Raw genomic sequence first — 207,867 nt, 5'->3', positions numbered from 1 at the left:
ATCAGAGTGAAATACTCAAAGGTCTTGAAACCTAATCATTCACAAAATAGTGAAACAAATCGATCTAAGTGATAAAGCTTCAACTTTCAACCTTATCTAAAGATAAGAAACCAAGCGAAAACCTTTCAATTGGCGACCCAGGCAGGATCGTGTTCAGTGTGTTCATTGTGTCAGTGTGTCAGTGTTAAGTTACTCAATTAGTAATCGTGACAATGCCACCAAAGAAAAATAAGAGACTAGTACAAGATCCAGTTGCGGATTTAAGTACAGAGCAAATAAAAGTACTATTCGAACTTTGGTCAGTTAACCCACCATTAACATCACTCTATAAGAGACGACTCTTAGAAGTCATAAAAAACAATCTGCTTCTCCAAGGAGATGAATTGGACGATAATACCATTGAGGAATTATCAGTTCTAGATTTGGAATCACAGGAAATTCCAGTATGGCTAAAGAAGTGTCGAGATTCTGGATTAAGTGAAAAAGAGATAAATCTCATCCTCACTAAACTCGGTAGAGAAACCGAAACTATCCTCAATGTGACCATGGCTGAGATTAATTCATTGCAATTAGCAATTGGTACCAAGAAAAAATTCATAAAGGTACTTGAACATTTAAATGTTATTCCTCAACCAGAACCAGTAGCTTTAACTACAAACATTGAGATGACCAACCAGATATCGTCCAACTCATCAAACGAGTTAATAGCCAATAGCTTACTACAGTTCGCTAATTCATTAAAAAGAGATCCAGTTGTACCCGAATTCAGAAAAGGTGACGACATGATTTCATGGGTAAATAAAACAAAAGCCCGATTATCCCACGAAAATGTGGATGAAGCAACTAAGTTGCGATGCTTTAAGAAAGCAATGGCGTATGAATTGTTACATACAGCTAATACTGTTGATCAAACAATCAATAATTATGAAGATTTTGTTGATGAACTTCTTAAGAAGCTAAACTGCCCTTCGATGAAATATTCAGCCGATTATGCTCTTATGAACTATCGATATAAATTGGAACAACATCCATCCGATTTCATTGAAGAATTAACTAGTTTGGTTAGTAAATCACTTGGCTCAGGACAAACTAATGGTCCAGTTTTTCTTCAACAAATTCTGACTCATCTTCCAAAATACATTCGACAAGAAATTTATACTTTGGGAATGAATGATGATCAAGATAAAATCTTCAATGTTTTGGTGAGAAAACATCATGATTATTTGGAACAACAACAATCTACCAGAGCTAGAGCTCCAAAAGGTAATCAAAAAGGCTATGACCCTAAAGTTGATAAAACAGAACAAAGATCATTGAATGTTAATCAAATAATCAACCCAACCAGACAAAAGTCTGATAATCAATACAAACCAAAAGGTAAAAAATGGTGTTCTATATGTAAAATGAATAACCATACCAATTCTGAATGTCGACGACGAGACAATGGAAATCAAGGTTCAAAACCAAAAGAACCAACTAACAATCAACCAGTTAATCAACCAACTTCCAATGCATCATTCAACTTAATTACCTCATCAGATAATGAACCATCCAGTCTTGGGATAAGAGACAATACATTTTCATTCAACTATGTTGATGATACATTATTGTTGACTCAACTTGGAACAACTTTTCTTCAGTATATGCCTCAAGCTACATTCAAGCTTTATAACTCTAACCGAGAATTCGTTCGAGAAGGTAAAGTGTTATTAGACACAGGATCCACAATTTCGAGTTTGGATCAAAGTGTTGCCCAAGAATTAGGTGCTCATATCATTGAATTACCTCGATCTCTAAAAGGAATCGTGTCAGGATGTTATCTTAATTCAGTTGGATACGCTTATGCATTGGTAAAACATCCAAAGATGAATCAACCTCGAATCTTTAAAATTCAAATTTGTCCAAAATTCGAACCAGTTTGTTTAATTGGAAATACTTTTCTCCATTTGTATTACATGGAATTGAAAAGTGATGGTCTAAATTACTCCATCAAAGTAAAGGAAAGTCCAGAAAGTGAATCATTCGATCCAACTTTCCATTTCAGATTTTGTACTGCCGATGAAACTTCCGCTATACAAAAAACAACGAGTCAAATGAAAACTCGTGACTTCATTATTGATCAAAAGATCGAAAGAAAAGAAAATCCAATGGCTGCAATTCAAGTTGATGAATTGATCGAACCTCAGAGTTCATTTAAATTACAAATGGGTAATCAAAATTACTACATGGCCGCTTGTGATTTTACAACTCAAGAAGAGTTAAAGGAAATCGAACTCCGAAAAACAAGAGAATTCTTCACTAAAGCAATAGGAAGAATGGATAAAGAGTTGACCGAAGATCAACAACAACAAATTCTCAATTTACTTGAACAATTTCAAGATTGTTTCTCGAAACACAAAAACGACTTAGGATTCGTATCATCAAAAATTTGCCCTGTCAAAATTGACATTGAAAACAATTTGATTCCATATCAAAAACCATACACTCAATCACCAGAGAAACGAGAAGCAACTCGAAAAATAATAGCTGAAATGCTAGAAGCCGATATAATTGAACCCAGTGATGCCCCTGGAGGATCACCAATAATTCTAGTTCCAAGATCAGATAAATCATACCGAATGGTAATTGATTATCGATTGGTTAACCGAATCACCAATGTCACAAGACATCCAATGCCCAGAATTGATGACTGTTTAGAGTTAATTCGAGGAGGAAAATTTTTTAATTTATTCGATTTGGCTCAAGGTTACCACCAAATTGAATTGGCAGAGGAAGAACGAGCTAAGACAGTTTTCGTTACAACGGAAGGTAAATTCCAATGGAAAAGATTACCAATGGGTCTCAGTGGAGCTCCATTCGTCTTCCAAAGGCTAATCAACAAAGTTCTGGAAGGAATCCAATATCGAGAATGCATCGGATACTTCGATGATGTTCCTGTTATGGGTAAAACTTTCGACGAACTAATCAAAAATACTTCCCTAGTATTGGAAAGATTCAGAAAATATAACCTTAAGGTTAAACTAGAAAAATGCAAATTTGGCTTTAAAGAGATCAAACTCTTAGGACATATTGTCAACGGAGATGGAATCAAACCAGACCCAAAGAAGGTCAAAGCTCTGAAAAATCTGAGTTATCCTCGAAACGTTCGAGAATTACAATCCCAATTAGGATGTTTTAATTATTTTTCCCGATACATCCCAAATTTCTCACAAATTGCTGCTCCTCTCTACAGATTAATATCTCGAGAAAGACGATTCAAACTGTTACCAGCCGATGAAAAAGCAATCGATTCTTTGAAATCATCGCTAATCGAAACAACAATGCTCGTGCATTATGATCCAGATCTGAAAAAGAAAATCTCTGCTGATGCCTCTGACCTTGCAGTAGGAGGAATATTACAACAAGAAGATCCAAAATCGGAAAATTATGACCCTGATTGTCCCATTGAGCAAATCAAAGATTGGTCACCAATGAGTTTCTTTTCACAAAAGTTACTTAAGCATCAAAAATCATATGCAGTTACCGAGAAAGAATTACTTGGTATATTCGTTGGTATAACAAAATACTCTCATTACCTGGAAGGAAAACAATTCCTGATCGAAACCGATCACCACGCGTTATGTCAACTTACGAAAGTTCAATTCAAAAATTCACGATTAAATCGATGGTCGATTATGATGTCAATGTATGACTTCAAAGTAATCTACAAGAAAGGAAACATTCACCCTGCTGATTGTTTCTCCAGATCTAAAGACTGGGAACACCGAAAAATCATAGACCCGGAAGAGGAATATCTTGACAAACTTTATCTACAAGATTATTCAATTCTACTTGAAGAAGATATTCTCTATGATATTGGTCTAAACGTAATCATTTACGGTTTAGAAGAACCATTTTTCGACTTGAAAGAGCCACCAAATTGTGCTTATACCATTGATACAGAAATCAACTTAGCTTATCCAATGCTAACAATCATTAATTCAGACTCATCAACCAAAATTGAACAACTAAATATCTGGCAAAAGAAAATTCTGTTGCATCAAAATTCAAATGTAGAAATTGCTTCTATCAAAGAAAAACTAATTGCGAACGATCCAAAAGTTTCGAAAAACTTTATAATGAAAGATAATCTTCTATACAAAAAATCTCATCGATCACCATTCACAACTAAACTTGTAATTGACCCAATCATCCTCAAGGATATTTTCAAGGAAGAACATGAAAGTTCAATTGGAGGACATTTTGCTGTCGAGAAAACATATCTTCAGATATCAAGAAGATTCTGGTGTAAGAATTTACTGAAAGAGATTACAAAACTTTGTAATAATTGCCAAATCTGTGCGATTGCTAAGCCAGCTAACATCATCTACGTGAATCCAGAGCTCAAGCCAATACCTGATAACGTCTTTAAACGTTTCGAACTCGATGTCCAAGGACCGATCAACATAAAACATTCAAAAAAGTATATTTTGGTTTTAGTTGATACTTTATCACGATTTGTTTTTGCTAAGCTTACACTTAATCAAACTGCTCAAACAGTAATAACTTTTCTCAGACAAACATTCAGTATCATAGGAAATCCTGAAGTGATTCAAACAGATTTAGGAACTAACTTTACTTCAGAATTAGTTGCTAAATACTTCAGAGAAAATGGTATCAAACATGAAACCTCAACAGCTTACCACCCACAATCGCAAGGTGTTGTCGAAAGACACAACAAGACAATAGCCGAACGATTGAGAACCTTTTGCATTCAAAATGATAATAAGAATCTCCAATTAGGACTCGAATCCTCGATCTATGCAATCAATACTTCCATTCATAAAATTACAAGATTTACACCTTTCTTTCTAGTATTCGGAAAAAACCATCGAAACCCACTTGATAATTATCTTAACTTAGATGATTCAGCTCCCTTAACTGTTAATCAAGCAAGAAATTTAGCTTTTGCGAGACTTCAATCTCAACAATTGTACCAACAGAATAGACTCAAATCTATTCATAAATCAGCTCCATATAAGGAAGGAGATTTTGTTCTCATCAAAGATCATTCAGTCGATCCTGAATTAGGAAAGAAAGTTAGACCAACTCATAAAGGCCCATACTTAGTTTGCGCTATTAGAAAAGGTTGTTTACTTTTATTAGATTGTAGAGATCTTGAGATCATAACGGTAAATGTTTCCGATACAAAACTTGATCGAAGTGAACCAACAGAAAGAATGAAGAAAATTAGAGATCAATATTTTGATCCAGATCATTATTTTGAGCAAGAAAATTTCAATCTACCAGATGAGTTAGAAACTCAACAAGAAAATCAGTTAGAATCTGATGATGACTTAAGTCATGAAAATCAAGAAAATGATTCAGATGATCAACAGAATACTCGCTCCTTTGATGAAAATATCACCTCAATTGAAAACAATCAAACAAATGATAATCAAAATCATGATGATGAAAACTCAGAAACTCAAATTTCTAATGGTCAACAAAAACAAAATGTTAAGATCAATAGGAAACGCTTAAGCGCTGATAAAGTGATTAGCTTGCAACCTCAGATTACTGATAATAGAAACAGTCAACAGATTTTGACTCGTTATCAAAAACAACAACAAAACCAAACATCTTCAAATGTTTTCATATTGTATCTTTGTGTTGATGAAAATGAACCAATTAGTCAAGAGCTAATTAGCTTAAGATTTTTATCTTCTCACGTTACTTTCTACCCGATTAACCCGAAAACTGAGTCATCATCAACAAACATACAAGTTACCGACACCGGAGAAGAAGACAAAAGTTTGTCCGTTGAAATTTTCTCACTTGTTGTTCAAACAGCAAAACAAAACATTCAAATTTTCAGTTTAAATCTTAAAATTTTCATCAAAATCTCAAACCGAAATTTCCAGTTGATTAAACTTAAAGCCCAATTGATTTCTATTGGAAGTGATAACTTTAGTTACTTTAAGCCAAATAGCTTTAACTATCTAATTAAATTAGTCATTATCATTGAGTCAAAAAGCTTAAACTTTTTCAAGTGTAACCAATTATCCAAAAGAGATATAAATACAATGACTGAAAAACTTACAACTTTAATTGAAAGTTTACCTTCACTTGAATCGGATGACCAACAACCATCAACTTCCGACTCACGACAACATCATAGTGTTAAAAGTGTATCACCTTCACCTTCACTTTCACCATCAACATCAACCGAATCAATCATTTACCTCAAAACTACACCTTGGCCACAATTTGCCAACAGGAAAAATCAACTTAAGAGACAATTGTCAAGTGAATCTTTAAATTCATTATCGTTCCAACCAAAAGCTCATCGTCCAGTCATGGAAAATAACCCATCAACAGCGGAATCTGAGCAAATTCCGGAGTTAACCACAGAGGGTAAGAACAATGAAGTTACTTCTTCAGATAAAACGGTAATCCCAGAAGCAGAAAAAGCTTATTTAGGTCCTGATGACTATCCCTGGGAGAAACATGAATATCCAGAAATTTTACCCACTGCTCCTTATTGTCCTTATCTTACAAAAGATCGTTTCAATGAAATTAAATCAGAAATAGACGAGAAAGCGAAAAGCTTTGAGCTCATCAAACAAAAGTTTGAAAAGATGATCAGAGAGAAAATCTATCTAAATTTGTTCAAACATAAATCGATCTTCGACATTACCCTTGGTCCGATACCTCGAGGTATAACTAAATCTCATGTTGTTAGTTCAGAACTAGAAAAGATCGAAGAATCAATTCGTTGTCATCTTTGTGAGCAAATTGCAATTGATCCATTCAATTGTTCCAATTGTTTCAAATGGTACTGTAAATGTTGTATCAAATTTTTACGAGATTTGATTACCATTCTGAAACTAATCCCAATTAACAGTATAGACAAATTCATCTGTTTGATTCCCTCATGTATCTATAAATACTCTATCAATGACGATTATCCCAAATTCTCAAGAATTGAACCCTCAGAAATCTATTGTTCATATCGAGAAAGCAAATTCATCTGCCGAAGAACCTTATGTAATCAACAGATTAGTTCAGGTTTATTCGTGGCTCACGAAAGCCAATGTCGAAAAGGACTTTTCCGTCAAGAAATTGACACTGAATTCAAAGCTCCATTTATACCAGGAAAGGTTCGAGAAGAACTAGAAAACGTTCCAAGACGATTGATGAATTTTGTTCCCTCTCATGTCAAAAGTTCAGTTCCAAATGCTCCCATTACCTACACAACTCATGCTGAAAGAGCAGATAATAACCTCAACCTGTATGCTTGTCTCATGAGAAATAAGGAAGAAAATCCTAATGATCCCTGGTTAGGTCCAACTGGAATTCGTAGTCACGCTAATTTGAGACTCGGATTCTGGACAAATTTCAAGAGATCAAAAGATCCAAGTTATCCACTGGATGATGCAGAATCATTTGTTCAAAGTTTAGGTTTCGAACCCACTGTAGGATCTAAACCTCATCCTTCGGTAAAACCTCGACCTCGATCTATTAAATGGTCGAAAGTTCCCCTTTACCTTCAGCAAGCTAGTGAAGAATGGCTTTCTTATGCCAATGGGTTACCACCTTATCGAAGAGAAAAATTTCATGTTCAAATTTGCCCTGAAAGTAGAGATCAAGCTACTCCTTACATTCGCTTCAACCCGTTAACCCGACTATCTCAAGAACAGAGAGAAGAAGTTTTAAAACTTATCAAAAATTGGTTTCCCTCTCTTCGTGGTTATCGAGATTTCAATGAACCAGCGAAAATCACCAACCATGAGCGAACAACTTATCGTTTCAACAGAAACAACGCTGCTCATAACAAATTCAAACAATCAACTCGAATTGATATCGACTCTCTAGAGCCAAGAATTGAAAAAGCAATTCAATCAAACATCAAACAACATCCTCATCCAAAGACCTGTTATGCTGTTCATGCTGCTTATTGTCGCAGGAAAATAGCTCGTGATGAACGATTGGCCTTAGTCCCTCAACCCGTATGGATAATTATCGTAGATGGACACTTAAATGTCGTTTATGAATCTTTCGTCCAATATTCAACAATTGATCAAATGGATACTAAGTATCATGGACTTCGAGAGAAAGATTTAAAATATGCTAAAAATCTACCATCAGTTAAAGATCAAGTTTTAACCTATTTTGCCTCAGCAACTGAAATAGTTGGTGCAGGATTAATCAATTTATTTAAATCTTTAGATTTGGAACAATCGGAAATTGAAATTCTCAAGCCCAAGCTTAGAGAAATTACTCAATATTTTTCACCTCATCCAATTTCTGCCGCATCACTTGCCCTCATCTCATTTCTATTATTCTCAGGATTCACTATTACCAGATATTCACATTCACCTGGTGTAGAGGCTTTAACCTCAATGAAACTTTACATGTCATCATGGAAAGCGATTGAACAGAAATGTGAAGAAATTTCTGATGGAATTCATTTCGCTAATTGTGCAAGTACCTGTGCTAATTCTGGTGTATCGAGATTACTCAAGAAATTTGCAGACAAAGTCAAAGAAGGAAAAGCTTCATGGCCTCTAGATTGGAGTTACTATTGTTTCGGAGAAAGAGGAAAACCCGTTTACAATAGCTATAACTATGTACCACCTTCATCCCGAACTCCAACCATATCTCAAGCCTCATCCATCCATGAAAATGACGAAAAAGAAGATGAAGAACCTCAAGATTTAGAAGTTAATGAACAACCATCATCAATGGAAAGACAAGTTCAAGAAGAAAATCAATCTGATCTACAAGAAAATGAAAACTTCTCATCTCAAAATTCAAGTAACACAACCAATACCACCGAGGATGCTGAAAATTCATCTGAAGCTCAAACTTCATCATCAAATACAAGCTCAGCTGAAACATCCTCATCATCAGAATCATCATCTACATCATCATCATCTAATCCATCTGAATATATAATTCAGGAAATACTCATTAATAATCCCATATCAACGTCAACTCCACCACCAACTTTCACTGAAAGTTCATCATCACAAAATTCAATCTTTCAATTGAATGAAATACCCTCAAGTCAAGTAAGACGAGATCTCGCTTATCCAACCCGAAGATACTCAAATATCGAAGAGGAATTGGCTCAAGAAAGAGAAAGAGATCAACAAGAGGAAAACCCGGAGGAAAATCAAGAGGAACCATCGAACCGTCGAATTTCAAATTCAGTTTTGATGAGAGTTCTAGGTCATAATTCCGGAGTATTGTGAGGTAGTGAGTTTAGACCCACCAAAACTAATTCTTATTCGACTCAGAATCAAGAATTTTCTTAACATTTAAAACCTTTAGGTTTATCATTTATCATTTATCGCTTATCTTTTACTTTCTACTTTATTCATTTTAATCTCAACCATATAATCAAAACTCAGTAATCATGAAACTTAGATTTCAATTACTCTTAATTACTTTTCTTTGTAACTCAAATTACTCAAATTTTCATTATGTTAATCCCCAATTTAATTTTGTTAAATTTTGATCACTTTAGAAAGAGACCAAAATTTGTCTTTCTTTCTTATCATTGTTTAAACCCAATTTATCATTTGATTAACCCAATTATCTCACCTTATCTTTAATCGCATTATTAAGCTAAAAGCGCTTTGTTAAGCCTTGAGACTTATCATCATCATTATTTGACCAATGCGATCATTTTAATCTCTTTTTCCCCCAATTGTTCTAGAAAATCAAAACTTAAGTTTTATTTTAATTACTTGTAACGAGTAACAGTAAGTTAACTGTCTACTCTCAACAGAATAACATCAAGTTATCATGAGTAAATTTTAATAAAGTTCAGTTAGTTGAATTTCTACTCTTTTCTTTGTTAACTCAAGTTACTTTGATCACAGTGTACATGGTCCTATGCGAACCTTAATTACCTGATTATTGAAGGCAGGTAGCAATCAATTAAGATTCGAAACAATTAGAATTGTAAAGTTTACAATCAGAGTGAAATACTCAAAGGTCTTGAAACCTAATCATTCACAAAATAGTGAAACAAATCGATCTAAGTGATAAAGCTTCAACTTTCAACCTTATCTAAAGATAAGAAACCAAGCGAAAACCTTTCAACATATCCTTCTTATGTATAGCATTCAATTAACATTACCATTGGAATATTTCATCTATTTTATCCCCAGGGTGAAATGAGAATAAACAAGTTTTATTATTAATACATGAATGATGGTGAAAATTGTGGAACTTGCTAATTTCAATGATTAATGGATTATCTGAACAAATTTGTACGATCCCTGTGTGTTGATAATTGGAAATGTTAATCACTTAGAATCACAGTTAAAGTCAAAGGTAAACCAAATGTTCAACTATACCAGCAATTAATAACTTACTCAAACTCGTTAAGTTGTTAATCAAACCCTTTACTGTTATATATAACTGAACAAACAACAGAACAACTGAAAAGATAATATATTAAATCAACTTGATTTCCAGTTAATTCCCTTGTGACAATTTGTAACATTTAATCTTAGGTAAAAATTGGATGAATCAACTTTTCTAATTCCTATTACAAGTCTCTCACAATTCAGCATTTCGAGTCTTATATTTTCCTGCCTTTTTATATATTTCTTACCTTTTCTCATTATTTTTTTCCATCATTCTAACAATGTTATTTACCTCATATCGTCTCTCTCTCTCTCTCTCTTTTCTTTACCCTCATGGTTATTACTTTAATCTTGATTCTGTTCCATGAGTTTCCATGATGATGCCGATGATTCTGTTTACTCTTTATTATTTGTTGCTGTTGGTTTGCAATCAAATTATCACCCAACATGATTGCAAACTCATTTGACAGTTTTGTTTACTTTTCATATTTATTTAATACTTTCCACTCATCTTTATCATCCCCAACCTCATGAGCCACACCACACACACATATATATATAACCTTCATCGTCTATTCAACTCGATATCAAAATAACAATCAACACAAATACACACACACACAGAGACAAATTTAATTTCAATTGAATGAAAGGTAAACATATATTCAGAGAAAAGAGAGAGTAAACTTGAAGCTAGAAAATTTTTATCATATGTTTCCTTTTTTTCCTTCACCATGAAATGAAATATTAATATTATTTCATTGAATAGAAAAATAATTGTGATAGAAAATACTTTAAATCTATTGAGTTGGAATACTTTTTTTTTACATCAAAGAATAGTGAAGAAGAAGAAAAAAATTCAATACATATTTAACCTGGAAAAGTTTAAGGATAATCAATATTCAAGACAAGATTTATTCTCAGTTCTGCTGAATTAGATGGAGACATTTTATGTATCATGAATTTTGAATACAAACAAAAAAAAGTATTTCTCCAGTTAAGTTGTGACAATTTATTTCGATACAATTTGAAATGTAATATTTAATATAAGTTTTTTTTTCCTTTTTCTCTTCGTTGCTCCTCACAAAATTCACTTGTCAATCCATGTTAATTGTCAACTGTCTCCATTAATGAGATTAACTTTTCATTAGACTCAGACTCTTGATAGAATCCAAGACAGGTAAGACTACGACACTAAAGAAATACACAATTAATCATCTACCTTTACTTCAAACAACCGATTATTATTATAATAATATAATCAGTTACAACTGTCTTCATATTCAGTGTATGGACCACACCTTTACCTGGTCTATTTGATTATCATTCACGATTCTGGTTAATGTTATTGGTCAGTTTGTATTGATTTGTTAATAATGAAACAAGTGAGTTATGAATTCAACTATTCTTTTCAAATTCATTATCCCTGAAAATCTGAGCCCACCAAGGAAGAGAGAGAGAGAGAGATCATGAAACAATCAGAATTTTATCTATTCCATAAATTGGTCATTCACAGGTAAAGTTATTATTGAAACATTGATAATAATAATAACCATTGATTGAACATTAACGATTAATCAGGTTGGAATTAGATTTATTGATTTTGTTTCATTTCCTGGTGAAAAGAAAAACACAGAATTCAATGAACTCAAATAATGGAAGATAATTAACAAATGAATGACTTTAATGCTCGCTGATTGTTAACTAAAGATGGCGCTCATTTCGAGAATGTTCAAAAGAGTCGGTGTCGAATTTGTAAAAAAAAAGTTTCTCTCTCTCTCTTTCGATCATTTTTACTTACTTTTATTTGGTGATCAGCGAAAGTTAAATTGTTCAGATCATCTTCATCTCCAACGAAACTCTCATCATCACCATCATCATCTCAATCGCCAGTAGAAACTGTTTTTTTTATATTCCAATTACTCTCACGATCATGTTAACAGTTTGTTGATCATCAATTATTTTTTTCTTCTTCCTCATCATCTCCCAATTAACTAATGGATTTAAATCATTTGAACAGGTAAATTTTACTTAATCAAAGTCTATCGACAATGGGATAAAAAATAATGACTTCTAATTGTGACAATTTAATCATCTATCTGCTTGTTATTCGGGATTGTAAATGAAAATTGATTAAATTGCTCAGGATAACGAGAAACTAATTGCTTGTTGTAATCAGAATCAAATTAGTAAATCACCAATTCCAATCATCTAGTGAATCTTTTCCATCGTGATTTTAATTGTTATCATTACGCTTTCTGGATTAATTAAACAACAAATTTGGATTACATGTTATCACCATTTGTGCCAATTAATCAGAATAGAAAAATTAAAATTAAATCAACTAATCAATAAGATCTGTTAATGTGCTCCCAATCATCATCATCATCATCATCATAATTTATTAACCGTTAACTTGTGTGATAGCCTGAGATGAAATTTCAACAATTTATCAACACTTTTTGGTTAATTAACTGTTATCTTACAATACAATTAACTATTGTCAAAGCTTCCAATAAAGTGTCAACAAATTTACAAGGTAATAATTAATATCTACTTACCGATAATCCTTATTATTATTATCATTATAAGAATATCTTAATTGTATCGGATTAGATTGTTAAAGATAATTTATGATTAGATTGATTGTTTACTTCAATGTAAAGGTTAAAACCTATTCTTAGCAATTGAACAGTTGAACAATTAAGAGTCAATTTGAGAAGTTAATTAAGTTCACTTGATCGTAATTAAATTAGATTTATTACATTTAAGTAAAGTCGCATTGTAATAACTTCTTGACTGTCAACTAATTGTTAATTAACAATCTTCATTCATCTTCTTATGATTAAGTTAACAATCGTAAACACAAATGATAACAATATACTTGTGGTAATTAATTTTTTCACATTGACTTTTATCATGATTATAATTGATGATTATGATAATCAATTGTTAGCCAAATTGACAATATAAATTAATAACAAAGAAAGAAAAAATCTTCAATCAAATAGAGACGATTAATTTTCAATGAGTCAAATTAACTATTAAAGACCAAATAAAGTAATCGAAATTAGTTAAGGTCAATTGATTAATTTTAGTTGGTAATACAATTTGGAAACCAAATAATAGTAACAGTCAAGTTACAATTATCTTCATTGATGATAATAATGTTCACCACAAAATTAGATTGCAAAATGAGTTGAACAATTAGCTCAGACCAATTCGGGAAAAGTTAATAATTTGGTGTTTTTGTTTTCTCTCGTTTCTCCTCGATTAGGTTCAAATTGTCCCAATATAACCCGGAATTCAAGGTTCAAATGTGCCCAAAGTTTGGAGGAACAAGCGTGTGGGTGTTATGTTAAAGCGTATAAACGTTGGCTTAATTCAAGTGTCTCAGTTTCCCATGAAAAGGGTTCATGTTGTTCAAAGCTCGAAGTGAAAAATTGTGTTGAAAGGTTATTACGGGTTGAGAAACGAGAATGTAAAAATCGTTGGGAAAAGGAAGCTAAAAGGTATGCTGACCTTGTTTTACCTGTTAAAGAATATTCTTGTCGAGATTATCGTAAGCAAGAATATTGTAAATTAGATTCGATAAATTTAACGCTAATTATTTTACTAATCACAGTTGCCCTGCTCGCTATTGTTGCATGTCTAGGATTCACTGGGTATGCTTGTTATAGAAGATACAATGAATAATAATAATAATAATATAATATAAATAATACCCAATGTCAAGAACACCTTAGAATTGTAATTATTATTATCATTATTATCGTTATTATTATTGTTACAATTACCTTGGACTACTTAATTATTACAATATTCATGACAGAAAATTTTCACATCTCAATTAGAAATTTTCTTTTTACTTTTCTCTATTTCTTTTCGTTTTCTCGAATAGCTAATTCAATACTATTATTATCTACAGTTTATTGATATCAACTGTTGAAAATTTCCCTGAGAATCGGGAGAAAAGAGGAAAACGATTTTATATTATATTCATTAGGTCAGTTCTATGAATTAAGCTTATTTCTTTTCTGTTTCTTCTTAATCTTTGGCATGAAAAATTCAGTAGAAAACATTTAATTTAACACAGGGAATGATTTTCCACCCAAAACTCATGCTCAAACATCCGAACGATTTTTATATATATAAACAACAATAATAACGATCCAATAATGATACTGATCTTATCATTTTCTCATTTAGTTTCTATCACAGTTTCAACCGAAAAACTGAATAATTCTTAACTTTTTCCAGAATTTCGTTTACCTTTAACCCTCTTCAGCATTTCGACTGTTATTATCGCTAATACTATTATTATCACCTTTTAAAACTTTCCTTATTCTGTTGTCTTTTTTTTCCCTTTTTTCGTTCTTTCCTTAATTTCCTCTCGTTTCGAAAAACTTTTTTTGTACTAATTGTAATTGTATCATAGCAAATGTTATATATAAAATATATTATCAAAGAAAAAAAAATGTTATCAAATGATGAAGACAAAAAAACAAAAGATTCTCGAGAGAAAAGTATGAAAATAACTTTCTCTTCCTTTTTGTATTGTAATATAATAATAAACACGGTGAAAATAATCCATTGATTATTCAGGAAAATTGTTCATAAAAAAAAGATAAACAAAAAAAAAATGAAATAAAATTCATCATTGATGAAACTTATCAGTTGATTTACTTGTTGTTGCTTCTTTCGGAACTGAAATGCTGAGATTTTTGTTTGTTTATCCATCATCAAGATGCTGTTGATATTATTTTATTAGTTTTTTTTTCTTCTTCTTCTTCCTCATGATGATGTTGATCAATGTTCTGAGTTACATATGGAAACATTGTACAGATTACAAATGGATGTTAATCTCGTGAGAAAGGTTGAATTTGAGAGCAAAGGAACCAGAATGAAAGAGAGAAATATTCATTCCCATGATAATTTCACCTAAAGATTAATACATCATTTCATGATGCTATTTAATCTTGTAATATAATATAAAGTAATATACTGATGATGGTTGATGATAGCACTCAGGGTTCTAGTATTCATTACGTTTGGGTTAAAATCGGACTCAATAAGATGATAATAATAATGATAATAATATTTTGTTTGAGTATTGGTTTTGTAAGTGTGTTTATTTGTCTTGATTGACTGATTGAAATTCAAGTAACAATCTGTTTGATCTGGTGAGATTCAATTTAATCCTTAATTCAGAGTAAAAGTTGAGAAATTGTTCATCAACATGATAATCATTCATTATCATTATCGGAATCATTATTGTTATCGTTATTAATCAATTATTCACTTTTGGATAACATTTCAGATCATTTCAATAATAAATACTCCCAATGAAGATCACATCTAATGATAAATGATTCAACACGGTTCTCAGAATTCACATGTAATAGTTAGGGTGAGAGAGAAAGGGAGAGTGAAGAAAATATTCTGTATTCATTTATATTATATCTATAATGTAATAAAGCAAATACATTAATCAGAATTAATCATGTGGAGAAAGAAAGAAATTCATTGGGAAAAAAAAGAAAGAGGAAAAAAAATATAAGAATCGGAAGAAATAACTTTTCTTAGAACTGAATTTATGATATTTTTTGTTCTGATAATATACTTTGACTGTTGACTGATAATTCTGATCATTTGACTCTTCATCTATGGTGAGATTCAGAGGAGAGAAAAAAAATTCCAAGCTTAATGATTGTTTTACATTGAATTCCAGAATTCTCAGTATATTTATACTTGGATATATATACTTACGGCTATTTATTTGTCAGAATTGGATTGATGTGATATCATTAGAGGCAACATTTTGCTTGGACTTTTGTTCATCACCATGAAACATATCAACTATCTACCATTTTGATAACATTTGTCAGGGTGAAAAATCAAAACATTAGATGGATGTTAATAGAAAACATGATAAATTATCTCAATTGGACAGGGTAGAAATTTATTCTAATTTCATTACCATGAAGGAAACAAAGTTGAATTAACTGAGAAGAGAATAACTTTTCATTGTATTAAGATGTAATAATGATAAGTGGTCATTTGTTCAGTTCTCAAGACTCGAGGCTATTTTCCTTTATCTCTCTCCTGCCCATTTTTCTGGAGTGTTTGTCCACCATCATCATGATAACAACGATAAATGAAATTTATGTTTAATAATCAACCAAGAATAACTTTCTAATGATATTTACTTTGGTTTTTATATCAAATTATCTGATAAATTGCTTTCGACTGGTCAATGTAATCTTAATGTTTGCCCCTCCCTTTTTCACCAAAATAAGTTCCATTTTTCCTCCTTTTAATAATAATCTTTATATTATCTGAATCATCGTCATTCCAATGTTATTTATCAGAACTGAAACTGAACAAAGTGTGATGATTGATGGAAACTCGTCTTCGCATTTCGTTTCCTTCTTAACAACAGAAAAGTATAACTTTTTTCTTCTTCTTCTTCCTTTTCTCCTTCATCATCTCTTAATATCATCATAAACATCAGCATCTTCATCTTCATCTTTACTCTGTCTCTCACTCTCTCATCTTATCATCCTCTGCATCATCATAAGATCACAGCATCACAAGGGCACGTAACAATCGGTTATAATATTGTGTAAAAACATATATATTATATTATCGTTTTTTCCGTTTAATCTTCACGTTTTTTTTTCTTCTCTCTTTTTTTTCATCCTCATCTTGATCTTCATCTTGATCCTTTCTTTTTCTCTCTCATCTTTACCTCATTTTCCTCCCATTATGCTTTGCTGATTTCTTTCCGATCTTCATCATCTCAAGTCATCTTTTTATTTATTGTTTTCTCATCTTTATCATATCTCTTTTCTTATTTTTCTTTATTCTCTTTCTCTCTTCATTTCATCTTATTTTTTTTTCTCTTCTCTTCTCTTCATGCAACATCTTCCTCTTCATCTTCACCAGTTTTTCTTATCCATCTTCATCTTTATTCTTATCAATGGCAGATGAAGAAGAATATGATGATTTTGATGATGGGGAGGAAAGAGATCAACAGCATCATCATTTTCTTTTCTCGAATAACCCTTCAGGCTTATTGGTTAACCTAAAATGTCGATTAACTTTCGAACTATTGACCAATCAACATTCTGATATTCTCATTTTATTCTTTCTCTTCCTCATTTGATTTCTTTTGTTATTCATTTTTCTATCTCGTTTTTTTTCTCCCTCTATCTCTTAATTCTGTAATTTCCTTCTCATCTTGTATAATATTTGCCAATTTATCCTCCTACTTCTCCTAATTCTGATATTTATCATGTTATCTCATTCCATGATATCATCTCACTTAAACATTCTATTCTATTCCTTTCTGTTCTATTCTATTCTTACTCTCTTTTTGTCCGAAAATCCAAAAGAAATTTGTGTCATTTTCTCTATCTCTACAATTGTCACATTTGTCTTAATAAATGACCTTAACATTGGAAGGCTCACACTGGTGGGAGGGTTTGACAAAATCAATAGTAGAATTTGGAATAAACGAAGATGAAGATAAGAGATAAAATAACAGAGACAAAGCTTTAAGATAAAGAGGCTAAAAGAAAGTAGAAAAAGAGAGAGTGACCAGTGACCAGTGACCATCACAATGGTGAATTCATTATTAAGGTTGCTAAGGAAGATGCTGAGAGAATGAAATAAAAGTTACTTACAAAGCGATGCAGCAAATAATTAGGGACAAGAGTGAGAGAGAGAGAGAGAGAGAGAGAGAGAAAGTGAGTGAGAGTGATAACAGAAAAAAACCTTTGTATTTAGCCTTTGATACGAAGACTTAATGTTAATGATAACATCAGATGATATCGTTATCTTTTTCATTCTTTCTCACAATTATGTTCTATTCTCTTTCTTTTTCTCTATCTTCTTCGCCTTCCTAACCATTCTCATCACTTCATCTTCATCATCATTATCTCCATCTTCTTTCTCTCTCTCTCTCTCTCTCTCCGTCATCTTCTCCTTTTCCTTATTCTTGCAATGGACAAATAATTGACTTAAGGTCATGAAAAAGGTTGAATGAAGAAAATGAATTATACAGAATAATACACAAAGATAATGAGATTAATGACAGAATTGATAATAACAGTGCAGACCAATGGTCACTGAATGAAATAACCGGAAGTTATATTTATATAACACATTATCATCCTTAATTAGCTTTCAATGGTAATCATGAAATAATAACAATAAAATAGTAACATCTTATATTGAATATACGCCTTGGATGTATTAATAAAGTGAATGACAAAATGTTCAACCAATTGAACTTAATCAATAGGAAATTTCAATTGATGCACAAAATTTTCCTCAAATTTATAGCTAATTTATATTTACACTTCTAAACCATAAGAGTATTGGTAAATTATCACCATGAATAATCAGCGGGTGTATGAGTGATAAATTCTGAAAAATTTGAAAGCAAAGGGAAAAAAAGTTCAAATCAAAATTAGGTGCTCAGTATTGACTCTTAATGTTTTCTTTTGGATGGTGAAAAAGGTTAATTTCAATGATTGAAAGTTTTGAAGAAAATTATCTAACCAGAAATTCATTCATCATGAATTACATGTGTACCCTTACCAATGCTCTGAGTTATCATCAGATAAACATACAGGTAATAAAAATTATGCAAGAAAATGAATTAGATCTGAATTCATTTCTCATTTTCACCTACAACCAAACCCCATGTACTCTGTGATCATGTGAATACCTTCAACTGATAATGATAAATATGAACCTAAAAAGCAAGGAGAGAGAAAGAAAGAAAGAAGAGAGAGAGAGAGAGAGAGAGAGAGAGAGAGAGAGAGAGAAGTAAAAAAATCTAATTATATTTTCACTCCATGAATACTTAGAATACAAGAATTCATCGTAACAAGGGCGTGTTCATGATCATTTTCAGTATAAACTTTTCTTTTCTCTTCATCATCATCATCATGATCTTTCATGTTTATACTCATCCTTTGAAACTTGAAGCTCAAGTATATTACAATAATATCAAGGCAAGGATAGATTATGATAATGATAATGATAGAAGAAGATGAAGAAAAAAAAAGGTTTCACCTGAAGAGAAATTTTTTTCTTCCTCTTTACCTTAACCAGAATGTTAATATTATTCATGTTGTATAATTTCAAGAAGAAGATAATTTTTCACCTGAAAATCATGAAATGGAAACAAAAATCAATCTCTTATCCATATGAAAAAGCTTTTCCTTTCTCCATGACAATAATTATACTGATTCATTATTACATTTCATTCGTGATCATCTTAATTTCATTGTTACACTTTTTTTCTCCATCATCATGATGTAATAATTGTAATTCTACAATTTTCAGATATTAATTACAGATAGTCTAACATAATCAAGTTTGAATAGCGATAATTAAACATGATTACAACACGATAGTGTATATTTATATCATTAATTATCAGTTTAATTCCATTGGTACCACAATTAAAATTGTTCAGTTTATTTTGTTTATCTCTTTTTCTCAGGAAAGAACCCAAGGTAAAAAAGGTTCAATTCTGTTGGTAATTCTCTCGATGATAGTTAGATAATTAAACTAGATTAATTTAGAATTAATTTAGACTTTGTTGATTAAAACAAGTCACAATTACTATTACATAGAAAATTCTATTGTCTTTTTGTTTCCTTACTAATAGCTGATTGTACTTTTTTTATTCTCTTCCTTTGATTTGCTCTTTGTCTCTCTCTCTCTCTCTCTCTCTCTCTCTCTCTCTCTTCATCTATTCTGAAGTCATCTCAATCTAATTCAGTGAATATTTCATTCCTTTCTCATGATAAACTTTGCTATGTGTATATTGACTAAACTACTACATTATCGTTATTATTGTTGTATTAGCATTCTATTGTCGTTGCTTATGGTTCATGATGTTTTCCATGATGATTATTATTTGTTTACCTTTGATTCATTGTTTATTTTTCTGTTGGTTCGTTTAATGATTGGTCAGCATTGGATAATAATAATTATCCAGGTGATGCTGGTCAAGGGTTTCAAGTGATGCCAAAAATTGGTCAATTTGCTGTGATAGGAAAACTTGGTGACCAGGGATAAGGAATATACAGGGGAAGGGGTTTAGATGAGATGAAGAGAGACAGCAAGTGAGAGAGATGGAAAAGAGGATTTTATGTTTAATCTAATATCATGAAATTCTGGGTTCAATAGGGAGTGTAAAAGAAAAGAGAAAGGAAACTTGGGTGAGAAAATAAACCAAACGAATAACCTTTTTTTTTCTCCAATTCCGTCATGTGGAACAAAGGATTCCCAACATGATAATCATCATAAACCTTAATTCAACTTCAATTAACTTTGGTTCATTGATTTACATTGAATTTCACCTTTCTCATTATTTAGATAACTGATCATCGTAATTACAATTTAATTTCTGTATTATGATCACCATTTTTCCCGCCTTTCAATCATATTCAAAGGGACATTAAACATTATCACTGGACATTCACTCATAAAAGTAAAACCTGTTTGTTAATGATTTTGTGATGGTCATTATAATGATCCACCAAAATAAACAGTAACTGGACCTTTTAAATTGATACAATTTCAATTTCTTTTTTGTTATCGACTATTATCATCATTTTATTGATGTTATTTCACTGGGAATGACCATTAAAAGTGTATAATGTTTACTAGAATTTAAATTTTTTTCTTCTTCTTTTCTGCTTTATAATAGTAAAATTTTTATTCATTTTTCCTTTCTCAATCCTGCTTCTTGTTCAGAAACATCATTTTTATCATGATGATTACATGAAATATTTCCTGATTCATATTTATCATTATAAACATTATTTCATATCAATGGAAATTGAGGTTTGCCAACTTTTCATCACTTTCCTTTTTTTTATTCATTCCCATTGATGGAGATCAATTGTTAAAAAATCCGAATTGAAAGCCAATCATTTCCCATCAATCAAATAGTATTTTCATTTTCTATCCAAGAAAAAAAAACTTTTCTTTCTTAATCTTTCAATCAGAATGAATTCTTGAAACCAGAATCCATCTGTTACCCTGGAATACACATGCATACATATATATATGTATATATGGCATAAGATTTTCTATCAAATTCTTATCATGTTCATCATTTACTTATTTCTAATTCCAGGCAACTTTCTATTATGGTACTTAAGTTGTTTCTTTCGTCCATATCATTATCATTATCTTTTAGTTAGAACATTATCATTGCTCTTATCCAAAGGAAATTGAAGAAGAAAAAAAAATGGGAGCTAAACTATTCACAGAGCTTTTTTTCCATGATATGAAATTCTGTGAACTCCAGCCCTGTTACCAGCATTAAGAGTGAAAATAAATTCAATGTTGAGAAGCATTTGCCATAAATGTATTTACTTTGGTCATCATATTTATCCTTTGGTAATCATAGTTGATCTTATGGGGTTTTAGCCATGGGTTTTATAGTTGAAAGACTGGGATAAACAAAAGTGTGTAATATTAAGTGATGAGAGGAGGCCAGTGAAGGTAAAAGAGGTAAAAATAAATTCACTCAATTTATGAGATTAATCAAGAATCAGTGTGGGATTTTCATTTCATTTCGAGAGAGAGAGAGATTCATATTAGCGGTTGGATAAATTGTCACTACAAATATTATTATATGATATTTATTACCGATCATGATTGATGCATAATGATTTAACAATCAAAATAAATCAGCAAAAAAAGTTGAGGTTAATCATTGAGATTATCGACAGAATATAAATCATAATAGCCCTGAGGGTTAACCAAATTGTATGATAATTCACTTCAGGAATCCATGGGAGTTTACATCCTACTGGAAATTGCAAAAAGTATATAACTCATATTCTGAATATCTAAATGATAATAATAATAACTGAATCGATAAAAGCCCAAAAGCAATAGTAAAGTGAATAAGTAATAATATCACTTTTGACTTTGATCAGCTATTAATAATAATATCATAGACAATTTTATCTCTCACTCTCTATTTCTGATCAAATGATGGATACTCAAAATAATGAGTGTTTAATAGCTGTTGGGACATTGACAATAGTTTTGGTAATTAATATATTGATTGAAACTTTTATTTCAAGTTGACAAAGCATTAAAGGTAAGCTGAAAGGTTTGATAACAAAACTAATTTCCAAATGTCAATTCCAATGAACACAAATCATGATGAAAACTTGAACGTAACCTGGAACCAGAAAAGTCTCATGGTAGAGAAAAGTATTTATATAGATATTATTATTATATTATATTGATAAAATTCGAGACCAGAAATAAAGCTTGTTAGATTCATATATAAATGTGAGTTTAAAAAGAGAGAGAGAGAGAAAAAAATAATAAAATATTATTGAACTTTTTTCTTTCGCCTGTTTTTCATGATAATATCTGCAGTAAGAATATCATGAAAATCTGGTGAGCCTTGAATCTTTCACTGAATACTAATATAACTTTGTTTTCCTCGAAACCATAAAATGTTTGTTGTTACATTGGGAGAAAAAAACTCCAAGGTGAGGAAAAAGCTAATGTATGAGAGAAGCTAAAGTGAGAAAAGGCTAACAATCATTTCTACCTTTGAATCTATGTTGAGAATGTGAAACGAGAATAGTAACCAAAATTTTTATTCTTTTCTTTCCCTGCTTAGGAAAAGTATCATGAAATTCTGATGAAAAGGATGAAGAACACTTCTGGCAAACAATGAAGAGCAAAAAAGAGATCAGGAAGACAAAGAAGATAATAGATGTAAAATTGAGAGAGAGAGAGAGAAAGAGATAAAGAGATGTAAAAGTAAAGTTTAGAAAAATGATTCTTTACTTTTCCGCATTCTCTTACTGGGAATGAATCGTTTCATCATATTGTTCACAGAGCTTCAGTATTATTATTATTGATTTATTTCCATTGGTAAAAGGTAAGTACATCATGATATATGTATTCTGAAAGGTAGTGAGTTCACCACCGAGTTGAAACTGTTTCTTTTTAGAATAGAAAGTCAAAGGGAATAGAAAAAAGAAAAAACTACACCGAGTATTTTTCTCAACTCATTGGACTTTTTATCAAAACTTTTTCGCTCTGAAATATATTTGGTGAAATTCAACCTCTTAACCAACTCTCTCTCTCTCTCTCTCTCTCTCTCTCTCTCTCTCTCTCTCTCTGGTATCTTCCCTATCATCATTTTCATCTCCATCTTCCAACGATGATTATGATATATATTTTTTTATCTTTAAAATACAAAAGAATATGAAGAGAAAGAAAAAATCATGGATGAGGAAGAAGCAAAGAAAAAAAGAAACAATTTCATCTTCTCAGTCTGATTCTCATGAGATTTTCTTTTTCTATCCCCTGTTAGATTCAATATTATTTTCCTTTTCACTTGTTCCTGGTCAAATGAAATATTCTGTATGAATTTCAGGATAAAAAATCAGCAAGAGGGTAAAAAACAAAATAGAAGAAGAAAAGAAAATGGAAAGGTAACTTTGATCGACAATGAAGAGTGAAAAATGTTTTATCGAATAATTTCAGGTTTATACATATTATCTATATGTGTATATATATTATCTTATTCATTTCGAAACATAACATTACATGTTATCATATATTTTATTCTATTCTTTTTTCAGATTTCCTGTTTGTTTTTTGATTCTTCTTCTTCTTCTGTGTAGATATCATATTGGTTCTCATTTTTGACATTCTCTTTGTCTTTTATCTTTACAATGATTCGACACAATTGAACGAGAAAATAACATGGAAAACATAACAATAAATGTATCACAATGTTAAGAATTTGAATAACAACAGCAGCAACTTGGATAAGAAGATAATAAGAGAAAAACTTTGTATTCTTTTTATTTATTTATGACATTGGAAGTTTTTGACTTCTACAAATTTACAAATATCAACTCAATTCATACTTTCTTTCCATTTGGTTTATCAGAAGAATAAAATAAAAAGATATAACTACATCATCACTTTTCCGAATAATCTTTCTTGTTCCATTGCCAAGAATTCATATGGTAAGTTATATCAAATTCTGGACCAGAATTGGGTCAGAAAATGAGTGATATCTTTTGATATCCAAGTTTTAGAATAAAAAAACTTCTTTCCACAGTTTCATCAACAATATCAATACCTCTTTTGATTGCCACCAAGTTAACAATAACAAAGTGATGTCAATGAAAATGCGATGAAAAGTGTAAACTCCCGTTCACTTTATCTCTTTTTTGAATTCTTGTTTCCCTCTTCTCTAAATGTTATTATTATTATTACATATTTCTCGTCAAATCAAACTGATTATCACAATTTTCCAGTTGAAACTATCCAGTGTTCATACACTTTTATGATAGAAACTTTTGATGTTTGATGAATTTTCGAACAAAAAAAGACATTTTTTGAGGTGGAGTTTCTTTTTTTTCATCATAAAAAGTGAGAGAAAGAGAGAACTAGAGACTGAAAAGTTTTCTTCCTTTTAAGATTCTGTTTCCTGATATAATTTCACTTGACATAATAAGAAGAAGATGATTTCAAGAGGAAGAAAAAAAGAGGTATAGATGACAATCTTTAGAATCGTTTGTTGCTCATATTCAAAAATTGGAATAAGTTCAGTTTATCTGAAATTCTGTTGATGATTTGTTCAAATTTTATCTTTCTCTACCTTTTCTTCCTCTTCGATTTCTGATAAAATACAAAGTAAACATTATTATTCCAGTTATCATATGTTTTCCATCACCATGAGAGATATTTTACCTCCCTGTTCTCCGAAAAGAAAATAATATTTTCATCTATCTCTTATAAATGTGTATATATCCGAATATAATATTTAAGCATTAAATACATAGAATGTGAAATCTATTAAAAATTATAATAATAATGTTTATTTATTTCCATGTCATTTGAACTGAAAATTTATCAAATACGAAATGTGAAACTCAACATATTCCCCTGAATTTTGATTATCAATATTTATCAATGGTAAGTTTTATCCGGAGAAAAAAATTCTCAAAAAAAAGGTAATTGGGAGAAAAGAAAAATATATATCATGACAATATTACAGAATATACAAGTTTAATATTTTCCATCATGAATTTTTCACGGCCTTACCTTAGGTTGTCCATTTGAGTTCCATCTTCTTAATAGCCTAAGGTTAAATTACCACAGTTTTTATGGATAACGATAGTAAACGAAAAACGACAGAGAAATAAAGAGATGAGAATACATCATGATACAGAAACGGAAATAAGATCAAATTGAATTTCCTGAGATGCAACTTTTTTTCTGTCAAAGTTCATCTAAGATTATGTATCAAGGAATATATAATATCACTATTCCTTTGGACTTTGAGAATCAAAACAATCTGATCATGATTTTGTAGAGTTTAAAGCTAACGGAACATTTTCCTAGAATAACAAAGTTTTTCGATAGTCCAATTTGATAAGATGAAAAATTGGCCTGAATTGTAAATGAATAATTGAATCATTTTGTTTATCTAATATTAAATTATATTAACGTTATTTTATATTAGATAAATTGTTCAACAGTTACTTACAAAACGAGGAAAATAAATATTAAGCTTATTCTGCGTTCACATGTTATGTTATTTTTTGTATTTTCTTTATGCTAATTCTGACAAACTCATTCTCATCTCTCAATGAGAGATATTCACAAGTTTGACTTAGAATATCTCATGTACAAACATGTTCAAAGGAATATCTCTCACCATCTCACAGGGAGTTGAGTTCCTTGGTGTGGCTGTTATGGAAGATGTGAGGTGTATGTGTTTCTTTTTTGTTTCTTCATTTTCGTACTTACCTATTATCTCCTCTTGTTATTAGCTGTTATTTTTTTTTCATAGAAACAGAGAAGCTTATATTTATATAAATCTGCCAGGTGAATGTATTATCACTATCAAATATGCTAAGTTTTGTTTGAACACTTTTCTGGTATCAGGCAAGAAGATGATGATGAGGATGAGGATGAGCAACAACAATAACGTAAAAATAGGATGAAGAAGCAAAAGTTGATTCGATTATCAAGGGAATCGCTTTACTATTGTTTGTGTGTAAATGTGCAGATAAAAATTTACACTAAACTACAATATTACTTGCAGACTTTGATGTAGATGAAGAGGTGGGCTGGGAGTGAGTGAGTGTTCCAGGGGTGAAGGGGGTGAGTTCCATGGTAATGGAAGGATAGAAAGGTGTAGATGAGTAGCTTAGGGTGGAGTAACTCTGAACAATATGGTTATTTACCTTGAATTAATATTGTAAAGATAATGTACGAAAAAAAGCAAATTAATTAACATTGATGCTCATTCCAGAAAAATTCAACATTTCTCACTTACAGTTTTATTAAGCATCAGATTATTATTTTCATCATGATATAAATTTTTTTCTTCTTCTGTTGACAATGATAATATTATTATTAAGTTGATCGTTATTACCTTGATTAAGATTAAGTTAACCTGATTATGATTATCTTTATCATTTCTATGGTAAAGTTGAAAAGGAAAAAGATTATTCTGATTAGTTTATTGTTGTAGTAAATACTGTATATATCGATAATGATGATAGTAATGATATTAATAACTGTAATTATGATTTTATTATTTTGCTTCATTAGTTGCTGGTTAAATTAAGTTATACTTGAAGGATTAATACATGCATGAGAAGCATAATCATCATCAAGATCATGATGATTATTATGAAATAATAGTTGCTGAATCAAATTCATTTTTTCTTCAGTTCAAGAGTAATAATAATAATTCTGATTAATATGATCCCCTTCATGTTAATACAGGGCTATTTTTCCAATAGTGCATTCAATTTTTTCTACAACTATAAGTCCTACAGATCTATGATAGTAGTAAAAAAGGGGGCTAATAGCATCGGAAACTGCCGCACCAACCACTACCTTAGCCGTATCAACCACTTCCGGTAGAAAAAGAGTAGACAAAGTGGGTGGTAGCTACCGGAAACACCATCCAACTTCCGGAAGTAAAAGTCTTAACCAATTAGGGTGATTTTTTCTCTTTTTCACCAACTTATGACTAATTTTTTATCTCAATCATTTGTTGAAAATAAATGAAAAAAAATCACTGTCAAGAGTTTGAAAATTGTTTCATAGCAGTTTAATTAATTGAAAATGATGCAAATGTCACTAACACATATAATTTGAAATTGAATGAAATTTTATCCTGCAAATTGCAGATTCACAAATAGGTGTTATGCAAATGAAAAATGACTTAAATGTTGGGAAAACCAGCTAACCTGTTAATTTGTCCGATGAAATAATCATTTGCACGATCAAATGCCTTAATTGCATCTTTAATGCCGAGCAGCATAATCCTTTGTGAATTCGATGCAAAGTCAATTCCGTTGGTAATTTCTTTCCTGATGGCATTGAGGAACTCGAGAACTCGCCGATGGGCTCTTTGCCTTCTAGATATATCCTCAGCCTCGTCGAGAGTTCCCTAAATCGTTTCACCATTATCTCGCACGATTGAATTGATTGCATTAAGTTTTCGATTAACAATCTTATTTTCTTCCACCGAAAGAGAAAGAACTTCAGCAAATACAATTCAATACTTTCTATCAGAACTTCCGTTTATTATAGTTGAAAAATTTTCCTCCTAACCCTTACCCTAATTGGTTAAAACTTTTACTTCCGGAAGTTGGACGGTGTTTCCGTTAGCTACCACCCACTTTGTTTACTCTTTTTCTACCAGAAGTGGTCGGTGCGGCTATTTCCGATGCTATCAGCCACCTTTTTTACTACTTATGATAACAACATTCGCCCTGAAATTCTGAGCATAATTGCGGGAGATTCTCAATTTTACGAACTATCTTTGCATGACTGATTTGCGATTTCTATTCCTCGGCCTTTTATTATGAAAGTTAATGATATTCAAGGAGATTAGAGTCTTTTGTGTTACTGAAGGAAAGACCATTGAAGATCGTGGGCAGTAGTTATAATAAAGCGCGCTCCAGGTCAATGTGTCCGATCCAGGTTAAACTTTTATCAATTTTTATAATTTTTTCCGCGCGAAATTTTAATGTTGTAAAAACAGTAACGTATGTACATATTTATGAATATTGTTTTAATGAACTTTTATGATGTCTTGTAATCGAAAGATAATGGTAAAGATAATGATGCTCAAATGAGCGATTAGAGGCTGGGAAATCTTCTCTCTTTATACCATATTCTTTGTTTAATTTTTGCAAAGCCCAATCAATAAATTTGATATCTTTATTTCCTTCTGGACCTTACTGAATTTGTAAGAATTTTCTCAATTTGAGACTTTCCTCCTGAGCTGTTTTGTAATTTTCATTAAGTTCATCAAATTGGTCCTTCATGACATCTATTTCAACGAATAGTTCATGAATTTTGGTTCGTAAGCCTACCAATTTGCTGGATACACCAGACTGCACCAATTTGATAAGTTATTATATTATAAGTTATTACTTATTGGGTTAGTGTCGGTACTACTTCCATCACAGAAGCAATAATATTAGGGGCTTCAATAAGTAATGTAAAAAAGTATGTTCGAAATGAGCTTTAATCAAATTCTTCTAGGTAATCACCCTTCAGGTCAATACACCTCTGCCACCGTTCAGGTAACCGAGATAACCCCTCTTGAAACCAAGTTACAGGGCGGTCTTCGAAAAATGCTTCAATAGCCGACATTATGTTATCTTTTAGATCATGGACTTTCCCGCGCAATTTTTTTGAGTTTTCTGGATACCCAATAGTCCGAGGGGGCCAGGTCAGGAGAATAGGGTGGGTGGTCAAGTGCTATGCATCCCAAATCTTTGATTTTTTCCATCGTTTTCCTCGCTTTGTGTGGTCGTGCATTGTCTAGTAAGAAAACCGGTTTTCGAATTGGCCTATCTGGCCTATCCGACTTTAGTTTTTCATCAACTGCAACAAGCTGTTCACAATAGTCATCGGCGTTTACTGTGGCACCACTTTTAAGAAATTTTGGGTAGACAACTCCTTCCCAATCCCACCAGAGGCACAAAAGCACCTTTCGACGACGAAAATCGACCTTCGCTCTTCTCGTGACCTCTTCCGGGCTCTGTACCCACTCATCGCCTCGGTTCTTGTAAGCGGGTCAAAAGCATAGATCTTGCTTTCATCCATAGTGACCAAAGCTTTCAAAAAGTTGTTAGGTTGCTTTTTATAGCCTTCCAAAAGATTTCTGCAGGCAGATACTCGTTGGCTTTAATGGTCGTCAGTCAAAACATGAGGAACCCACTTTGTTGTCAATTTTTTCATACCAAGGAGATGAGTAACGATGTAATACATGGAGCCAATAGACACACTATGAGTTGCTGCCAATGAGTTAATAGAAATCCTCCGATCAGATTCAATGATTCCAGTTATAGTGCCTCTAAAACCTTCATAATCGTGGTCTTCCTTGTTTTGGCATATCGGCTGCACTTTCACGGCCATTTTTGTATTCTCGAACCCACCTAGCGATAAAAAGGTACCTAGGACTTCTGTCACCATAAGTTGTTTCCATTTCATTCACTATATCAGCTAGAGAATATTCTTTTCTTAAAAGGTAACGGATCACATATCGAAACTCCATTGTCCTGTCCATGATTAAATCACAATAGAAAATTAGTTAACTTTTAGAACTTTACCAAACTTGACTTTCCTAGGTTCTCTGGTATGCTCTTTCACCCTATGGTGTCGCCCCTAGTGGTGACCTAACCTTCATAATTTTTTACACTACTTATTGAAGCCCCTAATATTTATTTTAATCGACGCTGGCACTGGTGAAAGCAATTAACTAAAAGACAAAAAAAGCAAAAGTTATAAATTTACACAGGTCTGGATCGGACAATTGGCCCGGAGTCGGTCTTATTATAACTACTATTGGCTAAATAAGAGCGCTTAGAGGTCATTTTAGCGCATTCTCGATGGAAATAGCATTTGACAATCCCACTTGATATTCAGAAGGATTTATATCAATTGAAAATCGAAAGATTGAAATTTACTTTTCAACTCCAAGTAGTTTAACTAAATACGTTAATTTTTAGATAAATTTCTGAGGATTTCAATTGATTGAATGAGTTAAAAGAAAAGTTTATCTAAGCTTTTTATCTGATATTGACCATTGGTGATTTCTTGATTCCATCAAGAGAAGTAATAATCATAATGGATTAAATAAATCGTTGATGGTTGATTATTGGACTGAATCATTCCATCCGATTAATGAAAAGAATCAACATTGAGTTCTAAATTGTGTCTACAGAAAATTATCAATCTTATTTCAACATTGTACTAATGGTGATTAAAACTTATTCACTACAGGGTGTGTAGAAAGTAATGCACAATGGTAGAGTTTACCCTGCGTAAATAATTAGCGGTTGATTTGATTTACTAAATCAAAAAATAAGCAAACCAATTTTATTCAATTGCGCAAGGGGAAAAACTCACCCCCTGTGCGTTATTTTCTACACACCCTGTATACATCAGATTGTTCAGCCATCTAATCAATATCATTATCTAGATTAATTGTGACCTTGATTGTCTTGAATGAAATTCAAAACTCAATCAAGATTAGTGACTATTGATAAGAGTAGGAATTAGAAAAATCAATATGAGAGTTGGATTCAACAATTTAAACAGAAAGAAAATTAATAAAATCACTCAGATGAATGGATAATTATATTCACGATCGATTACAGTTAATAAGAAACTGTTGTAAAATTGATCAAGGAAAATGTTGAGATTACTTTTGATATGTAAGAAAAGTGATGAGCCGAAGTATTCAACAGAATAGAATGAAAAAAGTAAACAAATACTCTGATGAAATGTGATATTGGAAGTTCATTTTTTTCAATCTTCATCCAGAGAAACTGAACAATTTGAAAAATAAAGTGGAAATGAAAGTGATGCTTGAGAAACTATTATTATTATTAGTGGTATTATTGCTTAAGGAGTAATAATAATAATAATAATAATAATAGCAGGATAAGAATTGAAAGTTGCCTCTGTGTGTGCCCATGGATGTTTATAAACTACTATTGATACACAGAATTGGGTTACCAGAACAAGGATTAAATGATAAGGTTTTTGAAGTTCATTTTATTTTATCTTCAACAAGAAGAACGGAAGATCACCCTGTGGTGAGATGGAAACTGCAGAATCTGAGTGAGAAGATGAAGATTATTATTATATTGATGATGATGAAACAAATGGTAGTACTTGCAGTTAAGCCTTTGTACCATTTTTTGGACAATTTAATCTCATACAATTTGGTAAAAGAAGAAGATAAAAAAGAGATAGAAAATATAAAAGATAACAATTGAAATATACAATAATACAATAGAAATGATTCCTAGAAATATTATCAGAATTGAACAAGTTACCACAAATTAGATAAAAAAAAGATGGAATCTGAGTAGATTATCATCTGAACATGATATAAAAAAATGAAGAAAAAAATATTTCCATGATGAGATTTAAAAATCAATAAATTGGCTTATAAGATGAAAACTATGAACGATTCATTATTAAAGTGATATAATAACAATTATTTGGAAGTAGACAATAGAAAATGTTGCATTTTAAAGTTTTCTTATATTGTGAGTTTCTTTCTTCTTGAGACTCTTAGTGTACATGTGATTGTTTCAAGACAGAAATGTAACAATCTTAAAGTTCTCGAGGATTCTGTATAGCTAAAGATTTCTTGTTTTCATTTCCTGATCCAGTTTATGTAGCAGGTGATGGGATTTAATCTGATACCCTGAATAAGCTGAGAAAGTGACGAAGAGTCAAAATAATTTGAAAGGTTAAATGCTTTCAACTGGATTAGATTGAAGTTCTAGCAAAGAAAAGAAAAATAAAAATAAAAGATTAATTCTGTTTTACTTAAATCACGTAAATTTAGACGGATCAGTAAAGGTACATTTGAAATGTCCAAAAAATTGCGAATAGAATCAGAGTCATCAAATTAGCTGAAGAGAGAAAGACGATAAAGTGGAAAATGTTACTAAAAATTTTGGGTATTAGATGAAAATACTAATGGAAGAAGAGTCGAGCTAATGAGAGCCATCAAACGAGTGTAACAAAAAATTGATGATAAAATCTCATTTCATTTTCTTCCATGTCTTACAAAGCCACAACATGACTGTTAAGATTATCATGATCAAAGTTCTGACAAGAAATTCAACGATAGTTATAATATATACTCAAAACTATTATTAAATTCTCAGTAGTTCACATTTAGTTTTAGAGCTAATATTTATCCGAAATAGTTATCAAAGTAATCGCTAAGATCCTTTAATGATTGTGACAGGGAGAGAAGGAGAAAAAATGAAAACTGAAAAAATTTGAAGCTGATTTCATGATATCAATTGAAACCATGTAACGATAATCGTGCTAATATAACAGCAATAAAGATGACAATTAGGATGATAATGGTAACAATAATGTCATTTAAAAAAAAAGTAAAGTTATCCCACTTTCTTAACCTCATGAAAATAACTCATAAAAACATGAAAAATCATGCAGAAATAATGTTGTATATTAAATGAACAACTATTAAAATAACTATTGTTTTATCAAATGAAAACAAGATTATCAATTCAGTAACAGAACTTTACTAAATTTAAGAAAAGTTCAGCTTCCTTGAGTTTCTTTGTGTTTCTGAAACAAAAATCTTAGATTTTTTTTATCGTTCAATCTACTGAATAAACTAGATCAGATTCTCATGGGTGTTAAATGTTAGGATATTCTGATCATCTTTTGTAGGAAAATAAAACAGGGTGAAAAAAAAGATAATCACAAATAGATGATGAAAGATTATCTCGATCGATGGTTGATCAACTTTTCATCTAAATTGGCTTCCTTTTTTCTCAACTTTTTTTACTCATTCTTTTGTTGATATTGCTGATAATGAAGGTGGAATAACAAGTACTTGGAGTTAAACTGTTCCGTAATTTTTATCATGAATTCTACGAGGGATTGGGACTTGGATTTTGTCTCTCATGATTTCAGATTGTTTTTCACACTTGGAGTTTAAATCACCATGAAATTTAGTCAAATACTTGATGATAATTTGATAATATTTTTACTGGGCATTAACTTTTTATTATTCAAACAATATTTTCACCAAGATTTATGTTGGATCAATATCAGTGTTAATCTTTCGTTGATCCATTTTAATCTCGAAAACAATTTCCATTGAATTAAATCATCAAAAAGGTGAAATTCTAATGGCAAATTAATCATCAGGAAGATTACTCCATAACCAACAGCAGATAATTAGTTATATATATACTTATCTATTCAATTAGTTTCAATCATAATCATGATGATATTATAATAGATTCTCCCATAAATTTCAATTTGTGGAAAGCTTCATGATAATAAGAATTACGATAAAGGAAAGAAAAAATAATTAATTATGATAAAAATCAAAAATTCTCAACAATTTAGTTCAATTACAAGTTGATAGAGAAATTTATTATAACATGATTTTCTGAATGAAATTTTATCATAACCATTGAATGAACATTACTGAGATTTATTATTCTTTAATCATTGATAAGTAATGAATTCTCTATGATAAATTGACTAACTCAATTTGATCAATTGAAACCTCTGAATACCCTCAAGCAGTTTGAGCCATTGCAATATCATTAACATTCATCGCATTCATTTCAATAATCTGAATTTCAAGTGAATGAGTTATAATAGTAATGGTGAAAATTAAACTATTATCTCAGTGGAAAGTTTTTTTTTCATCTAATGAACTGATAATGATGATGATTACATTGAAATTTTGAACGACAACAATAGTAAATGGGAAAACCATGAAGATATCAAATCTAAATTGTAATATTATTCATCATTATTATTATGTTATCAGGAACTTTAATGAATTCTACCCCTCAGTATTTTCCAATCTACATTTGGGTATTATGGTAATTTTTTCATTGAGAACTACAAGTGAAATTTAAATTTTTCATCATGAGTAGTAGGGAACCGTACGCCTCTAATGCAGCCTAATTTTTTAAATGCACCGTACGCCTCTAATGCAGCCTAATTTTTTAAACGCACTCTACGCCTCTAATGCAGCCTAATTTTTTAAATGCACCGTACGCTTTAAATGCACCGTACGCTTTAAATGAAGCTCTTCTGTTTAAAGCATTTCATCTTGAGATTTTTATCTAAGGATTGCGGAATAGAAAGGTTGAAAGCCAACGCTCTAAGGTTAAAAAGATTTTATTTTCAACTTCAGGTCAATATAAAATTCAACTTAACTAACAGAAATGAAGATGGAGAGAAAATTATAGATTTTTTTGTTGCATTTTTTTTATTCATCATAAGCGTTTACAAAAAAATGTTAATTGTGGTTAGATTGGAAGCTTTTGAGCTTACGTCTTTTGTCAAATACAATGAGACCACAGTTACAGGTTTTTGGGGTAACTTCCTTGAGAAAACCATTCATCTTATGAATTTCGTCTTTAAGAGTTAATGCCATTTTCATTCCATAGTTACAAAAATTAACATTTCTCACCTCCATATTACTGAGAGTTTGACTAGCGTTATCACCTGCACAACCCACAATTCCACCAACGTTGAACATGTGAATGAAAAGACGCAGTTCATCCTCAGATTTATAGTTGATAAAGTTGAAATTGTAATAATCGAAGAAACAAGCTTGTTTAGTTTCCCTATCAACACTGAATAAACCACCGACTTTATCAAACATTATAACTAGAGATATTGGTTATGAAATAAAGTTTTTTTCACTTAAATGAGGTAAGACTGTTCAACACTCACCAGTTGACAAACAACAAGTGAAGATGAAAGTTTATACTCTCCCAAAAATAACAAATATTGTAACATGTTGGGACTTGTGTAGAAAGATCAACATTAAAGGTACTTCAGGAAAAACAAGAAAACGTTTCAATGCAGATGTTATCAAAGAGAATGGTAAATGTTTACTTGTTTTTGAATCCGGAAAGATAAATGCTACTGGGTTTCGAACAATTTTGTCTGCTGGTGCATTCGTACAAAAGCACTTTCCGATTGACAAAATCAAGTTTATAAAAGTTTGCAATTATGTTGCTTCAGGAAAAATTAAACCTCGGATTGACATCTGCTTTTTTGTGTCGTCAAATAATAATGTTACATACGAGCCAGAACTTTTCAATGGAATTTATTGGAAAGACGGAAAAGTTTGCGTCATCTATTTTCCAAAAGGCTCGTATGTTATTACGGGGGGGAAAACTCGAAAACACTTGCGTGAGATATTTCAAAAATTCTTTACAGCTATTTCTTCTGCTATAAAAGCTCAATAATTGTTGAAGATAAGTCAGTTTAAATTGTCATCATTAAGTGAAAACAAGTTATATTTCTGAAAATTGTTAATATGCCGGTCTTAACTTGGAGCTCATTGAAACCAATTGTTATTAACCCTGAATTAAAAATTAGTATTTCTTATGGAGTTGATGAGTTCGGAGAAGTGATTTGCTTACGATCGGACATTCGTATTTACTACAATGGTCATCCAACTCGTAATGGTTTGAATCTAAAACGATGGGAGCTAATTCATCTTGGTCGATATATTTCTATGATGATTAAAGGTACCGCCGAGGAAATCGAAAATATTGATGAACTGACTATCACACGAACGGATTCAGGTGATCTTCTCTGTCAAAAAAGATTCGCAAAGCTGAAAATTGAATCAAAATACTTCAATATACTTGATGGATTGATTCCTGGTATTGCTCTAATCCACGAGTTCATCAAAGATCCTCTTGGAAAGTATCCTGCTTCCTTGTTGCAACAGGCGTGTTTATTTTCTAAATTTGTCAAAGGAAATGATCTAAACCCTTTGAGTGATTGGAAGGAAGAAGAGTTACTTGAACCCGGTAAACTAACGGATGAGGAGAAAAACATCATGAAAGGGAAAAAGGATGAACTTTACCAGTTCTACTTAGCTTCCTTCGGCATGATAGATGGTTTATCAACCGATATAAATTCTTTTGAGGAGTCAATTTCCGCAGGTTTTGATGGGAATCTAGCTGATTTTGCGAAAGAAAACAAGATAACGTTTCGATCCCTAATTATTGTAATCAAAATGATTTGTGGTTAATCATTCAGTTGTCTTTGTGAATCAGTTGAATTAACTTGATTTTTATTTTGAACTTGACTTATTAATTTTTGCTTGTAATTTCTACAACTTTCTTTCTTTTGTTCTAATTAAATTTTGTTCAAATCATAATTATGTCTAACATTTGTGCTTTTTTCGATGTCCAAGGATTTCATCTAAATGGAGAATTTCTACCCCGTGAGATTGCTTGTTTGAGTGCATCGTCAACCATCCATTTTGCTGTTAATCATGGAAAACGTGCTTCTGATATCAACCTACAAGATGACTGGTCAATAAGTATGGAGGTGAATGAAATCCATGGGTTACCTTTTGAATGTAGTGGCCAGGGTCTTCTACCTAACCAGGCGTTCAGCTTACTGGCAACGTTTTATGGTAGCACCACAACCCAGGATAAGTTTCTCGTGGGCTATGTCTCATCGGATGCTGAAGGGATTCTCAGAAAATTGGCGATACCCAGGGTAAGAATCATTCCATCATGTGATGATACTAGTGCCCCATGTCAACTTCACCCTAATCAGGCTAAATATCAATGTGCCTTGAAAAATGTTGTAAAAATGTGGAGAGAGTATCCACCAAGTGATGAGTGAGAGAGAGAGAAAGAAGAAAAATAAATAAATGAAAAACATTTGAAGCATGAAAACTTTACTGTATCCTTAATTATTGAACTTTTGATTAAACTTTTTATTCAATTGATAACAAATAAATCTTAAAACGCCTTAACTTGAACTCAACTTTCTCGCGATTTAAATGATAACTCGTATCTCGCGAAAAAATTGAACTCATGAAACTCGCGAAAGCTCAGAGAAAAAAGATATCAGTAACCACGCGAGTAGCTTGAAGTCAATTTTCTCGCGGTGACTCGGTAATTAAAGAAATCTCACATCTCGCGAGTAACCCCCACCCGTCGTGATTCTGACTTTTACAAGATGATATTTATTTCTACCGACGAAAAAAAAAATTTCCCGCTATTGACACTTGGCCAAATGATTAATTAATTAAATTCAAGTTGGTTGATAAAAGTCCAATTTTGCTTTTTATTGCTTAAAGAGAGGGAAAATTTTTTTTCTATTAATCGAAAATTGGGTAAATTTGACAATTAAAATTTGGTAAATTTTCTCCCCGGTGTTTCCCGGTATTGACACTTGACCAAATGATTAATTAATTAAATTCAAGTTGGTTGATAAAAGTCCAATTTTGCTTTTTATTCCTTAAAGAGAGGGAAAAATTTTTTTCTATTAATCGAAAATTGAGTAAATTTGACAATTAAAATTTGGTAAATTTTCTCCCCGGTGTTTCCCGGTATTAACACTTGGTTAAATGATTAATTAATTAAATTCAAGTTGGTTGATAAAAGTCCAATTTTGCTTTTTATTGCTTAAAGAGAGGGAAAAATTTTTTTCTATTAATTGAAAATTGAGTAAATTTGACAATTAAAATTTGGTAAATTTTCTCCCCGGTGTTTCCCGGTATTGACACTTGACCAAATGATTAATTAATTCAATTCAAGTTGGTTGATAAAAGTCCAATTTTGCTTTTCATTGCTTCAAGAGAGGGAAAATTTTTTTTTCTATTAATTGAAAATTGCTTTCATTGCTTTTAAATCAATTGAAATTTGACGATCTAAATCATGTGAATTGTGGTTAACTAAAGTTTCAAAAGCAAGTTCAATAAGGCAAAATTTTTGCTCTTTGGTTGTGTCGTGATGAACAAATTGTATATCCCTTCACACCTATGAGCAATTTTTGGTTGAGAGGAAAATTAGTCATTCATTTGATTCAAATATTGAAAGAGAACACGAGAAAGAGGTAAAGTTTCCTATTTGTGAATTCCTGATAAAATTTGTTTGGTCGAAATGGACGTAAGTAGATTAATGATAAATTCTAACATAAACTAACTTTTCAATTTCGATCGTAGATAATCGAACTCGCTATTTTCTCAAGGCTTGATGATCAATGCAAAAGCTTGGAAGAAGAATCTGAAGATTTGATCAAGAAAATTTGTTATTATGGATTTTTGGATGTCAACAAGTTTAAAATTGATGGGTTCACCAACGAAACTCAGATCAAAAGTATTCTTAGAAGACCCATTCCATCTCCGTTCCATCCTGCATATCGTTACGTATGTGATTTGAATGAAATCGATATTTTATTGGTACAAATTCGTAATGTTATGTATTGCATGTCTCATGGAATACCAGGTAATCGCGCAATAATATTAAATTAAAACTTTCTTGATCATTTTGAAATCTTTAATTCGGAGAAGAAGAAGAAGTTACACAATTATTTGACGTTACAAGGGTTACAAGGATAAGTTCAACTTCTCTCATATACTCTACCAGATGATTATACAGAGTAACAGTTGTGTCAGATTCGATCAATGTTTGAAGTTTTGATAAATGTTCACTTATTAAAGAACCATCATAGCAACAGTCATTTCCACCAAACTCACCATCGCTCGATGAAACCACATGAACAGCAGACCTGAAAACGTTCAACGCGTGTTGATAATCATTTATAATCCATTGAATTCTTCTTTTTAACATGGGTAATTCGACATTTCTTTGTATTCTCCATAGAACAAATGTAAGATTTCTCCCCAATTTCAAATAAAATTTTTTGATATTCATAACTTGTTTCCACTTTAAAATAATTGATGATTGAACTTGATTAAACTATGAATTAATTGATGAAATAAATCAATTTAGTTTTCTTTTCTTTTTCAATTTGATTTGTTTTCACTAAAAGATCGGAAATCTCAATTGCGCGTGAGTGAGTAAATGAATATCAATTGTAATAAATATTGTTGCTTTGATTAAGTTTTAATCAGTAACTCAAGAGTTATAGTTTAATCAAAAAGTTTTAATAATTATGGATGAACAAGGTTTTATGTGTAGATTTTGTCAAATTAAATTTAATGATGTGGGTGAATTTATAAAACATTCATGTTGTGAAAATAATGAATACGATGACTTAGAGATTTATTTGGCCTTCTCACAGTTTTTGGATCCTCCATCAGCAACGTTATCGAATCCATTACAAAGTGAACAACAGCAACAACAACAACAACAACAACAACAACAAATTTTTAATGAATTAGAGACAATCAGTGAAGTTATCGGTAAATGTCCAAGTTGTGACCAATTTTGTGGAGATTTTTCAGCTCTTGCTGAACATAGGTGCGGTGAGGTTGAACAACAACAACAACAACAACAACTCTGCACGCTAACGTTGATGAATTTTCCCAAAATTTAATGGAAGTTGACAAACATGCTTGTGATAAATGTAACGAACTATTCTCATCATCTCAACAACTTTCTAACCACCTTAAGGTATGTGGTCTAACTTTAGCATGTCCAAAACCAACAGATGTACTTGAATTGTGTAACTTTAAACTGCTCAAACAAGCATTTCAAACAAAGTATCGTTTATACTCACGAAAGTTTGATAAATGTTACACGTTAGAAGACCTCCATGGGAGACTAAAGAAGATTTAAAGTCACTCATTTCATCATTATCAAGAGACTTGGGTCCTTTGAAAATTTCCTTTTCAATTAATATTGTATTTGAAAAACTTGGAGCAAGTGATTTTATCACTTCATACATACACTCAATTTTTAAAGTTTACCTTAGTTCGTCTGATGACTTAGATCAACTCATCTTGGATGGGTTTTCCGAGATTCAAAGTATCATAGACCATTACACGGAGAGAGGAGTGGATTCATCATTGTTTGCATTTCATCTTTAGATGTCTATGTTGCTTGGTATCAACCTCATCACGGTGGTTGTAGGTTACAAAAGTTACCTAAGCAATTATCGGCAAAGAGGTGTTTCATTACTCTAAACTGTAAGACAAGCTGCTTTATGTATTCTATTCTTTGCAGTATATATGGAAAAGTTGACAAACATCGTGTTAACAAGTACGATAAATATATTAAAGCTCACAACTTTTCGAAATGGACTGGTGATGTTACATTGGATCAAATCAATGGTTTTGAGAAAGTTAATGAAATTTCTGTCAGCGTTTTTTCATATAACCTGGAAGGTAAATACATTATTCCCCTTCGCATTGCTAAAGAGAAAAAAGAAAATCATGTTCAACTGTTGTTATATGCTGATCACTATTATCCAATCTCAAGCTTGAAGAGAGCCCTGAATAGTAGATCAAATAGAAGACGTTATCATTGTGAACGATGCTTACATGGCTATGACTCAGCTGTGAAACTTGATTTACATTTGAAAGATTGTGGAATTCGACCGGCACAGCGAGTTAAAATTCCTGTCTTGACAAGAGAAAATCCGTTGGCGGATCTTGTTAAACGTAATCTTAAAAAAGAGAGTAAACACCGTTTGTTATTTATGCTGATTTTGAAAGCATTTGCATTCCCACAGGTGATCAGAGAAAAGTTTCTAAACATGAACCCAGCAGTTACGGTTATATTGTGGTTGACTGGAATAAAAAAGTGATTAGACGTGACTTTAAGCATGGAAACAACATAATCAATGACTTTCTACATAGCATCAAACAGACTGAAAAATGGCTGAAAATTTATCTGAAGGAAAACGCTTGTAAGCCTCTTGAGATCACCGCTGATATTGAAGAAAGTTTTCTGCTCTCATGGGATTGTTGGATTTGTGGTGAACCAATGTACGGCGATAGAGTTCGAGATCACGATCATTTTACTGGTGAATATCGTGGTGCTGCTCACAGTTCATGCAACGTAAACTACTCTATTCCCAAGCGAATACCTATTTTCTTTCATAATCTGAAAAATTATGACAGCCATTTGATTATCGCTGGAATGGACAGTAGATCTTTTTCAACCGACTTTACAATTATTCCTCAATCGATGGAAAAGTATATCGGATGGTTTGTTGGTGATTTAGCCTTTCTCGACTCTTATGCTTTTCTACCTGCTAGTCTGGAAACATTAGCGAGAGATCTGAGCGTAGAAGAGAAGCAACACTTTCTACGCCAAGAGTTTGCAAATTGTGATCTTACTAATCTTCTTGACAAAGCTGCTTTACCCTATGAATATTTAGATTCGTTTGAAAAGTATAATGAGAAAAGATTACCAGGTATTGAATCATTTTATTCATCGTTAACAGACAAAGGTATTACAATTGAAATGCATGAGAGGTTAAATCGTGTTTGGAGTCAGTTCAACTGTAAAACATTGGGTGATCTGATCGATATTTATCTAAGGCTGGATGTGTACTTGTTAGCTGCAGTTTTTGAAAACTTTCGAGAAACAAGTTTGAACGACTTTGGTATTGATCCCCCGCATTATATGTCAGTCCCTGGTTTATCGTTTGCTTCAGCGATCAAGATGTTGAAAGTTTCCCTCAGAGTCTTTACTGATCTCGAAATGTACATGATGATTGAAAATGGAATAAGAGGTGGCTTTACTACAGTCGCAAAAAGGTATGCCAAAGCAAACAATCGTTTTCTACAATCATATGATGGTGGTGATGAATCTTGGCTTCTTTATTTAGACGTGAATAACTTGTATGGTAAAGCAATGTGTGACGTTTTACCATGCAGCGCCTATTTTTGGGTTAGAAATCGTGACTTGAATTTCTACCTTTCCGTTGAAGATAATGCTGAAATTGGTTATATTCTGGAAGTTGATCTTGACTATCCTGAAATATTACATGATAAACATAACGATTTTCCTCTCGCTCCTCATAAGATGACGATCGATGATTCAATGTTAAGTCCTACTGCTAAACAAATACTTGAACAACTAGGACAAAAGTCAACAAAAACGGAAAAACTAGTGGCCACTTTTTTACCCAGAGAACGGTACGTTATTCATTATCGTACATTAAAATATTATGTTGAAAATGGGTTGAAAGTGAAACAAATTCATCGAGTAATATCGTTCTATCAAAAGCGATGGTTATCACCATACATAGATTTTTGCACTAAAAGCGGAAAGAAGCTTCCTCCCCTTTTATCTCATCACTATACAAGTTATTTGTCAACAGCAATTATGGGAAGCTGATGGAAGATAAAAGGAAAAGAGTTAAAGTTGATCTGGTAACATCTGAAGTAATGGCTGCAAGAAGAACCAGGAAACAACTATGTAAAAACATGAGAATCCTGTCGGAAGATAAAGTGTTGTTTCAAATGCTGCCGGATAGTGTTTTACTTGACAAACCGATCATCGTCAGGTTCACTGTACTAGAGTTAGCAAAACTACATGTTTACACCCTTTACTATGACAGATTCAAATCATTTTATAATGATAATATCAAGCTGGTCTATTCTGATACGGATTCACTTTTGATTGAGATAAAAACAAATGACTTACCAAGTGATATGAAATATTTCTCAGATATAATGGACTTTAGTGACCTACCGGTTGATCACTACTTATATAGTGATGTTAATAAGAAAAAAATTGGTTGTCTCAAAGACGAGATGAGTGGTGAGGTGATTGATGAAGTTGTTGCACTTCGACCAAAACTTTATGCAATTAAAACTGAGAATAATGTCAAGAAGAGAGCGAAAGGTGTTCAAGGTGTGGTTGTCAAGAACCAGTTAACTTTTGATGATTATAAACAATCTCTTTTCAACGTTGAACTGGTGCGAAAAATGAATCGTCGCCTTGGTTCGGAAAATCACATCATCCATTTATATGAAAATGAAAAAATTGCTCTCTCACCTTTTGAAGATAAAAGGTATCTTATTGACTCTGTAAATTCTCTTGCTTATGGACACTATTCAATTAAACAATAAATTCAATGTTACCGCGAAATAAACGATTTCATTTATTTCGCGAGAGAAACGATTTCATTTAACTCGCGAGGCCGTTGGTTTCCTTCATCTCGCGAAACCTTACCGATCATAGATTTGCTTATTATCGCGAGATCGCCCCCCGGTCGGGCCTAAAATGAGTTTTTTTTTGCAATTTCTAACAGTCAGTTTTTATTTAATTAGCGTTAGGAGTTTTTTGTAAATCAAATATTCATTGTTTGAATGATTACAATGTTTGAGTAAATCGAAAAAAGATTTTTTGTTTGACATGAGGACAAATAGTAAACAATAATAACCACAGGCTGAGGAATCATCACCCTGGTATTTTGATTTAGATATTTCATAGAAAGAGGTGTTTTTCAGTATGAATGATAAAATTTCTGGTGGTGGTTGACGTCCAAAAGAGTCAAAGTAAATACCTTTACGGTTTTTACTTATATACACCGATACCCAATGTGACCCTGGTTGGTATGAAGGGTCTAAATTTATAATGTAATTTATTGGAAGTGATGATGAACTGACAATTGGCAGATTATCAATCGAGTAAACTCCTCCAAAAAACTTGTGGTCAGATAAAATCATTTCCAGGTCACTTGATGACAACATGATGTTTCTCTCAATAATCAATTACAACGTTTCTCTCTCTATCAACTGTTATTAGATTATCAAATTGTCCAAGAACAATAAGTTTAATTTGTTTTTTCAATGTTTTGGAAAATCTGATTTCACACCTTATAGACCCTCGTCGGAGTAAATTAAGAGTCCCCGTCTCACCACCTAATGTACCATCACTACTCAAGTCAAAAGCAAATAAACAGTACATTGACTTATACTTGTCATAATCAATATCACATTGTGGAATTCCATCGTCTTGACCAGTGTACCTGTATAAATTTACAAATTCTCTCATATAAAGGTTTCCTTCAAAATCGGGTTGATAAGGAACTGTTGGTACATGATTACCATCAACATTTAATGCTAAATGGGAAACTGAAAAGTTGTCGAAATTAAATGGATTTGCTTGTCTATCACCAGAAAATGCATCTTCATTGACAAAACCCAAAATTATACGTTTTGGTAAAAATCCATTGAATAAATTTTCTACCGTTATCATGTTTATATCTTTTGTTATAGTAAAGTTTTTCATTTCATTTCTTATGATAAAATACTTAGCTGGAACTTTGTTTAATGTGGTGATTAATCCGGCTTGTGCATCAGGGAAAAGTTTAACTCGTCTAATGAATAGTGATAGACTTGTTATTTTAGTTTTATACGTTTCTGTGTCAGCTTCAGTTGTTGCCCAAACTGGAAATGTTAATGGGCTCCTGGTTAATTTGAAAACCATCGGAATGCCGTTAACCATTAGTCGATCTTGTTGACAAATAGGTAAATGTAAACGGAAAAATAGGTCATAGGTTCGAGATGCAACTACAAATTGAGGTTCTTTCTTTGATAGGTTACCAGTGTCAACAGGGTTCGGGAATTTATACAAAAGATCTTCAAGAAAGGCTTGATAGTGATACATGTTTGATGCTTGACAAAGGTTTACACCATTGAGAAATAAATCTACTTGTTCAAATAGTGCATTTCCAAAATTTCGAGCCATCATTGCTTTAACTGCGTTTTTGGTTGGCTCATTTGTTGAATCGATCACTTGAACCTTAATGTGCAACATTGTCGCGGCCATATCCGTCATGTCTTCAGATGGAGGTACAGCGATCTCATAGACAAGGCTACTCTCTAAACTTGCTGATGGTCTGTACTCAGTTTCATAGCTTGATTCTATTGTTACCTGTGTTGACGGAACTGTGAATAAGGTTAATTCACTTTTCCCCGCTGGATTTGAATCAACGTGTAGATACTCCATTATCCAAATATATCCTTTTTCCTTCTGTTTTTAATTTTTCGACGTTTTTTAACTCGTTTTTTACCTTTTTTCCTGTGAACACTTGACACTGTTGAGCTTCTTTTTCTCCTCTTTCTACCTGAAACAGCTCTCATCATTTTCTTATATGCTTGAATTCCTACGTTACCCGAACCTTTTTGCTCTAATATTTTATTAACTTTAGCAATAGATTCAGATGTTGCATTTATCATACCTTCTTTTGCCCTTGCTTTTAAAGCATCTTTAAATCTTTTTTTCGCTAACATGTCAGCTCCAACATTAACACCTGTGCGGAGAAATTGTTTACCTAAAAATTTTAATATTGGTATTCCAAATCTACCAATTAAAGTTCCTATTCCATATCCTCTTTGGTATGGTGACCCTTTAAATACGCTAATATCACTAAACCCACTTCCTACCTGAGAAGAGAAAAATCTCTGTAAGTCTGACTCACAAGAACAATGAACTTTTCTTGACATTTTCAATAACTTTATTCTCATTTATTATCTGTTACATTGTTTTCTTATACAACTTTTTTCAAATGTAAGCCAATACAAACACGACCTGAGTTGAATTTAACCTGTTCTCCAGTCTCATCACTCAGGATGAAATTGACATCTTCCATTCTATTTGATCGCAATGGGTAGTAATGTGGCTTCATGAATCTCTCGTGGATTATCTGTTTCTTTTCATCTCCTCTCAGTGGCAAAACACGAAGTACCCTTGCTGATTTATCTCCAACGAAATGTTCAGAGACAATGTCAGAGTTTACAAACATCAAGTGAGGCTGAAAGTCTAAAGCAGCAGGTTTTTCAGCAGTCATGCTAACCTCATTTGTGGTTAGTAGTCGACCAATCTTATCAAGGTAACCATAAGCATCGAACCCAAGTGCAGAAATAAAAGCTGAATCGTTGAAGTGTGGGACAATCACTTTATTATGTAAATAGCCTCTATGAATAGTTATTTTCCCGCCAACTAGTTCAATAAAAGGTACTTTATCGTCCTCGCTGATAGTCAGTTCATTTTCCACCAAAGGTTTAAATTTATATAATTGTCGTCTAACTCTTTCAACCTCTTCAAGAAGTTGATTTTTTTCTTCTTTTTGTTTAGCCAAGTCACCATTCAACCTGATTACTTCATTAGCCAAAGAATCGTGCTTATCTTTCAACTCTTTTAGTGTCATCTCAACAGCACTTTTCTCTGAAGCAATCGATTCAACTTTCTGATTCAGATTGTTAAGCTCTTCTTTTGGAACTAGTTGAGCTATCTTATTCCGCAATTCAGCTTCATTTTCTTGCAGCTTAACTACCTTTTCACGTGATTCTTTCAAATATTGCTGATAATTTTTCTCCCTTTCTTCCATTAATTTAACTTTATCTTCATATGTTTTTGACTCTCTTTCCATTTGGTCTTTCAATTCGTGTAGCTCTTCTTCTTGTTGCTGTTTACAAATTTTCAGTTTTGATTCAAATTCCAAAGCCTTCTCAGATTTTGTTGACTTTGCATGCTCAAAGTCTTTCTCAATATTCTTAATCTTAATATCAGTTTCTTCTTTCATTGTGTTATATTTTCCTTGTAATTCGACCAAATTTTTATCACGTTCACCTTTCAGAATCTCTAGTTCTGCTCTCAGTTTGGAAGCTTCGGCTCTTTTAGCAATAGCGTCCTCTTCCCATCGTTTTAACCTTAGCAAGGCATCTCTCAAATCTTTCTTTAGATGATAAATCTCAGAATCTTTGTTAGGTTGTTGCTCAAGTTTGTTTATCTTTTCGGTTTGATCAGCCAACATTTTCTGAGCAACTTGTTTATATTTTTCAAAATCTTCTTGGACTACACTTTTTGCAGCTAAGTTTATATTCACAACTTCCACTTCTTTAGTTTTTTGTGCTACCTCGGTTGAAAGAGAGGCAATTTCTTTTTCTTTCTCTTTCACTTGACCGTTCATCTCATCAATTTTTTTCAATAGCTCTTCAAACGCTGCTAAACCTTTAGTTTTAATCTCTCGCAAATGAGCTAGTTTCTCCTCATTTGTAAAATTTGCGCTTTCGACTTTTAACAGTTTGTTAATTGTCTCCATGATATCTCTTTTAGGTCGTTTAGCCTTTGTAGTATTATAATGTTTTCTCATTGCTGTATTAATTTTATCAATAATAGTCCTCTTGTCATCATTTGCTTCCAACATTACATCTAGTTTGACCTTTTGTCCAAAGCCATCTACAAGCAAATGCACCGATAAACTTCGTGCTGTTGCACTTATGTCCGATGGATAGAAAATTTCTTGAAGACCTACCAACCACTCACCACTCAAATCAATGGGTCGAGCCAATCGATTAGAAAATTTTGTTAGAGTGTTGTGAGGGAAAATGTCCATCGAAGCATTTGAGACTGCTTCAATGAAATACTCCTGAGGTTGATTCCACATCTTGAACCCACTGATTAAATTTACTTGGATAGTCTTTCCACTTTACGAAGTACTCTTTCTTTTTTGTTTTTTGATTTATTCTCGTTTTTAATATCTTTTCGATCTGATATAAACTTGGCTCTATGGCTGGTACTAGTTCATTGTGGTAAAAAACTGAAGTTATTCTTTCACCAGCATAATCTTCCAACCAATAGACCCAACCTTGTGGTGTCCTCTTGTGTTTGCTAATAGTAAATATTTCCAGTTTAAAATTTCTTTTCGATCCTTTCTCGAAAATCCCTTTCTCTCTTCTTATCCGAACCTTTGAACCAACGGTAAATGGTTTATAATTTATTTTACTTTTGGGATGAGTTTTTCTTATATTTTTCAGTACCAATGAAGAGTTTTCATTGTTCACTTCTACTGGTGACATACCAATTGTCCGATGAAAAGATTCATTATATGACTGGATTATTTCGTCAAGTACATCGATGAATTTTCCAGTATTTGCATGGTGCAAGTAGCGATAAATCCGTGCTCTTATGGTTCCGTTGAATCTTTCAACAATAGCACATTTAATTGTTCCATCGGTAGCAAAAAAATGGTTGATTTTTTTCTGTCTCATTAATGTTTTGAAGTCTGAGTTTGCAAACTCTTTACCTTGATCACTTTGTAACTTTTCTGGTACTCTATTACTATCGGAAAAAATATCATCAAGAGCCTGAACGACTTCAATACCAGTCTTCTTTCTGATTGCGTGACCAGGCAAACCTACTGAAACAGTCAATTACATTAAGTAAATAACGGTAACCATCATTATATTGACTAACCCAAGACATGTCCATCAAATCAATCTGCCACTGCTCATCAATCTTATTAACCAAAATTGGTAGTCTAGGAATTTATTTTGTTTTGTTTGAAAAGCGTATATGTATCCTGCTTTCTCAACCATTTTTGGACATCAGCGAGTTTTACTGTAGGGTCTCTTCTTTTCAATGCTTTGTATAATCGGTCAACTCCACCAAATGATCCTATCGCTTTCGGTGAGTAATATTCTCTTTCGTAATGTTGGATGCTTTCAGCCATGATATGTTGACTTGTTTCAACTTTTCTTTTGCTTTAGGGTTGATTATAAGGTTCAAACACTCTCTGCAGTTTTCTTTTATGTACTTTAGTACTTCTGTTGTTCCATTTGGTGCTCTTCCGATATAGTTTTTTGTCTTTAGATATTCAACTACTCTCTCAATATCACTACCCTTTATTTTTCCCTCGTCATTAAATATCTTATTATCATCGTCAACTAAATCAGACTCTTTTTTCAATATTGACAATAAATCATTATCAACCACCCGTGTGGTCTGTGGTGTTGACGATTCTCGTCTATGAAATGCTCGCTGAGAAATCGTTGGTGTTTCATTGACTTCCTTATTGTACGTGTTATCCAAAACTGTATGAAAAGAATCTTCAGAGTCTTCGTCAGATTTGACAAAATCATCTCCATTGTTCTCCCCTTCAACTCCCTTTTTCAGATCTTGGTACATTCGATATCGCGCTGTTAATTCATTCCTAAGACGGTTCTCATCCCTTTCTTTCACCTTTTCTTTTTTGATATCATCTTTCATCATCATTTGGTTAATCAGTTTCATTTTTATACTTGTAGGTAAATCCGAGCTCATAATCGGATCGAAGTCTATTTGTCTCTTTTTAACATTGTTTTTATATTGATCTTCAGGTATCAACACCATTCGACTTGTTGAATTCATTCTGCAATTTGTTTTGTAAGTAAATTGGCGAGAATAGTTATAGCTGGAACAAGTAAACCTTTTAGTAAACCACCTTTTTGAATTAAAATTTTTTTAGCTTTTTGACGTGTTATCTTCCCACCAAGACTTCGAATCTCTTTTTAAATTTTTTACACGAGCTTTTTGTTTAGTTGTTAAATGTATATGACCTTTCAATATTTTACGAGCTATTTCTTTTATAACTTGCATCACATTACATGGACATGTTATCATCAATTTTCTCCGTTCATTCAACTTTCTAGCCTGACTCAACTTTTTTAAAGCTGGTAAAACGGTAATTGCTTTTGAAACAGACATTTTTTAGAATCAACTTTATTTAATTTTTCTTATACAATTTAGATTTGATAGGCATAAATTACTTCTTTTTCTCCCAATACATCTGTTAGTAATCTAACTTCATCTGGTGTATCTGGTTTACAGTCAATAAACAGGTATGAGAAAGGACTTCGTGTTGCATGTTCAAATATTTGTCTAAATTGTGATGAACGTCCTGGAAACATTTGCTTGGCTAACATTGTTGATATTGACTTATCTCTTGGGTTTTTGAAAAGAACAATATAATGAGAGTTTAGAGAAATATTTCTTGCCTCACCACCTTTTATAAAAAAGTTTTGTACCAGTAAAATAACAGAAAGATTCCTATGATGACTTCCTTTTGTAAACAGTTGTGATACGATTTTTGAATTAGACGATTCATGCATCAAATCATCAATTATTATTAAATGAGCTTTCTTACCGTCAATTTTATCAAGAAAATTTTCAGGTAAGCCCTTTATAAACTTAACACTTTCCATTTCGTTGAAAATTGGTTGATATTCTGCATAAAAATAGGTTATCAGTGTTGGTACTGGACTGATTACTTTCTCTCTGTTTTCAATTAGTTTTTTTACCCAAAATGATTTCCCACACCCACTTGGTCCAGAAACCATCATAGTAAATGGATGTCTCAAGTAAATTGAATACATTTTTCACTCATTTTTTTCTCTCCGCAATTTACTTGTCTTATATAATTCAAATTTTCTTGAAACAATTTTCACACAAATTTATTATCTACCAAAATCTTAATTTCAAGGTAAATGCTTTAAACAGAAGAGCTTCATTATAAAGTATGTGCATTAGAAGCGTACGGTGCATTTAAAAACATACGGTGCATTAGAGGCGTACGGTGCATTTAAAAAATTAGGCTGCATTAGAGGCGTACGGTTCCCTACTACTATCATGAAAAATGAAACAAAATATGCAGATGAAAATGAGCATCAACATGATTAGGGAAAGTTCAGACTAATATACTTGATGGTTTCATCCTTAATAATGTATAAGAGGTAATTATTAATTCAATTGTCTGATAATTTGTTGCAGGGAGAAACAAAAGAATTAAATTAACAATAAAAAAGAGCTTGAAAATGATTCTTTTCATGGAGAAGATAAAAAAAAGATCCTGATGTAAATGTGTATAAGAAGAAGATGGAAAGATATTAATTCTGTTTGAGAATTAGTAATAATGTGTAACAATCATTTACATTAAACACATTTAATATTAATACTTTCATATGATGATGATGATGAGTGAGAAGATGAAGATGTTAACTTAAGTGATGAAGATTCTGATGGAAAGTGTAAGAAAAATGGATTAATTTAGTTATGTAACTGTTATTATATCTCATGAGTCTGCAAGTGAAAATGTGATTTATTAAGTTTGGCTAATGAGGAAATAATTTTCAACACATGATGTTTTTTCATGATGATAGAATCATGAGAACCTTTAATAACCATATAATCAGTTTTGATATTGAATTTAGGAGGAGGAAAAACAAAAAAAGATTTCAAAAGTTTCAAATAACCTCAGAGTGAAACGATAAACTTAAAACTCTCATCAATAAAGTCATATTTATTTTCTTGAACAAATTATCAGAATTATTAATACTTCCAATTTTGGTTTCTCTTTCTCTCCATCTCTCATTCCAAATGAATTGTTTCTCAAGGTTCTTTTCATTCACAAGGCAAAGTAACATATTAAACTCATTGAACGTTTTATTGTACATTAGTACATTTTCGTTGTTTTTCTTCAAATACTTTACTAACTTTCACTTTCTCCTCTTGATTTTCATTCTTGTCTTTCTTCATCCTCCATCCAATTTCTCATCATCTTAAATAATTTTCCCTTCATCACTTTTATTCTCAATTGTTGAAATTATTTATCACAAATTTTGCTTCCTCGTTCAACCAAAAATTGTTCAACTTGAAATGAGGGAATATGAGAAAAAGTTCTATATTTATATTATCATTATATTTTTCTTCTTGAAATTGAGATAAATAAGTGATAGTAGTGGGAATCATTAATTATATTGTAGAAAAAGTGAGAAAATAATACTCTTTCTCATTTTATCTTACACCCATCAGATTCTGTCTGATGATTCTGATTAGATCGGTTTGATTCCGTGTGAACAATATTTCGTAACAATGTTTCCGGAATGATGGGCTTGAATATCGGGAAAATGGGCAAGTAAATGAATTTGGTTGGATTAATGAAAGAAAAATGTCAAGTTTTACTCAAAAATACATGAAAAAAGTTACCATAAAAAATGCTTCGGATGATGTTAAGCTATGAACGGAAACAGGAAATGAAATGTATTCCAGATTAAAATCTTAATCAACAAATTAAAACTCAGTTAATTGGCATCGGAGTGTAGTAGATTTGTAACTTAATGTCTAATTGTGATCACCAAGCTTATTTCAAGTAATTTTTTCATAATTATTTTCATCATCATGTCATTTTTGTTTTCTTCTTTTCTGCTACAACTTCCTTTCTTAATATCATCTTCATCATCTCCCATTTTAATACATCTTCATTCTCATCGTTTGTGCATAAATATTAATATAAAGAAAACTATCTCTCCATTTTGAAAGTTGTGATGATAAATCAGACAATCTTTCACTTTATACATATATGGTGGAATCAACATCATTCTGTTCATCTACATGCAAGAATATTTTGTATTTCAGTATCATGGGAGAAGAAGATTGAAATAAGATGAAGATGAGAAAATCTATTTGAAATGTATTTGATTTGCTTAAATGACTATATTCAAATTGATTCGGTTCAGGTAATTGAGAGAAAATTTCAACCATGAGAATATTTGAATAATTTTTAATAAGAATAAATCGACAGAAAATATTTGAATAGAAACGATATAAAGTTCCAGTTATAAATATTTTCTGAAATTTGAGATGTAAATTGTTGTTGAGAGAGAAATGCAAAGATGATCAACATTATAATATGAACTTTCTTATACTATAGCATACATTTGAAGGTGGTGTCAATTTGAGATCACATGAGAATTGATAATAAACTTGGTTGATTGGAAAAAGTTTCACTTAAAGTCGAAAATGATTATCGTATAATCTGATAGTATAATTACTATCATTAGGATAGTTATCGAAATAATTAGTTTATATCTAAATAGTAGATAATTAGTTTCGTGAGTTGAACATCCTCATCAGAAGTTGTCGTGATTTCATGGGTTTGAATAAAAAGAAGAAAAAAATTATGAGTAAAAGACGAATGAGAGATCAGATTTGAATTTGTAATCAGTGGCTCTCATTAAGTTAATCAATGAACTTTTAGCTAATTGGAAACCAGAACATGAAGATAATAAAGGAGAAAGATTTTAGATCAATTCGATGACCAGAACTTTCATGGGCTTTATTATAATAGCAATAAAGTTAACGAGGATATTAATGGTTACAAGATTTTACTTTTAAGGAATTAATTGTTATTCCATTTGGGAACATTGATACAATTTATTTCTCATTAAATGCTGGACAAGATGTTTAATTAATTGTCCAGATTTGTAACCACGAATAACTAGTATTATCTACATAGGACAATATTATAATAATGTGGATTTATTGATGGAAATAAGATTGAATCGAATAGTTCTCTCTTTCTTTCAGTAGTAGTAAAAGGCAACAATCTAGACCACCTTTCTCTTTCTTTTTCTCTTTCTTTTTGGGTACAAGCTAAACCGCTTTTTCGAGCGGGCCTCTCATTTCTTTTGCTTAAGGTTATAAGGCTGTTAATCGCTCGATTTAATGAAGTCCACAAGCTAGCTCGTTAGTAACGTGTACGATATTTGTAAGGTTGGCCACCGGTTCAATCTTCATCTTCATCTTCATCCCGTCTTCGTCTTCGGTTGGTTCCCATCTGAACGGTGATACCGATCAAATATCTTACCCGTTACTAATTGAGCTAGTGAGTGGACTTTTGCTGAATTTTTCAATGAATTATTTAATGAATATTTCAATACAATATTCAATAAGCAATTGAACGATTTGATTCGATTACGATTGCAACAAATTATTGAATGAATTATTCGGTGAATGAATGAACGATTAGTTACATTAATTATTCTATACATGATTGAATGAATGATTCAGTACATTATTTGTGACAGGTTCGATTTATAAGATGAACAATTTTGTGAACAATTTATTTTTGAACTTATTTTAGAACTTAGAACAAAACTTTAACTTTTATTTGAAAAACTTCATTATTTAACTTGATTTGTTAAGTATAATTCGTTGATTTTAAGGAGAGAAAGAAAGAGAAAGAGAAAGAGAGACAGACAGACAGAGAAAGAGACAGAGAGAGAGAGTGTTTCCACAAATGATATAATGAAATTAACACCAATCAATAATTGTAAATTTATTCAAAATACGAAATTAAACATTAAATATAATAAGACTGGAGATGAGTTAAACACCACAAAGGTGCCAACTCAACTGCCCAAAATGGCGTATCAAAAGGAAAAAGGAAGAGAGAGAGAGAGGGGAAAATTAAAGAGGGAAGACAAGGTGATCTGGCCAGGTACCAAACCAGTTTTAGTACCTGGCCAAAGTTGTTATTACAAGAGAGAGAGAGAGAAGTTACCTCATCCGCTATTGAATTTTAACAGCTTCCTGATAAAAACCCCAAAGTCAAAAAGGTAATAATTTATTATTATCGGAAATTCTTTCTTCTCCTGTTTCAAGGTTACATATTTACGGTATAATTTAAGGGTATAATGGGAATCGGATTCGGGATCATAACCACTGATTGGTCTTTTTAAACCAATCGTCCCAGGAAAGAAAAAATAAACTAGTAATTGTAAACTTACATTACCAAATACTCCTGAACATTAACTAACTCAATTGAATTTTGGATAAGATCATATTCAGTAATTGTCAATTGTCTAAGGTCTTCATTCTGTTGATCGAATGCAAGCAACCTCTTGTGGCTGCAAAGCGAGAGAAGATTAGATTTGACGGACTCTATTGGCTGGGATTTATAAAGCACTTCAGTAGAATTTACTCCAGAAATCGGTGTTGATAAATTTTCTGTTTTTATATATTCGAAGTAAACAGCTTGTACTCCAAGTGATCTGGATTCAAACCAGCCGGATAGACAGACAGATAAGGCTAAGTTTTCAGCTGATATACCCTCTGTATCTAAAGCATAGGTTGGTTTGGGTGGTAACCCAATAGGTTGCATTTTCTCCAGGATATCATCAGATTGGATTAAACCTAGTGACTGCCAGAAAGTCCAGTTAAATTGGTCTCGCATAGGCTTAGTTTTCTGATGCCTTTTATGCTTCTTATAGTTGAATGAGCTGACAGTATTTACTGTTGAAGTTTGAGTTTCATTTAGTTTTAACATGGGAAAATTTGCTATCGTGACCTAACTTAAATCAGGCGGAACATTAATTACAGTTTATCATATTATGATCTGGACGGAAGCAAATGAAGCAATGGTTTTTTGTCGATCATTCTCAGAGTAGTTTCTGGAGGTAAGCAATTTCTCAAGAGATTTATCGCTATCTTTAAATTATTCTCACTTGTGGTGGAGATTGTAACTTTAGCGAAAGCTCTATGTTTAATTTGGGTGGATTGGAATGTTGTTTGTGCAATTTTTCGTCTATCTAAAATAGGAGTACCATAATGCTTGTAGCGATCATAAAATAAGCTAAATGATTGAAAGTATCTTTTCTGCATCGACTGGTTTCAGGTTCGAGAAATTGATGAGGAACAATGGTTTCATTAATTGGGGGTTTTACGAAAACTTATGAATAATATTGGGAACGTCATTCCAATCATTAAATCCTGGTATCGGTCTTGGAATTGTATTTGCCACCAATTCAGGGATCTAGCCATTTTTTTCGCATTGCTTTTCGTTTATTTCTTTGAGCACGTTTTTCGGCTTAAAACATTTCTGAAGCTCTTTTAATGCAGGCCAATCTTGAGCCAAAGCTTCATTATCAGCTTTTTCTTGTTCCGCCAAAAAAATCTGATTAAAATAAAATAATAATAAAAAAAGATTAATATAGAATAATATAATCAATAAAGGGAACTCAGTGGTAAGGCTTCTGGTGAGCTCATTTCATTATCATCGAATGAATTTTTTGACATTGATGGTAAATAAGTAATACAGCGTTCACAACGATCGTTGTGTTACTAGTATCAAGAATCGATATTTTAGTTGGTCCGAGTCTAATTACAGCAATCACATTAGGTACAAGTTTCATACTTATTTAACTTGACCATGAAGTCACTTTTGCTGTTTTCAATTCGGCCATATTTGAAACTTGATATGTCTCATTATTTAATTGGGAGGGTAAATCACTTGGTAATTTGTGAACTCGATTTGGGCAAGATTTTGTGAGATTGAAGAGAGTAAGGTTGTGACCTGGACAGTAGATGTATGTTTCATTATTTACCACCTTAACTTGTGGTCTTTTCAGTTGGTAACCAGGTTGTGTTGTTTCAATAAAACTTATCTCTATCCCTTTTTCTAATCTTAAAACTGATCGAACGAATTTTCCAGTTATGAACATCAATTTATTTTGTTTTATCTCCTCTTCAGTTATCTCACACATTTCACTATCAGTTCTATTAACAATCACATATTTTGGTCCATCATATTTGAGAATACAAAGTTCAGTTGAATTTTCCTTATTTTTTATAAGGGTGAAAGGATCAACTTTTTGGACAACGAGATCGGTGTCATAAAGATCGACAGTAAAATATAATTTTATGCGTAAATTGTCTTCGTATTTCTCAAGTATCATGATTGGTTTTGAAAGTGAATCTAAAGGACATGATTGTCCACAAGGTGAGTAAAGGTCAATTAAGTTTATAAATTCAATAGGTATTCTCTTTGAATTAATTATCATTTTGTTTGTTAATTCAATTAATTCCTTTAAACGTCGGATATTGTCAACAATATCAGCTGACTTGAAAGCTATCATAGGATTGGTTTTCTTTAGTTGTTGAACTTCGATATTTAGATTATTCATTTCTTTAGCAAAATAAGCTAAATCTTTTTGGTGAGTTTTCGCTACTTCAAGATTTGCAGCCGCAAATTTTTGAATAGCTTCTGGTTCATTTTGTATCCTGTCTCCGGAATAATATTCTGCTATACTTCCAATTCCATCGGAAAGAGCTGATATAATTGCAATAGATGCCAGAGTTAGTTCTCGTTTAGATCGTGTTGCATCGTTTCGGAATTTAGAGAAGATTCATTTGGTTGTTTATACAGGGTAATTCAGCTATTTTTACCGATGTTTTATGCGATTCTCTTAGCAACTTAGAGCCGTAGAGACACGAAGCTTGATTGGTATGAGTTTGAGCGATACTTGTTTGTCATATCAAAAGATCAAGGTCATTCAGGTCATCGGTAAAATAACACGTTTCCAGGTTATCTGAAGGTAATGCAATAAAGAAGAATATTCAGAGACACTACTGACAAGTTTTGAGGTTTCTATGAGCTTTGCAATGGACGTTAGGATAAATTTATTGCCTAAAAGATTTACAACAGTTATTCAATTAAACAGTAATATCTCAAGATCTGTGACACAAGGATCTCTAAACTCATTTTTTAGAGTTAAAAAATGTGAAGGATAACTGTAGTACCTTCAGATGACCTTGAAACGTGTTATTTTACCGATGACCTTGATCTTTTGATATGACAAACAAGTGTCGCTCAAACTCATACCAATCAAGCTTCGTGTCTCTCAATTCAGTCATTTTCTCATCTATCTTCTGACACAAATCGATGATTTCGTAGATGCAATTTTCTGATGACTGACCTGGTTTCTGTTTCAATTGAGAGAGCCTTTGTTAGAGATGAGTCCGATAATCAACCGAACATTAGCCCTGAATTAATTTAGCTTTTAACTGTAAATAAGTTGATGGTTTATCACTAGGACCAAAACGACCGAATGTAAAATCATACCATCTCCTAGCACTATCCGGAAGATAAGTGGGAAGAGCCCTAAACATATCAACGTGTGCCAATCCTGATGATTCAGGTGAAGATTCAAATCTAAGTACCCATTCAATAATGTCTTCTCCATCGTCTCCATTGAAAGATAGTATGTTTATTGGTACAGTGGAAATATTGCCGGAGTTGACATTGAGTTGACTATTTTCTGGTGGAACTGAAGGTTCTGAATTCATGATTGTTTTTGAAATTTAAACTGACTAAGAGTGTTGTAAAGTAAATTAAAATGTAAACCAGAGATTGTACACTAAATCATATGGTTGATATAAGAAAGGGAATTTAACTAGAGTCTCTTCACTGAGACATATGGTCGTGCAACTAATGGAAATTCAACCAGAGCCTCTTCACTGAGTCATGTAGTTTAACCCTTCCTCATCGTGGGCTCCAATGTAACAGGTTCGATTTATAAGATGAACAATTTAGTGAACAATTTAGTGAACAATTAAACTTATTTTAGAACTTAGAACTTTAACTTTTATTTGAATAACTTTATTATTTAACTTGATTTGTTAAGTATAATTCGTTGATTATAAGTAGAGAAAGAAAGAGAAAGAGAAAGAGAAAGAGAGACAGACAGACAAAGAAAGAGAGAGAGAGAGAAGTTAACTTTTACACTGAAGTTATTCTTCTGAAGGTTTGTGACTTAATGATTTCTTGATTATTTTGGATTTTCTTTTATATGTTTTTGAGAAAGAAGAGAAAGAGAAGATAAAAAGAGAAAGAGAAAGAGAGATGATGAATTTATTAACTCATTCGCTATTAAATTTTAATAGCTTCCTAATAAAAAAACCCAAAGTCAAAAAGGTAATAATTTATTATTACGTTTTGCTACAGGAAATCGTAAATTTTATTACATTATCTAATGTAGATTAATAGATAACGAGGTGTATATAAGTGCATTCAAATCAAGAATAATTTAATCATGGCTTATACTTTTGATGAGGGTATTTTAAAACTCAAAAGAATTCCATCTCCAAACATGTATTAATATCACCATTACAGCATTAGTACTATTGGTAAAGCTTTACCAACTTATTTAATGTATATCAAGTCTTCTGAACGTCTCAAAACTTTTGTTGATTGGCCAAGACCAGAAATTGGTGTTGGTAAATTAGCAGACGGTGGATTTTTTTATTCAGGCAAAAGAGATAAAGTGATATGTTTCCAATGTAACGTTAACTTACACAAATGGGAATAAAATGACGATCCATTGGTCGAACATGGGAAACATAACAAAAGCTGTCATTATTTGTATGTCAAATGTGGAATGGAGTTTATATTCAATTCCATAATAACAGATGAAGTACCACAAATTCCAAAGGCAGGAGTACCCAAAACTGATCGATACAAATGTAAAGTTTGTAACGAAAAGGAAATTGAATGTATTTTAAATCCTTGTGAACATGCTGAATGTACTAATTGTATTATTGAACGTATTGACGTAAATGTCCTGTTTGTAAAATCCAAATTAGACAAGTGATGAGATTGTCATTTTTTGAATGATTCGTTAAAGGTAATGAACTTTTCCACAAACAACTGACTCTTAATGATATTAATAACTTCGTGGCTGATAATCTTCTTGAAGATTTCATTTGCTTTTACATGGAAATCTTTCTGAAGATTTACCATCAAATCTTATAATTCTTCTAAAGTAGTATTAGCATGAAAAGTTGGACCATCAATACAATCCCCTGTAGGTCCAGTTATCATCCGAGAGGTTATACTAATTCTTAGAGCACAATCTTTAATTGTTTGCAGTGTGATTACATGATTGTCACGTTTACCAGCTTCAGTATATTTGAAGTGAATAATACAACTGGAGCAAATAAACAAAATGTTGAGCACAATTTTATTTAATAATACTGGGTAACTAGACCCCGATCTTCCATAAAGAAAAATGGCCGAAAAACGGCCATTATATTGGCGATGAAGGAGATTTTCTTCTCCCTCATCTTCTTCATCTTCAACAAAAATTATCCAATCAAATCAACCAGGTACCACGTGAGAGGTGGTACCTGGTTAAACAAAGAGAACTGGTTGTAAGACCAGTTTGGTTACAGTTCTGCGGGGGTACATAGAAAGGATCAACGTCCTCGTTGATTTACAATTATTGTTAGTTGATTAATATAAAATTGCCCAGCACCGGACATTATTTACAAAGTATAAAAATTTATATAAAATATAATAAGAAAGATAGATTTTAGTCTAACAGAATTATTTCATCTTGTTAGTGTTCTATGCAATCTTGTAATGTTTGACCGTTTTTTACCATTTCACGCACTACTTCAGCTGTTGGAATATTAATATTTTTCTCCTTGAGTTTTAACAGTTGCATGTAAGCTTTCAACGTCACTCGTGCACCTCTTTCAGGAGAGTGGCCGATTGTTACATGAGAAGTGTCTTCTCTTCTTAATTTTTGATGATCATGAAATAGAAATTAGTCTAAAGAAACTAATCCAATTGGTTGTTTACCAGGCCATAGATCTTGTAGGTCTACATGTTGAATATTATATACCTTGAGTCGTTCAAGATTTAATTGTAATTTCAAGAGATCATCTTTTCCCTGGGTAATTAATCTTCTTCCTCTTGATATTTCGGCCACTTGCATTGAGACTTTGTCCAAACTTAAACCATTTGTTAAATCATTAATTTGTAACCCAGTGACTCTAGTTAATGGATTTATTACTTTATCATTTTTTACTTGTGCGAAATAAAATGTTTGAATCCGTATTACATTGCCAAACCATCCAGATAAGTGAACACTACCGACGCCACCATGTCCACCACCTTCAATGTCTAAAGCTAATGTCTCTTTCTTGTTTTTTCTTGGTCCAATTGGAACATACTTTTCCAAATCTTCAGTGATCGGATTATTTATGTTTTTCCACCATGGTTTATTTCCATATGCAGCTCTTAACTCTCGTCGTTGTAGTCTTCGTCTTTCTTTAACGTACGCATTTTTTACCTTTTTTGTTGTGACCACATTAACATTGATTTTAGGACTTGGTATCGTTCTAAAGGGAAGTTCATTACAATCTTTTCTGAAGTGACCAAGTTCACTACAATAAGAACAATGATTGCAATGTATTTTTGAATGGTTTAGTCGGAAGCATAATGAACAATGTTTTTCGGGTAACTCGAAAAGTTGGATTTTTGTAGAATTTCTACTGTTTTGTTCATTTAATTTTTTGTATATTAGAGAAGATTATGGTGAGCAATTTTTAATTTATCGGGATGATCTGTAGTAACTGTTAATTTTGTATATTTGTTCATTTCTTTTGGAGTACCACAAATTTCATATTCAGGAGAAACTAACTATAACTATATAACTATATATATATAACTATATAACTATAACTTAAGATTATAGTTATATTCAATCGATCACAAGGTTAATTTTTTTTCCGCAATTTAGTTGTGTACTTTCAATTGTTATCAAGTAGAATTAGATTCAAAAGTTCAATAATTTTACCTTTAATGATGGTTGAGTGCTTTCAATTGTAAAGTGCAATTTTGTTTCATGAAGGTTCGATAATTAACTTTAATTATAGTTGGTTGGTTTCAATTGTTAAGTGCATATGTATTTGTAATGTAATTCAATTGGGTTTGAATTATGTTTATTCATTACACAAGGATCATAACTTATTATACTAATTTTCATTTGAAGACAACCTCTGTTTGATACCATATCAATCAAAGCAATTTTTTATTAACATTCGTATTTGAGCATTTGATTGACCAATTATGGAGAGTTTATTATTTTATTGTAAAAATTATCTTTTGATTTAGAAATATTATTTAAATAATACTTATCTTGTTCCTTTTTTCAGAGTTAGTGAATGTTTAGGTAATGAAGGGTTTTTATCATCAATTTAAGGTGTCCGAGTATCTGAAATTCTATTGACCAGAATTTGAGCGAATGCCAGGAAAATGTAATACGTAATGGCACTAATAGTAGGCTAATGATTGTGTAATAATGTTTTAGATTACTTTTGTAATGAGGTCTCACGTAAATCAGCACAGTCAATAGGTCAAAGTGACCTGAATAAGCTATAAACAGTTTACGTATAATCTACGTACACAAAAGTTCACAATTGGATGGTCAAAGTTACCTGAATAAGCTATTAATACTTTACTTATTTTTAAGTATATACAGGGCATTTCACCAAGTTTCCAACGAGTTTTTCGCGAATAACTTTTTTGTCTTTGGGTGTTTAGGCTCCAGACTCGAGTTATGGGAGTTTGAGCGATACTCAATTGTCATATTTCAAGGTCAAGGTCATAAAAGTTATTCATGAAAGAAGGCACTTGAAGGTCATTTGAAGAACTTTTTGAAAACTAGAAATTTTTTAAAGCCTAGTCATGAAGTAAAAAATAGTAATAACACTAAACATCCATGGTATCGCGCAAAACAAAATCAGTTACTTAAGATAACTTTTTACTGAAAGCAAATTGAATCAGACCCTGTAAGTAAAGGAATAATAAAACATCACAGGTAGGCTTTAAAAAATTTCTAGTTTTCAAAAAGTTCTTCAAATGACCTTCAAGTGCCTTCTTTCATGAATAACCTTTATGACCTTGACCTTGAAATATGACAATTGAGAATCGCTCAAACTCCCATAACTCGAGTTTGGAGCCTAAATACCCAAAGACAAAAAAGTTATTCGCGAAAAACTTGTTGAAAACCTGGTGAAATGCCCTGTAGTTGTAGGATAATTGAGAATAGAGAATGAATATTTAATTATCTTTAATTAGACTTATTCAGGTTAAACAAGTACAATTATTTTGTATTATTGAATGTTATAAGTTTCGGATAATTTAATCCTGATTATCATTATTTTCATACTGGTTATCAATAGCATCTTCATTGTTTTCAAAATATCCATCATCATTTCCCTCATCATTTCCATCATCATGGTCGTATGGATTTCTAGACCAGAACTCATCTGGAAGCAAGTGGATATTTTCGAAGAAATGAAGATTTCTCTTGAAGCTTCGTCGGGTTAATGGTAGACCACTGATCATAGGATATCGAGTAGTTACCCTGAAAAGCCGAAAGTAGATAAACAGAGGAAAACCTGATTCCAAATAGTTCATAATCATTTTGGAGCCATTCACACGACGACCTTAAAATGACCTTTAAATGCTACTTGCGTTAAATGTCCTCAATGGCCTTGAAAATCGTAGGGTCGAGCGCTTCAATTATGTTTAGTTCTCTGGTCAAGTCTGACACTCATATGACTTTTAGTTCTGGAGATAATAAAGGTCATTTTAAGGTCGTCGTGTGAATGGCTCCAAAATGCTTATGAACTATTTGGAATCAGGTTTTCCTCTGTTTTTTTCTACTTCCGGCTTTTCAGGGTAAGGAGGATGGTTGCCGAATTTTTTTCCCGAGTTAAGAGTTGAGACTTTCAGGGTTTGTAGAGCCTATTTAACTAAATAGTTCGGACTTATTTGCAGGTTGATCTGATCAGCACTTTTCGAGATAATCGAGGCCAAAGTTCAAACTTTGAGGCCTTTTTCCTCAGAAGCTATCGCATATTTTTTCATGAAAAAATATTGAAATATTTTTATATGTAACTTTTAATGGTCTATTTGAATTTGTTATTGCTTTTTGTATGTGATCTTATTTTATGGCCATTTTAATGTTCCGTTGCGATCGGAAAACTGAACTGCTTTTGGACAGTAGTGATTGTCATAGTAGTGATTGTGATTGTGAATTTGGATAACTTTCCCTTTTAAATTGAGGAAGTAAATTTAAAAGGTGATGGCCTGTAAGGGTAAACGACTTCCCGGGCAAATGTGAATTTTATTGAAAATTAGATTATTAGATAAGTATTAAGGTTACAATTGCTTGCAATATACCGATCGATTTGAAATTTTAACACGCACAAAATGTGTGTATGCAATTCTACAATTTATTATTCTTATGGCCAGAACCTTTCTTCCTCTTCACCGAGTAAATGTATTTTTTCGAACATATATAAGTTATTTTCTAACACTCGTTCCTTAATTCTTTTTTTCTTTCTTTTTCTTTCTTTCTCTCCTTTTCCAGTATACACGCGCTCAGACGTTACTGTCCCTGCAGTATGCCTAGTAATAATACTATCATGGTCGTATTTACATTAACTTCAGCTCATTAAGAAGATTGCATCTTGATTTCACGATGCTCTATCGATTTTCTATCATCACTTTTATCTATTATTATTATCGTTATTGGAATTTCAATTAATCTGAATCTTGAAAACACGGATTATACGTTAACAATTACGATTAGCTTTCTTCCAATTTTGTCAAGAATTGCAAGAGTAAAATTAGAGCCCTGATCATGATGAGAATAAGAGTAAAACTGGAAAGCGTAAAAGTTAATAGTTGAAGTGAGAGGGAGATAAACAACATGGAATCAATTGAAAGTCAATGTAATTACAGACCACAGAGGAAAAGTATTTAGAATACTTGTAATTATTCTGTACGATCTTTTTTCCAAATATTTTCATTTAATTGAATGCCATTCAATATTCAAATTAACTAACAAATTGTTTCACAAAACTTACTTCTCCCATTGTCAAAAGAAAGAGTATCTCCTTTAATTGAATAAGTATCCAATTTCCAGGTTAATCTGATTGGAATTGAAAACTTTTTCACATATTAACCTTTGAGAATGTAAATAAAGAGATCGACAGTTAAAGAAAAATCGTATTTTCCATTGCGATAAAAGCATGTTTTGTATTCACTGAGTTGCGTACAAACAATTCAACTTAATAGGGGTTAACATTGTTCAGGACATTGATCAGAATAATATCTTTTAACTAAAAGATACAACTATATTTTATACTTTCTTTTTCATCTTATTACTCAATCATCATCATCATCATTATCCTACTTGTTTCACTTTTTTTTCTTCATCTTCTTCATCTTCTTCATCTTTTTCAGCATCTTTATCTACTCCTCTGGGAAGGTCATTTAGTCTCTACTTTGTCATTATTGAGATTGAAGTAACATGCTTTGGGAGTTTACAGTTTCTAGATAAGTTATCATCCCCAGATGCATCTTATTATCAACTTGAATTCATATTCAAACTTCTGAAATTCAACTGAAGTAATCCGTTAGCACTGATTATCAACATGATGATTATATTATTTACAATATAATAAAAGAATCATGTCAAACATGAGTAAATAAACGTGCTTAGCCAACGGCTTTTTTCATGTGAGAATTGATTCTCAACCAAAAAGATCGTCATTTTGTGTATTGGAAGGAAATCAGAATACATCCAATTGAACAAATTTTTAATTCTGTTTTGCATGAACGTAGAATGTACAAAATGATGATGATTATTCTACTAGAATGATAATAAAAAGAAGAGATTAAGGTTGACATATAAAGAAATATTAATAGTTTAGTATTCCAATCTCAATATCGAACTTCCTGAAAGCTATTTTCTATCTACCATGTATCTCTAGTATCTTGATAATCATGACAATGCTTTCATCCTCTTTCTAACTTTTATCATTTTTCGATCTTATTTTGCATAACTTTGTAACCTTTTCAATGCTTGTATTCGCATATTATAATTGGAAAGAAAAAGGTGATTAAAATGCTTCTAATGAGTTAGAAAATCGATTATCGGAATTCAGTAAAATTTTTAACATTCAGATAACTAGAACACTTTTTATCTGTTTTCCTCGGAATCTTTATTTCATTTTGCTTCTTAGCTAGAACAATTGTCTCATTCCATCTAATAAATTTCTTAAACTCTTCTCATTCTCATTACTCTTTTCAATAATTCCCTTTTTCTTTATTCAACTTGTCACTTTTACAACATTCGTAGGGTATTGAATCTTTGAGCCTCTTTCCACATTTTTCTTTACTTCAGTAAATTAGGAACCATTCATATTAAACTGTAATTGTAATTCAATTATCGTTTCAATTTTTCTCTTTTTCTCTTATTTAGACTAACTTATTAATATCAATCAACAATGAGCTGTTGGGAGTTGAAGAGAAAAATAGAAAACGATTTATCGATTGAAACTTTATAACATCGAAGGTTTATTCTCATTTTGTCTTATCATTATCAGTAAAGTTAACTGGATTGGGTAACCTTTAATTTTACTTTAATCTCTGCTCATACCATTAATCTTAAAATGCATTGGAAATGAATTGTAAGGAGAGCAAATAATGATGATGGTGAAAAAATAGAGAGCACAAGGTCATGTAGTAGATGAAGGAGGAAGATACTAAGGAGAAATAAGAATGAAAGAAAAAAGAAGAGATTAGGAAATCATATAATCTGATTTTCTTCCTCTCAATAACATAATAATAATGTAAGGTAAAGTGACTTTGGTCAGCAAAAATGTGAATGAAGGGCTAAGAGACGTTAAGACACTGAATAGTAACGATAAAGGTACCCTTGCCTACTATTGTTACGCGCTGTAGTTGAACTAGAATGCAAAGTGATGGAGAAGAAAATGTTCCTCGTTGTTTTTTAAACGTACACAAAAATATCTTTTAGATTCGATATTTAAATACACTACAATGTACTTTAAGGGTCTCATAAACACATGTGGGGATAAATAAGTCGATTTGATCGAAACACAGATTGAAACTTACTCTTTAGAGTAAATCAAATTATCACAACAAGCGTTACCTTTGGTCACAACGTTTATATCTTAAGATAGTTAGATTCAAACAAACACAAGAGACTGAATTACACGACCTTTCACTTTGATAGTCGACACTAATCTCAAACAAATGAATCTAATTCTCGAGAAGAAAAGGTTTGATAACTTAAGTTATAAAACGATGAGATTCACAATGAATATACTTAATATTAATAAGTAATTTAGACCTTTAGGTTAACACTTGGAGATTCCAAACCTACCACACAGTTTAGGTTAATTTAGATTCGAATGCTGATTCCAATTGAATCTTAATTAAAATTGTCCACTAAGTTTTATCGTGTTGATTAACTTCAATAAACACAAATAAACACAAATGATATAAATTGAATAAACTGAAATTAAAATGAATTTTCGAAACATGAGTTATACAATTTAATCAATAAAATTGTCTAAAGACAAAAACGAATTGAAAACCAGAAAATTACAATAATTGTAAGTTGGTTAAACTAAATCTAATTTTCAACTGATTTTGGTTAATCTTAATCTTCTCATTTTAAAGAGAGATAGAAAGAGAATTAGACAGAGAACATAATTAGTTATAAATAATGAGAAGACGAAAAAAGAAAGAAAGAGAAAGAGAAATTAACATAATCAAGCTTAAGCTTCAGTTGCTAATACAAAGAAAGTAATGTTGAAGATAAGAACAAGTTTTCATCTTGGTTAGACTTGAGTCACATGTTCATCTTCTGGTAATTAGACAACTGAATGTAAAGCATACAGTGACCAAATATGGTAAATAGAAAGAGTTGTCTTAAGGCAGACTTTAGTCTCTATTTATCACTTGTCTGTTAATGGTTGACTATTGTTAATTTTAAACTGTGATTAACTGATTAATTAAGGTTAATGTAAATGTATAAATAATATAAAGTTAATCTTATTACTTGTTCAATTGTCTAAACAAAAGTAATCAACTAATTGTGATTAAGTTAATTGTGATTAACCAAAAAATGAAAGAAAAGTGAAAATATAAAATGAAAGAAAAGAACAATTAATTTGAAGGAAAATGTTTAAGGGATCCAACCAACATGGTAGCTTGAGCTAACCCTTCAGTTCTCCAATTTTAAGATCATGAACAATCCGTTGAACATTTGATGACTCAAGTTAATTGTCGTCCTCTAAATGGCACCACAGCAAGAGTATTAATTTCATCTTCATCAACTTCTTCAATTTCAAAATCAATTGGAGGTAAAGGTAATGGATTTAAATCCGTTGGTTCCACACAAGAATCTTTCTTGAATTCCGGTTGATTCCGTGTTCTTGGGTTCCCATAATATGACCAATTTTTCGGCCACTCGGCTCGTTTCTCAGCGACTCTTTGTGAGTAAATATCCAATACTCTAGCCACTCTTCTGTTTCCACAGGTAAATCGAACATTTTTATTATGAATTCCATCTCCAATTTCATTCACTTTCTTTTCAATCTCATCTCTGAAAATCATGTAAAGCTGCATTGCTACATAAGCTTCGACAGCGGGCGAGTGAGTTTGACCTTCAATAGTAAAACCCTTGAAGATGAGAAAAGAGCATAAGCTTAATGAACAAGCGCTTGAGCGATATGGAGAGAAATATTGAGTTAATTCTCTCATCTTTGGTCTAAGTTGATCGATTTCAGCTTTGCTCAATCCAAGTGAAGATAATTGTAGGAATAAATTGGCACCAATTAGTTGGTTAGCAACAGCGAGAAAAGGTACAACTTGATCTCTGACCGATTGAAGGGTCTTTGCATGTTTGATGTCACTTCTAATTAGGCCATGGAATTGACTTTCCATTGACTCAACTTGAGGATAGTTAACTAATGTTTCATAAACTATCTCTTGGTCTCCATTTACGATTACAATCCAAACTGGCTTTTGCTTTATCTTTTCAATTATACCTTGAGGTACTTCATATTGTTCAAAAACACCAACATAAGCCATGTTCATACTAAACACTAGTTTCGCATTTGGATGAGAGTCAATTGAATTTTTCAGTTGTTGTTGATAATCGTCAGGTAACTTAGGTAAATTTATCCTGGAATGAGTATTAAAAATATCAACCGATTCCTTGTGTTTGATCTCAGACAACTTTTTATACCAAGCTCGTTTACTTGAACATGATGATGAGCGAGATGATGATGATGAAGTTGATGAGATTGAGTCTCTTCTCTCCCTGTAATTTGAATTAGGAGGAGGAGGTCGACTAACACCTCGAACAGAAGGAAATTTCTGAGTCAATATTTTTTCTAATTCTTTAGCTTCAGCAATAGGAATGAAAGAAAAACAATCAGCACGAACGAATGGAACATTACTTGAGTGATAAGTTCGAGGAAGATTTTGATTTTCTCTTCTCTGTCTTGGTCTCCCTTCAGCATAAGCTGCCCAAGAAGCTGAAGCTCTCATGAGATAATCGGGAATCGAGTTCCATTTGGTTACTCTTGGTCTTACAAATTCACCAGGTTGAAGACGTTTACCAATCACAGGATCGAAACCGAGACTTTGAATGTATTCTTCTTGTTCATCCAAAGGGTGATGAGGGTCTCTAAGTCGAAGCCATGAATTAGTATAACCAGAACCAAGATTTGGAATATGATTTCTTATCATATGAGGTAACAAAAGTGGATCCTCGGGGTTATTCTGTTTCTCAACAGCAACACAAGCGTAGTTATAAAACTTTCGTCCAACTCTTTCAGCATGAGACTTATGATGATCAATTGTTGGTGAATTGAATTGCGGAACAGCCATTGGTTTGAGATGAATAGGAAGATATGAAACAAGAGATTTTGGTTTTTCGGTGAAAATCTTAAGAGTATCACCATGTTTAAACTGTTCAATCAAATTGAAATCATAATCATCTTTGACTAATCCTCTTCTACAAAATTTCTCATGATGATAGAATTCAGTTGCTTTAACTTGTTGATTACAACAGTTTCTACGACAAATTAATAAAGCTGATTTGTACTTGTCAACGACTGGTGATGGTAACACTTTGGTGAATTCTGAATAGTCATTGAGTGGAGCAAATTTGATTATACATTCGACAACCAAACAAATCGCTTTAGTCTTGGAATTGGGTTGAGAAAATCCTAAGGAAACGACTGTGGATCTAAGCCAAGTCACACAATCAAGACAATACCATTTCTTACATGATAAACATTCAAGAGGTTCAACCACAATATGTTCACATAATGAACAACTAATTGTTGCAATGATTTCATGTAGACCATCTAAGATAACTTTTGATGCAGGTAATCCTTTAGGAATATTGTCACAGTTAAGTTTGTAAACCTCAGGTGAAGAGATTAGATTGTGATAAATTTTCTCAAGAATCAATTTACAATATCGACTTTTCCTCTCTTTTAATTCCTGAGCAAGTTTTTCGACTTGAGACTTTATTTCAAAGTATCTCTCAGGTGAACAATAATCAGGTAAAGATGAAGTTGGAAGAGGAGCAGGAAAAGTATTTGGTGGCCAATCAAATTCATTTGGACTTGGATAGTTACCACTTTTTTCATTTGGTTTAAAACTAAAGTTTTGTGAGAAAAATTTTTCTTGATGACCACGAGGTTGATTTTCTCTTTCTCTTTGTCTCTCACTCGAATTGGACTTTTGATCATCATTTAACCTTGAGGTGTATCTTTCTAATTGTTTCTCTTGATTTCGATTTGAAATTTGGACAACTTGATTCACTTTTTCACGGGAAAATGATTTTGGAACTTGAGTTGTTTTCACTTCATTTGGTTTATATCGAGGATTAAATATTCCGCTCGATGTTGAAGGTTGAGAAAATGGATCGAAATTCAATGGCACAGGATACACAGGGTGTTGAGTTTGTCGATCAACAGTAAAAACAGTTTGTGTTGATGAATTGGATGATGATGATGATGATCTTTTCTTTGGAGAAAATTCTGAGATTGGTGAATGTGGTCTTTTTCTCACATATTCTTCATCTAATCTAAAAGATTCAATTGATTGAGGCTTTGGACGAGGTAGAACTTCAGTTGATTTTCCTTTACCTTGAGGTGTTTTTATTATCTCTTCATCAAACAGAACACTCACTTCATCTGAAGAATCAGATTCAACTTCGAATTCAAATTGAAATTTCACTTGATCACTTGATGTTTTCTCATCAACTTGAGTTGGAGATTGAACTTTAGTTTGTGAAAAATCAAAGCCTAAAGGTGCAAATGAAGACCACGATGATTGAGATTGAACTACTTTTGGTTGTTCAGGTAAAAGATCAGTAATGTTAATTTCATTTCCACTCTCGTCAATTTTGGTGATGATTGTTGAAAGTTTTTCTCTCTCCATGATGAACAAAATTAAACTCAAATTCAATTTAAGATAAACACAAGAATTGAACAAAACGATTGAGTAAATGAGATGAGTAAATTTGAAAGAAAACAAAATGTAAATCTTAAGATGATTGAAAGAATCACAATTGATTAAGTTTAAACTGAGATCAATTTCAATAATTGATTCGTAAATTTCACAATTTAAATTGATAAATTCAAATGATTGATTGTTAATCTTAAGATGAGAATGAATGTTAATTGTAACAATGAAACTCGGAAACTGATTAAGAGGAAATAGAAGGTCAAGAAGATGAGAAGACAAAGAAAGTAAAGTGTTAATCGGTCGCACTCTAGTGTCAAGCCGATAATTAACCAAGTCAAGCTGATTTTCAGCTCCATTAGAGAAAGTGTTAATTGAGCCAAGACAATAATTAACAATAACTGAGTTGGTTTTCTGTTTACTTTGAGATCGAGTTAATCTCTTTTCTGATTGAATATCAATTGTTTTCTGTTGACTTATCTCTTTGTCAGCTGATTGATATTGTTTTCTTTTCTTATGAGATGATTGAATTTCATTTTGTACAGTTAATTCATTTTGATTTTCATAAGAATCATTATCTTCTTGTTGATTAATCAATTCATTTGATTCTTTTTCTCTCAATGAAATTTGATCATCAGTTGATTGTTGCGTTAATTCATCTTGATTAACGAGATTATCATTTGTAGAAATGGGATTTACATCTTCTTCTTCATTAGAATTCAAATGATCAAAATTCTCATATTGTAACCATGAAGGTGAATCACTATCGAAGTAAAACTTTTGTAAGTTTTCATGACTTCGTTTAATTGTCCTCGGTAAAGTTTAGAATTCATCACATTAGCGGTAAAAAGATTGAATTGTTTAGAGCTCGGATCTAACAATAAAAGACAACCTTTTTTCATTCCATAGATCATGTAGGGTCCATGATACTTTGGCAACAATTTCTTTGATATATCTTTGGAAATTGATTCATTTCTCAACCAAACGAAATCTCCAATTTTATATGGAGGCAATTTATATAACTTTTTCATTCGTTGAATTTGATATTGTTGTTGAGCCTTTAATCTTGCAATCGCAATGTTTTTAGCTTGAGCTTGAGATATTGGAGATTTTCTACTCAGCTCAAGATGATTGTCACAAGAATCTCTTGGATTCTGACCGAAGACTAAGAAAAACGGAGAAAATCTAGTGATCTTATGAATCGATGTGTTGATCGCATACAACGACTTTTCCAAACTTTTCTCTAAATTCGAAGTTCCATGTTCAAGAACTAAAGTTCTAAGTCTCTCCGCGATGGTTCGATTCGCTCTCTCGACGATACCTTGTGATTGTGGATGATATGGTGTTGAGATTTCATGTTTTATGTTTAGACCTTTTAAATATTGATTACACTCTTCTGACATGAAGTTTGATCCACGATCGGTTTGAATTACCTTAGGTAAACTGAAAATACTGAAGAATTGATCGAGGAACTTAATTATCGTTTCCGCTTTTTGGTTCTTGTAAATTTTTGCATAAACGAATCTTGAGAGAGTGTCAACTAGAACGACAATCACTCGACTTATCCCATTTATCTTAATAGGGCCTTGTACATCTAATTCTAACCTTTCGAAATTATCCTCAGGGATTGGCTTCGAACTTGGTTCAGCATAGATGATTGACGTTGGTTTTGACACTGAACAAGTCTCACAATTGTTGCAAAGTTCAACAATACGTTCGTACAGATTTTTCATGTAATAACGAGCAGAAATTGATAAGAGTGTTTTCTCAGGTCCAAAATGTCCACCTTGAGGTGACGAATGATATTGTTTAAACAATTGAACTAAATTTTCCATTCCAATCACTGGCTTGTAAAGTCCATCGATATCCTTAGATCGACGTTGAAGAATTTGATTTTTAATAGTAAATTTTTTCAGTGTTTGCTCATCTCTTTCAAAGAGAAGTTTTCTTAATCGCATGCACTCAGGGTCACTTTCTTGAAACATGATAATATCATTGAGTAAAGATGGTAAACTTGATGAATAGTAAATCATCACTGGTTCTTCGAAACTTGCTGATGGATTCTGAAGTACAAAATTCACTAAATTCAGACCTAAGTCATGAACTTTATCTTCATATTCAATTGTTGTTACCAATGAATATATTTTGTCTAAATAATCATCTTCAGGATCGATTATTTTTCGATGATCCCATGTATTTTGATACCGGGATAAACAATCCGGAGCATGAAGTGAACCTTTTTTATATACCACTTTAAAGTTGTATTGCGATAACATAATTGACCAACGTTGTAATCGAGCGTTTTTAAAATTTATCTTTGTAATTGTACAAAGAGCATGATGGTCGGTTTCCACGATAAACTGTTCACCGTCTAAAAAGTGTTTGTATTTTTCGATTCCCACCATTACGGCTAAAAGTTCTTTTTCTGATACAGAATAATTAAGCTGATGCTTTTGCAGTTTCTGTGAAAAGAATGAGATTGGTAACCAATCTTTGATGTTTTCAATTGGAATTTCCTTAGAATATGTTGGAGAATCAGGATCCTCTTGTAACAATATTCCACCGACGGCAATGTCCGAAGCATCAACTGAAATTTTTCTTCTCAATTCAGGGTTAAAATGAACTAACATTGTCGTAGTTATTAACGAGTCTTTCAGCTTGTCAAGTGAAATTTTATCCTCAGGCAGAAGTTTAAACTTTCTCTGTTTTGAGGTAATACGGTAAAGCGGAGCAGCTAAAGATGAAAAGTTTTTAATATACCTTGAAAAGTAATTATAACAACCAAGTAGCGATTGTAATTGCTTAGTTGTCTTAGGGTACGGTAATCTCTTGAGAGCTTCCACTTTTCGAGGATCGGGTTTCATGCCACTTCCATTCACTATATGGCCAAGTAGAGGGATCTCTGAATATCCAAATTTACACTTCTCCAATTTTACCTTAAGGTTAAACTTTCGGAATCGATTTAAAACTTCAGTAGTAATTTGAATTAATTCATTCCAATTTTTTGCCAAAACGGGTACGTCATCAAAGTAACCCAAACAATTGGTATATTGTAGACCTTCCAAAAGTTTATTAATTAAACTTTGGAACACATAAGGAGCACCGGTGAGACCCATTGGTAACCTTTTGTAATGATATTTTTTATCAGGAGTTACAAATGCGGTTTTTTCTCTCTCACTTTCAGGTAATTCGATCTGATGATAACCTTGAGCTAAGTCAAAAAGGTTAAAATATTTAGTTCCACGAACACTTTCCATTAAATCGTCAATCCTTGGCATTGGTTGAGCAACAACATTAGTTAATCGATTAAGATTACGATAATCAATTACCATGCGAAATGTACCGTTAGGTCTCGGGACCAAAATTGCTGGAGCTCCTCCTCTAGCCTTCGACTCTTCAATGATGTCAGCAGCTAGAAGATCATCAATGATTTTCTTAAATTCGAACCTTCGTTCGTTAGTACAAGGATATGGTTTTTGAAATGGAATAATCGAATCACCAGTATTGATTTCGATTGGACAAATTTCTTTAGGAACGAATCCTAAATCACGATTATTCTTACTGAATACGTCTTCGTAGTTCATAAATAATTTAATCAACTCATCTTTTTGTGACTTAGTCAAATCGGGATTAATTTGGGACTTAAGTCTATCTGAGAAACTCAAGTTTTGATCAACGATATTGACAAATTCGTGGTTATCGAGTTGATTGCTTGTTTTTATTCTTAAAAGAAAAGCATTTTCTTTTTCTCTGATGACTTTAAATTTACTTTTAGTTTCATTAAGAAGAGGTAATTTTTTCTCAGTTATTATTGATGATGGAGATTGAACTTCACGGTGAGTGATAGTTCTGGTTTCATCAGCAGAAAGAAATCGAAACTTGAAAGTTGCTGGTAAAAGTTGACTTTCTGGAAACTCTCTTGCAAATACTTGATGATCATTACCATCAGAATTGATTTGCATGTTGTAAAGATGAATGAAAGTATTACCCAATAAGAATACTGGTTGAAAATTTTCAACGACAGTAAGTTTAATGATTCTCGTTCCCTTAATCATTGGGTGAGCAACGGCTGCATAAGCAACACCATGAGAATGAGCTTGTCCAGAGACACCGAAAACTGGAGTATGAATCGGAATTAAACTCATACCACACTTAAGTGCTACATCATAATCAATTACTGAGGCTGATGCACCGGTATCAATCAGAACTCGACAAGTTTTGATTGGTTCCTTAGAGGGACTTTCAATATTAAGTGTACACAAACTCATATACTCAAGTAAAGGGTCACCTTTATTGGTTAAAATCGGAGGGTTAAGATTCATAGAGTAAGACAATTGATGACTATCAGTCAGAGTATCGGGTAAAAGAATAGCTGATGAATCGTTTGACTCATTTTGTTGTAACAAATTGTTAACGGTTTTAGCTGGTGCAGAAGATGATGGTTGGGATGAAGCGGGTTGATCTTTAACTTGTTTCTCGTTACCGCGTTTACGCTTTGGACAAAACGGAGCGATATGTCCTTTCTCAGAGCAAATGTTACAAGTTAAATTTCTATGGGCTGAATTCGGTCGGAATCGATGATTCGGCTTACCCAAAGGTTGCGTCTTATTGATTCCTTTACCTTGGTTACTCGGAAATGGAGCTTGTTGAGTTTTAGCTCGTTCAGCTTTAGCTTTTTGTTTTTTCTTCTCGAATTCTTGATAATGCATCAAAAGAGTATTCAAGATTTTTAACTCGTCATCATTGTGACCAGCGCGATTAATTTCATCTCTTATATTCTCGGGAATATGAAGATTCAATAAGTCGAAGAGAAAACCTTTTTCAGTCATTTTTCCTTTCACTTTTTCCATCATTTCTCGCGCATTACTCATGAAGATTTGCGGAGGAATTGAGAAATCATATACCAAGTTTCTCAACTTGTAAGCATCATGTGCATTGAGTGAAGGAAGATTGAGTTTTTCTCGAAGAGCTTTCACATATTCGTGATAATCAGTTATCTCACCTTCGATTCTTTTAGCAACATGTAACAATTCATGGCTCAAGCCTTTCTTGAAGCATCGAAGTCTTGTCTCATCATCACAACGTTCCAATGAGAGTCGATGAACCGTATTGTTGATCCATTCCCTCATGTCTTCGTTTTTAACAAATTCGATAACCTTAGGATCCTTTGCAAGAGCAGCACTAAAATTAGTGACCAAAGTTCTGATGTTATCCATTTGTTGAGATTCTACGTTTCCTGGTTGTGGCGAATGGAAAATGATTGGAGATTGCGGCCGTGAAGGTTGACTTTCTTGAGGTTGAGTTTGAACTCGTAAAAGTTGTTCTCTTGCTTGAACTATTTTCATTACAGTACCATAAGGTAAAGAAATTGAACGAAATTCTGTTTCAGGAGCAGACATTATCGTTTCTTGGTCTCGACCAATTCGAGTGATAACCAATTGAAGTTCAGATTCCAATAGTCCGAAACTTCTGAATGAACTTAGCCAATTAGGAGAAACAATTTCCTTAACTTCATCAACCGAAAGATTACCAATAGTTTCTTCATCTAATGATATTCCAATCACCATAAAGTTTGTCTTTATGACATCTAACAAACGTGGTTTGAGAAAACTTGATGGTGGTAATTCACACTGAAAGTGGATGAGAAGGTCTTTTAAACCTTGAATTTCTAACTGATCAATAGTAGACATTATGATGTGATCAACTGCAATTGAAACTGATTGTTGATTTGAGTCTTGATCAGAAGAAGTTGTAACAACAGGTACAACTGATTTAGAACGGGGTTTGTATTGTCTCTTACGATAAGTTGTTTCACAAGATGAAGATCTAATTGTTGATCTTGTATTGACCATTTGGGTCCACTAAGAGCAATTTGATTCAATTAGAATCCTGGTATCCTCGCCAAGTGTGGGGATAAATAAGTCGATTTGATCGAAACACAGATTGAAACTTACTCTTTAGAGTAAATCAAATTATCACAACAAGCGTTACCTTTGGTCACAACGTTTATATCTTAAGATAGTTAGATTCAAACAAACACAAGAGACTGAATTACACGACCTTTCACTTTGATAGTCGACACTAATCTCAAACAAATGAATCTAATTCTCGAGAAGAAAAGGTTTGATAACTTAAGTTATAAAACGATGAGATTCACAATGAATATACTTAATATTAATAAGTAATTTAGACCTTTAGGTTAACACTTGGGAGATTCCAAACCTACCCACACAGTTTAGGTTAATTTAGATTCGAATGCTGATTCCAATTGAATCTTAATTAAAATTGTCCACTAAGTTTTATCGTGTTGATTAACTTCAATAAACACAAATAAACACAAATGATATAAATTGAATAAACTGAAATTAAAATGAATTTTCGAAACATGAGTTATACAATTTAATCAATAAAATTGTCTAAAGACAAAAACGAATTGAAAACCAGAAAATTACAATAATTGTAAGTTGGTTAAACTAAATCTAATTTTCAACTGATTTTGGTTAATCTTAATCTTCTCATTTTAAGAGAGATAGAAGAATTAGACAGAGAACATAATTAGTTATAAATAATGAGAAGAAGAAAAGAAAGAAAAGAAAGAGATTAACATAATCAAGCTTAAGCTTCAGTTGCTAATACAAAAGTAATGTTGAAGATAAGAACAAGTTTTCATCTTGGTTAGACTTGAGTCACATGTTTATCTTCTGGTAATTAGACAACTAAATGTAAAGCATAAGCTACAATGACCAAATATGGTAAATAGAAAGAGTTGTCTTAAGGCAGACTTTAGTCTCTATTTATCACTTGTCTGTTAATGGTTGACTATTGTTAATTTTAAACTGTGATTAACTGATTAATTAAGGTTAATGTAAATGTATAAATAATATAAAGTTAATCTTATTACTTGTTCAATTGTCTAAACAAAAGTAATCAACTAATTGTGATTAAGTTAATTGTGATTAACCAAAAAATGAAAGAAAAGTGAAAATATAAAATGAAAGAAAAGAACAATTAATTTGAAGGAAAATGTTTAAGGGATCCAACCAACATGGTAGCTTGAGCTAACCCTTCACACAAGGTTGGTTCAGTGTAACACTGAAAATTTTGGTGTTTTTTTCTGACTTTAGTTTTTGGCTTTTATTCATAAAATTTTAATTCATCAAAATGTTTCTTAGATTCTGATATGATTTGAATGTTTGAATCAAGTAAATACTGTTTTCAATAAAAGAAGTTCCTTCATGTTTCTTTGATTCTTATTAAATAACAATAAGATTTTGACTAAGGAAATGGTATGATTTTCATGTTGATAAAAGAATAGATGAAAGCATTTGACAAACGAAAAAAAATTATTTCAATATTATATTTAAATTCAATCTCAAGATTCTGAACCTTTTCAAAAATCTCACAATAGTTATCTCATTCATTTCAATCTCTGACAATACAAATTGAATAATAATTTTATGTTTGAATTTCTTTTTGCTTTTCTTTTTATTTATCTTACTCTTCTAGATAACCTTTCATCCCTAAGCTTCTACTATCATGCATTACTGAATAAATTGGAATCAATTAGATGAATCTTGTTAGATAATTTTAAACATTTTACAGTGAATGATTCATTGTAGTATTTTATGTATATTGATATCGTCTCATCATGAATGATTTGATGGTTCCATCTATTGAGCTCATGAACAAACGTGTCAAATTTAATTAGCATTAGTTAAGAATGAATGAAAAAGGGGGAAAAGATGAGAATGGTAAATCAAATCATGGAAAACTTGATAAAAGTCATGAGGTAAAAAAGAATTCAAATCTATCACAACTCTAAGTTATCTGGGAGTGAAAAATAATTGTGGATCCTTTGAGGAAAGAAAAGAGCTGAAATGGTTTCAGTGGTGAGGAAAACTAGAGAAAGAGAAATGAATTGAATTGAATGAGAAAAAGTTCCATTGATTCTGGAAGCAAAAAAAAGATTGTGGTTGAACTTTTTTTTCATATATATTACATGAAATCTTTCGAATGAAGCAATGATTCAATTTAGAGAAGCTTCTCAATTGAGTATGAAAAAGCAGGGGAGGAAATTGAAAGAGGCTTGCAATGAAGATAGAAGATGATAATGTGGATGCTTTCGAACCAATAAAACTAGAAGAATAGAGATAAACGATGGAAATGATTTGATTGCCATGAGAAGAAACAAAAAATTTATATTAAAGGGTTGAAAATGAACTGTAACGATTCAAGTAAAATGATAAAAGAAAATCAAAATTCTACTGAAAAGAATGCGAATTTGCTAGTACTTTGATGAATTTACACATTTTTCTTTCCATAGTTTCAACATGGTATTTTATCATCTGATGCATAAACTTTTGTGCTATTCAAGTATGATCATAATAATACTTATAAAACTTTCTCATGTTCAATATTTCAATTTCTCTATGGTAAGACAACTGAATAGAATGCACATCCAGCCAGATACAAAGTCATCACCAATTAGCATCAAGTTTAATCACTAATTAATTTTTATTATTATGTGATTCATTTAATATTATCATATTTACACAATGAGTAAATAATAGGAATCTTTTTTTTGCTTCTTTTATTCAAAAAATTGTTGACATATCCCTGGTGTTTGGAGTGATGATAAAGGTTGGTAATGATCTGGATCATCGTTTTGAGCATCTAAATCATCAAAACCATCATACTCATCATGAAAAAGAAAATGGATGAGGATAAGAATACAAAGTAATCAGTCATCTGATTGGAAACTTTTGCCTACATTTTTATGCTCTCAACGTTGTTTCCTGTCAATAATGTTTACTCGATGCTTTCGTTGTTTATTTATCTGTTGTTACTTGATAACAGAAAACAATCAGCCAACCTCATACCGATTTCTATACATAGTCATGTTATTGGACGGAAAATTGTTGTTTCCAGTAGCAAAGATAAAAAAGAGAAAGAAAAATTCTGACATTGATTGACATTACCTCTGAACATGATGAAAAATAGAAAGAAAGAGAGAAAGAGAGAGAAAGTGGAGGAAGAAGGAAAGGAAAAAATTTACACAGGCACAATGTTGGAGTTAAATTTAAAAAGGTATTCAAGTTTGGAAAATGAAGAAGCAAAAAAAAAATCCAAATTTCGATACTAATGATGCTTTCTACTGATTTCCAGGTAAACATACAATAAAAAAGTTTCATGCTCATTATTTAAACCTTAAGGCTAATACATCAATCATTTACCTTCTTCATGATGATATCATTAATTTTCTGTAAATGTTATACAAATAATTCAATCACTCAGCTCAATCTAATCATGATAATAACTTCCAAGAAAATGTGAAAATGATATAAAGTTTATAAAAATTTCAAAACTAATTGGTTCTTATGGTGACAAATTGAAATTTACACAATCGATAACATTGATTTTTATATCATTCTTGATATTTCTTGATATTATTAGTAATGTTATTATTTACATCACAATTCATGAGATGTAAATATTTTATCTTGAAAATATTTTCCCAATAAAATTTTCTTGTAGCTAATTTGATAATCTTTACCTTGTTATCTAACTTGTCTAATCTAATTCCCAAGTAAATGAGATACTTTTAGTTACTTTACATGTAGTATTTTCATGATTAAATCATAAATCAGCTGGAGCTTTTTTTCCGCTGTTCTTTAGACACAATGAATAGAATATCATGGAACATTCTCTTTAGCAGAAAATATCAAATGTAAATTGTCCCTGGAAAGTGTTCACCTTGATAAATTTTCTCCGCTGTATTTATATTGTAAATTTAACTTGATTATAATATTGATTGATTAACTTTATTTTCATTCTATTATTTTGTTGAGTCTATTTTCTAGTCAAATTTTATCTTTGATTAATTTCGTTAGAAGAAAACTACAAAAAGGATACTTGATTCAGTTTGTGCTCTATGTAAATCCCTGAATGATTATTTCTCATGTTGATACCGTTGATTTAATTTCAAGTATTCACCTTAAGGGTATTAGAAACTGGGAATAATATTAGATTGAAATGAATCTTAGTTGAGAGCATGAGACGCTTTTTTATTTTCGTTAGTCGAAAAATCGAGATTCCCTCAGGCTGTTGGTGATTACTTGATTCATTTATTTTAAGCCTTTTCTAATTCTTACAAGTATATATATTATTAGTTGTTCATTTTGTACGACAAGTTTATTCAAATCCGAGATGAGTTTGACCTTTATTCACACGTCTAAAGGTTAATTGGAATTAGATTTGTAAGTGAACAAAAACTAAATGGTGATAATAATATAGCTTGGAGTGTATTATGATACTTACCATGTATTAATACTATCACTATTATTATTATTATTATATTCAATCTTTCGGATAATTAGTTGTATTCATCTTATTTCGTGGCTCATTTTGTATTCAATCATCAGTTTCTAGCAATTTATTTACGATAATAATAATTTAAGATTCGTTTCACTTGATAGTTTCTCATTAATTTTGGTTTACCTTAGTCAGAACTTTTTGTTTCTCGCTTTTTTTCTTCTTTTCTCTCCTTCTCTCTCTCTTTCTTTCTCTAACGTTACCGAAGCATTAATAACCTTTGATAGTTGGAAATTAATGCATTTTCATTGGCCAATGAATAGTAATTTATTATTTCAGAATGAAGGTTTACCAATTCTTGAAAAATTGGTTAAGTGAATGAGAGAGTAAAGTAGGCAGATAATGTGTAACTTTCCAGAATTCTCATCTTAACCCACCTCTCTTATAATCCGCCTCCTTTCAATTTCATTCTGACACCAAATTCTCAAAGTTAGAGGGTAACCAAAATGTTGAACCATGAAGACTAAGTGTCTCAGAGTCACTTTGCTATATCATTAATCAATGTTTTCCCTTATAACACTTGGAACCATAAAGGAAGAAAATAAGAGAGAGAGAGAGAAAGAAATATATTATAAAGAATCAACTTGAAATGACTTATAACACTCATTCACTGTCTAAATAATGAAAATTGTATGATGAAAATTGGGTAAAGACAATTTTGTATTACTCTTAACAAAAAACTCATTCATTTTATTAGTGAAACTGAAAATAAAGAAAAAAACTTCAATTTCATTTAATAATATATATATTGTATATCTGTATTTTCAATATCTTATTCTGAGCTAATTTAATGAAGGATCTGTTAATGAAACCATGTAAAGAATATATTAAATCAGTTAAGGTTACTATTAATATACCACAATTCGAATCAAACTAATTTAAGTACATGGTTAATATGAGTATCGAGTAATTACTTCTCCATGTTTACTCTTAATTAAATTATTAAGTCAAAATAATCAGGATAAATTAGCTACATGAATCACTGATTCTGTTTTATTTTTCTCCCTTTCCTTTATGTACCTTAACATTTTCACATCTTCTCGTTGAGATGCCAGTTAACTTAATTTACCGTTAGCTTTTTGATAGATGAGTATTTTCATTATCTAGCAAACTAATCTGTTGTAATCGTGGTGATGATTAAGCCAAAAGGGTTTTTGGTGAAAGATGAACAAAGAAAAGTTATCAATTTGTTGGCTCTTTTAAATTGTTCATACACAATTGAACCTGAAAATAAAAGTGGAATATCATGAACATGATCAGGTTGTGAGGGAAAAAGACAAAAAAAAGGTAAAGAGCTTTAATGAATTTTGGGCTATGTTGTTTACAATAAATCATCAAAGATTAATCAACATCAAATTATTTGACAGACTGAATAGGTTAACATTGTCAAAAGCCACTGGCATTAAACATCATCGAGTATCCGTTTTATATTAATACCATTATTAGAAATGTTTAGGGAAAAATTCCAATACTAAGCTTAAAGAAGTGATAAAGGATGATGAAGATGCTGTTGATCAAGTCAAACTTGAATCAGTTGAGGTGAATAAGGTAAAAAGATATGGCAAAGCCCTTTTCATGCTGTTGATAACAAAATGTTAAGAATTAATAATATTCATTATCTGAACATTTTTGCTTACAAAGTTTTGACCTTTTTGATTGAACAGCAACAACAAAGTGACTTGAATATACGAATCAATATAAATCGATGAAGCCAAATAGATGTCATTATTATAAAACTGCTGGAGAAGATGGTTCTAGTTTATTGTGACTCTAATTACTTCAACTATTTTGTGCTCAAGACTCTATTTTGTGATCTTAATTTCACATTGCTCAATAGCGACAACTTTCGGCTGTTATCAAGTCTTAGTAGAGAGAGTAGTCTTCTGAATAAAACTATTGAGCTGTATTTAAATATTGTCTGCAGCATTGAGAAGATGAAGTGCTTTTGCAGGCATGAATATCCACAGGGAGTGATCCTTGATGAGATCTGAACGAAAAACTAAATAAGAATGTAAAAGATTTGCACTTATATCGAGGGAATTGAGCATTTAATTTTCATGATAAAATCAAATCGAACTCTGATTTACTATAAGTTCAGTGTAATGAATAAAAAACAAGGATAGAGCACCGATATAATCAGATGGAGAAAGATGATGAAAGATAGACAGAGATAGATAGAGAATCATGAAAAAGAAAAGATTAGATAATGATGTGAATGATAAAAGAGATAAAAATTAATGAGAAATTCTGGAAATTCAGTTGTTGACGTTGAACAATAGGTCCCCTTGAAATCTTCATCAATTGATATTGACCGAATTATAATGGTATATTATCATCAGAACTTTTTTTTGATTTCATCAACGAACGACTTGGAAACAATGGAAACTCATTTAGAGTTGATGAAAGTTTTATTTAACATTCAATGAATTAGTAAATTGAACAATAACAAGAACAACAATTCAAACAAGTGAACAAGTAATCAACACACAATAGAAAATAATTTAACTCGAGTAAATCAACAAACAATCACATAGAAAACAATTTAATTTAATTCTTTTCGTTTTTTTTCTTGTTCTCTTTTCTGTTCAATTAGTTAACCAATAAATAGTTTGCCAACTTGATTGTGGATAATAATGAAAAGGACAATCTACACAGAATAGAGGAGAACAATGTTGATTAAATCTCGTAAGTTAATAGTTACAACAATTAGACTTAATCAGTCGAAAATGAATCATTATTTATTAACATGAACCTTTTTGATTGAGCGAAAGACTAAGGAAATTGGATCAGATAGAAAATGTTTCAATTTGAAGACAATTCAAACGAAATGGTCACTTGAAAATTTACTCTAATTAACGTGATAATTGGAAGAAATTAAATTAAATTACAAGATTTTAGGGGTAAGGCGTTGATTATCGTAAGTTAATTACCACGGAGCAAGAATTTGTAAGCACTCAATTGAGTTCTGTTACCATTAAGATCCATTTGATTAATGAAACTTTGTAATGTTCAAACATTTACCATTAGTTAATGTTCAAGTTCAGGTAAAAATCAGAGTGAATTTCATCAAAATATGAACATTAATTTAGTTACCCAAGTAAATGAGCTATAAAAATGAAATTTGAATCACTTAACTTCTATTATTATACCATGATGATGATAATGGAAGTAAAATTCTGATTCCAGTGTCTCTTTCCATGTTCAATGAACCAAATATACGAAACCAGAGCAAAATTATAACCATAAAGAGTAAAAAGAGAAAAAGAGAATCCAATGGTAAAAACGGAAAACGGAAACAATTTTTTCTCACAACTTTACAATAATATTCTTGGAAACTTTTTCCTCCCCCCTGGATTCAAAGTAAATCGTATTCATTAATCAGAGGGATTCATGATGAAACTGTTAACTTTTAGCATCCATTCTTTGATTTTATTCAAGCTCTATTTTAGATACAAAGTATCCAACAAAATCTAATCCAGAAAAATAGTTCAACGTACAAATGATTCCTGGTGAAGATAATGATGATGATGATTATTATTATTACTATGATGATGATGATAGTGATAAAATGAATGTTATTATTATATCAATTGATTTGAAACAGATTGAATAGCTAATGGATGTTGATTATTACATTTGAACTCAATGAACGTTGAGTTCAGTTGAGTTGATGAGTATTTTATTAATAAGCTTTTGACATGAAAATCAAGATCAAATCAGCTTATTTCTGGGCTGGGGTAGTATAACCACACCCAAATGAAATTAAATGTTTGTGAGTCCAAAATGTTTGTGTCTCTGTAACTATTTTTTTCTGCCTTGATTATTGTTTATGTTAATGGTACTGAAAAAAGAGGAAATTGTTGAATAATGATTATAAGGAAAAGCAAAACATTATTATTATCATCATCATCATTATCAGCATTGGTTCATGATTGATTCTGATTAAGTTACAAGGCTGCACATTAAAAGTACGAAGGGAGTATTAAGTTGCATTGGTGAAGGAGATGAAGAGAGGGTTGAATAAACTATCGTGGCGGATGATAATGATGAGAAATGTATAAAAAACTGTTACCCAAAAGTCATTACAATAGTAACTGTTTCAATACAAAAGAAGATCTTTCAAGCTTTCATGTCGTTCTCTCTCTCTCTCTCTCTTTATCTTCCTCATCTTCTCTGGTCTCTTATTGATAGTGATGTTTCATCATGATGATATTTGCTACGAATTTGATTTGTATTGTGTTTGAATGAATATACGGCAAATAATAAGAATACAAAGTTGGATGATATTATATTCAGCGACATTAATGATAAACAGTAAAGAATCAATCAGGAGTGAAATATCCTAGAGGACAAGGGTGTGAAGAGAATAATGAAACAAGGAAGGAAAGGGGAAATGAGAAAGAGAAAGTTAGAGAGAAAGAGAGAGAGAAAGAGAGAGAGAGAGAGAGAGAGAGAGAGAGAGAGAGAGAGAGAGAGAGAGATGATGATGATGAAGATTATTATGAAGAGAATGTATATCAAAGAGAAAAAGAAAAAAGTGAAAAGAAGATGAGGATGAAGGGAAAAAAGATAAAGATGGTTTTGAGAGAGACTATTGATCTGTAAGGAAAGATGCTTCCAGCTAAACTGACAATATAAAGAATTATATCTTTACCAATGGAAGATAAAAAGTGTATTTGAGAGAAAGAGAGGAAGATGGAGTGAAAGATGAAAATGATGATGAGGTTGGATGACAATAAAGACGAAAAGTAGGTGGAAGAGCGGGAGTAACGAGGTAAAAATAGATAGAATGATGAAAGACTGAATTGATAAGAATGGATCGATTCAACTGTTGGATTAATCTTGATTCTCATTCTCAATCAATGCCCGGTGGTATTTCATCTTAACCTCAGGGTGATTTTACCTTCTCATCATCACATAGAAGGAGAATATATATTTCGTCATCTAAGTGGAGAAATGTTTTTCTTTTCCTCTTCTTTGCTTCTTTGAATTTTGATGATAATTTATGATAACAAGATAATATTCTTAACACTTCATTGTGAACACAATCTTCAGAACTTCTCAGTCAATTCAGTCCTTACTTGAAACCAATCATGTTAACTCATAAATCATCATAATACACTAATTATTTTTGCTATCAACTAAAACTTTTGTTGTTTCTCTCTCTCTCTCTCTCTCTCTCTCTCTCTCTCTGTGTGTGTGTGTAAATCTATGTTGTTATTATTACCTTTTCTTTTTATCACAATTAACTAATCATTAACTATTATTGATATTGTTTGACTAACAATCGTTTGGGTCAAAATTGATTAATTAATGTCCATTTATAATAAATAGCAAATAAACACATTGGAAATCTGTGAACTCTTTTCATTGTCTTTCAACATCCATTATATCACAATAGTAATAATAATAACAATGGTAACATTAATACATAAAAGTTCATTTATTGAGATTTATTATCATATAATATATTTTGTGTTTGATAAGAACAGAAGAAAGCAAAAAAAAAAATAATATCAAATTCTATGAGAAATGTTGGCAGATTCAGGCCTTGACTAGTTGATGCTGGGAGTTTGATGATAAGTCGATAACGTCATTTTATATGATGTTACCTTTGGTAAATATAAAAGGTTTTCCTTCAACTTTCACTCCCACCCAACGAACCTACTACTTTTTTCCTCTTTTCGTTTCCTTTTCATCTTCATCATCATCTTCAGCCTTTTTCTATTTTAGGTTTTCTATTGGCAATTGTTTTCTTCTTCTTCTTCTCCATCATCATCATCATCATCATCATCATCATCGTCTTCCTTCTTTATCTTCTCTCTTTGCAAAAGCCTATTAGAATCATTATTTATCAGTTCTTATGGATTGTGCTGATGATTGAACATTTTATCAATAGTAGGGCTGAAGAAACAATATAAAAACGAAAGTATTATAAGAGGAATATAAATGTTACTGTTTATATTATTATAATACTGCAGTGATCTTGTGCAGGGATTGACTAAAGGAAATGCTGAGAGCGGATATCAAGGATGAGAGAGGGAGAAAGGATATAAGATGATCATCATCAGGTTCATCATCATCTGAAAATAAAAATAAAGTAGAAAAAGTAATAGTTATCATCCACTGTAAATGATTTCTTTTTACCTCTTCTCTTCAATACTAAGTGTCTTTTTACAATAAAATAAGATACAAAAAGCAAAGGGTCAAGAAAAATTGGTTTATTTCATTTAGCCGGAAATAAAATTATCTCATGAAATCTTCCGATCTTTATTTTTTTTCTCTCTTACTCGTCTTCGTTTTCTCATCTCTTTCCATTCTTGATTTAGCACTACGATGATGATAACATATCATTTTCTGATTCTGTTATTATGTTCACTTTTTTTACCACGAAAAATATTAGTTTCCTTTATCATCTGAGCCATTTTATTGTTAATGTTGTTTACATACTGCAAAAAAAAGAAACGAAACTTTATTCAATAACATAATATATTTACGAAGATATGAGAATGGATTGAATTCTGGAAACTTGAGATACAGAAGTAGATTTCATGGAAACATCAGGGTGATATTATCATCATTATTATTATTCTTTTGAATGTTTTTCGATATTGAGAGAGAAAATTGTAAGAAAGATTAAGATAAGAATTATTATTAGAATAAAAGAATTGAAATTGTATGAAAAGATTTAAAGAAAAGATGAGAGAAATGTTATGGATTTGATTCAGTTGATTCGAATCACTTGAAATTATGTTGGAGTAAAAGTTTATTAAAAAAAATGAATTCTAAGGTGAACCAATTTAAAGTAATATGAAGATAAAGAAAAGTGAGATCAATGAAGATGAAATTACTTATTTTCTATTCCAAGTTTATTTTATCTAATGTATTATTCAATTGGAAAAACATTTTATTCGGATATGATTATTATTATTATTTCTGCTCATCAACTATCTGAAAGATTAGAGTTATGATCATGTCGCATTCATTTTTCTCTGGGAGAAAGTTATGTTTGTGAGTTGATAGAATTTTAAAAAGTTCCAATTGATTATCAAAGAATTGCAATTCAATATGATCCATATTTCAACTGTCACAAAAAGTTGAGTCACGAAGAAATAGATTATTTCTTATTCTGGAGCAATTTTTCATCTTGAACTTTCAATTTCTTCACCTTGATTCTTGAAAATCTTCTTTCCTTTATTACCTGAATATCCTCTTTGGCCTCTTAACTTTTACCTTAATCATCATCATCTTATATTTCAATTTGATTTTGCTTCTCTTTCAATTATTTTCTGCTGATACCAACAAGTATTTTATTCATATTGATGATCTATTCAACTTTTTGCCTTCTTATCATTATCTTCTCAATGAATTTCAGCTTCCATATTAGTAATACAACGATTTTCTATATGTATAAAGTTTCCTTTTGTACTTTACCATCGTAAATGAATAAAAAGGAGAAAGAGAAAAAAAATATTCAGTTAGAGTAATTTCGGTGAGAATGCTCATGGTATTTATCTTATTTTCTCGTGACAGTTTCAGTCTCATAAGTAACACTTCGTATCCATTACTTTAATGATAACTAATAATTTGTGTCTTTTTTTAGGCCATTAAACGTACGTTTCATTCATGTAAACAATTTTCATGTTCCTTTCAGCCTAATGGTGTGATTCACGATTTAGTTACTTGATAATCAAGCGTAACAAGCACCATTTTTACTGTTATTCCTTGCTTATTGATGGAAAAGCATCAAAATTTTAAAACCAATGATAAATATATTACAATAATAATAGAAACCAGATCAAGTTCAATTTAAACTGCGCAATTTTTCAATTCATTTGTCACCCTTATTCATGATTCACCCTGATCTGTAGATGGTGGAGTGACATCTATGGTCTAAAAAAATACCCAATGAACTTTTTCTTCTGTTACTTCTGTCACATGGAAATTGACTTGAGCCAAAATTCAATAAGATAATTGTGACCTCACTTATTGATTGGCAATATGACAAATTATCTAGTCAATAAGTAAATGACAAAAGATTCCATTCCTGATTGTAATGATTATGATGATTGATTTATTTTGGAATATTCTTCAGATTGAAATAGTAATCTCATGTCAGAGTCTTTAGTGTATCAAGAGGACGGAACTTGCTTGGAGAAATAGGCTTTAAGACAGCAAAATAATTTAACAATCTTATTTTGTTGATTAATGAAAATTTTTTGAATTTACCTCAATTAATGTGTAATTTAATGACAGACCCTAAGTTGTAACCTTTGTCAATTGCTGTTGACAATTTAGAAAGAGTAACAATTGCTACAATTTCTTTATTATCCCTTGAAGTTTTTGTTTAGTTCTACTTTCTCGAGAATGTTAATATAATTAATCATTTATTGTTTTTAATATCATCAACATCGAAAATATACTTGTTTTATTTAGATTATTGCCTCTGATAATTTAGAGAATATTGAACAAGCAACATTCTTAAAGGTCACCTTTCAAACGATGCCAAGGTGATCCAGCATCAAATCTCCAATAAAAATGACTGAGGACAAAAAAGGATTGAAATCATTGGTAAATATGATAACTAAATCTATTCAAAACATTCACCATGAATTAAATGTGAGTATTCAGTCAATATAATTTCCTCTTTACTTGCACTGAACTGACATGCATTTTTTTCAGCCCGCAGTAATTAAGATTCCCTTCACGAATCAAACAAATGTGAACAACACATGGACAAATCATAAAAATATTTTTCTTCTCATTATACAGTCCACCTATTTTATAGTCAATCGCGTATCGTAAAGCTCAAAATTCTGGATCAAGTGGACTCTGACGATTTTCTGTATCGATAAAAACTATAACTGGAGACCGTTACCGCTTAGAAAATATCGAAAAGCACCTTCTTTGTGAAGACAATATTGGAACTGTATTTTCATCACGATGAGTATACAACGAAGTATAAATTAATTCAGTTCTCTTTACTGTAACTAGTTTGGTAATAACAAGAATTGTTTTTTTTTGTTTCGTGTAAATTAGAGCCAATCATCAGCACTGCAAATGGACGGTGAATACCACCAATCAGCAAGATTTTCGTACAACTTTGGCTTGACGGGTCCATGTAACATGGAACATAATCGACACCAGAAATATGTATTGATAAACTCTCCAGTTCCTTTCCATGAGAAATACTGATTATAAAGAGTATCATTTGCGTCCAATTTCAATAGGTAAGAGGCAAGATCTTTGGGCGATGAAAAATCGTTAACATGAATATAAGAATTGGCGGGAGATGAACGTTTATAATCTTCTGGATGAGCACCCATTGTAATTGGTATAATTTTACGATTTAAACCATTGGAGTAAAATTTTTCAGTTATATAATCGCGACAATTTGAATTCTCAAAGGAAAGATAAAACTTATAATCTTTATCGAGCATCTCGAAACATTCATCAGCATTTTTCCTGGAACATGAAAGTTTACCACACCTAAAGAATATAATGAAACAGAATAACTGGTAATTAATCTTTTTTCGATTTTCCCATTTTCTAAATCAAATCAACTAATACATTACCTTCCAAATATATCGACATCAATGTACTTCGATAACTCTTTCGCATACTCGAGCCTCTTATTTCGTGCTGAACAATTTGAAACAAACCAAGCGACTTTTTTGGTTTTCCCTTGAGCATAATTGATTGATTGTAGTTTAGTCTGTAGAAAAAATAATCAACAAAAAAGTTCAATTTATTTGGCCGTAAGTCTAATTATCACTTTTAGAGTATTAACCTTAACTTCGGGATCATAGTAAACAAATTTCTCATATGGGGCAACAATGTCCGAGTCATGTCGATATGTTGCTGTCCAGTTAATCATCTCATTGAGACCCCTAAAGGGTGGAGTGTGTAGTGGACATTCAAGGACATAGAGAATCCAAATTTGATTATCAGGTTTCTGGTGTTTAGGTTTTTCATAATGATCCTGAATAGGGAAACAAAAGTAAATTCAAATTAACAATCATAATTAATGGAAACGTTATTAATATAATCCATCTAAAGCTTTCAACAATTTGTCTTCTCATTTGATCCTTAATGAATAATAAAGTCATTTTATTCAAATGATTTAATATCATGCATGGAGTTACTTAATTATTCAGCTAATCCATAAAAGTAACTCAGTGAAAATATTAATAAGTAAGTCACTTTATCAGACTAAGAATCATGCAATCAACAAATCATTACTGTAACATGAGATTGATTATTGATTATTTGCTATTCCAATCAACCAACTTATCCATTGATTGTATTATTATTATTATCTGATTAAGTTTTTCCCTCTCTGGTTTCATGTATCTCAACTTTTTCATGATTCAATTTCTTTGATGATGAGAAGAAGCAGAAAATGAAACAGTTTCATCTCATTCAGATTCAATTATTATTTGGAATCTTTTTTTTTTGTTATTCTCATTGTAATCAAAATTCTCGATCCAATACAAGCCAATTAAGCTGGTGATTTGATTAATATAATATCCTGTTAATTTCCCATGAGTTGACTCATTTTTGACGAATAAGTATCATGTCAATCAAGAGTAAACTGTTAATTGATGATTAACGACATTTAATAATATTAAAAATAGTAGCAATATAGTTGATTGTCAAGAGCTACGATTTAATTACATTAGATATTCAAATTTTTCGGTTGTGATTAAAGTAATTTACAGACTAACTAGATTAATTGAATTAGTATCATGTTTCTTTAGGAATTGAATTTCAACTTTGCTTCAGATCGTAACTTGAATCATCTTCAAGTGAGTATTACAAATGTAAGATCTATTTTTTTTTCTCTCTACGGGAAATATAACAGTAAATGTAATATACGAAATGATCATTGTAAAAAAAAAGTTCTCCTTATAATCTGATTACGACAACAATACGAATCAGAATGGGCAAGATTTGAAACAAGATGACCAATCGATTATGTCTAGAAAATTGTTCAAATTAAAGAGTAAAACAATCAAACTGAATGAATCAGAGAAAATGGAAATATGATTGAATCAATAAGTGTGTCGATTATTTGATTAAGTGTATCAAAATGTCAAGAGTGAAAGTTAATTGTTGTTAGAAAGGAAGTTTTTAATCTTGAACTGTTTCCTGTTTAGTTTGATGGTTGAGTATATTTGATAATAAGAAATTAAATGATCAATGAATGTGAATTGAACTAACCTTGAATAAAATGGCATCAGCGGTTGAGGCTTGTCTATTATCAAATGTTATTTCACAAGTATTGACTGGACACAAGTCTTGAAGGAAAATATCTTGACCAATGGGTAACTCTTGACCCCAAGAACTTTTATCAAAGTGTAATAATATCTTTTTCAGGTCATCTTTTTTCAATTGATCACTTTGATAACCTTGCGGTATATACATTAATTGATTAATTATCCTATCGTTCCAGGGTTCATCATCTTCAGGTAGAAGAGATAATCTTGAGAAAGTAATCTCGTTTGGATTAGGGATTAAAGAACCGTTAACCATGAACCAAGGCTTATCTTTTGGAGACCATGTTAAAAAATTAAGCTCAGATGATGAGTATTTAAATGAAAGTGATGATTTAGAACGATAATTAGCTGATTGAGCTGAACCAAATCTACTCAACAAAGGTTCAAAATGACCATCAGCTGATAAACCGGAATTGATGAGATTATAAACTTTCCATCGGGACCATCGACTTGAATCAACCCAAATTCCAAGTAAAATGATACTCGCAAAGGTCAATAATAAGAGGCACCAAGAATTCTGATAACGGAACATCTTCTCAATTGAAGGTGATGATTATTATTGAAAAAACTTTCACTTATCATTGACAATTTTTTTCTCTTCTCTTTGAAATTATTTAAAATCTGAATGAAAAACAATCTCATCTTTTATCATAAAGTTTCACCCAAATATGAACATTAATAGCAACAGAAATAAAGTATCACTTGATTGTAGTAAATGAATAAAGATTCTTGATTAGAACACAAGGAAAATGGTTCATTGTGATGAAGATAACTTTCAGAGTTTCGGATGTTCATCAGTAATCATGAATCACTATTTAAATTTGAAAGAAATTCTTAGAGATTTTAATCATTAGAATATTTTTCCAGCACATTGACACAGTTACAATCTCAATTTGTTCAGAGAATCAAAAATTAACTAAAGCACATTCATCGATTACGATTACGAGCTACAACTTAAAGTTTCTTTGATTAAACTTAATCGATGATCATTTGATTAAACATTGAAACAATGATTAGCTTGGATTATAATCTAATCTGATTCACTTTGATGGTAGTAAAAAAAAATATTCACTTATCATGAACCAAAAGAAAACACAACATTCACTGAGTTGAAACAGAGAAAATGAATCGATAAATTTATTTGTTAAACTCATCGATAGATGGAAACACCATTCAGAATTTAATTAAGTGTCTCTCATGTTAATGAAAATTCATTCACCTAACTGATGATAATTATGACTGATAAATGGAAATATTATTGACATTATCATTATCATGATCAATTAATTATTAATAACCGGCATATAGCAGCAATAATAAAGCTTGTATTGGTTAATGATATTCAACGGAGCAAGTTAATCAACCAAGTAACAAGTAAAACAATCAAAATTAAACACTGACAAAGTATTTACAACTATATTAATGTAAACAGATAATTATCAACCAGGTGATTACATTAATTAAATTAGTTTCTTTTATATCTTAATTGGTAATCAATTTGAATAACAAAAGTTAAGCAATATTGGTATTGAGTAGCAAAGCTCATCAGCTGATTGAATTACTATCATCATCATAAACATGAATAAAAATCTGAAGGCTAATTAAGCCACTTCATGATATCATGAAGAGTTAACCTGAGTATCTAAGGTTAAACTGAAACTTTCCTCAACTTGACCATTGTCCAGAAATTGGATTATGCTTGAAGAAATTGGAAATCAAGTTCATTCATCGATCGGACAATCAACGTTTAAATGCTTCAAATCAATTAACTAATCGTCACCTTTAAGGTCTTGTTTATAATATTAAATTTAATGGTTCGTCATTTCCCTTGATGAGTTAATTACAAAAAAGAGGACATGAGCTAGACTAGAAATCAATTTGATTTCTACTATGAACTTTTCGTTTGTAAATCAAATTATAGATGGCAGGAGTTACTTTGAGAATTACTAATTCTCCATTAATTTAAGTTACAATTAGCTAACTATTATTATTAAACTAACCATTTGGTCAACATCTAATAGGTTAATTAATAGTTAATCTAAATTTTCAATAAAGTAAACATTGTCTGTTATCCTGTAACAATCAATCAGAACTGGATGGTAGTATTATTAGGTATTGATGTTGCTGTTGATCATCATCATGTTATCCTTGCCAATAATTCAATGAACCCATGGTAACCTTTTTATCAGCTTGAACAATCAAATTAATTATAAAGAGAAACAGAAAGCAAAGAAGGAAAAAGATAACTGTAAACTCAACTGTTTACATAAAGTTGACTAATTTTAAACTTGAGCTTATTTAACTGTTAATGAAATACAGACTTGGGTTGAAATGATTCCATTAAGAATCAATGTTATTTTTAGTTGATAATGATAACAATCAAAAAAAAAACAAGCATCAAATTTCAAGCTCAATGCTGTTAAATTATGGACCAGTTATCAAAATATTGACATTAAAACATTTTAGAGGTCAAAGTTTGACTTTCAGATTTCAACTAAATTTTTTTTTTCATCATTGAAAATTTTATTGCTCCAATTATCACAATAATAATAATATGATAAAAAAAATAATCAATAATTTGTCAAAATAATAATAATAATCGTGTATAGAAGTTGATTTAGCCTGAGGGTAATTGAATTTAGCTTTTGATCTCTGATTTTGATTGGCTCATTGTCATGAACTTGCGATTTAACAATGTTTACAGGTACAAGCGCCTTTGATACAATTGGCACCACAATGACACCTCCAAGCACCAGGCCAACCAGCACACAAGAAATCACCAGTTAAATTGTTACAAACCCATCTTTTCATACGAAGGTGAGATGAAGCATCTTGATGATGATGTTGTTGTTGTTCATGTGTAGTTAAAGCATCCTCATCACTTACAGGAGTTGATGAGATAAAATCAACAACCATGAGAAGACAAATGAAAACACAAATTAACATGGATCGAGACATTTTCAATTACAATTGATGTTAAGTTTACTTGGAATACTTTTGCAATTAGATTAAGTTGGACAAAATTATTCTGCTTTTATTTTTATTTCATTCAAACAATCAACTAATCAACCCTTTAACAATCATTATAAACAATTGTATTGTTATCATTTCCATTAATAACCAGAAAACATTGATAATAATGATAAAGTCAACCCAATCAATTGGTAACAATGAAAGTTTGATTAACTTTATCAAGATCAATGTTAATCATTTGCACGCAATCGGTTAATTTAAGCAAATGCAAATTGTTGATAATATTTGCAGTAATTAGTAACATGATTGATATGATTTTGGAAAACTATGTTGAAATTTGATTATCTTTTTGTTTTGAATTGTTTCCAATTGATAAAAAAATCCAAATGATGAACCAATAGATGAACAGAGGAAAAACCTCCTCCCTGTTATCATGAATCTATTTTCCTGAAACTTGAAAAGCTAAATTGTTATCATGTTTTTTATTTTTCTCCAATTTCTGTTGATGAAAATTCAATGAAATGAACCTCATGCTTCCGGGATGGTATATATACACACACACACAGACAACATGGGAAAATTATTAACATGAACATGAACTCACCATGTGAGAGAGGAAAAAAGCAAAAATTATGCCAAAACTTTATTAATGAACAGTTTTGATATTAATTATTCTGGTTCGGTAATGGAAGAGCAAAAAATTATCCTCTCACCATCTTTATCATGGGAATTATCATCAATCCCATGATCGTGTGTTAATTGTGTTGGTTTAATTTTGTAAAGAAAAATAAATCAGGAAACCAAATGATTACCAATTACCAATTAAGATTTGTTACAGTTACAATTTATTCACATTTCATGTTAGACTTTTATTAGCAACATAGTTGATTGAATACAATATAATTGTAGTTAAATTGACTAATCAACAATTAGCACGAGTTCAATATTTACATTGAAAGTTTGTAAAAGTTTGGTTTTAGTTATTCTGTTACATTTTCCTTATGTTGATATAATAATAATAACTAGAAACTATCAATTCTAATGGTAGATAATACCATTTCAGTGAGAATTATATGATTTCGATGAAATGAAAACAAGAAAATCATAGTATCTTTGATACAACTGAATCGACAATTTAACCAAGCAAGGGTCGAAGTCAGGCTAAATGTTAAAAGTTTCAGAATCTATAAGTTTACTATGGCTCAATGAATTCCAAATCAATTCGTTGTCATAAATCAATCCAAACTGAAATTAATTTACAGACAAGAATAGCAATGTGCAAATATGATACAGTAAAAGTAATCAAGAGCCAAAGTTATCCAGAATTTGCAATTAACAGCAGTAAATGTGATACAATTTCCAGAATTACCTGTGAATAGATCAGATATTAGAAAGATGAATGAAGTATCGGATGGCCGAAAATGAGTGAGTATCTCAAGAACCTGAGTTTCAGACCGACGTTTATATACATTGCAAGAAAGTAAATTTCACGGTGAGTCCAAAAATGGTCAGCTTTTTTTCTAGGACGTACGGTTCTCGAGAAATCGAGTGGCTCGAAAAGCGAACGGTTGACTTTGGACTCGAAATTCTTGGTCAAAAGTTATTCTTTTGACCTATTATTTCATATACCTAAGCTCATTATTATTTGAAGTAAGTTATTGAGATTCAACATGGCCAAGATTAACGAAAATTGACCTTAACTTTCCCATTATAAATTTCTCATAGAGAAAATCGCGATTTTGGCCTTTAAATACAATTCACGATTTATATTTGATCAATGGTGCTTACAATGACGTTTGAAACTTTATTCTAGGACCTACCATTCTTGAGATGGTCACTTATTTTCGGTCACCTGATAATTTACTAATTTATAGAATGAAAGTTTTACATACCGTAAGGTAATTGATTTGATTGAATTCAAATCCTCCATAAATGAAAAATAATTGTCGATCAATCAAATAAGGTAGTGCAACTGAAAATTGACACATAAATTAAATTGTTGATAATTTCTTTAATTATTGAAAACTATAGATCAGATTTTGAGGATTCTGACATCAAATAATAGAATGCTATAATTAATAAATTAATCAACTATTTTGTAACTAATTGTTGAAAATAAATTAACTTTAGTCTATGATCAATGTTGCACTTACAGAAACATTATGACGATTTATCATTAACTAATTGTTTCATTAAATAATTAGTCAAGTTCAATATCATACCATCTTGTAGATTAGAAATGAACTTAATTTTATATAATTGTAAAATTTTCAGAACTTTGTATTTAAATTTAGACCAGATTTCAATATGAATTTGATAATTTAAGTTTGATACTAATTTAAATGCTAATAATTTTAAGTCTGTTAATTAATATTTAGTCATTAGAATCCTCAAAATCTGATCTACCATTGGTGTTGATTTCAATAATTAAAACTCTCTGGTTGACCAATTATCAACAATTTAATTTATGTGTCAATTTTCAGTTGCACTACCTTATTCAGCTACATTGGTTAATTGTATCTTTCTTATAAAATCAATATCATTTCGAACAATTAATAAACGATTCAATTGTTTCTGACATCGATTCAACTATGATTTAAAAGATAAATTCTGTAAATATCAGACAGTCAAACAATCATGGATAATTGATCAATTGATGCATTACAATTAGAGCGTCTGTAATTAGACATCTAGACTTTAGATTTAAATCTAATCAACTTAAATAGACTTTAATCCAAGTCTATTTAAGTTTGGACTTGGACTCAGATCTTTGTAACTCTTGCTCTCTCTCCTATTCAGTAAAAATACAAAATAACGGCAAAAATTTTCTGAAAATTTTGGGACTCGGCCAATGGTTTAATATTCACAATGCTCTGGTCTGAATTGTCATTTTTTAATTCTTGCCTCTAAAAAATTACGTTTTCAAAGTAAATGCTTTGCTCAAACAATCACAACAATTAAACAACGACTTGTAGGCCGAAGTCTAAAAATTATCTTGAGTGCATAAGTTTAAGCGAAAGTCTAAATAAAACGCTCGAATCTAAGTCTAATCATTTAGTTTGAAAGCTTGAAGCTCTATTTACAATTTACAGATAAGATTAAGTTTGATAATCACAATCAGAATGAGAGCAAAAAACTGGTAATTCAAACCAGATTACAATTAGCTGACAATTAACTGGTAATAGTAAATTTACTCACCCGATTTCTGGTATAATAAGCACTTAGAAAGGTAATTGATTGACCACAGAGGAAATTAAGTCCACCAAGAATGATGAGTGAAAATTTAGTAAAACTGGTCAATTGTATAAAAAAGATTAGATATAAAATTGGAATCTGAGCAATAAATGTAAACAAGAAAACTGTTGAATTAATTTGAGTCCAGTAAATGTTAGCTCGATGATTTTCAATCAAAAGAGTTAACAATTGATTGATTATTATCTTGATTGTCTTGTAACTTGTAATTGTTCGGGTTAATCTTAACAATCTCTTTGAAATCATATGATATCTTAAACCACTAGTTATTGAATAGAATGCAAATAGAAATGAAAAGTTGACACAAAAAGCAGTACAACAATAACCACCGATCGCAGCATTGAGACCAGAAATATTCAGAATCATAAATTGTTGAAATGATTCACAATCAATAAGTATTGGAGTGAATAGGAACCAGCTAAATGCACCACCAAGGAAAAGATTGGATTTTAAATTATGAAAAAATAGATGAAGAACCAAGGAAATGTTTTTAGAATCGAGAGCAATTATATTTGGTCTGAAGGGATTATTGGGATGGTAAATAATCAGCTCATCTTGAATTGCTAACGATTGGAACCAGAACTGTTTACTTGAAGAATTGTTTGACCTTTGGTGCAAATAGAAACAAATTAAACCACAATGAAGCCACAAAATGTTGACAAAATGTGACAAATCGTGAGAAGCGGTAAAGTTAATAGCATAATCACCAAGGTACAAAGCGGTCAAAGGGTCAAGATTACCATAAATGAATAGGTAACCTTTAATTGTTACAAATACTAGATCAAAAATGACAATGAACCTAAGTAAATTGTATATCCAGGGTGGCGATTCTGGTAGATAATTCAATCTGAGTAATGTAAATCTACTCAGATAATTAGTTAACATTTCTTTGAGATTTTGATTGTTCATTGTTGGTTTTCTTGTAACAAAATGACAGAAAAAAATTATCTCAATACAGATTAACCTACAAATCCAATAATGTAAGTGTATACCTTTCATGACCATTGATCATTTTTAACCTTGCATGATGATAATCAGATTTTGAAGAGCAAATAAATTTGATAATGAATGAAAATTGAACAATTTACCATTTTGCTGACAGGTACAATACAATTTATCATTAGTAATTATTTATTTTATGATAAAATATAATTTATTTCATAGACAAAAATTTATACATTAATATATATCAGTGAAGATCATGCAAAGATTTATCAAGCATTTAATTTGATTGATCAATCAATGGTTTTAACTTGATTTAATTGTACAGTTAAATCATCAATATGTAATAAATAATGTACAATAGAGTTCAATTACATGACATTAGTGATAATTAAATGTTATAAGACTTCAAACGATACAATTATTCAAGGTTATGAACTACCTTTGATTATATTATTTGAATATTACGTCAAAAAATTTCATGAAATCTCATGAATTTGGTATCAGAAGATTGAAATTTACTTTTCTATCAATAATTTATCTCATAATGATGATAACATTTTCCTAAGTTGGAAATGTTTTGATTCTTGTGTGTGTGTATGTTGTATTTGAGTATTGTCACTTTGTGATTTTTCTTATGATTCAATTGGTTATTTTCAATTCTTACAATCGGATAAGAACAATGTTAATGAAGACCAGTGAATATTTTCTGATGTCTATGTGGAACATCATAAATATGATCGTAAAATCCTTTCCTTGGAACCCGATTATCCAAAACAAAACGATGATATTCATCATCTAATGAACATTGTAATTGACCTGGATTATCACGAATCTCAAGATTGTCATTGTTGACAGTATTGTTTCCAGTTGAATAGACTGATGTACAATAGACTCTTTGATGATCATACAAAGGTTCACCCTTAGTTGCCTTGTTATATGAATGAAGGGAAACTGAATCAGCACCCTGGTGAGTCCCATCTAAATAATAGATAAAGTTAATAATCATTATATATTAATGAAAGATAATAATAATTGCTTTAGGGTGTAAAAACCAGCAATCATCACATGAATCATTTGTTTATCTAATGAAGAAAAAAAAGAAAATCATATTCCTTTTCATGATGATGATAATGAGGAGCAGCTTTCTCCCTTCATCATCATCATCATCATATATATATATATATCTCTCTCTCTCCCTCTGTGAAATGATCCTTATCTTGTTTCTAGTATCGGATCAAGTGATATAACCTATTATTATCATTATCATCAGGATTGACAATTGATTCAGTATTATCATGATGCTTTTTGATAAAAGGTCTGATAGGAGATGATGTTTCAACGAAATGAAAACAATTCTCAATGGACGAAAATGCCTCATTCTCTGTCATCATCATTGTAATGATATACCAATTGAATGGATAATTGCAAACCATGTAATTAACTTTGATTGGGAAGCTGTTATATTGTATTTGTAATCATCATTTTCATCATGATAAATGATTAAAAGTAATCAAGATGACGATGTGAATGATTATAATGACAATATATTGTTACGTTTAATTGTAAAGGACACACACTAATATCCACAATTAAGTGCGATAAACTAGTCAATTTGTTTTGAATGATTAACTTTGACTTTGTCAATACTCAAAGTTTGCTACTCTTTGAAATAATGATGAAAAAATCAAAATTTGTTTTTGAAACTTACAAAGGTCACTTTGTCCAGAATCTCTTTGGGGTCTCAGGAAAACGATATAAATTGCAAAAAGAGCAACTAAAATGAGAACAATAATTGCACTTATCGATGGAATCAGGATAAGAAGGCCTTCCATCATTGATTTCCCTGAATCATTGAATAACAGGGGAGCAACAGTTGCCCCAGTAACATCAAGAGTTGCAAATAAATATTTTGCTTCTGTGGTTCCAGCCTCATTCTTAGCAATAACCAAAAGGTCATACCAAGTTCCTGGCATTATCTCAGTGATATTTGTCTTCCTAGAATCAGGAAGAATCCGATTGGAATGTAGAATCCATTCAGGTTGAAATTGTGGCTTATATTGCACCTCAAAATAGTCTATCGGACATTTACCATCAGACCAATTTGCTAACCATAAAGTAACCATGGTAATATTAATTGTAATGAATGCATCTTTTTCTGGATATTTTGGAACTTTATTTTGAATTGGAAAGAGAACCAAAAGTAAAGAAAGTTAAATAATCACAATAAAGATAGAAAGTAAATTGAATAAGCAAAGTTTTATTTTGCCATAAAAGTTAATATTGTTTTCTCATTTACCTGATCCCTCAGTTTTGAAATGAATCTCGTTACTTGGTTCACCTTTACCAACTTCATTAAAGGCACATAACTTGGCTATATATGTGGAACCACAAAGTAAATTAGATAAATGGTATCGTCGATAATTTTTAGGTAAACGTATATCATCATAAACTTCCGGGTCAGATTTATTACATCGATAGCTTAAGATGAAACCATGAATTGAATCGGGAGATAATTGATCAGCATGATGACCAATAGACCAGATGAGTGAGGCACTATCACTAGTTGAACTTTCAAAAGACAACTTTGGAGCTTTAGGTGGATCTGTATATAAAATATATCGATGATTAGAGTAAAAGTGATTTAGAATTCAATCAATGTAGAAAAATTTTGATGAATGAAACTCAAATAATCGTGTTCAGTTATGACAATATTAAGCTGAATCAATTTTCACTGTTAAATTACTAAAAAATTAACTCGGTAATCAATGAACAGGCAAAAATGAGATAACCTCAACTATTAATAGCTGTATTGTCAGCATGCTTATCATGAAAAATTCAGTCAGAACTTTTTCTCCCCCTACTATTTATATGCCTTAGTTAAGTTTATCAAATTCATTCAAACGGAAGTGCAAACAGTTGACCTGTAACAATAACGATATTATTATATTAACAACAATAATAATAACATGGATGATTATGAATTTCATGTAAATCACTTTAAACTAACGTAATGACATAAACAGAGAAATCGATAATATAAATTGAAACTTTTTTTTCATTCCAAGGAAAAGGGTTATCAAGAACATGATGAAAATCTGTCAAATACACTTGAAACTATCATTTTAATTCAGAGAAGAAAAAAACTTTGTTGATTGTAACGAAAATTAATCATCATCATTTGGTCCGAAGCTAATTAATCACATTCACTTAGAGTATTATGAAAAACCAATAGTAATTTTTTCCTATTTTTTTATCGTTTTGATGTGAAAGGTTTTCATTTATTGAATCAGTTTATTAATCGGACATTTAATGGACATGAATTTATCTCTGTGTATTTCCCACACTATTCTGAGTTTTGCAATGTGATGAAATGTATTACATGTACTTGGTAATATAAGATTGATGAGATTTGCCTGAGGTGATAAACTCAACAAATAGCTTTGATTGTTATCTATATATATTTTATCAATTGATAAGATATAAATTACGATGATAAAAGTTTGGGATAAAAATGATAATAATAGTTCCCTTGACAACGAGAATTACATTTAAATCTGACAAAGTGAGTAGGAATCTGTAGGAAAGACAAGATAATTATGGAAACAATATATTAATACGAACATGAGAAGAAGAAAAAAAAATTCGTTGCAACTTGAAATTAAAGAATAAGAAATTGGCTCAATTTGTGATGAATCATGTTTTCTAGTCTCCACAGTGATACATACAGAATGATAAGAATGTTATATTTTATGGGCAACTGAATACACATGGAAATTTATTGAGTAAGTAAAGGATAAATATGGAAAAATTTTCAGAACAAAAAAGAAAACGAATCATGGTAGTGAACCAATCGTTCAGAATAATAATAATTTGAAATCTTTTTGAGTATTTCTTTGATAGCTTTCCCTTTACACAACGATTCCCTACCAATAATGCTGGGAAACAATACTAACGACCAAAGTCATCAGGAAAACTTTTTTTCAGAAAGGGCAAAAAACGAAATACAAAAAAAAATGAACCAAGAATATTATCATGACTATTATGATGGGGAAAAAAGTTCTGGGACCAGATTAAGACTGAGAGAAAAGAGGATTTCTGAACAGCACGAGGAATTGAGTCACAATTCTTTGGCTCGAAATGAGCATTGAAACGCTAATATCCCTCTTTGTTTTTCATCAGAGTTTTGTATTCAGTGGAAAATGTTGATATAAGTGGATAAATATATTCAACGTTTTACTACCAGATGAATGATTCCAGTTTGATTGTAACTCGTGTTGCTGATCAACTTTTAATGCGAATCAATTTAACATTGAGTTTAATGATAGTTTATGAAAGATGCAGCAGAAAAAAACACATCATCATCAGAAGAAATTATCGTAATGGTGGAACAGAAAAAAAAGAAACTGAATGAATTCACTGAATTTCTGGTTCTGATAGCATGAGTTCCCTTTTGTTTATAAATTCATATTTTTTTCCTGTTGACCTGAAATCTAATGATTCAGAACTAATCATGTTCCATTGTGAAGTAAAAGTTGAACTAAACAAAACGGGAGAAAATGTAAGAAAGCAAAAAGTTCTAATGATTATAGTGAATCTTAGACGGAATCGTTTTCTTATCTAATAATGATGATTTCTAGTGATTTCTAATCAGTTTGTTCCTCATCATCTTATCAATAAACATCCAATGTATGATCATAATCAATTCTGTTAACATATTTGATCACTTAAGTTATATTGATCTCATTGATTGTTTCTGTTCTGTTACACATTATTTAGTTTTCTTGTTTATCTAAAGCTCAGTCATGGTGATGATGCTCATGAAGGGGTGGGCAATCGTTTCTCACGTTTGTCCTTTTGGTTCATGGTAAATTTCCAGGTCAATTGACATTAATGTGTCAATCGGAATGAATTCAATTGCGATAAATACACATGTAGCATTGAACAAACTTATTTTTCACTCTTTCAAGACTGAACTAGTAGAAAGTAACTTTATATTGGGCCTTCTCCATATACTTAGAAAATTTAATAATACGGCAATTAAATATAATATTCAACCTCTCAAAAAGTCAGGTAAATCTTATATCTGATAGTATAAGAAAAGATTTTCGACTTGCCCTCAATATCTGATAAATTATTAATACATGAAATATCGAGGTATTATGCTTGTATTTTATTTCTTTCGCATTTCGTCTAATCTGTAATGTTAAATAATCTGAGGCATTGAATTGAATCCTAAATGTAAGGTGATAAATTTCCACTCTTTTATATCGAATTCTGAATCAAATATTCTGAAGAAAGGGAGATGAAGAACGAAAAGGAGTTAGTGAGAGAGAGAGAGAGAAAGTTGATAAAATTAATGATCGATAGTGTTACCTAACTGATGATGAAAACGCTTGTTAACATTAAGGTAATTTAATTAGTTTCTGTTGCTTTTGATTAACCAGAAGTAAAATGTTAACACGGTGTTGATGGAATTAGTTAATTGTACCCCAAGGTGTTGAAAGATATTATCACAAGTTGATACAGAATGAAAATGTTCAGAATTGGGAAAAAGTTTTCATGCTTTTCAGAAAACAACAGGGAAGGTTAAACTTTGCAAGGAAATCAAGGGAGCAAAAATTATCGAATTGTAGAGAAACTTTCCCCTGAAGAAGAGTTGTTAAAGTTTATCAATTGATTTTGATGATCAAAATACCATTTGATGTGGATCATGATGATCGATAAGAGTAACTAGAATATTTTCATTCGTTAAATTGATAACAACACATGCAATTGTTGTTCTTTACTTGCTCTTGTTTCTAAAAGAAATGTACAAAACTTATCTTGAACTTTTACCAAAAAAGACTTGAGTTTCATTCTATTATTTTTCAACTGAATAATTTCCACTTTTCACTTACCATTAGCAAAAGTTTCAACGACTATTTGGTCTGAATAAGGGCCTTCACCTTCCTTGTTAAATGCTTGTACAATTATCGCATATTTAGTTGACTTTTTTAGTGCATAAATTGTTGTTTGAAATTTGTTCAAATCTCGATTATGATAAACATTCGTGTTTGAATAAATCGATTCTTCCGATGAAGATGAGGAGTAGGAAGTAGCAGAAGATGAAACGTGAATCAATCCATCGGATGATGTATTTTCAACATTCCCATTGTCAGGTAGATGCATTGTACTAAATGTAAAAGATAATTGAGTCGAGACTGGTTTATAGCCGATATAAAAACCATCAATTGTCCCTCTTCGAGAATGATTATCTAGTTCGTTCATTGAACGACGAAGAATCCAACTAATTCGTATAGACTTGGAATCTAAAGGCACGGCAGTTATATTTTCAGGCACAACTTTTGGAGCTGAATAAATGAGTTGTACGAAATGAAAAATAAAAGAAAATCAAATTGATTAGTTTTTTAGTTAATCGATTTGTGTTTACTTTTCTATCCCTATTAATAGTTACCTTCCATGCGAGTTATAAAAAATAGTTCTTGACTAAATTCACTTCTTCCGATAATATTTTCAGCAGCTATTCTAAAATAATATGATGTTGATGGACTCAAATCATTGATGATTGCTGTATTTGCTGTAGTATCACTAATGTATAAAGTTTTTCCTGATGTCCAAGTTTCTATTGGAAGAAAAATAAAAGTTTCAATTATCAAAGGATTGATCAGATTGATATGATATTTATTTGATTCAATTGCTAATCAAATTTGACAACTTACCGGATGCAGTTCTGTAATCAATAAGAAATCCAAGAATTGGTGAGTTACCATTATAATTAACTGACCATGAAACTGTTGCAGAATTTGATTTAATCTGAGTTGCTTTTAAATTATCTGGTGGATCAGCGGGTTCCTGAACAATTACTTTGATAATTGTCTGAGCTGAACCATAAAAGTTGATTGCATTACAAATGAACAAAGCTGAATCATTACGATTTGATGAATGTATTGTTAGTATTGAAATTTTAAACTTAGCATCATCTTCCTCTCTTACACCATAATTAGATGTTAACTTTGAACCGGATCCTCCATCATCATCACCCTGAATCGGATTACCGTTTTTAAACCATTCGATGACCATGGGAACTGAACCTGATGCTTGACAGATTAGCTCAGCCCGTTCATGATATTTAATTATTGATTTAGATGTAACTGGACGGATCTTTGGTGGCTCATGGACTTTAAGAAATGCTGAGACTGAGATTGATTTTCCTAGGCCATTTGATGCTTCACACAAATAGGTACCTTCATCTTCCGGGGAAACAGTTCTTATATGAAGTGAACCATTTTCGAGTACATGAACCCTGGGACTTGATAGAATTGCAATTGGTTCACTTGGTCCAAATGAACGTTGAAATTTCCACCTAATAACTGGACTTGGAACTCCATCAGCTTGACAGTTAAATAAAACAGGTAAATCACTGATTGATGTTCTTGCAATTGGTGACAAAGTAAAATGAGGCTTTGATTTAACAACTAATTGAGCAGAATAACTGGTCCATGAATGAGCATTTGAAGCTGAACAGGTATAGTTACCTGAATCAGATTTATTGAGATTCTCAATGATTAAAGAGGAAACATATTCAGTCAAGGAGACGAGATGAATTGATGGATTAGGTCCACTACGATCATATAGTTGATGTCCATCTTTTAACCAGGTTATAGTTATCGGTGGATCCCCAGCAATCACAGAGCACATGATTGATATTCGCATACCCTCCTCAAGGCTACCCGGAAATGCAAACGGGCTCAAAATAGGAGGAGCTAAGACACAAGTAATAATGATTAATGATGAAAAAACAATAATTAGAAATAATGATTTGTTAATGTAATAGATTAATCTTTTTATCATTAATTCTCGGCAAAATTGAGCTTCTCTCTCTCTCTCTCAGAAAATCATAGTAATATTATTATTACAACTTTATCCATCTCTTGATAATCAGGCAATGATACCGATTCTCTTTCACTATCTGAACCTTTGAGATTTCCGTAGATTTATATATTATTTGATATATCAGCTTATTAAAATTATCTATTATCAAATTACTTTCTTCCAATATGTTGTATAAGGACGATGATAATTTTTATCATGACGTTGAAATGTCTGATAATAATAATGATTAATATCATGAGTATCTTAGACTTTTTTCCCCTTTTCCTTTTCCTTTTCTAACTGTTATTTTTTTCTTCCCCCTGTCAATGGAATGAGTAAGAATAATATCATGAATCTGAGTAATCTCAATCTAACTTTATATACTATGTGATAAAGTGTATCTTAGTTAATCAATTTCTTTGTCAATGAACTGTTATCATTATCACCAACCCTCATCACATGGTAAATCAACGATACACAAAATAAGATGAAGTTTGCCAATCACAGGAATAATGAACCATGAAAGTTGACATTCTCACCGACAATTTAGATATTAACCACCTTATGATCACAGATTCAATGGAATTGATTAGAATTTTTCTTATTCGAAATTATTCTGAAAACCTTACATGTATTATGAATTTACAGATTATCGGAATTATTAAAGAAAAAGTTTTTAATTATTATTAGATTCCTTTAAATATTCAGTGATAATCTAAATTGATTGATTGTTGATCAAGATACTCTTAATTAACCGAATATGATTTATATCTTTTGTTGTTGATAAGTATTAATGATGAAAATTGTATTCCATTGATTATTATTAATGAATAAATTTACATATCTTACTGGTTTTACTGAAGCTCTAACAATTGAAATTGTTTTTCATCGATTTTTATTAATGAATTTATGATAAATGTTTCTAAGTGAAATACTTACTCATTAGGAATTTTCTGATTTCAATCATTATTTTGATTGTTATTATTCAAAAGTAAATACTATTCACTTGATCAGTCTGATTCTATTTGATAATATGGAATAAATAAATTGACCCAGAAAATGTTAAGATAAAAGTTTTTCTAATAGTAAGAAAGGAAATGAATAATTCTTTGTGACATTTTAGTGTAAACACTTTAGTCTCTACGTAAGGTGGTGTGATCATGGTAATTTTCATGGAAGAGATTTAATACTTGATCAGAATCTTTGTTACATCCATCGGATTTTAGTGTAAGATAAAAGGATAAAGAAGAAAAAGGAAGAAAAGACAAAAAAAGTTCTTTTATTCCTTCATCTTCATCTTCTTCTTCGGACTTTTCCAATTTAGACACTGAACTTTTATCTCTCATCAACACTGACAATTGACTCTCTCTCTCTCTCTTGTCATCTGCTGATCTATTATGTTCACCTTATTCACATTTCAGTATTTATAAGAAATTCAACTGAATCTGGCTCATTATTCCAGCTCTGAACACATTATCATGAAAGTGTTGAAATTACTTTAAAACCGGAAATTATCTTGCTTGATGATAATGAAGATACACAATCAACAGAAAGTTAAATAAGTTAACTAACAAGAAGATGAAGGAGGCGGAGGATTGGAATCGGGAGTGGGAAAGCTTTTCCTTGATTATATGAACATTGTAATTTCTAGTTTTAAATGAATTGTTGTAAGAGGTTGAGTGGGAGGAGGTGGTGGTTGTGATGATGGTGGTTGGAGGTTTTTCATTGAAATTGACTCTTACTAAAGTTAAAGTAAGCAAAAGAAAATAAATAAAAGATAGAGAGAAAGATGATACAGTTGAATGATGCTAATGATCATCATGATAATGATAGTGAACCTAATTGAATATGCATTAAATTTGAATCTGAATCATGATTTTATGAATTGAAACAAGGCAACTGATTATTTCAATTGTGTAGCCCAAACTATAAGTTTAATGATGATTCATTTCTATTGGTTTAGCTTCACGTTTCAACTTCTTAGAAAATTCAAAATTATTCAAATTCTGATAAGCATCGAGTTCAAAATAATCAAGCTATCAATTTGATGGAACAGATGAAAAGATTAATTAGATTAATCGTCTACTTTGATTCATAGAAATGTGAAATTATATCTACTCAATGATGATCTTTTCTTTCAATAACAATTAAGAGTCAAATTTCATAATCCATAACATCATTTTCAATGATCAACCGGGAACCTTTTGGGTAAAATTATTCTTATTATGGTGACGATAATGCTCATAAATCAGTATGAATAAAAGATTGAAAGTTTTGAATAAAAGTATTTTGGTATTCCAATAACATCATGATCATCATGGTGAGAGAGCAGTGAAAAAATCACTTACCTACTACATGAAGATATATGTTGCTCTCATATCGTTCACCATTAAGCGATGAGACAATACACTTATACGATGAAGCATCTTCCTTGGAAACTGAGAGAATATTTATTTTGCCTAAACCAACATGAATATGCCTCTCATCGAAAGGTAAACGTCGATTACCTGAATGGAGGCAAAAAAAACGACAGAAAAAGAGACGAAAATTATTATTAGGTTAACAATTGATGTTATTCTTATAATGGTTACATTAAGAGTAATCACTCAATTCCTCTTATTGTGTATTGGTAATTGGTTAACAATAAAAGAGTTGATAAGTTAAGGTAACACTAATTGTTGAGAATGAAAAAGTCTATTAGTTGATTGGTAAGATTATTTGTCATTTGTACAATTAACTATTACATTTAAACTTTGAATGAATTACTCATGCACTCAGGGTTGAACAATAATCAAAGGTAAGAAAAAAAAACAGCTACAGTTATCAGAAATAACGGTAAACTGTTACAAGTATTATAATCCATTAGTTATTGGTTATAATACTTAAGAGTCCATGTAACATCTTGAGTAGCTGAGTTCTAGTATGATAAGATGATCATGATGATAATCATTATTATCACCATGAAAGGTATTCTCTTTGAACAAAAGATAAAGGATAAATCTAATGAATGGTCCGACTAATTGACACAAAAGCTCATTTACCATTATCAAGAATCATATTAACGAATTAGCTTGATGACATTTACCATGAAAATGTTTTCGACTTTTGGTTACTCTTATTGTCTTTTATTCACTTTTTCTTCTGTCACTTGTGAGAATAAAATTTCCGGAATTCTGAGCAACTAAGAATAACTATTACTTATTCATTAGAAAACTGACCAAAACCACATTACCCTGTAATTAGCTGAACAGATATATAAACGTTTGGGTCATTTTATGTTGACCATCAAATGGTTATTATAAAAAGAAACAGTGGTCGTACAATGTGATATATTTTTTCTTATTTCTTTTCCTCAAGGTTATAATCGAAACTTTCAATTCAAGAGAAACTAGAAGCCAAAATTGTCATGATAAATTTCAACAACTTTTATCATTTGGTTTATTTTAGTGGATTCCCATGGATGATTAGATTGCCTTTTCCATTTGATTCTCAAGGTTTATCGATGTAAAATCATAGCAAATAAAATAACTGTTACACTGGAAAAACATTTCTCACATTACGATTTATCCCTTGAACAAGTTGAACTTTGGTTTTCTAAATTGATATTTTATCAGATTATTGTTTCTATCGTGGCATTAACACTGAAAATAACAATGATAACATTTTATCAACTAATTCAATCACCATTGTCATCATCATCATCTTCTTCTTCTTCCAATAACAATAACAACAAACATTTGAGTCTTAATCAAACTAAAATCTTCTTCTTGAGTTAAGCTTTAAATCACATTTGACAGACTAATAATAATAACATGGGAAAGTTTTATTCTCATGTGATTCTCATGTTGTATCTCATTAGATGGACTTTTTCTAATGTTATTTAAATGCTACTAATCCTTTAAGTGTAAAAGATGCCCATGGATTAAACTGATAGAAACTCAAATGATGATGACAATGATAATAGAGCAACAATCTCCTATCAGAATTATCATTATCATTGTTGTTTTATGCTGATTATATAATACGATGGTTATCCTTTTGTTTCAGTGTTTCTCTATGTATTAAATGTAAACATGACAAGTTTGATAACATTAACAGTAATTTCCAGAGATCTGACAAGTTTCAACAAGAAAACAAAAACAAAGAGAGAGAGGAAAAGTTCACATGAATCTTATTCAGTTCAGAAACATGATAACTTCCAATTACAGTTTTCTCTCTCTCTCTCTCTCTCTCTCTTTCTTTCTCTTTCTCCCTCTCTTTTTCTTTTCTGAAAGTATCGAAAGGAAAAAAATCGAAGTAACCTTCGAATCCAATCCAAACACACTCATGATAATAATTCGGGATTTTTATTGATTCAGATTATTGTTATTACTTCCCAAGTTGATAATATTAATGGTACAAGATAAACCAATAGTAACCAGAATCTAAGATAAAACTGTGTAATCATGATGATGAACACAATCAATTTCTCAGTTATAATAATAATCAAAGTAAAAGTGATAATGATAACAATTGATTAAGTTACCGTTGCGATAATCACAGTCTAATTTGATAAGAAAATGACTAATATCAATTACATTAATATTGTATTATCAGTGATAGTTAATGATAATTGTAAATGATGATTAAATCTAATATAAGATAACCATGAAAAAACAACGTGAATGTTAAATAATACAAATTGATTGATGCATGTATCCAATCAACTGAATGACAACAATTAATTTGATTGCAATGAATATTAAGTTTGATTAATTTGTATAGATATATACAATATTCAATTTCAATTGATCAAAGTATTAAACATTAGCAGAAATAATATTAATAGAGGAAAATTATTTGAAAAATGTGATGAAATTCAGCTCATCCATCACAGTCGATACACAATCATGATAATAATATTATCATGATCATGATTAGATATCATTAACATTCCGCTGGAAATGATTAGGTGTAAGTGTGATACAAATAAAAGGACTAATATATTCAAAGGTGTAATTGACATGTGAATAAAAATTTCAATCCCATGTTATTATTAGATGATATTAAATATCAATCTGAAAAATGTCAAAATTCTGGTTCACTCATCATGATACTTGTAATATTTATTCAGATAGAATTTCAATTTTTTCTCTCTCTCTCAAATTTTTTTCTCTTCTCTAATACATCTCCATGAGGTTAACCTGTTCTCTGTAATTCTATTCCATAAATTCTGTGGATATTTTTTCTTCCTCTTTCTTTTTCTCTTTGAGAATGCCAATCACATTTTCCAGTAACTTTGGAGATTCTGTTATTCTTGGTCAATATGATTGATAATATGAGCACGTAGAAAACTTTGTCTTGTTATTATTATTATTATTTCTGCTTACATTTACTTGTTCGGATAAACATTCAGTGAGTAAGGTTCAAGTTTCAATATCATGTCTTCACCTCAAAATGATTCAGGTTACATTTCAGGTCTTGGGTACATGATGAATAAAGAGAAATGTTTACATGAAGAGATGAAAAAGAAGATGAAAAAAAAGAGAAACAATAATATTTACTTTTATCATCTCTCTCTTTCTCTTTATTTTCATTTTCTCATTATTCATTTGGTGTATATTTATCTACTGTTATCATGGTAAATTACCCTGGAAAAAAAATTACAAGACATGAACAATATAATCATTATGAGGAAACTTTTCATGATCAGATTATCATGAAAATGAAATTTAATAAAGTATATCAACAAACTGAGAGAGAGAGCAAAACTTTTACCTTAGTGTTAAAGGTCAGTTTTCTTTGACAATTTAACTGGAATTTAATTTATAGTTTGATTGATCACAATTTGATTAGCAAAGAAAAAATTATAATCCTAAGCAGATCAGGTAATATAAATGAACCAGATTATGAAATAATAGTTTGATTGTTACTTATTCTTGGCAAAGGAATAGCTTTCATGTAAGTTTATCAATCTCTTTGACCACAATAAAAATGGTCAACATTTGATGATAGAAAAAAAATCTAATCTACAGGGCTATTAAGGTTCAAATGTAAAGATTTCAAAATGGCGTCAGTAACGCGGGAAGAGTTTTTTTAATTATTTTTTTCCGAAATCTGATGATCCAACTATTCAGCTTTCTAATGAGACTATGGACACTTTTGTGTGACCTCAAATAAGGTCACAATAAAAATTATAAAAATTCGAAAAAATTTTTTTAAGCCCATGTTAATTTCCTATCTTGGTTTCAAGGGTTTTCTATGGGAGCGAAAAAATCAACTTTTTCCCCATAGACTCCAATGTTAAATCTTTAAAAAAAGAAATTTTCCGAATTTTTTTATAATTTTTATTGTGACCTTATTTGAGGTCACACAAAAGTGTCCATAGTCTCATTAGAAAGCTGAATAGTTGGATCATCAGATTCCGGAAAAAAATAATTAAAAACTCTTCCGCGTTACTGACGCCATTTTAAATCTTTACATTGAACATAATAGCCCTGTATTGCTGTTAATGAAGTTATTACGCCTTTATGACACATACATATCATACACCCACGGTATTGATACTATTTTTTATCATTACCTGAGAGGGGTAAGGTCACTTGCGTGCCTTGTCATGTGTTAGAACTGTGTTGCAAGTCAATATAACCTAATTATCATGATGAACATGCAATCAGAGGCCTGAGAATGAATCAAAAAGCTAGAGATTTTTTTTTCTTTAATCTGTCATCTCATATGGTTGATGTTCAGTTGGAACGGAAGATGAGTTAATATTGACAAGCGATAACTAAATTAACAGGAACTGGTCAATAAAAAAAGTGTCATAAATAATAACAAGTTCAATTCATCATCATTGAAGATGAGACATTAAATCATTTGGATGAAAAGGAAAATCAGAAAAGTCGTTCATTTGAATCATAGAGTCATCATGAACTTTTTTTCATTTCTTCCTACATGAGAAATTGAATATGAAACTTTATCGAGTTCAATTGTTGAGTTCAAAACTTTCATTCACAATTTCCAACAATCAGTTGATGAAAAAAAAATGAAATCAATTCATGATGAAAATAATGATTACATGGAGGTAAAGTTATGTTATTGACAAGTTTTTCCGAGAACAATTTTTTTCTCAATCTAATCCATTATTCAGATGAACTTTTCATTGGTCACTTACTGGTCACTTAATTTCATTTCCATCTCTTTCATCCGGCTGATAATTACTCTCTGCAGATTTGATATATATAAATGTCCATCTATCTAATTTGGTGAATTAAATTGACCCATCACTAATTATCACTTGATTGATAAGGCAAAGCTAATTAATTTTGACAATATTATCACATACACACATACAGTAGCCTAATTGTTGTCCTCAATATTAGTTGAAAATGAATCAAATTAACCACAATTCACAACACATTGATCATCATTAGTAAACACGTGATATGATTACACTTTCACTGGTTATTGATAATTTGGTTAAATGAAAACAATCAATTTGTCAGATTAGGTTAGGTAACAGCTGATGTGTGATGGAGACAAGAAAAGCAGGAATATGAAAAAAAACTCCAACAGAATGATAACAATAATGATAATTTATATTAATGATGATGATGAAAATAGTAAATGGCCTAATCTATTTATCTATCATCTTTAATTTGTATTATTTAACTGTGAACAATCTTGAACTTTTACCAAGTTTCATCATGAATTTGCTCATATGTTAACTATTATTATTATTACGATCAGTTTGCTTTTACTATTACGTGATGGAATTAGCATAAAATTGTCACGCATTGAATTTCATGACATTGTCATCATCTTGGTTCACATTTTGTCACCTTCTTCTTCACCAACTATTACATGTATATCTCTCATTCCCTGTTATCCTTTCCTCATCCCTTTTTTTTCCTTTCAATGCTCATGTTGTTTACCCTGTGGTTACAGATACAAAAAAAAGGACAGAATGTTGAGAAGACATGATAACATTTGTTTCTACATGTGTAATATATATATTATATAAAATTCTGGTGGTGGAAAACGGAATAGGAAAGAGCAGAATGAAATGTGTAAAAACATTTATATCCATTTAGTTTCTGTTTAGTTTCGGATTCTCCAAGTTTTTTACTGTTACTTTTTCTCTATCTCCCACTTTTACTCTTCATGTGTTCAGATTCATTCATTTATCTGATAATAGGCAAAGCTTATTACTCGGCAATTCATCTTCACTTATTACAAAGAATCAAGGATTGAGCAAGAGAGAGAGAGAGAGAGAGAGAGAGAGAGAGAGAGAGAGAGAGAAAGTAACAATATCACTACAGAATCAAAGAGAAAGTATTACAACAAACAAGAGAATCGTTGAAAGTGATAGTTTTTTTTACTCTCATATTACATCTGAAAACATTCATACATGTCATGTTTCCTCCATACTCCACCCTATCCAACCCACTCTTTTACTCCTTACTCAGCCTTCCCATTTCATCAACTAATACAACATATTAGAAGACATTTCTAGTCTCTATCTCTCTCACTTTCTCTCCATTCATTTCATCTTCCTCATCATCTTTATCTTTTAGCATGTAAAAGATGAAGGTTAACATTTCAAATGTATCATGTTGTCTTTTATATTACACAAATAAGAATCTTGAATTTTATGAATTCGATAAAAGAAAAACAGTAAGCAAGAAATGAAACATTTCATGTCAATATATTATAACCATAATTTGATTGTCGATTGAGATGTGATTAAATTATGATCCATTTTATCATAAATTAATCGTAAAGATTTTCTCATATATGTGTGAGGATTTTTCTTAAGAAATAAGGTTCACGAGAACAAGGAAGGTAACTTTTACCTTCTAGGAGATTCCGATTAGTCCCACACTGTTAAATAATATTAACACCTAATCTTAGGTTCGAATCAGGATTCTTCTAAGAGAATTAAATTGGGGCAATTTAGAGAAATTTACTGAAACACAATTTTTAATAAGTCCAGAGACTAATACAATTAAAGAAAATTAATAGATTTGAATCTAGTATTAAACTCCTTCTACTGATGAGTTCAGCCTTTTTCTTTGGCTTTTATACCATCTTACAAAATGAAAAAGGGGGAAGGCGGAAAAGGTAATGTCCTTTTCCCTTTTGACAATAAAATAAAAACGGGTAGACTTTGAGTCTTCATCTTCTTTGTTTCGAGACAGATAACCTATCAAGTTTAAATTTGAAACAATGTATCACTAGATACAGAAGATTATTAAAGCTAATTATCAGCTCTTGAGAGTGATTAAAAGGTGATTACAAATTAAGATAAAAGTTATCACAAGATAACTGACAAAAAGATTAAACTAATTAAACAAAAGATTTAAGAAAATCAAAATTAATCATTTCTCTAGAAATGTAATTAAATGAATTTAAGAATAATTCAAAAGATTGGCAACAGTATTGATGAGGCCAAAATCTTCCCTTACACTCTCCAAGGACTTGATTAAGATACCTTAGCAATAGTGTAGGTAATTGTTGAATTATTTATGGATCTTCGAGGTCTAGTAAATCCTGTTGTTCCTGTGGTTCATCCACGGTTGATCCAATAGCTTCATTAAAAAGGTCATCATCAAATTCCGAGAGAAGCCATGATGTATTTTCATCATCTTTCGGTGTTGACGGTAATTGTAATGGTGGGGTGACTTGAGTCATCGGTGGTGTCTTTAGGCTTTCCTCCACGGTGGCTTCATTTGAGGTTTCTTGAGATCCATACATCTCTTTATTCCAATCGATTTCCGAAGATTGACTGGTAGCCAGAGGCTCTTCTGGAAGTTCCAATTTATCTTTTTCGAGATAATTCAACTCTGGTTGTTGGGAAGTTGTTTCTTCTCCAATCAGTTGAAGTTCATCCATGGCGTCTGGTAAATATTCACTATGAACTGAGGGTATATCAGGGAAAACTGTTATGATTTCAGCTGGTACTGATTCAATTTCACTAGGAATTATCTCCTCAATAATTGTGGTTGGTTCAATAGACACTAATTGTTCAGTTGGTGGATTAAGAGTTTCTTTCTCTCCACTCTCGGGTAATTGTTCATCAATATCAATCTTTTCGACTGATGTTTCACTTGCTTCCATAGCTTCTTGAGGCTGTTCTTGGCTTTCTAAAGCTTCAGCGTCAATTAAGCTTATTTCCTCTTCACGAGGTGGTGATGTGGCGCGAGATGAAATAGTTTGAACAACACTTGGTGTTCGTGATGATGAGATGAGTTGGACTTTATTTGACCTTCGATGGGGCATAACTATAAAGTCGGTTTCAGAGTCAGTTCCTCCACAAATTGATGTAACACTCGATGCTGGGGTGACATGACGATGAGTAAATCGAGGTTCATTTCGAGGATGAGCATAATATGACCAGTTCGACGGCCACGAAGCTTCTTTTTGCTTGACTCGTTTTTCGAATAACAAGAATAATCGGGAGACTTCTCGATTATTACAACTACTGTCCGCATTCAAATGATGAATTCCAGTTCCAAGACTTTGGCATTTTTCTTCTATGGCTTGCCATGAAGACATGTAGAGGCGCATAGCCGTGATGGCTTCTACAGCTGGTGAGTGCGGTTCATTTTTAATGGTAAATCCTGAGAACAGGATGAATGAGATGAAGGCTAATGATGATGGTGAATTTCGGTGAGGTGAGAAGAAGTTGGTTACTTCTCTCAGTTTGGGTAATAAAAAGTTTATTTCACCGGTTTCGAGGTCTAGAGCCCTAAATAAATTAATGAGCCCAGCTCCTACGATATAATCGGCACAAGCCAAATATTTGATGACTTGGTCACGAACTGCCTTCAAGGTTTTACCGACCTTGAGGTCTTGCCTTCTTAATCCATGGAACGATGAGTCCATGTAATCAATTTTATTATATTTAACAAAAGTTTCGTAGATGATTTTCTGTCTTCCATCTACTATCACAATCCATACTGGTCGAGGTCTTCTTTTCGGTGGTTCGTCCCACAACGACTCGAGTTGGCGGCAATAAGCAGCGTGAATTGCGAAGGTTGTACTAGCAACCGGATGTTGATCAGTGTTTAAATTGATTTCTTTTTCATGTTCTGGTGGTAAACTTGTTAATTGAACATGAGTCTTATTTTCAAAATGATAAAAGTTCTTTTGGTTACGATTTTGTTTTTGATCAGCTTTGTAACCTGAATTTAAAGATGATGAACTTGATGTTCTTTCTGGTGGTGGTCTCCAACTTGGAAAATATTCTTCCAAATTTTTGAGAGCGATCTCTCTCTTTCTGGGAGACAAACGATCTAACGGCTCGATCCGAATATAAGGCATATTGACAGCTTCATTGTCACTTGCAATTCCAATTGTTGAATTTGGATAATTCGGCTTTGCTTTTCCTTTTGCAACAGCAGCCCATTCCTCCGAAGCTTTAACCAAGTACCAAGGTACAGATCCACTCCAGTGAATCGTTCGAGGTCTAATGTATTGATCAGGCCTGGGTTTAGTTCCAATGATGGGATCAAAACCTACAACATTCTGAAGGAATTCTTCAGTTTCTGCAATTGGAGCAGTTGGGTCTTTGACTCTTTCTCTCATAGACCAATAGTTAAAACTACAATTGGTTAGTGATCTAACCGCACAAGGGCCTAATAATGGGTCTGTTGGATTAGCATCCTTTTCGTATGCTAAACAAGCCCAAAGGTTCATGGTATTCAACCATCTTCCTTCATGATCACTTGGCTTAGGAGTTGGTTGCTCTTTAAGGTGAGCGGGTAAAATTGATGCGAGTCGACGAGGTTGGCGAGACAATTCATGTCTTGTTGGTCCAGGTAGAAAAATGTTCATGAGGTTGACCTCTATCTCTTCTTCAAAGAGTCCAAGTCTACATTTCTTTTCGTGTTGGTAGAAACTTGAGGGTTCTAACCTTTCGTGACAGTGATTTCGCCTACAAATAAAAGTATAAGCGTTATAACGCTTAAGAATTTCACCAGATTTAATCGATTCGAATGATGGATACGAATCCGATTCATAATATTTGATTACACAATTTGGATCGACACAAGGAAATTGATTTTCTTCCTTAATTGGGTTGATTTTCAATGAAATCACTAGTTCCTTTAACCATCCAATACACGAGTAGCAATACCATTTTTTGCACAAGAGGCAAGAGTGAGGTTTAATTGCAATATGTTCACACAAGGAACACAACACTGTGGGCATCAAATCGATGATGTCCGGCTGGACCACTTTTGATGTAGTCAAACCTCGAGGTATTTGTGGTAATTCAAGTTCAAAGATGTTTGGAACAGAAGCAAAATTCAAATAGATTTTTTCAATTATCAGTTTATGATAAGCATCACGTTTTTCTCCAAATTGTTGAGCACGAGCTTTCACTTGATCTTGGATTTGATAATATCGCTCATTTGAGAGATATAACGGCAACGGTCCCATAGGATGAGGTGCTGGATACTCATTTTTCTCAAACACATAGTCTGATGGTCCTGGATAAGGTGGAGTTCCTTGTTGCACATTTGAAGTCTGAGCTTCAATTTCCATTTCAGATGGAAATAATTTTGTTGGGACACAAGATGAACTGGAAGATTTTTCCAAAACTTCCGTTGGCACTGACGAATGATCAATTTGAGTTTCGACTCTTCGTTGTTTTTCCTTCGAGGGATCAGCACAAGATGAAATAGTGTTCGAAGGTTTCGATGGACTTAAATCAATTCGTCTTTTTCGAAAAGTGAGTTTATTTAAAGCTCTTTTCAAGTTATCTGCTTCGCTTTCGAGTGTTTCTCGAGAAGTCGAAGGACTAGGATCGTTTAGATCAACAACTTTATCAGACATTTTTAATTCACGAGAATGAAAGTCAACTTGAAAATAAAAAGGATTAATTTTAAGTTTTCGATAAGAATCACTAAACTTAATTGGTTGGTCCTTGACCGTGAGAACGATCTTATAACCACAATCGAAACTTTTTGAGTGAGGGCGCCAGTGGTAATTAATCTCGTTGGAGTTAATTAAACAAAGATAAACACTTTCTGTTTGTTTTAATTGGCGTCGAGTTAACCGTTGATCATGAGACAACACATTTTGTTGGTTTTGAACTATTGATTTATCGGCTGATAATCTTTTTTGTTTAGGTTCTTTAGAACTAACAATTAATTGTTCAAAATTATCGTCATCATCTAATGACTGGTTACTTTCAACCGAGTTAATTACTTCTTTAGAAGTATCAACTTCGTTGTCATCACTTTCGGTAAAATCAATAGATTTTGAATTAGAATCACAAGATTCATTTAACGGTTTTTCCAAAGTTTCCAAACTTGGTAAATCAAAAGTTTCAGGTGCTAACCATGATTCAGAATCAGGGTTAAAATATTGATCTCGAATCTTTTTTAATTTTTCATCAATATTACCTTTATAAGGTTTACTGTTCGAGACATTAGCCATGAAGATTTCGAAGTCCAATGGATCCAATAGCATCATTGCTCCTTTGTTAACTTTACAAAGTAAATACGGTCCATGGTATTTCGGGCGTAGCTTTTTGCTCATTTCGCCAAGTAGGGATAAATCTTTTATCCAGACGAAATCTCCAATTTCATAAGGTGATTGTTTATGTGCAGCTTTAGCTCTTGTTATCTGGTAACTCTGTTGAGCAATTAATCGGGCACGAGCTATTTTTCTAGCTTCTTCCAAAGTTAAGTTTTTAACGACAGGTAAATCAAGGTGATTATCTAAAGGCTTTCGAGGCATTTTTCCAAATATTAAAAAGTAAGGTGCGAACCTTGTTGTTTTGTGAATCGAAGTGTTGATGGCGTGAACGGAAGCTTCTAAGCCTCCTTCCAAATCTTTTGTGCCATTCTCTTGAACATAAGTTCTTAACCTTTCGGCAATCGTACGATTAGCGCGCTCAACCACTCCTTGACTCTGAGGATGGTAAGGTGTAGACACTTCGTGTTTAATTCCTTTCTGACGACAGAAATCTTCGAATTCGTTACTCATGAGGTTGGTTCCTCGGTCAGTTTGAATTACTGATGGGAATCCAAATTGATGGAAAATTTCTTTCATAAACTTAATTATGTTAGAAGCCTTTTGGTGCTTAAACCATTTAGCACAAACGTAACGAGACAGTGTGTCAACCATGACAACAATTACCTTTTTGGTGTTTTTAATGGTGATTGGACCTTGGATGTCCAATTCAACTCGTTCAAATATTTGATTCGGGATCGGTTTTGGATTAGGATCCGTATAAATTATATTTGACGGTTTCGAGACTGAACATGTGATACAATTGTCACATAATTTTTGTATTTCATCATACAAATACTTACACCAAAATCTCTGAGCAATTTGTAAATAGGTTTTCTCTAACCCAAAGTGACCTCCAATGGGTGACGAATGCTCTTGAACAAAAATTTCCTTGAGAATCTCAGGGTTTATAACTAATCTCAAGTTATTGGGTCGATGATGATCAGTTCGGTACAGAAGATTATTTCTTACCGTAAACAATTTTGTTACTGAAGACGATTTCAATTTTAATAGCTCTCTAAGCTTTTGACAATATTGATCGTTTTCCTGGAACTTTTCAATTTTATCTTTGATTTTAAGTCCTTCAGGGATAGTGAAGCAAACATAAGGTACATCCTTAAGTTTATTAATTGGTGACTTTTCCATCCAATTTAAATAGTTGAGTCCAAGTTCAAAATAATCGTTTTCGAACGAAAATTTTCTTCACTAGTTAACCAAATTCGATCAAGAAGATCATCTTCTGGGTCCTCTTCGACAGGATATTTCGACCATTCATTTTGGTAGCGGGAGAAACAATCAGGTGCATGTGATTCTCCTCTTTTATAATTAACTTTGAATTGGTACGAGCCAAGTAATATCGCCCATCTCTGTAGACGTTGATTTTTGAAGTTAATTTTGGTAAGTTGACATAACGCATGATGGTCTGTGTCAATTAAGAATTCATTTCCTTCAAGGTAATGACGATATTTTCGTATACCAACGATGATGGCTAGAAGCTCTTTCTCCGAAGTTGAATAATTTCTTTGATGCTTTAGCAATTTTTGGCTAAAGAAAGCAATAGGGAGCCAATGTTTTATCTCCTCTATTGATTTTTCAGGATCATAATCTTCAGATTTCGAGTCTTCTTGTAATAAAATTCCTCCAACGGCAAGATTGGAAGCGTCCACGGCGATTTTTCGTCTTAATTGTGGATCGAAATGGACTAACATTGTAGTCTCAACTAATGAATTCTTTAGAATGTCCAATGATTTTTTATCATCTGGATGAATTTGGAAGCGTTTTCTCTAGAGATCAAACGATATAGCGGTGCGGCAAGTGTTGAGTAATTAGGTATATACCTAGAAAATAATTGTAACATCCCAAGATGCTTTGCAATTCCTTTACACTCTTTGGATAAGGAAGGTTCTTGAGAGCCAACACTTTCTTAGGATCGGGTTTTATTCCGTCTCCATTGACAACATGTCCTAATAACGGTATCTCTTGATAACCGAATTTACACTTTTCAATCTTCGCTTTGAGATTGAATTTTCGAAATCGTTCCAACACGATTCGAGTGTTTTGAAGTAGTTCATCCCAAGATGAACCAATAACGGGCACATCGTCAAAGTAACCAATACATTTAATGTATTGCAAGTCTCCAAGGACTTTATTAATCAACCGCTGAAAAATAAATGGAGCTCCAGCTAAACCCATAGGCATTCTCTTATAGTGACACTTATTATCGGGTGTCACAAACACTGTTTTCTCTCTCTCTCCAGGGGGCAACTCTATTTGGTGATAACCCTGTGCGAGATCAAACATATTGAAGTACTTACTTCCTCGAATTGTTTCAAGACAATCCTCAATTCTGGGCATAGGGAATGCTGGTACTCTTGTCAATCGATTTAACGCTCTGTAGTCGATGACTAATCGTGATGGTCCATTTTTTCGTGGAACCAATAAAGCAGGTGATCCTCCTTCGGCATCAGAATCTTCAATGATATCTGCGTCTTTAAGTTCATCTAGAACTTTTCGAAACTCTTTTCGTTTCTCAATTGAGGCACCATAAGGTTTTTGGTACGGAACCAAATTATCTCCAATGTCTATTTTTACTGGACAAATTGACGTAGGAACCATTCCTAGGTCATTGTGATGTTGACTAAAAGTATCTGGATAATCTTTCAAGAGATTAATCAATTGTTCCTGTTGCTCAATTGGCAATTCAGGGTTAATTCGTTGTTTCAATTTTTCAACGAATGTTAATGGGGCAACATCAACTTTTTCTTTCTCACGAGAGAAGAAAATTTCTGGATGCGAATCTTCGCAAGTTTGCACTTTATAAGCTCGTTGTTGTCGATTCTCATACCTTTCTTCAATTCCGCAGAATGGAAAACCATGTGATCCATCCACAATTTGATTTCGAGCAAGAGGTGGTAAGTTTAACGATGAACGTAACAGTCCACTAGTTTCGTCTTTGGTACAAAATCTGAATCTGAATTCAGCTTCTAATGGTGGGCCATTCAAATGTTCTCTTGCTGAAACAATGAATCGAACTCCATCTGATTCAATTCGCATGAAGAATAAGTGCATAAAGGTGTTTCCAAGAAGGAAAACAGGTTCAAAGTTTTTCACGATCTGGATTTTTAAAATTCGGCTGTCGGCGGTACTTGGTTGTTTGAACACACCAAAGGCAAAACCAATCGTTTGCACATCGGCAACGATACCTTTAATTGACTTTTCAAAGCGAACCATATCAACTCCAAGCTCTTTGGCAATTTTTGAGTCTAATACAGCACAAGTTGCTCCAGTATCTAATAATACATCCATGCTTCTAATAAATTGCATATCAGGCGAAAGACAATTTAATTTAGCCGTAGCTACATGCCTTGAGGTTACAATATCCATTTCATGAATATTGGCAATAGCAGTACAAGCAAAACCTGAGGTTCTTACACCTTCAATTGGTGCATCCTCAGAAGGATAATCGGAACTAACTGCTGTTTGAACGGTGGATTTTACCACTCCAGGGTTTTAGTTGTCGATTTAGAAGCAGTTTTTAAATGTGGAAATTTGATCCAACATTTATTTTCAGGGTGACCTGGTTTTTTACAGGCGCTACAAATTTTCTTACGATTATCTTCGCGAGAATTATTGTTCGGATTATATCTCGAACTTTGTGAATTTCGAGGTTGCTCTTTGGTCTTATCCCTCTTATTAAGTTGCTCGAAGTATTTCCTACAAAGGACATTTGTGATCGATTCACGATCTGTGTTTAAATTTTGAGCATAAATTTCACTTCGTACCTCTGCTGGTATGTGTGATAGAATGTCGAAGTTGAAACTTCGTTCAGTGAGGTCTCCTTTTGCTTTTAGCACAAGGTCCTCTAATTTGGATAAAAATATCCGAGGGTGATCTTTAAAATCATAAATGAAATTTCTCAATTCTATATCGGCGGCAAATATCATTGCAGGAGAGTTAAGTTTGGACTTGAAGGTCTCGAGATATTGATAATAATCAGTGATTGACGAATCAATCGAATTAGCCATGTGTAAAATTTCATGGGCTAAACCCTTTCGGAAGCATCTTAACTTTACTGAGTCGTCAACATTTTCTTGGGCAAGACGACCTACCGTCTTGTTAAACCAAGCATTCATGTCTTCTCCTTTTTTAAACTCCGTGACTTCAGGGTCACGTTTCATTGCTTGTGCTATGTACTTCAAACCAGTTATCATAGCCTCAGAGGCTTCAGGGGAAGAATTAGTGGCATCCGCACCACTAGTGTTGCGCTCTTGAAGTTCACAACCGTGGGTTCTCAGAAATTCCTTGAATTTCTTTAAGCTACCAAGCGGTAACGCAATTGAATCTACTTCACTAGAAGTTAGACTCTTAAGAGTATCAATATCACGTCCATTCAAAAGGATAGTCTGAATCTCAGATTCCATTAATCCAATTTCTCTCAATTCGACAATCCACTCAGGGAGAGTCAGACCTACAGCCTCGTCATGTGGTAGTAATTTAATTTCGTCTATGCTAAGATCATCTCCTAAGAGAAGTAAATTAGTCTTAATGACTTCACATACCTTTTTGATCGCTTGACTTCGTAGGGGTAATCTTACCTTCCAACGGGTAAGTAATTCAACCGATTGATCTTGAGTGAGTTCACCAATTAGCTCACAAGCCATTGTTGTGTTAGCTAAAGATTCAGCAATTTCTTCTACACGAGTTGAAGGAGGGTTGTTCCTTTTAGCTCTTATCTTTTTGACTTGAGCGAGGGCAAGTTGCCTAGTTGACGCTCTTGTAACACGACAGTTAGTTGAAGCGACTCTTGGAACAGAATTTTTCTTTCCTTTCATAGGTAAAGAAACACAATTTCTTAGAAGAATCCTGGTATCCTCGCCAAGTGTGAGGATTTTTCTTAAGAAATAAGGTTCACGAGAACAAGGAAGGTAACTTTTACCTTCTAGGAGATTCCGATTAGTCCCACACTGTTAAATAATATTAACACCTAATCTTAGGTTCGAATCAGGATTCTTCTAGGGGAATTAAATTGGGGCAATTTAGAGAAATTTACTGAAACACAATTTTTAATAAGTCCAGAGACTAATACAATTAAAGAAAATTAATAGATTTGAATCTAATGTTAAACTCCTTCTTCTGATGGGTTCAGCCTTTTTCTTTGGCTTTTATACCATCTTACAAAATGAAAAAGGGGGAAGGCGGAAAAGGTGTCCTTTTCCTTTGACAATAAAATAAAACAGGTAGACTTTGGTCTTCATCTTCTTTGTTTCAGACAGATAACCTATCAAGTTTAAATTTGAAACAATGTATCACTAGATACAGAAGATTATTAAAGCTAATTATCAGCTCTTGAGAGTGATTAAAGGTGATTACAAATTAAGATAAAGTTATCACAAGATAACTGACAAAAGATTAAACTAATTAAACAAAGATTTAAGAAAATCAAAATTAATCATTCTCTAGAATGTAATTAAATGAATTAAGAATAATTCAAAAGATTGGCAACAGTATTGATGAGGCCAAAATCTTCCCATATACATATGTTGGTATGAACAGTAAAGTTGGGAATAATTTAAATTGCTCAATTAATTAGTTAATTGTTAGAATTTTTTTAATTTTAACTTCGAATTACAGAAAGTGGACCTCGTTCAGCTGCTAACATGATTTTTTCTTTTTCTCGAGCGAATAGTCTAATGAAATAATTAGAATCGAATTCATTAATTTTCGATTTGATTCTTCTTTTTAGAGACGCGAAATCATTAGCACACCAATTTTTCGCGTAAACTTTAGTTTTCAAATGGGCCCAAAATCTTTCGATCGACCTTAACTGAGGCACATTAGGGGGATTCTGACTTTTTTTTACATATATTATTTGATATTTTTCGAGAGTTTCGATAGTACCTCGAGCGTAGTGACTAGAAGCGCCATCTGGCCAAAAGATATATCTCCAGTTTTCGTAATTTTCACGGATAAATGGTACTAATCTCTTTACGATACATTCTTTAGAATAAATTTCAGAGTTTATAGCACAATTAGCCGGTAAAAAAAATGGTTCAGAATGGCCTCGTTTAGAAATAGCGATCCAAACGCACAACCTTCGTTCGAACTTTGATCTGAGCTTAAATCGAATATTGTCCTGAACATTTCGATGTGAGTTCGATAAATACCATTTATTAGACTTGCCACTCAATGAAAAATAGCTTTCGTCGTCCTCGATCAGATCAATTTGGCCATTAACGGGAACGATTTCCTTAGCCATTATTTTCAACCTTTCACTTTGTCTTAATAGTTGACCTGGTGTTGATTTCGGCGCGTCGATCCTTTTCCAGGCTTTAATCCCGAATTTTTTTAATAGTTCCCGACAATAGGTAAGGGATATATTGAATTTTGAGGCCAATTCTCTTTGAGACCCATTCCAACCTTCAGAAATCTTTTTAAATCTATTCAAATTTCTTTGCGTCATTTTTACCGCTTTTCGGCCACAATTACCATAATTTGTTAGGTTTTCTTTATTTCTAACCTTTGACCCGATCCTGTAAACGGTACTTGTTGCGATATCTTGGCCTTTTAATTGCTTCGCACATTTATACAAACTGAGCTCAGGGTGATCACTTACAAAAGAAACTATTATTTTTCTTCGGTCACTAGCGCTAAGAACCATTTTGATCTTAATTTGATCACTAACTGATCTGAAAATTACATCAAATTGAAGCCCATGAATTTTTGATCAACTGCTAGTTTGAATGGTGACATTAAGTCTAGTCAATTTGTCGCCATGAACAATTGAAAAACCTACTCCCAAACTTTACCGTTCATACCTTATATAAGATTTACAATTGTTATCTTTCTTAAACTGATTGGTAAATCAAATGAATCTCTAAACTCAATCTAACGATAACATTATTTTCCATTGGAGTCATTTGATAATATAAAAGAAAACACAGAATTTCAAAGTCGTTTAGCTGAGAAAAGTTCTGAAATTTATTCTTTACTCTTAAGTACTTTTGTATATCTTGAAGCAAGAAAAAAAAACTTTTCTTCCCATGAAAATATCAACAAAAATTACTTTCAACTTTTCATTATCATTCTAAGGGAATGATTCCAGGGATGAAGCAGAAAAAAACTACTACTGAACACTTCCAGTTCCTGTTTAGTGTATCAAAGTTTTTTTTACAGTAAATTTAATAACATTAACAGCATGGAATATGTTACATGGTGTATCATATATTGAAACGGAAGTTAACTTATCATTATCAAAAATGTTATCCAATTAAAATTCAATCCAACCAATATAAGAATAGTGTCATGATTATTTTACATGGGAAAATGCTGATAATCAAATGATAGTGTTTTTAATAATCACCCAGCGGGCTCACCTTTTGTAAAATAAACTTCATCAACTGGATATCCGGTATAAGGACAATAAAGTTGATATGTTTGACCCATAATAGCAGTCACGTTATCCATTGGTTTAATACCCGGCGGGCCCATTATATCAATTCTTGCTGAATGTGATATAGAACCGACTGAATTTTCAGCTGAACATTCATAAGTACCTCCATCCTGAAAAGATAAACGTTTGAATGGAATAGTAAAAATAAAAATAAAACGATAAGCTCAGAAATAACATGAGAATTGGGATTGGAAAATAAATTGAAATGAGAAACAAGAAGAAGAAAAAAATTCTCATTCCAAATCAAATGATTAATCAAATGGCAATCAGAATTTACTCATTGTCAGATATTTGCTTATTTTATCACCTTGAGAGGAGAAAATTATCGCTTGGTGGAAAATAATTCTGTTCTTATGAAAGTGACATGCAAGGTGAGCGAGGAAAAAAACCAACTACAAATGAAAAGGAAAAAAAGAAATAAAAACCGAACAGAATTCTAGTTTTTTGCCTTCACCGCCATGAAAGGGAAGACTGCTCATGGTGGATAATAGTTACAGTTGTATTGGGAATAATATGATTCAGAATGATGGTGAACAAAAAGTAATATGAAGATGAGACAGTGAGAAGTTATTAATATGATGATGATGATGATGATTACCTGAACTGTTAGTGATGATATATTGAGAAATGATGTGAATCCTTTTCCATCTGTTGTCATGTAGCCATAAAGATTACTCCGAGATAGACCATTATCAATGTGTTTACCATCAATGGTCCATCTTAATGAAGGGATAGGTGACCCATAGGCAAGACATTTGAGTGATAATTGGGTTCCGGTGATTTTTATCTGTTCCGGGAAAACAGTTCCAAAAGTTGGTCCTTTCTCTGGATTATCATAATCGTCATGTTTCCATGTCAGATAATATGAATAGAGAAAGAAACATAAATATTACCAATTAGATTATTTGTCTTTCAAGAGAGAGAGAGAGAGAGAGAGAGAGAGAGAGAGAGAGATAGAAACCAAAAAGCCTGAATAAGACATAGATACACCCATAGAACTTGCAAATGATAATCTAATGACAATTTATCAATAGATTATTATGATTGTCACCATTATTCATATTCTGAGGTGGGATTTTCATGAATAGAAAGACAGAGACAGAGACAAGGAAAATGATCGGTTGTAAATTCATTCACAACATTATCATTATTATTTATGTTTTTGTTTTCATCTTGAAACTTTTTGCCCGATATCATATTGATCATCATGATTATCTCGATAATGATCATGGTGATTATGATGAGATCATGGCAATGATACAAGAGTTAACCATCAGAAAACACTTTACCCAGAATTTTTTTTTCTTATCCCTTTAAGTTAAAACTTTTCACATTTGTATCCATCTTTTTATCGTCTCTCAAATTTATCTCACTTTAAATTGTCGTAGGAGGTTTTTCCCCCTGCTGAACATCCACTTTCCAGCACTTTACTCTCATGAGGTTCATTGATGTATTGAAATAGCCGAATGAAAGTGAATGTTCAGTTACCATGATTATTGTGATGATACATTTTCACCCATTGAGATGAGAATATATTATAATATTATTTGTATGTGACGAAGAAAGTATATTCCATTTTCCTTTGTATATTCCCATAGATAGAAAGATAAGAAATAATAATCTTGGAGTAACTCTAATTCTGTTGGAATTTTCATCTCAATTCCCGTTCCAAGTCTCCAATTTCCCTGGAAATAAACATTCAATTTCTTACCATTTTTCTTATATTGAATATAATATTTCTTATGACTATTATCTTTGATCGTTTATTTTCACAATCAAATTTACTCATCTTTGGTATACTTAGATGCAATTCTATCCTTTAACTTGCATATTCATTGCTAATTCATTTGATTATGTTGATAATCATGAGCATTAACATCATCATTAACGATCTTTGTTAAACTAACAATTTTTTGTTGACTCTTTTCATCTTTACATCTATCTTGATCATCATCAGTTTCATCTTTCATCTTCATCTTCATCGTTTGTTTACTCCCTTTTCCCGTTATTACTTGTATTTAGTGAGCAACTATTATACTTTTTTGCATCTTCCTCTTTCCATTACATTTTCTGTCTTCTCTCACAGAGATTTTTTATTTTCCCACTCCCGTACTAAGCCTGACAAGGCCAATCATCATTACATGATGATAAAGCGAGAGAGAAAGAGAGAGAGAGACCTAATATTGATCTAACCAAGCATAAAAGACCATGTCAAAATCGTTTTTGATAGATAAACATATCTCTCTCACTCGCTTTCTCTCTCTCTTTTTCCAATGGTCCAATTTTCTTTCTCTGTTCCTATTTCCTGAGCTTGACCATCAGAAGATTCCAATACGATTCTTTATTATTGGTTTTTTTTGTTGTTTTTATTTTCTTTCTTCATGATCTTATCATTCTGTAGACTAACCCTGTGGCTTCATCGAGTCTTTAACTTGATGAAGCGAGAAATTAGCCATTCAAGTCAGGTCAATGACGATTATGTCCGATTGTTGGTCAGTAAATAGACATCATAATGATGATAATAACATTGGCATTAATAACAACAATGTTAACGATAATAATCATGATAATAATGATGATAATCAGTTAGACAGAGATAAAGATAGGGAGAGAATAGTAGGAAAAAAAACTTGAAGACTTTCCTAAACTCCCAATGAACTTTATTCAATAATAATAATAATACTTTTCGATGCTCAATAACATCTAATATATTACATAATACACTTTGTGTTTATGATAAAAATAGCAATGAGTATAGGAAAAGTGATAAATTGTCTCAACAAAATTCTGATGAAATGATTTGTTTACTGAATCACATGAATATTAATTTGACTAATTAAAAAGTCAAAGAAGAAAAAAAAATTCAGATATAAAATGAGAGCTAAAAGTGAAAAACAATCGTCGATATATTGAATTCATAACTCAACCTGATCCCTTTTCACCAAAGTTAACATGAATAACTAATACTATCGATTACCAATAAATGATCGGTTCAACTGATCACTTTCGAGTCGTGGTTATCATGCTCATGGTGCTCATCTTATTACTGATGATACTTTGAATGTATGGGTGACATTAATTTGATATAATTTTCTCACTGAATATTTCAACACTTTCTATTAACAGATTAATCTTGTCTCGGTGTCACCAGTTTTTCGATAAATGTTACCAAGAGCTTTTCGAATGAGAATTTTTTTTATATAATATAAATATATTTCTCATCGAACTTGTATAAGTTTTGTTCTATGATCGAGATGATGATGAAATGTGATAAGGATGGAAAGACAAAAAAATCGATGCAAACATCCATTTGATTGATGGTTTTTTTACAACTTTTTTTTTCTCTTTGGCCTTTTGCCTATTTAACTGTTTATCTAGTTCGAACTTTTTTGCTCCTTCTCTCTCTCTCTCCCATTCTTGGTGAATTCTCATTTTATCCTTCCCACTCCCTCTCATTATCTCTGATTTGATTCATTTGTTTCATGGTGATAACCATAATTAAGATAATATCATTTGTAGAAAGTTTTCAAGAGAATTTTCCAATTTACATGATGAGTTTTGTACATGATTCGATTTGATTTCAACTAATTTCAAATGAATGTTCATTTAGATTGAATAATCAAAGTATTTGGGAAATTAAAGTTTCAAGTATCGAATATCATTCAGGGTGAATTTTGTGTTTTTTTCTTTATCATAATGATAATCGTTCTATGCTTGATTTTAATCTCAATACTCTATTCATACACTTGGAATATTATTATTATTATTTCTTCTCGAGTTCTAGTGTTGATATAAAATTTTCTTTTGATTCTTATATCATGCATGGAGAGAGACCATGAGACTTTTTCTTGTGTTCATCTTTTCTTTTTCCTACCAGGGTAAAGGGGATCTCTGAGAAAATATTATATTCCCTGAGATGATGGTTAGAAAATATTCGCAAATCTTTTAGCATAACATTTTCTTCATCCTATCAGATTTTATCTTCTCTTCCTCTGTCTATCTAAAATACACTCTTGACAAATCTCTTCATCTTCATCTTCTCTTCTCATATTATGTTTCCTTTTTGCTTCATCTTCTCAGTTTTCTATCTTTTCACACACATAATACACAAGTTCTTGTTATCATCATCCTCATGATTCTCATCATTGCATGGAAGATGAGTACAGCTGAGTGATAGAAGGAGAGAGAGAGAGAGTAATCTTCCGTTACTTTTTTCTCTTTCTTCGTTTTCCCCCAAAGAAACAATCTAATATCTTGATGGAATTAAAATTGATACCAATCCCGATAAATGAGATGAAGATGAAACTATTTTGACCCAATGGGAGACAACGTTCCAAGGCTTTGTTACAATATCTTCATCATCGTCTTTCCCTTTCCCTTTTTCTTCATCTTTGTCTTTCTTTTCATCATTATCATCGTCTTCTTTTTCATTTATTCCATGACAAAGAAAGTAAAATTAATTTAGACACAAGGAAAGTCAATTTAAAGAGGCAAACTCATCCATCAGAAGAGGATATAAAACTTTAGCTTTACTCTTTATCTTCCACTCATCTTCATCTCATTTCTTTGGGTAGCTTATCATCTTGCTCACTCATCTTCACAATCTCTCTTTCTCTCTCCCTCTCTTCTTATATCTCACAAAGTATTAAATTGTTATCCTCATCTAGTTTTCAAAATCTAACACCAAAAACCATCTCATCTGTCAACATTTACTTTTATTATTTTATTCTTGATGAAACTTGAACTACATTGGCCTTGGAATATTATTGAATACTTGATCGGTGAAAGGAAAGGGACAAATGAATATATCAATTGTAATCGCTGGATTATCTTGATACAAGTTATTAATTTGTTATTCTCTTAATTATTGTATAATTACAAGAAATAAAAGCTAGCGGAATCAATTTATATTATGTCGAGATATTGTAAATCAATTGAGAAATCAAACAATAAAGTTAACCCGAATATCTATCAATTGTATTTACATTGATATACTTAGAAAGTTAATTACAATCAATTGTAATTGAGAATCAACTAGACTATTATCCTTGGATCTTTAATTGTAATAATAATAATAATAAAAAAAAGTAGAGATGAGATGAAATTCTGTCCTAAAGTTTACTCATCAATTTGATCTGAAGCTCAGATGAAACATATTCCTTCATCTTATACATCTCATCCTATTCTCATCTCTTGGGTGAAGATAAGAAGATAAAGAAGATAAGAACGATAATCAAGCATTGGAGAAGCAAAACAAGCATTTTTATTATTTGCTATTCTGTATACACCATGGAAAAGGAGAGAGAGGAAAAAAAATACAAGAAACAAACAGAGATCCAAATAAACAGAATAAGAAATAATAAAATTGTTATTGTTATATTGTTATGAGTAAAGATTACGCGAGCAATTGACTAATCGGCTTAGACTCATGACAATATAATATGAATTCTGAATTCCCTGTTATCTTCATCCTACTAAGACTAAACAAACTTTCATCTGTATCATCTCATCACATCTATACATCTCATTTCTCTCTCTCTCTCTCTCTTTCGTTCTTTCTGCATCGTCCTTGTCTCTCTCATCTAATATCTTACTAGAAAAAAGTTATCATAATATTATCATATCTTATCTTCAGAACTTGACTCCCCGTCGATGTTAACTGTAACTGGGGACAAAAAAGTTTTCCTAAAGAACATTTCTCTTATTGAAACTTTCAATTAATCTAACCAACAATATAATAATTCGTTGATACAAATTATCAATTCAATCATCATTTATATTGCTAGAACTTAAAGTTAATTAAAATCTTTTTATCAATCAATTGTTGATTCTCATTGTAATAGTACAGCTAAGATTTTTTTCTTAATTCTTCCTTTGTATTTATAATCAATTGTAAAGAAAAACTCCCAGTGAGATGAAATTACATGGAAAAAGAGATTTACATGTTCCAATTAAATAATCAATTCATCTTGAACAATTGTGCTGTAAACTTCTTGTAGTTTCATCTGCATCTTACTGATTAATTTCATGTCTTAAAAACTATTACGATTTTCACCATTGAATATTGAATCAATCAGACAAGAATCAAAGACGAAGAGATTTTGAATTTAATGAATAAGAATGAGCTGAAACTTTGAACATTTTTGATGAATTTGTTTGTTTCTCTCTCTCTCTCTCTCTCTAAGAATAGTTAAGGTTTTTTCTCACAAGTTCTGACGATCAAACTGTTGTGATAATAGTGCATATCAATATATTGATCTAAAATTGTGAGAAGAGGTGAGATTAGAAGACAAGGAAAATGTGAGATAAATAGATGTATTTATATCAATATAATCAAAAAGGAAAAGAATGAGAGAAGTGAGGAGATAAAAAATGTTCATGATAAAATGTATCTACTTGAGATAATCACTGATAATCTTTTAATAACATCTCTGTTTCTCTCTATCTCTCTTATTCTGATAGAATTTGTTCTTGGCGATGTTGTTGAATAGAGTAATTTCTGTTCTCTAAAATTTGGAATAATTCTTTGCGATTAAGGTGAATCATCGTACTGCACATCACTAATATTATCATTTCAATGAACATTAAAATATCGAAAATATGAATATGATGGAATGAAATTTTCCAAATGTCGTATTTGAATTCGTTCCCTTACCAATAATCTCATTGATCCAAGTGAAAAAACTCTCTCCCTGATTTCTTTTACTGCTAAATTGTTACTCGATTATAACTATCATTATCTCATGATGGTTAACAGTTGCTTCATTTCATGATAGTTATCATTATAATCATGATGATGATGATTATCTTCCCTGTTATTATATATTTCTGTTGTTTTGATAAAACTTTTTTCCTCTATTCTTTTGTGGTTTTAATGTAAATTTCCAATACTAACCTGGTATTTTAAGTGTTATACTTGCTTGATGCCATTTCTCATGATGTGATCCTTCAAATTCATAAGTTTTGATGAAACATTGATAAATCCCATTATCTGTATAGCGAATTGAACGGATTGTCAGCTGATGAGCATCTTTGATTGATATCCTATTATCATGGGATAATTGGCTCATATTTTTAAACCATTTCACTTCCTTGATGATTATATTGCTTGTTTTCTTGTTGTTGTTGTTGTTGTTACTTGGATTATGATTATTAATTTTATTTGATCGATCATTGAAATGATGATATTCAAATCCGTTGATATTGTTGATTGAAGGGGTTGATGTATGCAGGGAACAATTCAAAGTTACATCACTCCCAAGGTTTGGCTCAGGATTGTTACTAATTATGGAAACACTTTGGTCTTCTATTGTTGAATATGTAAATGGAAGAGAAGAAAAAAAATTAAATATGAAAGGTTAATTAGTGTCTCTCATTAACATGTATCATAGAATCATTTAAGCTCATGAATTAATTTCATTCGATTTCAGTGTCGTGATTCCTTCTGTCAAGATAAGTCACTTTTTCCATTCTCTTGTATTTGACCTTCTTTTGTTATCACAATTTTACTAAATTCTAATGCTCATTATTGTTTTTTTCTTCTCGTACAAATTATTCTCTGCTTCTAATGGAGAGAATTACATTTTTTTTCTCTCTCAGTTTGTATGAACTTTTCTATCACCCCTTGAATATAAATGTCGATGTTCATATTCTGATAATGGTGTAAACTACAAAGTGAAACTGAGTAGAAAAGTATATTATTTCAGTTCTGTACCTTTGATATACTTTTCAATGTTTCCATTTTTTTCCCACCTCAACCTAATGTAGTTCATTGTCTCATCTGTTTTTTTGCTTCTTCTCACTTTACCATGATAATCACAATGAATTCAGTTCATTTTCAGCATCTCTGTTGACATTTTTCCCCCTTTTTTTTCATTTTTTTTCTCTCACTCATGCTTTTATCATTGGTGCTTCCTTATATCATCATTATCGTTATTTTTTTCTCTTGCATTTACAGATGATGATGATGATGTTGATGATACTGAGGAGATAATGATGATGAGGAGGAAGATGAAGGATAGAAAGTATTATCATGATAGAGGGAAACATTTAGCTTGAAATTAATGAGCTCAGAGCTGAAAGTAGGAGGTTAAATTGATAATAATTGTAAGTTTGTCATTTAGTGTTATTAGTTGGATGAAGGTGATGGAGCAGTAAACAGGCTCACAAGATGATTAGTCTACATGATATCAGGAATGATGATGGAAAATATTATCAAGTCAAATTGAGTTGGAATAAAGTTTCAAAAATTAATCCAGAAAACGTGATTATAAAAGAGTGAAACAATTAAGCAAATATTAAATCAATTATGTCTCTCTCTCTCTCTCTCTTCTCTATTATTATCATGAAAAATTACACAGCACAATTGATGACAATTAGCTTAACATTTTCATTCAGAATTATCATAGTATTCATGATAATAAATGAGCTTATGTAACTTTATTAGTTTGAACAATATTATTATTTAAGAGCAGCAAATTTAAATTCCATTGGTATAAGTTAATCATATCAATTTAAATCAAATGGAAAAATAAACTTTTCAGTTTCTCTCTATTTTTAATTTAATCCTTTTCTTTTTTTTTCTCGATAAATTTATTTACTTAAATTGATTTGATAAAATTTATTCGAGGAATCAATAAGTGTATATACACTTTTACTATGATATTGAACATTTACAAGGAAGTGAACAAGATGAACTTTTGTGAATAAAATTTGATAATCTAATTCTGTAATCCAAATCTATTATATTAATAATATTACAATTGTTTTCCAAAGTGAAAATTGATTCAACAATTTTACTAATCTTTTTCTAGAGTCAATTTAATTTAGAAGGCGAAAAAAAAGTTTTCTTATTTAATTGTTTCAGATAATTAAATAGTTTCATTACAATTATATCAATATTAATTTTACTAATGATTCTTAATGTTAATCTAATTGATTTAATCTACAACTTTGTCTCTGGTTTGTTGGCTTAGGAAGAGGAAACTTAAAGACATCAAATAAGTAATTGGATTGGAGTGTCAAATGTAATCAATTCTGAGCTTAAGAATTGGATTATTATTATTATTAGTTACATGGGGATGATGATGATGGGTAAAGATTAGGAACAGGGAAAATGTTTAACATGAAGATGATACTGGCGATTATTATGATTATGGTTAAATGAACAGTTTTCTGGATCCAAAAATGAATCAAAATAATAAATGATAAATTAATTAATGAATGGATGAAGAGTTTAATCACCATTATCACCATGATGATGATGATGACGATGAAGATGCTCATGATCCCACCAGCTCAGGGTTATTATATATTAGGGTCATTTGAATTGTGTCTTGTATGTGTATTATTATTGTGAATATAAATGTATCAACTTACTTTTAAGTATAATGGTCATTTCAAAATGATTCTGACCAAATGTATTGTTACCAGTACATTGATATCTTCCGGAATCACGAGATGTTAGTCGAGGTATAACCATAATGGATTCCGGATAGAGATGAGATGTTACCGGAAGTTGTTCCCCATCAATAGTGTTAATATAACCATTATTATTATTATTATAATTACCATCCCCTTTATTGTTATTATTACCACTAAAACTGGTACCATCTCCAGAGATTATGAAATTATCATTATATTTAAACCATCTAATTGTTGGCCGAGGGAAACCAATTATCGGACAATTAAGAATCAAAATATCACCTTCTTGGGCTCGAATATATTTATTACTGGGTCTCTCAGAGTTTACTATGGGTGATGAACTTTTCGAAGGACCTAACAAAATGAACGATTGGAATAAAAAGTTCAAATTATGAGTTCAAGACCATTAATTTCCAATCACTTACCAATTATATTAAGAGATGACCAGCCGATAGAATCGATTCGCTCTCCCGTTAATAAACTTCTCACTTGACAACGATATTTTCTCGCAACATCACGTTGGGTTATATTGTATATGAAAAGAGCTCCATTGGTCAAAACTATTTGTCTTCTTCGAGGTCGAATCCCTATTCAGATTGATAAACAGCAAGAAAACACGAATGGACATTATGATAATTAAAAGTTTTTTTTTTCGTTGAAAGTTTTCTCTTATCTAACACCATGTAAATACATTCGATTAGGGACAAATGATTCGAACATTATTCTTTCTTGAATTTTCTGTTTTTTTTTCTTTCATACTCTAACTTATCATTTCCATCATCATCATGATCATAATACTATTCTTAGCTTATCTTGACAAAAAAAGAGAAACAGAAAATTGCATGATTCATGAGCATGCAAATTCTGGGGATAATTTTTTTCTCTCTCTTCCATTTCTCTTCAACCTCTGGAACTCAACATGACGCTGACAAATTGTTCGACCTTTTCAACAACCGATGAATTCTGAACTTTGTAGATAAGTTTTAATGTTTCAAAGTTATTTTTTCGATATCAATTTAGTTCCTTTTTCTGAGAGAAAATAACAGTAAAAAAAGAAGAAAAGTAAAAGCGTTTTCGTAAAGTTTTGCAGCGAAAACTATGAAAGAAAAGAAAACTTCAAAATGAAATATCCATGGCTAGAACATTGAACATCATGAAACCAATGAACTTTTTTTTCGTACATGAATAATAATAAATTTAAGTGAAGAGAGATCAACGAAATGCTAATAGATACAATTGAAATGTATTAATAGGAAAAAGAGGAAGAAGAAAAATCAGTGAAGATAAAGAAGATGAAAGAATAAGAATAATGGTTATCCATGGTTAGATTTTCAGCTTAGAAATAATATCATCATGTATTCTGGATTCGGCTATCATCCAGAATTACATAGACTTTTACATGGTAAATGTAAAGAAATCAGATTTGATGGATTATTGATTGTTTGCCTTTTTACTCAGCATCCATTTTCCATCCCTCAACAAAATGCTAACCAAATGATAACAATGATAATATTAATGATAATGATAACAACATCAACGAAATAACAATAATGATAAAAATTTTCATCTACTATTTACTTAATCAGTTTGATTTGATTTACTATGATCACCATAATCATTATGGTAATAAATTGATTACAATGATAATGTATGACTGTTAACAATTAATGATATTCATTGTAAATTTTGCTTGATACTTTTAGTCAAATACGATGAGACTTAGTGTTTAGATTACATGGCGATCTTGAAATTTTTAATTCTCAATTCAATAGGACGAAAACTATTATTCCTGTTAACGTAAGTATATCAATGATAATGAATATACAGTATTAATAATATCGAGAAAAATTTATGGAAGATGATTTCATTTTGGAAAAAAGTTTCTACTCGTTGGAAATTTTCTTTCATTATTTTGTTCCAGACTCTACTGGAATCAGTTCAAGTCTCAATTGGTAATATAAAGTGATGTAGAAAAGTTCATAGACTTGAAGGAAATTCTAAGAGAGGCTGAAAGTAAGTTCGAAGCTTTGAGTCTCTCTCTCTCTTACTCTATTTCTCAATGAAAAATTCTCATTTAGCTGGTGGGAAAAGTAGATTGGGAGGTTTCTCCATTCAGATTGAAGCTAAAATATGAGCCACCCTTGGAGTTATTTTTTACCATCAACATCTCAATATATTTTGTTTTTCCTTTTCTTCCCATTCTCGTGCTTTTCAATCTGTATTCTGAGTTGAAACCGGAAAACAATTTGTCAGATCATTTTGACAATACAGCATAAAGTTGTTCCAATCAGAGTAGAGAACAATTTTTTTCCCTTCATCATCTCTCTGCCAATTCAATAATACACAATCTATTCCAATTTTTTCTCCATCACTTTCATCAACATCATCGTCATCATCAACTCACATCAAAGTAAAATGATGAAAAAGATAGCTTTAGCCTGGAGCTCTCAAGAAATTGATATCATTCACTTTACATGATAACTTGAACAATCATTTAAGGCTTCAGAAGTTTTTTTCTCTATTAACCATTTTTTCCCATCTCTTAAGGTTAGAACTTTTTTTTCTCGCTCTCTTGCTTAAATGTCTCCATTGTTTCCTTCCTTTCACTCCCAGTCAGTGTTTCTCCGAAAACTGTTTATCCAGTTTTGATGAGGCCCAAAGAGAACGCAGAAGAAAAAAAAAGCCAAAACAACAATCAGTTATCGTTGGAACGTTTTAGAAGTCTATTATATTTTTTCTCTTCCCTGGATTAGAACTTTTTTCCCTCTGTCTGTCTCTCTCTCTCTTACGCTCTCTTACGCTCTCATTTTCTCTTACTTGTTTTCTTATCGTTATTTTGCTCACTTATTTTCTTCTAGCAACACAACACCAAAGCAAGAATAGAGAATAAGATTGGCAATCAAAAAACGATCAAAATTCTGTATCAATGCAACAGCAAGAAAGAAAATTGTACCATAAAATTTCAATTCTCTATTCCATTCACTAGATATTCCAAAAAGGTTTTTCTCGATTCTCAATCTTACCTCATTTTGTTTTCTTCCTATGATCTTTTTTCCCTCTCAATCTCCAAGTTAGACCTTTTCCTGGTAACTTGGATTTACTTGCACACAGAATACACCAAAGTGTATTACATAACAATAATACCTTTCTATTAACTTTTTTTTCCTTGATGAAAGATTGATGATAAATAAAACTGTCTTCCGGTGTAAAACAGTTATCAAGAAAGTAATCAAGTGAACCATTTTTTTTCTCCATGTTCTCAGTGTGTCTTGAACAATTTGCTCCATCTTTTTGCATTTAGTTTCCACTGATTGTTGTTGTTATTATTACGATTACTGTTATTTACTAATCTCTAGCATTGTAGTACACCAAAAGCAATAGGGACAAAAAGCTAATTGCAATTCTTAACAATCGCGAAAACTAATTTAAATATCACATTGTTAAGTTTATTGTTTTCTTTCAGAACTTTTTCTTCAAAAATTATCCACCTTGTTACCTTTTTTCTTTTACCCTTTGCCTGTGATAGTTTTACAATTCCCTGGGGAGAATAAATTGTCATGTTCTCTTCTCATGATAAACCATGATTAAGATGGAATGATAAACATTCATTTCATCGTTGATTCTATTGAAATGAAATTTTCTTTCATCATCTTTTACTTTTCGTCTTCATCTTCTTTGACTAAGAGACTTTAACTTTTTCTTATTCAATTTTACTTCATCTTTATTTTTTTTTTCTTCTTCTTTTTTTCATGTTTCAATGATCTCGAACTTGAAATGTAAATTTTCATCAGGGATTAACTTTGTATCTTATATATATAAACTTACTATTCATGTACTTGAGAGTCAAGAGTTATCACCATGGCTACTGAATTCTAGATTTTATATAATTCATTTCTTTCATCGATTATCAAAATATTATAATCATAATATTGATAACATACTGTCGATATAAATTATACATTAGATTGTAAAATTCAATCACTTCCAGAGTAATCATAAAGCTGAGTGTTGAATAAATCACAATCGTTGATCTTAAAATTTCATGAAATTACAACATTGATTGTAAAACCTTTTCCCTAGCACTAAATTGATCGAGAGTTGATTTCTACCTCTAATCCTGATGAATAAAAGTCTTAAAGGTTACATGGATTAACAGATTTCAATGGAAGATGATAAACAAAAAAGGTTAAAGTTTTTGATATGATAGATTAGAGTAATGAATCAGAATAATGAATATAATTACCTTCGGAATCGGATGAGGTTGAAAGTGTTGTTGGTACAAGAAATATTAATCCATCATCGGTAAACCAGGTTGAAACTTTAAGATAATTTGAAAAGGATTGATCAATGTTACAGTTTAAAGTAACATCAGATCCAATGTAAACCTTTTCATCCTCCACCTTAATCTCTGGTGTTAATCTGTCCTGAGTAACTGATTGTTTGTTATCAACATGTCACCATAATCATGTAACCAAAGGTATCAAATGGGACCAAGAGTAAGAAAAAAGATGAGGATGAATGGCGAAAATGTAGCAGAGAAACAACAACAGAACAGAAAAAGAAAAAAAAATGGTTAGTTGATTCAGAGAGTTATTAGTATAAATCATCAATGAACAATGATGATGATAAGTTAATAGTGATCATTCATCCTAATCATCATCATCATCTTCATCCACACCTTAATTTCATCTCTTCTTTATGTATCTTGATTGTTCATCTTTACTTTTTTTTTGTATCTTCTCTCCATCTCTTTACCTACAAGTTATCTTATCGTAATCATATTTAGACCAAAGATAATTATCACCATCTTCAGATATATATATATAAAGTTCATTATCATCATGTTGATAAAAGTTTATCTAACACAAAGTTGTCATCAACGATTATATTATTAACTATTGAAAGAGTGTTGGAATCATTTACAATGCTGGCAGTAGTTAATTGCATTTCTGTCACCAAATGAGCTCAATTTTTGTCTTCCCAAATAATCACATGAAAAAACAATCCAGATTAGATTCATTCTAACATATCGGTTGACTGGACACTCATTAATAAACATCATCATTATTAATCCACCTCTTGATCATATCCACTAGTGAATATCTATGTAAATACATGTTATTATTAATATAATCATTTTCATGGACAAAATTTTACCCTCTAACCATCATAACCAGAAAAGTTGGAATCATCTTTCAGTTTAACTTTCACCATGATCACCATGAGTTCAAATTTTTTTCCATATTTATTATCCACTTTTACCATGATCATGAAGGTAAATTGTTACAACAACAAATTCACATAAAACTTTACAAGATCAACTTACGGTCAGTGATTAGTTTCAAGTCAACTTTTCATGAAAATAATGATGATGATAATTTATGATTAGTTGAGTTAATTTTTTTTCATATTTATACTTATAAGAATATGGTTATCAGTAGTATAACTGAAATCATGGCATAGAAGCCACAATTTATTTTGTTTATTATTATTATTCAGGGGAAACCATGTGTTCAGATATTAACAAGACTAAATATCAAATTACTGAATGAGAGATAACGGTTGATTAAATCACATTAGACTTGAAATATTCTGAATATTTAAGATGAGTGGAGTTATTATTTTCTCAATCAATTCTTCAATATTGGATTACTTTATTTTTCCAATCATGGTTAAATTAAGAGTCGATAATTATCTAGGTCTAATCAATTGGATGTAAATTGAGAATTTAAATTTATGGATTTGAATATGAGAATTTTCAGTAAGATGATTCTCAGAGGAATTCAAGAAATCTCGAGAAACTTGTGTGACATTTATATATACTGAATTCGGGTATGATTACAATGTTACTTTACAGAACGATGGACAATTGTAATAGTTGTAATTTTGGTGAGTTTACAGGGTGAATATAAGTCAGGTGAGTAAACTGATTTCACTTAGATCATGATAAAGAGCTAGAAACTGATGGAAGTGGAAGATTGAGAGAGAGAGAGAGAGAGAGAGAGAGAGAGAGAGAAAACGAGATATGCATTTTGTTAAGAGCTTGCATTCTAGAAGATGATGGAAAATGATGATGTCAAGAGAGAGAGAGAGAGAAAAGATGAAAAAATTGAGTTTTTCTTCACAAAGTAAAAAGGGTCATCCGTGATAAAATAAATTCTCATCTGAATCCATGAAGTTATTGTGAACAAGAAGAAGAAGAAGCAAAAAAAGTAAATCATGAAGGAGATGAAAACAGAGATTGGTTACAGTTGAATTCAAGGTGTAACATGAGTAAAACTTAAGATATAATTTATAGTTTTCTCATCATCATGATTGGTGATGAACATTATCATGTTCACCTTTCTCATTCCCTCAACATTTAACTTACAGGTATTTATGTTCAGTCTACAAGGGAATGGAAATCCATTTGCATTTTCAATCCATAACAGATAAGCAATGTTAAGGTAAATACATTTTCTATTACATTCAATTTTCTTACATTATATCTGATATATGTGTATGTACATAACTAAATGGAAACAAATCCCAGAGATGTGAAAAATAAGATGAAGAGGATGATAAAGATGATGATGGAGCCGAAGGAATCAAAGGTAAGAGGGTAAAAGATTTTCTTATTTGGTCTTAAATCTCATGATAAACAAGTTCCATCATTTTTATCTGTTGGTTTACCTTTAAGTAAGAATAACAACAAAATGGTTAGTCTTTTTTTTTGCTTATTCCAAGTTGAGATAAATATTAATATAAGTAAAAGATTTGAGAGAACCAGAACTGAGGTCAAACTGAGGGAATTCAGGAAATCCCCAGTTTGGTTACAATGAATATTTCATTTTCTTCATGACTAATGTTTAATGAATTCAGGATATTTTTAGTTCCATGAATGTTTTTCTTTTCCTCTCTCTCTCTCTCTCTCTCTCTCTCTCTCTCTCTCTCTCTCTCTCTCTCTCTCTCTCTCTCTCTCTCTCTCTCTGAACATTAATTCAAAATCAGAAATTCTTATTCCATCTTTTACTCATCATTTTCGTCTTTCACCTTTTTCTTTCTCGACACGTACACACAAATAATACTTTTTCGAATATACAACGAAAAAAAGTCTTTGGTCAAAAATATTATGATTACTTTTTTCCATTTATTCAACTTGAATCTTTTTTTTCTTCTCATTTTCTGTTTAAACCCAGTTCTTGATTCTGATAAAAGTTCTAGACTGAAAATAGTAATAGAGATAATATCTCCAGGGAGACAAATTATTACTGATAAATTGCTGATATCACTGGATAACTTTTTCTCCTCTCTCATCTTCGTTATCTTCTTCTTAAGAATAGTTTCTTCATCCACATTTGTGACTATGTATCTATTTCTCTCTCTGCCTCTTTCATCATAATCAGTTTTCAATTCTGTTCCTGAATATAAACCAAGTTTCACTTATGAAAACTTTTTCCTTTCCTTTTCTAGAGTTTTTTTCTTTTCTTTTTGTACTCATTTTGTATTCTCGTTACTCGAAAGCAATGGATTTCGAATCAGACCAAATTCGTGAGCTATGTTTTCATCCAAGAAAATAGAGTAAATTGTTGGAAAGTAAGTGGAAAATGTATATTACGAGAAAAAAAGATGAAAAGTGAAAAGAATGAAAATGATACATAGACAAATGAGAGAGAGAGAGAAAGAGAGAGAGAGAGAGAGAGAGAAGTTTGTTCATTCCCAACTGAGGAAGAAAACAGTTCGATGAAAAAAGAATTAGAATCATGGTGAAACTTACAGACATGGAAGATAAAAAAATGATAAAATTCTTGTAAGATATCAGCATTTTCTTGGATTATCACTTACAGGGTTCTTTTTCTTTGGGTAAAATTTTTATTCTAGTGAATATAAACCTCGAACATATACCCTGAAACATTATATTCGCGTTACTAATGAGTTGAGGGAAAATTTTCCCATACAATTTAGCCTCTAATAGCAGTTGAATAGAGTCACAAAATTGATAAATCAAAATTATGAGAGAGAAATTTGTTCATTCTCGATTGAGACTTTCAGAGTTTTTCCGGCTGAAAGTCACAATTGAAAGCGAGTGAAGAAAATTGTTACTTCCATAATAACCTTGAAACTGGATAACTGAATATTCACCATCATGATATTCGATATATTTATGAACATGAAAGATTATCAAAGTTGATAATTAGAATGGAAAATCATTCCAATGAGAAAGAAATGATGAAAGAGAGAGAGAGAGAGATACAAATCGCAGTATAAATACTATCAAACTCTTCAATCTACTGATTCTATTTTACCCTGTTTTTCTGGTCCATTGAAGTTTTTTATTCTTTCTCATTCCTATCATCATCATCTTTTATCTCACTCAATACAAATACAAATAACAGCAACCATGATAATAATCATGTTGAATGTCCAGCCCATGGCAGTTGATGGAAAGAGGAAGATAATGAATGAAAAAAAAGGATGAACAAAAGTCTACTAGATATTATATTTTTTTTCCTTCCTTCGTATTACTAAACTAACTGTACTTCTGTCCAATAACAATGAGCTTGGGTGATTAAATTTCACGCTAATGAATTCCGATTAAACCACTTGGTAAATGTTCAACAATTAACCAAAGTTAATGTTTAATCATCATCATGTTAATTTGAGGATGAGAAATGTAAATTTGAAGCATCAACTTTTTTTTACCTCTTCGATTTAATCTCTTACTACTAAATTAATGTTACCTCATTAAATTAGAAATCAAATCAATCGAAAGCTACAAATTTTTCTGGAATAATCAACTTCAACAGTTCTCAGGGGTAACATTTACCATTCTCGTAATCAGAATCACTTTCTAATATCATAAAATAATAATAACTTGAGAAGGAAATAATTTATATAAAAAAAAGTTCCAAAAGTTTATCAAATTATCATAAATTAGAATTGATTTCAAGACAGTTAAATAAACAGCAAATTCTCAATGAAAAATTGTTAACCCACATTGAAAATCTGAGGTGTCATCTAAATTTTGCTTATTAAATATTAAATTATGACAATCAACATACTGATTCAATTGTCATCAATATGGTTAATATTATGAATATTTCACAAGTATTCACACCACAAATTATGAGTTGATAAAACTTAATATATGTTTTATATTAATATATTTACACCATGGAAATGCTTGTTGCTTGTATCTATGCTTGAGGGTATGCAGATTACAATTGACATGTATGATAGTATAAATATATTAATATAAAAGTAAGAGGTAAGAAAGAAATGTTTAAATTCAATTCATTGTTATTCTTAGCATCTTGGGAGCAAATTGACAGAGTAAATTTACAATGAGAGTACAATGTTATTTAACAAATTATTAGTATTCTCAATATATGAATATATCCACATGGTTATTGTACTTGAGATGATGTTCTAAATGTGTTAAATGTTGCACATCGTTTTCATGCATACCCATTTTTTGTGTGATGTTGGTTGACAGATATTTAAAAGTTGGCATCATGATGAAGGGAAAATACCTCGAATATAGTTTAATTGAATTAGAATATGAATATGAATTCTCTCAATGTTGAACAGAATTTTCATCCCTTTCATGAAATGAATTTCATCCAAATATTAGAAGAACATCCAAAGAGAATGTCTCTCTCTCTCTCTCACACACACACACTCTCTTGAATTTTTTCTGTCAAAAAGTTATATACCTTGAACATTTTTATTATCAAATTCGATTCTGTATCTCATTTTTTAATAGACTAATAAATTTTTTCGAGATCCTTTTGTCAGAACTTTCCCCTGTCGATAAAAAGTTTCATCATTAATAGCAAATCTATTGAAAACTGGCTCAAGAATCGTCACCATATAAATAGTGATTAATTGTCGTTCATGATAATATACTCGGTGAAATTGATAAACGTCCAGACGAAACTTTTGATTTTTGATATTAACTCATTTTAATCATGTGAATCATTTGCATGATTACAAGTCATTGATTGAAATGTTGGTGAAGTTTTTACACAAAAAAGGAGGATCTAAATTCAACTTAATCATTGTTGTTCTAATACTTTAATCCAATTGAATGAATTGATTGAGAAAATCGTGTCTGAATAAATTGTAAATAAAAATGATTCTTAATTGTTGTGAGAAAATTAAATATCACATCCATCAAGTGTTCATCATCATCATGCAATAGTACATTTACATAAGGGAATAAGTAAAAGGTAAACATTTCAATTGAAGAGAAGCAAAAAAAAAATTAAGAGATGAAAATATGATTCATTTCTCCCTGAATTTCAGTTCTCTCCCCTGAGAAATATTATATTTATTTGCAGAGTAATTATTTTAAATACTTTACCCATTTAAATACAATGTAATCCATTCAAATTAACGGTAAACACTCAGGGTGGATATTAACTCGTAAGGTGGGAGTCAGGGAGGTGATAAAATGTTCAACAGCATTTTTTTTCTATTCCATTTCATATTCTTACCTGAATTTCTCAGGAGATTATCTTGTAATAAGTTGTTGAGAAAATCAGTTGTAAGTGTATGCATGTAAATAGTAATATAACTTATTCATTCAGTTAGAGTGAAGTAAAAAAAGTTATTCACTGATTCTGATAAGTTTTTCACGATATTATTGCATTTTTATGTTAATTTTTCATGATACAAAATGTTCAGTTCATTTCTCAGATTACTTGTTTCTCAGGATTTCATACCATTGATTACAATCATTGAGGGGTGAAAATTTTCTAGGTGGGTATTATTATTATTATTTGAGTTCTATAGTAAAAAATTTCAACTAATTTGCATCACAATTATTTACAACGATGACTTTTATCCCTTGATTTCAATTGATAATTCAATTAGCAGGAACTACATATAAGATTTCCTGAATTGCTGTCATGATCCAAATTTACTTGGATAATGTTCAATATTACTAATAGTATTAACATGATATCTGCATGTGTATTCAAGATTTGTTGAAGGATTAACTGTTAGTAGAATCGCATTGTGTTCAGTCACTGATTCGGATCCTTGAGTATATGTGTTTGTGTGTATGTAATTTGGGTGGGAAGTTGTAGTTAAATAATTGGGAAAAAATTGAAATCAAGTCGTAAGTTCATTGAAATGTTTATAGAGAAAGAGGGAGAGATAAAGTTCATTTATTCATAGAAACTGAGGTCACATGGTGAGAGAGAGAAAACAACATGATTGAAATTGGAAATACTTTTATCTTCCTTTACTCTTTTTCCTCACATCATGAGATGAAATTGAAATTATACCAGAATCACGTTGAACATATAAAACAAGTAAGTTGATAAAAAAAGTTCCAATCTCATGAAGTTCAATCTGAAAAAGTTTCAAGAATCTTTTTTTTCTATTCTTATCACTTATAAGCATTTTTCTTGAACTATCAGTATTGGAATATGATTCTAAAAATTGTACAGAAAACATTAAGATTTATTCCATGAAAGATCAAGAATTACAGGAATAGTAAGAATGAGAGAGAAAAAGTCATTTAGATAATAATATAAATGTTACATGATGAAGACGAATCATGGAATTTAATTGAACTGAAGTTCTTGTCTCTTATTAATTTGAATAATTGTCTTGAAGTCTTTGTTGACCTACTAAGTGAGGTTAACACCATGAATATTTCCTGAAACAATTAAAAGTGGACAATCTTGATTAAAAAATGAATCTAATAATTAGAAATCAAGCTTAAATATTAATAACATGGGGAAACAATCAACTAATCATTTTTAATTAACAGTACTACTCATCTTGTAGATTAACCTGGATAATAATAATGTTGAAGTAATTAAGATTTACTTTGATTAATTACCGTTAACTCATTATCATTTTCATCATCATTATCATGATCAAGTTGTGTTATATTTTTATGTTAATTGTTTCAGATTAGATAATAATTTACATTATAAATAATGTAAATCAGCATGAATCTTTAATTGTAACTGTTTATCAACTACAACTTCAATTGTTTAATTCAGAACCAAATTAAATGTAACAATTAAAGAGAGAGAGAGAGAGAGAGAGAGAGAGAGAGAGAGACAAGTTCGTTAATCATAACTCACCATATTCATTTGGAAGTAAAATTAACAGGCCAACAATTAACGATACTTTACAAGCCATTATTAGTTAATCCTTAATAATTATCACTTGGAACAGTGAGATCACTTAATTTATATATCCAGAGAAAACAATTAATCAACTCATGGTGATCAGACAATCAGTTCATTTTAAACATCGGATAAGTTAATTAGTAAGAATCAACATGATTATCAAATAAAATTGATTAATTTCAAGTGTAACAACAAAATGATTATATTTGTATCATTAATGGCGGGAAGATGATGATAATTATGATTAAAATGAGAAAGGAAAACTTTGTCAACTGATTGAAAGTAACAATTGAAAGAAAATCATTAAATCAAATTGAAAGGTAATTGGTGATCAATTCAATTACATTGGGAGATTATCAATCAATTTGATGTAATGATACAAATTTTGGGAAATTTTTTTATTTTCAAGTAACTGAATTACAAATGCTCTCGATTCATATATTGCATTTAAAGGTACAGAATACTACTAACTTGAAATGATGAGGATAAAAGTGGGGGATTAGGTTTACGATAACTCGACGCAAGTTCATTTACTTGAGAAACAAATTTGTCAAAGTTCTAAGCGCCATCTCATGGATTTTTCACCATCGTTTGTCTAAATGATAATACTCACCATTCAGTATGATGAAAACAGTCATGGAATTGATATAATCAAACTCAGAGTCGACTTAAGTTTACTATTGAAGAAATGAATTGGAAATTAGCTACGAATCGTATAGTTGACAAAAAGTTTTCCGTTTCAATTCTGAAGTTCAACGATCAGATTATCGGTCAATCTTTTATCAAATTATTGAATTAATCCAGTTCTTGAAGTTTATTGAGATATTTTTCCATCAATATCCTAGTGACATCTTATGGTTTGCAAAAGTATCTCAACTTTTTCCAATTCAGAATTTCACCAACAGATGATAGCAGTAGTTACATAATAAGAAAGTTAAATATTTCGATAAATTGATTGTTGATTGTTGATCAACTTTTAAGATTCAGAATATAAAATCAGAGAATTTGATTGATTATTGAAAAGTTTTATTTCATTGGAAAAGATAAAGTTATCGTATTAATATTTACAATTGATTGGGCAGTTTAATCATACCTGGAATTTGATTAATTACCAAAAATAGTTGATAATTGGGCCATTTTTTTATTGTAATTGACCGATACACTTAATTACCTTTATGATGAATAGACAAATTTAGCGAGTGGTTTCCTATTTAGGTGTTGCTGTGAATCGTTGAATTGTTTATCTCCTGTTTGTGAGGATGCTGATGAGGAACAGGGTGATGATGATGATGATGTGATTAATTTAATTAGACAAATGAAAGGTGATTCAAAGAAGAGTCCAGCTCCGAATGATAATATGTAGGTCAGTAAATAAAAGGAGAGAAAATTATGAAACATAAAATAACCTGATCCAGTTAAAGGTTCACGAATTGAACCATAATGATACCAGATAACAAAAGGATGGATCAGATAAGCCATGTAAGTTAATCTGCTCAGAGGAATAATCCCTTTCCATGATAAACATTTATATAAAATACCTGCGAGAAAATAAATTATCATGATGAATGAATATGAAAATAAAAGTAATAAAAATACAATGAGATTCAAACAATAATAATTTTGAGCTAAATTTTCATCCAAACAAAAGTTTCACCAGAAAATGAAACTTTCTCATGATAATACCGCAAACATTGACGTTGGAATTGAGATTAAATCATAGATGGTATTAGTTAGTTAATGATAATTATAACGGTTAATATGGTTCCAGATTAACCAGACAATTAGGTTAATTAAGTATTCATTGTAACACAAGTTCAATAATGGTCGAAAAAAGTTCATTTCTGATTAGAGTTTGAGATTTTCATGTGGAATCTGATTTACTGTATTATCAAAAAGGGAATGTGATTGTTTGGATTTGGGAAAAAGATTCTTACTTGATCGATGCTGAGATAAGTAAAATATAACCAGGCCAATATTTGCCGACCAAACTGTCCTGAAAGTTGAAGCATAAAGTGACCCCAGAATCGGATTAACGGACTGTCCTTTATTCCAAGGATAGATACCGTAGAGTGATACAAATGTTGATGATACACTGATGAGAATAACCAGAGTAAATGTTAAATTTGACAATTTGACTTTTCTTTTAGAGGCCAACAGGTAACCGAAAATCATTCCAATAAGATAACTCGAAACATGAGGCCAAGGTTTATAATAATAATCTAATATAAAATTCCAGCGTTCTCTATATGTAAATAAGATAGAAAAGTAATTCAAACAATCAATATAAGAGAGTAAATTTACATTATCATTAGAATCTGGTTCCTTCTTAGTAATCAGTTGTGATGAATACTCATTACTATTCAAATGAATTGACGATTTTGAACATAAATTTAAAATTATGTCGAACTTTTTATCTACAGAATTGAGTCTATCAAAACATTTCCATATCTCTTAGTCCATGAAAATAATCACGAATAAGGTGAAAATTGTAATTCCATGAGAAAATTGTTAACAATCAATTTAGATGTCATGTTATTCAATATAATCAATTCTAATCAATGGTTGAAATTAATTTAGTTATTCTGAGAAATTTTGATCAATCAATACTTACGGTGTTGCTGGTGATGTTGATACAATTGTTGGTGGATAATCATTAATTGCTACTAACCAAGAGCTGATTAGTGTTGATATTATCATGAGAAAAGTAATTAAAATGAAACCAAGTTTAGTTGATCTAATAATTGTAAAAAGAGAAAGTCAAAAATAATGAATCAATCAAAATGTAAATTAAACTCAAATTTGTGGAAAAATAATTCTGGTGTATGAAAAACATGATAATCTTCATTATTATTATTATTATTATTATTTTTATTGGATTAAGAAGATGTCATTAATATTAATGTATTATTAGTTTATATTACCTGACAAGAATAGTAACAATGATAAGTCCAATTATATGGAATTGAAAATCATTACTCAAGTACCATGAATGCATGAGACACTGTAAGAAATTAGCAAAGAGACGATTATATAATCAGAATGGTGAATCAATTGATTGGGAGCTTTGTGTATTCAAAGGGTTAACAACATTATATAAGGATAACTCGATGAGATTTAATTGAATTCATTTTCTCAATGAATCTTCATGAAATCAACAATTTACAGGAAAGAAAAGTAAATGAAATTTGAGTAGTAAAAATTGTCTCAAAGATTTGAGTTAATGAGAGTTGATTAACTTTTCTGTTCATTTTAAAATTCAACCTGAATCTTTTATTTTTGTTCAATTTCATTATCATGGTAATTTAATGTCAATGGAATAGTAGGAAAAGAAAAACAAAAGTAAGAAAGGATTAAGAATTAACATGAAGATAAATGCTCGAAACTAATTTGATTCATAAGTTTTTGATTTAAAATTCTATTCTTCGTAATTTAGTGTAGATTATTATTCGTAATCCAAAATTCGGGTCAAAAATATTTATAACATTATCGTTATTAGATAAAAGCCTCTTGAGAATTTCATTCAATTTCTTTTACTATTCTCACTATTCTAACAATCTTCAACCTCTGAACTTTAGATATTCAATTCAGTTTAAAACAAATCAATTCATTTAATAGCTTATTACATGATTTAAATAGAATTCATCATGAAAATTGATTAACAAGTTAATTTTAATGTTAACCTTATAATCAATAAACTATTGAGTTGATATATTTTCTAATATTAGGATGATCAGAAAGTTCTGCACGAAAAGTGAGTCTCAAATTCAAAATGTATTTAAACTCGAACAATTATTAGCAGAGAATTAGTTTTTTTGAAATATTAAAATTTGAAGTTTATTGATTGAAAATTATGATGTTTATCAAAATTTTGGACATTTTATTCAGGCCAAAAATCGCGACAAAAATGACCGAAAAAAAGAATTTTTTAATCACTTCTGTTGGTGAGGTCTAAAATGACCTTAGAATTTTTTAATCGGCAATTAATCATTCTCATGATAAAATTCAATATTTTTACTATAATTGTTGAAAATTTTGAAAATTAACTAATTACAATTAAGGAAAAAATTAAATTTGAAATTTCATCTTTTTTTGTGAAAAAATCAGAAATTTATGATCAAGAAAATTTTCATTATTGATGGAATGGGAAGTTTTTGGTTCCATGATGAATTTCTGATTTTTAACAAAAGATGAAATTTCAAATTTAATTTTTCAACAATTATGATTAATTAATTTTCAAAATTTTAAACAATTATAGTAAAATATTGAATTTTATCATAAGAATGATAAATTTTCAAAAAATTCTAAGGTCACTTTAGACTCACCATTAGAAACGATCAAAAATTTTTTTCGGTCATTTTGTCGCGATTTTGGCCTGAATAAATGTTCAAAATTTTGATCAACATCATAATTTTCAATCAATAAACTTTGAATTTTAATATTCAAAAATTAATTTCGGCCAATAATTGTTCGATTTTAAACATGTTGAATTTGAGACTCACTTTTCGTGCAAAACTTTCTGATCATCCTAATATAATCTTCATGGTTCATCAAATTATTGGAAATGATCATTATTAAGATTAGAAACTGAAGCAATATTAATTCATTGATTATTATTGAATCAATTGTTTAGGAATTTTAAAGTTAATTCATTTAATTTCATGAGATTGAATTTCTTTTATATTTATAATGAATCAAGCTCAGAATCAATTTCTCTGTAATTATATTGATAAAAGGTCAAGTAATTAGAAGAAAATGATATTACTACTTACAATGTTTTTCGTTTGGATAAAATTGTTAATATAAAGTAAATTTGTCCACCATGAAGAGTAACATGAAGTTGAAACTTGATTAACTGTTTCCTTCCAGAGTGGACCTTGTCCAAGAGAGGGTAATATTAATGCTAAACCAATAGTTACAATGTAGGGTGGAGTTAATCTTATATATCTCATGATTGTATACATGAATGGGTTAATCTTTTGATGAGATTGTATTTTGGACCAGATTGAGTGGATGGTCAGTAATCCACTCATAAGGAAAAAAGTATCTACACAAACAGTAGCATTGAGAAGACCCTGAAAAATGAAACCAGTGTACATTTTTTCAGAATTAAAAGATTGACCTACCAGGAGAAAAAGGGATAAAATAAAAGTGGATAATTTGATTGATTAGTTTTTCTTCCTACACAATGAATATAAACCGACATCAATTTGTGAAACATTGTTTCTTAACCTACTGTAGTTTGTATGGTTAACTAATCCAAAGGTGTGACCACAGATAATCCAAGTCATGGTGATAACTCGAATACCATGAATGTGACTCAATGTTTCCGATGGATTTTCTTTCATGCTCAATATACTTTTAGCATTTCGTCTGATTGAAAAACATTTGATAACTTTGAAAAATTTACTCTCTTTTCGGATAACACGATGATGACCATAAGAGGGAATTGGAATGAACTTCATTGATCGATTACTTGACGATAACGAAGGCAACGAAGCTAAATATTATGATATTTGATAAAAGAAAATGGGAAAAATAATTAAATTGAGATAAAACTACAATTCTGATGAGTTACATTTCAATAAAGTTAATTAAATGAACAGAATGTCAATAAATTGTTTGTTTGCAAGTAAAAACAAACATCAATTGCTATTGATTTGATGATGTTTCCATTAATCCTGAAAGAGGATTAAATCACATGTTGTCATCAAAGGTTATCAAGTTAAGCCAAAAAGTTGATCTCAGAATTGAGTTTGACTTATTAACCCAAAGTCTTCAAAGTTTTCCCTCTCTTTCATTTTGTCATCTTCTTCATCTTTTTCTCATTCATCTACTCAATCCTTAGCATCCCTTGCATTATTGCGAAAGTGTGAGCGAAATCAATTGGATTATTTTGTATTAACTTCAATTTTATCATCTATCATCATTCAAGTTATAATAATGCATTTAATGATAATACCAAAATCTATCAATTCTATGATAAGATGTTAAATCCATGGGATATTTGGGCTGAGAATGGAACTCAAGTTAACTTGTTATTCGTGATTTTTATCAGTGTAACTTGTATATTTTATTGAAACTCAGTCTCTCATCTTTCACTTAATTCAAATGATCAACGTTTTTATTTTCTCATCTTATTCCCTGGTATTGGTCTATGTTCATTTCATTCAGCTCCTTCTCTCTCTGATCAGTATCATCATGAGTACAAGTTACAACCCTTAACATAAATTGCTATACAAAAGCCATTAATAAGATGATGAAAATGAAATATTGAACTTGATTGTTGGAGAAGAGAGAGAGAGAGAGAGTGAGTGAGAGAGAGAGAGAGAGAATCATGATCAATCATGAAAAACCAGTGAAACTTTTGGGTTTCAGTAACAGTCTTGGAGAGAAAAAAAATTGAGCGCAAATTCAATCAACGGAAGCACAATCTAAACTAAAATCTGACAGTATATTTAGTTGAACAACATTAATTGTTAATCCAAGTACAATGAAGACAATTTCTTATTAGTTAAATTGTCTTGTCTTTGAATAGAAAACAAATTAATTAGTGGAAAAGATGAAACATTTGATTGACGATCATGAAACTTGTTCATCTTGACAAATTGTCACAGTCAAAATGATGTGACATTGTTTTAATTTTCATCAATTGGATTACTTTTATCTTTCATTTCCTCAAACAATTAGTCAATCGTTTCCAATGATACAAGTGATTCTCAAGGAGTTGACTTAGTTTTTTATATACATTTTGTGTATATAACAATAGTTATTGAATATCATCAATGTCCATTTACTTTATTTTCACTCACCATTAGTTGAATCGTCCTTCAGATCACCAATTGACTGAATTGTTAAGCCTTTAATTAGATGCAATTGATTGATGTCAACCAGTGTTGAAGTTATCACCAATAAAATGAATCCTATTAGGAAAACTCTGAAATCGATAATGAAATATGTTATTATTATTATCATAATCATGAAAGGAGCCTCAATGATGGTGATAAAATGAATAAAATGATGAACATGATGAACATGAATGAGTAAAAGAGTGTAAGAGAGAAATATGAATCTAAACAGTAATAACAATAATAATAAAGAAAGTGATGTAATGAAGATAATACGAACATGATGATCACATGAGAATCATTAGAATTGATTGTAAGAATCACAACTATCAACTCAGAACTTTTTTCTATTAGTAACAAGTTACTTATTCTGATTGATGTGATGATGATGATAATGATCATCTTGGTGTTTTCTGTTTTCATAATTATTAATATTCCGACTCAAATATAAGAGTAGCAGTAATCAGCATGGTCAAGTTATCAACTGTTATCACTAATTACACTGACTGAGTTTACTAATCAATCGTTAATTATCCTTGATGATTATAATGTTATCAAGGATCAATGTGGATTCTTAAGTTTTTTTGTTGTTGTTATTCCTCATGTTAATCTGTAGACAAAAGGAAACTTGATTAATGGTTCATTTGAAAATCTTACAGGATAAATTTCTGGGTGATTCCAAATGATGATTCAGTTTGCATTGTATCACATTCATTACCGACCAGTTGACCTTCCAGGTTAAGGTGTGAAAGCAATTTACTCGTTATCCTTTCAATATCATGAGGTGAACATGTTGATAAAGTACATAATCCAATTCTCATGGGAACATAGTAAAAGTAATGAGCATTCTGACCAAGCCAACCAATCATCTAAAGGGAAGAAATAAAATTATCATGGAAAAGTTGAACATTGAATTATATCATCATAAATGATAATAGTGATGATAATCAGCATAACATTGGGACAGAACTAAAGTGAGACTAAATGTTATCATATTGAACCATAAATGATAAGATAAGTGCTATGATTACATCAGAACTTGAAATGAAATTTTAGCTATTCGATAAAGTGAATGTCATTTATGGAAGAGAAAATTTTTTTCCCAAGAATCATGATGACAATGAATAACATTGTTTCTATTAATTTAAGATGGCGAACCAATTTAGTATTTCCGATGTAACTTGAAAGATATTGATCTAATAATAAAGCAACGATATAGTGAATATATAATATACATTATAAGTGAATTCTATTACAATCCGACTAATCGATAAATCGATTAGAATCGATAAGTTAGTAAACGGATAATATACAGAAGAAAAAAAGAAACGATGTTCATTGTGATCGTTCAAAAGTTGATCCAATTCAATCAGAGAAGCGAAAAATTTACCATGAAAATGTAAGTGATTTATTTTTGCATAAAGATAAAAATTCGAGTCTCAATTCAATATTCATAGGGTGAGAACTATTCTATTATAACCAGTATCATGTTTAGAAGTCATGGAATCGAATAACAATTCACTCGAAATTGGGATAACTTTTCAATCTAACTGAGTCTCCGCTAACATATGAATTCGATAAACTTTTTGATAAAACTTTTTTCTTTGCCAACCAAAATTATTATCATTCCAATGATGTGAAGTGTGTGTGTCTATGTAATTGTATTCATAGTGTTATACTGTTTAAAATAGACAAAATAAATAGATTGTTGAATGATTTTATTGTTAGAAAACAAATCAGACAAAAGTTCATCTTTTATTATGCTTTATGTGTGTTATTGATACTCAGAATTCACAGTTTTCTAAGGTGTGTAACGATTTTGATTATAAACTAACCCCAGGAAAATAAATGTGACAATCAATCAACTTTTGGGTGAATAATATCTAACAAATAGTATCATAAACAATAGAAAATGAGAGACAGTTTTGTAAGAATAGAATCAAAGAAAAAGAGAGGCGAAAAAAATAGAGAATTCAATTGAATATTATCTATCAGAATTATAGTGATAAATGTTATATGATTATTTTTATATGAAAAGATAAAAATAAGAGAAATGAGAACAATTTCCAACGTAAATAGTCATGATAATGTTAACAAATTCAGTTGTATTCTTGATAATATTTCGTACCATGGGTGATATGTGGAAAGCAAACACCCAATTGGGAGTTGGTTCTGATGTGAGATGAACATTGAGTTGATAAGAGAGAGAGAGAGAGATATACAAATATTGTTCAATCCTCATGTTCAAAGATATAAATGAATACATCATATCATGTATGAATGAATTTACCATTCAATTCACCTTTTTAGATAACAATTTGTGTGTTATAATTTTCCCTCTGGAAAATAACTTGACATGACATATTCCCCTTCACTTCATGTCTCGTTATCATGGTTAAAATTCATCAGATACTGAATCAGTTTTCCAAGAATTTAATGTTCATCTCTCTGTCATATCTTTTTGTCATATCAGCTTGATAAAGATTCAGTCTACTAATTGAATTATACTCTTTTAACTGAGTAAAAAATTTTCAATGAACTTTAGTTTTTCTTGAAAATTTTATTCTAAAGACCTTAGTAATTTTTACCTTTTCTTTTAGCTATTTATTAATATTTTAGTATCATAGACTAGCCAGAGATAAAGTGATACATCATGATGATAGCATTTTTATTTACTCCATGTTGACAAAGCTTTCATTGCATTATTTGAGTTTGATTCAGAACTTTATGAGAAGACAAAACTCTCAATGATAAGTGAATTGTATTTATATCAAATTTACAATAAGCTCCAAATGCAAATACGTTAGCACACCAATAGAAACATGAATATGAAACAATAAACATAACGAGGATTAAACTGAGAATTTAAATTGTTATCATAATGTATATGATAAACTAGAAATCTTTTCTGAATCTTTATCAAACTGCAATGAAATTGAGTTTTTGTCTCAATTTCCATGAAAAAGTGAAGTTTTTTTCTTAATATTCTTCTCACAAGTTTTAAAAACTTTTCGATACACAGAATTCATATGGAATTCATATCAAAAAAGGTTTTTTTTCAGATACTTTTATTAACCTATTTTCTATCATAACGATGAAGAGAAGATGGAATTTGAAGATGAGAGAGATATTATCAATTTCTAGTCATCATGTTAATACTTTTCTGTTACGATTTAGCTGAGTACTTGAAGAACTGGAAATGAATTGAACTTTTTTTTCTGAGAAAACGAAAAACTTTAATAGAGCATTAAGAAAGGTTATTATTAAAATAATTGAATTTCTCATGAAAGATAATGATGGTTACAATTAGAATTCAGCCTCTCATTATTTGGGAATAATTGATTTCAATCAATTTAGTCTCGTTTTCTTTGTAATAATTGGAAAAACCAGAAACGCTATTTATAAATCTAATTGTTTCAATTTAGAAATTTGATTATTCTAAATCAGAAAATAATTGGATTAACAAAATTTCGTCTATCATGTCTGTTTTGCTAAGTTTGAATTAGAATAAAATTTTCAATCAGAGGATCAACATTATTATCGGTAATAAGTGGAAATTTTCAAGAAAATTAGATATGTAGGGTCAAAAGTCATTAGTTATCATGGTGAATTGAAAATCTGAATTTGATTGGTCAAGATTTTTTCCTCAGAGCAACAGTTTTTTTCCAGTGTTTTGCTAATAGTCATTTATGTATCTTATTATTATCGATTTTGCCTGAGGCTGAATGAAGAAATTGAATCAAAAATCAATAGTTTTCTTTGGCAAGATTTGATGTTATTCAAACTATCAACTTGAATCAAGGTAAGAAAATAATATTTACCTTTATAGTTACAAACTAGGTTCGTATTGAAATAGAAAATGCAAATCAAGGATGACAGAGGAAGATGAAAGATAATCATTTTGATGATTAACTAGAAGATGATATTGGATGTGAATGGTTAAGGATTAAAATCCAATGAATACAGAATAAAGAGATTTATTTGAAATCCTAATTAAAGATTTAATCTTCGTTATGTTTTTATTTTTCCTATGATTAGTATTCTAGTTATCATGAATTCCATGCCAACTCAAATCTCATCTTCTTTCAGGGGAGTGAGAGATAAAGAGACAGAGAAACAAAAATTATCCAATTCAACGATAACTGAACACGAAACTAACCTTTAAGCTTCAGTGTACATCTCATTTAAACGCAAATCAGCTTATCACCCAAAGAAAATGATCAATCAACAATAAGATTCAATCTTTCATATCCCATGGAAAAGTTCATCCTCATGAAATTACAACGAAAATCTGTAAAATTATTTTCCTACAAGAATAATATTACTGGCTACTTGTAGAGATTATCATTTGGTACATACGAAGATCGAAAATGATTTGTTAATTGTTTGATATTAAACTTAATTACTTTCGCTGATATTATGAAATTGTCAATTAAGAAAAGTGATAACCTGTTGACTTAATTATGTTGATAATAAAATAACAATTTAACTGTTATTCAACAGTAAACCACAAACAATTGAAACAATTAAATTATAATGATAATTAGTAGTTGAAAATTAAAATGAAAACCTTATATTGATACGATTGCGGAAGCAATCAATTAATAGTCGTTGATTGTTATTATCATCAACACTCATCATCATTATCAAGGCACAATTATCGTCAAAAATTTTACGGGAGATTGTAATTGTAATAATAAAAAACGATTGACAATTAAACTTTCATACACAAATTCAGCTGATTAATTTTGATGTTTTTTTCTTCATTTTTATCCAGAAGAAACAAAAAACAATCAAGTTAATTGTATGAAATGAATGGGGAAAAACATCTGAGTAAAATGAATTGATGACTTACCTTTTCAGCTGATGAAATATTGGCTAGCGATGAGATTTTATTACTTATGGTTGCCCATTTGGGTCGCTCAGGTAACGGAGGTCGAACCAGAAGTGAACAATATTGTCCCTTTACTAATGTAGACTTTGATTCCAACGTCAACTCTTTCGATATAGATAAACACTCATCGTAACGACCAAGATGCGAATTACTACCTTCCATTAAGCCCGTTATTGGAAATTTACCTGATGCATCAAAAACTGTAAAAAAGAAAATCAAATCAAAAGAAAAATCTAAATTACGAACAACCAATTCAATAGAAATTTTAATCGTTGGAACGAAGGTGAATAATAACGATTGACGAAAATTTTTCTCTTTCATCTCCAATCGTTACCTCAAAGAGAGAATCAATCAAAGTTCAGTTAATTGGCTGCAAGAAAAATGGCCAACCACTAATTGTTATTCATATTTAAATTGTTCACTTGTTTAATTGTGAAAACTTTGGCTCATCATCTCAATTTATCTCTTATACCTTTGAATACAATTGAATTTAGGTGAATGCGTTTCAAATTTAACTTATCTACCTTTACTTTTTTTTATTACTGAATAAACAATTTAATTTATCATTAAAATTGTCTGAATTTGTTGTTGTTTTGTTCAAGTAACAAGGTCATGATATATAAAAACGATCATGATAACAATTGACGTTTGAACTAAATCGTTGTGACGAACCAACAGCAAAAAAAAAGCTATTAAAGTAACTAAAAGTTTCAGAAATATATTAATGTAACAATCAATTCTAATGATAATATCATAACGGTTCATCATTAATTATTATTTAATATTTAGCTTCCCTCTTGTGTTAATTGTATTAGCTAAATTATCTTGTTTTGTCATTTAAATTGCATTTTCTCATTTAACTTGCTTTTAATTATCTAATCATATTTTGGTTAAGGTCTTTCTAGATTATCCTGTTTTAGCAGTTTAATAATCAACAGAACAATTAAAGGTAAAGTTAATTGTTATCAAATCTCATCCTTGAACAAAATCTGGACATTTGATTATCTTGATTAGTTTCAGTGCAATTTAATTTTAAATAAATGTAATGGTTAAGTTTAGCCTATTGAAATATTAAATTGTTGATGTGATAATGATAATCGGATTTTGATTTAATCTCACAATTTAAAAAATCAAAATGATTGTTGTTAGATATTGTTGATTACAAGTTAATCTTTTATCATTTAAACCCTAACAATTAGGAAACTAATGGTTTGAGTAATTACAATACAATAATTTCAGTTATTACCATGATTAAAATTTGGTTTAATTATCACATGAACATAGTGATTAGTTAATCAATTATGTTTATTGGGAAACTACCGGTTAATCATTGTAATGAGTTTAGCCTTTTACTTTCACTTATCAAGGTTGGTAAATTAACTTGAAGACAGTTAAATTATTCATTATGAGCTGTTAAGAATTAAATTAATTGCCAATTAAGCAGTAAAAGTTGAATGAACTTGAATGAATTATTGATAAACTTACAATTAGATCAATCTATTGATTTTTAGTGAAGTCAATTGATTAATCTTAAAATTAAGAAAATCTTTAAAGAAAAGTTTATTATTATGATTGAATGATAATCTCAGCAATTTGTTGATATTTTCTTGTTGATAATCCATTCAAGAAGAAGATGAATTTGTATTCATTGTGTTCATTCAATTGTAAAATATTATCATTACTATGAGATTAGAATAAGATCTTAATTGTTACTTACTTTTAATAGCCCAAGTTTGAAGAGAAGCCAAATCTTGAAGAAATGTTCCATATGATAACTTACATAGGTGATTGACTTTGATTGTTGATAAGGTTTCATTGAGAATCGGTGAAAGAAATGAGTAGACAAATTTTTGCGAAACCTTTGAAAGTTGACTTTCAATATTTGTCCATTGGTCAACAATTGAAAGTGTTGATTGATTGATTCCATTGATTTGGTTAACTTCAATCACAATGGAATCACAATGTTTACACAATATTAACACAAAACTGAATAGAAAGTATAAAAATCGATTGAGAATAAACATCTTTTTGTTTTTCTCCTGTTTAAATTAAACTTCGTTATTAGATGGGTAAAGTTGTTTTCGTTCCTACAGATCGTCAAAAGTAAATGCGTAACGATCGTTGGCTACTTTGTGACTTTACAGGATCAAAGATTCGTTATGGTTCCTTGGATTTGCATCTTAACTGTAGATGAGAGAGAAAGAGAGTAAGAGAGAAGATAAAGAAGGAGGGAAGAGAGGAGAAAGAGAGAGAGAGAGAGAGAGAGAGAGAGAGCGACAGGTATGGCGGTTACTGAACCAGTTCGAATGAAAGAGAAAATGAAGAAGAGCCAATTGATGAAGACAAAGATAATTATCATCAGAAACATTGATGAGGTCCTTCAATGAGGTCAAGCAAGTTATCTAATCATTTCTTTTTTGACAATTTAAATTTTGTTATATTGTTTGTCAGGGGAATTAGTTGATGTAACAAAATAGTAACAACAATCAAATTATTATTCAATTTTATCTATTTCATGATAATATTTGTGATGATAAGAAATGACGATGATGATGATGATGATGACTATTTAATTGGGGCTAATACCTTGAAGGGCAACAAGATTATTCAAGATGAAATATTTTTACACTTGCAATTTGATTTGATTTGGTTTAATGGAGATAATTTAATTTTGTTTATTAGTTACAGTTAATTAGTTGATTGGTTCGCATCCTTATGCAGCAATGATAATCAAATGATTCTAATGATTAGTTTGGTTTATTTTTCATCATAGGATACGGTAAAGTCTTAAACCTTTAGTCTTAAATAGTTAATTGATTTAAATTGTCAATTGAGATTCTAACGATTCAATTGATAAAAATTTAATCGCAACCTTGGAACTTTATTTAGATGCAAATTTAGAAGTTTAAAACTTTCAATGGTTGAATTAACTTTTCTTACCTTCAGAATGATCAGTAAATTCAGCAAATCGTTATACTGGAAAAAAGAAGAAGAAAACAAAACTTGAGAATGATACAAACTAATTCTATTTGTTTCATATTCCAAGTGGTTCCAGATCATTACTTGAGAATATTTTCAATGAATTTAGCTGAAAAAGAATATGAATTTTGCTGATTTTTCGATCAGATTTTGGTGGCCTGAAAGTGGAGAAAGAATATGAAATCTCTCTCTCTCTCTCTCTCTCTCTCTCTATCGATGATTTTCAGCTCATCAAGGTTAAAGATCGATAATTTAAATTGGAAAAGTTTCTCACTGAAGCCATGATAATATCTATGAGAATCAAATATTCCATCGTATATTGGAATACTGTTTTATTTCAGTTCGATTTGAACTAAATTGTATTCAGAAGCCTTCGAAGTTACGATTCCATGAGATGGCGCTAATTCTGTTAGAGTTTATAAATATAAATTCAGTTTGTTACCATTGAACTTGCGTCAAGTTATCATCCTCATCCCTATTCTCATGTTCATCCTCATCACTTTGAGTTAGTTATTTTCTGTATTTTAAATGTAAGTCAATATATAAATCGAGAGCATTTGTAATTCAGTTACTAATAGAAGAAAATAAAAACAACAACAACAATCAAACTTTGTAGCATCATCAATATCATCTAATTCATTGATATCTTTCAATGTAATTTCATTCAACAACAATTGCAACTAGTTTAATTCACTTTCTGTTAGTTAAATTATTACTTTCAATTGTTGTTTTCATCATCTAAACGTTGATACTTTATCCGGTTTCCTATTGATAAACGTTTAAAGTTAATCAAATTGATAATCATGTGATTGATTATCATCAAATAATTGACTTATTATTAAATTCAATGTCAATGTTGTTGGATTGTAGTTGAAATCACCATGAGTTGATAAATTGTTTTCTCTGGATATATAAATTTAGTGATCTCAGTGTTCCAAGTGATAATTATCATTATTATTATTAAGGATTAAATTGTAATCATGGCTTGTAAAGTATCGCTAATTGTTGGCCTGTTAATTTTACTTCCAAATGAATATGGTAAGTGGTGATTATCACAGTTCTATGTTAATTTATATTATGGAGATTGAAGGGTGAAAAAGTTTCTTCCTACCATGAAAATGATACTTTTACTATTATTTTATATACAAAATATAACATTTCAGTTGATGTATTTTAGTGAAAATAAGTGTAAATATTGTATAAAGAAGGAAAAAGTTTCATTAATTCAATAGTTTTGACTTCTCAATCATGTTTATCATGCAATGTGATAACTGAAACTGAGTAAACAAGTGGATAAGATTGAGAAGAAGCTAAAAAATATCGAATCTTGAAAATTCATTCAACTGAATAATATCAAATGAATGGAACGTCAATTCTCAAATGAATAATAAAGTTGTGATGATTTTCTTTCACTAACTATTATGATCATTTCAACTTTACCTTAGATATTTTATCTCATCATCATCATGAAACATTAACAACGAAAACCGATTTCATGATAAACTTTTTTCCGGCCAAAATGTTTGGTGTTCAATTTCAAACTCCTTCTCAATATACCAAACTCTCCAATTTTACCATGGCAAAAATTGATTAAACTTTGATTAGAATGAGAGAAGACAAAAAAAAGTTTACTCTTCAATTAACTTAATCGTAAATTTGATTAAACAATTAAAACAGCGTCTTCACCGTTGTCATCCAAGTGTTTTAATGGTTCAGATGAGACTTTCCTTTTGATCAATTTAAACATCACTAACATCAATTGATTGTTTCATCTTTGTAATTAATTAATCAACCAAATGAACCAAATGATTAACAAAATATAAGATAAATAAATTAAAAGATAATTTTACATGTAAAGTGAATGCGAGCAAAAAAAATTGGTTAATCTAAATTGTAACAATCTATTCAATCATTTAATCACATGCAATTATGATTAGATTGTGTTAATTTTTGATAATAAACAAGTTCTTCAAGTATTAATTTAACCAATATTTGATCATGATTCCCAATAGATTTATCAATTAGCTCTGTTAATTTGATTAGGTTGGAAAATCGTTAAGATGAAACTGAACATACAATTAGAATGGAGATGAGAAAAAAAAATTCCGATAAAAAGTTGACTGATTAGATTTTACATTAGAAACAATCAGTTGATTTACTAAATTGATTTTCCAAGTTAAATGTCATCTTATTGTAGCTTTTGTAGAGATGGAACCTTCTTCTAATTAAATTCTTTTCCTTCTCAGTTTTATCATGATGATTTCATGAGATTGGAGAGAGAGATAGTGAGATAGTGAGATAGTGAGAGACATTGGGAAGGTTTAATATTAAGATAATGAACGAAACTTGGAATACATTGAATGGAATCGTTTTCGTCCCTTGAAGATTGAACTCTTTTTTCTGTTTGTCTTGTTTTTCCCCTTAAAACTTAGTTCTAATTAAGATTCTGTTAGAATCATTAATTAACAGGCAAAAGTCAAACGACTATATAGTTGTTGAACTTTTTTATTTTATTCTTCAACATGTTATTCATCTGATTATTCCTACTCAGCACGCAAATTGTTCTTGTATTTTCAATTCTGTTTCAATTCAAGATTCTCAGTGTTTAGACAATTCATCAGACAGGGTAAGAGAGAGAGAGAGAAACACCAAGAGATTAGAAAGAATAAGAGAAAATATTACATTCGGAAAATTGGATGAAATTATAAACAACAAAAGTAATTCCATTTTCCTTTATTAAGACTATGAGATTAATTTCCAGTGCTAATTGCTGCTGATGAGAATGTCAACTCGAAAACAAATCAACACGATTAATATGAATCATGAGATAATGTTTAATCCTTGACTGTAACATAATATAATTAATATCTTGTTGACTTAATTATGAAAAATTAGAGCTAAAGTCAATGTTGACTCTGTTCATCATCACCAGAATTCTCTATTCAACAATGTTATCTCATATTCTCATCTTATCTTCACCTTAATATTGATGATATTAAACATTCAATCTTTTTCTCTCAAGTTGATAAAAAAAAGGTTATCAAAAAGGTTACAATCTCTATGGAGAAAATTTTTTTCTGTTTACATCACTTTTTTCCTCTGTTCATTTTATCAATTCAGGGTGAGTTGAAATTTTCATTTCTCCTCCTCATCATCATCATCATCATTTACTCTCAGTTTTTACATTGAAATGCTGTAAATAATATGTTCTGTCTTCATCCTCATGAAAGGCAAATTCAGTTGAAAAAGGAAACTTTATATTCTTGATATTTTTTGTTCACTGTCTTTTCCTATTCCAATCCATTAACTGATAGAATTGTATCTTCTTGTAACTCTTTTTGTTTTCCATCTCTCTCTCTCTCTCTCTCTCTCTCTCTCTCTCTCTCTCTTATTGTTGTCATACTTTCTCTCAACTCATTGGACTTTGAGAAAAAGTTCAGGAAGAAGATGATAAAGTGATGAGAGAGAGAGAGAGAGAGGATTCGAATTAGATGATGAAAAGTATTACATAAGAGAAGGAGAAAAAACTGTTAGAACTTTAAAGAAAAATATTAAATTCTGGTTATCATGTTTTTCTTATTACAATATGACAAAGACAAAGTCTATTCCCAGATATCATTTCAATCAACAAAACAAAAAGCATCACAATCCTTTTTGTTTCAGATTCTCTGTTTATCTCATCATCATTATCAACAGAGCTCTAATATTAAGTTAGAATCAAAAACTCAGTAAACATTGAAATTCACTTTCATTATCAAAATGCTTCCTTTGGTGTAGTTTAAATTCAAATCATCATGAAAAAAAAAGATGAAGATTAAACTATCCTTAAATCTCAATCTGATTACTGATTGATTAAGTGATCAGTCATCATCTTTGATACACAATATTATCTCCACTAAACTGATCAGATAAATTGTTGCTGGGTTTATCAATTTGATTAGATAAAAGAGATTGAAACATGAAAACAATTTCATGATAATCTAAAACTCAAAGGTTTTCATGACCTGATACGATAACAGAATGAAAGTAACAATGCAAACTTTGAACATCATCATCATGATATATATTCTTACCAGTGATTGAGATAATGATGATGATGATTCTTGAAGATATATATGGATGATAACGTGAATATTGCGTGATAAGTTCCCATGTAAATAGCCACAGAATTTACTTAGTAAATCATTTCCTTTGAATACGATTTTTACTCGTAAAAGAATGAAGAAACTCTTAAGAATATGTATATTTAATAATAATAGAATTCTAATGATTATCATCATGAAGAAAAGAAGGAGAAAAAAAAAGACAGGATAACAAAAAAGAGATAAAAGTAATTTCTTTTACCTGAAGAATTTCCTAGTGAATATTTATTCAGTTCTAATAGCCCTGTTATCATGGGACAAAAACTCATTGACCTCTTGGTGAAAAGGAGAGGTGATAATGGTTGTGTTTTTATTGTTGAAAATTTAATGAATTCTTACAAATTCTGGTTATCATGTAAGAATCAACAATGAGAATAAGAATGATTATCAAGTCAACTTACCTGAGATAATACAATATTATCTTCATCATTATAATCTGAGTAAAATGTAACCATGTTAACAACCATCAATGTGAAATTGTGATAATAATTGGATTGCATGATTACTGGTGAGCTTTTTTTTTCTCGTTGCTTGGGTATAAAGATAATTGCTAAACGAAACATGTAAATGAAGTTATGTTTATTAATCTGAAACGATTATAATTATTTCTCATTATTTGATTATTATTTTTATTATGAGCAACATCATAATCATCATTGTGATTACATTTAATTAGAAAATAATTTGAACGGAAATGTTTCCATTCTTTTACATCATTTCCCCTGATTCCATGTGATTACTTGAATTTACCTTGAAACTTTTGTCTTTCATTTTCAGAATATCTCTCATTTTATAATCTAATTTTCACATTGAATGATAATGAATTTCTTGGATTCTTTTGTTTTTTCATCTCCATCTTCTCCCCCCTCTCTCTCTCTCTATCTAGAATTAATTACTTCGTTGGAACCAAGGGTCTACGATGAATTTGTCTTCCAAGGTAACATTGCTCTATTTCGATGTCAAATTCCAGATCACCTTAAGGACTCAGTTCGAGTGAAATCTTGGTATCTTAGTAACGGGATCACTCTTAAGTCTCCAGAGAATCGAGGTAAGTCAGATAAATTTACATGGAAAAATATTGACAGAATCAATTGTTCATGAATACAAATCAATTTTTAACCAATGCACAAATTGAAAGAAAATTTCTGTTCATCATTATCATCTTGACAATTAATTGTTATTCAATTATTGCCATACAATAAAACCTAAAGGATTAAATTTTTTGTGATAATTTAGTTTGATATTCAAGGAGAGAGAAAAAAAAATCCAAACATCTACACCATAAATATCAACTTCTCATGAAATAATATTCTTATTCAATCATCATGAATAATATTCAGCGATCATTACTCCATATATGAGTAATAAAAGTTTTACCCTGAAGCAGAGACTCAAGAAAAAGTATTCAGAATACATTTCTTCAATGAGAGAGAGAGAACCTAAAAATTTTCTCCCATCACAAATACATGTATTTCCATTCTCATAAATATCATGAACTTCATCTACTTTCATGGAAAGTGATTGTTGATGTATTAATATAACAAAAGGCTTGAAATAATGGGAGTTAAATATTAATATTTAGTTCTGATACGATTGTTATTTCAATGTTATATTATTAGAATACAACAAAAAAAGTGAGTGTTATCAATGAATTTGATCAATGATTTTCACACTGAAACGATAATTGTTTAGATAGTTTTTCCATCTTCTTTGCAATATATTGAAGTGATTCCTCGATTCTTACACTCGACCAAAATTCAATCATATGATATATTGGATTCACTATTTTCTTTGATCTTTTGGATGTCATCATTTTACCTCTTTGTCAATGATCAGGACAAAACTTATGCCTTTTGACCATCTAATTGGGAGCAAGTGCCACTTGTAGTTATGATGAAGATGATGGAGATAAAGATGACGATGATAATGGTGATGAGAGTAATAATAATAGTTATACAATATATATTGAGATAATAGGAGGGAAAATCTAGAGAACTGGAAATAAATGTGAGATATTGTTTCGTATGGTCAGTATCTAGATTCTGTTATATGTGATATGTTATGTATTAGATGTTGATGATTATTATTATGAAGATAATGATGATAAGTCAGCAATCAAATGTTTTCTCATCTTGATTAGGGTTTAGGTTTTCAGTTTGCTTGGTTGGTTAATAGTCGGAATGAATGAATGAATAGTAACATTGCACTCGGTTAAATTCTTGAAGAGTCTACATGACATTATCAGTACTTTATATCCACTCTTTTTCTGTCTCTGTTCATCATCGTTCAACATCGTGTTCTCAATCTTTCCCTTCAGAAAACTCAGAACTTTCAGAGTTCCTTTTCTCTCTATCAAACATGATGATAATTCATCCCCTTTCTTTCTTACCTTTACATATTATCCGCTATTTTACCATGAAAATAAACCTTTTTTTCCTCATCAGTTATCATGATTCAGATGATATTCAAAAGATGAGCAAACATTGTAAGATAAAAGTTCATGGATAATATCCCATGTTATACTCATCTCTCTCTCTCTCTCAGCGTGACTTTATCTTCCTCCTTCTTTCAACATTATCTCCTACATCCTTTTAATCCGCCTCCTTCTAATCATTATTCTTCATCTTCATCATGATCATGATAAATTCCAAAAGTAGATGAAATATATAATAATAATTCTGACCTTATCAATGAATATTTCTGTATATTTATAGTTACATATCTTCTGATAATAAGGCAAGCAAGTTTTGTATTCTATCATTCTCTATCATGAAAAATGTCCACTATCTCATTTTCACTTCATTCCAACTCATTTTTGTCATCGTCATTTTGTATCTCGACAATTTCTCATCCCAATCATCATCTAGATATAAAGTGATACATATTAAAAATCAAGAGAATACTAATTCAACTCATTGGGAGGAATCGAAACAAGAAATAGGTATAACTTATCATAGCACATTCATATTAATTTGATTCATGGCGTTTCATTTTGAAACCTTTGAACTGGGAATTGATATCATGAGAGACAAAGATCAATGTCATTTAACTGTCTACATCGTTTATCATATAATAATTTTTACTCCTTCACCATCTCTCTCTCACTTTTCAATTTCCCATTCTCATCTACACAATGAACACACACCAATGATAATCATGATGATAATAAGGATAAAACGATACTGCTAAATGTTAGATGAAAACAACATGATAAATACAAAGATATATATCATAAAAATATCAAATGAATGTTATCTGAGAAATGCTAAAAGATTCAATGAGCATCATCTCCCGGAGAATTGAACTACAAATGCATAAAGACCAGTGAATAACATCAAAAATATAAGAGAAAAAGGAAGTTGACAATTATTATCTCATTTTCATTCTGATTATCATCATTATCAGCATTATGATTTCGTCATCAAGTTATTTGAATATTTTTTTTATAAACATTTGATAATTGGAAACACTTTATTTTGATTAGAGAGAATAAGGAAATTGTGAAGTACTGATTGTCTTTTTTAGTCAATTAAATTATCATCTCTACCAGATGATCCCTATTGTTATTATAACTCTAAAAAATCGTTATTTTTAGACAAACATTTTCTCATTCCTACCATGATAACATACAGTGCTATTCAACTTCATTTTATGCAGATTTTTGATAAAGCCAAGAACCAATGAGTTGTAAAAGACTAAGCTTCGTACAGATACATATCAGGACTGAAGGACTTGGTTTAAAAAGTTTCAAGGTCATTGAGGTCGTTTGAAGGTTTTTTTGAAAAGAACAAAAAATTACTCAATGACCTTGATAGGTTTATCGTGAAATGACCTCAATGATCTTGAAACTGATTATACGAAGTCCTTCAGTCCTGATATGTACTTCTTCTCAATTTAGAAATTTAAATTTTTCAGTTACAAAATGGTTCAAGTGTTCGTTTTTGTCGCCAGAATCAATATTGACCAGAGAAAATATCTAATGGAATTATTTTGGCATGATAAGAATCACGCAATCGATCAGGATGAAACCCTTTTCAATAGTTACTAGTCGATAAGATCAACACCCTCATCAATGGACAATGGCAGAATTAATGTCATATTTTTATACCACAGAAGGTATTTACAATTGACTCGATGAGGCTAAGAATGTTGGTAATTTTAAATCTTTATTGGTCGCCATGATCGTGACCTTGTTCTCCAATTTTGATCTTTCTAGTTTTCTCTTTATGAATGTCAATTTTTGTCTACGGATAGTTATTGCAATCTTCGGATAAACTAGCACTTACTCTAACAATTAATTACCAGGGAAATTATTAGGATTTATTTATTCATTGGACAAAATATTCTTTGTAACCAGACCAAAAATACCAATCAATGTTAGTATATTCATCACTTATATCACTTGTTATTAAGTCAACAAGGTCAAGTGTTTGTCATTATGTATAAATGTTGATATACCCTTACTAGGAAACAAAGAAATATTGTTTAAATAGAATGTTGAAAAGTCAATTATATTGTTGATTAAAGTTGCTATTCATTTTTCTGTTGTAGTGTATTCATCTTGTCTATTATTGAGATTTTGACATTTACAGTTATTGAATATTTACCATTATTATTATCTAATTTATTATTCTGTTTATTCAATGATTATATTATCACTTTCATAGTCCCTAAGGTGATGGAATTGGGTGTGGGCAACTATCAACTATTTGATTTTCTCTATTTAGATAATCTTTTCTTCAAGTTCAATTTACTTAATAGAATTTTTCTTTTCTTTCCATGCAAATTACTTAAACATAAACGATCATTCAGAATATGAACAAATATGATTTACTATTGACTTGACCATTTCCGGAAGGTATTTTAATGATTGACAAAGAAGATGCATGATATAAATATGGAAATAATCAGAATATAATATTTACTCAGGTTGTTATGATATTTATTCAGTAAACCTTTATTATCAATATTCATCAACAATGAATAGGGACAATGTGAAGAAAATATCAAGAGTTCATTTATATTTTCTGTAATTAACGTTATGTAATTAAGAAGGCTATTGGCTGATTATTCATTTTGTGATGACTTAAATTTGAAAAATTGGATTAATCAAATTAACTGGAATATAAGACAAGCAGAAGAAAATTAATCAAAGTTTTGTTATGAGAACTACTGGATAATCAGAGCTGAATGAGAATTAAGAAAATTTCTTCCATGTTTATCATGATTTTCATGTCACTTCTTTATTCTTGATGATATTTGGATTAAAATGTCCAAAGTTCGAACATTAGAATTGTATTTACTTTCTCGCTTTTTCTGTTTACAGTTTTCTTCCTTTGTTCAGAACTTTATTTTCTCTCTCAACATTTAATACATATTCTTTTTTGTAATTCTGTTGACTTAATTAAATTTATCTCAAACAATTTCACTTCTATTAGAATAAAAATCACAGCTCTCATGAAAAATATTCACTGAAATCAGAAAATAAGATGAACATGATGATAAGACGAATATAAGTAAATATATATCACAACTCATTCGTATTTTGATTCAGATTATTCTGATTATTCTCTAACAGATTAATTCTTTTCGAATGAATTTCGAAAGAAAGAAAAAAATCATTTCATTTTCCTCATTTCTAATACTATGATCATTGTATCATGTCAACATTAATACACTTTTATCAGGACGAAGAAAAAATCATGAGAGAGAGAAAGAGATAACTGTAATTGATTAGTAATATTATCATTGAGTAATTATTTTGTTCATCTAAAGCTCACTGGGAATACACCGAGTGTGAAAAATTGCCTGACGAACAAATAAAAATATTCAACTTGATTGAATTCTGAATATTTAATCTACATTCACGTAAAAGAGAAACATCATCATTTGCATAGTTAATTGTTAACAATTTAATCAAACTAAAGGTGTAAATAGCTAAAGTGGATCACCTTAGCTATTAAGACAAATTGTATAGTTAGTAAATTATTAATTGATGTGTGAAGTTATTAAAGCAGATTAATTTGTTTAATTGTTCCCGCAATTTAATTTTCTTGATGTTGATTGGTGAAGGTAATTACAATCATCTGATCACAATTGAAAAAAAAGGTATAAAAAGCTTTAAGTAATCAAAACTTGATTGTTTTGCTGATTAGACTGTTAACCAGATATTTAACTGGTAAGTATTTCCTTTTCCTGTAACCTTGAAGTCGACCTTTTAACTTAAGTAGTGTTCACCTTTCTTAATTCACCCTGTCCCATCATAATCTCAGTGATTAAGTCCAGAATTCTGATGTCAAAGATCAGGTATGTCTTCAATTAATTGCGTTCAGTGTTTATCCTTTTTATTGGATCTGGTTAATTAAATGTGAAGTTAATTGTCTCAATTGAAACAAGATTCATTTTTTAACTTACCTGTCGAGACCATTTGGTTAATCAATCAACAAGTTGATTGTCCTTCGATCGGTGTTGCGATAGATCAACCGTTTGTTTTATTAGTTCATTTGTCATCTCATTTCAATGGGAAAATTTTAGTGATGGTGATTAGATTTATCTATCAGACTGAATTCAAGTCTAAACTGTTGATGAAATCTACATGGTCTAGTTTCATGATTAAATTTATCAACTAGTTAATGGTGAACACTTGAATTTTTGTTGAAAAAATGATTGTGAAAACAGTTATTGTTATAATGGAAGAAAAGAAAACTTAATTTCATCAGCAAATTGTTCATGGAAATGTGTTGATAACTGTTTCCATGTTGATGATAATGTTATGAAACATTGAAGAGTCTTCATGGTGCTTGTGTTGATTTTAATGGTGATGATGAAACAATTCATGAAAATGGGATGAGAAATTTATTCAAAGTAAATTATGAAGAATAAAAAAAAACGAATAAACTTAATTCATGATAAGTGAGTATTCAAAAATTAGTTAGGTGATAAAAATTAGTTCTGAGAGATTCTAATAACTGATGAGATGTGAAACTTTTACTCACGAAACGTTTTAACAACAATCCATTAGCAAGAAGATGCTTGAGAATTGAAATGAAAGAAAAAAGAATTGAGCTTTTTTCTTTATTCTCTTTTAAAATATACTAACAATTCATCAGAATTTCATATAAAATTCTGTAGATACAAGTGATGAAATTACAACAAATTCTCGATGCCTCCGGTTGATTGTTCCATGAATAGTTGATATTGATAATTAATTCCAAATATTACTTGAAGAAAAAAGTTCTGAGACTAATTTTTTGCTTCTTTTTTTCTACAGATAAATTTACTGTTCTTCCTTCAGGAGAATTGATCATTCGTTCAGTTGATTCTGAAGATTCCTATCTCAAAGTTCGATGCGAAGTTAAAAATGATAAAACTGGCCGAACAAGTATAACATCTACTCCAGGAAAACTCACAGTTATCGGTAAGAATTGAAAATTTTCCATCTTCAGGGTTGATATTTATTCACCATGTAAACACCAAGAGTAACAAAAACCAACAATTGAAAAAAACAATAAAAATAATAATAAAACAAATAAGAAACTGTAATAACCATAATAATAATAATTATTATTATCATGAATTAATAACGTAAATATAGTATGAGAAAAACATTTTCCTGTGGTTATCATGATTATAACATTTACAGTTATATAATTTGATTTCAACTCTACTGAAATCTCATCAACAATTGCCATGAATTGATGATTAACCTTGAAGCTAATAATAAATATCATCAATAAGTTACAAGTTAATTTATCATTATAAATTAATGCTGACCAATTAGCCAAAAACTACCCATGAAATTAAAGTAGCAAAGTGATAAAAATTATTACTACCATGAGTTGACCTTATCATATTAACAGAAAATTTTTCCTGAACTTTGTCTGAACTTATATGTTTAACCTTTGACGCACCAAATTTGATATTAATATTCATTATTTTCATGGTAATAATAATAATATCAACAAAGTTTATTTAATTATAATAATGTCATTGATATCATATGATAAAACTAATAGCTAATACAATTAAGACCCATGGTGATTAATATCTTTTCATGGTGTTATCTTTATTATTATTAATTTTGAGCTACTTGATGATAAATATTATATTATATGAAAAGTTATTTGATAATAATAACATGATGAAATGTACAAAATGTTGGAACTGATGAAATTAACTTTAATCAATTAGCTTTGTCTTGACAATTAATACTTCAAATACATACAATTAATAATAATCAAAATATGATAAATGATTAAGATGATTAGATAAAGTTACTGATTATTATACAGATAACCATGAATTTTATCATGAAAAATGAGCGTAGTGACAAGGAAGTGAAATTATTTATCTCAATGATTTCGGTGATAAATTTTATTTAAATGAGATGAATTTCATTGAATTTGTAGTTCTGATTGTCTGAATAATGATGGTGATGATAAAAAAGAAATGAAAATATTCAGAGTTTTCAGAATTTGCATATTTTCTATTACTAATCATCTATTTTTTTTCTCTCTCTTATTTTTTTCAATAGAAGCTAAAAATCCTTCTAGTCCAAAGATATTTTTTCAATTACCTCAAATAAGTGCTCGTGATGGTGATGATAATGTTTATCTACCTTGTATTGCCTCGGGTTATCCTTTATCCAAATATGAATGGTTTATCCGGATTTCCAATTCAGATTCAAGAATATCTTTATCATCGCTATCTGATGACTATGTGCCTCTTTCATCATTATTAACATCATCTTCATTAAGTTCTAATCGACTTGCAGGCCTTATTATTCATCCACATCGTTATAAAATCACCGATGGTTTGTTAATCATTTCCGAGCCAAAATCAACTGATTCAAATCAATTTCGTTGTATCATATCAAACAATTTGGGTCGAGTTAAATGTGACATTAAGTTAACTGTCTATTCTCATCTAAAAGTCACTATAAATACAGTTCCACCCACCGAGTATACCACAAATTCAAATAGTAATAATGTCAACCTTGATCGGACATTTTCCGGTTCAGGTAAAAGTGTATCAAGTTTAAAAGGCATTGGTTCAACATCATCTACCTCCTCCTCAACCACAACCCTATCATCATCATCATCATCATCACAATCAGTGGGAGTCACTCGAATACCAATAAGTTTAGGTTCAAGTTTATCTTTAAATTGTACAGTTAAGGGATTCCCTGTGAAGGACATCAAATGGACAAAAGATTCAAAAACTCTGTTGGAATCGATCCTTACAGGAACTTCAAGACCTCTGACAACAGTAAAGGGATCATCATTATCCTCATCATCTTTATCAACATCATCATTATCAAGAGAAACTGATTATCATCATTATCATCAACAGCAACAATCCAACAGTCACCATTCAATTATCCTCGATTTGATTTCATTAGATCGTAAACACGAAGGTTTTTATATTTGTTTGGCCTCTAATGATTTAGCATCAACCCAACAAACTATTCAACTTTATTTTGATGGTAAATATCATTTTCATCATATTTATCCTTTTGTGTGTATCATCATTATCAGAATATATATTTTTCCCATCTTTTCCCTCATTTCTATCATTCCATTGATGATAATCACTAATTGCCATGACTTGATTTTCATTCATCCTGGTTAACCCATAATTACATTCAAGTCAATTCATTAATATTAGTAAATGAGTTGACTAGAAAACCTAATTAATGGCTTCTAATAGATTTACTATATAATAACATGAACCAATCATATTACAATTAAATCAAATAGCGAAACATGTTTCATTCATTCAATCAGATATTATTATTATTATATTGTTAGAATTTGAAAAATTATTCTTTATACAAAATTATCTTGAGATATTCATCATGAAATCTGAAGATCCTTTTTATTTATCATGGAAATTTTTTTACACTCTGAAAGGTATTTGATTCACGACAAAAAAAAATGAATTATGATTCAATTGATTTATGAATTGGTTTTTTTTGCTCTCATTCTCGATTGTAAATATTATCTATTATATTGAACATCGTAAGTAAACATTAAGGGAAGGAAGTTATTAGAAAGTTGAGAATTCAGGTTCATCAAATGATTATTATTACATCGATTTCTCGATGCTCATGTGAAATAATAGACTATGTTTTCGATTATCTTTTGTTGAACTTTTATTGAACTGTTTTCCAGTTTTCCTATTGTTTTATAATAGGAAAACTTTTAGCTTGCAGAAAATTATATTTCCATTGGTGGTGAATAGGATTTACAATTCTGTTTTTCATCATCATCACTTTTTCCTTATTTAATCAAGATCAAAGTTCATCAATCAACACTGAACATTTTTCAGAAACAATTTGAAATTTATAAAGTCAACAAACTGAGAATTGTTTTAGTTGGAAACAAACAAATAAAAAAAAACGATCATCAACATTGATTGAAATGTTTAGAATTTTCAATTCGCACTTATTTAGTTAATTGTTTCATTGATTAGTCAATCTTTAAATGTTACAATTGTTATTATTATTTACTATTACGCTTTTGTTTGGTCTTTTAGCTTAATCCGATTCTCTCTATCTTGATTGTTTCAGGATATATTACCAATGAATTCCCATGAGACTAATGATCAGGTTCACTTTCAATTGGTAAACATTAACAAGCCAATTAAATGTTATCAACATTATCATTATCATTATATTTATTATTATTATCACTGAGCAGTTAACCATTAGGCATCAGTTTCCATGTTAACGAAATCGTTTCCTCAATCATCACGTTGAAATTTTTTTTCTTGAATTAGCTCATTGATTTCATTTTGAAAAGATTTTAATTCTTGACTCGAGTTGATTAAAAAATCTCTAATTTCCTTTGAATTATATTATTATTCATTTAATTGGTTGCTAATTAGAATGTTGGATTAATTATCCCTTATCAGATGATTACTTAATTGTTATATATAAATTGTACTTGGAATCAATTGAGTTTAAGAATAACAATTTTTACTTTGGAGCATAACAATTAGTTGTCAATTTAAATCACTAAGAAAATTGTACAACGTTGATGTTAATTAATATTCTGATATGATCATGATAATGAGTATCATGAAAACGAAGACTAAAGTTTGAATATGTGTTGATTTGGTTATTCCAATTCATGGATAATTGTTAATAACTATCTCTCTTTATATTCATATGAATTTCTTGGCAAATGAATGAAATTAATTTAATTTCATGGAGAAATTTATACTCTCTTATATTCTCAGTGATGATTGTACCAGTGGATTTTTCATCTTAGTTATCGTTCCCTGGATTATTAAGAATCGAAACCAATTAATAACCTTTCATGATAATCTATTGAGCCGTGAATATTATGATTAAAGTTATCATGATAATAATCAAGTAAATGAGTGGTACTTAAATATGATAGACTTGTTATTGAAAAATATAACAGTTGAATAAGTAGAAAGATGAAAATATCATATTGGCAACGAGAGGAAAAATTGTTTCCTTGGGAGTTGATGATAGAATAAAAAACGAAGATGAAAAAAGATCTAAGAATAACAATAAACGTAGAGAGAGAGAGAGAAAGAGAAAAGATGAAAATTTTGGAAATCGAGCATATCATGACTGATTTATATTCGAGTTTGAAGAGCAAAAAGTTTGAGAATATTTCGATAAATCGATAAAAGTCCAACTTTTTCTCTTCAATACTTTCCCACCATCGATAGTGACATTTTCTTTGGGTACAATTTAGAATTGTGGATGATGAATTCTTAGTTTGAGAGGAAGAAAAATGTATCACAGATAAAATTGATATGAAGAAACTTTTATCACCATGAAGACGAAAGTAAATTTATCTGAGTATTTTTTTTCTCTGTTATTTCTTTAAATACTCAGTGTTCTCATCATCTTTTCATCCGCATCTTCAATTTTATTTTATTCTTACTTTGCTTTTCTCTTATCATCATCACTCTCATAATCGTTAACTTTATCCTTATCCATCTTTATCTCGTTAATTTAATCGTTTCCACTTTGAAAATCAAAATCGATCAACTCTTTTTCTTATTCTTTCCTCAGTTTCTGGTTTGAAACAGTTTTCCCTTGATAAAATGTTTCTCTGATCATTATCATCTGAACCGATATCTTAATTGAAAGATGAAACTTTCACTTTAACTATAACAGAATGAATCATGATGATATTCAATGAAAATCTGATGAAAGTTGTTACAATTTTCATTCCACTTTTACTTTATCATGTGACATGTGATGAAAATTCATTGACTTTCACCATTATGATTATTGTTTCTCTCCTTCAATTTGTCCGAGTCAATAAGTTATTTTATCAGCTCTTTCTCTCTCTCTCTCTCTCTCTCTCTCTCCTCTATCCTCTCAATTGAAATTAATGGAACAACAATATCACAGTAATTGTGTTACTCATTAATTTGCAGAACTTTTATCATCATTATAACCAAAATTGAAAGAAAATTTCACATTTTCTCAGTGTCATCAGTTTTCTTTTCGAGTTCTGTTTGCATAAGCATAATATCACTTCTTTGATTTTCTATTTCACTTCTCATTGAATTTTTATTTTCTCTTTCTCTTTCTACAATAGATGAAGTTCCAGTTTTCGAGGAAACTTTTAATGACCAATTATTATCTCTTGGAACATCATTATCGTTAATATGTTCGGCCCGAGGGCGACCATTACCACAGATTACTTGGGCATTTGATATGGAGCCTCTAAAGAGTTCACATAGAATTCGTTATGCTGATTTTGTTTCGCAACGTGATAAAGTAACAAGTTATGTTAATATTACATCAGTTCGTTCAGAAGATGCTGGACTTTATCAATGTATTGCTAAAAACTCAGCGGGACAAAGTTTCCACCAAAAAAGAGTCAATATCTATGGTGAACCAGGAGTAAAGCCAATGGTCAACAGGACAGTTTTAGAAGGTGAAAGTATTTGGTTTTACTGCCCAGTCTATGGTTATCCACATGGAGAGATAAACTGGTTGAAAGGTACAAAATTATTCCATCTTTTCCAAATCATTTGAAATCAGTTTCAATACGATAACATGATATTTAAATTCATCTACTTCTTATTAGTTTTGATGATTATCATTTGAATGTTTCCCTCGAATATATTATTTTAGATTGAGACACTTTTTCCCTTATTCTATTGAGCATCTTGATAGTGGACAATTTTTCTTTGTTCATTAATAATGAATTGACGTAGACTAAGATGAATTGGAACAAATTGAGATGATTATAATCATGACAGAGAATTGAAACTAATAGAAGATGATGATAATAGTTGTTTATATTTTGGATGAAAAGGTTACAAGAGGATTCATTGAGAAAGTAAAAGGATATGATTATTGGTGGATAAAATTCAGATGAATGAGAGATTGACCGAGAAAAAGGAGCAAGAGATATTATCAGAATTTCTGTTTGTATTCATCTAGAGATGAAATCAGATGCAATTCTGAATAGAGGGGTCACTTGAATGTTTTTCCTTTTTTTTTCTTTCCTCTTCTTTTATACTCTTAATCTTCATGGAAGACATTTATCTGTCTGTTTCTCTGTCTTTCTCTTTACTTTTCTGGAAGTGAATGAAAAGAAATGATGAGTTGACAAGCTTATTCAGTTATCGAGTATGATGACGATGACGAGAAAAAGAAAACGAGAGCATTTTCATGGTAGATGTTACAAAAATGCTCGGAATTTGTATATATAAATCTAAGTACGTTACAAAAGAGAAAAGGAGAAGAGATATAAGGTTAATAGGGATATTCATCTTCTCCTGGATATTAGGAATTCTTTCTGTTCATTATTCTCTCCTTGTTGAAAGTGTAATATACACACAGATTATTTCGTTCTGTGGAAGCACAATCAGTTGAGTAGATATTGAATGAGAATCTCTTTTATATATACCAAGAAAAATGTTGTTCCAATGATGATTATGATAATGAAGAATGTTTCTTTTTTTTCTACTTTTCGTCTTACTAACAGATTCTTTTGTCAATATTATTTGCTCATCAACTAACCAACAATTTATTCCGACATCATGAAAATTAAGTAGCAAGAAACCAGGGCCGATCAAATATCCTAGTTGATTCCAGTAAATAATAATAATAATAGTCTCAGATAAATACTCGATTCTAAAAGTGATAACATTAAGATCATCATTTTCTAAGGTTTTGATTTTATTACTTGTTCTCTGATAATTTGATGATAAACCAATTCTGTGTATCTGCAGATTGAATTTCTGTCTGATTTATTTATTATTTATGGTTAAATTATCAAGATTAAGGGAGAGAGAGAGAAAAGAAAATCGAATCGAAGTAAAAAAAACTATTGTTGGTTTTTACCTGAGAAAGTAAAGAAAAAGTGAATTAACTTTTCATTGCTTTTAGGTTAATCAAATGTTAAGTTTGTTCCGAGTTTCATATTAACCTGAATCTTGCCTTGAGGGCAAGTGATTTGTTCAATCAATTTCAATTCTTTGTACATTTATTAACACAGTAAGTTGAGTTAATTTTGGACTCAGTGGAGTGAAAGTTTTAGATTACAATTACTTTTGGCCGATAATAATGTGACATGGAAAAAGAAAATCATTCAACCTGATAGACTTAAGATGATGATGATGATGATGATGATGATGATGGAAAAGAGGATCAGAGATCTTGATGATGGATTTTGATGGATAAATTTCAAACGAAAGAAAAAGTTCTGAGATTATTATTAGGTAAAAAGCTGAATGAATTGTAAGTGAATCAAAACAATGGCTTAAGTTTAAAATCAACTCGAGACTTAGGGCTTGAATTTGAACATTATCACTGGTCAGTGGATTCTTGTTGATGAAAACAATATACTAATACTTGACCAAAGAAATGGAGAGAGAGAGAGGTTAAACTGAACATTGCTTTCTTCTCAACATTTCTACGATATTTTGAATGTTGTTTCTTTTTTTGGAATGAAAAGAGAGAGAGAAATAGATTGAGAAAAGAAAAAAAGAAACAAAAAAGAAATAGAATAGAATATAATTCTTTAAGGATTATCGTTGATTCTTTTTTGATTTTCTCTCTTCATCATTCCTTTCATCATCTTTTCGGTTTGTTCTGTTCAATTCTATCGATTCTAGAAAAGAGAAAGTTGATTTTTTTTCTAATCCTTTTCTTGTCCATTTCTTTGTTTTTCAACAGTTCGAGTTGATGAAGTATCGCCAATGATAATAACAAATAAGTTTATCATAATAAATATACTTTCACTTTTCTTCCCTGAAAACTGTCACTAAACTGATAACTTTATTTTTGATAATCAATTTCAACTTAGTAGCATTTTCATCAATCACTTTTTTTTTCATACCTCAGGAACAAAATATTCAGTTTACAGATTAGATTTTACCATTTATCTGTATTATCATGTTACCTTTTACAACAGAATACAGGTAAAAATGATGATGACAGTTAATGATGAGGTAAAAACAATGCAATAAATTTTGATAATATTTGCATCAAAGTCAATGGGTGTTCAATATGTAATCATTATGAAAATACCTTAAACTAATATCTCTCTGCCAATGTTGGCTTATAAATAGTAAATCGTTTGCAAATATTATGTTGATATCTGTTGATTTTATATATAAAAACCTTGAAATTGGTTAAGATAAATTGGACAATTTATTGAGATGAATGGTTCATGAGGCTCATATTGTCTCATTATGTAACCATTGAGAATGAGAGAGAGAGAGAGAAAACCATCAAATAAACAAGCAAAAAACATCAACAGGAAAATAGAGTAAAAAACAAACTGAATCAAGTGATTTATGTTTATTTGATGTCCCAGTTGTTTAGTTTTCATCTTATCATCATTATCAGAATCATCACAATATCATATGAACAATTTTTCCCATGAATTTACCTCATCCATACTCTTGAATTTGCTATTATCATTGTTATCTTTTCGTAATCATTGTTTTGATTTTTTTCATTTACTGTATCATCTTTTTTTTCTGTATATATATTTCATCATTATCGCTACAATTGTAATAATGATAGATGATGAACAGATTCCTAGTAATGGACGTCAGGAAGTTTTCACTAATGGTTCACTGTTGGTCAAAAATGTTAATCGTAAAGTGGACGAGGGATATTATTCTTGCCAATTAAGTTCATCTCTAAAAGGATCATCAGATTATCCTGGCAACAGTAATAAAAAGCATTCGCACTTCCAGCAACAGTCTCAACATCAATCTAAATGTTTCCTCAAAATTATGGGTAAGTTTTCATTTCTTTTTCAATAATATAATTGGTTTGATATACAATCATGATACATGATGAAAAAATAGATGCAACAATTTACCAATGTAAACCAGAACCATTTCCATGGTATTCAGAGATTCAAGAACATGAATTACTGTGTGTGTGTAAATATTATCATAGAAAAAATTGTTACTAGAAAAAAAGTAACACAGAATGTGAAACATTCAGCTTGGAAGATTTTGATTCCTTCTACATCTTAATACTTGATCCATTAGAAGACAGTAGTTTTTTTCTTCTCTCTTTCTCATCTTTTGTCTTCATTTTTTTTCGCCATCTTTCTTTCATCTTCCGATTTATCATTCGTATTCTCACCATCATTATATTCTACAACCTGAAGGATTCATAGAGAATTTTTTTTCCCTCAAGTTTTCTCTCTCATATTCTACTTTCGTTCCAACCTAATCGATTATACATTTTCCATGGGAGTATTTTTGACCGACAACTACGATATTGGACCAGAATTCATGCTGAGTGTTCAGTTACTCAGAATGTAGGGAAGAGGGAATGTTAATCTTTTCGATGTGAAAAAAAAAGATCTAAGTTCATACCATGAAAACTGAAGAGAGAAAATGCCAAGTGAGAATCAGAGGATAAAATGGTGAAAAAAAAAACATTTTGTTTGTTTTTCATCATCATCATCATGATCATCTCTTTATCTTCATCTCCATCTCTTTATTTGATCGTTACACTCACTTAAATATTTACTATATAATACATCAGAATCGACTCGATGCTGATAATATTATCAACAACATTTTACTTAAACTGTCAATAAAATAAGAAAACAGGATAACTTGAACTCTAAGATTATCATTGTTATTTTTGAGCAAATTTGATCAAATAATATCTCAACAACTGTTATTATTAATCTTGACCATCACTTTTTTTCATATTATCATTTAAGTAAATTACAGAAAATTTTCTCAATGATAAATTGTTTACAATTACGAGGGAATCAAACTTTCAGAGACTCTACTCGGATTCCAAGATTTATGATCAGGTCATTTAAATGACCATCAGTTAACATTGATTATCAGAATTACTAACTCATTCTCGCTGAAAACATTGAGCAAACCAGATATTATATATTATCATGATCAAGCAATTGAGAGATGATGATGACAACACATGTTACTCACATTTTTGCATCTTCATCATCATCATGCTCTCAGCAGGAATTGCGTGCTCATAAAGCTCAATTTAAGTCTCTCTCTCTCTCTCTCTCTCTTAAGCTGAATCGTTGTTATTTTTTGGAATCTTTTTTTACAGAATTTCTCATGAGAATGATGATGATGATGACAACTCATATTGTCTTCCTACTTAACTTTATTGACACCATATTTCATCCCTTAAATACGCACCTACTCACTTTTTTTATCCAACCAATTCTGAAATTCACAAGTTTAATATATATTTCATCAACTCATGATCATGGTGATAATGGTCATCATTATGATTACCAAGAAAAGTATTATTATTACATTTATGGATAAGAAACTGTCTCAGAATTGGATTCTTTTCACATATTTGAAACTTAAAACTCTTAAATTTAATGATGATGATCAAAAACCATCGTCAAAATATTATCATGGTAATCATAATTATCGTTACTCAAATTGATAAAAATTGTCACATTTATTTCATGATGTTTATTTATTTATCATTTTATTTAACTTGTTAGTTTTTTGCTATCTCACAATATTATCAACAACTCAACTTATAGATTTGATATTGGTTTATTTTCATCCAATCTCATTTAATGTTAACATGATAAATGAATTCACTTTTCATACTACAACGATTCTATTAGGAGCATATGATGAACATTTCACCGGAATCATGAACTGTAAATGATCATTGAAATGACCTTTATCCTTATGATGTGTTACGAAGTCAATATTTCAATTGATTGATATTATTTTGATCATTTTTTACTTTCCATTATAGTTATTGTTTGATAAATTTGGAGTATGAATAAAACTCAATGACAATTAAGAGATGACATTGAGAGGAAATTTATTCAAAGGTTGAGTGATTATGTCACCAATTAAAATAGTAGTAATAGTTTTGAAATAATTTCCGAAAATATTTCATGTAATTCATGGGAAATGAATGATTAGTAGATGGAATTGAGCTTGTTGATATCACAATTGAACCTCTTTGACCTACAAGTGTATTAATAAAGTTGACATTAAATTGTATTTTCACATTGTGATTGACAGCTAAAAGATTTAAAATACTCAAGCTACTTAACAACTATTTCCATTTGTGTAAGATCATCATTAAACTTTCCATGGTAATTGAATCAATCCATGATAATTAAATAGTGGAAATTTAAATAATCAAGTGAATAGAAATTGGAAATTGTTTCAAATCATTTAACCATTGGACCGATTGAATAACTTAATCTATTTCATACCAATAGAGAGAGAGAGAGAAAGAGTATTAAACTTTAATTATTATGTTCTCCATGGTAAATTAACTGGGAATTTGTTTTATCATTTACATGGTTGATTAAATGATAATTGATTTCGAATTTGAACTTTTTTTATTTGCTAATATTTTCCTATCATTTTGTATCTTTTCCTTTTGCAGTTGGTCCTCGGATCGATCCATTTGTATTCCCAAAGGATATGGAGGAGGGTATGAGAAGTGTAGCATTTTGCTCAGTAAGTTCTGGCGATGGGCCGATTCACATCGATTGGTACAAAGATGGAATCAAACTGGACTCAAATGAGTTTGGAACTCGAATCGAAATGCTGAATAGTTTCACATCAACAATAACCTTTCAATCGTTAACAACCCAGCATACTGGCAATTATACTTGTTTAGCATCAAATTCAGCATCGAGTGTTAATTATACCGCTGAGATGATTGTTAAAGGTATGCTAACAATAGGAAAACAATAGTGAACAAGAACAAGATAATTAACTTACAATGTTCATTATATTTTGGTGTTGTTATTATTCAATGAAAGAAAAACAATCTAACTAAAAAAAAAGGAAAGAAACTTTAATTCTAACAATCAAAAACAATTAATAATGCTGATGGAAAACAATTTCATTCGCAATTAACTTTAAACTTTTCTTCTTATACTAGACAATTGATTGTTACACTGATTTAATTCAGTTTCAGGGTTGTAATCATTAATCATTGTTACCATGTTTAGCTGTTTTTTTCTTGTCTAAATTGGAATACAAGTTTCTCAATGAGTTCCGTTAATGAATAGAAATCAATATTATCGGTTTATCTGATTCTTTTTCATTCTTATCACAAACGTTACAGTTTCAAATTCACCATGATTCATTTTCTGTGGTTTTTCAACACAAAATTCCCGTTATTTTATCAAGAACTTGAAGGATTAGATCAGAATGAACCTTGAAAATATTAGATTCCAAGTGAATTTCTTACGGAATTTTTTCCTTTCAGTTTGAGACGAACTGACGAAATTGCTGTTTCGACTTTTTTCCCAGAACATCAAAGTAAGAATAATGATGTTCGATTTTTCCTAATTTCGTCGACATTTTTTCATTCATTTTTTTCATCTTATTTCTACATTTCCTTCAATACATTCACTTCCTCCTTTTAGTCTTTATCATGATTTCTTTGCTTCCTAAGATCTTCAAGTCTGTTCAAATGCATCAGAATGAATCGGTTACCCTTTTTTCATCCAAAACAGTCTTTGATTCGAGAAGTTAACAAGTCGAGTTCTCATTTACTATCAATTCTCTATTGAGTGAGATAATATACCAAGTGATTCATTGATGATTATTGAACATTAAAGTGAACTTAATGATCGCAATGTTGAACTGTAGCAACAGATAAGAAATAAGGTGAAAAAAAAGATAAACTAAAAGCTTTCACACTTGATAACTTTATTATAATAACTCGAGTTAACTTTTTGTATCGAAAAGTATTTTTTTCTCAATTCAGGAATTTCTCTCTATCTTCTTGATCAGATGATTCTGAAAGTTCTGTAGATAAACTCATACAGATAAACAAACAATATATAAGAATTTCCAACAGCCCTGAAACTGATAAGGTTCCTCGAATAGGTGATTCATTCTTCAACTCGAACTTGATAGTTTACTTTTATTCATTTCTATTTAGAATCAGAATCAACTTTGATTCGATTCTCTATCTGTCTATGATTACGAACTATCATTCGATATATTAATAGGTTAATATTTGTTTAGATCGTAATTGTTTTATGGAAAAATAGAAATATTTTTGATGGAGAAATAAAACTTTTCCATCTCTTGACTTAATATTATTCGCTATCGAACTTTGTATTATTGACAAATATTATTCTCGTTTTGGTCATTTTATTCTCGTTTGTTTTTTTTTCATCCAGTTTACTATCAGAACATTTGAGAAGTTTTTTTCTCTCTCTCATCATCTTTTCTTAGCATCTTCATCTTCGCAGCTCATTCTTATTCTTGGACTTAACATTCTTGAAAATCAACTACTCACCACGAATCAAGGGTTATCAATCAAAAAGCAATAACCTCAACTCAAAACAGTCTCATCTTTTTTTTCACTTGACTCATCAGATTCTGCCTTGAACTTTCCGATCCATAAACTAGACATTAGCACTGTTATCATAATCTTCCAATTCTTATCTCAGCATTTTCATCACTGAGACATTTTCTTCCTCTCTTGTTTTATTCAACTTGCATCTTCAATAATCACCCTGAGTTAGATTATCAGCCTAGAAGGGTAACACTGAAAATAATCAGTTAAAATTGTTGGAAAATATTTTCAATCTTTTGTATCATTTTGCTGTTTAGATAATAAAATGCTAGATCTTTTTTGGTCTTCTCAAGAGATAGCATTTTCTTCAGTATGTTTTTAGCATCTCAAGCAATTCTGATAAAGTGTGAGAAGATCAAAAAGACATTTGAACAGAGAAAAATCGATTTAATCATCATTTTATAATGATGATAATGATGATGATGATAAGATAAAGTTTGAAATACAATTTTATCACATTATCAGCAGACTGAGAAAATATAAAATAATCAATTTGTTGATACTTTTATTCAAGATATTATCTCATGATATTATTGTAACACTAATAGTTTACCGTTATCCATGTCACTTTATCAATAATTTATTATCTAATTTTCATCTTCGTTTAAGTTTTTTTCATTCTGCGTCAATTTAAAGCTTTGCTATAATGAAAATCTGAACGGAATTTTTTTTCTGTATGAGACTCAGAATTTGATTGATATTGTGTATATACTTTGCAAGGTATTTCTGTGTGTTTATCATTCTTGTGGTCAGTATGTAATATCTGTCAAAGATTTTGAACATTACTTGAAATAATGTGAGTGTGTTACCATGAAGAAATATTCAGATAGCTGATTATTACCCATGGAATTTTGGACAGAATAAGAATTATGATTAGAAAGGAGAAATTTTATCAATTTCAATAACAGAAAGAAAAATGTTCTCTTGGAACTTGAATGTCAGTTTTTGAAGAATGGACAAAGAATGGAAAAAAAGAAGAAAAAAACTTCTGAATCAATTCTCTAGATAAACATGATAAATTATCTTGACCATTGTCACACTTATCATTATTATCATCATTTGTTACACCATTTTCATGATAAGAAAGATATGGACTGAAAAAAGTTCTGATACTGAGTCGACCCTTTTTTTTATAAATCATATCTGAAATTGTCAATATTTTTTATCTGACCTGACAAAGTTTTCAATTCTCAATTTTGTCAACTCTATTCAATACGATAATATATTTGATATGATTGTTAGTCAAAACTTTATCAGAACTTTTTTTTTATCTAGACAAAGCTGAGTAAAGTTCATTTTTATATCTACTTTCTGTTTCTTTCTTTACTTTTCTATGAAATTTGATATAATCATTGTAATCTAACTGAACAACGGCAGAGAAAAAAAATCTTTGAGAACTTTTCAAATTGAATCCATTGAATTTAAAATCATAATTCTTTTCCGGTTTAAAGTGAGAATTGTTAAGAGAACGAAGTTTAAAAAAAACAAAGGAAATGCTCATATGTCACATGGAGAAATATTTTCCAGAAATTATGTTTCCTGAGAGTGGAAGAGGTGAAAATGAACTTTTCCTTCAACATCTGGAACTTGCTCAGAATTCAAGGTATTAGAACTTTATCATGAAATGTCACAAGAAAGGTAGAAAACTATTCACTTTTCAGATGAATTGAATAGTTATGAAATTTTCACTTGTTCGAGAATATATTTTATCATTTTCTTTTCTTGATATCTCAATAATACAACAAATACACTTTGAGAGTATGTATTTAGCACTGAATAAGAAAATTCGATGAGAAGTAAGAAAAAGTTTTCGTTTTTCAAAAAGTTTCTTTCCGAAGGAATAATTTTGTTTCTATTTCTTTCCGCTTTTTTTTTTGTTATCTCATGTCAATCGATTTTTATCATTTCTCCTTCTTCAGTCTCACCAACATGGATTAAGGAACCAATTGACTTGGAAGTAATCAATGGAGCTCGAGTTATACTTGACTGTCAAGCTTCAGGATTCCCTGAGCCTCAGATTCGTTGGAAAAAGGAAGAAGTTGATCCCAATGAAGCAAAAGCAACATTTAAAACCATTATAAGTAATCCTCATATTCATATTCTGGAGAATGGGTCACTTTTCATTAATCTCGTTGGCTCATCTGATTCTGGAAAATATATGTGCCAAGCCACGAATGGGGTTAATCCAGCATTGAGTAAAGTTATCAACTTAAAAGCTCACAGTAAGTTTCATAAAACTGATCATAATATTTATATAATTAACCTTTAACACTTTCACATTTCAATCAACTTAAAGTTGATGTCAAATTTTCAACTTGTAATATTATCATTTTCAAATCATCTAATATCAATAGAGATATTTGAATCTGTTGATTAACTTAAATGCTGACAATTAACATTATATTAGTTGGGAATCACAAGTTTATCCATTCATGATGATTCATCTTGAATGCTAAGAATCAATCAAGATGAATGTTAATAAGCTTTTTTTTAGCCCTCAGTTATTACTAAACTTAACTTTTCCATCATTAAGTAAAAGGTTATTGCTTGAAGGTGATGTTTTTTTTTATATTACATGATGGGAAACTGAATGGGAAAAAGTTCTGAAAGATGAAATTAGATATTCTGTTGATTAGATGGATGGAAGAGGAAAATTGTGTGATAATAATGATATACCAGGCGAAATGTTGATAGGTTTTAATAATGATATTAATTAGCATTGCATATTTTTATTGGTTGGATAAACACATTAATATGTTCACAGGTCTGTGAAAATAATCAAAGATAATTATTTGAATATCATTAGATTGATATTGATTTGTGCTGATGGAAAATGATTATTGAGATTGTTCAACTTATTTAAAGTTAATCACGAGAAAAGGATAAAGATAATGTTCTGATGGGAAGAGATGAAGTTCTCAGTAGCTGAAAATGTGAGATGATATTTTTAACTTGGAGGAATTTGAATGGATGAGGATGAAGATGATGAGAAAATTGTAAGAAAAAAAGACAAGTTAAGTGAAAGACTTATTCAAATTTGTTCTGTTGAATGTAATCCAATTTTCAATTGGTTTCTTCATTTGAGTTTTAAGTGAATGAGGAAAAAAAATATAAAACAAAATGTGAATTGAAACTGAAAATTGAATTGGATTCATTTCTTTTGATATCATCCCAATTATCTTCATCTTCATCTTACTCTTACTTTTATTCCTCCTCATTCAATTCACATTTACCGTTATTTCCTTATTCTAATGGTAATAATATTTCACTCGTTTAATTTTTCGCCTAAATATTTTTCCACCAGTTCAGTTTCATGAAATATTTTATTATCTTATTTTTTTTTTCTTTGTATTCCATGACAATGATGAAAAACAGGCTTAAATATGAATACTCGTAATGTTCAATTATGAATGAATCAGTTGGAATTGGCAGTAAGAAGATGATAACAAGCTCCATTAAATTGAGAATTACCTGTTGATATTATCGTATATTCATAAAGTGAATAATTGATAAGTTCTCATATTGATGAGGGTAGATGAGTAAATTTGCTCAAAGATAAAATAAATTTCCAAATAACCTGAATACCCACTTTAAACTTTGTGAGAAAAATATTATTAGATAAGCTTAATATTGAATTTTAATAACCTTTAATCTAGGGTTTTGATCTTGTTAACTCATTTCACCTTTAATATTGTTTAACATGACGGAATTATAATATCTTGATGATGATAATCATTAAGATTTGTGAGTAAAACATTTTCATAAGAAATAAAATGTTGATATGACACAAAAAAGAAACATAAATCACTTGAATTTTTAAACCAAATAAGAAGCGGGAATGAAATTCATCCATTCACCATGTTGGCAGAATTGAAAAATAATAGCAACATGATGGATAAGACTTATTTTCCTATTCTGTTTATCATGATAATCAGAATAGTGGTAATCATATCACGCCATGTTATCATTATATTATTATTAATATCATGATGATATTACTCAGTGTATTAAATGCTATGTGGCATACATATTGTTGAAGAAAAGTTATCATTTATGATTTTCTCTGAATTGTTAAAATTCTGAAAATTCTTGAAGAAAGACAAGATTCTGTTATATTTATATTTATATAAAGGAAACAATTGTTGTAGCATTTTTTTTAGATATTTTTCTTGGTGAAATATGATTAGACACTAATCGAGTATTTAACATGATAATAATATCATGAGGTTATTACTTGTGATCATAATGAATTTAACGATAAATTATACTCAGAGAAAGTGAAAATATTAATCTTTTTTCCTCTCTCACTCTTTTTTTGTATGAGTTTAACGATTATCAATTTACCAGAATTCTTGGAATCGTAGTATGAACTGAAAATATTGAGAGAAAAAAATTGCAACTGATTATCAGGATGATGCTATTTTAATATAAATTTTTCTCTCAGTTCGATATGTTATATTAACCATCTCTCTTTGCCTGTTGACAGAATGAATTTATCTCAATTATCCTTTTGGATGCTCGAATATTTCACTAGGAATTTATCACAATTCTCTCTCTCTCTCTCTCTCTCTCTCTCTCTCTCTCAATGACAGATTTTCATTTTTTAATGAGCTTTAAGAGAGAGAGAGAGATGTCAACATTTTATTCATGTGATCAAATCGATTGAATGATCTGAATTTTTCTCTCGTTCTTTTTGTGTTCTTGTATTTTTTCAGGTCCTCCGACATTTGGTTCAACCTTTGTATCGAAAATCGTGAAAAAAAGTGAATCCGTTAGATTAACATGTAATGCCTCAGGTGATAATCCATTAAGTTACTCATGGAAAAAGGATGATGTTGATCTGGAACAGTTGATGATTGGAGGTCGATACAGGATGGAAGAGAATAAGAAAACTTCCGTTTCCGATAATCTAATCTCTTCAGTTGATTTAATTATTGGTTCCGTAGATAGAAGTGATTCAGCTTTGTTCACTTGTATATCCACGAATCCTTTTGGTTCAGCTGAGAAAACATTTCGTTTAATTGTCCAGGAAACACCAGAAACACCAATAAATCTCAACATTGGTGAAGTTAAAAGCGATTCTCTACTAATATCCTGGTCCGAACCATATAACGGTAACTCACCAATAATGGAATATATTGTTCAATATCGTCCAATATCATCATCGTCATCATGGAATACAAAAGTAACCGAGTCAAGAGATTCAGGTTTATCAACTTCTCTCTATATTGATAATCTAAAGCCAACAACTAACTATGAATTTCGAGTGATCGCTAAAAATGCTCTTGGGTCATCAGAATCTTCCCAGTCAATTACCCAGGTAACATTAGAAAAAGGTAAGACCATTCACCGTTATCTTATCTATTCGTTGAAAGTGAAGATAAAAAAGTTCTAAAAATAATAATAAAAGAGAGTGAGAAATAAGAGACAAGAGAGAAACGATAATAATGGTGGTACATATCATCATTTGGTGAAAAGTAAATCAGTTCAGTAGCCTTAAGGTTCATGGTAAAAGAATTGATTCAACCCATTATAAAGATAATATTATTTTTTCACTTTCATCTTTCACCATTCACACAATTGATTCAATATGTAATATAATATAATGGTTTCAGGAGAGAGCATTGAATGGTGAGGATTCGAGAAGCAGAAAAATGAAGAAACTTTTTTTTTTCTTATCTTTCTAAGTCCAAGTTCTGATCTGAAAATTTAATTTCGATAGCATGAAGAATCTTCCTTTCTTTTTCATGGTGTGAGAAAAAACTTTTTTTTCATCCTTTTTCATCACAATCCAAGTGAAACACTTTTTTTCAGGGTGTGACTGAAACTTTAGTAACTACCGATTCTCTTTATCTTATTTGTGATATATTTTATTTCTTATTTTGTGATAGAGAATTTTTCTTCTCTACTTCTACTTGATAGACATTGGAAAATTGAAAGTTCATTGCTCATTAATGATGGCGATAATAGGAAGAGAGAGAGAGAGAGAGAGAGAAAACGAGAAGAGAGAGAGAGCTAATATTATTATTTTTTATCATTAGACTTTTGGTTCCATGTTATTGTTACACCTCCCAGTCAATTGCTTTGTTCACACTTTGAAAGATATTAAATTGGTAAAGAAAATGGGAAAAGGTTAGAAATTGAAGATGAAGAAAGATGAGAAGATGAAAAAAGATGAAAGTGTATCAAAAGATAATTGGAATGAGAAAGGATAACTATTATCACGATGATCGAGATGATCTCTATTCTGGGATTTGATAGATTGAGGACAAAATCTTCAAGGTAGTTTAGAAGACTTTATTTTCTCATGAAAATCTCAGATTCTTATGAACAAATCAAGAATGAATTTCATTTACTGTTGTTTCTTAGCGAAATTTAACATTTTATCAGTTGATTCTTTGGGAATTGGTAATTTAATGAGGTTTAAACTATGAATGAAGAAAAATAACTCTAAGTCTAAATATCGATATTCCGATATTTTTGAATTCATGCTGATGTTTTCTCTTCATGGGGCTTTTTCTGTTGATAATAAACAATGACTGAGAAATGGAGATAATTAGGATTGAAATTGAAACACAATAGTAAACTTAATGGAAACTAAAAGGAACCTATTTATAGTCACTATTTTTCATCGTTAGCTTTGATTCCCTGTTGTGAAAGTATTCAGATAATTCAGTGTATCACCATGAAAACGGGAAAATTTTGATCTGAATGCTATGAAAGAAATAGACAAAACCATTACCAATGTCAAAATTTATTTTCTTCATATTTTATCAACTCTTTTTATCTCTATTATCGTAATCATATATTTCATTGATTTAGTTTATTAAATTTCACCATTTTCACCATAGAAAATGCTCAGTTACAAAAAATTTTCTCTGTGAATTTTGATCGGTTTAAGCTCACAATTTTTTTTCAAAAGAAATGATAATTAAACTTTACTATTAGATACAGAATTCTTTAGTGGTGATCAGAATATCTAACGATTTTCAATGTCCCGAATTGAGATTCGATTATGAGAATAATATTTCTTTAATCGACCTTTACAAACGAATGACAATTTTCAGAGTTTCATATGACCTTGTCTCTGGTTTTTATTTCACTTTTTGGTTCAGAATAAACGATTATCAAGTTCTCATGATAAGTAATCGATTAAGAACTGAAATGATCTCTATGAACTCGAAATATGAATGCTGACCTATGTTTCTGTCCATTGGTAACATCAGAATATCATCTGTTTTATATTATCATTATTGTTGACTAGGAATTTAGTTGCATGATAAATGAAGTGAATACTCGATTGAAGCTGATATAAAAATCATTTGTTTCCAACTATCAACTGAAGTGAATGAGAAAAGAAAGTAGAATTATAATTTTTTGTTCTGTTATCAATTCTGTTTTATTTTATTTTTTTCCGTTATCATGTTGAACTTTTATTTTCTCGGTGAAGTAAAACACAAAACTCTGTGTTTCTGGTTACGAAATAATTTATCATGTATTCAGATGAAATCATAACTTATCGATATCATTTTGTCAGAATCATTCATTGATCTCATTGGAAACAGATTTCCATTCAATCATCAATCATTGAAAGTTCAGCGTTCATGATGAACAATATAAACTGACCAACATTGAGAATATTTTTATTCAAAAATTTCGAATTCAAATACAAATTGACAAAAAAATTTTCGCAATTGGAATCAACTGATTGTGCATTTAATAGTCTATTCTATTATCATTGTTTTACAATGATTCCAAATTGGGAATCTAACTATTCCTGCATACGAATTACGAATGAATTTTGGTTTCAAGTTAAATTGAATGCATAATATTCAGGGGAAGAATTTTCTTTTTGCTCTTTTATTCTGGAAAAAAACGAATCCAAACAGGATTCATGATAGAATCAGAAATGACAATAATACCATGAAAATTGTAGATGATGTTATTTGTATTCAGACGAATGTGATTCTAATCAATTTCCGATCAATGTTGTAAATTTCACTTTTCAGTATATATTTTTTTCACCTTCATGTAAACTCTCAATGGGGAAAAGAAAACTCTGAATTCTGATTGTAACTGAACTATTCTCTCTTCTGGATCATCATCATCATCACCATGAGCATCATATCTATTGCTTTGTCATCTTTATCTTCATTTTCATGTTTCTTCGACTGTGAGTTGGAAAAGAAATGATACTTTTTCGAACATTTTTTTACTCTTCTCTATTCTTGCTTCGTAACGAAAAGTTAATAAAAAAAATAGATGATAAAGAGAAAGAGAGAGAGAGAGAGAGAGAAAAGTAAGACATGAGAGAATCTAAATTCTGAATGAGAATATGAAAAGGTAGAAAAAGAGAATCGATTATGAGCTTATCATCTTTTGTTATTCAGATTCCAAAATGATTCAATTCTACCTTGAAGGTTTTTTTCTTCATCTTCTTCATATTCATTTTATTCACTTTCAGGCAATGTGATTTTCATCCGATTCCTTAAATTAATAGTTATTTGAGTAGAAAGTTTTTCCGCATTCAATCAACCATCAGATTTTATGGAACATGAAATTTCAAGGTGACTTTTTCCTGTCAAGAATTGATAATTGTATTAGTAACGATTTATATACCTTTTGTGTTCTAATGAGATTTATAGTTGATAATATCTATTTATTATCGATATTTATTCAAGGGAAACTTTCTTCACAGGAAGCTAATGAACTGAGCTCTGAACTTTTCCTAGAATCTGAAATCAAGTTGTAATTATTTGGCTATTTATCGCCTAAGATGGTGAGAGCTTAAATTTTCGCCTCATATCGATCTATCTAATTTTTATCTTCGTTCTTTCTGTAACATGAGTGACATTTTTTCTTCCTCTTTATGATTTGGTTTCTTCCTGACTTCATCTTTAGGCATAATTTACTTCCGCTTGGTATCATTTGTATCTTCATTTTTCTTCCAAAACGATGATACAACGATGCCGAAAAAAGTTCCATGTGCTCGAGGCTAAACACATTATTCAGTCTTCCAAAGTTGGCAAAGTGTTTTCTATTTTTTTCCATCATCAAAAAATTGATTGATTCTCATGAACTCTCCCCCTTTTCAATAAAGTCCAAGCTTGAAACTTTCAGTTCTAAATTTTGTTCTGATTGGATTAATTATCACTTCGATATGTTGAATATTCCTTTGACTTTTAGTAAGGTTGAAACATGATTTCTTTCAATTGTAAAAACAAAGTTCCAATGAAATTTTGCCATGAATTGATTCTGTTTGATGTTCAGGCTCATTAAATTGATTTGCAGTTCTGATAATCCGTAGAAAATGATTCAGGTATATTAATAAAATTAGATTGTAAATTTAGATGATCTTTAATTACCCTTCAACTTTTCATTTCTGTCAAACTTCATGGCAACACCACAAAGGTAATTAAGGTGAACATTATTTCATTTATCGATTCCGATGTCAACATTACCTTCAATTCATTTGCAATTAAACAGATTGAAGTTTAACCTTAATCATCTGGAAACTAATTAATGATCATTAGTCCGTTTCTATGTAATCAACAATTAACAGCAATTAACTTTTTAAGCTTACTTGAATTGAAGGTATGTCAACATGATGATGATGAAAAACAATTCATTAAAAGTTTAAATTGAATTAAACCAGAAAAATGTTAATCATTAAAATCAAATTCACAAACATTATAATGATTAAATTCTAACAATTTGAAGGATGTTGAGAAATCAATTAATCAATTTGAATGAACAATTAACTACATTATATTATAATAATCTTCTTAAAAGGTATTGAAAAGTTAATTAGTTTGATTTTAACTTTGAAATTGTTAAAAAAAATGATAAAAACAATCAACTGATTAATTTAATTTTCTTCCCATAGTTCAAACGGATTATTATTAAATTATAATTCCTATTAATGATTATATTATTATTATTTCATTTGGTGATATTTTTTTATCGTTTTCATTTTCTAATAACAAAATAATTGTTAATCTGATTATCTGAGTTATCATTGAATTGAAAAATTAACTGATAAATATTCAATAATCATGATAATCTTTTGATAAATTTACTTTTCCATTGATAGATTTACATTAATCTTAAATGTAATCACCATGATGATGTTAGTTAATCAAATATTTATCTAATCAAAAGTTGTAACAATTAGTTTTCTTAGTAATTTTCTGAATAATTAAATTAATTGTTAGAATAGATTTGATTCTCTAAATAGATTGCTCATGATTGAAATAGTTTTCTGATGAAATTATTGATTAAAAGTTTAAATTGTTCCTCTATTTGTAAACTTTTGATAAATAAGTAAATTCAATTGTCTCTTTGTTTTCCTCATGAAAAACTGTTAATCTAATTATTGTGAGTTAATTAAATTGCTGTTAGTTGTTTAATTTTCATCTGAGTGGTAAATGTTTTGTGTGTGTCTACATATTTGAGTATTTCATTCAATTCAATGATTATTTGAATATGTAAATCACTTTGAATATTTAACTTTTATCAAAAGTTTTCCAGTTTATATTAAAAAAAATTATTATCAACAACATTTACTATTGTCAATCAATAATTTATTTTTTCCCTCTACCTCTTAACAGAACCTGTCTTTCCACCTCAGGATGTTAGGATAACCCCTAAGGGTTCAAGTATCCTGAAAATTTCCTGGAACCCGCCAAAATCATCAGATGGAGATTCAAAGGAACCAAGGATAACAGGTTATCATATTGCTTATCGAAAGGCTGAAATTGATTCACCTTATTTCATCAAGACTGTTGAAGTTTCAGGATCAGCAAGTGGGAGTAAAGGTGCCAGGGAAGAGTATACCATTGGTGGATTGGAAAAGTTGACTCGGTATGAGGTTAAAGTTCAAGGTTTTAACACCGCTGGTGATGGTCCATTTAGTGACCCTTTGTCAGGGGAAACACTTCAATATGATGCGCCTAAAAGTCCCCTGTTGAATGTTGTTGGTTCATCACCGTCAACTATTGACCTTTCATGGGAACCATCAGGAGATGAGCCTGTTACAGGTAAGATATTGAAACAGAATTTACAATTACATGTATAAGATATTAATCTGTAAATTTTTTCTCTCCAAACTTTTTCCTCAGGATATTTAATCTTTTATCGAGCTGAGGGTAAAGAATGGATCTCACAACAAGTCAATTCTCTGACCAGTTACACAATTTATCAGGCCCAATGTGGTACAAAATATCAAATTTACGTTCTAGGATTAAATGATGCTGGACAGGGGGATCACTCTGATACGATAATTGCTCGAACTGAAGGAACAGGTAATTAGTTTTATCCAAATAAATTCACTCAGAGTCTTGGTCAATCAATAACTCTCACACAATAATCAATAATTTTGATGAAAAATTCATCTAACTTAAACTCTATTGGAACTTATCTCATTATTATTACATTATCTTCATGAGTATTTCATTATTAATCCATGATTTAAAATTCTCATAATCTTATGGTAAATGAAACATTGAGATTTTTCAGGGGAAAATATTATTACTATTAATAGATTTGAGATTATCAGTCCAATGAATGAATAATGATCTAGGAATTAACTATTCATGGGAACATTTTTCTCAGATGAACTCTCCCAATATTTGATAGTAATTCTTAAGTATCATGATCTTTTGGTTTCGATTAGTTAATCACAATCAAGAGAGAGAGAGAGAAAATTCTGCTAATCTGAAGCAATTAGAAACTTTTAACAATCCTAATTAACTAAGTATTGCTGATGGAAACTGCTAATCCAAGGTAATCATTGAAACAGTTAACTAATCATTAGCAATTAGTTGAATTGATGATGATATTTACCTGCAACTATCTTATTGAATTAATAAATTGAGTTTGTTGATTTTAATGATCAACATTTGATTGATTATTGTAACATTACATTCATTTAGAAACTTATCCTCATTATTAATTAACAACAATCAAGTTAACTCGTTGATCTAAAATTATAATTGTTGGTTGTATCATTAATTGTATTGTGTGTGTATATTATTAATTAGGGAGATAGAGTTAGTAATTAAATGATACATACGACGAGGACAATTTATTAGATTGTTGGTTGATGACAATCTATAATTAACTAAATAACTAACGGCACATTTAAATTGTTTGTAATTAGATTTTTTTGTCTCTACTTATATTTTTCCTCCTAATTATATATTTAATTTTGTAATCTTGTTGTTGTTAAATTGTTTATTGTTAATTATCATTGGCAGGTTAGTGTTTACTCAGCAAGAAGATCAAGAAATTCAGAGTATTCATAATCTAATTGTATTTTCATGATGAATTTTCTTGTTAATGATTAATGAAGATTGTGAAAATAATACTTTGGGATAACTAATTAAATGATGGGAAGGGTTGAATTGTTATTATTACATGTTGGATTAAGTTCATTGATAGAATTGAATAAAATCAGATTGGACAAGGAAACTAATGTTAGTATGTTGACAGAATGAAAAAAAAAGTTAATCCTTTTCAATGGTCAAAATGTCAATGATTATCCTCATCATCTTAAGGAGATAAAGGTTATCTCATATAATAACATTTACGATTATCAGAATTGGGTCAAGAAATATTGAGTCAGCATTCATTGGATTCTCAGGGTATTAGTTGTTGATTTGGTTTTCCATTGAGTGTTTATCGGTAATTTTGATTCAAGATTTCAGGGTAAGGTGATTGATAATTTTGTCTCTCTCTCTTTTGTAATTCTTGTTATGATTTAGCTCCGGTGGCTCCTGATAAATCCTCATTTCTTCAGTCAAATTCAACGGCAGTTTTACTCAATCTTCATGCTTGGCATTCAAATGGTTGTCCGATTTTGGCCTTCGATATTCAATATAAACGAAACGGAGATCGAGAATGGATTTTACTTCAGTCCTCTGTTCCTGCGACAACACCAACGATAACCATTCCTGATCTTCTTCCGGCCACTTGGTATAACCTTTTAATGAGAGCGGAAAATGAAGCTGGAACCACGGATGCTGAATTTGTTTTCGCCACCACAACAATTGATGGAACACTTATTCCACCTTTATCTGTATCAACTGAGCTTGATGGTGAATCAGGAAATAATAAGCTCTCTTTCACCTCTAAATGGGTTGTCCAACAATTGAATTTAATATTACCTATTCTTTGTGGTCTTGGAGTATTGACTCTTGGGTTAATTGTTATTTGCTCTCTACAAATGAGAAAAGCTTATATTCAAAATGGTGGTAATTCTGATCCTAGTCTATCTGTTTCAGCGACACTCAATGAAAGTGTTTACAAGATTGACAATAATAACAATAATGGTGATCTCGGGTCACCGGTAATCTCATCAACAGGTAATCCTTATAAAACAGAGTCAACATCAACCGAAATCAGATCGACTTGTGAAACCGTTGGACAATTAACAGGAATCGGAGGTATAATGGGCAATGGCAATGCAATAGGAGGAGGAGGAGGAGGAGGAATTAATATCGGTACAGGAATTGGTTATCGTCAATCAGGGGAAATCAATCAATCTATTATCCATCACCTTATGCCTTATCTAGAATTGAAGAATATCGAACTCAAGAATATGGTAAATCGTGCGATGAAACATATAAACTTCGACCATTGAATCGACCAACAACAACAACAACATCGACAACAGGTCATCCTTATCACCATGATTACGATACACCGATTTTCCTGAAACGTGTTAACCTGAATTCAGTATCACCAAGTCTTGAATAAGTTTTGATAACAAAAATTCTGGAAAATATAATATCAACAAAACCGATCGGGACCAAATTATTACTATTATTAAATCACTTACATGATTTAATGGATTATCTTATATACAATTTTTTGTATCAATTTTCTGATTTATTGCTCATGGTGAGTTTCATATTAATATTACAAACAAAAAAGATATTCCAATTAACCCTTTCCATACATGAGAACCACCACAATCTTAATGATATAAATCTTTTAATTCCTTGTAATTTATTGCTTGTGGATTAATTTTTATTCACAATTACTTGATTAGAGTAACACTTACATGCATCTTTATGTAATCACTTTGATTAATTGTTAAACTTTCCTTGATTGTTTTCCTTGAAACACTTTATTTTTATATAACAACAATCACCATGATGAACATATGATAACTAATTGGCTTGTTGAAAATTATTGTTTATCATTATATGAGAGTAACAATGATTTTTTTTTCTTCTCCCACTGAACTTTCCCTGAACTCACTCCCTGCTGTTGTTATTTTTATCCTCATCTCTTTTTTTTGTGACTGTTTTTCTCCAAGAATTTTTGCTTTTTCCTCATCTTCATCTTCTCTCTCCCTCTCTTATTATCATCTTCCCACTGAGCAGAAAAGTTTATCTCTTGTTGATTTGTGTTTCTGTTTCTCTCTTGTTCAATTTAATAGTTACAAGCAATCAATATATTAAGCTAATTAGAAGGAGTCTCGGTGAACAATTTAGAGCCCAATCTATAAGAATCACTAATTTAGTTTACAATCAATAACAAATCCATCAGCTAATGATGATTGATGTATTATTTTCATCTCTCTCTCTCTCTCTCTCACTCACTCACTCACTTCTCTTTTCTATCTTTGATTTTTCTTGAAGGTTTTTGTCCGAGGAAAAAAACTGAAACAACAATGGAATCAACCATGAGCATGATGATAAAGGAGCTCATGATACACTATGATGATGATAATGAGGATGAGGACGAGGATTAGATGAAAAGATATCGATAAAAAGAGAAGAGAACTTTTTTTAACACTTTCTTATCTTCGTGCTCATTCAATCACGTTTATCATCATGATCATCGAGAAACTCTGGGATCAACCCATGAAATCTTCATGAGCTAAGCTTAAACATTAAAGATTCATCTGAAAAGTAATCAAAGCAATCGTAAAGATATCGGATCATCTTGTTACACTTTGATGAAAGATGAGGATGGAGATGACAATGTGAAGGGAAAAAACGAAGGAACCGGAAACTGAGAGTGTCATCGTTTCACTTTCAATCTCTCTGATCAACTATATGATGAGTTTGGGATGATCAGAAACTCTGATAACCTTGAGAGTCAAAGTTTCATCAACTTTCATGATCCAATATCATGAGATGGTTACTAATTAACTAGTAAAATGGATTATCAGAAGGATAAAAAAATTCTGATGGTCCGAAATTCACACCAGAATATGACGCTCATGGAAAAATTTTCTTCTTTTCAAATTTTTACCAATTCTATGAATAAATATCTCGAATTATCTTGACTTGTTCTAATCAATGTTATTATTATTCATCGTTATCTAATTTTCTCAATTTCATGTCAATGAACTTTTTTCCCTCATAAAATGCTTAAAATTTTTACCACCGAGATAAAGTGATCATGTGATATAATAACTTTTCTATCATGAAAATGTAATAAAATTTTACAACTGAAAATATTTGCAGAATGTTGAATATGAATAAAATTCTGTCTTGGAAAAAAACTTTTCGTATTCATTTCATTGAATTATCACCACAAATTGTATTTCTTTTAGATGATTACAACGATAACATATAAATCCAATTGTAAAACTTTCAATTCTCAGTTGCGATTAAAAGTTTTCCTCTAGAACAGTTTTATTAATTTTTTTAATCAGATAAATCTGAGAACATATAAATTTGGAGACATTCAGATAATCTGGTTGATATTATCATGAGAACTTTAAGAAATAAGAACCGTTTCTATTTGAACCATTGGAACAATAAATTTTCGGATTTTTTGATATCATTTTATTCACTGAGATCGTTTCAACATCATGTTCAGAATTTTAAAAAGATATCATGAAGTTATCATGTCTCATAGGTTATTCTTATTGAGATGTGAGTGAAAATCTACTCAATCGATGATAAGATTCATGAATAATCTGAACTGATTGAAATTCACCTGATACTTTGTTGCAAGTCGATAATTGTATGAATAAAATGTTCTATCTGAATCTTGCTAGTTGGCATAAGTGAACATAGTTTCGAAATTGACTGACTTTATCTTCTTACAGTATTTTTTCATAGGGATTCGCATTCTTATGCATTCTTTTTCTTGAGTAGTCGCTGTACAAATTATAGGTCATTCGCCATGTTTCCAACAAGTTTTTCGTGGAAAATTTTTTTTGAGTGTTCAGATCCTAGGCTCGAGCCATGGGAGTTTGGACGATAATCAATTTTCAAATTACAATATCAAGGTCATTCTGTTAGGATACGGTTACTATTATGATTGGTACCATCAGATGACCTTGAAACCGTATCCTAACAGAATGACCGAAATGACCTTGACATTTTAACTTAACGTTTGAGTATCGCAACAATTCTCATGATTTGAATCTGGCATCTGAACACTCAAAAATAACGAGATATTTAAGAAAACTTGTTGTAAACTCTGCGAAATGCCCTGCTTTCATCTAGTTTCCAAATCTTGGATCTTTACGATATTTTCGCGAGTTTACTGAGCAATAAAATTCAACCGAACCTTCTGAAGCTATTAAGATGAACCAACCAGGAACATCGTGAGTTTCTTATCCTTTTCCTTAAAACTTATTAATGAAATAATTTACTTTTAGAGTTTCAACGTTTATTCGTTTTGAATTCTTTCTTCTGTATCTTTTCTTAATTTTGAACTAAACTTAAACTTAAACTTTCATTTTATCATTTATTTCGGTACGACACTGGAGATGAACAGAATTGATCAAATCACAATGATCGCTCAGTGTCTTTTTTTTCAATCTTTATTAGGCATATCGCAAAGAAAAGATAGACGAGAGCTTGAAGATCACTCTAAGTTTTTTCGATGAAGCTGCTGAAAAAGAGGAGGAAGATGAGCTTGGCTCTCCGAGTCCTAAAACTGTCCCAATTTTGATTAGGCGGATTTTTGTATTGCTTACTCTAGTTGAGATGACTATAATAGACTATCACAGGAAGTAAATTGAAATGATTGAGCTTCCTAATAGCCTGAAGCATTTTTCAACTTTATTTTTTTCATGATATTAATAATAACTGAATCATGTCTATGATTAAGCACGATCACTAAATCACTTTATCAATTAACTAGAAATAAGCTGTTGGTTATAATTGAGGATTCTTATTGGTGGTGACTGAATATGAATTGGAATCTCGCGAAATATCAACTGCTCAGAAATTCAATTGATCAGTAAAATAACAATACGAACAGAAAACAGTTCTGATTGTTCGAGAAGATGAGATAAATCATTGAGAAATTATTACCATGATAAATTTATCTTCACCCCATGTTAGCGGTTTCATTGTTTTCTTTGAACATTTCCAGGCTTTGGCTCATTGAAATACTCAAATATGAGTTATAAGAGTTGCGACTTTTTTTGTTGCCTCTGTCATCAGATAACTTTACACTGAAGGAGGTAAAATGGGTGGAGATGGAAGATAAATTAGGACAACATCATTCATCAGCATCATTTTTTATCATCCGAAATGATAATGAAAAGAATTGATGATGATTATGATGAGGATGAGGATGAAGATGATAAAAAAGAATCCTGAAAACCGAATTGTCAGAGAAATAAGATTTTTGTCAGTTCTTCCGGAATCAATTGCTTTCATGATTACTCACTTCTTGTCTTCGCTATTGATCATCCTCATCATCATCATCTTTTTCAGAATCTTTTGTTTCCTTCAGCACAAAAGGAAGATCGAGATGATCATCAATTTGTTTTTTCTTTATCAACCTCATCGTAAGGAAAAGTATCTAATGAGTAATATCTTAGAATATATGAAATACAAACTTAAAGTTCTGGGAAGAAAATTCTAGCATTCTAATTTAGAATTGGAGTTGAAATTTATTCTCATGATTGTCCGATAATAATAAAGGTAAATGTTGTAATTATCATGAGAAAAAGTAATAGAAATATTAAATGTATTGAATTCATTGAACTGGAAAATTCTGTCAAAACTTTTTCTCTTTTTTTATTAAATAATTTTGATGAATATAAAAGCTTTTCATTTGTCTTTATGTCGTTGATTATGATGATGATTATTATTATCAAAGTGAAATTATTACTTTATTTAGACATGATGTTTGAGGATTGTGATGAAAATTCTGAGTGAATTTCCCAAGGAAAATGTTGCCATCAAAATTGATGATGATAATATGTCAGGGTAAGAATTGTTATCAACCAGTTCAAATCAATCTTGTAAACTTACTGACAATATTGGGACTGATTTCTTCATGATAAATGTACATAT

At 30.7% G+C, this 207,867-nt stretch overlaps 7 protein-coding genes, 1 long non-coding RNA gene and 1 pseudogene across 8 annotated transcripts; 3 read left to right on the top strand and 6 right to left on the bottom strand.

Annotated features, from left to right (window-relative positions):
• Nucleotides 1-11,925: 11,925 nt before the first annotated feature.
• LOC128386513 (uncharacterized) lies at nt 11,926-15,045 on the top strand. The gene is made up of 2 exons (XM_053345553.1): nt 11,926-12,903; nt 13,642-15,045. The coding sequence occupies exons 1-2, from the start codon at nt 12,798-12,800 to the stop codon at nt 14,058-14,060; spliced, it is 525 nt and encodes a 174-aa protein (XP_053201528.1). The 5' UTR covers nt 11,926-12,797; the 3' UTR covers nt 14,061-15,045.
• A 28,416-nt stretch (nt 15,046-43,461) lies between these two features.
• LOC128386710 (uncharacterized protein F54H12.2-like) lies at nt 43,462-45,157 on the bottom strand. The gene is made up of 2 exons (XM_053345782.1): nt 44,020-45,157; nt 43,462-43,751 (listed from the first exon to the last, which is right to left on the bottom strand). Exons 1-2 carry the CDS (start codon nt 45,155-45,157, stop codon nt 43,462-43,464), a joined length of 1,428 nt encoding a protein of 475 aa, XP_053201757.1.
• A 310-nt stretch (nt 45,158-45,467) lies between these two features.
• Nucleotides 45,468-47,597, bottom strand: LOC128386709 (trichohyalin-like). Its single transcript, XM_053345781.1, has one exon. It carries the CDS (start codon nt 47,595-47,597, stop codon nt 45,699-45,701), a length of 1,899 nt encoding a protein of 632 aa, XP_053201756.1. The 3' UTR covers nt 45,468-45,698.
• Nucleotides 47,598-86,910: 39,313 nt separating this feature from the next.
• LOC128386490 (uncharacterized) lies at nt 86,911-92,652 on the top strand. Its single transcript, XR_008324901.1, has 5 exons — nt 86,911-89,675; nt 89,829-90,015; nt 90,096-90,209; nt 90,287-90,574; nt 92,512-92,652. It is a non-coding gene; the product is annotated as an uncharacterized LOC128386490 (long non-coding RNA).
• Nucleotides 89,960-95,421, bottom strand: LOC128386489 (glycoprotein 3-alpha-L-fucosyltransferase A-like). The gene is made up of 4 exons (XM_053345526.1): nt 92,280-95,421; nt 90,847-91,038; nt 90,632-90,771; nt 89,960-90,545 (listed from the first exon to the last, which is right to left on the bottom strand). Exons 1-4 carry the CDS (start codon nt 92,865-92,867, stop codon nt 90,092-90,094), a joined length of 1,374 nt encoding a protein of 457 aa, XP_053201501.1. The 5' UTR covers nt 92,868-95,421; the 3' UTR covers nt 89,960-90,091.
• A 412-nt stretch (nt 95,422-95,833) lies between these two features.
• Nucleotides 95,834-99,527, bottom strand: LOC128386476 (uncharacterized; annotated as a pseudogene).
• Nucleotides 99,528-99,723: 196 nt separating this feature from the next.
• LOC128386511 (cell adhesion molecule DSCAM-like) lies at nt 99,724-150,353 on the bottom strand. The gene is made up of 14 exons (XM_053345548.1): nt 149,840-150,353; nt 141,997-142,185; nt 138,179-138,340; nt 137,709-138,107; nt 135,226-135,636; nt 128,929-129,155; nt 128,254-128,440; nt 109,726-109,884; nt 106,225-107,268; nt 105,960-106,127; nt 105,403-105,855; nt 101,802-102,107; nt 101,214-101,675; nt 99,724-100,483 (listed from the first exon to the last, which is right to left on the bottom strand). The coding sequence occupies exons 1-14, from the start codon at nt 149,895-149,897 to the stop codon at nt 100,188-100,190; spliced, it is 4,521 nt and encodes a 1,506-aa protein (XP_053201523.1). The 5' UTR covers nt 149,898-150,353; the 3' UTR covers nt 99,724-100,187.
• Nucleotides 150,354-150,872: 519 nt separating this feature from the next.
• On the bottom strand, nt 150,873-163,833 carry LOC128386515 (nose resistant to fluoxetine protein 6-like). Its single transcript, XM_053345555.1, has 10 exons — nt 163,344-163,833; nt 161,588-161,826; nt 157,390-157,601; nt 156,697-156,821; nt 155,121-155,384; nt 154,657-155,006; nt 152,809-152,888; nt 152,499-152,621; nt 151,822-152,129; nt 150,873-151,425 (listed from the first exon to the last, which is right to left on the bottom strand). The coding sequence occupies exons 1-10, from the start codon at nt 163,648-163,650 to the stop codon at nt 151,061-151,063; spliced, it is 2,373 nt and encodes a 790-aa protein (XP_053201530.1). The 5' UTR covers nt 163,651-163,833; the 3' UTR covers nt 150,873-151,060.
• Nucleotides 163,834-165,166: 1,333 nt separating this feature from the next.
• Nucleotides 165,167-204,492, top strand: LOC128386482 (cell adhesion molecule Dscam2-like). The gene is given in 14 exon segments (XM_053345517.1): nt 165,167-165,643; nt 169,634-169,795; nt 176,018-176,164; nt 177,281-178,231; nt 181,338-181,745; nt 184,787-185,005; nt 187,646-187,933; nt 191,503-191,805; nt 194,299-194,919; nt 200,194-200,622; nt 200,704-200,886; nt 202,348-203,082; nt 203,085-203,485; nt 204,232-204,492. Coding segments are annotated over 13 exon segments (4,761 nt in total). The 5' UTR covers nt 165,167-165,585; the 3' UTR covers nt 203,342-203,485; nt 204,232-204,492.
• The last annotated feature ends 3,375 nt before the right edge of the window (nt 204,493-207,867 follow it).

The sequence above is a fragment of the Panonychus citri genome, unplaced genomic scaffold, assembly GCF_014898815.1.
Source record: "Panonychus citri isolate SS breed McGregor unplaced genomic scaffold, ASM1489881v1 Contig00072, whole genome shotgun sequence".
In the NCBI taxonomy this organism is placed as follows: domain Eukaryota; kingdom Metazoa; phylum Arthropoda; class Arachnida; order Trombidiformes; family Tetranychidae; genus Panonychus; species Panonychus citri.
The sequence above is the reverse complement of the archived record's forward strand: the minus strand, read 5'-3'. Positions and strand labels throughout refer to the sequence as shown.

Excerpts from the sequence above, each read along its gene's own strand:
- LOC128386710 (XM_053345782.1), bottom strand. The coding sequence starts at position 45,157 with ATGGAGTATCTACACGTTGATTCAAATCCAGCGGGGAAAAGTGAATTA. Across the intron at positions 43,752-44,019 it reads CCGACGAGGGTCTATAAGGT|GGTCACATTGGGTATCGGTG; the intron begins GTGAAATCAGAT and ends CATACCAACCAG.
- LOC128386709 (XM_053345781.1), bottom strand. The coding sequence starts at position 47,597 with ATGTGGAATCAACCTCAGGAGTATTTCATTGAAGCAGTCTCAAATGCT.
- LOC128386513 (XM_053345553.1), top strand. The coding sequence starts at position 12,798 with ATGAAATTTCAACAATTTATCAACACTTTTTGGTTAATTAACTGTTAT. Across the intron at positions 12,904-13,641 it reads AGTGTCAACAAATTTACAAG|GTTCAAATTGTCCCAATATA; the intron begins GTAATAATTAAT and ends CTCCTCGATTAG.
- LOC128386489 (XM_053345526.1), bottom strand. The coding sequence starts at position 92,867 with ATGTTCCGTTATCAGAATTCTTGGTGCCTCTTATTATTGACCTTTGCG. Across the intron at positions 91,039-92,279 it reads CTGATGCCATTTTATTCAAG|GATCATTATGAAAAACCTAA; the intron begins GTTAGTTCAATT and ends TTCCCTATTCAG. Across the intron at positions 90,772-90,846 it reads ACTATGATCCCGAAGTTAAG|ACTAAACTACAATCAATCAA; the intron begins GTTAATACTCTA and ends TTTTTTCTACAG.
- LOC128386515 (XM_053345555.1), bottom strand. The coding sequence starts at position 163,650 with ATGTTTATTCTCAATCGATTTTTATACTTTCTATTCAGTTTTGTGTTA. Across the intron at positions 155,385-156,696 it reads GAAGGACGATTCAACTAATG|CTTCGTTGCCTTCGTTATCG; the intron begins GTGAGTGAAAAT and ends CATAATATTTAG. Across the intron at positions 155,007-155,120 it reads AGTTAACCATACAAACTACA|GTCAATCTTTTAATTCTGAA; the intron begins GTAGGTTAAGAA and ends TTCTCCTGGTAG.
- LOC128386511 (XM_053345548.1), bottom strand. The coding sequence starts at position 149,897 with ATGGCTTGTAAAGTATCGTTAATTGTTGGCCTGTTAATTTTACTTCCA. Across the intron at positions 138,341-141,996 it reads AACCTCATCCGATTCCGAAG|GGATTCGACCTCGAAGAAGA; the intron begins GTAATTATATTC and ends CAATCTGAATAG. Across the intron at positions 101,676-101,801 it reads TTTCAAAACTGAGGGATCAG|TTCCAAAATATCCAGAAAAA; the intron begins GTAAATGAGAAA and ends TTCAAAATAAAG.